The 279,432-nt window shown below is 34.3% G+C and overlaps 38 protein-coding genes, 2 long non-coding RNA genes and 3 pseudogenes across 69 annotated transcripts; 27 read left to right on the forward strand and 16 right to left on the reverse strand.

Moving 5' to 3' along the window:
* Positions 1–1,184: 1,184 nt before the first annotated feature.
* Positions 1,185–6,791, reverse strand: LOC130955032 (uncharacterized). The gene is made up of 8 exons (XM_057881805.1): positions 6,595–6,791; positions 3,999–6,444; positions 3,715–3,873; positions 3,437–3,616; positions 3,137–3,340; positions 2,493–2,591; positions 1,796–2,395; positions 1,185–1,715 (listed from the first exon to the last, which is right to left on the reverse strand). Exons 2-8 carry the CDS (start codon positions 6,435–6,437, stop codon positions 1,380–1,382), a joined length of 4,017 nt encoding a protein of 1,338 aa, XP_057737788.1. The 5' UTR covers positions 6,438–6,444; positions 6,595–6,791; the 3' UTR covers positions 1,185–1,379.
* Positions 6,792–19,036: 12,245 nt separating this feature from the next.
* Positions 19,037–21,900, forward strand: LOC130956285 (probable phytol kinase 3, chloroplastic). Of its 2 annotated transcripts, XM_057883325.1 has the most exons (6): positions 19,037–19,374; positions 20,292–20,359; positions 20,455–20,586; positions 20,862–20,977; positions 21,119–21,233; positions 21,531–21,900. In XM_057883325.1, exons 1-6 carry the CDS (start codon positions 19,258–19,260, stop codon positions 21,694–21,696), a joined length of 714 nt encoding a protein of 237 aa, XP_057739308.1. In that variant the 5' UTR covers positions 19,037–19,257; the 3' UTR covers positions 21,697–21,900. The 2 variants fall into 2 exon arrangements, 1 of the variants encoding a protein (XP_057739308.1); XR_009077064.1 differs by lacking the exon at positions 21,531–21,900 and having other exon boundaries at positions 19,037–20,613; positions 21,119–21,234.
* A 979-nt stretch (positions 21,901–22,879) lies between these two features.
* LOC130956322 (mitotic spindle checkpoint protein BUBR1) lies at positions 22,880–26,492 on the forward strand. The gene is made up of 11 exons (XM_057883359.1): positions 22,880–23,200; positions 23,283–23,342; positions 23,818–23,962; positions 24,067–24,224; positions 24,621–24,702; positions 24,785–24,851; positions 24,942–24,993; positions 25,127–25,286; positions 25,379–25,461; positions 26,045–26,125; positions 26,214–26,492. Exons 1-11 carry the CDS (start codon positions 23,004–23,006, stop codon positions 26,275–26,277), a joined length of 1,149 nt encoding a protein of 382 aa, XP_057739342.1. The 5' UTR covers positions 22,880–23,003; the 3' UTR covers positions 26,278–26,492.
* Positions 26,493–27,873: 1,381 nt separating this feature from the next.
* On the forward strand, positions 27,874–32,330 carry LOC130955184 (splicing factor U2af small subunit B-like). Of its 3 annotated transcripts, XM_057882005.1 has the most exons (4): positions 27,874–29,095; positions 30,880–30,976; positions 31,121–31,486; positions 31,564–32,330. In XM_057882005.1, the coding sequence occupies exon 1, from the start codon at positions 28,133–28,135 to the stop codon at positions 28,997–28,999; it is 867 nt and encodes a 288-aa protein (XP_057737988.1). In that variant the 5' UTR covers positions 27,874–28,132; the 3' UTR covers positions 29,000–29,095; positions 30,880–30,976; positions 31,121–31,486; positions 31,564–32,330. The 3 variants fall into 3 exon arrangements, with proteins under 3 accessions (XP_057737988.1, XP_057737986.1, XP_057737987.1); XM_057882003.1 differs by having other exon boundaries at positions 31,121–32,330; XM_057882004.1 differs by having other exon boundaries at positions 30,885–30,976; positions 31,121–32,330.
* A 3,487-nt stretch (positions 32,331–35,817) lies between these two features.
* On the forward strand, positions 35,818–37,610 carry LOC130954678 (cytochrome P450 71D9-like; annotated as a pseudogene).
* A 1,393-nt stretch (positions 37,611–39,003) lies between these two features.
* LOC130958012 (cytochrome P450 71D9-like) lies at positions 39,004–40,889 on the forward strand. Its single transcript, XM_057884886.1, has 2 exons — positions 39,004–39,985; positions 40,104–40,889. The coding sequence occupies exons 1-2, from the start codon at positions 39,098–39,100 to the stop codon at positions 40,725–40,727; spliced, it is 1,512 nt and encodes a 503-aa protein (XP_057740869.1). The 5' UTR covers positions 39,004–39,097; the 3' UTR covers positions 40,728–40,889.
* A 412-nt stretch (positions 40,890–41,301) lies between these two features.
* On the forward strand, positions 41,302–43,618 carry LOC130954239 (cytochrome P450 71D9-like). The gene is made up of 2 exons (XM_057880970.1): positions 41,302–42,314; positions 42,782–43,618. Exons 1-2 carry the CDS (start codon positions 41,388–41,390, stop codon positions 43,403–43,405), a joined length of 1,551 nt encoding a protein of 516 aa, XP_057736953.1. The 5' UTR covers positions 41,302–41,387; the 3' UTR covers positions 43,406–43,618.
* A 267-nt stretch (positions 43,619–43,885) lies between these two features.
* LOC130954240 (cytochrome P450 71D9-like) lies at positions 43,886–45,936 on the forward strand. Its single transcript, XM_057880971.1, has 2 exons — positions 43,886–44,894; positions 45,245–45,936. Exons 1-2 carry the CDS (start codon positions 43,986–43,988, stop codon positions 45,872–45,874), a joined length of 1,539 nt encoding a protein of 512 aa, XP_057736954.1. The 5' UTR covers positions 43,886–43,985; the 3' UTR covers positions 45,875–45,936.
* Positions 45,937–49,036: 3,100 nt separating this feature from the next.
* LOC130955537 (pyrophosphate--fructose 6-phosphate 1-phosphotransferase subunit alpha) lies at positions 49,037–54,290 on the forward strand. The gene is made up of 19 exons (XM_057882417.1): positions 49,037–49,374; positions 49,528–49,700; positions 49,788–49,900; positions 50,175–50,249; positions 50,347–50,460; positions 50,544–50,611; positions 50,762–50,845; positions 51,114–51,167; positions 51,272–51,352; positions 51,449–51,542; positions 51,627–51,700; positions 52,038–52,148; positions 52,245–52,289; positions 52,372–52,428; positions 52,778–52,882; positions 52,976–53,092; positions 53,196–53,299; positions 53,607–53,772; positions 53,867–54,290. Exons 1-19 carry the CDS (start codon positions 49,285–49,287, stop codon positions 53,993–53,995), a joined length of 1,854 nt encoding a protein of 617 aa, XP_057738400.1. The 5' UTR covers positions 49,037–49,284; the 3' UTR covers positions 53,996–54,290.
* Positions 54,291–55,811: 1,521 nt separating this feature from the next.
* On the forward strand, positions 55,812–61,720 carry LOC130954694 (protein FAR1-RELATED SEQUENCE 5-like). 5 transcript variants are annotated; one of them, XM_057881452.1, is made up of 3 exons: positions 55,812–58,079; positions 58,922–59,119; positions 61,484–61,720. In XM_057881452.1, exons 1-2 carry the CDS (start codon positions 55,959–55,961, stop codon positions 59,108–59,110), a joined length of 2,310 nt encoding a protein of 769 aa, XP_057737435.1. In that variant the 5' UTR covers positions 55,812–55,958; the 3' UTR covers positions 59,111–59,119; positions 61,484–61,720. The 5 variants fall into 5 exon arrangements, with proteins under 5 accessions (XP_057737435.1, XP_057737434.1, XP_057737436.1 ...); XM_057881451.1 differs by lacking the exon at positions 61,484–61,720 and adding an exon at positions 61,004–61,477; XM_057881453.1 differs by lacking the exon at positions 61,484–61,720 and adding an exon at positions 61,056–61,477.
* Positions 59,825–63,126, reverse strand: LOC130957843 (protein PIN-LIKES 3-like). The gene is made up of 10 exons (XM_057884688.1): positions 62,956–63,126; positions 62,720–62,799; positions 62,435–62,559; positions 62,212–62,333; positions 61,524–61,745; positions 61,077–61,169; positions 60,622–60,722; positions 60,460–60,512; positions 60,138–60,323; positions 59,825–60,048 (listed from the first exon to the last, which is right to left on the reverse strand). The coding sequence occupies exons 1-10, from the start codon at positions 63,088–63,090 to the stop codon at positions 59,924–59,926; spliced, it is 1,242 nt and encodes a 413-aa protein (XP_057740671.1). The 5' UTR covers positions 63,091–63,126; the 3' UTR covers positions 59,825–59,923.
* A 1,612-nt stretch (positions 63,127–64,738) lies between these two features.
* Positions 64,739–69,781, reverse strand: LOC130958004 (G-box-binding factor 1-like). 3 transcript variants are annotated; one of them, XM_057884876.1, is made up of 11 exons: positions 69,727–69,741; positions 69,026–69,116; positions 68,873–68,920; positions 68,689–68,775; positions 68,453–68,578; positions 67,633–67,845; positions 67,470–67,515; positions 67,245–67,321; positions 66,046–66,123; positions 65,632–65,757; positions 64,739–65,365 (listed from the first exon to the last, which is right to left on the reverse strand). In XM_057884876.1, exons 2-11 carry the CDS (start codon positions 69,083–69,085, stop codon positions 65,264–65,266), a joined length of 963 nt encoding a protein of 320 aa, XP_057740859.1. In that variant the 5' UTR covers positions 69,086–69,116; positions 69,727–69,741; the 3' UTR covers positions 64,739–65,263. The 3 variants fall into 3 exon arrangements, with proteins under 3 accessions (XP_057740859.1, XP_057740861.1, XP_057740860.1); XM_057884878.1 differs by lacking the exon at positions 68,689–68,775 and having other exon boundaries at positions 69,727–69,781; XM_057884877.1 differs by lacking the exon at positions 69,727–69,741 and having other exon boundaries at positions 64,739–65,300; positions 69,026–69,103.
* A 6,697-nt stretch (positions 69,782–76,478) lies between these two features.
* On the forward strand, positions 76,479–79,432 carry LOC130956258 (deSI-like protein At4g17486). 2 transcript variants are annotated; one of them, XM_057883305.1, is made up of 4 exons: positions 76,479–76,691; positions 77,747–78,004; positions 78,085–78,372; positions 78,932–79,431. In XM_057883305.1, the coding sequence occupies exons 2-4, from the start codon at positions 77,791–77,793 to the stop codon at positions 79,174–79,176; spliced, it is 747 nt and encodes a 248-aa protein (XP_057739288.1). In that variant the 5' UTR covers positions 76,479–76,691; positions 77,747–77,790; the 3' UTR covers positions 79,177–79,431. The 2 variants fall into 2 exon arrangements, with proteins under 2 accessions (XP_057739288.1, XP_057739287.1); XM_057883304.1 differs by lacking the exon at positions 76,479–76,691 and adding an exon at positions 77,465–77,680 and having other exon boundaries at positions 78,932–79,432.
* Positions 79,433–89,814: 10,382 nt separating this feature from the next.
* Positions 89,815–90,948, forward strand: LOC130957844 (F-box/kelch-repeat protein At3g23880-like). The gene has a single exon (XM_057884689.1). It carries the CDS (start codon positions 89,815–89,817, stop codon positions 90,946–90,948), a length of 1,134 nt encoding a protein of 377 aa, XP_057740672.1.
* A 2,269-nt stretch (positions 90,949–93,217) lies between these two features.
* LOC130955692 (UPF0496 protein At4g34320-like) lies at positions 93,218–95,061 on the forward strand. The gene is made up of 2 exons (XM_057882617.1): positions 93,218–93,460; positions 93,663–95,061. Exon 2 carries the CDS (start codon positions 93,683–93,685, stop codon positions 94,802–94,804), a length of 1,122 nt encoding a protein of 373 aa, XP_057738600.1. The 5' UTR covers positions 93,218–93,460; positions 93,663–93,682; the 3' UTR covers positions 94,805–95,061.
* Positions 95,062–96,468: 1,407 nt separating this feature from the next.
* On the reverse strand, positions 96,469–99,013 carry LOC130955691 (GDSL esterase/lipase 1-like). The gene is made up of 5 exons (XM_057882616.1): positions 98,717–99,013; positions 98,398–98,519; positions 97,287–97,511; positions 96,946–97,201; positions 96,469–96,821 (listed from the first exon to the last, which is right to left on the reverse strand). The coding sequence occupies exons 1-5, from the start codon at positions 99,006–99,008 to the stop codon at positions 96,586–96,588; spliced, it is 1,131 nt and encodes a 376-aa protein (XP_057738599.1). The 5' UTR covers positions 99,009–99,013; the 3' UTR covers positions 96,469–96,585.
* A 685-nt stretch (positions 99,014–99,698) lies between these two features.
* LOC130955671 (uncharacterized) lies at positions 99,699–106,648 on the forward strand. Of its 2 annotated transcripts, none has more exons than XM_057882591.1 (16): positions 99,699–100,093; positions 100,248–100,409; positions 101,008–101,214; positions 101,339–101,396; positions 101,830–101,880; positions 102,323–102,405; positions 102,738–102,825; positions 103,084–103,125; positions 103,219–103,293; positions 103,404–103,472; positions 104,186–104,301; positions 104,669–104,781; positions 105,229–105,308; positions 105,510–105,630; positions 106,018–106,084; positions 106,185–106,648. In XM_057882591.1, exons 1-16 carry the CDS (start codon positions 99,828–99,830, stop codon positions 106,318–106,320), a joined length of 1,734 nt encoding a protein of 577 aa, XP_057738574.1. In that variant the 5' UTR covers positions 99,699–99,827; the 3' UTR covers positions 106,321–106,648. The 2 variants fall into 2 exon arrangements, with proteins under 2 accessions (XP_057738574.1, XP_057738575.1); XM_057882592.1 differs by having other exon boundaries at positions 99,700–100,093; positions 101,035–101,214.
* A 179-nt stretch (positions 106,649–106,827) lies between these two features.
* On the reverse strand, positions 106,828–108,011 carry LOC130955672 (uncharacterized; annotated as a pseudogene).
* Positions 108,012–110,021: 2,010 nt separating this feature from the next.
* Positions 110,022–113,600, reverse strand: LOC130954191 (heat shock cognate 70 kDa protein-like). Of its 2 annotated transcripts, none has more exons than XM_057880922.1 (3): positions 113,508–113,600; positions 112,188–112,418; positions 110,022–112,077 (listed from the first exon to the last, which is right to left on the reverse strand). In XM_057880922.1, exons 2-3 carry the CDS (start codon positions 112,405–112,407, stop codon positions 110,438–110,440), a joined length of 1,860 nt encoding a protein of 619 aa, XP_057736905.1. In that variant the 5' UTR covers positions 112,408–112,418; positions 113,508–113,600; the 3' UTR covers positions 110,022–110,437. The 2 variants fall into 2 exon arrangements, with proteins under 2 accessions (XP_057736905.1, XP_057736906.1); XM_057880923.1 differs by lacking the exon at positions 113,508–113,600 and adding an exon at positions 113,295–113,475.
* A 5,811-nt stretch (positions 113,601–119,411) lies between these two features.
* LOC130957845 (uncharacterized) lies at positions 119,412–119,897 on the reverse strand. The gene has a single exon (XM_057884690.1). It carries the CDS (start codon positions 119,895–119,897, stop codon positions 119,412–119,414), a length of 486 nt encoding a protein of 161 aa, XP_057740673.1.
* An 8,170-nt stretch (positions 119,898–128,067) lies between these two features.
* On the forward strand, positions 128,068–130,581 carry LOC130957846 (cytochrome P450 71D9-like). Its single transcript, XM_057884691.1, has 2 exons — positions 128,068–128,919; positions 129,940–130,581. The coding sequence occupies exons 1-2, from the start codon at positions 128,221–128,223 to the stop codon at positions 130,579–130,581; spliced, it is 1,341 nt and encodes a 446-aa protein (XP_057740674.1). The 5' UTR covers positions 128,068–128,220.
* Positions 130,582–132,833: 2,252 nt separating this feature from the next.
* On the forward strand, positions 132,834–133,280 carry LOC130957848 (uncharacterized). Its single transcript, XM_057884692.1, has one exon. The coding sequence runs from the start codon at positions 132,834–132,836 to the stop codon at positions 133,278–133,280; it is 447 nt and encodes a 148-aa protein (XP_057740675.1).
* Positions 133,281–136,874: 3,594 nt separating this feature from the next.
* On the forward strand, positions 136,875–140,531 carry LOC130957849 (peptide chain release factor 1, mitochondrial-like). The gene is made up of 7 exons (XM_057884693.1): positions 136,875–136,895; positions 137,486–137,573; positions 139,415–139,600; positions 139,767–139,815; positions 139,900–139,978; positions 140,218–140,295; positions 140,424–140,531. Exons 1-7 carry the CDS (start codon positions 136,875–136,877, stop codon positions 140,529–140,531), a joined length of 609 nt encoding a protein of 202 aa, XP_057740676.1.
* Positions 140,532–140,678: 147 nt separating this feature from the next.
* On the forward strand, positions 140,679–142,478 carry LOC130957850 (putative disease resistance protein At3g14460). The gene has a single exon (XM_057884694.1). It carries the CDS (start codon positions 140,679–140,681, stop codon positions 142,476–142,478), a length of 1,800 nt encoding a protein of 599 aa, XP_057740677.1.
* Positions 142,479–146,734: 4,256 nt separating this feature from the next.
* LOC130957851 (putative disease resistance RPP13-like protein 1) lies at positions 146,735–149,726 on the forward strand. Its single transcript, XM_057884696.1, has one exon. It carries the CDS (start codon positions 146,735–146,737, stop codon positions 149,195–149,197), a length of 2,463 nt encoding a protein of 820 aa, XP_057740679.1. The 3' UTR covers positions 149,198–149,726.
* Positions 149,727–154,186: 4,460 nt separating this feature from the next.
* Positions 154,187–160,142, forward strand: LOC130955566 (probable CoA ligase CCL6). Its single transcript, XM_057882457.1, has 19 exons — positions 154,187–154,447; positions 155,315–155,378; positions 155,494–155,586; positions 155,698–155,754; positions 156,125–156,173; positions 156,296–156,372; positions 156,464–156,503; positions 156,606–156,700; positions 156,791–156,955; positions 157,184–157,294; positions 157,429–157,516; positions 157,620–157,686; positions 157,767–157,842; positions 157,942–158,059; positions 158,144–158,389; positions 158,758–158,897; positions 159,012–159,194; positions 159,541–159,660; positions 159,919–160,142. Exons 1-19 carry the CDS (start codon positions 154,299–154,301, stop codon positions 159,964–159,966), a joined length of 1,986 nt encoding a protein of 661 aa, XP_057738440.1. The 5' UTR covers positions 154,187–154,298; the 3' UTR covers positions 159,967–160,142.
* A 132-nt stretch (positions 160,143–160,274) lies between these two features.
* LOC130955568 (cold-regulated 413 plasma membrane protein 1-like) lies at positions 160,275–162,956 on the reverse strand. The gene is made up of 5 exons (XM_057882458.1): positions 161,700–162,956; positions 161,512–161,619; positions 161,128–161,198; positions 160,771–161,034; positions 160,275–160,625 (listed from the first exon to the last, which is right to left on the reverse strand). The coding sequence occupies exons 1-4, from the start codon at positions 161,891–161,893 to the stop codon at positions 160,781–160,783; spliced, it is 627 nt and encodes a 208-aa protein (XP_057738441.1). The 5' UTR covers positions 161,894–162,956; the 3' UTR covers positions 160,275–160,625; positions 160,771–160,780.
* Positions 162,957–174,550: 11,594 nt separating this feature from the next.
* LOC130955673 (allene oxide synthase 3-like) lies at positions 174,551–176,545 on the reverse strand. The gene is made up of 2 exons (XM_057882593.1): positions 175,909–176,545; positions 174,551–175,647 (listed from the first exon to the last, which is right to left on the reverse strand). The coding sequence occupies exons 1-2, from the start codon at positions 176,476–176,478 to the stop codon at positions 174,763–174,765; spliced, it is 1,455 nt and encodes a 484-aa protein (XP_057738576.1). The 5' UTR covers positions 176,479–176,545; the 3' UTR covers positions 174,551–174,762.
* A 16,936-nt stretch (positions 176,546–193,481) lies between these two features.
* Positions 193,482–195,267, forward strand: LOC130956334 (protein JINGUBANG-like). The gene is made up of 2 exons (XM_057883371.1): positions 193,482–194,168; positions 194,279–195,267. The coding sequence occupies exons 1-2, from the start codon at positions 193,621–193,623 to the stop codon at positions 195,153–195,155; spliced, it is 1,425 nt and encodes a 474-aa protein (XP_057739354.1). The 5' UTR covers positions 193,482–193,620; the 3' UTR covers positions 195,156–195,267.
* A 7,872-nt stretch (positions 195,268–203,139) lies between these two features.
* LOC130955023 (uncharacterized) lies at positions 203,140–210,572 on the reverse strand. The gene is made up of 15 exons (XM_057881798.1): positions 210,419–210,572; positions 209,910–210,312; positions 209,652–209,829; positions 209,434–209,573; positions 208,205–208,841; positions 207,914–208,014; positions 207,591–207,735; positions 207,438–207,506; positions 207,279–207,324; positions 206,396–206,856; positions 206,190–206,269; positions 205,355–205,490; positions 204,906–205,098; positions 203,871–203,953; positions 203,140–203,646 (listed from the first exon to the last, which is right to left on the reverse strand). The coding sequence occupies exons 1-15, from the start codon at positions 210,528–210,530 to the stop codon at positions 203,521–203,523; spliced, it is 2,910 nt and encodes a 969-aa protein (XP_057737781.1). The 5' UTR covers positions 210,531–210,572; the 3' UTR covers positions 203,140–203,520.
* Positions 210,573–214,413: 3,841 nt separating this feature from the next.
* On the forward strand, positions 214,414–216,261 carry LOC130957852 (pollen-specific leucine-rich repeat extensin-like protein 3). Its single transcript, XM_057884697.1, has one exon. The coding sequence runs from the start codon at positions 214,414–214,416 to the stop codon at positions 216,259–216,261; it is 1,848 nt and encodes a 615-aa protein (XP_057740680.1).
* Positions 216,262–216,642: 381 nt separating this feature from the next.
* On the forward strand, positions 216,643–222,224 carry LOC130958112 (uncharacterized). The gene is made up of 9 exons (XM_057885013.1): positions 216,643–216,970; positions 217,588–217,779; positions 218,457–218,554; positions 219,407–219,488; positions 219,596–219,799; positions 219,876–220,132; positions 220,772–220,862; positions 220,988–221,204; positions 221,708–222,224. The coding sequence occupies exons 1-9, from the start codon at positions 216,788–216,790 to the stop codon at positions 221,923–221,925; spliced, it is 1,542 nt and encodes a 513-aa protein (XP_057740996.1). The 5' UTR covers positions 216,643–216,787; the 3' UTR covers positions 221,926–222,224.
* A 112-nt stretch (positions 222,225–222,336) lies between these two features.
* On the forward strand, positions 222,337–223,865 carry LOC130958115 (protein DMR6-LIKE OXYGENASE 2-like). The gene is made up of 3 exons (XM_057885015.1): positions 222,337–222,959; positions 223,108–223,435; positions 223,508–223,865. Exons 1-3 carry the CDS (start codon positions 222,517–222,519, stop codon positions 223,766–223,768), a joined length of 1,032 nt encoding a protein of 343 aa, XP_057740998.1. The 5' UTR covers positions 222,337–222,516; the 3' UTR covers positions 223,769–223,865.
* A 945-nt stretch (positions 223,866–224,810) lies between these two features.
* On the forward strand, positions 224,811–228,765 carry LOC130958117 (uncharacterized). The gene is made up of 7 exons (XM_057885017.1): positions 224,811–225,047; positions 225,353–226,294; positions 226,400–226,587; positions 226,664–226,920; positions 227,566–227,656; positions 227,782–227,998; positions 228,502–228,765. The coding sequence occupies exons 4-7, from the start codon at positions 226,796–226,798 to the stop codon at positions 228,717–228,719; spliced, it is 651 nt and encodes a 216-aa protein (XP_057741000.1). The 5' UTR covers positions 224,811–225,047; positions 225,353–226,294; positions 226,400–226,587; positions 226,664–226,795; the 3' UTR covers positions 228,720–228,765.
* A 379-nt stretch (positions 228,766–229,144) lies between these two features.
* Positions 229,145–230,701, forward strand: LOC130958116 (protein DMR6-LIKE OXYGENASE 2-like). Its single transcript, XM_057885016.1, has 3 exons — positions 229,145–229,805; positions 229,954–230,281; positions 230,354–230,701. The coding sequence occupies exons 1-3, from the start codon at positions 229,363–229,365 to the stop codon at positions 230,612–230,614; spliced, it is 1,032 nt and encodes a 343-aa protein (XP_057740999.1). The 5' UTR covers positions 229,145–229,362; the 3' UTR covers positions 230,615–230,701.
* A 211-nt stretch (positions 230,702–230,912) lies between these two features.
* Positions 230,913–232,600, reverse strand: LOC130957853 (pentatricopeptide repeat-containing protein At1g12620-like; annotated as a pseudogene).
* A 184-nt stretch (positions 232,601–232,784) lies between these two features.
* LOC130958113 (protein DMR6-LIKE OXYGENASE 2-like) lies at positions 232,785–234,326 on the forward strand. Its single transcript, XM_057885014.1, has 3 exons — positions 232,785–233,422; positions 233,522–233,849; positions 233,940–234,326. Exons 1-3 carry the CDS (start codon positions 232,962–232,964, stop codon positions 234,192–234,194), a joined length of 1,044 nt encoding a protein of 347 aa, XP_057740997.1. The 5' UTR covers positions 232,785–232,961; the 3' UTR covers positions 234,195–234,326.
* Positions 234,327–234,522: 196 nt separating this feature from the next.
* On the reverse strand, positions 234,523–237,235 carry LOC130958120 (uncharacterized). Its single transcript, XR_009077329.1, has 3 exons — positions 235,343–237,235; positions 235,148–235,254; positions 234,523–235,056 (listed from the first exon to the last, which is right to left on the reverse strand). It is a non-coding gene; the product is annotated as an uncharacterized LOC130958120 (long non-coding RNA).
* A 2,071-nt stretch (positions 237,236–239,306) lies between these two features.
* Positions 239,307–243,471, reverse strand: LOC130958121 (uncharacterized). 2 transcript variants are annotated; one of them, XR_009077330.1, is made up of 5 exons: positions 242,935–243,471; positions 242,400–242,595; positions 241,919–242,192; positions 240,213–240,290; positions 239,307–239,774 (listed from the first exon to the last, which is right to left on the reverse strand). It is a non-coding gene; the product is annotated as an uncharacterized LOC130958121 (long non-coding RNA). The 2 variants fall into 2 exon arrangements; XR_009077331.1 differs by having other exon boundaries at positions 239,307–239,854.
* A 544-nt stretch (positions 243,472–244,015) lies between these two features.
* On the reverse strand, positions 244,016–249,220 carry LOC130958123 (putative disease resistance protein RGA1). 3 transcript variants are annotated; one of them, XM_057885023.1, is made up of 6 exons: positions 245,710–249,220; positions 245,461–245,621; positions 245,279–245,342; positions 244,768–244,813; positions 244,574–244,679; positions 244,016–244,482 (listed from the first exon to the last, which is right to left on the reverse strand). In XM_057885023.1, the coding sequence occupies exon 1, from the start codon at positions 249,154–249,156 to the stop codon at positions 245,728–245,730; it is 3,429 nt and encodes a 1,142-aa protein (XP_057741006.1). In that variant the 5' UTR covers positions 249,157–249,220; the 3' UTR covers positions 244,016–244,482; positions 244,574–244,679; positions 244,768–244,813; positions 245,279–245,342; positions 245,461–245,621; positions 245,710–245,727. The 3 variants fall into 3 exon arrangements, with proteins under 3 accessions (XP_057741006.1, XP_057741007.1, XP_057741005.1); XM_057885024.1 differs by having other exon boundaries at positions 244,618–244,679; positions 245,444–245,621; XM_057885022.1 differs by having other exon boundaries at positions 245,444–245,621.
* Positions 249,221–252,891: 3,671 nt separating this feature from the next.
* Positions 252,892–255,973, forward strand: LOC130958125 (uncharacterized). 3 transcript variants are annotated; one of them, XM_057885026.1, is made up of 6 exons: positions 252,893–253,073; positions 253,578–254,000; positions 254,496–254,747; positions 255,163–255,289; positions 255,381–255,511; positions 255,619–255,973. In XM_057885026.1, the coding sequence occupies exons 2-3, from the start codon at positions 253,662–253,664 to the stop codon at positions 254,700–254,702; spliced, it is 546 nt and encodes a 181-aa protein (XP_057741009.1). In that variant the 5' UTR covers positions 252,893–253,073; positions 253,578–253,661; the 3' UTR covers positions 254,703–254,747; positions 255,163–255,289; positions 255,381–255,511; positions 255,619–255,973. The 3 variants fall into 3 exon arrangements, with proteins under 3 accessions (XP_057741010.1, XP_057741009.1, XP_057741008.1); XM_057885025.1 differs by having other exon boundaries at positions 254,496–255,289; XM_057885027.1 differs by having other exon boundaries at positions 252,892–254,000; positions 254,496–255,289.
* Positions 255,974–256,272: 299 nt separating this feature from the next.
* On the reverse strand, positions 256,273–261,985 carry LOC130958126 (putative disease resistance protein RGA4). 13 transcript variants are annotated; one of them, XM_057885042.1, is made up of 8 exons: positions 258,336–261,985; positions 258,057–258,248; positions 257,889–257,952; positions 257,351–257,537; positions 257,027–257,186; positions 256,877–256,938; positions 256,601–256,734; positions 256,273–256,523 (listed from the first exon to the last, which is right to left on the reverse strand). In XM_057885042.1, the coding sequence occupies exon 1, from the start codon at positions 261,801–261,803 to the stop codon at positions 258,357–258,359; it is 3,447 nt and encodes a 1,148-aa protein (XP_057741025.1). In that variant the 5' UTR covers positions 261,804–261,985; the 3' UTR covers positions 256,273–256,523; positions 256,601–256,734; positions 256,877–256,938; positions 257,027–257,186; positions 257,351–257,537; positions 257,889–257,952; positions 258,057–258,248; positions 258,336–258,356. The 13 variants fall into 13 exon arrangements, with proteins under 13 accessions (XP_057741025.1, XP_057741024.1, XP_057741022.1 ...); XM_057885041.1 differs by having other exon boundaries at positions 256,833–256,938; XM_057885039.1 differs by having other exon boundaries at positions 256,273–256,734; positions 256,833–256,938; positions 257,351–257,464; positions 258,074–258,248.
* Positions 261,986–266,806: 4,821 nt separating this feature from the next.
* On the reverse strand, positions 266,807–272,547 carry LOC130957854 (putative disease resistance protein RGA3). The gene is made up of 6 exons (XM_057884698.1): positions 268,894–272,547; positions 268,616–268,798; positions 268,438–268,501; positions 267,600–267,759; positions 267,407–267,512; positions 266,807–267,315 (listed from the first exon to the last, which is right to left on the reverse strand). Exon 1 carries the CDS (start codon positions 272,545–272,547, stop codon positions 268,912–268,914), a length of 3,636 nt encoding a protein of 1,211 aa, XP_057740681.1. The 3' UTR covers positions 266,807–267,315; positions 267,407–267,512; positions 267,600–267,759; positions 268,438–268,501; positions 268,616–268,798; positions 268,894–268,911.
* Positions 272,548–279,432: the final 6,885 nt, after the last annotated feature.

A 279,432-nucleotide genomic window follows, 5' to 3' on the forward strand; every position in this document is an offset into this window, starting at 1 on the left:
TTGACACTCGATATATCGCATAAAATAGTTGTCTTTATAACTATAGGTCTATAGCTGTCATCTATTAAGTATTCACACAGAGATTAGTTGGATTACCGTGTTACATTATTATTATTACTATCAAGAACTATATAGTTATCTCAAGAGTACTCAAAGCTTCACTTGAATTACAACTCATCAACTTCTACATATAATAATATTCAAATTATTATTTTTAAGAAAACTTTCCTTAACCCAAAACTAAGTCAGGAATTTTGACTATAAATTTGTACAGAGCAAAAACTAAAAAGAACAAGTAGTTCCTTCATGCTAAGTCCATGCACATGCAGGCGCATAGGCATAGCTCATAACAAATTATGGGATTACCACTTGGTATCATAAATGCTGATGGCAATAAGCATTTCAGAATGAGTCTGCAAGGTGCATGGTAACTATTTTGGGTTTAGAACATTCAGCTAATAATAGCCTAATACTAATGCACGTACGTAACATATGTGAATCAGCCACACCATATTACTTTGTTAAAGACATGAAATTCAATTGGCTAAAGATTTACCTCCACTTTTATCATGCAACCTATCAATGATCGCTTATCATTATTAATGGTTACTAACATATTGAATTGGTTAAGGCAATATATATTGAAGGGTGAACTGAGAAAAAAGTAAGAAAACAGAGACAGCCTCTTGTACCCTTTTAAAATCACAAGCATGCACAGTAGACTAAGTTCACTTGCTATACTACAAATAACCTTATTTACTCGGAAACTAATTTTTCTTTAACCAATAATCAGCTCAGAAAAGTCATTCCATATTACTTATATTATGAATAATATTACACATCCAAATCTTTTTATGAATCAAGTCCAACCAAATTAAATAATAAGACTTGAAATAATGCTAATCATAATTAATTTTTGTTATATTAAACCAACTTGATTAACAAAAAAACTTGAATATATAACATTAATCTATCTAATAATTGTGGTTACTTAAGACGACTTATGTATCAAGGAGGATTTATCATTCTATAGAAGAGAGAAACTACTTTTAAGAAAGAAAAAGGAATAACAGTGAATATAAAAGGCACAATCATAATAATTTATTACCATATCCATATTGGTCACAGCAACAAAGCAATAAGCAATATAAATCACATCACCCGCAAATAAACAAATCTCGGTCTAAAGAAAATAATCAAAACTAACCGGAGTTAAAAAAAAATGTAAGCGCACGAAAGAATTGCTCCTATACGTATGTATGTAAAGTGTAAATGTAATAAATATAAGGGTAACATCCCCGGCAAACACCTAGTAGTCTAGTAATGCTTAGTTTAAAAAATAAAGTAAAATAAAAAGTAGATTATACTTTGTATCATACTCAATAAGCAGAACCTTGGAGCCAAGATCTCAAAGAGCTGTTATTCCCCAAGAAAAACAAGGCAACAACAGCCAGAACAGCGATCACAGCCCACATCCATGGCTGAATTCGCCTCTTTCCCCTGTTGCGAAGAGGGAGCGGCATAGATTTTGCCTTGCTCTGCCTTGTATATTGTGATCTTCTTGTTACCTCAACCGGTTTTTCACTCTGAACACATTCTTCCGTACTCCTTGTTACAGTCTCAGAGATAGGAGCAGGTTCTTGTTCTGTGTTTTCTGCTGTTTCAGTGGCAGCAGCCTTTCTTCTTTCCTTCTTCCTTAATCTCTTCTCCCTTTCCTGCATCAGAAAGAATGCACAGTTATACAACAACCGATATATGCTTTTTATAGAGTTGAAATCATGTTAATGCTATTTACCTTTTCTTTCTGTTCGGCTTCTTTTTGTGCCTTTAAGGCAGCCCTTTGTTGGGCTTTCTCAGCATTACGCTGTTTCCGAAGCATTGCCTCCTTAGCTTTCTCAATTTCCTCTAGCCTTCGCTTTTCCTTCAACTTTGCTGCTTCCTCTTCCTTTCTTGCGATTTCGGCCTTTAAGATCTGCTCCTCTTCCTCCTTTGTTCGCACTGGTTCTTCAGGTATATCTTCAGGCTCATCTGCCCATCGAGGAATTGCAGCCACTGACTTCTCCAAAGGAGTGGCTTTTGCAGCCTTTTTAGCTTTGGTTGTCTGACTTTTTTCAGTTTTTTGTTCCACTGCCTTTGGAGCTGATTCAGCCTTTTTATTAACAGATTCTGCTGGTGTTGGTTTCTTTTCTTGATCGAGAGTTGATTGCGAGACTGAAGAATTATCTTTGGATACTCTTTCGGGTAAGAAACTCGGAATTACTGGTGGCTCTTCATCAGGACCCAGTGATCGGCCATCCAGGGTTTGCAATCTCCTTAGTGTACTCCTGGTGTTGCACCGTACATAGTCCCTTCTGAACTCATCATTTTTGTTCCACAGCTCCATCATTCGCTCAACCTAAATTGTTTATTGGTAAGTGGTCAAGTCACATTTACTGGCTAATAGTAATAGATTGCAAGAAAGAACAGATAATCTGTCTGGGTGAAAAGATTACCTGATCCATACAGAAGCATTGCAGTTCCTCTTTCTTTCCTTCTGCGGCTAGGTCCTGCCCTTTCTTCGAAGCATTTTTGTATTCCCAAAAGTATTTGCTCTGCAGTACAGATGAAAAGCGTTACACTCAACTGACGGGCACAAGAAAAAATGAAAAAAAAATATATCCTCTACAGCAATTATACTAGTACTATTTTAGAGAGGCTTTAAAATGAAAAAGAGAATAAAAAGTTTATCTGATATACACAAATCTGCAAATGTTCCTCTCCAGAAACCATACTAACTGAAGAGGATTCCCATGGATGATATATTAATATTGAAAACAAAAAGGTGTGTGCATGATGAACAAATCGAATGGCAAGCAACTAAGGATGATATCAGTTGTGTACTAGAATAGCAAACCACACAGTAGTAGAGTGAAGTCCAGTGAATGTATTTTTATTGTTTCACTGTTATGAGTAATAGAAGCCATTTAGTGTATTTTTAGTGCTAAGTTCAAACTCATACAAAACTACTTAAAGCAGGTCCCAAGTTTAAATAATTAAAACAGAACTATCCAAGAATCAACTTTCTCTAGTCTTACCAACACATACCTTTTATATAATTGCTATCTCAAAGAAAACGATAAGAAAAGGATGCACGTACCTTCAAATGGAATTGTTTCTTCAAAGTCTGTAATTTCGCATATGCTTCTTGGCGAACGTCATCAGCAAACTTAAACCGAGCTGATATCTCATTCAATATGTTGCATTCATCTTCGTATTTCTTCTTTGCAGCTTTGGTTGCTGCCTCTGCCTTCTGAACATTACTTCTAAGCAATTCTATTTCCTTCTTCAAAAGCTGTAATTTCTGTAAACATCAAAATAATATCATTTCATTTTCATAGACTAAAGAATAAGGTAGTCAATTCATGAAAACGTAATAGCAGTCCGAATGTATTATTACCTTTGAGCTCTCTTCAAAATTGTCCTTGTCGTCTAGAGATTTCTGTGATTGATCCTGCTTCGCCATACTAGAAGACAGCTCCTCCCGATTCTGCTTCAATTGTTTGATCTGACGTATCAATTGCTTTTCCTCTTTTAGAGGGAGTGTTTCATGCTCAATCATGTGTTCCATGTTTCTTATCTGCCAAAAAGTTTAAATATCAGAAAATTAAACAAACATAAGACTGGCAAAAGACTCAAGTTCTTATAAATATCTCCAGAAGAAAATTGGTAGCATACCTTGCCATCTATATCCCCAACAGAAATTGCATTGTTTAATCTGTTCATTGTGGCTTGAACCAAATCCATTTCTTGGCGTTTGGATTTGAGTGTGTCCCGAGCAGCCCTCTCTGCTGTTATTGCAGCTCTAAATTCTTGATTGTACTCCTTACATGTGGCCTGATCACATCGTCATGCAAAAGTTGTAAAACATCAAACATTGGCCTCAAATAATTGAAAAGGTTTTCTTTGTTCTTATTATTATTATTATCAAATAACATAAATTTACTGCCCTTGTGACTGACCTTTTTATTCTGGCTTTCGGATCGAATTTCATCCCGAATCCTAGTCTTCTCTTCTACTTGTTGGATAGCAATCTTTATCTGTTCTTTTATATTTTCATCATCATCGTATCTTGGTATCCTGATCAAATAGTAAAATGGCCTTTTCACTACCTCTGATCCCATATTTTGTACATCCACAGCATCAGTATTAGATCCTTCTTCAGTTAGTTTTGTCTCTTCATCTCCAACATTGCCAGCTTCACGTTCGACACAAAGTACACCTTCAGCTGAAGGTTCAGCTTCACTCTCCACGGCAATCTTTGAAGGCTCAGCTTCACTCCCAATTGCAACATCTGAAGGCTCAGCTTTACTCTCAACTGTGAAGTTTGAAGGCTCAGCTTCACTCTCAACTGCAATCTTTGTAGAGTCAGCTTCACTCTCAGTGGCAAACATTGGAGGCTCAGCTTCACTCTCAGCGGCAACCTTCGTAGGCTCAGCTTCACTCTCTGCGGCAACCTTCGTAGGCTCAGCTTCACTCTCAGCAGCAACCTTGGTAGGCTCAGCTTCATTCTCCACCAGAGTATTTGAAGGCTCACTTTCATGCTCGACCAAAGTGGTCGATGGCTCAGGTTCACTCTGCAGTGGAACGTTTGAAGGTTCAGCATCACTCTCAACTGCAATGATTGAAGGCCCAGGTTCACTCTCAACTGCAGCATTTGAAGGTTCGGCTTCTCTCTCAACAACAAGATTTGAAGGCTCAGGATCACTCTCCATTGCAATCCTTGAAGGCTCAGGATCAACTGCAATGATTGAAGGCTCAGGTTCACTCTCAACTGCAGCATTTGAAGGTTCGGCTTCTCTCTCAACAACAAGATTTGAAGGCTCAGGATCACTCTCCATTGCAATCTTTGAAGGCTCAGGATCAACTGCAATGATTGAAGGCTCAGGTTCACTCTCAACTGCAGCATTTGAAGGTTCGGCTTCTCTCTCAACAACAAGATTTGAAGGCTCAGGATCACTCTCCATTGCAATCTTTGAAGGCTCAGGATCAACAGCAATGATTGAAGGCTCAGGTTCACTCTCAACTGCAGCATTTGAAGGTTCGGCTTCTCTCTCAACAACAAGATTTGAAGGCTCGGAATCACTCTCCATTGCAATCTTTGAAGGTTCAGCTTCACACTCCATTACATTGGCATTCGCCTCAGGCACAACAATACCATGTCCAGATATATTTGAATTGTTCAAGGCCGATGAGTCTTCTATTTTGTCAACCAGTTCTTCTCCTGATTCCTCCTCAGGCTTCTCAAATTTGCAGCCAGACTCACCTTCAACATGAACCCCATTGCTCAATTCCTGCTCAGCTGAACCGTTTTGAACATCACCTCCAGCAACACTCTTATTCACATTATTTGAATCAGTTACGGTCTCAGCCTCAGACTTCTCCACATCCGAACCGATGTGAGCATCTTCACCAGCGCATTCCTTCACATCTACAGAAACAGGCACTCCATCAATGCCAATAGGAATCTCATCCTTCTCAGTTTCTGCAGAACCATTTTGATAATCTCCGTTAACCACATTCGTGAATTCACGATCTGTTACTTCCTGTGCAACAGCCTTCTCATCGGAAACAGCATCAGAGGTAGATTCAATTGTTCCTTCCAACACACTCCCTCCACCTTCCTCAATTCCACCACCTGAATCAACAGCCTCCAGCTGCGCCTTCTCTGCTGATTTGCTTTCACCATCTTTATCAGCAAACTCATTCACATCCATAGTAACTGAAACTTCCTTATTCACCACACAGTTTTCAACAGCCACACTTTCCAATTCGCTGTGACTACCATTGTTCCCATCAGTACGATCTACTTCTACAACGGTCACAGGTTCCTTTTTCTCGTCGCCGTGAATCTCACCGTTCTGGTGAATTCCATTCAAATCAGCACCGTTGACTTCATCAATGCCATCGCGAATCTCGCTCTTCGCACCGTTTTGAACACCCAATCCATGATCGGAAGTTATTGTCTCATTAACCTCCTTCGCATTGTCTTCCAAAACGACAGCAGATCCCTCGTCATTTTGACCGCCCCAACCGACAGGGATTGTTCCATTACTAATTTCCGTTTTCTCTTCCAAATCATTCTCCTCCTTCTTATTAACCGCTTCTTCGCACTCGCATTCAGCTACAGCAGAAGCCTCAGAAACCGCCACATCAGACTCACAAAGAGCCTTTCCATCCACCTTGTCGTCTACCACGACGGTGAGATCCGAGGCACCGGAATCACCGCCGTCATTCCCGGAGACGACGGCCCCGTCGCCGGCGATCGCGTCGCCAGCGACACTACCGTTCTCGTGAGCAGCACCGCCATTGCAGTACTTAACCTTGATATTGTGCCGATCGCCGTCGCTGGAATCGGAGATTTCGCCGCCGCGCACGTTCACCACCTCCTCCTCCGTCATGTTGTTGCTGCACAAGAAAATAAAAATAGATTTCGAAACAATGACATCAAAATTGAAACATTATAGGATCCAAATTACGGAAAATAGCGTCACGGTGACGGATCAATAGAAACGTAATCGAGATCAAACGGAATATAGGGAGGTGAGATTCACTTACGGAATTCAGAGGAATGCGGATCAGGCGTCGGTGCGAAACGAACAGATCGAGAGTCAGATCAGTGATGTGAGAGAGAGGGAGAGAGGGAGGGAGAGAGAGAGAGAAATGCGTGGGATTTCGTTGGAAGGAGAGAGATGCAGATGCAGATGCAGATGCAGGGTGCAGGGGTGGAATTTAATAGCCGACAGAAAAGTGTTAAGTGAAGAAGGAGATTATGGGTGGGGGTATTTTTAATTTTGTTTTTACGTGAATTTAATCATACATCTTATATCATTTAGCTCAAACTTTTAGATAAGATCGGAAATTATTATAAATTATTGAATTTTCCTTTCAAATAAACCCTGAAGCTGAAAGAGATAAACTATTGCATTTAAATTTTAAAAATATTAAATCAAATTTCTTTTTCAACTGAATTTCTAATTTTCTTTAGTTTAAAATTTAAATGGTATTGTTATTGTTAGAGATTCGTTTCTGTTTAAGGATGATCATGAGCCAGATTATCTATTTAATGTATCACTACTACTGTGTGCCCGGTGCACTAATTTATTTATCTATATTGTTTTTATATACCATTTTTAATTAAAAAATAACAGAAGTTGATAGGGATAATTAGTATTATTCTATTACGTCTATAGATCTAATTTTTTTATTTTTGAAACAACATATGTAATATTTAATTAGTAAAAATATGATTTGAACTTTTTTTTATTAATTGAAATTTTAGGTGTTAAATTTTAAATTTTATTTTATATATATATTTTTTTGGTGACTCATTTTACATATATCTAATTTAATTTAAATTTTCTTTTTCAACAAATGCTAAAACAGATAAACTAATGCATTTAAATTTTTAAAAAACAAAATTAATTTTTTTTTAACTGATTTTCTAAATTTTTTTAGTTTAAAATTTAAATCGTATTATTGTTATTGATAGAGATTCATTTATGGTAACGATGATCATGAGCCACATTATCTACTTCTAACTACAAGATAACACATTAAATAATTCAGTTGGCATAAGATTAGATAATCCCATATTTGAACCATTAAATGGTTTTTTTTTTTTGGTGACTGAGAAAGAAAACACAGAGAACAATTAAGTTGGAGAGGACATCTCCTTCCTAATTATCTCTTGAACAACAAGACTAGGAACAAGATAATCTATGTAAGGAAGACTATGACGTGCCGCTGTCCTAGCTAGAAGATCAGCAGCTGTATTCGCTGTTCTCTGGATCAGGTGGACATGAACTACCCAATTCCGATGCATCATCTCAGCAATCTTCAAGAGAAGATCATTATAATCCTTTCGCATTCCCGCAAAACCTTTGGTGATCAAAAGATAAGCCTCTAAGCAATCTGTTTCACAAATAATAGCTTTCTTTCCACAATCCCAGGCCAAACAAAGACCCCTCCAGATGGCATAAAGCTCACACCAAGTGATCGATCCTGCTGGTATGCTTGCCGAGCAACCTGACAGCCAATTACCAGAATCATTTCTAAGGACGCACCCAAAACCAGCAAGATGATGATGCTCAACGAGGCTAGCATCACAATTCAGTTTCACAACATGTAAGGGAGGGGGGCACCAGGTATCCATCAAGGAAGGATGGGAGAAAACCTGCTTAGCACGCGTAACAATACCAAACTCAGCCGCTGCATGTCTAGCAAGCATGATGACCTTCTCCATACTCCATCTAGCATTTGGATTGAAAATATCATTATTTCTATCTCTCCAGATCCACCAGAGTCCTGCGGCAAAGATAGCTTCCATTTCTATAAGATTAATCCGAAGCCAGGCTCGGAACTCCAAAGAGGCATCCCTTATATTCAATCCCACCTCTAGACGTTTCCAAATAGGCTGAACTTTGATACAAGATCTGAGGCAATGATCTGCAGTTTCTGGCGCTTCATTGCACCTGGGACATATATCTGTGATAGTCAGGTTTCTGCTGCTACGAAAGCTGGCCGTGGGAATAGCATTATGCAAACAGAGCCAAATTAGCCCCTTAACCTTCTCCGGGATATTCATACGCCAAAGCCACAACCAAGACTCATTAGTATCCCACTGAACCTTTTGTCCCAGCAGCCACTCATAGCCACTTCGTGTCGTGTAAACCATAGCGTCAGTCGACCCCCAATACCAGTTGGGTTCAGGCGCTTCCAGCAGAGATGGATGGTGAGAGGTAATATCTAATTTCAAAGATTCTGGGAGAACCGTATAAAGCCCCTCCAGGTGCCAGCCACCCCCAAACCAAACATCACCAAGTGAGAGAGCTGTGTCCGAAATATGCACAAAGGGAACTTCCTGAGCAAGAGCTCCCGAAGGCCTCCAGGGATGATACCAAAAGGACTGAGTCAGAGGGCCTGTACACCACATAAAACCATCTTTTAACTTTCTTGCAACTTTTGTGATAGTGCACCAGATTTTCGAAGCATGCATAGGGCAAACTAGCTCCAAAGACTTATTCCCTTGCATATATTTTGCAAGCATTATGCGTACCCAAAGCTTGTTTCTTTCATGAAAAATCTGCCAGACCAATTTACCCAGAAGAGCCATATTAACACTACGAGTATCTCGAATACCAAGACCCCCATATCTTTTGGGAGTTACCACTGTACTCCACTTCACCAAATTCAAGCCCCGCTCATCCGTCTTGCCTTTCCATAAGAAATTCCGTAGGATGGAATCAATCTTGGAACTAACCTTGTTGGGAAATAGCTCAACTTGCATCTGGTAGATAGGGAGGGAAGATGCCACGGACTTTATAAGGCAAAGTCTGCCAGCCCTATTCAGGAGACGGCCTTTCCAGTTAGACAATCTACTTCTAATTCTCTCTACCGACTCTAAGCAAGCTGTTCTAGAGGCTCGCGGGTGATTGAGATTAACCCCCAAATACCTACCCAAGTCGTGAGCGAAACGGATTGATGACACCCCAGCCAGCATCTCCCTTCGTCTATTAGTCACATTCTTGGAGCAGATAGCTTTCGACTTATCTAAGTTCACCTTTAGACCAGAGGCCTTGCAGAACAAGTTCAAAGAATGCATGACTTGATGAACTTGGGTTTTACTAGCTTTACAGAACAGGAGAAGATCATCAGCAAACATAAGATGTGAGATTTTCGGCCCTTTCCGCGAGACAGCAATCGGGTCCCACACCTCTAACTGAACTTGGTGAGAAATAAAGCATGCTAGCATCTCCATACAAAGGACGAAAAGGTATGGCGACATGGGATCCCCCTGCCGGAGCCCTCTTGTAGGTTGAAAACCCTCTAACCTGGTTCCATTCCACAGAATCGAGAGAGAGGATGCTTGAATACACCTCATGATGAGACTTGTAGTAGATCTAGGAAAGCCGAAGTTTTCCAAAGTAAACTCTAAAAACTTCCAATCGACCCTGTCATAAGCCTTCTCTAAATCTATCTTAAAAGCCATAGCACCCTTTTTTGACTTAGATTTCTTCAAGAAATGAAGAATTTCTTTTGCCACAATGATATTATCAGGAGTTCCCCTCCCAGGGATAAACCCACCCTGATTCGGACTGATAAAGTCTGTTAAGTAAGGTCTAAGGCGGCTCACCAGCACCTTGGTTACAATCTTGTAAACAACGTTGCAAAGACTGATTGGACGAAAATCCTTCATTCTACTTGGAACGTCAACCTTCGGGATAAGCACAATAAGAGTTTCCAACATAGCTGGATTAATTGCTTCCCCCTGAAAAACCTTTCGAACCAGATCCCACACATCTTGCCCAACAACATCCCAATATTCTTTGAAGAAGTACGCTTGAAACCCATCCGGTCCCGGGGCTTTGAGGGGACTCATACTATCCACTGCTGCTTTAACTTCCATCAACGTAACTGACTTTAGGAGGTTCTCACAAGCCTCCTGGCTAAGTGAGGGCTTTGGGAAATCTCCCAAACAATCCACCTCCACGGGTTCAGTGGTACAGAAGAGAGTTTTATAATATGCCAACGCCTCCTTCTGGAGAAGTTCCGAATCATAGGACCAGGATCCATCACTCACAAAGAGCCCATGAATTTTGTTTGCTCTCCATCTAATAATAGCCTGCATATGAAAAAACTTCGTATTTCTGTCACCGAATCTAACCCATTGTTCCCGGGACTTCTGAAACCAGAGCATTTCCTCCTGGGCAAGGACCGAGTTGTATTCCTCCCTGCACCTACATTCCTCCTCTTTAAGAGCAACCTCGTCACTAGATTCCAATCTTTTTTGCAAATCATCGAGCTTGCTTTCAAGATTTCTTTTTTTGACAAAAATGTTCCCAAAAACGCGAGCATTGAACTCTTGCGAAGCCTGTTGAACTCTTCGAAGCTTGCCATGAAGGTGGGTGCAATTACCATTCCAAGCTTGATGGACAACACTTTTATATGAAGGGTGAGTGGCCCATGCAGCCTGGAATCTGAAGGGCCTTCCATTTTTCTTCTCTGGGGCTCCCAAGCATCGAATAAGTAAAGGGCAGTGATCCGAATGTAACCGACTCAGCACTTCTGTGAAAGCTTCAGGGAATATGAGCCTCCAACTACTGTTACTACACGCTCTGTCCAATTTCTTAGCCACTTCCCTGTTACCCTGGACCTTCCTGAACCATGTGAACTTTCTGCCCACTGTTGCTAGATCAAACAGATTGCAATTATCCAGAACATTAGAGAAGTAATTGCTACGATTAGCATTATATAATCCCCCTTTCACCTCCTGGGAACTCAGAATTTCATTAAAATCTCCGATGACAAGCCACGGACCCTGAACAGAAGCTTCAAGAGCTAAGAGGTGATTCCACAACTCTCCTCGGTTCGCAGGTTGAGGACTACCGTAGATCGCGCTACAAACCCAAGACCTACCTCCGCTAGCAATTTCTATAGTAAGACATTGTGCCATGGTAGCAATCACTCTATATGTAGCTTTAACATCAGATGACAAAAACCATATTCCCCCTTTATGCCCACTAGCTTCCACTATCCCAATCGGCAAAAAACCCAAGCCTTCCCAATAAAATTTCATAGAACTAAATGCAACATGTGTCTCTACAAGAATAATATAAGCAGGATTAAATCTTCTTACCAATTCTTTGCAATGAACTCGAGCCATTTTGTTTGAAGCTCCTCTCACGTTCCAACTGATCAAGTTCAGAGAATCACTAAACATAAAAACCCAGCTTGATGATGGAACGATGACTCCCACTTCTCACATCGAGGGTCCTCTGTCTCCTTGCTTGGCATTTCCCTCCAGCACATCGCGTCCTTCCTGCTTGGTCTCATCGTGTTTGTCTTCACCGGCATGATCGGTTGGCGAGCTCTGCAGAGAGGGAGGCCTCCTTCTCTTGTGGCTCGACTTAAAGCTCGGTGTCGAGAAGACAATTGCCGCGCTCCCTTTGCTCACTCCCAACGAGCTCCCAAGAAAGGAAGGTTTCCCTGTTCTTGTTGCCTTGTCTGATGGGGCAGGCCCGTTGACATCTCTATTAGCTAATAGTGGGCCCTTACCAACCCCTTTTTGTTTCATATCATTATTGGGCCTTCTTAGGAGAAAGCCTTTTTTTGGACCTATCTTAGCTTTTCCTTTTTTAGTAACCGTAATCCATTCATCATCAATAGGTGCATTAATGTCACCCGAAATCTCATGCAACGTTTCCTGCACAAGATTTGCTTGTTCCATATTCAACGCAGCCTTGACACCCGCACTTTCAAATTCAAAATTCTGATGCACCATTTTCTCCGCCGGATTAACCGTGGTGGTTGCTGATGGCTTGTCTTCCTTCCAATCCGATGCGGCGGGCTTTTCCTCCCCCTCTGTCTTCTCACAATCCCGGGTCACATGCCCAAAGCAGTTGCATTTTCCGCAGATTAGATGCAGGTTCTCATATTCTATGGCGTATTCAAAGCCATCAACCAGAATCCTGCGTATCACAGGTTGACCGAGATTGATTTGGATGCACGCTCTTGCGTATTTTCCACGCTCAGCTGACTTGGTTGCTAAATCAACCTTAATCGGTTTTCCCACCGCTCTCGCTATGTTTAAGATAGCCTTCTCACTATAATACCATATATTAAGACCGGTGATTCGTATCCAAACTAACGTAGATCCAAAGGAATCCTCACACGGACGGAAGGAAGGGCACCACGGCTTTACTGCCACATAGTTTCCCGCTATCATCCAAGGGCCGCCCAGGAGAACTCTCTCTCTATCCTCCCATAAGTCAAACTTGATGAGAAAATAACCAAAACCAACAACAAGATAAATCTTTTATTAATGGGGACCTTCAAATATATTTTGACAATATGAATCAACGAATTTTTTTCTCGATCCGTCTGTAAACGCCAAGAAAATCGTATTTCTTTGTAATTCAATCGATTGAACGTACAACACAAGCGATTGAATTTCTCAAAGTTATAAGAGTATTTTCTTATTCAATCGATTGACATGATAACACAATCAATTGAAGAATAAATTTTCTCATTAAAATTTTTTATGTATTTAATCGATTGGTATGATACTATATATATATCTTAGTTTCTAGTTTTTGTACTCAATGTATGAATAAAAAAACTCTCTCTCTTTTGTTTTATATCAGTCTCTTTCTGCGTTAGTTTTAACAATATATCTTATTGAGAAAGTTTAGGGACCAATAAATTTTGTAGTTTTTAGCCATCAATTAGTCATTAATGATATTTTTAATATTGTGAGATTGCATCTAATAGTATAAAATCATTCAATTTTTTTTTATATAATTAAATGTTGACCAGAATTTAACAAAAATACTGCTCCTAACACTCTTCTATATCATAATATGATTTAGCAATTTGTAATAAAATAATGATATATAAATGGCACAAAACATATAAATATATACAATAGCATCATATATTATAATACGATTTATTTACCTTTTAATTTAAAATTACGCATTGTAAAATAATTTATTCATATATCATCTAATTATCATAATCATAAGTGAATTAAATTCTACTAAATAACTTAGTTGTAGTCATTAAAAATTAAAAAAAATGTGAATCGAATTAATTTTAAATCAATATCTTTTATTTTTGTTTTAGAAATTCAAAATTCAGTATTCTTATGTCCACACATTTTTTTTTCAACTAATCTTGTAAAATGTAAACTCATATGATGGAAAACTTAAGCAAAACTAAATCTAATATTGCTCATATATTATTTATTTATGTTTTGATACAAGAATAAAATAATAAATAAATATTGGATAAAATAATTTGTCAACAGAATTAATATAATCAGATGTAAAAAAAAATGAATTAATTAATCAAAATTCAAAACTTTAAATGTATAGTTCTTATTCAATACAGTAGATTCAATAGAATGTTAATACGGGAGCAGTCTAAATCGCTTAAACCATGAAAATGAAATTATAAAAGAGCTATACAAACTGCTAGGTAAATCGGTGGAGTATTACATTCTAGATTACAAAAATTTAATAGTCGAAAGCATCACTAGCTTACATTCTGATCCGAGTAAGTATGGAGCACGTAAAATTTTGTGTGAATCAATAAAGACTACCTTACAAGACTAAATATTCTTGGGTGATCGATAGTGAAATAGTACTATGAGACTCCATTTGATAACAAAGACACAAAAGAGTGAAAAGAGACACAGAAACATAACAACACATAAACATAAATATACATAATTTTTTTATTGTATTTGGTAACAATATACACAACAATACACTAAATTTCTATGAAATCGGCTAAAAAAGACAATGAAAAATCTTTACAATGTATACAATAGGCTGACAATTTGACCCAATGACGGTAAAAAAAAAAAAAACCACTCAAATTATCCAAACTAAAAATCTTATTAGTTATTCTAAAATTTTAACCATCTTCTATACCCTAATTTACCAATTCAACATCTTCTTCCTCAAAATCTCTATCGCCGCCCATTCATCAACCATTTTTCTTTACCGGCGTCATTCTCCCGCTCAACAGACATTATTGTCGCCTTCCGAGTTCATCAAGCCGTCGCTGCTTCACCAACCACTCCATTCACCGGCACCACTCTCTCCCTCACTGGAAATAATCATCTAACTACCTAATAAAATGATCATCCAACATTTTTTAATTGTATATACCTAAACCAAATCGAACAAAATAACCATTCATTTAAGAATAAAAATAATCATTCGCATATCTAGTGAATTGAACATTCAACATATTTTAATTCTATAACTAAATCCAATCCAATCAAAATAACCATCCACATAAAAATTAAAATAATCATCCATATACCTACTAAAATGACCATCCTAAACAGGCCATTGAATTAATATTAATCTGTTTGAGGGTGGCATGGGAAAGTCTAGTCTTACCAAGTTTTTGAAACTCCGTTTTTATTTTCACCCTTCAAGGCCATTGAATTAATATTAGGGGTAGAAAAAGACCAGGCGGCCTGTCAGGAGTCCTGACTTGTGTTTGGCCTGATCTGTTATAAAATAGGCACAACCTCAGACTTTTATAAAAGCCTTATTATGTTAATAGGTCAGACCCAAGCTCATTAATTAGTCTTATTGGCCTGTCTGCCTAGGCCTGTTAATACATAATTACATATATAAATAATTTTTTTATTAACAAAATTATGAGATATTTTAAATTTATTATATTTAATTATAAATAGTTTTGTATATTTTAAATACTTTAAAATTTAAAATTATTATAAATATTAAATATGACATATTAAATATAAATATGTTTATTAAAAAATAATTTTTTTAAACAATATTTTTATTTTTATAAAAAAAATTACCAGGCCTTTTAACAGGCTTTAGGCCAGGCCAGACTGAATAACAACCCAGACTTAGTACTTTAAAAAAAATCCTATAGCAGGCTGCAGGTCAGACTCAGGCCAATTGACCACATGACAGACGAGACCTGTTAAGAGCAAAACCTGGTCTGGCCTGACCTATTTTCACCCCCTAATTAATATTAATCTGCCCGAGGGTGACATGAAAAAGTCTAGCCTTACCAGCTTTTTGAAACTCCATTTTTATTTTCACCCTTCAATCCTTCATCAGTTTGATCTAAATAGAAGAAAGAGAAAAATTTGCATTGGAGCATATCGCGAAATGTCAGCACTCTGCTGTTAGCAGGCTAACAAATCCAATAGTTAAATAGGGAGTAAATACCCATAGTCGTCCCTCAAATTCACGCAAATACCCATAGTAATCCTTAAGATCCCGATTTTCCTATTGTAGTCCTCCAGATAGAACTTCGAGTACTCAAAGTGGTCCCTGTGTATATTTCTAGTGATGAGTCATCATTAGAGTACTGACGTGGACTCGATTTGCCACGCTGGAGGGCTCCCAATGGTTGAGCTGGCGAGTTTCCAATTTTTACCCAGATTAGTCCCTCCTATTATATTTAACCCTAAATCCCCAAATTCTCAGACACTTCATCTCTTTTTCTTGTTCATCTCTTCTTCTTCTTTCAAACATGTCACGTGAAACATAAATTGTCTGGCTTGTATATACCATCAAGCATCAGGTGTTGTCTTTCTATAATCCATGAATCCAAAACTTGCTGAGATGTTCCCACTCAACTTGTTGTTGGCTAAATTTATCACTGATGCAGGAGAATTTTCAAGATTTTGAGAAATTTCACCTTCAAATTGATTGTTGTTGAGAAACAGTGCATCAAGATTCTTGTAGAAGAGTTCTTGAGGATTGTCCCATAGAAGTAACTGTTACTGTTAAGGTGGAAAAGGGACATGTCAGTGAGTAAAGATAGCTCTTTGATAAGGGTTCCTTGGAGATTTGCATGGTTGAGATCTATGCATGCAACTACAGGGAATGCCGATGCAGATGCACCCATTTCATCTTCAGTAAAATCACAAAAAACTCTTTGTAAGAAAACACATTTGAACCAACCCATGTTCCTAGATTTTTCTTTAGGTCATCAGTGATTGCAGATTTCTATGCCTATAGCGCTGTGTAAGCTCTATCCAGATTAGATTCTGAAGAAGATCCAGAGGGTTGTGGGTTGTTAACCCCTCCCCCAACCTAAACCACTCCTCCTCCACCACCATTGTCAACACCAACACCAACACTTATAGTATCTGAGATATGCTTGAAAGAAGAAGAAGAAGAAGAAGAGATGAACAAGAGGAAGAGATGAAGTGTATGAGAATTTGGGGATTTAGGATTAAATATAATATGAAGGACTAATTTGAGTACAAATTGAAAACTCGCCACCTCAGCTAGCCGTTGGGAGCTCTCCAACGTGGTAAATCGAGTCCACGTCAGCACTCCAGTGATGACTCATCACCAGAAATATATCCAGGGACCACTTTGAGTACTCGGAGCTCTATCTGGAGGACTACAATAGGGAAATCGGGATCTTAGGGATTATTATGGGTATTTGCGTGAATCTCAAGGACGACTATGAGTATTTACTCGTTAAATGGGACACAAGAGGCACACAAATGGTGTTGATGCAACCTTTTTCTCCTATTGTGATAGTTGCTGATAAGAATGAACGAATTAGAATATAGAACCATGAAGAGGTAACATCAACGTAATCATGGATCATCATCATCAATATGAATACCAACACCTCAAGAACGATTAAAAAGTAAAAGCCCGATATCCCTTTGACGATGATGCTTACTCCAAGCAGGATCGGGGGTGCAGCAGCCACGGAGAAGTACGGAAGGGGCTACGGAGGTATCCGACTCTCCTACGGAAAAATAAGGTGTGGTTTCGTTTAGCAGAAATCCTGCAGCGGCGTCGGAGGGTGAATACGGCGGCGTCAGCATGGTCTTCGAGACCTGGGGGACAGCAGCGAGTTTTGGGGGTGAAACAGGTTGAGAGATTATGGTGAAATTGGAAGCAATCATGTATTTAAATGTTAATCCTAAATTTTCACCACCACTACCACTACCTATAATTAACAAAAATTTTGAAATAATTTTCTTAACAATAACTATTTGTCTCGTTAAAAAAAAGATTGACAGAGAGACAGCTTGTAATCACAATAACAATCAACCAAAACTAAAAAAAATCAAGAGAATGAGAAAGATGGAGTGACGGCAATAGAAGGGGAGAAAAAAGCAATGGTTGTTGTGAGTTGATGGTGATGGCAATTGTGAAATGGAGGAAGATGAGTAGGCACGGCGCATGAGTGTTCTTATATCACGAGTGTTGGGCACTGCAAGATGCTAGGTCGTGAGGGGTGGACGATGACGGCTCTGCGACGGCGTGTTGACTTTCTACTCGAGAGGACTGGATAGTGATGACGTTGCAACTATTTCAATGATGGGCGATAGATCTTGAGGAGTGGTTAAGAATGGTAGTGGTAGAGGGATGAGTGATTAAAAGAAGATGATAGAAGTAGAAGATGGAGGAGGAAAGAGGGAAGGAAAGAAGAGAAGAAACATTAATATAATTTAGGGTTAAATTTGAAATTTAAAAGAAAAAAAAATTAGTATATTGTATCTATGTCTATCTATGTCTTAGTGTCTGAGCTTACAAGTAGTATATAAATTTTATATATTTATATATATCTATGTCTTTACATGTCCATCTAATTTATAAATCTCACCAAATTGAAGGGATAACGTATATTAGCATGTTCATGTCTTAGGCTTGATTTGATAAAATTTTTTGAAAATGTGCTTTTACTTTTTAAAAGTTCAAACTCCTTATTTTGTATTTGGTAAATCAAAAAGACTATGTGTTTGTGCATGCAATTTTTAAAAAATTAGAATACTTTTAAAAGTATCTAAAATAGAGCTTTTTAAAATTTAAAAGTCTAAAATAATTTTATATGTTAACTAATTTTCAAATTTAATGCTTACATTTATATTTATTATATTATTTTTAAATTTTAAAAATTATTTTACTAAATATAATTATTGTTATTTGTATTTATTAAAAATTATTTTTAATTTAATTTACCAAATATAAATATTATAATTTTTAAAAAATCATCTTTTAAAAATTAATTTTTATAAATTATTTTTGAAAAATAAAAATTTTAGTAAACTAAGGCTTAAATGACTAAAGAGACATAAACAGTATCCAAAGAGAAAGGTGAAAACTAAAAAGAACCCCAAACATAAAACCAATGACAGATGGACTATTTGTATAATGTGTATAATGGGCTATTGAGTTACAAAATGAACATCCCTCGTACTATTTAAAATAACCATCCGAGTACTAAATAATAAACATCTTTTGGGATTTGGGAATTCACTAAGGATCGAATTTTTGACCTTTCAGATTTAGCGCTCTAATACTATATTATGATACCACTCATCTCAAAAATTTCGAATGATTGAAAAAGATAATACTAATGATTATATCTTTAATACTCCATAATCTTCTATTGTTCACATCGTATAAGTATTCTATTTACTCCTCTTACTTTCCCTTAAAAAATTTACCTGTGTGTGATTGAATTGAACCCTGGCTTTGTAGAAGCAGCAGCAGCACCACCTTCACATGCTGCCTTCAAAGATTTGACCCACTTCACCGTTTCACACATTTCCATTCCCATTTCTCTCACTAAACCCTATTCTCTTTCAACCCTGTTTCTAACCCTTTTCAAACCCTATTCTTCTTCTTCACTCTCACAACGCAACCACCGCAAGCTCGCCGGAAATTCGCCGTGCCGGCAACCATGCTCCACCAAAACCCTCTAGTCTCCGACATCTGTGCCCTTGCTGTGTCTGCTACTATCGCCTTCTCCTTCCTTAGGTTGTTTGAAGAGACTGCTAAACGAGCCCTCTTTGACCAGGTTTCTTCAAACGCCTTCTTTGGATTCTTCAATTATCTCAATTTTTGTGGTATGTAGATTAAAAATGAGATTCTTTTTTTGCTTTCCCCTTTTTTGCATTTCTTGCAATTTGAATTGTAGTTGGGTTTAGTGTGACAACAGGGTTAGTTGGAAAGTGGTAACAAAAAACATTGTTTAAGAATCATGGCAAGTTAAGCATTAATGAAGTGTTTTCTTTGTTAATTGAATGCATATCTGTCATCCTTTGCATAATGAAGAGGACTTTTGAATTGAATTGTTTAGTTTTACTCAAGGTTGATGCAGAGTAGTTGAATTCAAAAAGTTCATGCTCTCTTCAATGAGTGATGTTATTTTGAACATCTTAAATATGGGTGTTCAAGAAACATCTCTTGTTTCTTATTTGGTTCCTAGTTCCCTCAGTTTTCAGAATTCGGTGAACGGAAAGTAGGAACAAGAAATAGATTTTAAAGATTTTTTGTTTCCATAATTAAGATAGTAGAAAACAAGTTATGAATCCAAAGCATTTACTTAGTTTCTATGTCTTTTCTTTCTTTTACAGGAGGGAATAGAAAAAATGTATTATTAGATGCCTTAGTAAAACTTATTATGAATATGCTGATAGGTCTTCCCCTTCATCTACATTGTTACAACATGTGCGAGGTCATTTTTGACACACATTGCATTTTTTCACAGAGATTATTGGAACCTGTCACTATGAGATTTTTGTTGGTATTAGTTCCTGACTTCCTAGATATTGCTCGCTATTAAATTCATAACTTAAGATTTGTATTATCTTTCATTGTGCAGTAGGCCGGTAGCATTTAGTGAGTGCTATCTTTCAAAGATGGTAGTGCTTGGTTTTTGAACATTTTTGTTCTTCAAACTATAGATTTGTGATCAATTGTTTCTTTTTTTAGAATTTGAATAGGAAACTTGTGCATGTAAGCATTGGGCTGATTTTCATGCTCTTCTGGCCACTGTATAGGTAATGGCATAGTTCATGAACTGATGAGCTCAAAATTCAGCTTTTTTTTTAGGTTACAGTTTCCATTGTTGAATCATGCTGTTCAATCATTACAGTTCTGATGGTTGGGGACCCATCTTAGCTTCTCTTATTCCGGGTATCAATATAATTCGGATGCTTGTTATCGGGCTTGGGATATACAAAGATGAGGCCACCGTGAAATCAATGAGTAGATTTGGAGATTACAGGTTTCAATATTGTAGACAATAAAACCTGTGAGAATCTTTGCTTCTGTGAAAAAAATTAATTGTTAGCTCATTTTAAAGTTAATTCTATCAAGAAAGTTATCTCTTAGTGGTTATTATGATCGAAATGGAAGCTTCTTATCTGTAGTTATGGTATATAAAGAAAAGTAAGAGAAGGATATATAGTGAAAACATTGCATGGTTTTCTAATGTTTGATAATTGATTTCATTCGTGTGCATTATTTCTCATCTATTTCTCACTGTTTCCTCTGTACCAGGGAACTCCTTAAAGGACCACTATATTATGCTGCTACCATTACTTTGGCATCGGTAATATACTGGAGAACTTCACCTATTTCCATAGCTGCAATTTGCAATCTGTGCGCAGGAGATGGTAATATTTCTATGCACAATTACGTATAAGCATTAAATTATTATCTATGATCATAATAATTAAGCAATGTTATAGCTCGCATTAAGTTAAAGTTTAGAGCTTAGGGTTTAGAGGAGAATCTGAGTATTTATATGCTGTCAGGCCTAGCTGACATTGTTGGAAGGCGATTTGGCGATAAAAAGATTCCTTACAATAGAAACAAGTCCTATGCTGGTTCAATTGCAATGGCAGCAGCTGGATTCTTAACTTCCGTCGGGTAACTTCCTATGGACTCTTTTCGTTCCATGTGGTTAGATGACATTACACTTGATGTCTGTTTGTTTGTAAACGTAAACTAACCTACCTGAGATTTTGGTTATATGATACTTGGCACTCTCTCTTTTTTTAAAAATTCGATACTAATCTCGTAAATATGGCACGAGCGGGGAGGTTCTTGTCGTGTGTGATATGTTCTAACTTGAGAGGAGGTCAATGTAATTTACTTTTATTTGTTTTGCACTACAAGGTAAGATCTATTTAATCATGCCGTTGTTAACGGTTACTGTTTTGACAGGTATATGAGCTATTTTTCGTGGTACATGGAGGGAAGGTTGAAGTTGGTTCTGGGTTTTCTAATTGTGTCTGTTGTCACGGCACTTGTCGAGTCCCTTCCCTCACGGTTCCCCTCACTTCCATATTGGTCGGAAGTGTCATTTTTTGATAGTAAGACCAAATTGTAGTAACAAAGTAAGCTAGTTTAGGAGTTGTTTCTCTAGATCTCTTCCACTTTCAGTCTAATTGTTATTAGAGAATATTTAGATCCAAAGTAGCCCCATGTGTTGTGTTTGGATATAACTGAAAAGACGGGGGTGATTGTTATGTTCACTATCAATAATCATATTGTACATGTTCAGAATATGAATGCATGCTTATAATTCTGATTCACAAATTAGACTTTGGATATGTTAAATTATAGGGCAAATTAAACTCTCGAATCCAATTGAATACACCAACAATTGGTTTATGGTAGAGAAGAAACATATGTATATGTGATACTACTAGGTATTGGATGTTAATGATGGGTAAACCATTCAAAATGCACTCGAATTTTGCTATCAACCAAAATGTCCTTAAATAATTTAAAAATACAATAAAAATATTTAATTGCGGTTTTTATAAAATAATTTTAATCAAACTCCTTTTTTCACTAACAAAATTCATTTTTTTTTATATTTTTAAACATGTTTATTTTTAAAATATTATTAAAATAAATTTTAAATAATAAAATAAAATAATACAGTATATATAAATAATAATTATTAATTAAAATGAAACATAAATACAAATATATTTTTATTTATTATTTGTTGCGGATTTGCATATATGATCACCATGATATATATATATATGTGACATACATGATTCGATCCAATTCAATCATTTTGCGAATTAGATCATATCCATAAGTTATACATTGGATATAGATAAATACGAGGAATTTATAGATATGATTCTATTCATAAACACACCATATAAAATAACACACATTACACATAAATATATAATAATTTTGTTTATATGCATATAGCCTTTGTGTTAAAAATAAGATTTTCAAAAAATAAAAACTTAAAACATTTTATTAAAGTTAAAAAATCTTCAACACATTCTTTTCTATGGCATAAAAATTTATTCAAAGATGAAATAAAATATTTTAATTTTACATTATAAAAGGATTAGTTTTCACCCAAACAAAAGATTGTTTTTATTTAAAAAATCATTTAAAATAAGATTTTTTTTCGGATAAGTTTATCGAAAACAAATTCTTAATCTTTTTAGATCTTTCTATGATAGATGCTAATTACTAATTTACCTCTTATCTAATCTATCATTTTTCAAGTCCTTTCTTTCCAAATTCTTTTGTCGACAAGCACCAACGGCTAGAATTAGCATCGTCATGGTATAATATAAAATGCTAATTTCAAAAGTTTGAATCTCAAAATCTCAACGCTCTCTTTCCTCTCAAAAACAAACTCATTTTCGAGCAACTATGGCGGAAACGGCTATTGAGAAGGTGGATCCAGAGACGGAGTTTCTGGCGTCGAAGAGGCAAACCGGTTACGAGTGGGAAACCTTCAAGGAGAACGTGAGGCCTCTCAAAAGAGGCCGCAACGTTAACCTCTTGAACCACGCTCTCAAGTCCTACACCGATAATAACCTCAAAAATTCCCTCTACGAACACCGAAGGTCTCTCTCTCTCTCACTCTCACTCTCTTTTTCACCGCATGTTTTTGTTCTCAGTTTCTTTTTGCTTTTCTCTCTCTCTCAGGAAACTGATTGAAGCGATTGACGAGTACAAAGGCGAAGATCCTCTTCTGCCGTGGCTGCAGTAAGTATCATGATTTCACGCATATACCGATTTATTCATTTATTTTTATATTTTACACGAATTTCATTGGATTGCACATGCATAATTTGTGATGTGATGATAGAAAGCAATAGCTCAACTTGATTATAAGGATGAGCTTGATTTTATTTACCGGCTTGCACAGACATAAATTGTGATGCGATGATAGAAAGGAATAGCTCAACTATTGGATAGCGATTCTGTTGTTATAGATGTATCTATTAGGTTAAGGATACTAATTATCGATGGGTTAAGTGTTAATTTTGAAAAAGAGGAAGATTGTATGTTGTTAGATGTGAGCTTTTGTTGCGCTTTCATTTCTCGATATTATTTTTGTTTTTTTTTTTAGTGAAAACAAGATGATGAAAATGAAAATAAAAAAATGAAAATGCAAACCAAACATTAAGGGCGCTTCGTTCACAACTAACCCTTGATTTATTTTTATTTGGAACTGAAGGTGTATCAAGTGGGTTCAGGAGGCGTTTCCTCCCTGCGGCGATGGTTCTGGGCTTGTGGTGATCTACGAGAAGTGCGTGCAGGCCTTCTGGGATTCAGATCGCTATAAGGATGATTTGCGCTACCTCAAAGTGTGGCTTGAATACGTGGGTTTCATTCTATGAGCATTCTCTTTGTTTGAATAGACTTGCTGCAGTTTGTTAGTTTTGAGAACTTGTTTTTGAACATTGAGCAATTGATGATCTTGCAGGCAGATAATTGCTTAGATGCAGAAGTTATATATGCTTTTCTGGAAGCAAATGGAATTGGAAAAACTCATTCTGATTTCTACATTTCCTATGGGTTGCACTTGGAATCTAAGAACAAGATTAAAACTGCTAATCGGATATTGGAACTTGGCATATCTAGGTAGTGAGCCTCATCTTATGAAACTAATTGTTCACTGTTTCATATTCATGCCGGTTGAATGGTTCACTACCATACTACCATCCCAAAAATCATTCATGATTACTTGACTAAATACTTGCTGCTATAAGTAATTTGTAACATGTGTGTTGATTTTTTGTGAGAGGATTATTACTTATATTTATATTGGTTTGATTGTGCATAGTGTCTGTCCTTATGATTTAATATTACAAGTACAAAATTTGAAAGGTGGAAAGTGAGATTGTGTCTGCATTCTTTAGAGGAAAAGAACGCCATTTGTTAGATTTGGAACCTGGATGCCATACTTGGATTCATTGATGATTTCTGCATATGGTAAAGTTGCAAATATCATTTCTCATTAAATTGCCTGTTCTGAAGGAATGCTCAACCTGTTGAGAAATTGAAGGCTGCTTATAGAAAATTTGTTGCACGTTCAATGGCAAGGTCAAAAGCGACAGATGTATGTGATGTTCCCTATTTTACTTATCTATATTCTAGGATCTATATGCAATTGTTAACCCTAAGTTGCTTCCACTACGTAGGATTCAATGGAGAAACCACCAGCACCGGTGCGTAGCTTTGGAACTGTCCTTGCCAAGGGACAAAACCGTGAGTCCATTTTCTGTACATTACCTTCTGTCTCAATCTTGGATGGCAGGTAATTTAACTAGACATGGAAATTTTCTTTGTATCTTGCAGGCACACACCTACCCCCTTTCAAGTCCGATCCATCTGATAGTAATAATAGCAGGTAATTGTACTCTTTTTTTAACTGGGCGATGATTTTGCGGGAAATGTGTGCTATCTGCACTCTGTAGATGATTTTGTATTGCAAAGCTCTTGTAATTTCCTAAATGATTCTACATGTTTTCCCTTTTATGCAGGAGTGGAGCAGCTCCACTATCCGTTTATAAAGATTCAGTAGGATGTGATGATTCCATCCCTCATCAGACCGACATATCAAACTCTTGGCACACACTTGGGCCTCGAGCTGAAAGAAACAAGGAAAATAATGCAATCCCTGGCAAATGGAAATCTTACAAGGTGCAAATTTCCCTCACAAACGTTGCCTGTCTTTTTTTCTATGGTTGATCATATTATTATATTCTTCTTACATTATTGCACTATGATTTCAGATTCCACAGCGACCTGGAACTAGAACTGGAATAGCTACTGCAAGTGCCTGTATTCCAGTGTTTGTTGATGAAGAATGTCAAGAGTAAGTGGAATCACTAGTTTCGCTGTTAGGTTTTCATAGCCATGCTTCCATACTCAATCTTGTTCTTTCCAAATCAGCTCAGCAAAAGGGGGTGAAAATTTTCCACATCCTAATAATTTTCATCATCCTTAATTCTTTCTTTTCCTCACATTTTGGGTACACAAAAAATACCTTTGGAATTGTCATATTAGCGTCTAGCCAATAGCATGAAAGAACAAAATGAGTATGCTTTAAAAAGAGCAAAGCTTTTAGCTAAAGCATGTTTTAGTTATAGTAAATACTAAATACTAGCAAATAGCATGAAAAAATTTCAGCATTCTTATCATTTTTCATATTCATTTCCTCATATTTTTGGGTACATATTACAACGGTCCTTGGAATTCTCAATTGCAAATAGGATGAACGAACAAGTCAATTTAAAGCAAGAGCAAAGCATAACTTAAAACACGTCTATTTTCAATGAGTACTAGCATGATAGTTTATATGCCTCTGTTCATCATTGATATGCCAGTTAATTATTGTTTCCATTAGAAAGCATTGTATACAGCAGTTATTGATCCACCAATTTGCATGACTTACACAGATCACAAAACGTGAAAGAAAAGAGTAAGAAGTCCTCACGTTTGCTGCAGCTTAGGTGGGAGAACGAAAAGGATTTGAAAAGGTAATGCCAACCTTGGAATTTGTGCACTATGATCATATACCGATGTGTTTTCAAGATTTGACGCTTGTGTATTGTTTCTTCTCCCCAGGGAAACAGAGCAAATAAGGAAAAATCCATTACGCAAATTCCCACAAAGCAGTCTCCCCAGATAATTGAAATCGTTGAATCATGCTTGATGAAGCACTTTGCCATCCTTGTCTTAAACGAATTTTAGTAGCTTTCACCTAGAAAGCTTGATCCACGTTTCCTTTTTAAGTTTGTAATGGAATTTCATGTTTGGTTGGTTGGTTGAATTGAGAATATGCCCAAGTTTGTAATACAAGACAAACATATTTGGTTGCTTTGATTCCATTTCATTATTTGGAAATAAGTTGTGAAATTTATGAATGTATTGTCCTAGTTTTAATATCATTCCTCTAATTGCACTTCTTAAGAATTACAACTACTATAAGATTATTTAAAGGACTGTCTTGTATATACCACTTGACTTTTGACAACTAGAATTTACGGCATGTATCTAATCTTTTGGTAGAGACCAATGGTTTACTAAAAATAAATAATAAAAATCTTAACCTAAGGCTAAGATAAATTCAATTCCATAGATCATGAAATGGTAAACTAAAAATAAATAATAAAAATCTTAACCTAAGGCTAAGGTAAATTCAATTCCATAGATCATGAAAACTCATATTTATTCAGTTTGAGTTACTTTCTGAGGGGAAACTGCATAAACTCAACATTCTTATGAAAAATTGATCAGAAAAAAAGAATCCTTTTTTTTTTTTGGAGGTGGCGGGGTTGTCAAAGGTTACAAAAATAGAGCGAGTTTTCTAATCTATTTAAAGCGATTTTTTTAGTAGAAATAATAACAACTTAACTAACTTGTTTGTATCTTATAAAAGCACATATTAAGGATATTTTAAGTTTTTAATATATCTAATGTATTGAAAATTAATGACTTTTAGTCAAACATTTTCTTTTATAATATTTTAAAATAATAAAAGATAAATAGACTCCTCGTAATATTTTACAAGAATATATAAATTTACAATTGGACTTGTAATTTATTCAGTAATTATTCCACCAAAGACTATTAAAACCAATTTAAATAAATACAAGAAACACATTATTAGATTTAGTTTTTCATATTTTATCTCTCTTATATTTAAAATATAAAATAAGTTTCTTTGAAAATTAATGTATTTAAATTTAAAACAAAACATAGCTAAAATAAAATTAATAAATTTTAAATTTTAAACGATAACCATAAATAATAAATACTAAATTTTAAATATTAAATCCTAAACTCATAATTAATTTTAGGATTAAGAGATTTTAGGAATAAAATCAAATTTAATTTAAATTAGATATTAATTTCCTAAACAAGTGGAAAGTGAATATATAAAAAATTAATGTAGTTAACATTTTAGATTTAAAACCTGATTAAATACCTATGAATGATTGATTATATAGCATTTTTCCATAAATTTATAACAAAAAATACATGCATATCATATTTTCAAAAAATCAAAAACACTGAAACAGAAACTAATTATGGCATCGTTATCTATACATAATTGATAATTATTAGCTACTAGCATGTCATTTTAACTATTATTATTCGTATAGGAAAAATATACATTCTTTATATATTTTTTAAAAATAAAATTTATTTTTTTATATCTTTTTATAAATAACTTTTTTGATATCAAAAAATAAAATATCACAAAACTTGTTAAAGATTAACCCTTCACTTGTTCCGTTCTTAATTTTTCCATAATAATCCAATCTCACAAGGACTGGAAGCAGCGACACCTCCTTCAACTTTCTCTCAGATCCGGCTTCTTCCGCCTTCACCCATTTCACCAATCACCTCTCTTTTCTTACCAAATAAACCTCCCTCTTCTCTCTTACATTTAGGGTTCCCAAAACCCTATCAAGATTCAAGAATACACAAAACCCTATCAAGAATAACACGGCAAGAAGAAGAGGAGGCAGCATCACATCATGGCGGAGCACCTTGCATCGATATTCGGAACAGAGAAGGACCGCGTCAACTGTCCATTCTACTTCAAGATCGGAGCGTGCCGCCACGGCGACCGCTGCTCCCGCCTCCACAACCGCCCTACGATCTCGCCAACTCTCCTCCTCTCCAACATGTACCAGCGCCCTGACATGATTACCCCCGGCGTCGACCCTAACGGCCAGCCTCTCGACCCTCGCAAGATCCAGCAGCACTTCGAAGACTTCTACGAGGACATCTTCGAGGAGCTCTCGAAGTTCGGCCACATCGAGTGCCTTAACGTCTGCGATAATCTTGCTGACCACATGATCGGAAACGTCTACGTCCAGTTCCGCGAGGAGGATGAAGCCGCCGCCGCACTCGCCGCCCTGCACGGCAGATTCTACTCTGGCCGCCCTATAATTGCTGATTTCTCACCTGTTACTGACTTTCGTGAGGCCACGTGTCGCCAGTTTGAGGAGAACAGCTGCAACCGTGGCGGTTACTGCAATTTCATGCATGTTAAGTTGATTGGTAGGGAGCTTAGGAGGAAGCTTTTTGGCCGGTACCGCGGCGGAGGAAGGTATCATATTAGCCGCAGCCGAAGCAGGAGCCGGAGCGCGAGTCCGCGGCATAGGAGGGAGAGGGATTACGATAGGCGTGACAGGGAGAAGGATTATAGGAAAGGGAGCAGGGACAGGCATGATAGGGACAGGGATAGGGGAAGGGAGAGAGATGGCAGCGGCGGCAGGAGGAGGCATGGGAGTCCTGGGAGGAAGAGCAGGAGCGGCAGCCCCCCGGCGAGGGAAGGGAGCGAGGAGAGGCGGGCGAGGATCGAGCAGTGGAACAGAGAGAGGGAGGAGAAGCAGTGAACCTGAAGTGATTGTTGGTATTATTTTTGAAGTGGTTGTGAATCTTGATGAACCTAACATTGTGTTTTTTAATTTTAAGTTGCTTTGTGACTTGAGGTAATCATTTTTACTGGGTTTTATTTCAAATTTAGTATGAAGTTTCAACTTCTATGAAGTCTGTGTATGTTATAGTAGGGTGGAAGTTATGATAGAACTTCTTATTTTTACTTAGTTTCTGAAGTGTATTTTGTCTTTTACTATGTTGTTGAGCATCCGTATGGTATTGTTCGAACTTTTGGATAGTAATAAATTAAGCGTTAACTAATGATAACATGCTAGCTCGTGGTTAGTTCAGCCTAATGTTAGGTAGCTTTACCTTTAGGTGATTTTTTTAGAGGATCAATTGGTTTGCACACTGAATAGCTTTGGTTTATGTCCTGTTGCAGTAAGATTTCAATCTTGTGTGTGTGTGTGTGTTGTTGTTGAATCTTGATGATGCAGTTTTGCTTTTAACTTTTCAATGTGTTAAATTTGATGCTAAGCCTGTCGATGCCAAACATGCTAGTATGTGATGGTTGACCTGAATTTTATTTTTTTATGTTTTTTTTTTGTTTGGGGGGGGGGGGGGGGTTGTCGAGTCTCGAGTTTGTGAGAGCAGACTTGATTTGAGTGTTTTCCTAAGTTGGAACCTTAAAACAAAATTTATGAGGTTAGAATATGTATCTTGTTAATAATAAGTAGGTAAAAAAGCTTGGACAAAAGGTCTCTCCTTTGGGGTTGGTGATGTAGACTGTGTAGAACTACTCCCTTTCATTTATATTGTCTGCCTTCTGGATGATTCAATTCCTGGTTTCGTAGTGGTTGACAGTGATCTGTTGCAACTGCTTATAGCATCTTATAGTACATGCGTACAATAGGCGATCGCACATGACACGTGGTTTGGCTGTGGCAAGATAGCAACTTTCATTCTGCATCGACAGATAAATGAAGCACCTATTCATTGAGACTTTCTCCATTTGAGTCGCATCTATTCCATACAATTTCTTTCATTCAGGCTATTTTGGAGGAGTATCTGTTCTGATCTCACATCCTATTTCTCATGCTCTGTCATGCCTGTTTGGATCGGTGAAGTGCTTGATGCTACTACCTCTGTTGTTGAAAGTTGAACTATTGGGCAGTCTGTGATACTGCAGCCCTCTTTTCTAAATCTCTATTCTTTGCTTCTGGGTGTGGGCTATATTGCTTTCCCAATAAGCAATACTTCAGTTGGTTTTTCTTCTGCATCCCATTTTTCTGCTGCACTTGTCCACTAAGTGATTGATTGATGTCTATTTGTCACTAGGTTGGATTTTTGTCCTGTCAGATATACTCTTCATTCTCTCCTTTTCATTCACAGGAGTTAGAGGCTCACATCATACTCATTTTCCTGTGTCAGTGATCTACTTTTCTTCCTTTTCTGCTGTCTCTATTCTAATTTCGCCAGTTTTTGTTTCCTTTTCCTTTTAACACCCTAAAAATACTTTCAAATTTCAGGACCTTTGTTGTTTTTTGTGGAAGTCTTTAAGATGACTATCTAGTTTAATTTTTAAACCGTATTGAGCATTTCATAGTAATGTGATATGCTTCATGTTTATTGAAAAAGCTGCACTTCTCGTATATGCCATTGCTTTAGTCGTGCAAGCCGCCACCTGCTGCAAGTGTGCTATTCACCGTTAGACTATTGGCAGGTGTCTATTTTTATGTAGTAGGAGCATTTCTGTGTTTAAACTGCTGGCAGCTGGCAGCTGGCAGCTGGCAGAAAAACACTCATCAGTTTCTTCCTGCTTGTATATATTTGCTGTTCCCTTTTTGTTCAGCTGTACAATATCAAGAACTTCACATGCGTGCCTTTTCTCATGTAGGATAGGTGCTTAGGGGGATTGGTTGTGCAGCTGGTGTTCTTGGGATGTAGGATTTGCAGTTCAAAAGATTAACCAGATTGGGGTTGAATTGCCTCCTGTAAGATGCATGTTTCCCTTTTCAGTTGTTATTTTTATTTTTGAACACTGGTGATTAATTATAAGATTGAATCCTTTTCTTCGCATGTTAACTCTAGCAGGTCCACCTGTGAATTATAACATGCTTTCTTTGTTGTCTTTACAGCACTATAGGTGTATAAAGGCATGTTTTGAGGGAAGTGTTGTTGATGATTCCAAGTGTAATACTACAAATATGGGACAACTAAGATGGGCTATTTATGATCTGTGGGATTTCTTATTTCTGCCGCTTAGGCTATAGTGGTGTTTGAGCTCTCCTAATTCCTAGGCTGACCAGATACAGCTTAGTCTTTGCCATCAATTTGGCTACTCTGATTGCTTTAGGTTAAGCATTGCAACCTAGTTTTCATGGGCTTCTTGAGCGAAGGTATCACATAAGAAAAAATTGTTGTTCACTCGTCAACAAGGATGGCCACTAATAGCCTATGATGTAGCAGTAGGTACCTGCAACCAAAATCCAAGAAAATGCCAGGTAGTTGTATACTTGGCGTACCATATTCCTAGTTTTCGTTAGGCTTCCTCTGATGATAGCTTAAATTTCTGCTGTAGGGTGTAGATTGATACTTAGGAATTGGCTGGATGTTTGTTATTTTATGGGTAATAGCATTGCTTCCATAAGTGTGCACTATCCATGGGGAAGAAGTTTGAGATCAGCTTTATTCAAATTAGGAGTCCCTTCTTAGCATAAGTGAGAGAATTTTTCAAGCAATTCTCTTCTAGACTATTTACAAACTCGAGTGAATTTTGGTATCCTCAAACAGGACTAAATAGGCATAGGCTTATTGTGGATTGATTAGTGAAGTTCATCCAGCAGGTCTAAATACTTTATACTAGATTGCACAAAGTTTGGAGATCCCTGTAAAAATTCTTCGTGGATTACGGCGACAGCAGGCATCATGGGCATTTCTTGGAAAAGGAACTCTTAAACATTTGAAGAAAGGATTTATACTTATTCACCATGTGTAGTGCATTATTGATACATGGAATAACTGTTGTGCATTTTTGCATGTTCTTAATGAGAACCTTTTTAAAGGATCTGAGTATGCAAGTGTACACTTCACATTTACATCTGATTCTGCCTGTTGGGGCATACATTATTAATGCTACAGTTTGGTTAAACCGTTAAAGGTTAGTTGCCTAGTTTTAATGTGGTTTCTAATGTTACAGACTTAGGGATTTATGTGGTCGTTTTTACTTGAAAGACCATTGGGAATGGCTTCGGTTATCTTGGATTGTAGTCAGTTGTAATATAAGCGAAATATAAAATATGATTGGAAGACTCTTGTATTGTTTGGAATTGTTTCATGAGTTTTTGATATCCATCAAGCGAGTGTTAATAAGTTTTACATGAAAAATTTAGACCAAAGCCAGAGTCATCCACCTTTTGTCCAAGGAGTTAAAGTTCCTTAACCCAATGGATGTTATGGGATATGTGTTATGGTCTAGTTGTGGTTAATTGCAGCACTCACTGGGATGATTGGATGAACTATATGCCAGTATGTTATGTGTTTTCTTTGGTGGGTCAACAGCTCTGGGATGCCTCAAGCCATGCATAGCTGAGAAAAAATCTTTAGGCTTCAGCTGCTTTTATTGATGAAGAGCCGTTGGGTCTATACTCTATATTGTGAATAAGTAGGTTGAGCAGAGTGATTTTTGTATTTAAATTCACTTGCTTTTGATATGTAACTTAGGTTGTTCTAACTTCTAACATAACTTGACATTACCAAAATTAGCCACTGCTTTTTGTGGAGCTAAAGTGTCAAAAAAATAAAAATAAAAAACTACACTTGTTGTCATTTACCTGTGTATATTTTCTATTTTTGTATGTATGTGTCATCTTTCTAGACATTTATCTTTCACTTCTTTTTCTTCTAAACAAGTTATTTATCTTATATTTTAATTTTTAAACTTTTAAGTAAAGAAGCTTTTGAGCAAGCTAAAGTTAGGCATAAAAAGAAGCATATAATAGCCTATTATTAATAAGCCACAGATGAGATTATGCTCTGGGTCGAAGAATTTAACGAAGGCTTGGTTAAGAGTTAAGAGTTAGATTGGCTTCCTTACTCTCATATTGAGCACACAAGAATTCCATGCGCTGATGACTGATCCCACACAAAGATGGATTATTCCTCCCATTGGTTAAATCAATTTTGATATGATATCAAATTTATCTTATGTTCATTCCTTGAAAGAACACCATTAAGAAAGGAAAGTGTAATTACGTTCGTTATATCAAACCAAAAAAAAAAGTCTAGTTACGTTCCAATTTTTTTTTATTTTGGGGGGGGGGGGGGGGGTTGTGTAATATAGATAGGGCCATAGGGGGCGGCAGGTTATATATATGTGAGTTTTGATTTTTTCAAATTAAGAAACACCTATATTATGGTGACATTAACTTATTTAGCAAAACGCTTTTTAAAAATGGTATTTGCATACTAAAATTAGTTATCAAAATCAGTCATTATATTTTATCTTATATTATATATATATATATATATATATATATATATATATATATATATATATATATTAACCAAAGATAGGAGACTCGAATTCGCAATCTTTTAATTGAGCATGGAAAGACTATGCCATTTGAGTTATAACGCATTGGCATAAATATATATTGTTGTTTAGCTCATCTTTAAATTTGTATTTTGTATTTTAATATATATTTTTTATTCGTGGTTGATTTTGGGATATATCTTGTATGATCGAATATTTTTTTTCATCCGACACTTGAACTGGAATCTTGTTTAACCAATTTCCATTTGCAAGTTTATTCATAGATGATTTTTAATTGAGATTAAATTAATATTTGGTTATTGGATGAAGCCGTGAAGGTGCTAGATATGCATTTTCAATGGGTTGGAATCCTTTGTCACATTAGTTGTAGTTACTTTTATATTAGTGTGCTTGGTGGGATTTTTATATTTTAAATACAAGGGAAATATAAGAGAATTTAAATGATGTATTTAAATTTTTTCTGTTTTTTGTTTGGTTAAACTAATTACATTAGTTGTAGTTTTAAAATGCTTTGTTTTTTCAAATAATTAGATTATTTAAATTTTAAATTATTTTTTTGAGAAGATATTTGTTTTTCCTATGATAAGAATTCATTTAATCTAACTAGTAAGATTTTGTTTAATCTAACACGTACATATTACTTCATCATTGACGTAACCTATTCATACTATTTCAAAACTATAGGTCTTACGACACCAAAAAATAAAGAAGCTATAGGTCTTATATTGGTCACATAATACAAATCTTGAGCTGCGGAAAAGAGGAGAGGACAAGAGAATTTAATAAAATTAATTTTATAATTGTATCTTAACATAAATAATTTCCTTTTCTATTCTATAGCTAGAGTATTGTTGAGATTTAAAATTTTGTACACAAAAAATAGTTTGAGGATTATTTTTATAATTTTATACTTTAATAAATGGGACTCTATGAAGTGGAGATATCAATGTGAACACTCATCAGCGGCTAACCTTGTTTTGAAATCAGAGGAAAAGAATATGAAAGACAGAGAGAGCCAAATAAATGGAGAAAGAAATGTGGTGCTGGTGCAACATTATTGAACGAGACAACCAAAACCAAAACGTTATTAATCTAGTGTTCTCGAATGCTACAATGAGAATTAGAAGGGAAAAGATATATCGTAGCACAAAAATGTCAATTTTTTTAATTAAATTAATTATTATATATTTATATATTATTTTTAAATTTTTTAATATATATTTTAATATATTATATAAATAATTAAATGAATTTAATAGTTAAGTTTTAATATACAATTTTTTAAATGAGAAAGCAAATTAAACCTATTTTTATTATTAAAATTGAAGTGAACTTAACATATGTCAGTGTTAAATTAGAATAATGCCAATAAACATGTAAAAAGGTCAGAATCATACAACCACGTTCTTATTAAATATCTCTAAGTTCATGAAAAGCGATGATAATAACAATAACAATAATAATAACTCAAATGGTATAATCTCTTTATTTTCACTTAGAGATCTCGAATTCGAGTCTCATTTAGGGTAGCAAAATGTCTAAACTTGTCGGGACAACCCGCGTAACCCTCTAAAAAAGATGGATTGGGCTGAAAAAGTGAGACCACCACACATCAAAAGTCCACCTAACCCGCATCGCTTAAACCATGGGCTTCGGTGGACTTTCCTGCTGGAATTAGAGTTTTTTAAAAATGCTCTAATTTAGTGTTTTGAATTATGTTTTATGTTTGATTGATAATATTCTAAACTTGTAGGTGTTTAATTATATATTTTAGACAATATTAATTTTATTATTTTGTTTCAAAAAACTTAGTTTATGATTATGTTTATTACATATTTGTAATTATAAAGACTTTAATGTTTGTGAATTTAAAAATTATAATTTTCTTATGTTTTTAGAAATTATAAATTTATTAAAATAATTATAAAATTATATATATTATTTAATATTTTTTTTAGTAATTTATATCATTTAATACTTAATAGTAAAAAGAAAATGAAATTTAGTAAATTTAGCCCACCAACCCACTGTTAAGTGGGACAAGACGGCGGCCTTCCCGACTTGCCGCCCCTAATTCCACCCCTAACTTTGAAAAAAATAATATATCCAAAAGTGAACTGTTTTACTGTTCATTAATTCTGGCCGCAATGGTCTACCAACGTTGGCAATCATTGACTAAAAAGATAAAAAGTAGAGAAATCTGATATCACACGTTTAATAGTTGACAAAAATATAACAGATTTATTTAAGTATAAAAACTCACAAGGCATTGAGATTTGAGACACCAAGCAATAATAACTCTGTCTTCATCTCCACTTTAATCCATCTTACATTTCTGTCTGATCTCCATGGATTCTCAAATCTTTAACTTCCTTGCTTTCATCTTCTTTCTCTTCTTCATCATTGCTGCTCTGAGAATAAGAAAGAAAAGTGATGTAATTCCAAATATACCCCCTGGACCATGGAAGCTACCTATCATAGGAAACATACCAAATCTTGTTACATCAACTCCACATAGAAAGCTAAGAGATTTGGCCAACAAATATGGACCATTGATGCACCTTCAACTTGGACAAGTCTCTACCATTGTTGTTTCCTCAGCAGAATATGCTAAAGAGGTTATGAAGACACATGACATCATCTTTGCTTCAAGGCCTGCAGTTCTAGCAGCAAAGATAATTTCTTATGATTGCACAAACATTGGTTTTGCACCCTATGGAAATTATTGGAGGCAGTTAAGGAAGATTTGCACCTTGGAGCTCTTGAGCACGAAACGAGTCAATTCGTTCCGGCCAATAAGAGAAGAGGAGTTCACCAATCTTGTTAAAAGGATTATGTCTCAAATGGGAATGGCTTCAACTTGTGAGTGGATTGAGGCCTAAGCTTGAGAGTTTCCAAAGACAAATTGATGAGATATTGGAAAACATTGTTGGTGATCACAAAGAAGCAAAGTTGGAAGGTAAAAAGAGCAAAAGTGATGAATCACATGAAGATCTTGTGGATGTTCTCCTTCAATTTGAAGATGCTACAAATCAAGATATTTGCTTAAGTAGAAACAATATCAAGGCTATACTCTTGGTAAGGATAATCTTGCTCTTGCTTACTCTTTAGTTAAAAGCTTCTTAATATTTTTTGGATGTAACATTAATGCTAGAGAGACAATAACTCTGTATTTATGATTTCTTGCTTTGCCTAACATCAAGTAATGAATCACTACTGTTTAGGATATCTTTGGTGGAGGAAGCGAGACGTCGGCGCATACTATAGATTGGGCAATGTCAGAGATGATAAGGGATCCAAGAGTAATGGAGAAAGCACAAGCTGAGGTCAGAGAGTTATTCACCAGAATAGGAAAGGTTGATGAGACTCTCATCAATGAACTCAAGTATTTGAAATCAGTTGTGAAAGAGACACTAAGGTTACACCCTCCAGCTCCTCTTTTACTTCCAAGAGAATGTGGAGAAGCCTGTGAGATCAATGGATATTACATTCCATACAAAAGTAAGGTCATAGTGAATGCTTGGGCAATTGGAAGAGATCCAAACTATTGGAGTGACCCAGAGAAGTTTTATCCAGAGAGGTTCATTGATAGTTCCATAGACTACAAAGGGAATAATTTCGAGTTCATTCCGTTTGGTGCTGGAAGAAGAACATGTCCGGGCAGCACATTAGGCTTGTTAAATGTTGAGCTGGGGCTAGCATATTTGTTGTATCACTTTGATTGGAAGCTTCCAAGTGGAATTAGAGGTCAGGATCTGGATATGTCTGAGGTATTTGGAGTTACTGTTAGAAGAAAAAAAGACCTGCAATTGGTTCCCATTGTTTTTAGTCCTTTGCTTGAAACATAAACATAGGTAAATGCTATGCTTTTGATTAACAAATGCTATGTTGTGTATCCCTTAAGATTCAGTGGTCATTTACTTGTGAAATAAAGCTGCATGATTTTGTGATCATTGTTATTGATTACAAAAGAGTTGGAGATTTTGTAATTCAGCTAAAAATTGATGGCAATTATAAGTATAAATAGTTAACAGATTCTTTCTAGCTGAATATTAATTGATATAGTTAATTTTCATTGATTATTGTAAAAAAAATAAAAAAAAATAAAAGAAGATCATCCACACATAATTTGAATGATAGTTGCTTGCTTCTTGTTGTTATAAGCTATGATGCATGGACAATGACATGGATACGGGACACACGACATGATACGGGATACACTGACATACGAATTTTAAAATCTTATAAGACATGGGGACACATATAAAAGAGTAATTCTCCGCATCCAAGCAATTTTACATCCAAGTTAGTTCAAGTGATTTGAGTTACGCATTTCTTTTTCCTGTTTTCTCCCACCCCCCCTGCGCCTTCTTCTTCTTCTTCCCGTTTTCTTCTCCTCCTCCTATTTTACTATTTTTCAATTTTGTTACCATCGTCACCAACAATACCTCTTCCTCTTCCTCTTGGAATTTCGTCTCCTCTTTCCTTTTCATCCTTCTCCTCCATCATCATTATTATCATTATTGTTATTGTATTCTTCTAATACGTATTTATACAATGGACAATTTTTGGTTCATTTAATATTATACAATAGTTTCGTTTTGAGCTAATTTTTGGTTCATTCGAGACTTAAGTATTTCTAATTCAAATTTATATAATGGACTATTTTCAGTTTATTTGGTATTATACAATGATTTCGTTTTGATAATATTTTCGGTTCATTCGATCACCACAGAGAATCAGAATCAATAAAGATGTTAGCAAAATATTGGTGTTGTTGGTGATGACGATGATGGAGGAAAAAGAAGAAAAGGAAGGAGGAGATCAAAGAAATTCAAATAAAAAAGAAATAGGAGGAGGAGGAGAAAGAGGAGGAGGAGATGAATGTGGTGGTATGGTGGTGGTGATGATGACGATAATGAAAAAAAAATGAAGAAAAAGGAGAAGGATAAGGAGAAGAATCAGTAGGAGGAGGAGGAGAAAGAAGAAGAAGATGAAAGCCCCGCAGCATAAACTAAATGACTTGGAAGTAAAATTGCTTGGATGTGTAGCAGGATTCCATATAAAATATATATTATTTTTTAGATAAATTATAATGATATATCATTTATACACAGCAGGCATGTGTCAAACGAATGCCAATAAGTATCGTGTTCGAAATATGTCCGACAAGGCAACTCAGCGAAGTATCTGTGTTTCACAGGAAGTGATAAATAGAAGACCAATACTATGTATGTGTCTATTAAGATTGACTAAGTTTTCCTTTTTAATATTCTTAGTTAATCTTGATTAATATTGTGTTAAAATTGTTATGCAAAAGAAGAAAAAAGCGGCTAGGACTCTTCAAAATTCACAAACTTGAAGATTCTTTAAAAGGTTCCACTCAAGGAAACCATAGAAGCAGACAAAGATACAATAATTTCAACTTGTAGACAAAAATATAACAGATAAAGATAAGTATAACAAATGACAAGACAGTGAGACACCAAGCAATTATAACTCTCTCTTCTTCTCCACTTTACCAGCACTTTAATCCATCTTACATTTCTGTCTGATCTCCATGGATTCTCAAACCTTTAACTTCCTTGCTTTCATCTTCTTTCTCTTCTTCATCCTTGCTGCTCTGAGAATAAGAAAGAAAAGTGATGTAATTCCAAATATACCCCCTGGACCACAGAAGCTACCTATCATAGGAAACATACCAAATCTTGTTACATCAACTCCACATAGAAAGCTAAGAGATTTGGCCAACAAATATGGACCATTGATGCACCTTCAACTTGGACAAGTCTCTACCATTGTTGTTTCCTCAGCAGAATATGCTAAAGAGGTTATGAAGACACATGACATCATCTTTGCTTCAAGGCCTCCAGTTCTAGCAGCAAAGATAATTTCTTATGATTGCACAAACATTGGTTTTGCACCCTATGGAAATTACTGGAGGCAGTTAAGGAAGATTTGCACCTTGGAGCTCTTGAGCACGAAACGAGTCAATTCGTTCCGGCCAATAAGAGAAGAGGAGTTCACCAATCTTGTTAAGAGGATTATGTCCTCAAAAGAAGGATCAGTTAACCTCACTGAAGAAGTGATTTCGTCGATATGTGGAATCATTTCGCGGTCTGCGTTCGGAGGCACAAAACGTGGAGACCAAGAGAAGTTCATATCGCTTGTGCTACAAGCAACAGATATTGCAGGGGGTTTTGATGTAGGAGATCTGTTTCCTTCTTGGGAATGGCTTCAACTTGTGAGTGGATTGAGGCCTAAGCTTGAGAGTTTCCAAAGACAAATTGATGAGATATTGGAAAACATTGTTAGTGATCACAAAAAGGCAAAGTTGGAAGGTAAAGGAAAAAATGATGAAGATCTTGTGGATGTTCTCCTTCAATTTGAAGATGGTACCAATCAAGATATTTGCTTAAGTAGAAATAATATCAAGGCTATACTCCTGGTAAGGATAATCTTGCTCTTGCTTACTCTTTAGTTAGAAGATTTTTAATTTTTTTTATGTAATCACTAATCACTACCTTGCTTTGCCTAACCTCAAGTAATTAATCATTACTTTTTAGGATATGTTTGGTGGAGGAAGCGAGACATCGGCGCATACTATAGATTGGGCAATGTCAGAGATGATAAGGGATCCAAGAGTAATGGAGAAAGCACAAGCTGAGATCAGAGAGTTATTCAACAGAATAGGAAAGGTTGATGAGACTCTCATCAATGAACTCAAGTATTTGAAATCAGTTGTGAAAGAGACACTAAGGTTACACCCTCCAGCTCCTCTTTTACTTCCAAGAGAATGTGGAGAAGCTTGTGAGATCAATGGATATTACATTCCCTACAAAAGTAAGGTCATAGTGAATGCTTGGGCAATTGGAAGAGATCCAAAGAATTGGAGTGAACCAGAGAAGTTTTATCCAGAGAGGTTCATTGATAGTGACATAGATTACAAAGGTAATAACTTCGAGTTTGTACCGTTTGGTGCCGGAAGAAGAACATGCCCTGGCAGCACATTAGGCTTGCTAAATGTTGAGCTGGCGCTCGCATATTTGTTGTATCACTTTGATTGGAAGCTTCCAAGTGGAATGAAACATGAGGAATTGGACATGTCTGAGGCATTTGGAGTTGCTGTTAGAAGAAAAAAAGACCTGCAATTGGTTCCCATTGTTTTTAGTCCTTTGCTTGAAACATAAACATAGATTAGATGCTAATATGCTATGTTGTGTATCCTTTGATCAAGATTCTGGTCATTTACTTTTGAAATAAAGCTGCATGATTGTGTGATCATTGTTATTGACTACAAAAGAGATGGAGATTTTGTAATGCAGAAAAAAATCAATGGCAATTTGTCAACAGATTCTTTCTAGCTGATATTAATTAATACAGTCATTTTTCATTGGTTATTATAAAAAAAAATTGTCCAAATTTGAATGATAACTGTTAGCTTCTTGTAGTTATAAGTAGTGATATATAGAACACCAATACTATATATGTGTTTATTAATATTGACTAAGTTTTCTTTTTTAATAATCTAATTTAACCCTGATTAATATTGTATTAAAATTGTCATGCAAAAGAAGAAGAAGAAAGAAGTCAAGACTCATAAAAGTTCATAAACTTGAAGATTCTTTATAAGATTCCACTCAAGGAAACAATAGAAGCAGACAAAGATACAGTAGTTTCAACCACCCTCCTGTTGCAAATATTCAAATAGTAAGTCTTGACAAAAACTCTCAATAAAAAATGAAACAGGTTAATGAAATCTCAAACTCAGAAAGCTTAAGAATACTTAGATAATCATATATATAGTACTAGTCTGGTAGAGTTAACAATACCTAGTTGGTTAATGCACCATGGATTCTCTACTCTTTGACTTTCCAACACTCTTCTGCTTTTTCCTCTTCATGCTTGCAGCACTTAAACTATGGAAGAAGAAGAATCTCAATAAAATTAACTCAACCTCAAACATAGCCCCAGGTCCATGGAAGCTACCTATCATAGGAAACATACACCATCTTGCTACATCCACGCCTCATCGAAAATTAAGAGACTTGTCCAAAATACATGGACCTTTGATGCATCTACAGCTTGGAGAGATCTTCACCATTGTTGTTTCCTCAGCAGAGTATGCCAAGGAGGTAATGAAAACACATGACATCATCTTTGCATCAAGGCCTCAGATCCTAGCTGCAAAGATTATATCATATGATTGCACAAGCATAGCCTTAGCACCTTATGGAAACTACTGGAGACAGCTAAAGAAGATTTGCACCTTGGAGCTTTTCACTTTGAAGCGTGTCGATTCATTTCAGCTGATAAGAGAAGAAGAGTTCACTAGTCTTATCAAAAGAATCATTGCTGCAACAAATAATAATAATGGATCTCCTGTGAACCTCACTCAAGAGGTGTTTTCAACTATATACACTGTCACTTCAAGGGCCGCGTTTGGCATGAAATTCAAAGATCAAGAAAGATTCATATTGCTGGCGAAAGAATTGGCAAAGGTGGGGACTGGTTTTTCTTTAGGAGATTTGTTTCCATCAGCTAAATGGCTTCAACTTCTCTCTGGCTTGAGGCCTAAGATTGAGAAGTTGCATGGACAAACAGATCAGATACTGCAAAACATCATCAATGAATATAAAGAGGCAAAGTCATCAAAATCCAAAGAAGGACAAGGTGAAGTTGAAGGTCTTCTAGATGTTCTCTTAAGATTTGAGGATGGTAATGGATCAAACCAAGATTTCTCCTTAACTAGTAACAATATCAAGGCTATAATATTGGTAAGCATAGTCATTTTTCATGCTGCTATGTTGGATTCCATTTGGTTATCTTTATTATCAATCCATTTGGATAATAATACATCTCTTTATAATACACTTGGTAATTGACAGTAAGAGAGAAATTTGTGAAACTTACCCTGTGAACTTAAATGGTTAAATATTGTAAATAAGAGCAACCATTTTGTTATTTCCAAGAAATAATGTGTTTAGTTGTTTATAAATAGTTAAATATATTAAATAGTTTATGTGCAAAATGAAGCATGAATAGTCCTTAAGGCTTTGAATCTGCAGAGAAATACAGTTAGAAATTGTCAATAGTACTAGACTGAGATACTTAACTTTTTCTTCTATTAAAATTCACTTATTCACAAGAAATTCATGACATAATAAACCAATAACCTTATTATTAGTTGTGTTTGCATATTTGTTTCCATATTAGATTAACATCACTAATGATTACCTTTTAGAATATCTTTGGTGCTGGTGGTGGGACAACAGCAACTACAATAGATTGGGCAATGGCAGAAATGATAAAGGACCCAACAATAATGAAGAAAGCACAAGTTGAGATGAGAGAAAACTTCAATAAGAAAGGAAGTGTTGATGAAACTTGCCTCCATAAACTCAAATATTTGAAATCAGTGGTCAAAGAGACTCTCAGATTACACCCTCCAGTTCCTCTTTTGCTCCCAAGAGAATGCAGATCTGAATGCGATATAAATGGCTATCACATACCTGAAAAGAGTAAGGTCATTGTGAATGCTTGGGCAATAGGAAGAGATCCAAACTACTGGAGTGAACCAGAAAGGTTTTATCCAGAGAGATTCCTTGATAGCTCTATTGACTACAGAGGGAACAATTTTGAGTACATTCCATTTGGTGCAGGAAGAAGAATGTGTCCCGGAAGTGCATTAGGCGTGATAAATGTTGAACTTGCCTTGGCATATTTGTTGTATCACTTTGATTGGAAGCTTCCCAGTGAAATGAGAAGTGAGGAACTGGACATGACTGAGGCACTTGGAGTTACTGTCAGAAGAAAAGATGATCTGCAACTGGTTCCCATTGCTTTTTATCCTTTGCTTGAAGCATAAACCATATGCAAGTACAACTGTTGGAAGTTGATATTTGTTATCTGCTTCTGAAATAAAGCTACCTTCATTATTGCTACTTGCAGCAGAGTTTACTTTCTAGTGAATAAAATCTAGAGTGACAATAGATTCTAGCATAGATCATTTCTGAATCAGTTTGTTGCAAATGTAATCTAAATAAATTAGTTTGTGTCAAATGACTATTCAAGTTGTGAATTTGAAAAGTAGTTACTTCTGCTAAAGTAACAATACATGATTGAAGTCCTTCGTGAACCTTTTTTACACAATCAGTACATCAAAATTAAACGTACTAAAACGTATTAGTATATTATTACTAATAGAGGGGCCTATTAAAAAAGATACTTTAATATTTTTTTTTCTGACAAGTTCTTCATATGATACAATTTAAGCAGTAGATATAACGGAAATAACAAAGCAGCAAACAGACAATGAAAATTACCAAGTCTTCTTAGTTGCTGGATAACTAAATCGGCTAAAACAAGAAGCAATAAGCAGAAACCAAAGCCTCAGTAATTTTCAACTCATCAAACAACAGTTGTTAGTTTTTTATCTGTGTTGTTCCATGGATTCTCTGATCCTTGACTTGCTAGCTCTTGTCACCTTCATAGTCTGTATTGTTTTGGCCCTGATAATTGGAAGGAGTCTCAAGAAAATTGAGTCAACTGCAAACATACCCCCAGGGCCATGGAAGCTACCTATTATAGGAAACATACACCATCTTGTTACATCCAAACCACATCGAAGATTAAGAGATTTGGCCAATATATATGGACCATTGATGCAACTTCAACTTGGAGAGATCTCAACCATTGTTATCTCTTCACCAGAATATGCTAGAGAAGTAATGAAAACCCATGATGTTGTGTTTGCATCAAGGCCTAAAATTCTGGCTACAGAAATAATGTCTTATGGTTCAACAAATATAGTTTCTGCACCTTATGGAAATTATTGGAGACAGCTGAGGAAGATTTGCATGTTGGAGCTTTTCACCCCCAAAAGGGTCAAGTCATTCCAGCCAATAAGAGAAGAAGAGCTTACCAATCTCATAAAAAGGATTGCATCGGCGAAAGGATCAACTGTCAATCTCACTGAAGAAGTACTTTCATCAATATATACAATCAATTCCAGGGCTGCATTTGGCATGAAGTGTAAAGATCAAGAAAACTACATTTCAGTTATAAAAGAAGCAACAATGGTTGCTGCAGGTTTTGATTTAGGAGACTTGTTTCCTTCTTCCAAATGGCTTCAACTCGTCAGTGGCTTGAGGCCTAAGCTTGAGAGGCTTCAAAGACAAAGTGATCAAATCCTTGAAAACATCATCAATGAGCATAGAGAGGCAAAGTTAAGAGCCAAAGAAGGTGAAAATGAATCAGATCATGATCTTGTGGATGTTCTACTAAAATTTGAGGGTGGTAATGCATCCTGCCATGATATATGCATAACCACAGATAACATTAAAGCCATCATACAGGTAAGTTTTAAAAAAAAATTGTAAAATCTAATATATCTTTGCATGAATTGTAAAATAGCTACTTTTCCCTCTTGTATAGTTTAGTGTTTGCATAAATTTTTTCAGGTGTCCCCTTGGATATGTTCGCAGAATTTAATTTTGATGCACTGTTAGTGTGAAGTAGTTTTACACGTGCATCTAATTACTTAATGTCACATCAGTAAAAATAACTACATTTTCCCACGTGAATGGTCATCCAAAAGAACGGATGTAATTGCAAGACTGTGTAAAATGCTTTTCACTGTCAGTGCATCAAAATTAAACTCATGTTTGCATTAGCTTAAACTAATTGATCATTATGTACTTCTTAGGACATATTTGGAGCTGGAGGTGAGACAGCATCAACTACTATAGATTGGGCAATGGCAGAGATGATGAAGGACCCAAGAGTAATGCAGAAAGCACAGGCCGAGGTGAGAGAGATATTCGACATGAGTGGAAGTGTTGATGAGACTTACTTGGATGAACTCAAGTATTTGAAATCAGTGGTCAAAGAGACCCTCAGGTTACACCCTCCAGCTCCACTTTTGATTCCAAGAGAATGCAGAGAAGCATGTGAGATTAATGGATATCACATAGCTGTGAAAAGTAAGGTGATTGTGAATGCTTGGGCAATTGGAAGAGATCCAAAGTACTGGAGTGAAGCAGAGAGGTTTTATCCAGAGAGATTTATTGATAGTAGCATTGACTACAAAGGAAGCAATTTTGAATACATTCCATTTGGTGCTGGAAGAAGAATATGCCCAGGCATCACATTAGGCTTGATAAATGTAGAGCTGGCCCTTGCATATTTGCTGTATCACTTTGATTGGGAGCTTCCTAATGGAGTGAAATGTGAGGACTTGAACATGACTGAGCAATTTGGAGTTACTGTTAGAAGAAAAGATGACCTGCAATTGGTTCCTGTTGCTTCTTGTTATTTGCATGAACAACATAAATAAGACAACCAGAAGCTATAGCTTTTGAAATGAAGCATTGTCCATCTCTGAAATGAAGAGATTTTGCTGTGAATGTTTGCTTATATAGATTTGTATGTGCATGAATAATACAAACTGATTAATGAAATGTGTTTGAGATGTTTACTTTGATTTTCTCAAATCTTGTGCTAGATGAGTTGAATTTTAATTCAACCATGGTTAATTAGCCATAAAACTTGGGTGTAATTTTATGAGAGATTCTGAGAAGGTTTTTTTTAGCTTCATTTGAAATCAGACCTGTATGTGATTGGTGAGTGCTAATGGTTAATGTTAAGTGTGAGACTGTTTATGAAATTAGTCTCACATTGAAGAAAGTAAGAAAGAGTGAAGAGTTTATAAGATAAGAGATTCATTAATTTATTATTTACAAAAAACATTTTGATTTTTATATTAATATAATATTTATATTTGAGATTATTTTTTTTTTATGCATATAGTTAAGTAATTTGGTATATATTTCTATATATAATTAATGAACTTCTATTTATCAAATCAATTGTGTCAAATGATTTTCTCCATTTTTTTGAAAAAAAAAAAAAAACTAAAACTTCTATTCTTATTTTAATATTATTAACTTCTAGATGCTTTAGCTTGAACAACAGAAGGCATTGTAAGGAAAGGGATAAAACTATTCTGTTCAACTCATAGAAAATTAAATCTCTCTTCTCAAGTTTAACTTAGTCCCTAGTTTTGGGCTGGGGAAATAATCACATAATTGGAAGTCACCAAAAACCATGGCGTAGAATGTTAATTTCTCATTGCTTGGGAAGGAATCAACCATCATGTTACGCTATTTGTTAAAAAGAAAAACACATTTTAGTTATTTACTATTATCTTTTGGGTTCTAGCAGAGTAGAAGTCAACATTGTTGAAGAATATAATTGACTTTGGTTATTAAAAATAATTTCAATAATTCATTAAAAATATACGACTCTATGTATGAACATAATTTGGAGGAGGTAAATAATAACAACTCTAGCTAGATTTTTAAAAGTAAAAATCAATTCAATTTTCTTTTTTTTTTATCCAATAATATAATCTGATATATAAGTTTTTGTAGTTTAGATTGAATTATTTTATTCGATTTAAAAAAAAAATTAAAGTATTGAATACCAAAACTAAGTCAAACTTATTTTACATTTGCAAAATGTTAATCAATTCAAAATAATATAGGAATAAAATAAAATAATAGAGAGTAAGGATGAAGAAAAAAAATTATTGACTATTGGTTTTCACCCTTTTTTTTCATTTTATATTTTAAATTTTAAATTTCTTTAACATAGTTATATTAACTATGTTTTAATCAATTTGAGTTTATCGAGTGATCAGTTCTCACTGTCTATTTAGTATCAGATATTTTAATCTCGCATGCTACATGCAGTAATTTATTAATCAGCGACAACAGACCCTTAAATTAAGTTTCGATCCGTGACGAATTAATTTTTGACCATGCAAACAATATCTTAAACTTGCAATTTGCATTATTTATTTCCTCTTCCATCCTAATCTTTTCGTTTTGGAAAAGACCTTTTTGTGCTAATAATCATGATATACATGGCAAAAAGCAGTTGGCAAGTTCATGAAAATCATATTTTAATATACCACTTGAGTCAATTTAAAATATATTTTATATTATTATTCTAAATCAACACTATCTACCATAAGTCTTAAGCTTCATTCAACAAAAACTTGTCCAAATCCCTTTCATCACCTAATGGTGGCATGGCACCAAAGTCCAAAATCATATTCCCCAACATACCGCACCTATTATTCCCAAAGCAAAAAATATTCTTCATTCTAGAGGAGGAAAAAAAAATCTTTTATTGTAAAATAATTATAAATACAAATTCTTTGCACCCTTCTTTTGTTCAACCCTGGAATATGACAAAAAGCTGACAACGGTACGTTGAATAAATTACAAAATTTAAACCATGAGACTATAGATTGTAGCTTATTTTGTTTTTTAATTATGTAATTGGGGTTTTGATCTTTAACAATAAAAATAGAATATATTTCATAATTAGTTGTTTATCTTTTTGAAAAAACTTTTAGGCAGATGTTAACGTGTTGAAAAAAAAAGTGTACTATTTTTTGAAAATATAATCTGATATTAAAGATAAAAAAGAGAGAGAAAAAAATTTTTAAATTTAAATTATCAATACAAAATATAATAAATTAAGAGTTAAGATTCATTTAATTAATAAAAAGTATAACATTGAATAAGAAACATTAAAGATGAATTGATTTTCAAAAATACTATTTTTACACTAAAAATAGTTGTTATGTATTTACATATAAATATATATATTTTGAATATATATTTTATATTTTAATATATATTTTATACTACCAACTTATTTTTACATATATTTAATATGATTAGTTAATTTTAATATCTTTTAAATTATAAATGTAAATAACCAATTTGAATTGGTCGAGTAGTCAATTCACTCGTCTACTTAAATAAGTGTTGGGATTTGAATCTTGTCTTTTGTATATAATAACTTATTGGCCAATAATAAATTTTTAAATGAGCTCAAATTTACGATAAATTAGTCTTTATCTGATACGTGCTTCAAATGTTTTTGATATGAAGAGTTCAATTGTTATTTAGAAGATTATATTAATTTACATTTTTAGAATGTTTTAATTTAATTTGATATATTTTGATTTTATTTATTTAATTATTAGATTGGGCTTATATTTATGGGTTTTAGGGTTTTCTTTGTTTTAACCTAATAAAAGGTTATAAATACCTCCTTAGTTATTGTAGTCGTAGTATAGAATGATTTAAAGGTTTAAAAAACCCTTTTCTTAACCAACTTGAGTTGGTCGAGTGGTCGACTCACTCGTCCACTTAAGCAGGTGTCGGGAGTTCGAATTTTATCTTGTACATGCAGCAATTCATTGGCCAACGGCAGATCTTTAAATAGAGCTTAGATTTGCGACGGATTAATTCTTAACGTGTCGAGTTGGGAGTAGGAAAAAAAAAAAAAGAGAAACCAAAGGCGTGAATGGGTTCTTGCTAATAAAAGGAGAGAAGAGAATATTCGGATAATGGATAAAGGACCCGAATCCGGTGGGCTTGTTAGGTTGTTGAAATGGGTCACTGGTTCTGAATTTGAAGAGAAAGTTGGGTAAACCATAAAACCAAGGTCGTAGTAGTAGCTGTCTTCTGTTTTCTCTTCTTCTCTTCTTCTCTTCTCTTATAAAAACAAGGGTACCTAACACTCTCCTCAGTTACACTATCACACATCACACATCACACACCACACACACTCTTCTACCAACAACAACAACAGCATCATCATTTGTGTTTGTTCATTTTCTATATTCTCTCGCTGCAAAGCAAAGCAAGGAATATTGTGAAATCCATGGATTCTGACTATGGTATTCCCAGAGAGCTCTCAGATCTTCAAAAGATTCGATCTTTATATGAGCCAGAGATTCCTCCTTGCCTACAGGTACGCACTCTTTTTATTCTCTCATCAGATCTCATTTTAACAATTCTTAATTTACTCTTTCTGGAATAAAGTTTATTTATTTATTTCTGATTTGCATGGAAATGGGGGTTGGGTTGAGTTGACCCTTTTGGTTTCAATTTTAAATTCTTTCAGGGAACCACTGTGAGGGTTGAGTTTGGTGATGCAACCACCACTGCTGATCCAGCTGATGACCCAACCATAAGGAGGGCTTTTCCAAACACTTATGGACAGCCTTTGGCTCACTTCCTTAGAGCCACTGCTAAGGTCCCTGATGCTCAGATCATCACTGAGCATCCACCTATCAGGTCAGTTTTCCAATCATTTCATCAATCCTGTTCTTGAATGATTTGGTTCTTATGATTCTGAATCTTTGTTGGTGTTGGTTGTTGCAGGGTGGGGATTGTTTTCTGTGGGAGACAGTCTCCTGGTGGACACAATGTTATTTGGGGTCTTTACAGTGCACTCAAGATTCACAACCCTGAAAATGTCTTGCTTGGATTCCTTGGTAATTTTCATCATGGATCTCTTTTGAGCTTCTGTTTATTTACTAAAAATATATGAACTTTGTGTATTGATGTTACTTTTGTACTTATCTTAGCCTAATATAAAAGTTATCAATTTTCTACAATTGAGTAAAATTAGGTATGCATACACTTTATGTGTTTGTTACTTTTATGCAATGTAATTCTTAAGAGTACTTATCTTTACCTTAAAGTAAAATAGAGTATCTGTTGGGAGAATGAGTAACTAGATTGGAGTGCACTTGTTTCATTATGCAGGTGGTTCGGAAGGTCTATTTGTGCAGAAATATCTTGAGATAAATGATGAAATTCTCTCAACATACAAAAATCAAGGTTGGTTGTGACAAGTAAAATTTGCTGCTATTACTGGTTCAATTGTTTGTCTGAAAATTTTTCACTTATTATCATTCTATGGCTGTTAATTTTCTAGGCGGTTATGATTTGCTTGGACGAACAAAAGATCAGATTAGGACAACAGAACAAGTTAATGCTGCACTTGTTGCATGCAACAGTTTGAAGCTTGATAGCCTTGTTATCATTGGAGGTATACCTTTGTTGGAACTTCGTATGTTGCTTAACTTGAGCTTCAAAAGAGGTTTCTAACCATTGACATATATGATATTTTAGGTGTGACATCAAACACGGATGCTGCGCAGCTTGCAGAAACTTTTGCAGTAGCAAAATGCCCTACAAAGGTATATTACAGGTTGCTCTGGACCTTTGTAATTTTGTCGACCTATGTGCGAAACAATGGGATAATATATTTTGTTGTTCCAATTGATTGGTTTGAAACCCATCAGTTTTTTATTATATCATAGAAGACTAAGGTATTTGGGATTGTGCAGGTGGTTGGTGTTCCTGTAACTTTGAATGGAGATCTTAAGAACCAGTTTGTTGAAACCAATGTTGGTTTTGATACAATTTGCAAGGTACTTGTCCTTCGATCTTCAGTTTGCATGATTCTCAAGTTTCAACGTATGATGAAGCACAATTAATATGGTTTTTAGGCTCTGTATAGGAGATATGTTGCTATTTCAGAAGCTGGTAGTGTTGATTATATCACTTATTATAAAATGCAACAGTGGACAACTTGTTTTCAACATGATAGGCAAATAACTTTTGTGCCATGTCAGCTTGGAAGATTGTACTATGAAATAATGATCAATTGATTTTTATATGTTGTTTCTGTATAATTAGGTGAATTCTCAACTCATCAGCAATGTCTGCACTGACGCCCTCTCTGCAGAGAAGGTAAAGAGGCACATTCATATGTTTATATTTTGTTTGCTTGTGTAAGCTCTTTATTCTAGTTAGTTTTCTTCTCACTACCTTTCTGACGAAATCTTCTTTTCCAGTATTATTATTTCATCCGTCTTATGGGACGTAAGGCATCACATGTTGCATTGGAGTGCACCCTCCAGTCCCATCCAAACATGGTTAGTCTTTTCTTTTCTTGCATCCATCATGGCTGATCCTGCTAATTGCTATAGTTCCTTGCTGACAAACTATACTTTAATAATGTATCTGTGCAGGTTATTCTTGGTGAGGAGGTTGCCGCATCAAAGCTTACCCTTTTTGATATTGCAACACAGATTTGTAATGCAGTTCAGGCTAGGGCAGAGCAAGGTGTGGATTATTTGCAGTTCCTTGACTCGGTCTTTGTTTATTTCCTTTCATTTCTGAGATCCATATTCCTTTGTCTTTGGTCAGATAAATATCACGGAGTAATCCTCCTGCCAGAAGGACTAATTGAGAGCATTCCTGAAGTGTATGCACTCTTAAAGGTAACTCCCCCTCCTCAGCAGTCTGGGCCCACCTGGGATGAAACATTTCGAATCATTTATATGCATTTGTATACTGTTGATTTTAGTTTTAATGCTTTCCAAACATAGTAAGTGATTTTTAAATCAATATATATTATTTCATTCAAAACACAATTTTTTATTTATAAACCATTTCAACTCAATTCAATATATATTTAAATCATTTTCAACTTTTCCCCCCATTCCAAACACCCTTTATGTCATTGATGTTAGCTTAGCTGTTATCATTCAGTTTTTCTGTCTTCCATGATAGAGTATGAAACCTTAATGTTACCTCTATTATCTTTTTGTTCCTCAGGAAATTCATGGTTTACTCAGACAAGGTGTCCCCACTGACAAGATATCTTCTCAGCTTTCACCATGGGCATCTGCTTTGTTTGAATTTCTTCCACCCTTTATTAGGAAGCAGGTTGGTTCATTTGTCATGTTAAAAACTGACCTTGTGTAAATTTGGCTCTAATGTGTAATGGTAATGATAAATCTAACAATGATATTAATGTTGCAGCTACTCCTCTACCCTGAATCAGATGACTCTGCACAGTTATCTCAGGTAATAATCAACAGATGATTTGTTGTTCACATAAATTGTTAGAATTTTAGTCCCTTCATGTCTTCTTTTTAATATCTTGCAGATCGAGACCGAGAAATTACTAGCATACCTTGTGGAGGCCGAGATAAACAAGCGTCAGGTATGGTTATTGTTTCGGTTGCATTGTCTTCTATTCCTTAAATTTTGAAGTTTTATGTATTTGATTGTTTGTGCCTTTGTGGTGTTCCCCACTGCAATGAGTCAGATTCCTTGTAAAAATATGGTGGATGCTTTTTCAAAATATTAGTGTTGATTTAAATTATAAAGGATGAGTTGGTTTTGCATGGCTTGACCTTGAATTGCACTTCTCCTATCTAGTTGGTTCCAATTTGATCCTTGATGCCAAAAATAACCTGGTCTTACTCTTGGGCCTTGATTGCTTCCTAGTGACATGAAGTGTAAATTATCCTTTTCTGTGTGGATGTTCAATAATTTGTTGTTATTGACAGAAAGAAGGCACTTACAAGGGGAAGAAATTCAACGCAATTTGCCATTTCTTTGGTTACCAAGCTCGTGGATCTCTGCCATCGAAATTTGACTGTGACTATGCATATGTAAGTTGATTTGGTTTCTTTAGGACCCTTTCTGATCAGCATCATCTATTCATGCTTCCCTATTTTATTAACAACTTTTCGATATTATTCTAGGTTCTCGGTCACATCTGCTACCACATACTGGCTGCCGGTTTAAATGGATACATGGCAACTGTAACTAACCTTAAGAATCCTGTGAACAAGTGGAAGTGTGGTGCTGCACCAATCACAGTATGTATTCCTTTGTTCTTTTCCTGACAACAAACACTTCGATTTTGATACCATCGATCATGGTGAATATTCACTTGTTTCGTTTGTTTGCGATGCACTCTAGGCTATGATGACAGTGAAGCGCTGGTCTCCAAATCCTGGAGCCACATCAATTGGAAAACCTGCCATTCATCCAGCTACTGTGGATTTGAGAGGCAAAGCTTATGAGTAAGACTTTTGATTGCATCCCGGCATAAATGTTTCTATGATTGAATACGAAATAAAAGATTAACTGAAGAATTTTATTTGTTAATTCCATTGATTAGTTAGTTTATTTATTTGATTTTATAAGATGTAATTTACTATCAGAATTCAGATCCAATATAGTTTGACCTAATTTAAGTCTCAATAGTTTAAGAATTATATTTGCAATTAGGTTGACTATTTAGATGGAGTTTTGATTCATGATTAGTGATCTAAATTCTTGATAGTTATGATGGGCTTGATCTTATGCACAATGATTTCTTGGTTGCAGCCTGTTGAGACAAAATGCCACAAGCTTCCTCATGGATGATATCTACAGAAATCCAGGTCCGCTTCAGTTCGATGGCCCCGGCGCGGATGCCAAGCCCATAAGTCTTTCTGTTGAAGATCAGGACTATATGGGTCGCATCAAGAAACTTCAGGAGTACCTAGAACAGGTCAGTGCAAGAACCTTTTAAGACATAATTATCTTAATGTTTCATAATGAAATCTTCAAACTTGTGCTTCATCTGATTTATGTTCTTGTTTCAGGTTCGAACAATTGTGAAGCCGGGATGTCCGCAAGAGGTACTGAAAGCAGCGCTGAGCGTCATGGGATCCGTCACGGAAGTTCTGGCCGCAATGTCTGCATCTTCCGGCAACAACCTGTCATCTCTTTGACAACATGTACTCAATTTTCTGATGTAGCCATTTTTGCCCTTTTTTTTTACACCTTTTTTTTTTTTAAATTTTAAGTAGCTAGTTGATGGCTGGAAATAAAAGTGTAAAATCTTGACATGTTGCATTGTCAACATGAAAGATTGCTGCGAGTGTATTCAAAAGTTTTGGCTCTATAACGGTACTACTACATAACCTGGGTTGATTCTTTTGAGTGAGTGAGGCTTCTATGTGACATAACACATTGTTGGACAATGTAGCTTGGTTTTTTCTTTTCAAGTGACCTCGTTTTTTTTTACCAACTTTTTATGAAAAAAACAGTAATTCAATTGTTTTGGTTAGTTTAACTTGGGCAGAAACGAGAAATCATTAGAGAGATTAAAATTCAGTTGGGATTATAGATTTGTTTCTTAGTATAGTATCGTGTTTGATTACAGCTGATGAAACTTGAGAAATTTTAAAGAGATAAAATTGGAATATTGGAAGATAAGAAACGTGAACATGTTATGAACGCGGTTTAATTAACCATGTGCCTTGTTTCCTAAGGTTCCATTTGGTTGATGTATATGATGAGGCATAGATATAAAGACACATATATTAAAGACATGGACATAAAATATTTGTGTTTATATATTGTGTTTGGCAAAAATAAAGAATAAGATACACATATTTAAAAAAGATTGAATTACCCTTTATTCAATTACAAGTTTTACCACCATCACTGTATATCCATTACCCAAAACACTGCATATCATCACCATTAAATTTTTATTTCTTCTAATATTTTTTATTTCTTTTAATATCATCTTAAATTATCATTCAAATATTAAATATATAATTTTTTTAAAAAAATAAAAAACTAAAGTTCAGAATTTATCAAAGATTAATAAAAATTTAAATAAATAAAAAAAATTAAATGTACAATTTTTCTGTGTAGAATCTAAAAAGATAAATTTAATAAGGATAAATTTAGTTGTAGAATCTAAAAGAGAATGATAAATTTAGTTATAGAATCTAAAAGAAGAGAAAAAAAGTTTGGAAATATAAGAGAACAAATTTTAAAAATTCAATAAGGATAAAATAATAAAAAATCAGTGTCTCACAAATTGTGTCTTAATGTCTCATTAAATTAGAAATACACAAATTTAGTGTCTCTATGTTCATCGGTATCCTCCCGTGTTCTTCGAAAATTTGTGTCTCACCAAATTAAACAGCAGACATGTGTCACCGTGTCTATGTCTCATTGAGATATGAACATCAACCAAACACTATCTAATTTCTTAATCTCTTTTTCAAATAACAAAAATATATGGACATATCAAAATTCAATCATTAAACTAAATTAATTCTTATGTATATATTATTTAATTTATTTTTAATATGTATTTTATATTTATAATTGATTTAGTAGTTAAATTTTTGTATTGATAAATATGGTTGTTTAAATAGCGAAGGAAGTAGAACACAAATTTGTGTCCTTTTTTACCATAGGCTATTAATTTGGTAAAATATGTATTTATTTATTATTTGTTTTTTTTTGGCATTTTTGTTCCTACTATTTGAAAACAGTAACAAAATATAATCTTACATTTATTAGTTATGAATGGAATTTAGATAAGGATTAATAATAATATAAGGTACTAATGCAGTAAATTTTATGTGAAGTTAATAATTAAAAATAGTTAAATAATAATTTAGTCAAATTTATTAAATTATTCAACAATCTTTAACTATCAACTTTATATAAAATTATGACTTTCCATCTACATATAATCACTTGATAAAAATTTTATTAAAAATAAAAACACATGGAAGTGGGGGTGGGCTAGAGTGTTAACAAACTAAAAGAAGTAGTAATAAGCCACAAACATCCGCACTCTGTTGCTTCTCTGTTATCTGGGTTGCTCCTCCGTAGACCTTAGCGTAAGGGGGTTCACTGTATCGCATAATTTTCCAACATTCCAAAATGCGCCATCGCAACGTTCCCCAATCCATGGACCTCGAGATGGAAGCCACAGGATTCGAATCCGAAGAAGATGAAGAGGAAGAAGACGATGAAGACGACGAAGAAGAACAACATCCTCAAACCAATAACAACTACAACAACCCTTCTTCCTCCAACTCAAACCCTAACAGCACCACTGAGCCCTACATCGGCATGGAGTTCGACTCCGAGCTATCCGCACGCGCCTTCTACAACGCCTACGCGCGTCGCATCGGCTTCAGCACGCGCGTCAGCGTTTGTCTCCGCTCCCGAAAGGACTCCTCCGTTATCCGCCGCCGTGTTGTATGCTCCCGAGAGGGCTTCCGCCGCAACCCTGAGAACCACGACCCTAAGCGCCACCGCTCCGTGACACGTGTCGGATGCAAAGCTCAGATCACCGTCAAGAAGAAGGGCCCACTCGGCAAGTGGTACATCTCCAAGTTCATCAAAGACCACAACCACGACCTCGTCCCTCCCGATAGGGTCCACTGCCTCCGCTCCCACCGCCGCGTCAACGGTGCCGCTCGCAGCCTCATCGATACTCTTCACGCAGCTGGCATGGGCGCTGCCGAGGTCATGACGGTACTCATCAAGGAGTCTGGCGGCATCGACAACGTCGGCTTCACAAAAGTTGACTGCCAGAACTACATGACGTCATCTTCTAAGAGGAGCCTCGGGAGTGGGAACCAGCTTGTCTTCGATTTCTTGAAGAAGATGAGTGAGGAGGATCCTTCTGGATTCTTCTACTCCTTCCAGGGCGATTCGGAGAGTTCCTCAGGTAACATCTTTTGGGCTGATGGCAATGCCAGGAGGAATTATGAATATTTTGGAGATGCTGTTGTCTTCGATATGGCGTATCGGAGGGGACGCTATAAGGTCCCCTTTGCGCCTTTTACTGGATGGAACCATCACGGGCAGCCGGTGCTCTTCGGCTGCGCCCTGATGCTCAACGAATCCGAGGCGTCCTTCGTGTGGCTTTTTACCACATGGCTTCAGGCAATGTACGGCCGGCATCCTGTGTCGATTACTACTGATCAGGACAGGATAATTCACTCTGCTGTCTTGCAGGTTTTCCCGGATACTCGTCACCGGTTCTCCAAGTGGGACGTGTTCGGTGAGGTTCAGGAGAGGCTGATTGATGTGTGTGGAGTGCATCCTGAGTTTGAGTCTGAGTTTCGACGGTGCGTGAACTTGGCAGAGACAGTTGATGAGTTTGAGTCTAGCTGGAAGTTCCTTGTTGGGAGGTATGAGCTTCTGGATAATGAATGGCTTCAGTTGATGTACAGGAATCGCCATCAATGGGTGCCTGTTTATCTCCGCGACACGTTTTTTGGCGATTTGTCTGCCATCCATGGGAGTGATACTAGCAGCTCGTACTTTGATGGGTTTATTAATGCCACGACTACCGTCCAGACGCTGATTAAGCAGTATGAGAAAGGAGTCGCGGATCGATATGAGAAGGAAGTGAAGGAGGATTATGATACGCTGAATACCGCACCAGTTTTGAGAACTCCTTCTCCAATGGAAAAACAAGCGGCTGGTCTCTACACGAGGAAAATATTTGCAAGGTTCCAAGAGGAATTGGTTGAGACCCTTGCATATGCTGCTACGTTGATGGATGATGCAAGATCACAAGCTACTTATCGAGTGGCGAAGTACGGGGAGGAGAATAGGGCGCATTTTGTTAGGTTCAATGTATTCAGGAAGAAAGCTAGCTGCAGCTGCCAAATGTTTGAGTTTGCGGGTCTTGTCTGTAGGCACATATTAGCAGTTTTTAGAGTCATCAATATTCTTACGCTTCCGTCCCATTACATCTTGAAAAGGTGGACGAGAAACGCAAAGAGTATCTTGTTGGATAAAGGAGCTCGAGAATTGCAAAATAGTCTGGAAGAGTGTTACTCCTCTCGCTACGATAGTTTGAGCCGGGAAATTATGAGTTATGTAGAAATGGGGGCAGAATCGTTGGATACTTATAGCGTTGCGCTGAATGGTCTACGTGAGGCTGCGAAAAAGGTTGCGGATGCAAAGAAACCTCGTCCAGCACCCGTGCAAAGTACTTCAGATAATAATGAAAACCATGAGAGTAGTCAATCTAGTGATACAGTCAGTACCTTTTCCCTTCCAATAGAAATTTTTATATTCCTTTTGATGTCATATTTGTTAAAAAAGCATGCATTATACTTTGGAATTGTTATAGTTTGCAAAACTAGACTCGATTCATTATTACGTGCACGTTCCCAAACATGCAGTTTGATTGCTTTAAAATCTGGTTACTGTCTCGGCTTATCTTGCATATATGTAATTGTCTATATTTGATCATATGTTTTTCTCTTAAGGATCGTGAGAAGGGAGTAAAGTTTTGAATAGTGACAGACAGGAAAAAATTAAAGGGGATGTTAAACAGGACACATTTGTTATTTAAAACGCAGTGATAAGCATACATTGCAATATATTATCATGCCAAAGATATTGGTTTTAGTGAGGGTTTTTGGCTGCCATTTATGAATCAAAAGGATAATTTAGGTATTAGGAGGAGTAAATAAATCAACAGAGCTTGATTTATGTAGATGTCAACTTCCAGATAAAATAATCATATAGTTAAAAGTCTTATGAGGGTTTATTTGAAATGGATGTCTTTCTTTTTGTTGAGCATGAAAGATCTGTTGGAGATCTAGACATGCTTATGACTGGACAGCTTTTGCATCAATAAATGTATGTGTTACCTATTAAGTTTATTTCATATTAGACACTATAATTAAGAAAATTAAGAATTGTTTTTCTGTCCCTGTTCTCAGTATTAGGTATATATATGGACCTCTATTTGTATCAATCTTTTCTGAATGTCTTTTTGATGCACGTTGAATGGTACATTTGGATTTTAATTTCTAAAGAATGCCAGCTCAGATATAACATCCTTATTGAAGTTAAAAAAATTTTCTTTGTAGGATCAGGATAAGAAAATTCAAGAGTTGACTACTGAGTTAGAGGGTGCTCGGCAGCGATGTGAATCGTATAGGCAAAACCTGTTTGGCTTACTAAAAAATATGGAGGAGCAGAAGTTAAAAATATCTGTTAAGGCTCAGAGTGTTAGGCTAAATCTAGGAAGTGAATTGGTAGCTGAAGAAAGTAAGTAGCTGATGGAGGTAAGTTTGGTAACTGGATTCATATCTAGGTAACTGGATTTAAATCTGATATCTATTGGTGCATATATGATGAAAGATGATACAGATGTTTTCTGCAATGAAAGTAGTTAGTTACTTTGTTCATAGTTCTTTTGTAGCCATAGCTGATCTTAAATTGTATTTAAGGGTTGAGGTAAATTTCTGGAAGGAGGTTTGAGGTCATGAAATCTTCTGTTAGCCATTAATAGTTGATTTTAATTTAACACAAATTTTGCAATTCCTTTTTAGCAGTTACCTAAGCCATAGAGTATACGGCCTGAATGATGATAGTAGTTAGTTAATTTGATTTTATTCTCACTTTAATGACCTGAATAGGACTGTCTTTAGGAAGCTAAGCACTGTTATCTTTTGATGTAGGAATCCTCTATTTGATAATACTTATTTACTTGGTTTCCTTGAAGGCATACTATACATACTTCTCAAGAACTGTTTTAAAGATGGTAAAAAAGAATTTAGATTGTGAAGTGTTTTTCTGACTGGTCACTCGTTAAAATTTCTAGTTTATATACAACCAAATAAGCATGATAATACAGCTTGAAACTGTACAAGTTAAATGGAGCAAATGGCATACACCATCTGCTATTGGAACAAAATGTAACAGATTTTTATCCCCTAATTGCAGGGAATTCTTGTTTGTGAGGTTTGATTTTTGGAGGAGGAAGGAAAAGGCGTGAAGTATAAAGTGTAGCCTTTCTTACTTTGGACCCTTCCTTTTCATCTCCCTCCAAAATTCCTACTAGCAACATATCCCTAGGTTCAAAAGACTTATGATACAAGCCACATGAAATACGTTGACCAAAAGGTTAGAGAGATTGAAGCCACAAGGTAAGACCACAGTAGGATGACAGAACACTCTTTCTCTCCTATCCCAAACAATTGAGTGATAGCTCCTACAAAAGATACATAGCATGATAGTTTTAGCTCCACATCAATTCAGATATTACCTTAGTGTAAAGTACTATTAGTGTAGCATAAGCACCTATATTCATGGATGGTGGAACTGCATACTGGATCAGAAGAACAAACTGATACAATGGATCTAACTGCACCATGCCTAGTTGAGCTGCCCATTTAATAATGAAGATTCCAGACACAGGAAGGATTATATATCTTGAAATGATGATGCCTATAATGATACTTTTATCAATTTCTGATCCTTTCAAACCTATAACAAACCTAGCCACTGTTAGGTTCCTGTAATCTTATGTAATGGGGAATTTAAACATGAAAATTGAGGAGTTAGGACTCTTGTGAAAAAAGGAAAAGAAAATGAAGCATTAGGAGACTCTGTCAATTACCACCTTTAAGGAGATTTCCCCCAACTATCAAAGTGAGAGAAGGAATCGCTGCATCTCTGCCATCATTAAAAGATATTATTATAAAGAAGTGGATTAAGTCAACTAGAGAACTGAAACCAATTTTACATCTCAAATATATAGCAATGTAAGACTATAGTTTTATACCCTAAGAAGGATGTTGAGTCCTGAATCACATGTAGTGGAGCTTCATTGCCAATCAAAGCCTTTTGCATTTGGGGGACCAATCCAACTATAAACCCAACAATCTACACAGGATGTCTCAATGTTAAATAGAACATAGATTTAAGTGTTAGATTAGCTTATTTTAGGTTCATAATCAACTTTTTTCTCCCGCCATTGAGGCTATTTTCGTAAAATTAGATGTTTACTAAATCTGCTCTAAGTACTCAGAAATCAACTATGTGAAGTAATTTCAATAGTGAATGGTTAGGTCAATAACAAGCTGTTATATCTAATTCTGACTTTTGATTCCATGAAATTTTAATTCATCAATGTATTGTCTCCTTTTTCCTCAACCATGTCCTAGACTTCTAGTGTTTGGTACAAGTTGTTCAACCATGTTAGCTTTCATGATTAAGGAGATGTAATGTAAACCATACCGCTCCAATGGTGGATGGTGCAAATGCTTCCTTCAGACTGGCCTTTCTAAGGAATAATTGCAGACGGTTTGACATGTTATCTGTACCTGCCACCTGCCATTCAGTAGTCTATTCAGTACTTTGCTTCAACTTCAATAATGCAGCCAAAACTAGTGGAGTAATGTTGTATATTGATGTTTTATCTTTCAGTATTTGTTTATCACTTTATCAGTTATAGATATGAAAAATTTAGTGCTCCCACAAGAAAATGTGGTTGCCTATTTCATTTGGATATTGGATTTTAATACCTAAACTTATTGCATTCCAAGTATAATAAAGGTGAAATAACAGCTATGGCCTACATATCTTAAATTACTGCTGTCTACTATTTTATGTGACTATTTCTTTCTTTTCTTCCTTAATCATAGGTAGTTGGTTTTGCATTGGAAAAAAGAAAAAAAAAAGAACCTCATGTTTTGCTTCAGAGGTAGTGCAGGGTAGGAGAACATATTGATCCTTAACATTCTTGTTGGATACAAGTAAAGGTTCTGAACAACTAAGGAGCTCTGGTTCTGAGTACTTTCTTGGAGAATCGTTGTGGTCGCTTGCAGCATTATTGCAATTGCTTGTTCCTCTTGTAGAGACCCTGACTATGTTATATACATAGGTCCACAAATATACGTTTCCCATCTGAACTATCACGATAAGCGCACAAAGTAAATTATAGTTTAGTATGAATTGACTAATTGAGTTGGAGACTAGAAAGGGTAGAAAGGCTAAATTCTAAGTTTGTCAAAAAAAATAAAATAAAATAAAATAATAAGGATTATAGATAAGTCTTGCATGGGAATTTATGTTGTAATCCAAATTCTATTGTGTTTTTATATCTGTGATTCTCATAAATTTAACATGATTTATATATGTACAATGGGATGGGAAAATTACATTGTTACCAAGCAAATTTATTTTTGAAATGTTATTTGCATTATTTTTGTATTATATGCTAAGTTGATATACATTTCTTTACTATTTGAAGGGGGCGTGAGATTTGTCTCATTTAATGTGGAATCTAGTTTTACATTTTGTTTAATGGTAAATAAATATGCATAAACTTTATACGCAAAATAGAATATGTAAATTAAATAAACAATTTTACCGCAAGTGAGAGGGAAGCATAAGCTATTCCATAGGTGCTACAAGTATGAGGATCCCCAAACGGGCTTCCTTTTTCTTGACACACTGCTGGGACTATAATCAAAAGCAAGTTCCCTAAATTGCCTGTTTCAAGAACCAAATAATAACAATACTCCTGTGATTGATGCCCACATATTTTTATTTTAAAAAATTTGAATAAAACTTTAGTGTAGCGTTAAAAATACCTGCAGCAGTGCAACCAATAATAATACCCCTCAGATGCTGAGGTGCTCTGCTTAGGTGAATAACCAACAATCCAAGAATTGAACCAATCACAAATGTGATAAGTATGTTTATTGGCATGAACCACCTATGTCACACAAATTAAAAGACTGGTGTCTCAAAATACAATACAATAATGGAAAATGTACTGAGAACATAAATGGTAATGACAATTAATATAGAATTCTTAAGATAATTGGTTGTTCTCGCTTTGATTTGACAATGAATGAAAACAGAATCTCACTCACAGTTTCACCATACTATTGTATGTAATTGTGCTGGCTAGATTGTCTGCTATCAGGGCTGGATTTAATACGTAAAACGCTAACTGTTGATGCATAGAAAAAAACTTATAAGCAGTAACCAATTTGAATATATAGAAATGGACCAGTATTTTTAAAAAATAAATGGAGTTAGAAGAGTTTCAAAACATTATAGTATAAAAGAGAATAACACATAATGAGTGAATAAAATAGAAACTCACAATATTTAAGTGCTTCCTTGCATCTGTTCCCAATATATTAATACTATCTAAAGCAAGAAATGAACCAAGTGCTGTGATTAATAAAACTTTCAACACCGGCATGGATGAAGCAATGAAGATATCTATAAGCCCCATTATCTTTATTTAATCTAAGCTTTAACTTGTATAGTGCTTATATATATACAAGTTTTCTCAATGTCAAGTTGTCAAGTAGCCAAGTATGCTTAAAAAATAAAAATACTCTTATCATAAAGGAAAGGTGCAAATAAAAGTGCAAAGTAACAAACTCCGATCTACGTAGTCTTGACAACATTCTAGGTCCAATGTTATGTGAAACTAGTGGATGAGTTCTGTCCTCCACTTTCAGCTGACTAAGCCTAACAACTATGGTCCATATTAAAGATTTTGCATGTTATATTTTCTTTATGATGAAATATTAAGGTTAATAATACACTTGTGATACATAAAACGCCAATCTCTTTTCCATGCTACGAGGTATCAATGTCTAGTTCTTCTTGTACACTTTCACTGGCCTATATATCTCTATGCTGGGGAGGTTCTAACTTGAGAGTGGGACACATCCTCAGTGCCCCACCACAACAAATTTCGATTGTTTTAAAATTAAAGTTCCAATTAAATAGGAACCATAAATTTACCGGACAAACAATTTCATTGATTTTTTTTTTTTTTGGTGCAACTCGCGGTAGAGACAATCTTAATATTTGTCTCTTATTTTTTAGATTATCTCTTCAGAATGAATATTGTTATTTTTGTTTTAATAGTGTTTTTTTTATTTTATAAATTTATGTAAATATACAATATAAAAAATTATATATAATCATGTATAGAGTGATATTATCAAAAATAGAAAAGACAATATTATTTTATTTATTTTTCATTTTAATAAAAAAAAGTTTGTTTAGATATATCTATTTCTCATTTACTTTAAAAAATAAAATAATAACTAATTTAAAAATGAATGAAATCAAGAAAATGCTAACTTTCACTTTTTTTTAATAGAAATTAGCAAATTTTACTCTTTTAGTTGGATATAATTATCTTTTTTACACTTTTTCGTTATAAACTTAAATGAAGATAACTATTTTAGTAATTTAATACTTATAAACAAACTTCTTATAAACAAATTTATAAAGCATTAAGTACAAACTTCATAATTGCTCGCTTTAAAATAGCTGTGTAAATTTTTTGGGCATTTTGCCCGACTGATAAAACTTTTTTGTAAATGCATTTGAACAATAACTTGAAAATTTTTCAACTATGAGTAATCTAGGTCATTTATTAGCAAAACCCCACAAATAAATGAAAGAATGTATATTAATATAAGAAAGTATAATTTATTAAAGAAAGAAAAACTAAGCATGATCAACAAAATTGAATAAATAAAAACATGAGGAGATTCGTCTATAAATAAAAATTGAACCGTGATAATATTTAGGGAATGAATTCTTTCAATTTTTTTAATTAAAAATGTAAAGTATAATCTCTAATCTTTTAATATTTTTTCTTAATTCAACTTATAAATTATATGATAAGAAACCACATTTTACATTCTCAAATAAAAAAAAAATTGAGAAGATCTAATGTGGTAGCATTCATCCCTTAGAGGATAAAAGTTAGCATTGCCCTTAATTAAATTCCCAATTTTAAATAGCACATATATTGAGAACATAATTGAAAAATTATTAGAAAAGAATTGCAATACAATAGTTATAACCGTTATGAAAAAGAATATAAATAAATAAATAATTAGATAGAATCTACATAATTGAATATTTCTTTTTCTCTACATAACATCAGATACCCATAAAGTCTTCATACAGCACAATTGCATATTTTTCTTATTTGCAACAATACAATAAAAAGGAAAAAAGGAAGTCAGGACTTGTCAGTCAAATAGAAACAAAAATCTGCTGAATGAACAAACTGATTCAACTCCTCAAAGTTCCACTGCTTCTACCTTCTTTTTTTCATTATTTATGTATTTGTTTATTTATTTTTTTGGGAAGTACTCATAAGTAACTGGAAATCTGGAATACTACTTGCATGTAAATGCCATAAAACATCATTATCATACTCTTTTCTTCCTTTATTTTCAATGTGACAATGCTCTTAGCACTTAACAATTGGCATGCATATTATATATATAACCTAACTGTAAACTTAAGGCAGGGAAAAAACTCAAAAGTGGTTGTTGAAAAAAAATGTTGATGTTAGATTTGCTTCCTTTTCTCATATCTGTGTATCCACCAGCAATATTGTCAAGAAGGCTTCATGGGCAATAGATCTGCTATTGATTCTGCTCCATACATCTTAACCAGTTCAGCCTGTTCCTCAACCAAATCACACACTTTCTGTTAGTATTGTTTCCTCGATATAAAAAGCTCTTTGCCTTCACGTTTAAGCATTTAGAGATCATGAAAAACGGAGCAAAAAACCATCATGAGAACAAATTCAGTCATGCAACAAACAGTTCCATGTTTCCACAAGTACTAATATAATTGATAACATGGAGTACCAATTTTACCAATAGTTTATTCACCTACGTTGCAAACTTTGTAGCGAGAATATAACATAAGGCTTATTGTATAGAATGAATCTAATTGCTTCAGTACAATGAAAGAAATATGACTAAGAAAAGATATTTAAATTAAGCACCTGGATAGAATCGTTTTCATTGCTGAGATCCATACATTCCTCTGAAAGCCTTATAAGCATGTGTGTGAGTGAGGAATTTTCATCCTTTAAATTGTCCATGTTTCCACGTAGCTCTTCGCATTCTTTCTGCCAAATACAAACGTTTGAAACATCATATGGAAGACTGATTAAAAAATCACTACATACAATAGTATATGAATACAAAGCTAGCAAAAATAGGCCAAAAAAAAATATGACAAGAAAGAGAAGCACGAGAAAATTTACTACTTCCACTGTAATAGTATAAGAATGAATCAACAACTCGATTTTAATCTTTTATTTAAACAGTGCTTAATTCTTAAAAGCAAAACATTTCATATTTAATTGACCATGCTTGCTGCCTAGCAAGTCATTTTACTGGTACATATAGTATACCTGTTTTCTTAACCTTGATCTCTTGGCTGATTCGCGATTAGATAATCTTTTTCTTTCTTTCCTTATTTCATCATTTTCCTGTAAAAGAAATAAAACAAGATGCACTTGGTAAGAAACAATAAGCCTGGTCACATGGGTAATAATATTGAGGATACCTTGGGCAAGGATTTACTTTCAAAAGTTTACAAAGGATAACCTAGTTTTCAATGCAGCACAGATCTCTAGGTAGAAGACTAATAACAAAATGCTAGTAGCATTTTATATGAAAGGCTCTTAATTGACAAGAACAGAATATGGAAAGCAGAAAGAACAAGTACAAAATTATTCATATGAAAACCTTAGAGAATTTGAAGATATAACTTCTTTAATGATCACTTGAAATGAAACAAGAAAACAATATAAGAGCAATGACATAAAATGAATCTCAGATGTAATGATAGTACAGGACAGATAGTGTAAATATAGTAGTATCTAGGATTGTAGTAATTTAAAAATAAATGTCAACAATCATGCTAGGTGTACACCAAAATCAGCTACTAAAGTCAACCACCAGAGTAGAATATAGATTGGAATATAAAGTATACATTAAAAATGAGTTAAACTATATTTGTATTGTACACAAATACACAGTGGCTGATTTTAATGTATAGATAGCATTTTTGAAATGCCAAACACCGATTAGTTCATCATCCTCATAAATTTTACCAAGCATTATCGGCCGAGTATCTAGTCATATGATATACCAAGGTTAGCGTTTACGACAGTAAAGTGCAGCTTAAAAAATATATCTCATGCTTAAAACTCAATTTAGATTATAGCAAGCATGAGATATATGTTTTAAGCCGTACTTTACCATCATAAATGCTAACCTTGGTAAACAACCATGTGTCAAAGGAATTTACAAGATAGGTCTAAAATTGAAAAGCGGAAAACCAGCATGATCATTTCTTTCTTTTGGTTGGCTTTTCCGTCTATCTCAAATTGAAATCTAAAGTTGATTGGTGGCATTGCATATTATAAATTTTGTGATTAAGAGATAACCACTTCAACAAGGCCTTTTCAGTACACCATAGGCATGCTAATTCACAAAGAATATTACTCAGTATCTCCGTTAATAACTAGATTGTGTTCTTTGTTTTGTTTAATAAATTAATCAAACAGGACATGTAATTCCCAAACCCTTTTAAAAAGAATTTTACCAGTTTTGCAAGTTTAACAACACTGGCAGAAGCATTCAGACCAGCCATTGTATCCTTGTGTTGTTTTCTTGAATTTACTGCATATGGGAAAATGCAAGATCATTAGTCAAATTAACTAAACTAAATTCTAGTTACTTTAAGTGCATCTTGTCTTCAAAATACAGCAGATAATAAAACATGAACTTTCATCCCTTTTCAGAACTAAATCACGGCTTTAAAGTATACCATTTTCAGACACCACATTGCATTTCTGCTTTGGTGAAGGGAAATCCTGCAACAGAAAACAATCAGTTAACCTTAAGTATTAATAGTAAAAAATATGTTACATTATTCAATTGTACACGTATTAAAGGGCCGGAAAATATAAAAACTCAATTTATCCACATACATGTTTACTGTCATGGCCTTCATCTGAAGGTTCTTTGCCTCCACTTGCTCCACTCATGTCATGGTTTGGAGTTGAGCAGATGATCTTAATTTCTTTTGCTTCCTTAGTGATTGAGCTTTTAGATTGTAAGCTTCCATTACATTTTTTAATTGAATCCTCGTTATTTGCACCAAACATCCTTTGTATTTTTTCAGAAAAAACTGATGCAGCATCCTGATCAAAATGCGAAGCACTTGTATCATACATACGCAGTTATACTTGTACAAACTCGTATAACTATAATTTTTTTTTTATGGTTAACAAGAGCTCAAATTGAGCATGGTAGTCCAAAACTTCCTCAAAGAAGAACCAACACAAAACAAACAGAACAAACAAAATACCCCAGTAGCTTCACCAAAAACAAATCTAAGCTAAAAAACTTAAATACCCTCAAAGCAACACCATAACTTAGCAGACTATCCAAATACTATCCTGTCATACATGAAGTACCATATTAGCATAGTCCAACACCTAATTCCTGATCCTTTGCACCTCCTGCATCATCTCATGTTAAAGTACTTTTCTAAACTTGAACTCCATGCATTGCCAATATTATATCTGCCTTCTGCACTTAAATATCATCTGCATTTCTAAAACTATATCACAGTCCAGCATCCATTTTCTCACCGGTAAACAAAAACTTCAAATAGTCAACATCTTATCAGATAGATTACTCTAGGAGAATGAATTATTCATGAACTATTAACCAGTACAATATGAAAATATGCTTAAATCCCTAGAAAAATAAATTACAAAATAGTTCAAATAGATTAAGGATTACCCCAGCAGGCCCAACTACCGGGACAGCACTTGGTTGTTGCTGCTGATTTGGAATCACTCCAGCTATAGCAGAATTATTAGAAATCCTCATGGACTCATGCAAAAAATTATATTGAGAGATGGTTGACTGCACCAAACAACATAGAATTATAAATTGAAGCACATGATTTATTGTTTAGTCATAGTCAAACAGAGAGCAACCTAGTACAAGAAGCATTAACACTACTATATCATTACCTGTTTTGGCCAAATGAATTGGCCAAAGTAAGGACCATAATGCGGGTTTAAGAAGGGAATTGGAGTAGAACCAGCATTATGATATGCCTATTTATAAGAGGCATAAATTATTAGTTATTTTCTCTATGTTTGAGTAAAACTAGCAATAGCTTACATTGTCTAAAAACCAGAAAATCATTCAAACCTGCATAGAACTAGTCCAATGTGGCTGCAAAGACCTGTTTACAGTTTCCTATTAAGGGAATTATAAAAAATAGAGAGAGAAAAAAAAGTGAGTTATGAACAGGCTGCAGATAGAAAAACCTAGCTGAGATGCTAAATAGAATGTTTTACTGACATCTTTAGGCTCCATAAATTTGAAAGATGCACCAAGTTTATCGGATTCTTCTGTTCCCATCTACCTCCAGAAACTTGTGAACTCTATCTTCCTAAATGAAAAATAAATAAATAAATAAATAATTCAAGAAAATGAAAATTCAGTAACAGCCTTAGAAGTTAGAAGCACACCAATCAATCAATTGACTAAACCCAGCCACATTAGCGTTACTTGTTAATGGTTGTTTAATTTTGAACAGATTCAAATGCTCAAGGAACAATGACATTAAATAATTGCACAATGAAAAATAAAAATTAACTTAAATTTGCAACTTATTAGTAAAAAATTACGAATCAGCTTCTCTTTCTCCCTCAATTTTTTCTTTCTTGTGTTTTTCGAGTAAAGCCAATAACCCGAATCAAACCATTCATACGAGTGAAATCAATGAGGTTAGCTGAAAAGATTTCATGAAAGAAAAAAAATTCAAAATAGAGCATCCTAATTAATGCCGATGGATTAACCAAATCAAACAATTAACACGAAATAAGATGTCGCTAATGTTTCCAAAAAAGAAAAAGAAAATGCGAAACAAAAACTCAAATCATCTAATTTGAATGGCTACTAAGGCATTAAACGGAAAGCGGAAACAAAAAGAAAGGTTTTTAAAAAAGATAAACTAGTGAATCGAAATTGAGAAGTGAAGAAAAGCTTCAAAAATTTACCAGAACTGAAAAGTGGAGAGAGAGAGAGAGAGAGAGAGAGAGAGAGAGAGAGAGGTGTGGCGCGAAAGGGTAACGCAAGGGATATATCTAAAATAGAGTATTCATCACGATTTTATTTTAATTTTCATTTAAATCTTTTCATAGAAAATGATTTGAGATATACATTTTTTATTGAATTTATTGGCACTAACAATGGTAAGATGATCTCGTGTTATAATCACTCAATTAATTAGGGGTATATTTGGAAAAGTACTGCAATTAGATTTATTTTATCAATCTTTTATTTATATTTGTATTTGTATACTTTAGCTTAAAAAATTCAAAATAATTTATTTCGTTTCTGTTGTATGAAAAACACTCTATTTATAAATTTTTTGTTTATATTAGCTTAACAAGGATATTTTTTTAATTGTAATGTTAAATTTAAATATAAAATATTTTAATTTAAAAATTTGATTTTCTAGAAATAGGGATTAAGACAAAAATATAAAAATTCGATCCTTTAATTTTTGGAATCGAACATTTGAATTTCTATTTAAAAAATTTAAAATTAGCCTCCAGGGTAAAGCCATTCCTTGACTTTTCCTAATTTTTTTTCTCCATATTACTAATTCCTACACTTAAATTTGTAATGGACCTCGGCAAGTAGCGAAGGGAGCTCCCCCATACCCTTGTCTAGAAGTGCATATGACCTGGATCGATTCAAAAATTTGGTCCGTACTCAAATATTTTGGAATTAATTTAATATAATTTTATTGGGTCTATGATTGAATAAATGTTTTAAGAAGAGACTCCATCATTATTTAGAATTGAATTTTGAATTGAAATAAATTAGACTTTACTTGGTCTATATATATTTTAAGAAGACTAAAAAATATATATTTTAAATTAATTCTAATATTATGTTATATTAATTATAAATTTATTATTTTATTTTTTTGTCATATTTATTAAATTATGAAATAGATAAAAAAAAACATAAAATTAGAATTTGTAGATAAATTTAAATATGAATATCAACTTTTTAATAACAAATATATTTTTTTGGTGAATGTTATAGTGTCTATCACTTTATATTTAAATTACTAAAAAAATAAATAAATAATATTTAATAAATTTTACATAACTTATTTTTTATTTTAAATATTTTTTTTATTTTAAAAGAGAAGTAGACAATTTAGACATCATAACAAAAATACCATAAAACTCACCTTTTTTTATAAATAAATACATGATAATATTTTGATATAAAGTTTACCAAAACTCAAATTTTATCCAATTTTAGTGTAACTCATAAATAATGTGATTTTATCGAATTTAGGATTGAATAAAAATTTCAAAAATCAATTCAGTCATTATTTAAAACTGAATTCAAATCAAGGCGAATTTGATTTTACCCAACTAACCATATCTAGGAAGGTAAATCGACAATCAAACCCAAATAGTGCAGCTAAGGCTTTGATCCAGCGGCATAATTAGATGTCTCACAAAGAACTACATAAGGGTTCGGATCTGGGATAAGTTCAGGAAGTAGAATATAAAATTCATAGAATTAGTGTATGTGTTGGCTGTTATGTCAGACCAAAGAAAAAAAATAAAAAAAGACAAATAGATAAAAAAATATATATAAAGGAAAACGAACTATGTTAGTTATTAGTTATTAGTTATTTCAAAGTGAAGGGGCTTCCCTCTTGATTAGGCATCTCCACATCCTTTGCTTGTTGGAGTCATATGGGGATCTCTCCAGTGAATAAAAAACTAGATGGTGTGCAGTATTTAATCTAATCATTCACCATATTTTTTTTTTATTTATTTTTGGTCTCACTATTAAAATCAAAAGTAAGAGATTGCACTGTATTTTATCAAGTGTTAAAAAAAACTGGAGAGGATCCATTTCCGAATCATATATAACGTTGCTTTAGGCTGGATGCATTTAATATAAGTTTAGAATTTCGAGTTTAAATTTTTGGATGCGTTATTTAATTTAAATTTAAAATTTTTGTATCTTATGTGTAATACTTTTATTATGATCATTATTGATAATTGCACCAAGTCCGGTACAATTTATCTTGTTAAAAATTTGTTTAATTTGTATTGATCTTTACTTATTCTGACTTCTGAGTTTGGTCTTATACACTTAGTATTTAAGCATATATAAGCATAAATGATATGAAATTATATTAATTTTTATTAAATAAAATGAATATACTCGAACGAATGGGATTTATTCTTTCTTAATCGATAGTTGATAGTTTAATAAGTTTTTTTAATATAAATAAACTTTAAAATTTTATATCAATGTATATAGTATAACTACAAGTTCAGGCTTCTCATTCATCGTTAGTTTCATGTCATGAAACTTATTTAAAATAATAAAAAGAAACGGTATAAACTGACCAAATAGCTGCAAACAAAATTGTCAAAACAGAGTGTAGACAAAATTATCAAAATTAAGTGTAAATAAAATTATAGAAATAGAATATAGATAGAATTGTCAAAGGAGTCCAGAGATATAACTGTTAAAAAAATATAGACAAAATTGTTAGAGGAATACAGACGAAATTGTTGAAAAAAAACACGGCCAAAACTACTAGAATAGTAATGAATCGTAAAAAGAAAAAAAAAATTGCCAAAAAAATGACAGATTGTCAAAAAAATAGCGAATTATCAAAAAACTGCCATTAAGTGGCAAACTGTAGAAAAGATGATGTACTATAAAAAATAGTAATAAATTGTTAGAAAGTATGGTCCAAACAGAATAGTTGAAAAGTAATTGGTTTTTTCACGAAAATTGTAAATATACCAAAAAATGTGAAATCAACAAGAACAGAGTAAAAATTCTAAAAATAGAGAGCAAAATCGAAAAAATAACACAAAAAAAATTTAGTAGGGATCCTACGAATGATGACACATCAACTGCCACATCATTTGCCAAATCAACATTGCAATAACACATGGCAACATAATATAAGTTGACGATACCATGTCAGCATGCTAATTACAAATAAGCCCTAATCAACGCAAGGTCAATGGCGAAGAATGTCAAACAGAAACATGGGTTAGAACCGTGTTGGACTAACAGGTGAAAGATTTGGACCATTGATATGGAAGCAGATCCAACGGCGAAGATGATGTAAAATCAGAGCTGTTGATCTGACCCATTAATTAGATGATCTAGAATGAATATAGAAATAGATGGAGAGAGAAGGAGCAATCGACTTCTGGAGGAGTATATATAGATGCGTATGGAGACTCTGAGAATAGTGATTTTAGATGTGTTGAACTCGGGATGGAGAGATGAACATAAGGGTGTGAGTGGTAACGAGTGAAGATGCTGAAAAATTGATAAAAATGGGTGAAAATATTGCGGAAGGTGATAAAGGTGGTGGTTGACGCGCAACAGCACTTCAAGTAATGCATGTGAGCACATTTCGCAGCAGCAGCAAATGGTGGAGATGGATTCTGTCATCTCAAAACGCAAGACAAAGATAATGACAAAGTCTGGAAGTATACTGCGAAAAAGAGCAATGTTAGGGGCCAGCAACATTTGTGATTAATAGCCATCAACTAGCCATCAATGATGATTTGATGGTGTGAGATTTCATCCAATGGCTCATCTTTCTCTGCTGGTTACATGGTGACCAAAATGCAATAAAATTGCTGACTCCCTAGACTTTTCCAAAATTTAATCTATGAAAACTGAAACATCGTGAAAGATTAAAATGTGGTTTATGACAAAAAAGAATATTATTAAAGAATGATTGAAAAATAAGAGAAAAATACTACAATAAAAAAAAAAGATTTTAGCCATTAATAAAAAAATTCGAAAAATTTATAGAAAATATCATGACTCTCATCTCATGTCAGAACAAGAGAAAAAACTAAAAAAATAAATTTATTCAAATGTGTTGATAATAAAACCATACAAAACTATTTTATAAATGCATATCTAACTACTATTGTAAGTAAATCTATCCCTGTCAACTACTGTCCTAACAACTCTAATAATACTCTAATGATTTTTATAGTTTCAAATATGTACTTCCCAAGTTAATTTGAAATAACGAAAAAAGAAAAATATAAATTAAACTAAAGAAACCAAAAGAGAATGATGCATCTCAATGCTAAAGTGTGAAATAACAACATTCTTTGGTTTTATATTAAATTACATTTGGTTGTTAATTAGCACGCATACGAAATATTATTCTTTTTTTTTTTCCTTTAATGAAAATTTGAACTCTTTTAAGTATCTGAAATAGCTGGAGTTCATAGGATTCCCTGAACCATCTCCAGATACATAGAAGAACAATATAATGTATTATATTATTCAAAGGACGATTACACATATAATATACTAATTAATCACATTCCAGCTGTTTCATCATGAACGTGTGGAATCCTTATTTTTTGTTACAACTTGTGTATCCCAAAAACACAAAAAGGAGAAGAAGAGAAAAAAGAAACTAAAAAAAGGATTATTTTTTTTTTATTTTTGGTGACTAAGAAAAGGATTAAAATGTGTAAATCCTGCATAATATGATATAGGGTAAAGTATATCTTTTATTTCTAAAATTTGACAAAAATGTTAAAAATTATCCTAAATTTTATTTTATTTTTAATTTTGTCTAAAAATTTTTTTGATTTGTATCAAATATATTTTTGATGGCTAAATTTTTAAAAAACAATCTAACAATAATACATGAAAATTATGCTCAATTTACTTGTGTTGAGGGTTGTTTTTATAAAATTATTATTGAATTAATCTTAAATTTTTAAAAAATTAATCGTCAGGAGTATATTTGATATAAATTAAAAATTTTTGAGACAAAATTAAATTAAAATAAAATATAAAGATATTTTTAAACTTTTCTCAAATTTTAAAGACAAAAAATATACTTTTATCTTGTGATATATTTGAAAAAAATATTAGATAAAATAAACTCGATAGATAGCATGGGATATAGTACTTTTTCTTTTAATTTTTATTGACCAAATAAAAATTATTTTGCAATAGCTAGTGATTATATTTTAATATATTTTTTTAAAGTATGCTCAAATTAGAGTAAGGATTTTGACTTGAGAATTTAAGGTCTTATACTCTTTTACATTAAGTATCAATTGGAAGAAAAACAAATGCTTAGTATATAAATTATAAAACCTAGTAACTAAGTATTACACTAAATATTACTATTAGCATGTATTAGTTAGTGAGAATTGCTTAATGAAAATAAACTAAGAAAAAAAAAAGACCAGATTTCGATAAAGCAAAAAATCCAGAAAGAGATAGAGTGAGTCATCATTCAACGCAATATGACATTCAGTCAATGTCAATTTGTCAAATCCGGACAGAATTTCTTTCAGGTTTTTACTTTTACTTTTAGTTGCAAAAAATCTTGGTTTTTTTTAGTGACTAATAATCTTGGGGATGTTAACTTTTTTTAAAGAAAAATTGCCAATATTATTTAATTAGGGTTTTTTTTTATATATGGAGAAGATCGAAAAAAAATGTAGGAAAATATTATATAATTATAGATCATTATCTATTTTTTCATAATCAAAATTCAAGTAGATTAAACACTAATCATTTCATTAGGTCAAAGTATGTCTCTAGTCTTTACTCTAAAGATTTACACAAATTCTTACAAAAATACTTACAAATAATTATCCATTACAATGATTATTTACCATAATTTCACATTTTCATATAATTTAGTTGGCATTTTACATTGTTAATTCATAGTAAGAATTTATCTCAATGTATAAGTATTACTTTTACTAAAACAAACCTTACATTATAAAAAAATAAAAATAAAATCTTAAAGCTAATATAAAGAACTACTTTTGAACCCCAAAAAAATAAAAATAAAAAGAGGAAAAGCAGTGTATTTGCACATAGGAAAGTTGTTTAAATGGGCTTATATATTTATTGATACTAGATTACTAATGCATGAAAATTTAAATATTATTTAAAATTAAATATTGAATAAAATGATAAATAAATTTTAAAAAATTTACACTTTAGACATATTAGTCCCTAAAACAAAATACCAATAAAGTTTTACAGGATAGTAGATATAAACACACTACTTTTAAATTAACCGCTATGATTAGAGTGAAAAATTTTAATTTAAACTAATTTGTCCACGTTTATTATTTTAGAAGGCTTTATTAGTACTTTTTTTTAAGAACTAATCTATTCGAAATATAAATACCCATGAGTTTATTTGTTATTTTACTCTAAAATATTTTACAAATAATTTTTTAGGTTTAATTACTCTATTGGTCTCTATAGTTTCACGAAATTTTTAATTAGGTCCTTATACTTTTTTTCCTTTTAATTGAGTTCTTGCACCAATTTTTTTTTTTAATTGGGTCTCTACACTTTTTTTTCCTTTTATTTAGGTCCCTATACCAATTCTTTTTTTTTAGTTGGGTCCCTATAAAATTAAGTCAATTACTACTAAGAAGTACTTAATTGAAAAAAAATTAGTGCAAGGACTCAATTAAAAAGAAAAAAAAATATAAGGATCTAATTAAAAATTTTACAAAATTATAAAAACCAACAGAGTAATTAAACCAATTTTTTATACAGAATGTATTATAAACAAAATAAATAAAAAATATGTGAAATTAATGAAATTATGATTGAAATGGTGATTGGTCACAAAAGAAGACAAAGCAGCTGCTTGTGTCTGCACTCTGCACTCTTATTAGTTATTACACAAAAATATAACCCAAAAAAAAAAAGATATCTTTCTTTCTCTCTCTTTCTCTTTGTTCAATCACTTGAAGCCTCTTACTCTAATAATGTGTGTTTGTGTTGTGTTTTGTGTCAGAAACACACTGTGAGTTTCAGAAACACATTGTTGTGTTCCTTCCTCCAATGCCTTCTCTTCTTCACTCTTTACCACTTACAATGCCTCTCCACAACTTTCTTCACTTCACTCTCTCTTCTTCAACTACAGGTTTCTTAATCTTATGTTAATCTCTCTTGCATTTCTTCTTCTTTTGCTCCTATGCTTTCTAATCTGATCTTTACTCTTCAACTTTCATTTTTCTTATTTTTTTCAACTATTTTAGCTCAGATATGAGTTAGATCTTAATTACTGTTAATAAAATCTTACATGCTCTAAATTTTGCTTAGTTTGAAGGTTGGAAATTAAGTTGTTACAAGTTCATGAGGAAAAAGGAAAATTAGAATTTTTTAGTTGTTGAATCTGGTGTGTTGGCTAATGAGATTTAAAAACTAATCTGTTTAGTTTTAAAATAATGTTCAAAAAATAAAAACATCACAATCATTCCTTGTCTTTTGGAAAAAGCTGATGCTATTAGTATTAATCCAAATTCAGGTTATTAGTTACTTAAACCTTTTGAAACAATCTTTGAATTTTATTTCCCCCTTCTTCTTGTTCTTATTTTTCTTAAGATTCCAGATGGGACATCATTACTCTTACTGAAACAATCTATGAAGGCATAGATGGTTTAAAATAAAATAAAACTGAAGTATAATACTATACTATAAAAGAATCCAATGTTAATGTCTTTGAATTATTTTGTGGGCACTGCATAAGCATATGCTATGCTTCAGATACTGCCTTTTTGTTTGGCCCAAGTAGGGTCATATATACTAACAAATTCATAATATAACCAAAAGATCTTCACTATTTGTGTCTGTTTGAAAAAGATATAACAAAAAATCTTTACTATCATAGAATACTCAAAGCCCCTTGTGCGGTCTCTTGCTTAAATTCCAGTGATTAGTCTCAAATCCATGATTAAAATTCCACAGATTTTGAACTGTGTATGAAGTTTGAACATAAACTACTAAACATCCTTGTCTTATCAGAGTACATAGCTGATATTATTGCGAATTATGTGGCTTGCAATGATAAGAAGTATCTTAAGTTGAAGAACATGGATCTAGGTTGATGATAGTATCATTTGAACTACCTAGGTAACATGATAACTTAGTACTTAAAATGTTCTGTCCTTGGTCTTAAATTTATATGCTGATATGCAGGTAGGTAATATAGTTATTAACCGGCTCCGGGTACCATCACTAAAATGAAATCAGGATTTAAGAGTAGCTGGCATTCTGTCGTCCGGCTTCGACTCAAAGACAAATCAGCCACCCCATTTTGCATATTCTCTAAAGTGAAATCAGCTGGAAGCATTATTCCTGGGAAAGCACCTGTTTATCTCAATGTATATGATTTGACAACAGTAAATGGCTATATGTATTGGGCAGGCCTTGGAATTTTCCACTCTGCTGTAGAAGGTAAGCTTTTACAACTTACTTCCCTTTTTGTTTCCATGATTATTGTCTGAGACAGAGTTGTTCTGTTCTTGCACTGGCAGTTTATGGAATAGAATATGCATTTGGAGCTCATGACTATCCAACAAGTGGTGTGTTTGAGGTTGAACCAAGGCAGTGCCCTGGCTTTAAGTTTAGGAAGTCTATATACATGGGAACTACTAGCTTGGATCCTCTCCAGATTCGAGACTTCATGGAGCGACAATCTGCGAATTACAACGGCGATACATATCACTTGATTGTCAAGAATTGCAACCATTTCTGTGAGGATATTTGTTACAAGCTCACTGGCAATTCTATCCCAAAATGGGTCAATAGACTTGCAAGAATAGGTACATGAAATTTTCTTCAAAAACCACTTTTTTATGAACTAATTTGCACTCCACAGTCCACTCCATCCTAAAATCTTAGCCAAGGAACTGAGTTACTTGATGATAGTCTTCCAGCCTCTCTAGCAAGCAAGATTACGCGATGAATCCTGCTAGGGAGCCAATGGTTTATTTGGCCCAATATGAGTTAAAAAATGAATATCCAGGGTAAAATACAACTAATTTTTCAAACAAAATACATTCATACTATCCAGAATAATCATCCGAGTACCAGGATAATAAACATTTGATATCCTACTGAATCGAACATCCCTAAACCCCCAATTGTACATATTGTACTACTAATTTTTCAAATAAAATACACTCATACTATCCAGAATAACCATCCGAGTACCAGCCTATTGAATCGAACATCCCTAAACCCCCATTGTACATATTGTACAGATACTCTATTGGCTCCCTATACTTCCTCTTACGCGATAGGACGCATAGAATCGTTCGTGAAATCTAGAGTGGTCTATCCATACAGATGCTTAACTGACTTAACATGTGTTTCTTGTAGGTTCCTGTTGCAACTGCATACTCCCAGAATCCCTTAAGATTACTACAGTTGAGCATGATCCAAATTTTGAAGGGTGTGATAATGAAAAGAGGAGGCTAAGAACAGCCTTCAGTTGCTTGTCATCAATCTCAATGCCACAAAGGGAAGTATCAATGTCTTCATTATTTATGCACTCTCATTATAAAGGTTGCCTACCACCTTGGGAGTTAAAGAGATCCAAAAAGGGATCACCAAAGCAAAAATGATAACTATTCTTCTTCTTCTGTAGAGTATCTATTGTGTTTCTGATTAACTCAAATCTTATCATCATCATCATCATCATATAATTCAGCAACTCTAGAAGTGCAAAATTTTCTGTCCATAGTCATCATTTTGAATATCTTAGCTTAAGGATTTGGCAGTTTTCATTATTTCTTTTCTTTGTTTATTTGTTTTGGGTTGTAATATTTTCCTGATTGTGAATTCATGTCAAATGTATAATGTATTATTATTGATGTGCTAGAAGCAGAGCTTCTCTCAACTAAGATACTTCATTTCCTTCATATCCAGATCCAGCTGCTTCTTCTTTCATGAGAAGTAACTCATAACTCAAAGTCAAAGTCAAAGATAACGTCAACCTTAACAAAAAAATCAATAAACTAATCTGTATTATTATTATTATTTAAAAATAACTAAAGTGGATCTTTCTAAAGTTAGTTTGTATTTTTTAAAATTTAAAAATCTAATGTACTTTATATATTAACTACTTTTTAAATTTAACAATTAAATTTATATCTTTTATAGTATTTTCAAATTTTAAAAACTATTTTACCAAACATAATTATTGCTATTTATATTTATTAAAAGTTATTTTTAATTTAATTTACCAAACATAAATACTACACTTTTTAAAAAATAAAAGCATTTTAATGCCTGGCTCATTTTTTTGGATATGAGAAGTGTTACGGTATGTAACCGGAGATTAATACAGCGGATGGCGTTCGGCGGCCCAAGTGTATAATAGAGGAGGACTCCAGGTAGGTCCGCAACTCGGGAAGCTCCGTCCGACTTGTGCTCGCGTGTGAATGGGGGGTGGTACCTGCAAAGACACTCCGATGCCTAAGTTAGCAAGAGTGTGAGCAGGTCTTAGAGAGTATTGGACTTAGGGATACCTGAGGGGATGTCAGTGTATTTATAGAGGTGAGCCAATAACCACCGTTGGTGTAGTGCCGTATCTTTAGGGTGGTAACCGTCCCCATTATCTTGGGGGAGGTTAAGATATGGCTTTATGAGGCGGTTAGAGAGATTTTAGGGGCGGTTACTCATTTGAATGAGTATTTATCTGCCAGCTAATCTCACATCCGACCTCTTCATACCAAGTCGTGGTTGACACCGACTTCTTATGTGAAAGTCGGTATTTTGTAAGGCTTATCCTATTGGATTAGGCCTTTCGGTTGGACCTGGGCCCTTATCATTGGGCCAGGGTATGAACAGTGCCCCTACTTGAGCCCAAATTTTCTTTAAAGTTTGGGTTCAAGTATTCAACTCGGGTTCGTAGTCGAATTGTTTGAGGGAATACGGATCTTGGAAACCGACGTGATTTTCGCGACCTTTGATTTCTGACAGTTACGTCAATTCAAGCGTCGTGTCCGTTGAGGGATCATTTAGGGATTGAGGGCTTTGGTAACGGTGCAGTCTCATTAATGACTGCCTCGCTTTTTACCGTTATGCCCCTTAGCCTTTTTTATAAATACTTTCCCTCTCTTTCCATTTTCCGTTTCTGCAATCTTTCAAACTTTCTCCTTATCTTGTTCGTACTGCATCCTTGCGTTCGAAGACTTCTGTTCTTCTCCAACCTCCATTTTCGGATAAAGGTTAGTTTTGTTTTTTCCATGCCATGCTTTATGTTTGCATGTTTTGTTTTGCGAGTAGATAGGTTGACCTGTAGATTCTGGTTTCGAATCTCTCTTCTTTAGTGGCCGTATTTTTTGATTTTCTTTTTCTTTTTCCTTTTTGTAGGTTTTCTGCCACTTTCTTCTTTATATAAAAATGGCCTCTGTAGACATTCTTTCTCAGTGGGTTGACGATACGGTCCTTGGGGAGGAACCGTTGGTTGACGCTGAGTTCATCACCCACCTTCGTACTCATCATAGGCTCTGTACTTCGGACGAGGACGAGCCCAAATATGAATTGATAATCCCGGGTCCTGAAGACCGGGTCTGTTTTGGGAGAGCTAATGAGGCGGCCCCTCATTTTTTCTTCATGTATGAATGTATGATCACCCGTTTGGGTGTTTTTCTTCCTTTCTCTGATTTCGAGATATCCGTTTTGCACCACTGTAAGGTTGCCCCTACTCAACTCCACCCCAATTCATGGGGTTTTTTGAAGATTTACCAGTTTATAAGCCACGCTCTGGACTTCCCGACTTCCTTGAGAATCTTCTTTTATCTTTTCCATATGACTAAGCCCTTTAGTGGGCTAAACAACAAACAACAATGGGTATCCTTCCGAGCCATTCAAGGTCGGAGGATTTTCACCCTTTTTGACGAATCTTTCCATGACTTCAAAAATTTCTTCTTCAAGGTTCAAGCCGTAGAGGGTCACCACCCCTTTTTTCTGGACGAGCATTCCTCCCCTCGCTTTCCCCTTTATTGGCTGCCGGCCACCCCTTGTGAAAAGATTGGTCTAGATGACCTAGACGAGGTGGAGGTGGCCATTGTGGGGTTTTTCCGAGAAGCATGGGGGATGGCCCCATACTTGGATACGAGGAAAATTCTCCAGGGGACGTCGGTCTTTGTTCAATCTTGCATAGGTAGTGCATGCATTTCTTGTTTCCGAGTTGCATTTTGCCGACTTGTATTTTACCGACTTGTAACTTGGTTGTTCCTTTTGTAGATATGGAAAAGAAAAATGCTCAAGAGTCCTACCAGCGGGTGCAAGAAGCCAAGGCAAAGTCCCGGGCCAGGTCCGGGGGTTCCAAGGCGGTCGTCTCTCCTCCTCCTCCTCCTCCTCCTAGAAATGTGGGTACTCCCTCTCAACCTCTTATCCTCTCTTCCTCCTCAAGTTTGGCTCGACCACTCCCTTCTGCCCCACTACTTTCCGAGCCAGAGAAGAAGAAGCGCAAGACTTCAGAGTCTGGCCCTTCTTGGGAAGGTGGGGTTAAGGCGGATGCTTTTGCATTCGTCCGAAAGAACATCTATCCTCTCATAAATATGGATGATGTTTCTGTTCGGAAACACCTTGCCACTCTGGCCGAAGAAAGTTTTAGGGCGGCGGGAGTTTGTGGCAAACTTTTAGACATGTTTGAGAAGACTCCTCTCAGCTCCTTGGGGACTTCCTCAAAGGTTGAAGAGCTAGAGGAGAGGCTTCTTTTATTTGAAAAACATCAAAAGGAGTTGAAGGAGGAGAGGGATAAGTTGAGGAAGGAGAGAGATGACCTCCGGGAGAAGGAGAGCCAGCTGCGAGCCCAATGTACTATGAAGGTAAATCTAAGGAAGGCAGCCCAGGAGAGTTACCAAAGCCTATTTAAAGATATGGTGGAGGTGAAGAAGGACTTGATGAACTCTCGGAATGCTTATACTGAGTTGGAGGACTCTATCGCCGATGGTGCCGAGGAGTCTTGGAGAATTTTCTTGGAACAAGTCAGAGTTATCGCTCCCGACTTGGACCTTTCTCCATTACATCCTGACAAAGTAGTTATTGATGGCGCCATTGTTGATCCTCCTGTTCCCGAGGTCGTTTCCGAATCAGACCTGAAGACTCGGGGACAGAGGATTATTGAGTCTCCTCCTCGTCCCCAAGATGCTCCGAGTTCTTCAATCCTCACTCCGACTTCCTCTTTGGCTCCTCCTCCCGGTCCTGGTGGTGTTCCTCCTGGTGATTCCTCTACTCCGTCCAAGAAATGACTCTTTTATTTTTGTGGCTATATGGGGGCCCGGCCTGTGGGTCCCCCCTTTTTTAAACTTCTATTTATTTGCTGGTGGTTGTGAACAATTTGCTTCTGGCCTTTCAAGACCGTAAACAAAATATTCTGTTTGTTGCCCTTTTTTGGATAAGGGTTTTAAACAAAATAAATGCCCTTTTTGGATAAGGGTTTTTTAATCGAAGTAGGTGCCCTTTTTTTGGATAAGGGTTTAAGTTACTTTGCGCGTGCACATGCTTTTCTATTTTGAAATATGTTTGATCTTTTTCGAAAAAACTTTTTGCTAGCTTGCATTATTTTCTCGAGCCTTTTTCGTGGAAAGGCTTGTATGCAAGCTTTAAACTTTTCAGGTTGTCCTATCTCTTTTGTTATCCTTTATACTCGACTTTGCTTTAGTGAGTTTTTATGACTTAGGTTATTTTTGCGATGCGTTTTTCTTCTACTCGGTGTTATACTCCGATCTGTGGATCAAAGTTTTCCAAGTTTCCCTACTCGGGATCTCTTTCCGACTTATGAGTCGGGTTGGTTCCCGAGTTTTTACGATCGACTTATATAACCTCTTTACACCGACTTGTACCTCGTCGTTTTATCCTGACGACCATCTAGGTCGGTTCATGGGATTTTCACGCTTTGTCGAGCTTAAGTCGGCGCGTTTCGTAGAAAGACTTAGAAAAATAAAGGAGGATATTATAAGAGATATTACGAATGAAAAAGATCTTTATTAATCGGGAAGGTACCTTTTTGCTACTAAGGGTCTTGACAGTATATTTTCCCTTAGCCTCTACTATGATGCCTCGTTAAAAACCCCTCTCCAGAAAAAACCCTTTTTGGGAAAAAATCATGAAGCTGGGAAAAGAGTACATCAGGGAGTAGGGTTCGCTTCTAACTGTAGTACCTTTTCATATTACAAGCATGCCACGACCTTGGTAACTCAGTGCCATCCAGGTCGGTTACTTTATAATAACCTTTCCCTAACACTTCCTTGATTTTGTATGGCCCTTTCCAATTTGCGGCGAGCTTTCCATCTCCCGATTTGTTGACCCCAATATCGTTTCTAATTAGGACCAGGTCATCTACGGCGAATGTTCTTCGAATGACTTTCTTGTTGTATCTGGTAGTCATTCTTTGTTTTAATGCCGCTTCTCTTATCTGGGCGTTCTCTCGGACTTCGGGGAGCAAGTCGAGCTCCTCTTTGTGCCCCTGTACATTTCCGACCTCATCATGGAGAATTACCCTTGGGCTTTGCTCACTGATTTCTATAGGAATCATGGCTTCTACGCCGTAGACTAGTCGGAAGGGTGTTTCTCCTGTGGCGGATTGGGGGGTCGTCCTATAAGCCCATAGCACTTGGGGGAGCTCGTCAGCCCAAGCTCCCTTTGCTTCCTGTAATCTCTTCTTCAGTCCTGCCAGTATGACTTTGTTAGCTGCCTCGGCTTGCCCATTGGCTTGTGGGTGTTCTACCGAGGTGAATTGATGTTTGATTTTCATACTGGCTACAAAACTTCTGAAGGAGGCGTCGGTGAACTGAGTCCCATTATCTGTGGTGATGGAATAAGGTATTCCATACCTTGTGATAATGTTTTTGTAGAGGAACCTGCGACTTCTTTGAGCGGTGATAGTAGCTAGTGGTTCTGCTTCTATCCACTTTGTGAAGTAATCTATTCCCACGATCAAGTATTTGACTTGCCCTGGTGCTTGGGGAAAAGGACCTAACAAATCCATTCCCCATTTTGCAAAAGGCCAGGGGGAAGTTATACTGATGAGCTCTTCTGGTGGAGCCACGTGGAAATTTGCATGCATCTGACATGGCTGGCATTTTTTCACAAAGTCTGTTGCATCTTTCTGCAAGGTCGGCCAATAGAATCCTGCTCGGATCACTTTTCTGGCCAGCGATCTCGCTCCGGGATGGTTTCCGCAGATCCCACTATGTACTTCCTCCAACACCTCGGTGGTTCTTGAGGTCGGTACGCACTTTAGTAATGGCGTTGATATCCCTCTTCTGTAAAGGACATTTCTCACCAAAGTATAATGTTGTGCTTCCCTTCGGATCTTTTTAGCCTCTTTTTCCTCTTTGGGGAGGATGTCGAACTTCAGGTATTCGACTAAGGGGTTCATCCATCCGAGGTTTAGGCCGACTACCTCAAGTACCTTTTGTTGATCCTCTGTTTTTGATACCGAGGGCTCTTGGAGGGTTTCCTGGATCAGGCTTCTATTGTTCCCTCCGGGTTTGGTACTTGCTAACTTGGATAGGGCGTCAGTTCTGCTGTTTAGATCCCGAGTTATGTGCTTAACCTCGGTTTCCGCAAAGCGCCCGAGGTGTTCCAAGGTTTTTTCCAAGTATTTCTTCATATTGGGGTCCTTTGCCTGATACTCTCCATTTATTTGGGAAGTCACCACTTGTGAGTCGCTGTAGATCATCACCTTTGTAGCGCCAACTTCTTCTGCTAACTTTAATCCGGCAATCAAGGCTTCATATTCTGCCTGATTGTTTGAAGCCGGAAATTCAAATTTTAAGGAGACCTCTATCTGGGTTCCTTTTCCATCTACCAATATTATGCCTGCGCCGCTCCCCGTCTTGTTGGAGGATCCGTCTACATAGAGTTCCCATGTAGTCGGTTTTTCCTCTTGTTCTCCTGCATATTCTGCAATGAAGTCGGCGAGACATTGGGCTTTAATTGCAGTCCGAGTTTCGTATCTTAAATCGAACTCGGAGAGTTCTATCGCCCATTGAACCATTCTCCCTGCAACATCCGTCTTTTGGAGGATTTGCTTCATGGGTTGGTTTGTACGGACTCTTATTGTATGAGCCTGAAAGTAAGGTCGTAGCCTTCGTGAGGCTATCACTAAGGAGTAGGGAAACTTCTCTAGTTTGTGGTACCTTAGCTCAGGGCCTTGTAGAACCTTACTGGTAAAGTAGACCGGGTGTTGACCGACCTCGTCTTCTGTGATCAGGGCTGATGAGACAGCCCTGTTTGCGACGGATAGGTATAGGACGAGGTCTTTTCCCGGTATTGGTCGGGTCAAGATAGGAGGTTGACTTAAGAAATTTTTGAACTCTTGGAACGCCTCCTCACATTCCGGAGTCCATTCAAACTGGCATCCCTTCCTTAACAGGGAGAATAATGGAAGGGATTTTAGTGCCGATCCTACCATAAATCTGGAGAGGGCTGCAAGTCGGCCATTGAGCTGTTGAACCTCTCTTAAACAAGTCAGGCTCTTCATTTCTAGGATGGCTCTGCACTTGTCGGGATTGGCCTCAATCCCCCTTTGTGTTAGCATGAAGCCTAGAAATTTCCCTGCCTCTACTGCGAAGGCGCATTTTGCGGGATTTAGTCTCATCCCATGCAACCTTATAGTGTCGAAGACTTGTGAGAGGTCGGTTAAGAGGTCGACTTCTTGCTTGGTTTTTACTAACATGTCGTCGACGTATACCTCCATTAAGCTCCCTAAATGGGGGGAAAACACTTTGTTCATCAGCCTTTGGTACGTGGCTCCTGCATTCTTCAGTCCGAATGGCATGACCACGTAGCAATAGTTGGCTTTTGGTGTGATGAACGATGTTTTCTCTTGGTCGGGTTCATGCATCGGGATTTGGTTATATCCCGAGTAGGCGTCCATAAATGATAGGTATTGGTACCCTGAGCTGGAGTCCACCAGGGTATCAATACTTGGTAAGGGATAGGGGTCCTTAGGACAGGCCTTATTCAGGTCGGTATAGTCGACGCACATCCTCCATTTACCATTTTGTTTTTTGACTAGCACTACATTGGCTAGCCATGTTGGGTATTTGACCTCTCTGATAAAGCCGGCTTCCAGGAGCGCCTGTACTTGCTCTTCTACTATGGAGGCCCTCTCTAGGCCGAGCTTGCGTCTTCTTTGCTGTATAGGTCGGGACCCTGGGTAAACCGAGAGCCTGTGAGACATGAGCTCGGGATCAATCCCGGGCATGTCGGAAGCCTTCCAGGCGAAAAGGTCGGAATTAGCTCTTAGGAGTTCACCCAACCTTTGTTTCAGGGTTTCCCCTAGGTTGGCTCCTATGTAAGTGTTTTTTCCTTCCTCCTCACCGACTTGTATCTCCTCGGTTTTTCCACCCGGCTGGGGTCGTAGCTCTTCTCTGGTTCTTGCTCCGCCCAACTCTATGGTGTGGACTTCTTTGCTCTTTCCTCTCAGATTTAGGCTTTCGTTATAGCACTTCCTTGCCAATTTTTGATCTCCTCTCACTGTTGCTATTCCTCCTGGAGTCGGGAATTTCATGCAGAGGTGAGGAGTTGATACCACTGCTCCGAGTCGATTAAGGGTAGTCCTGCCGATTAAGGCATTGTAGGCTGACCCTTCGTCGATGACTATGAAATCTATGCTCAAAGTCCTCGATTTTTCCCCTATTCCGAAAGTTGTGTGAAGGGGCAAAAATCCCAGTGGTTTTATTGGCGTATCTCCTAACCCGTATAGGGTGTCGGGGTAAGCTCTCAACTCTTTTTCATCTAACCCTAGTTTGTCGAAGGCGGGCTTGAAAAGGATGTCCGCCGAGCTTCCCTGGTCTACTAGGGTTCTGTGGAGATGGGCGTTAGCTAGGATCATGGTTATTACTACGGGATCATCATGCCCGGGGATTATCCCTTGCCCATCTTCTTTTGTGAATGAGATAGTGAGAAGGTCGGGCGTCTCATCCCCGACCTGATAGACTCTTTTGAGATGTCTTTTGCGAGAAGATTTGGTGATTCCACCTCCCGCAAATCCTTCTGAGATCATGTGGATGTGTCTCTCAGGGGTCTGTGGTGGGGGATCTTTCCTGTCCATATCATCTCGCTTCCTCTTTCCATGGGTGTCCGACCTCTCCATGAGATATCTGTCAAGCCGACCTTCTCTAGCCAGCTTTTCTATCACATTTTTGAGGTCGTAACAGTCGTTGGTGGAGTGACCATATATTTTATGGTACTCGCAATACTCGCTGCGACTTCCCCCTTTTTTATTTTTAATAGGTCTTGGGGGTGGCAGCCTTTCGGTGTTGCAAATTTCTCTGTATACGTCCACTATAGAAGTCCTTAGAGGAGTATAGGAGTGATACTTTCTGGGCCTTTCGAGACCGGGTTCTTCCTTCTTCCTGACTTCCCTTTCCCTCTCCCTAGAGGAGGAAGTAGGTCCAGGTCGCGAACTCAGGTCTCTTAGTTTGGCATTCTCTTCCATGTTGATGTACTTCTCGGCCCTTTCTTGTACATCACTTAGAGAAACGGGGTGTCTTTTAGATATGGACTGTGAGAAGGGACCTTCTCTAAGTCCATTGACTAACCCCATTATTACTGCCTCCGTAGGCAGGTCTTGGATTTCTAAACATGCCTTATTGAACCTTTCCATATAGGCTCGTAAAGACTCTCCGACCTCCTGTTTTACTCCCAGGAGGCTTGGTGCATGTTTTACTTTATCTTTTTGGATTGAGAACCTCATCAGGAATTTCCTTGAGAGGTCTTCAAAACTAGTGATGGATCTTGGGGGGAGGCTATCGAACCACTTCATCGCTGCTTTCGATAGAGTGGTCGGGAAAGCCTTGCATCTCGTAGCGTCGGAGGCATCAGCTAGATACATCCGACTTTTGAAGTTGCTAAGATGATGCTTTGGATCCGTAGTCCCATCATAGAGGTCCATGTCAGGGCTTTTGAAGTTCCTTGGAACTTTTGCCCTCATTATGTCCTCGCTGAACGGATCTTCTCCGCCCGGGAGTTGATCTTCTCCTTCATCGCGGGAGTTCTTGAGGGAGGATTCTAGCTGCAAGAGTTTTCTTTCTAACTCTTTTCGCCGTTTCATCTCCTCTTTAAGGTACCTTTCGGTTTCCTTTTGCCTCTCCCGCTCTTGTTCCAATTGCTCCAGGCGGCTATGGACTAGTCCCATCAATTCAGTTACGTGGGATGGTCCACCCTTTTCTGATTCACGTCCATCTGAGGAGTTTACCTTTGGATTCTTCATTCCAGAGGTACCCTCTCTGTGTTGGTCGTTATCTTGTTGTTGGGCCATGTCTTCGTTGTCATTACCCATGTCCAGATTCTCTTGTTCAGAATCTGTTTCCACATGGCCTTCTTCGTGGGATCTGTCCGCCATCGTTGAATGATCTCTCGGGTCCCCGGCAACGGCGCCAATGTTACGGTATGTAACCGGAGATTAATACAGCGGATGGCGTTCGGCGGCCCAAGTGTATAATAGAGGAGGACTCCAGGTAGGTCCGCAACTCGGGAAGCTCCGTCCGACTTGTGCTCGCGTGTGAATGGGGGGTGGTACCTGCAAAGACACTCCGATGCCTAAGTTAGCAAGAGTGTGAGCAGGTCTTAGAGAGTATTGGACTTAGGGATACCTGAGGGGATGTCAGTGTATTTATAGAGGTGAGCCAATAACCACCGTTGGTGTAGTGCCGTATCTTTAGGGTGGTAACCGTCCCCATTATCTTGGGGGAGGTTAAGATATGGCTTTATGAGGCGGTTAGAGAGATTTTAGGGGCGGTTACTCATTTGAATGAGTATTTATCTGCCAGCTAATCTCACATCCGACCTCTTCATACCAAGTCGTGGTTGACACCGACTTCTTATGTGAAAGTCGGTATTTTGTAAGGCTTATCCTATTGGATTAGGCCTTTCGGTTGGACCTGAGCCCTTATCATTGGGCCAGGGTATGAACAAGAAGTATGTATGTGTTGTGCATTATTATAGAAAATGTGGGTACTAGACATGGATATGAGAACAACTTTTTCTAAAATAGGAATGAAAATTTCTTTGTAAAAAAATTATTGTAGAAGAAGGAATTTAAATTTTGGTAAAAATAATCAAACCCTCTGATTTGTGTACTCAGAAATCGAACGGTCCGATTTTTACTACTGACACCACACTTGCGTAAAGCACCTATACACTCCATATCTGCGTCCTACACCATTTCTCCTCCCACATTTAAATTAAAAAGTGTGCCAAAACTACCTTTGCAATTGCATTTTGAGGGCATGCACATGGCGGCTCAACACCCAACACGGGCGCTCCTCTTGTGTGAAGTGGTGATGGAGATCCTCTCTTGGATTCCTGCAAAGCCTGTCACGCGCCTGAAGCTTGTGTGCAAGTCATGGAACTCCATCATCTCCCACCCTCACTTCGTCAAACTTCACCTTCACCGATCACCCAAAAATGCCATCCTCCTCTTTACGCGAACACAAGCGCTCACCCTCGGCGAAGAAGAAAAACAGGACTTAGTGTTGAGTACCGTTGAATCTTTCATCCGAAATCCATCATCCTCTCTTGATGCTCAAGAGAATCGCCACTCTCTACATGTAGATGACCGGGTTTCGGGTTCATGCAACGGGTTGGTTTGTGTGGCCCGTATGCTTTGCGACCACAACAACGGTGTTTGCGATATCTGGTTTCGTTTATGGAACCCTCTCACAGGGTTTGTTTCAGAGAACTCGCCGTGCTTACGTGTCAATGTGTATAATTCTTTAGGGTTTGGGTATGATGAGTCAAGTGACAGTTACAAGGTAGTGACTCTCATTCGGGATTCTGTAACTGCGCAAGTTTATAGCTTCCGTGGCAGTTCTTGGAAGACGATCAACAGTCTCCCTGCTTTTCTGCTTTTCGCTGAAGATATTAATGGCCACTTCATCGGTGGCACTCTTAATTGGCTAGTTCTCCGTAACCCGCATGGACCTGGTTATGATTGGGCTGATGTTACACTTGATATGTTCATGATTGTTTCTTTTGACCTGAAATCGGATACACATAAACAGATTCTGCTTCCAAAGGGTATCGATGAGGTCCCCGGTCAAGAGCCAATTCTGGGAGTTTCGGGAAATAGCCTGTATCTTCTTCATAATTACAAGAACACTCATTTTATTGCATGGCAAATGAAGGAGTTTGGAGATGAAAATTCTTGGACTCAATTGCTAAAGATTAGTTTTCACCATCTCGGTGTTGAAAGGCTATCATTTACGGAGTTTATATTTGATAATGGAAATATCTTCATGTTGAGAGGCAGGCATCGTTTTGAGGTAGTTTTTTATGACCGAAGAGATAATAGTGTTAAACGCTTTAACATCAACAATCTTGACTTCGATGCATTTGATTATGTTGAGAGCTTGGTTCAGCCTTGTTAAAATTCGGTTCCTATTCAAAGTTTTGCTCCTGCAGCTTTTTGTTTTGTTATTTTAAATCCTTATATTTCATGTAGGCCCAGCAAAGTTCAGGTTATTGTGATTATTTTGGTGTTTTCTTACTTTGGTTACTTTTTGTTGTTGGATCCAAATTTGTAGACTGATCACTTTTATTTTGGCTGCAAACTTTATATATACAAATGCATCAAATTCTAGCATTCTTATCGTGACTACTTGTTGCATAAATTTATTAATTTTTTCTTCATCAGACTCCATTTCCAATAGTGATGGAACCAAAAAACTTACGTGTCAGAGTATTGTTTTAAGTTCTTTTTTTATTCGGAGTACATTTGTGATGGAGCATATGATTTCTTGGATCTTTAGATACATGTCTAATAGGATAGCAACTAAAATAAGATTGCTTTCTTAGATTGTTATATACATGTCTAATAGGATGGTAACTATGTGTATTCTGAATTTTATTGCTGTAAAATAGTTAATACGAAAAAAAGATGATGAAATATTGACTAATGAGAGAATTTTTTGCCACTGAAAAAGTTAGATGTACTTAAGATCCTAAAATGACGTTGTAGTGGGATGGTTGGGAGGTTCTATTGCTGTTTTGTCAACAAAATTATCTAAGTCCAAGAATTACATATCACATTAGCAGCTGAAAATTTGTTTCAATGCAATAGAAAATTTACTGCTAAAAGTCACAATTGACATTGAACTATAAAATGATAAGTTTGTTGCTATCATTATTTGCTGACATTGCTGCACTGCTAATACTAAATTGTCCCCATTCACTAGAAATCTCAGCTCATGAATTAACCATTTGAGTTGTCAAATGTTTCTTATAGCTATTTTACATTCCCAATTTGATACGAATAGCAACTGCACAATGCAGCCACTGCCATGTTTAGTTTGCTTAATATAAAAGCCAGGTACTGTAACTATTATGTACGCCATTTTGACAATTCAATCTATGCTTTGTAAGATCAAATCGTAGACTTGTAACCAATTTTTGGCATCACTTATGCAAATAAAATATGAGTATTTTGAATACCAATTTTAAACTCTTGAACCATTATGTCTCTTTTAAAAATCCTCCTTTCTCTCTCTCTTTGTTTAAACTCTATTCCAACAAGTTTGGATCAATATTTATTTATTAATAGCTTGCAAAACTTTCATTGTGGAAGAAGTGAATGGAAAAATAAATGCGTATATCCAAGTTACTAAGTTACGGACTTAGTTGTCAATGAAAATATAAACAACAATTTTTCAGAATTCAAAGTTCTCACAATTTTTGAGGAACAGAATTCTTCAGCAGTGCAGCTATCCCATTCTAATGATAGATCTTCAATTTGTTCTTTCTTCTTCATATTGGCTTGTGAAGCATCACAGGGGTCTACAATGTTTTGTAGCTTTGAAATGCAGAGTTTCCCCTGCAAATTTCATGTAAAAAATTTAATAAAATAGCTTTTGATTAAATTAATCTTGAGCTCTTTTTTCAACTATATACAAAAATCAAATTCCAAAATCCATTTTTTCACAAAAATAATAAAGCAAAACATATCCTATATTAGTAGGAAGTCACTCACACAAAGACATTTAAAACAACTTTTTTTTTAAAGATATTTTTTAGTAATTAAAATTTAACACATGTAATCGACTAAATAGTATTATTTATATTTAAATTAGACCGGACAAATCAATTTGACTAAAAATTTGGTAAATTAAATCTGAATTGATCTAAATTAATATTTTTTATAAAATATGACTACAATATTTTTATTATAAAAATAATTAAAATATTTATATATATATTAATTATTTTTTATAATAAGAGTATTACAGTTATTTTTTATAAAAAAATATTAATTTAGATCGATTTAAGATTTGGTCAGTTTTTTAATTAAACCGATTTGTTTGGTCTAATTTTTTTAAAAAAAATTACAATTTAATTAATTATATATATTAAATTTTAATAATTAAAAATGTTTTGTAAAAAAAATATTTTAAACGTTTTTATGTGAGTAGTTTTCGTATTAGTATAAGATGGTTAAATTTTTTTTGGTTATTTTATAAATTTTTTTACTATAGAAAAAATGCAAAATGTATGTTTGAAAAGTTGACGGTGCACGGTGCACCATAATGAGCATAGTGCATAGTAGAGAAGCCAGTGTCTTGTCTTGTACTCTTTATTCTTCCCAAGTTAGAAAGCCTCCTTTTGAATCGAGTTCTGAGTTTTCAGTTTTCACCGTCACGGCGTCACTCGATGCAGCTCTTCGCGTAATTATATTCTAACTCGTTATAACGCTGCATTTTCCTTCCCGCGTTCTTTTCATTTTTCTCTTCTTCTCTTTCTTTCTTAAGCGTGCAAGCCATTTCTTTTTTCATTCTCAACTCTCAACACTCTTCCATTCCTTTTCCCCTTTCTCTATTTAAGTCCTCTCTCTCTCTCTCTCTCTCTCTCTTGGATTTCTTCGTCTTCTTCTTCGGTTCCTATTATAAGGTTTGAACTTCTCAACATCTTTTCTCCTGTGCTTGACTTCCAATTCTTCATCAATTTCGTTATTATTTATTATTTTTTAGTGCGATCTCTGATGTATGCTAATCGATGAAAGTAGGATTTTATTGGATAGATCCTAGATTAGATTACTTAGCTTCGTGTAGTGACAAATTAGGTTTCTGGATTTGAAATTGAAAAAAACTAGATTATATCGTGATTGAAGCAATGGGGATCCATTTGAGCAAGAACACCACTGAAGCATCATCTTCTGCTGGCATCAACTTCAATTCCAATGTAGCCACTGAATTGAGCTCTTATGAGGCTGCTTGCAAGATTGATTCTGATATGCAGTCCTTTGACGCCGCCCTTCAAACTCGCACGAATGAAGCCATCAGTACTATTGCTCTTGGCGTGGAACTCCGCTCCCTTTCGTTCGAATCGCTCAAGCAAGTTACCAAATGCCTCTTGGATATGAATCAGGATGTTGTAAAGATGATCTTGAATTGCAAGAGAGATATTTGGAAGGACAAAGAGCTATTTGATCTTGTTGAGGAGTACTTTGATAACAGTTTGAAGACATTGGATTTCTACAATGCTCTGGAGAAGTGCCTGAAGCGCGCTGCGGATAACCAATTGCTTATCCTTGTTGCCTTCCAACTGTTTGATGAGGAAACCGAGGTTGGGAGCAGCCGGTTCGTGAGGACACTGCAGGGGCTGAAGAATTTCAAGGCTGCTGGTGATCCTTTTACTGAGGAATTCTTCCAAATTTACCAGTCTGTGTATAACCAGCAGATACTTATGCTTGAGAAGTTGCGGCTGAGGACGAATAAGATTGATAAGAAGCTGAAACACATACATACTTGGAGGAAGGTGTCGAGTGTTATATTTGTGGTAACTGTTGCTGCTGTATTGATATGCTCTGTTGTGGCAGCAGCTGTTGCCTCACCTCATGTTGCAGCCGCTCTGGCTGCTGCTACTGCGATCCCAATTGGCTCAATGGGGAGGTGGATTGACTCTTTGTTGAAGAAATATGAAGATGCACTTAAAGGGGAAAAGGGGGTAGGTATCTCGGCACAAGTTGGCACTTATGTTGCTATAAAGGATTTGGAGAATATCCGGGTTCTCATTGATCGGCTGGAAGTTGAGATTGAATCTCTGATGCAGAATGTTGATTTCGCCATCGAGCAAGAAGCTGTGAAGGTTGCAATAGAGGAGATCAAGAGGAAGTTGGGAGTATTTATGAAGAATGTTGAAGATTTAGGAGTCCAAGCCGATTCGTGTAGTCGCGACATTATGAGGGCAAGGACAGTGGTTCTACAAAAAATTATAATGCTTCCTCACAGCTGAAGTCCTTCTTCTGCATTGGCAACAAGTAACTCTTAATTTGTTGAGGAATTGATGTGTTCCTTATTTATATTTATGAAATTTCATTGATTTTCTGTTATCATAGGTCCATGAAAACTTGGGGGTATATGTTTGTAGAGGAGTTTCAGTCATTTGACATGTGTAGACAGCTAAAATATCTTTGTTTGCAGACCAAAAAGGACGAATGTATGTAATTGATTCATTAGTGTCTGAATATCATTTGTTTGTTGATGAACTAATTCTTTTTAGTTTTACATACAAAGTAAAAAAGAATGACTTTTTCTACAAGTTGGTGCAAGAAATTCTCAGCTATGATGGAATTGCATGGACTCTTCAGTTAGTTCAAGGGAACCTCCACCATTACATTCTAACATATTTTATTGTTCATAATTATGAAGGGAAACATAACGTGTTCTGTGCTGTCTGTCACATTTTCGAGGAATAAATTTAAGGGTCGTTGTTACTCATGGAAGATGCGAATCATTGTGATAAGAAAAATTAAAAAGGAAAAAGTCAAAAGCAACTTAATTCTTGATTTAGTACTAAACTAAATCCATTATTCTTTCTACATATTTTTTAATGAATGCAAAGATTCCTCATTATCACTTAATAATTTCAATCTTCGCCTAACCTTGTCCAACGAGAATTCTTCTATAAAAAAATGTATCTTCCTTCATTTAATATTAATGAAAGGATTGGACCTTCATAAGCCGTAGTTACAATGCAACTTACAAAAAGGTTAGTTGAGGTGCTATGCAGTCTTAACTCTTAAATTAATAGAAGAGAAAAAGACAAATAGGTCATTGACTTTTTGATCCGCAGACATTTAAGTCTTCGAGGATATGAAAATATATTTAAGTTCCCGACTATTTTAAAATTTGGACATATCGATCCCTCATGTTCACTTGGGTTGTCAGAATCAACAGAAAAATCAAACGTGACTCTCATTGTACTGACTTAGTTGATACATATGCACATGTGAGAGAGTTTTTAAAATTGGACAAATTGGACTCAGTGATCGATATGTCCAAATTTTAAAGAGATCGGGGATTTAAATGTATTTTTAAATTCTCAGGGACTTAAATGTTCACAGACCACAAAGTCAGGGATCGATTTGTCATTTTCTTTTAATAGAAAGATTGACATTCTGATACAAAAGTATGTCTGGTTTCGATTCTAAAATATATAAAATCAGATTGAAGTATAGCTCATTTTTAACTTTGATGGGAAACTTGGTGTGGTGTATATTGCTAGATAAATCTAGGATAACAGTAAAAAATGGCCAATAACCAATTAATAGGGGCTTTGCATATGTAGTTTTTGGATTTTAAATGTGTACTTAAAAAATTTGTGGATATATAATTCTTTTTCACTGATTTTATTATTTCAAAGCATAACCGGTGATTGTCAATATCACAATATCCTAAGTCATATGCTAGTACATGCCATTTTCCTATATTGTTTTGGCATTGACTATTGAACTCTTCAAAAAAATGCATATTCATAATAGTGACATATGATCACAAAATCCTTAATAGATTTTAATATTAAGTTTGTGTTTAGATTGATGTTAAAAAATGGTGTGCGATGAATAGGGAATATATGAGAATTTAGTCAACACAAGCAACAAAGAATAAAGAATAAGCTAAGGAACAACAATTATTCATTATACTTTATACATATCCATTAATAGCCTTTATTTTTGCCAATGCAAACAACATAAAGATTTTTATTGAATCTGAACATGCATGGTAGAACTGAAATCAAACTTCAAATAGTGTTTTTAGATTGTATGGACCTGTAGAAGTTTGATTTCCACTCCACATAATCTGAGAAAAAATCTTATTAACCCTTTCAGTAGGATGAACCGAATCAAAGAACACATAATCACTTGGATTCTTACACAAATCATAATCTTTGGATGCTCTTTTGCCTCCACAAGTGTAATCACCATTGTAAAGGCCACTCCCACAGCATGCCACACCACTTTCTTTAAAGCCTTCACAAAATTTTAGAGGCATAAAAATTAGATCATATAGGATATCAAATATTCATTTGCTATAGCAATACATTAATTTATGAAAAATATTACTCTCTTTGTTCTTAAATAATTTTTTACTTACCATATTTTGAAGGGTGGTTTATTACATCAAAAACCCAATTATAGTAATCAAAGTATGAATATTTAAATCCTCTGAGCTGTGTCTTTAACTTTTGAAGTTCCACAGAAAGGACATTGTTATGCATTTTGGCTAATGATGAAGCTTCTTCCACGCATGAACCCTTGGTTCCATTTAGCCTTAGCTTCAGTGCTAGAATGCAACCAAAAGGTGGCTGGTTAAGAATCCCCACTTTCCTTCCTCCTACTTTATGGATTCCCTATTAAATATATGTGTTACATATATTAGATACATTAATTAATTAATTGAGAAATTGTTACTAAATAAATGGTATAATTACTTACTTTTATTACGTTTGAAATATTGGCTACTACCATGCCTACATATTTCTCATATGAGGATGCACTTGTTGAATTTTTTGACAAGGGGACTAAATAGTCATTGCTTCCAATGTTAATAAGGTAAACAGCTTTGGCTAGCAGGGTTTTAGCTTCTGTATCTCCAAGTTTCTTCTTCAATACTTTGCTGACTTTTTGAAAATAACTTAATTGAGTTTTTAGATCTATCACCTATAAGTGGAACAAAGTAATATGAATAACAAAAACAAAAAAAATGTTATACACACAAAAAATTAATCACTAAATCAGCTATTATGTATTTATGCATAATAATTCATTCTCAATATGTATATTATATTTTACGAAGATGTTATTTGTACATTAAAATCAGCCACTAAAATCAGTCACCAATGTATTTGTGTATAAATACATGTATGGTTTAATTTAATTTCATGTAACTGGTGGCTAATTTTGGTGTACACGTCGCATAACTCTTTTACGAAAATGTTTTATACGGAAGACTGATTTAGTAATTGATTTTTGTATACACGTAATAATAATCTAGCTATGACTTGATATATTTTAAGCTGATAATAACTTGATAGCATGCTTGTAGAAGATTATATAGAAAATGAAATAAAAGTTGACCTTACTTATTTTGATGATTTAATATTTTTAGAACTATTGAAAAGTTTTAGATGATTAATCTTATTTCATATTTGAATATTAAATTAAACGAGGAAAGAAGTGATCATGTAAATTAAACAACTAAGAAAAGAATAAATAAGTGTAATTACATTAAGAAAGGAACATTAGTGTAATTAATTTACTCATACAAATATAAATGAAGTAGTATGCAACATGACATGTCCTATTTAGGACTTGGCCTTTAATTTCCACATTCAAATCCTTTGATTTTCTTTGTTTGCTCTTATCCTAATAACTTGCAAAGTCAAATAAAAGTGATATCATCCTACTTTTCCTAAATAAATATTTCCAAAATCATTTAATAGAGAGACAGAGAATATGGCACAACATTTAAATCAAGTTCTTTTCTTAGTTTCAAAGTATCTAGCAAAATAATAATAATAATAATAATAATAATTCTCAAACAAACCAGTCCTTGATAGGTTTCAACCAAAGCTCCAGCTCCTGCTGATGCAAAATTGATTCCATCACTGTATATTTGATTACCAGGAAATAGATATGGTTGGATCAATGGCAACTTAGCATATTCAGCTGCAACAAAAATTATATTAAAATCAAAATTAATGTTTAATTATCTTATAAATTCTTATGATTCCACTTAATTTTTTAATTGAACTTTTATGATCTAAAATTTTTAATCAAACATCTAATGTGCATGCAATACAACTTTTAATCAATTCTAAGGTTTCTAAGCTATAAAGGTTAAAAGATGAACATTAAATACTTACCAATAAAATCTGGAAGCACACGTCCATCAGAAAATCTACCTGATGGGTAGTTGAAGAAGGTTTCACCATAAGGTGGATAATTTGACTGAAAATCAGCAGTGGTATTTATGTAATTGTTGTTTCCAGCATCAAATAATGAATCTCCAAACACAAATAGTGCAGCATGTTGTTTTCTTACGAGGCACATATCATCATCTCCATTGCCGAGGCACAAAGTTGGATCAAGGATGATGATATTGCTAGCAATAAACAAAACTAAGAAGCAGAAATAATTGAATTTTAGACTTGCCATTTTGTTTATATGTTTTGCTTCAATTTTCATGTCAATTTGATTTGCTTATATATGCATGAGTCAATGGTACAATGACAAGGATAAGTTGACGAATAATTCTATACATCCAAGTCTTTTTATTAATTAAGTTCAATCAAGTTAGTCTAACATAACAAAAATTAGTTATGACTAACATTATTTTATTTGGACGTATAACATTACTCTAAGTTAAAATTGACATAAAAGAATTATTTTACTTTTAATTTAATTTTTTATTTAATTTATTGATGTAATAACTACTAAGAAATGATTTGGTCTTATTTAGAGTGTTTTTAGACTGAATACCCCACTCGACCTCTAATAATTATCTCGAAAGAACAACGAGGACTTAAAAAAAACATTCAATTGACTTGTGATATATTTTTTTTAGACTAATTAACTCCTGTGCAAAAAAAATAACATTGACTTTCTTTAGCACATAGATTAATCAATCCTATAAAAATAAATTTCGTTATCTTTTAAAGTAATTGTCAGAGACTGTTTTAAGTTTTTCTCGTATTTTTTTTTCAATGTAATAATAAGTGATGTACTTAATTTCACTTCTCAAATTTGTCTTATATGAAATTACGTTTGTGACAAGAAAAGATTTGAGAGCTAGCCTAATAATATTGATCAAGAAAGTATTTAATTTCTTATCTTATCTATCAAAATTTTGTTCCGTTTAACATTTTTAACTAACAGTCAATTTTAATCGATTTAGATTAGTGGAATGATTAATCATCAATTTTGAGCTTAAGCTGTTTTCTTACGTGGCAAGTGAAACAAAATCTACCTTGATTGATGTGGCGGAGAAGCTTAACCACCACCACAGCCGCCGTCACAACCGCTTCCAATTTCAGGCATAAAAAGTGGGACGCTTTAGTCATCGGCGGTGGCCACAATGGACTCATCGCCGCTACTTACTTGGCCCGATCAGGCCTCTCCGTTGCCGTCCTCGAGCGCCGCCACCTCATCGGCGGCGCTGCCGTGACGGAGGAGCTGATTCCAGGCTTTAAGTTCTCTCGATGCAGCTATCTCCTCAGTCTCCTCCGTCCTCAAATCATCAGGTACACAGTTACATTCACTTCAATTCAGTCATCAAAATTAATATTTAATAATTTAAAAAACCAGAATTTAAGGTGGAAATTTCGTTGCTACTTTATTATTTTAGTAAGATGATGAGACTAAAGAGTGAGTTTCATTGTTACTTTGAATTGAAAGAGAGTTGGAGTTGAAACGACATGGTTTGAAGCTGTTGAAGCCAATGGCATCGTCGTTTACACCCACTCTTGATGGACGTTACCTTCTACTAGGGCAGAGTGATGAGCAAGATTATTTGCAGATCTCAAAGTTTTCAAAGAAAGATGCTGATGCTTATTTCAGGTACTCTATATGAATATGTATAATTAATTTTATTTTTTTTAAGAATGTTTTTGTTCACCTGTTCTCCAAGTCAAATGTCAACTTTTGTTTTTTTAAAAAAAAAAATCTTTTTCTTCCCTTGAATCTGCATGAAGCTAGAAAGAGAGATTTTTTTTTCCCTACAAAAAGGAAAAAAGAAAGGTTATGTAGATGCTGAGAGAGCTAATGATTTGGAAGTTGATGACTTGATTCATACTCATGTCTATAAAATATATATACACGAGTTCAGAAATGCTGTGTTTATTACTTTTCCAATATTTTTGCTGCTAATTGTTCTGGATATGAAGAGAGGAAATAATGGAACAAGTGAAGTTGAAATGTAGAAATTTGAAGAGAAGTGAACCAAATCGATGCTCCTCAATTTCTTATCCGTGACCAACTATGGTCTGCATTGGAGTAGATGCTCCTTTTAGTGGTTATGCCTTTCTAAGATACCAAAATGCATTTGTTGCTTTAGGCATTTGTTTCTTCATTTTAAACTCTTGAAATCTATTATTGGAACCAAATAATCCTGGTGATCTTTGAATGTAAAGATGTTGTCATGTTCGAATTCATGCAGAAAAGTTTGTTCTTCTCATGTTTCTAGATATGAAGCTCAACTCCAAAAGTTTTGTAACTTCATGGATTTTGTTTTGGATTCGCCTACTCCTGAAACTCTGCATGGGAGTGCTTCTACATTTGACCGGTTGAAGTATAAATTGGAGAATTCTAAGTTTTGGGCTCAGCTCCTGCGGCGTACACTCTCCTTGGGACAAAAAGGCATAGTGTAAGATTTACTTTCTCCAGATCAGTTTTAATTTCATTGGGACTGGGACTTCATATTCTCAAATAAATGTCTTATCTGTTGACATATACTCTGATTTTGACTATAATACATCATTACTTGTCAGGGATTTGATGGAGTTGTTACTGTCTCCAACCTCAAAAGTCCTGGACAAATGGTTTGAGGTTGTTATCTGCTTAATTACTATTTACATAAATTTTTAACTTTCGGTTAAATCTGTTCCCCAGATTGATGATGTTGAACATTTTAGTGCACTTAATTGATTATTCTTATTTGAGTGAGATAAGATCCAGGAGGATATTTCTTCTACATTATTTATATTCATTTCTATGTGTGGCTTTGAAGTATTGACAACGTGACAGAGTTAATGAATGTGGTTATCGTACATGTATCATGTCTATGCTCAAATATTTAACAGTGTTTATGGTATCTCAACTTTTTAGCTTAGAGACCAAAGTGCATATGATTCATAGTTGAGGAGGGTGAAATAGAGGTTTCCTAATGTTATTTCACTTGACCCAAGTGTTTGACCTTCGATATTTCTAACTTACTCCCCTTTTTTTTCTTTTTCTTTTTTGGGTGGGGGAGGGGCTGCAGTCAAATTTATTGAAGGCTACACTTGCTGGAGATGCGATTATTGGGAGTATGGTAAGAGTTTTCTTATTTTATTTTATATTATTAAATTTTGTTTTAGTATAGTGTACTTTACTCAATGTCTTTGTTAATTTGACCTACAAAACACACACACACACACACACACTTTGTTCCTCTTATAAATTAATCTGTCCTTGCCATATATAATTAGGAAGGATATATTTTCTCCCATGATTCATTGTGTATATTCTCTGTTAAACTAGTTCCAAGAAAGTTATGCTCACATATAATATGGTAACAAGACGTCACTTTAGGTCCTCTTGCATAATATTTTCTTTGGTGAAGGGTTCCTGTTAGACTTGATTTGAAATAAGCTACACATGCATATAACATAAAGAACCTTGTTTCTCCACTCTTCTGTACTTATACTCATGAGTTTGTGCTTCTAAAACTAACATATTTTTCCTTTCTTAATTCTTTAATTTCTATTTAGTAGATGAACATTAACACTCCTGGAAGTGGATATGTTCTGCTACACCATGTTGTGGGTGAAACAGACGGCGACCGTAATATCTGGTCGTGAGTATCAAACTCTGTTGGTTAATTAATTTTGTAGGGAAACATTGAAGAACAAAACTGGCTGCTGGTTTTGCATCATATTGTTTCAATGACTAGTATTGAAGAAAGGATTATCCAGTTGTATCATTAAACTAAATGGACTGGAAAGAATAAATAATGCAGGTTAAAATGAGAATGGATTTTTTTTATATTTCAGCAAGTTTCCACTGTTATAGGCTTCAGAAGGTGTAGTCTTACACATGAAGACCAACATCCTTTCTAAGTCTGGAGCCTAATGTGCATTACTCGATCATTTATTGAGTAAGCAATTAATATAATACATTCATGTGTAGGCATGTTGAAGGTGGGATGGGTGCTGTATCCTTAGCTATAAGTAAAGCCGCTAAGGAAGCTGGAGTTCTTATTGAAACAAATACAGAGGTGTGTTTCCCACTAATGCTTCGCTGTCTCATATGAAGTTACTGGATTTATCAGACATATATACCTATAAATTTAGCGTGCCATTGAGTTTGTACATGAGTATTTTGTTATGTTTTCATATATTTGATTTGTTAATATTTCATTCTAAAGTGTTTTTTCATAAAGAGAAAGCACTAAGTTTTTCTCCATGGCGATTATTTGTTCCTTCCTGATACGTTTTTACTTATCACTTCCTCTCATTGCTGACAACTGAAACAGGTTTTAAAGGTGATGGTGGAAGACTCTGGAAGGGCAAATGGAGTGGGTTGGCTTGCTTTACTTTGTCTCCAAAAAAAACAAAAACAGCATTTGTTATGAGATTGTGATTGTTGATCATTATTGCTGAAAATCTAGGTATTATTGGCTGATGGGACTAAAGTGCACTCTTCAATTGTTCTATCAAATGCTACTCCTTATAAGACCTTTATGGTAAGCAGTTTGAAATATTTTCATTTTATATGAGGCTAGACGGGAAAAATCATACTAGTATAAAGTAATTGCATTTCTCAGCTCTTAGTTATGTTCGGATTGTGTGGCAGGAATTGGTACCTCATGATTTTCTTCCTGTTGAATTTCTTCGTGCAATTAAGTATTCTGACTACAGCTCTGTAAGAAACTTTCTCTTAAACATCAAATCTTCTTTGAGAATTGTGACAGAGTAAACATTTGAAGAACATATTAACCTTGAGTTGGTTATTTCAGCATTTTCCTATACTCTGCAACCTGTCATTTTAGATGCATATATCTCTTTTGCTCATTGTCCAAATTGTCTTGGTTGAAATCAGAAAATCAAGTAATTAGGTATTTAGACCACAGTTTTCTAAGATTCGCTGTTAACTGCATGAAATCTTTTGTTCGAGATAGGGTTAATATTTGAAGAAAGTTAACATCGTGGTTTTTTTTCAACATTTTATTTTGCCCTGAAACTTGTATTTTTTACATGTAAATTTTTCTATTTTGGATTTTTCCCAACTTCAAAGTCTCTCCCAATTGAAGGTAGAAAAGGGATTAATGCATGTATTCTTTTATTTCTTGGGATTACTTTTTCATACACCATACAGACAATTTTTGTACATAAATAATGAGTATTGAATTTGAATTAATAAAAAGAAAAAGAAAAAGATATTTGAAGTTCTTGGAATTTCTGCTGACTGTTTTGATACCACTTTGAATGTGATATTTTTATTTGCTTTGCTTTATTAGCAATTTGCAAGTCAAAAGATAACATCAAATATTGCAAGGAACAACATTAATAGGCTTGCACTACCCTCATATTATATCTTCTTCTCTATCCCCTTTTTTTCTAAATCATTTGGAATAGGGAACAACAAAGATCAACATAGCTGTCGATAAACTGCCCCAATTCCACTGTTGCAAGCTAAATAACAAAGAAGTGGGTCCTCAGCACACAGCTACCATCCATATTGGTTGTGAAAGGTATGCTATAGTATGGAGAAGTTGAAGACTTACTTTTACTCTCATTTGGCCAATCATCTGAGCACCAGAAAGATGAATACCATTATCTATGTTGAGGATAGAGCCATATGTTGTGATTTGAGAATTAATATTAAGTTCGGCAAGAGGTTGTGAGTAGAGATAGTTAAGACATATCGAACAAATAAACACCTGATATTATTAGTTGTGCTGAATGTCTTGTATTTATTTATGCCAATTAATGGAAATTAAAAGTTTACAAGTTGATGACAAGTCATGGCGTTGTATTTCTGTGAAATTTGCAAATAGAATGTTGACAATTGGCTCATTTGGCTGTTGTATTTCCTGTTCTATATGATTGCTATGCCAGTATGGAGGAGATCAGATCAGCTTGTCAAGATGCTTGTAATGGCTTACCATCACGAAGGCCTGTGATGGAGATGACAATTCCTTCTTCATTGGATACTACAATATCACCACCTGGTATGACTTCAGTTAAGCTATGTATTTTTATATATTTGGATGTAGTAATTAGAATCATTTAACCTTTTTGTTATAAAATTGAAACAGTAAATAGCAGAGCATGGTTTATAGGTTATTCATATACACCTCCTCAGTTCTCATGTATTATAAGTTTATTTATGGAATCTCATGGAACTGAACTAGAGAAACACAAGACATGCATTATGATTCTACTACTTAAAAACTTGTTTTTAACTGGGAATTTAAATGCACATGCATATATCCATCTTCGTAGAGATATACTCCTAAGTTGCAAGGTGCCCACCAAAAGAAACAACAGTTATTCTATTAACAAATAACCATTTTTTTTTCTTATTTTCATGAGACCTGATTATTTCATAATTTTAGTTTTCCTGTTTTGCGTGTTATAAAAATAGCACAATTGTTAAGTAATGTCCTGTCTTATAGGTAAGCATGTCATCAGCTTATTTACCCAATATACTCCTTATAAACCCTCAAATGGTAGCTGGGACAATGCTGAATACAGAGTAAGTTATGCTTGCCTAACTGCTAAGATTCATTATGTTGAAAAACTGTTTATTTTTTAAGCAACAATGTAGTTGATATTACCAGACTGATCTTGTTTTATATATATTCTGTATCTACCTTCTTTGACCTCATTCCTGAGTTTTCTTTTGCATTTCTGTTTGCATAGCTGTTTAGATATTTATCATATTTGTGGACTATAGGAATCATATGCAAAAAGATGTTTCGACTTGATCGATGAACATGCACCTGGATTCTGCTCATCTATCATAGGTTATGACATGCTGACACCTCCAGATCTGGAAAGGGAAATTGGACTGACAGGTAGATGAAGACTGAGTTTTCCTTCTTAGAAAAGTGAAGCCTATTTATATCGAAGATGGATTTTGAAAATTCCCATAGAATAAGAGAGAACTAATCTACACCCAATTCTGCTGCTTTTCCTTCGCTGCATGTGTCTTGGCTAATTCTCAAAAACTATTCTCCCTCCCCTCTGTTCACACGAGATGAAATAACTTCCAAAATCATGACCTTCTGTATATCTTGTTTCGTAATTTATTATTTTTTAAGTCATCTAGACTTGCATTGAATATTTAAACGAATTCCTGTTTATCACATCATACAAGTATAATTGCTCAGTGGCATTTTCTTCAGGCCATGAGTTTCGTAGGGTGCAGTTCTGTGACAATGAAAATTAACAAATGTGTGTAGGAGGAAATATTTTCCATGGTGCTATGGGTTTGGATTCACTCTTCTTAATGCGACCTGTGAAAGGCTGGTAAGTTTATTCTGCACATGAATCACAAGTTATGTGTTGTGTGTGTGCGCGCGACCTTGCCTGCTTACGTGTTTATAAAGAACAATATTTTGTGAAACAGGTCAAATCATAAGACACCAATCAGAGACTTGTATCTATGTGGAAGTGGAACTCATCCTGGAGGGGGTGTCATGGGATCTCCTGGGAGAAATGCTGCACGGGTTATTCTCAATGATTTTAAGAAGCATTATCAATAAGCATGTCCTTTTATTGCATTTGTTCCTGCATATATGATGATAAGTTTCATTAGTTGCTCTCAACTGGATATTCGTGTTTCTTATTTATGTCGCTGTTATTGTGTCGGTTTATGACATTCTTTGGTCAGCCTCGTTAAGATGTTACGAGTTGTTAAACAACCAATGTTGATTAATGGACCAGAGAATAACTGTAACAACGTTAATTGTCTAGCTAACTGAAAAATGGGATTCATATGTCCAAATTTGCTGCAGTAACTTTATGTAAGAATGTTATAATGATAGAACACAATTAGCAAAGTTTGGAATATCAAAATTTCTTTCTTAGGAAGATTATTAAGACCATAGAATGTTCCTGCAAATTATGACCTTCGCCTGGAATGTGAGCAAATCATACCTTCGCTATCTTCTATTGCTACTATTCCAAGACAGAATATGCAACAAATCTGCAATAGGAGAGAATTTCAGATTTTGAGAAAAGATTTCTAGTTCATTTATGGACAATGGAAATACACTGAACTGGTTTATGTAGTTCTTTAAGAGGTAATAACGAATTTAACTAAATGCTGTGCTTATTTCAGTTGTTTACACATTCATACAGAGTGAGATCCTTTTATCAAGCGCGTGACATCAGTGACCCTGCAATTCCGGCAATGAGAGCCGTTGGATCTCCCAAGACGGCGGATACAACTGCCTGCACCGCCATCCCAGCTATCTCGCAGCACTTCCTGACCTTCTTCCTTGCTCCTACTGCTGTTGTTATGAGCAGCCTGAAGAGTGTTCTTTATGGTGGGAATCCCTGTTGTGTCTGCCATTTTTCTCCCTTTGCTTTGTCCTATGTAAATCTCATGCCAACTCTCTACGATCATGTCCCTCACACATGCCACGTGCAGGTTGTACTTCTTACACTTTGATCTGTAACTCCAGCTCCGCCCCTTTTGGCCGCAGCGGTGACACGGCGAAGATACCTTCTTGTAGAGATATAGCTTCACCTCTGTCGAGTACAAGCGATGAAATCAAAATTCTGTTAATTTAAGAGTAAATTATCATTTTTACTCATAAAAATTCAAAACGCTGACATGTCTGCCCGTAAATAAATAAAAATAGCTTTATACCCACAAAAGCTAAGATAGGTATGAAGTTAATTTTGTTCATTTATGAATAAATTTGTTCGTTGCATTCTGAATTTTCATGAGTAAAAATAATACTTTACTCTAAAATATTAGCTACTAAGTAAGAAATAATCACATTTCTTGCAATAGAAGGTAATTAACTTTACCATCATCCTCAAGAAGCATTGGAAGCTTGGCACAACAAGGGTGAAGGTCGAACCCACACGACACGCAATGGTAGAGGAAGCCGGCCACGACCTTCTCGCAGGCATTGCAGTAACGGGGGATGTCCCCCGGGGGGCGAGACAGGAACTGAAAGGAGCACTTTGGATAGAAAGGGTGGAAAAGAGTTGGGGAAGGCATGGCACATTGCATGTGAAGATCATAGTCACAAATGGAGCATTTGTAACGTGAACCTATTCCAATTTCCTTGCATCCATCACACTTGAATGGAAATTCAGAGTACTCAAATCTAAGCTTGTGTTTTGGGTGCCCAAAATGGGATATCTCACTATATTTCATGCTACTCATCATCATGCTATTGTTTGTGTCCTTGTGAAAAGAATTGCTTGAAGAATACATTATGATGATCAATTATGATTTATGATGTGAACAAGGCATAGTAATATTGGACTATGTAAAATTTTCTCAGGTCATGGCTGAAGAAAATGGAGAGGGAATTGTGGTGGTAAAAATAGAGTTCAAAGGGGATTGGAATGGAATCTCCATAGGCCATATCAACATTATTGTTGTGAAAGATAGAAAGAGGGAAACAAGAGGCATATTATTAGGCCATCCCCACAAAGAATATATACCAAATTTCTTTATTACTTTTGATTAAATATTATTCTAATCTAAACTGTTATTGTAATATCTGAAACCTATTACACAAGTTTTCATTTTGTAATTTGTATACGTGCATTAATTGAGATTAATGTAATACAAGATCATGTTAAAAAAGAAGGGATAGAGATGGGAAATTTCAGGGGATGGTGATTTATGCATCTAGGAATTTTATTACAGAAAAAGAATTTAGCACCTCTGGACTTTGATTAAGAAAGGAATCGCATTATTTGGCAATATACTACGTTTTTTAAATGATGATCACTAGTGACATATTCAAATTTGTTAGCTTACTATTTATTATGGGAATATGAAACAGAGTTGGGATACAATAATTCATTATTTTGAAAACTAAAAGTTAAACACATGCCTTTTTGGTTCTAGTATAATATGTTTATTATCTTAGCTGATATCAAATTCAAATGTGTTATTACTATTATTATTCATATTAATTTATAATAATAAGATAAATTAATAGCAGATTAGTGTAATATTGATATAGTGTACAAGAGTAAGTGTAAATAACACCTAAGATATGCTAATTATTGGATTCATTGAGACAAAAGTTTAGGATAATATAGAGCATAACATGCACGCAACCTCAAAGTTTAGAAAGAAAGAAAGAACACGAATAAATTCCTTATCGTGTCTTCATAGTTTTCTAGCTTCTAACCTTTCAGGTACTATTGACTAACAAAAATTCAAGCCTGTTTCATTGTTCTTAATTGTTATGACTTTATCCACTTGTATATTCAATTACGACTATGTTACGTGTACATCAAAATCAGCCACCAAAGTCAGCTACTAGGGTATCCCGGTATTCCCCAACCCGACAGGTCGAGGACTAATCCGTCGCGGATCTGAGCTCCATTTAAGGGTCTGCCGCTGGCCAATGGGTTGCTGCATACACAAGGCGGGATTCGAACCCCCGACACTTGCTTAAGCGGGCGAGTGAGCTGACCACTCGACCAACCCAAGTTGGTTACTAGTATAAAATACATGTTGGGATACAAATACACATTAAAAATAAATTAAATCACACATATTTTTATACACGAATACACTGGTGGCTAATTTTAGTAGTTAATTTTGGTATACGAATAGCATTTTTGATTCAATTATTATCTAGAATGCCAATAACTAAATATGAAGAACCATTCCTTTAAATATATTATCTTTTATAACATTTAATAAGTTACAGAAAAAAAAATTGAATTAAACTTATGATGAGGCTATGGAATTTGAATTTTGTGGTCATGTATTATCATCACACCATTTTTCAAAAGCATAACCAAAGATGCACAATAGTTGCCACGTGTCACAAGGAGAAAGGTGTGTTCATAGTGGGTAAGAGAATCTATGTATACTCTCTTACTCAGTAGAACTGCTTTAAGAACAAGGTGACACAAGAATCAAGCAACCCATCAACCAAACAAGAATGAGAAGGTAACACTTTTTCTCATTTAATTCTTTTACTTTCGAATTTATGTTTTGACCATATCTTTTGTTTTTCTCAGCAGAGAAACAAATAATATGAATATTACAGAAAGAGAAAGTTATTATGTACGGTACCTGTTTGATACAATGCTTCTGAAACAATTGTCTTATGACATTTGTACTTATCTCTGTTTTACCCCTGTCATGTATAAAGTTATTCCATCCCAACTTCCATTTTAACCTTCCAAACTAAGTAACACTAACAAACAATTATGAGCACTTAAGATGAAACTTTATTGTTTATTTGTATAATTGTGGATTTAAAAAGAATGTGTGTTTGACACAGTAAAGCTAAATTGAGAAGAACAATAACATGTTCTACAAGAACAAGGTTTCAATTAAGAACAGATACTGACACAAACACAAAACATAACATACAGATGCACTAAGTGATGAGGATATCATCCATTCCATATCACAAGATCTCAGGAGATCTTAATAGAGGTCTCCACAGCCATGAAAACACTTACCATGTGCATTATTATGCAGTTGACAATGTAAAGTTCAATCTTAACAAGCAATATAACTATTTCAAGGGAGACTATCTACAAGCATAACAACTTCTTGATTCAAAATAACATCTTAAGATAATGTCGGTCATAAGATCTGCATCTCGTTCAAAATGTCGCTTCCATATGCAATCTTAACAAGGAAAGATGCATGGAGGACTATCTAGTCTTGGCCATGATGGGTTCAAAGATGCCCTTGACCTCCTTCAGGCAATTCACAAACTCATCGATTTCTCGCTGCTGGTTATCACCAACAAGCAGATTTCTAACCTTAGCAATTGCAGAATTGATCTTCTCCTTGTCCAGAGGGCAAAGCTTAGAGCTGATGTCTTTATTCTTTAGAGCTTTTTCCATCTTGTAAACATAAACATCCAAAGCATTCATTGCTTTAGCCTTCTCAAGGAACTTTTCGTCTTCAATCTTGTAATTCTCAGCTTCCTCAATTAGTCTTTGAATTTCCTTGGCTGAAAGTCTTTCCTTGTCACTGGTTATATTAATTTCATTCCTACAACGATTGGTTTCTTCCCAGGCAGATACATTTAGGATACCATCAGCATCTATATCAAAGCATACATATAACGGATGGCCACGAGGAGCATAAGGAAGACCAGAAAGATTAAACCAACCAAGCAAGTTGTTATCTGTGGCTCTTGTCCTTTCACCCTCATAAACATTAATCTGAACACTGGTAATGTTATCTTCAGGTGTCTTATATGTTTTTGTCGTCTTTTTAGGTATGGTAGTATTCCTAGGAATCACTACACTCATGAGGTTCTCAGATGTTGTCCCAATACCAAGTGATAGGGGTGTAACATCCAGTAGAACTAGTTCTGGAGCTTTCTTGATGTCTTCACTCAATAAAGCAGCCTGAACTGCTGCTCCATAAGCAACAGCTTCATCCGGATTGATACTCTTGCAAAGATCCTTACCTCTGAAGAATTCTTGCAATAGCTGCTGCACTTTGGGAATCCTAGAAGAGCCGCCAACAAGAACAACATCATGTATACAAGACCTGTCTATCTTAGCATCAGTGAGACACTTATCTACTGTTTCCATACACTCTCTAAAGAGTTCCATGTTTAGTTCCTCAAACTTGGCACGGCTGAGTGATGAATAAAGGTCAATGCCTTGATATAAAGCATCAATTTCAATAACAGTATCAAAAGCAAATGAGAGTGTCCTTTTTGCCCTTTCGCATGCACTTCTCAACCTTCTCAAGGCTTTTGAATTCCCACTAATATCCACATTGTTCTTCCTTTTGAACTCTTCTACGAAGTAATTCACCATCCTGTTATCAAAGTCTTCTCCACCAAGGTGAGTATTTCCTGCAGTAGCCTTAACTTCAAAGACCTTATCTTTAATGGTAAGCAGAGACACATCAAAAGTACCACCACCAAGGTCAAAGACGAAAATATTTCGTTCTTCTTTACAATCAGCTAGCTTGTCCAGGCCATATGCAATTGCTGCAGCCGTAGGCTCATTGATAATTCTCATGACATTGAGGCCTGCAATGGCACCTGCATCTTTTGTGGCTTTACGTTGAGAGTCACTGAAATAAGCAGGCACAGTAATTACTGCATTATTGACTGGACTTTCCAAATAGGCCTCTGCAATCTCACGCATTTTTGTTAGAACCATAGATGAAATTTCTTCTGCACAAAGACTCTTCTCCTGGCCCTTATATGTAACAACAATCATTGGTTTGTCATCAACACCAGGAATGACTTTAAATGGCCAGAGCATCATGTCATTCTTGATAATGGAGTCACTATATTTTCTACCAATCAACCTTTTAGCATCTGTAAAAGGAAAAAAACAAATTAACAAAAATTAATCAGCTATTGTCAAGGGATAACAAAAGAGTACAATGTGTAGAAAATGAAGGCAATAACAAACGAAGATGAATTACCAAAGATAGTGTTAGTTGGATTGGAAGCAGCTTGGTTCTTAGCAGCATCACCAATCAACCTCTGCTTATCAGTGAAAGCAACACATGAAGGTGTTGTTCGATTGCCTTGGTCATTGTGGATGATCTCAGCTCTTTGGTGCTCTTCCTGCCACACAGCAACACATGAGTATGTTGTACCGAGGTCGATTCCCACTGCACATCCGTGATATCTTTTAGCCATCTTCCTTCAACCTAACAAAATAAGAAAACAGAAGAAATGATCTCGGCTTTCACTTCCATATGTGTAATATGAATGAATTGGAATTGAGCAAAGAAACTCATTATGATATATATTAACTTCTTAATTATTATTCCAATTTTTTAACTGATGGATGATAATCTGAAATGTTGTATATATTATAAATACCATTACCAGCATGATACTAAGAACTGAGACTATCTTCTTGTTTCTAAAACTATCTTCTAAAATTAAATACCATTACCAGCATGATAGCTAAGGCTAATTACTCAACAATCAACACAATTTACATTTTCCTATATCAAATTAGCAAACTATCTTGTTATTAAAACTAAGAAATGAGACTATGGTTATATAGTCCCTGATTACACTACAGAATATATCTATAAATTAACCTTTTTTTTAATATCATTATGTGAAGATAGCATTTTTTATCCAATATCCATTAACTTAAAATAACAAAACACATTGATTGGAATAAGAACAAACGTGTCATGAAGGAGAATATTACCTATTAAGTGCAAATAACAAACTAAAACAAAAAATCACATCAATTAAAGTTGCCAACAATGCTTGATAAAAAACTTTCCGAGTATAACTTCGAGTGTCACAGATTATAACACCGAATATAAAAGCATTCCGAGTATTTTCATGAGAAATGCATCGTAGAACAAGCTTTTGTCCCAATTGAGCGGAAAAGTTTCTAACTTTTCGTGGGAAAAAATGGTGTAATGTAATTTTGGAAGTAAAGATGAAAGCATCTGAAACTTTAAATCGTTTCACATATTAAAACGGTTTTTTTTTTTTCAAATTAAAAAAAAATTGCTTCTTTAAGAACTGTCATAGAGACTTATTAGCAAAGCTATTACCTTTTTTAACATAGAGGCTAATCCGTTAATGTGATCATTTACTTCAAACTTCAAAGTTTAGAGAATGCAAGAGTAAATGAAGCCGTTGAACTAAGGTAAGGTGCTTGGTAAGCAAGTACTCATTAGAAGAACAAAATCAAAGCATAATATTGTTGATTGTTGTGACATTATTATTTTTTTAAGGAATAATTAGTATAGTTTTGGAACATTTACCTGAAAGGGTAGATGGAGTAGGAAAGAAAAAGCCAGAAATTGTTTCTCTTGATGTCACTTTGGAATGAGCCCTTTCTCGTTGCTTAGCCTTCACACTATCCTTCGCAAAGAAGCAAAGTCCTTAATAACTCAAATGACTTTTGATATTAAAAATAAAAAAAAAAAGAAAAAGAAGAGAAGTTCACTGCAGAGTGCATGTAGACCGTAGAGCGTAGTGGTGAGTGGTGGTGACTTAAATATTCAATGAATACGAGTGTATTGGACTAACTCGAGATTGATTGGATGGTTGGATATTATTAGGTGTTTTTTTTTAAAGTTTAATTATTCTGCAAATTCTCATCATTTCACCAAATTTTTAATTAGATTTTTTTTCTTTTTAATTGGATTTTTATACTATATAATTTTTTTCAATTAAATCTCTATCGTGACAAAAATATTTGAAATAAAATATTCTATTAAAAAAAACGAATATTCTCTTTTTTTTGGTGACTTGAATATTCTCTTTTTTGGGATAAGAGACCTCGTTTAGAACACTTCTATATTTCAAAAATTCTAAAAAAAAAACCCACACTCGTACATCCCTAGCCCTAACCTCTTCACCAAGCCTCCTCCTCTCAGCGTTCCTCTCGTGCCTCGTCCCTTGTATTCTGCTCGTTCTTTCGTGCTTAGTGTGCTCTGCTCGTATTCTGCTCGTCGCGCCTCTGTCCTTCGCTGTGTCTCGCCTACGTGCCTCCGTGCTTCCATGCCTAGCTCCCTCGCGCCTGGTTTCGCTGCCTGAAGTGCTGCTTGTCGTCAACGGTTTTGTCTCTGCGACAGGTGATAATTTAATTTAGATTATTTCCAATTTTGTCCTCACGATGGATTCTTTGATGTTGTTTATGTCAATTTTTTTTGTTGATTGGTTTATTTCGATGTTGTTTAAATGTTGAATTTGGTTTCTGAATTGGTTTATGAATATTGGAACATACCAACAACCTCGGCTTTCGAAACAATAAACGAGTATGAATCAGGCTAACGGAGAATCCTCGGTAAACCAAAACAATCGAGATTCTGGCTCCACTAAAGCTCGTATTCAAAATCATAGTCAACCTCCCTAAAAAATTTGACCACTACCTCTGCAAGCCGTTGCAAAGACTAGCTCCATTCGTCTATATAACAGGTCGAGCTAACCTTACAAAACACACAACAAATACAGCAACACTATCTGTTCTGGAAAACAACTTCAATCCCATCACAATAACGTACTAGCTTATTTTTCTTGTTCTAAAGGAAGTTACTGACTTGAGCGTTAGAGTCTTTCTTGCAGGTTCCACGCCAGAGTCCAAGTTTCGAGGATAGCTCTCCACAGATCACAAAAGCTTGCGGAGCAGCGTACTATCGAGGTATAACTCGGAAGAATATCCTTTGATAGAACAATTGGCGTCCACCGTAGGGTCGAGTTTATCTAACCCCACTTTCTTCTCTGCCCTACTTTTACTTTCTTTTCCAGGGTTACCAATCCTCGCGTATGGCGGACAACGGGGTCTAGCAGCCCATGCAAGCCGAGCTAATGGCTCAGATTGCCGAGCTTCAGGCTAAAGTTCGGAAAATAGCTGAATGGTCATCCAAAAGCCAAAACAATAAGCATGGCCAAGGTGACCCCAAGAACCCCGGTGGGAGCAGTACACAATCGCAGGAAGCAGAATCCCACAAAATCACCCCACCAAAGGAATAGCTCACAATAGACAATCCTTTCTCAGAAGACATCGTCAAATTCTAAATGCCGAAGAATTTTGTGCTGCTAATCTGTCTCAAATCATATAAAGGATTCAGTGATCTCCGTATCCACGTTAAGAAATTTCAATCCATGATATTTTTTAATGGTGCCTCTGAACCTATACTTTGTCGAGCATTTCCTACTTTCTTATACGGTGCTGCATTACTTTGGTTTTCTGAGCTGCCTGCAGGTTCAATCTCTTCTTTCGAGGAACTGGCGCGATCTTTCATTGATTATTTTGCTGTATCAAGGATATATGTATACGAATCAGACTACCTAAGCACCATTAAACAAGGGCAGCATGAGAGTTTAAAGGACTACATGACGCGGTTTGCCAAGGCGACCATGGAAATCTCTGACCTAAGCCCAGAGGTCTACCTACATCCCCTCAAAAGCGACCTCAGACCTGGCAAGTTCCAAGAAACTATTGTCGTGACCAAACCGAAAACATTAGAAAAACTTCAAGAAAAGGCCACAGGTCAGATGGAAATCGAGGAGCTCAGGGAAGCTCAGCGAGCTGATAAACAACAACCTCGTCGGGAGGATGAGAAGCATCCCAAGACGCCAAATCACAAAGATCACAAGAAACCTTTCAAACTAACACCAAAGTACGACACATACACATAATTCGATGCTAGGAGGGAAGATATCATCAAAGAGATACTAAACACAAAGATCATCAAACCACCGAGCAAAGCAGGTTCATACCAAGATCAGAGATACGTTGACAAATCAAAGCACTGTGCTTTTCACCAAAAGTTTGGTCACACCACCGAAGAATGTGTGATCGCGAAAGATCTTCTAGAAAGGCTGGCCAAGCAAGGCCATTTGGACAAGTACATAAGCGGATGAATACAGCAAGGTCAACAAACTGTGCAACTGATGTCCAATCCGAGCAAAGCCCAAACACCATAGAGAAGACTAGGTTCCAACCCCCACCAACAAGGGGGGGGTTATCAATTGTATTTAAGGTGGATTCGCAAGTGGCAGACATACAAGCTTGGCAAGGAAAAGAAGCTACCGAGCAATGCTAATGGTCCAGGGAACAGTAGAAGAAGTCGTCCACCCACCATGCATGTCCACCATATCCTTTGAGCAATCTGACTACAAACCAAAGGCCACCAATTTAGACGATCCCGTGGTCATTTCCATCCAAGTAGGAGACCTCCTAGTTAAGAAAGTCCTACTTGACCCAGGCAACAGTGTCGACATTCTGTTTTACTCCACTTTCCAAAAAATGAAGCTAAGTGAAAAAATAATGCAACCTTTCTTGAGAACCAAAATGTTTCTTTGATCCCTTTTTTTTCTTTTTTCTTTGTAGGTTTTTCTGGAAAAACAAAAATGTCTTCTATTGAAATTCTTGCTCAATGGGTGGATGTTACGGTTTTGGGAGAAGAACCCCTTGTTGACACGGAATTCATCACCAACCTCCGCACTCATCATCGGCTTTGTACCTCTGATGAGGACCAGCCAAAATATGAACTGATTGCTCCGGGTCCGGATGACCGGGTTTGCTTTGGGAGGGCTTCTGAGGCAGCCCCTCATTTTTTCTATATGTATGAGAGTATGATTACCCGCCTGGGCATTTTTCTCCCCTTTTTCGATTTTGAAATAGATGTTTTAGGTCACTATCGTGTTGCTCCTACACAGCTCCACCCCAACTCCTGGGGTTTTTTGAAAATTTACCAATTTATCAGCCATGTTTTGGACTTTCTGACTTCTTTAAAGATTTTCTTTTATCTCTTTCATATGACCAAGCCCTTCAGTGGGCAAAATAACAAGCAGCAGTGGGTGTCTTTCCGAGCCATACAAGGTCAGAGAGTTTTTACCCTTCTTGATGAATCCTTCAATGACTTCAAAAATTTATTTTTCAAAGTTCAATCTGTAGAGGGTCACCACCCCTTTTTTCTGGATGAAAATTCTTCTCATCGCTTTTCCCTATATTGGTTAGAGACCTCTCCTTGTGAAAAATACGGTCTGGATGATCTGGATGAGGTGGAGGCGGCCGTTGTGGGATTTCTCTGAGAAGTATGGGGGAGATCCCCCTACCTGGACACAAAAAATTTTCTCCAGGGATTTCCGACCTTTATCCAGGCTCAACTAGGTAGCTTTTCTTTGTTTTATCGTATTTTCCGACTTGATACTTGCACGACTATTTCTTCCGACTTGTTTTACTAACTTTGGCTACCTAATTGTTCTTGTAGAAATGACGAAGAAGAATTCCCGGGAGTCTTACCAGAGTGTTCAGGAGGCCAAAGCGAGATCTCGTGCCAGAGTTGGTGGTGCCAGGGCAGCCGGTCCTTCCCCTCCCTCATCTTCTCACAGCTTGGGGACCCCTGCCTGACCTATTGTTATTTTTTCCTCGGCCCCTTCTCTGTCACCCCCTTCTTCCCGACCTTCTCCTGAGCCAGAAAAAAAAAAGCACAAGGCTTTAGGGTCTGGCTCTCCTTTTGAAGGTGAGGCTAAGGTGGATGCGCCTCAGTTTATCCGGGAGCATATCTATCCTTATACTCGTACAAGTATGGATGATGTTTTTCTTCGAAACCACCTTACTATTCTGGCTCAGGAGAGTATCAGGGCGGCGGGGGTGTGCACCAAGTTTCTTGATATTTTTTAGAAGACCCATCTTAGCTCTTTGGGTTCGTCCCAGAGGGTTGAAGAGCTGGAGGGGAGGATTCTCTTATATCAAGAGGCTGAGAAGGGCCTGAAGGAGGAGGTCACCAAGCTGAGAGAAGAGAGGGATAATCTCCAGAAGGAGGGGGAGAAGTTGATGGGCTGGTGCTCTATGGCGGAGGGTCTACGGGAGAAGGCGGAGCAGAGCTACTCGAGTTTATTTCAGGACCTTGTGAGGTAAAAAAAAGATTTGGTGAGAGCTCGGGACGCTTATGCGGAGCTGGAGGACTCTATTGCCGAGGGATCCGAGGAGGCTTTGAGGGTTTTTGAGGAGCAGGTCGGAGTTCTTGCTCCCGACCTGGATCTCTCGCCCTTGGACCCGGATAAGGTTGTAATTGATGGGGCCATTGTGTCTCCTCCTCGACCTGTGTCTGAATCCGAGTTGAAGACTCGGGGTCAGAGAATTATAGAGTCTGCTCCCCGACCAGATGACGCTCCGAGTTCTTCCAAGGCTCCTGAGACTTCCCCTCCAACTCCTATGGATGTTTCTCTCCCTGACTCTAGTGGTGCTCCGACTACTCTTCCGGATTCTGGTGGTGATGCCCTTTGAAAATCTCAAAATTTATCTTCGGTTATGTGGGGGCCCGGCCTGTGGGTCCCCAATTTTTTAAACTATTTATTATTATGTTGTCGTGGTATGCAGGTGACAATATTTTGGCCTTTTATGGTCATAAACAAAATATTTAAAAAATACTCTTTTTTGGACAAGGGTTTAGGTTATTTTTTGTTGGTTGTGTGCATGCGTTTTCTGCTTTAGGTTTTCGAAGAAAAAACCCTTTTTTGATCTTTTGTTTTTAAAAACCTTTTCTTAGCTGGCTGTCCCTTCTTCTAAGTTTTAAATTTTTCCTTGAAGGTTTGAGACAGCCTTTATTGCTTTCTATGGGCTTTCTTATCTCTTTTTAGTATTCCTTGTGCTCAATTTTTGATATATTGAATTTTTATAACTTAGGTTATTTTTGCGATGTATTTCTTTGCTTCTCAGAATCTCCGACTTGTTAATCAGTTAATTTCCGAGTTCATTCACGATCGACTTTTATAACCTCTTTACACTGACTTGTACCTCGTCGTTTTATCCTGACGACCACCTAGGTCGGTTCATGGGATTTTCACGCTTTATCGAGCTTAAGTCGGCGCGTTTCGTAGAAAATGGGTAGGAATTTATAAGAGATATTTGAAAAAGATCTTTATTTATTTGCAAAGGTACTTTTATAGCTACTAAGGGTTTTGGGCTATCTATGACCCCTTAGTCTCTACTATGATACCTTGTTAAAAACCCTTCTTCAGAAAAAACCCTTTTACTTTGGGAAAAAATCATGAAGTTGGAAAAAGAGTACATCAGGGAGTAGAGTTCGCTTTTAACTGTAGTACATTTTCTTATTACAAGCATGCCACGACCTAGGTAACTCAGTGCCGTTTAAGTCGGTCACCTTGTAATAATCTTTTCCTAAGACTTCACTAATCTTGTATGGTCCATTTCAATTAGCGGCGAGCTTTCCTTCCCCAGACTTGTTGACTCCTATGTCGTTTCTTATTAAGACCAAGTCGTCTGGGGCGAAGCTCCTTTGAATAAATTTTTGGTTGTATCTGTTTGTCATCCTTTGTTTCAATGCTGCTTCTCTAATATGGGCTCCTTCGCGGACTTCAGGGAGTAGTTCAAGTTCTTCTTTGTGTCCCTTTATGTTTCCAACCTCGTTGTAGAAGTTTACCCTTGGACTTTGCTCGTTGATTTCAACCAGTATCATGGCTTCTATGCCGTAAGCAAGTCGGAAGGGTGTTTCTCCTGTGGCAGATTGAGGTGTGGTCCGATAAGCCCAAAGTACTTGTGGGAGTTCCTCGGCCCAGGCTCCCTTTGTGTCCTGTAACATTTTCTTCAACCCTGCCAATATGACTTTGTTTGCTACCTCGGCTTGTCCATTTGCTTGTGGATGTTCCACCGATGTAAATTGATGTTTGATGTTCATACTGGTTACCAGGTTTTTGAAGGCTGAGTCAGTGAATTGAGTACCATTATCAGTGGTGATGGAGTGGGGTACCCCAGATCTAGTGATAATATTTTTGTAGAGGAACTTCTGACTTCTCTGAGCAGTGATGGTGGCCAATGGCTCTGCTTCTATCCACTTTGTGAAGTAATCCACTCTCACTATTAGATATTTTACTTGCCCCGGCGCTTGTGGGAATGGTCCTAGCAAGTCCAATCCCCACTTTACAAAAGGCCATGGGGAAGTTTTACTAATGAGTTCCTCGGGTGGGGCTACATGAAAGTTTACGTGCATTTGGCATGGCTGGTACTTTTTCACAAATTTCGTGGAATCTTTTTGTAAGGTCAGCCAGTAGAATCCAGCTCGGATTATTTTTCTAGCTAACGACCTTGCTCCAAGATGGTTCCCGCAGATTCTATTGTGCACCTCCTCTAGCACCTCAGTTGTCTTTGAGGTCGAGACGCACTTTAGTAGTGGTGTTGATATCCCCTTTTTATAGAGGATATTTTTCACCAGCGTGTAATTTTGTGCTTCCCTCCAGATTTTCTTGGCCTCTTTTTCCTCTTTGGGAAGGGTGTCGAATTTCGGGTATTCGACTAAGGGCTTCATCTATCCGAGGTCTATCCCGGTGATTTCAAAGATATCTTGAGCAGCCTCCGTTTTGTCCACGGAGGGTTCAGGGAGAGTTTCTTGAATCAGGCTTCTGTTGTTCCCTCCTGGTTTGGTACTCGCTAGCTTGGAGAGGGCATCTACCCGACTGTTGAGGTCCCGAGTTATATGCTTCACTTCGGTCTCCTCAAAGTGCCTGAGGTGCTCCAAGATTTTGTCCAAGTACTTTTCCATATTGGGATCTTTGGCATGATACTCTCCGTTTATTTGGGAGGTCACCACCTGAGAGTCGCTGAATATTATTACTTTTGTTGCATCGACTTCTTCTGCCAGCTTTAACCCCGCTATGAAGGCTTCATATTCTGCCTGATTGTTGGAGGCTGGGAACTCGAATTTGAGGGAAACTTCAATTTGCGTTCCCTCTTTGCTGACCAATATTATGCCTGCCCCATTTCTAACTTTATTGGAGGACCCATCTACATATAACTCCCATGTAGTGGATTTTTCCTCTTGATATCCCGCATATTCTGCTAAGAAATCGGTGAGGCATTGAGCTTTTATTGCCGTTCGGGCTTCGTATTTCAAGTCAAACTCGGAGAGTTCTATTGCCCATTGAACCATTCTGCCCGCAATGTCCGTCTTCTGAAGGACCTGCTTCATGGGCTGGTTCGTTCAGACTTTTATCGTGTGTTCTTGGAAATACGGCCGTAATCGGCGTGAGGCCACTACTAAGGAGTATGCAAACTTTTCAAGTTTTTGATACTTTAGTTCTGGGCCCTGTAGGACCTTACTGGTGAAATACACAGGATGCTGCCCGACTTCATCTTCCCGTATTAGAGCTGATGCTATAGCTCTGTCTGCTAATGACAGGTATATGACGAGCTCTTCCCCGACTATGGGTCGGGTCAGGATCGGAAGCTGGCTCAAGAACCTTTTGAACTCTTGGAAAGCTTCTTCGCATTCCGGAGTCCATTCAAATTGGCATCCTTTTCTTAGTAGGGAGAATAGTGGAAGGGATCTTAGTGCCGATCCTGCCAGGAACCTGGAAAGGGCGGCAAGCCTTCCATTTAATTGTTGGACCTCCTTCAAACAAGTCGGGCTTTTCATCTCCAGGATAGCTTTGCACTTATCAGGGTTTGCTTCGATTCCCCTTTGTGTTAGCATAAACCCTAGAAATTTTCCTGCTTCCACTGCAAAGGTACATTTTGTGGGATTCAGTCTCATCCCATGCGACCTTACGGTGTTGAAAACTTGCGAGAGGTCTGTCAGGAGGTCAGTTTCCTCCTTAGTTTTCACCAGCATGTCATCCACGTAGACCTCCATTAAGTTCTCAAGGTGGGGAGCGAACACTTTATTCATCAACCTTTGATATGTGGCTCCGGCATTTTTTAACCACCAAATGGCATTACCACATAGCAGTAGTTTGCTCTCGGTGTGATGAATGAAGTTTTTTCCTCGTCCGGCTTGTACATCGAGATTTGGTTGTATCCCGAGTAAGCGTCCATGAACGACAAGTATTGATACCCTGAGCTTGCATCTACTAGGGTGTCAATACTGGAAAATGGATATGGGTCTTTGGGGCATGCTTTGTTCAGGTTGGTGTAGTCGACGCACATCCTCCACTTGCCGTTTTGCTTTTTGACTAGCACTACATTTGCTAGCCATGCCGGGTATTTGACCTATCGGATGAAGTCGGCCTCCAACAGGGCTTGCACTTGCTCCTCCACCACCTGAGCTCATTCTGTTCCGAGCTTGCGCCTGTGCTGCTGTACGGGTCGTGATCCGGGATGTACCGACAGCTTGTGGGACATGAGTTGAGGGTCTATCCCTGGCATGTCGGAAGCTTTCCATGTAAAGATGTCAGAATTATCTCGTAGGAGCTTTATCAGCCTTTGCTTCAAATCTCCGTCTAGGCTGGCCCCTATGTTGGTATTTTTTCCTTCCTCTTTACCGATTTGGACCTCTTCGGTTCTTCCACTCGGTTGTGGTTGCAGCTTTTCCCTCGCTTTTATTCCCCCGAGTTCTATAGTGTGAACTTCCTTGCTTTTTCCTCGGAGGTTTAAACTTTCATTGTAGCATTTTCTTGCCAACTTCTAGTCTCCTCGTACCGTCGCTATTCCTTTATGTGTTGGGAATTTCATGCAAAGGTGAGGGGTTGACACCACCGCTCCGAGCCGATTTAACGTAGTCCTGCCGATTAGGGCGTTGTACACCGATCCGACATCGATGACGATAAAGTCGATGCTCAGAGTTTTGGAACTTTCTCCCTTTCCGAAGGTCGTGTGGAGGGGGATGTATCCCAATGGCTTAATGGGCATGTCTCCTAGTCCATACAGGGTGTCCAGGTAAGTTTTTAGCTCCCTTTCATCCAACCCTAACTTGTCGAATGCGGGTTTAAAAAGTATATCAGCCGAACTCCCTTGGTCCACCAAGGTCCTATGGAGGTTGGCATTTGCCAAGATCATGGTTATCACCACCGGGTCGTCATGCCCGAGCACGATCCCCTGTCCGTCCTCTTTGGTGAACGAGATGGTTGGGAAATCGGGAGATTCGTTTCCAACTTGATAAACTCGCTTCAGGTGTCTTTTGCGAGATGATTTAGTGAGCCCCCTCCTGCAAATCCTCCAAAGATCATGTGTATGTGTCTCTCGGGGGTTTGTGGTGGTGGGTCTCTCCTGTCTTCATCGTCTCGCTTTCTTTTTCCAGAATTCTCCGACCTTTCCATGAGATATCTATCAAGTCGGCCTTCCTTGGCCAATATTTCTATCACATTTTTAAGGTCATAGCAATCATTTGTTGAGTGACCATACATCTTATGGTACTCACAGTTGTCGCCACGACTTCCTCCCTTTTTGTTTTTGATGGGTCTAGGAGGCGGCAACCTTTCAATGTTACAGATTTATCTGTACACGTCCACTAGAGAGACTTTTAGGGGAGTATAGGAGTGATATCTCCTCGGCCTGTCGCGGCCGACCTCCTCCTTTTTCTTGGGCTCCCTTTCTTTCTCTTTTGCTGAGTGAGGGGGCCCCTGTCGCCAGCTGGGCTCCCGTAGTTTGGCATTTTCCTCCATGTTGATGTACTTTTCTGCTCTCTCTTGTACATCACTCAAAGAGGTGGGGTGCCTTTTTTATATGGACTGAGAGAAGGGGCCCTCTCTAAGTCCATTTACTAACCCCATGATAACTGCCTCTATGGGCAGGTCTTGAATCTCCAAACACGCTTTGTTGAACCTTTCCATGTAGTCACGTAGAGGTTCCCCGACCTCCTGCTTAACTCCCAGGAGACTCGGTGCGTGTTTTACTTTATCCTTCTGGATGGAGAATCGCATTAGGAATTTTCTTGAGAGGTCTTCAAAACTGGTAACCGACCTCGAAGGGAGGCTATCAAACCACTTCATCGCTGCTTTCGACAGGGTGGTCGGGAAAGCTTTGCAGCGAGTTGCATCAGAAGCATCAGCCAGATACATCCGACTTTTGAAATTGCTTAAGTGATGCTTCGGGTCTGTGGTCCCGTCATAGAGGTTCATGTCAGGGCTTTTGAAGTTTCTTGGAACTTTCGCCCTTATGATGTCCTCACTGAACAGGTCCTCCCCTCCCAGGGGCGAATCTTCTCGGTCACCGCGGGAGTTCCGACTTTTAAAGGAGGATTCGAGTTTCAAGAGTTTTTCTTCCAACTCTTTTCGTCGTTCTATCTCCTCCCTGAGGTTTCGCTCTGCCTCTCGTTGTCATTCTAGTTCCTGTTCCAATTGCTCCAGACGACCTTGGTGGCCGTGGACCAGTCCTATTAGCTCGGTTGTATGGGGTGGCTCTTTCTTTCCGGACTCTCGTCCCTCTGAGGAATTTACTTTTGGGTTCTTAAGTCCGGAGGTGCCTTCTCTATGATGGTCGTTGGTTTCTTGGTGGAGGGTCAGGTCTGCGTCATTGTTTCCGGTATCTGGATTTTCTTGTTCGGAATCAGACACTGTATGACCATCTTCGGGTGAGTTGTCCGCCATTACTGGTTGATCTCTCGGGTCCCCAGTAACAGCGCCAATGTTACGGTGGGTAACTGGAGATTGTTGGGCTGGACTCGCTGGGTTGGCCCAATCGTCTGAGGAAGGAAGCCTTCGAGCGTGATCGCACCTTTAGGGCCTCCGCTCGACTTGTACGTATGAGAGAATGGGGGGTGGTACCTGCAAAGACACTCCGATGCTTAAGTTAGCAAGGGTGTGAACAGGTCTAGAGAGTATTGGGACTTAGAGATACCTGAGGGGTGTCAGTGTATTTATAGTGGTGAGCCAATAACCACCGTTGGAGTAGTTCCATCTTTTAAGGTGGATAACCGTCCCTTTATCTTAAGGAGGTTGCGATATGGCTCCTGGAAGTGGGTTGAGAGATTTTAGGGGCAGTTATTATCTGCCAGCTAATCTTTGCTTCCGACTTCCTTAGAGCAAGTCGTGGGGAGCACCGACTTCTTAGGAGAAGGTCGGTGTTCTGTGAGGCTCAATCCTGCGAATTGGACCTGTCGTTTGGACCTGGGCCTTAACGTTGAGACAGGGTATGAACAAAACTCTATTATGATTCCCTCATACTTAAATTTAATCAATCTTTATTCAAAATATCTTTATTTTTTAACTCAGTCAATTTGCATAAATACTTAAATAGCAAGTAACCGAGATAAGCTCGTCCATAATAATTAACTAACTAACTCAGGCTAATTAACTAAAGTCCCGCTAATAGCAATTAATTAACTAACTAACTAAAGTTAGATGACATTATCAGAATTAAAACTTAAAAGAGAGCTTGCCTAGCTCATGTACCATTCATTCTTTCGTTACTTTTGTATCATATATATGTATTATACCTTATATAGCTTATACTTTATAGCATCAAATTAAACTACCTCCAAGGCTCACTAAGAAATTTGGAATAGAGAATATTTATTTTTGATATAAATCATCTGAATTATATACAAAGTACAAACTCAAAGTCGTAAATGTATATAAATAAGCGAATTCTAGAATAAAGATGAATTCAATAACTATAATAACTAAATTGTTGACCACTTAATCTTTAATACATAGTCGACAAATATAATTAAGTTTAATTATTTAATCACTAGAGTGATACCTGTGCCAATCTACAGAGTTAAATAAATAATAGAAATAATTAATAAATATTGTAAAAGTAATTTTAACTATATAATATGAATATGTATAAAAATTTATTTTTTAAAAAATATATTTATTAAAATTATGGGGTTTAATTATATGAAAACATATATTGTGAATATATGAACATTTAACTAAAATTTTATGTAAGATATAGTTATTTGTGTAATTTCTAAGGTTAATTTTATTAATTTCTATTTCAAAAAGTAAAGCTTTGTATATTTATAATTCTTAAATTTAATATGTCTATCGATTTTTTTGGTTATATTTATAAAATGTGATGTACATAACAAACCAACCTCATAATTAGCCATAAATAGATAGAAGCTAATTAAGTTAACTACTTAGCTCTAATTTGGGTAAACAACTTAAATAAGTTTTTTTTGGAAAAAGAGTTTAAAGTATAAGGACTTTTATTAATAGTAATTTATAAATAAGTTATTTTGTATTTAGATTTTTTGTTATAGAAGTACTTATTTTAAAGTTGTAGCGTTTGGATAAATAACTCAAAAAATATAATTTTTTTACACAAAAAAATAAAAATTAAAATAACGATGATAACGAATATTTTTCAATATTAAATGTTGATTTTACATAACCTAATCACTAAAATTACAATCGTGTAGGCAGTTGATTTTTTATTTGCTCTTTTATTAATTCTATTTTTTAGACAATTAGTTCTTGTTCCCTAATATCATTAGAAATTGGTTTTTCTACTTCACCTTCACCCATAATGGTGTTCTTGTATGTGGTGAATAGTAATAAAATTTTAATTTACAATAATTTTGATGGCAATGACAAAGAAATTATTGTGTAGTTAGTATTTGTTGTTTTATTGTGTATGATATGGTAGGTAAAAATAAAAAACAAATATAAAATGTGTGTCAATGTAGATTTCGTTGTTGTTTTCTTTTTTTACTCCTATTAGCCTCCTCCTTTATTGAGGTTAAGACTTGTTATAACCAACTATAAAAATAATAGCAAGCTATATAAAAATAAAATCACATGTGAAAATAATAAAATAAAAAAAATATCTGGAAAGAATATATACAGTAAGTAAGTGATTCAGATAGAACATTATTTTAAGATGGTGGTGGAGGGTCAATAATTTAAGTAGAAGATGAATCATTACTTAAAAATAGTGGTGCAGGACCAATACTTCTAACAGATGGAACATTATGTGAAAATGATGGTGAAACGCCAATACTTTTAATAGATGGAACCTTCTGTAAAAATGATGGTGGAGGACTAGTATTTTCAGCAAAAACAGACAATATTTATTTTTCTAGAGGTGATAGAATGACTTATCAAAAAAGAAAAGTCATATATTTTTACTTCTTCAATTAACTTTTCGAAAAGTTAAAATTTTTTTTAAATAGTGCCAAACACTAAAAAAAATAACTTCTGTGTTTTTCAAACGGGCTCTTAGTTGTCTTTGTAAAGCTGCTATTATTATGTGTATAACAAAAATATATATAACCAACACATAATTAATTAAGTTGCATTGGTAGGCTTCACATGCAACTAATTAATTCAGAATAATTAGTCATTTAATTACATTGTTGTTACAAGTTGCAACAAGAACCTACACAATATTACAAACGAAAATGTTTGGAGTCATAGTTTGAGAACTAAAGAAAATTATAAATTTTTTTAATGTATTTATTTTTTTTATTTTGTATTCTTTAATCATTGTTAAAATAAATAGATAATTTTAAATAATATAAATACACAATTATAGATGTTACATATAAAAAATTATGAATGTTAAGGTAAATTAAAGCTAAGTAACTGTATTATCTTCATTCACTAATATATACTATATAAGAAAAAAACAATATCTTCGTTGATGTGATTGCTTATAATTAGTAGACATAGAATATCAGCAAATGTAAAACGTTTTGATTTATATATGTGGTGGGTATTCATCTAATCTGTCTACATTACTATCTTAAATAAGTGAGGATAAGGTTTCTGTAAGTAAATTTTGTAGTTTTTAGTCATCAATTAGTTATTAATAATATTTTGAATGGTGTAAAATCATTCAATTTTTTTTATGGTTAAGTGTTGGCCAAAATTTAATAAAAGTGCTGTCCTAGCACTCCTCTCCTAGAAATACTACTTATCTAAATATCTAACTGTTTAGATATTGTACTTGAACCACAAATATTGAGAATTTGAACACCTGAGACCAACACTAAATTTTTGTGTTCTTCCATAATAATTGCCTATATATTTTGATATGTAAATCCAACTAATTAAGACATAGATATAGAAAAAAAATGCACTTATTAAGTCCCTCTTAGATCTCTCTCCATGGATTCTTCTCTACTCTTCAACTTATTATCAGCATTTATCTCCTTAATTATTCTCTTCATCACTGCTTCACTCAAAATAGCAACAAACCATAAAAAGAAAAGTAGTGCAACTTTAAACATACCTCCAGGACCATGGAAACTACCCATTATAGGAAACATAATACCCCATCTTGTTACATCCACACCACATAGAAAACTAAGAGATTTGGCCATCAAATATGGACCACTGATGCACCTTCAACTTGGTGAAATCTCTGCCATTGTTGTTTCCTCTCCAGAGTATGCAAAGTTGGTAATGAAAACACATGATGTTATCTTTGCTTCCAGGCCTAAATTTCTATTCTCAGAGATTGTGACATATAATTGCACAGATATAGCTTTCTCACCATATGGAAATTATTGGAAGCTACTAAGGAAAGTTTCCACATTAGAGCTTTTCAGTCCAAAGCGTGTGAATTCTTTCAAATCAATAAGAGAAGAAGAGTTCAATAGTCTTGTCAAAAGGATTATGATCGAGTCGAAAACACAGAGCATGATCAACCTCACTGAAGAAGTGATTTCAACAACATATGCAATCGTTTCAAAGGCTGCGTTTGGATCAAGATGCAAAGATCAAGAGGAGTTCATAGCAGTTTCAAAAGAAGTAGCAATGATTGGGGCGGGTTTTGACATAGGAGAGTTGTTTCCTTCTTCCAAATGGATTCAACTTGTGAGTGGTTTGAGACCTAAGCTTGAGAGGCTGCGAACAAAAAGTGATAGGATATTGAGAAACATCATCAATGACCACAAAGATGTTGAAAAAGTCCAAGGTGGTGATCATGATTCAAATGAAAATCTTGTAGATGTTCTACTAAAATTTCTGGATGATGCTAATGGTATCAATCAAGATATTTGCTTCACTGAGGACAACATCAAGGCTATAATCCTGGTAAGTGTAATCACAGTAATTTTATTGAAGATAATAATATAATCATGCTGCTTAATTGTTCATTGACTTAGATAAATGCTTAGGTGCATGAACTTCCTTTACAACATTAAGAATTTAGTTTTGATGAATAAAGGAGTTTCATATATGTATTTAATTATAAAATAAAGTATATTTTTTATCTTTAATATTTGTATTTTTTTTAAATAATATTTTTAATATTTAGTTTTATTTAATTTTATTCTTGATATTTTCGTCTCATTTGATTTTGTCTTTAATATTTTTAATTTGTGTCAAAATTATTTTAAAAATGTTTAAATTTATCCCTAACATTTTATACAAAACTAACATTTATGATAATTTTGACCCAAATTAAAAACAGTAAAAATAAAATTGAATGTAAATAAAAGTTAAAAATATTTTTAAAAAAAATCATATAAAGATAAAAGATATTACTTTATCATCAATTATAAGTATCCTTGCGTCAATAAAAGTAAGTATTTTTTTAACAATTATTGTGTGAACGATTATATATATATATATATATATATATAATAGATATAATTAGATGACTATTGTTTATAATTATTTATACTATTAATTAATACATAAAAATTAAACTCGTAAAATTAATATGCGTCTAGATTTATTTATATTTTATAAAACCTAAAAGTAACTTCTTTATGTTATAAAAAAGATTATCCACAACAAAGGCTTACAAATATATTATTAAACCGAAGAAATGGGTTATGCTATAGTATACTAAAATCAGCTATTAAAAGTCAGCCATAAATATAAATACATGTTAGAATATAAATACATATTGAAAAAATTAAACCACACATATTTATACATAACAATATTCGTAGTTGATTTTAATGGCTAATTTTAATGTACAAAACTACAAATAACAGTTTCCATAAAATAATTACATTTAATCATGTTATATATGATGATGATGAAATTTTTTTGTCAAATAAAGTTACTTAGCACTTAACCTCATTTATCATGGTTACATTTTAGACCATTTTTACTGCTGGAGGGGAGACAACAGCAACAACCATAGATTGGGTAATGTCAGAGATGATGAAGAATCCAAGAGTAATGCAAAAGGCACAAGCTGAGGTTAGGGATATATTCAACAAAAGTGGAAGGGTTGACGAGACTTGTATCCATGAACTCAAGTATTTGAACTCAGTTGTGAAAGAAACACTAAGGTTACACCCTCCACTTCCCCTCTTACTTCCAAGAGAATGTGGAAAACAAGAATGTGAGATCAATGGATATCACATACCCTACAAAAGTAAGGTGATAGTGAATGTTTGGGCTATTGGAAGAGATCCAAACTACTGGACCGAACCTGAAAAGTTTTATCCGGAGAGATTCATGGAAAATAATTCTTCTATTGATTATAAAGGAAATAATTTTGAGTACCTCCCATTTGGAGGTGGAAGAAGAATATGTCCTGCAAGCATGTTTGGTATAATGAATGTTGAGTTGACACTTGCATTTTTGTTGTATCACTTTGATTGGAAGCTTCCCAATGAAATGAAATTTGATGATGTGGACATGACTGAACAAGTTGGAATTACTGCAAAAAGAAAACAAGACCTCAACCTGATTCCCGTTGTTTCTTGTTTTGATAGTGGGGCGAAATATATATAACATGATAATAATTTTATAATAAAAATATTATGTTTACATAAAAAGTTAATTATTAAATTATTTATTATAAATTTGTGTATAAATATATATGATTTAATTTATTTTAAATGTGTATTTTATATTTTAAAATTTATATTTTAAGATTTATTATATACAAGTGATTATTTTATGTATACGTACTATAATTATTGTTATAATTATATTTTGTTATTGTAAAATATAATTAGATTTCAAAATATCTAATTACAAATTAAAATACTAGAATAGTAATTTAAATAATAATATAAAATTTTAAATTTAAATTTTTATATTTCATATTTTAAAATTTTGATATTATAATCAAAATGTCTTTATATATATATATATATATGTTGTTAAACAATCATTTAAAATTCAACCTTCATACAATTAGCTCTTGATGATATTCATAGTTGAAAAAGTTCATTCAGTGTAGCTGTTATAAAAAAAACTAAAGGTAATTTTAAAAGAAAAAACACAAATGGATAGATAATATTCTTTCGAGTCGATTTTTAAAAAAGAACACTAAACTTATTTAAATTTGAAAATTAATCATTATAATTGACATCTAATATGAAGTTCTCAAATTGACTATTAAATGTCTAAAGTTGAATAAAAAATTATTGTGGGGTCAAATTAAATAATTTAGTGGGAACAAATAAATATTATTATCATATACTACTCAATAAAATTTTAAATTGTAGTGGGAGCGCTTGCCCCCACACCTATAATAGTAGATCCGTCCCTGCTTCTTGTCCATTAGCTTCATTATAAAATAAATGTACTCTATAATTTGAAATAATGCAAATTCTCTCATGCCTTTAATTTTGGTGTTGAAATTGCCAAAGTTATTTTTTGTAGTAAATTTTAAATATTAAAAAATTGTTTATTTTTATATTTTTTAATTTAAATATTAATTTTTATCTCTTTTTAATAAACTAAGTAAGTATATATAGACACTGTAGCATATACCTTAAAATAATCAATGTTCTGTAATTCTGTTATCGTCCAGAAATTATCAATATTTTTATTCATCTTTTCAATGAAAAAAGTTGGCAACAATGACATTTTTTTTTCGTATGAATTGGGACTAAGCAGTCCCTAACCAATGTAAGTTGCTAACCATTTGAGTGGTGACAGTTAAATATTTAATGGCCATGTCATCAGTTTAACGATTTACGTTCATTAACCTTTAAGGCTTTAACAATTGAGTTGTATCTTAAGCATTAAAAAGTAAAATTTGATTTGAATTTTTTTTTCAGACAAAAAAAATTTGTCCTTTAAAATAATAATTAGGAGTTAAATTAGTGTTTATTCTCCTCTTTTCTTTGTTTGAATTCCAAATAAAATAATACTTTTTTTTAAATTATGGAATTGATAGAGCTGCATAAAAAATAGAAAATAATAAGAAATTGGAGAACTTCTGTAGTTATCTACTAAAAATTAGTAAAAAAAAAAAAAAACTAAATTATATTATAAGTTTGTAACATATGTCGATCATAAAAGCAGTTGTTCAAGGCCAATAAATTATAACTCAAATGGTAATATGGTATAATTTTTTTATACTCATTTAACTATTTAAGAGATTGCGGGTAGCATTTTTTATTATTTTTTAATAAATATAGTTTTTTACTACAAATTTAATTTAAATATTCTCTAAAGGTTTCTACTCGGAAAACAAAATTATTAAAAATTACAAATTAATATTAACTAAAATATTAAACTTATATTGAGGTGCATTTAGAAGATGATAGCGTGAAGTGGAAACAAGGAAGCTTTGGGAATTTGGAAAAGAAATGAATCGACGCCTTCTTTCATTTCTCTTTTGTTTTTCTTCACAATTTCTAAGTTTAAATCTCATTGTTCATCCGCTATCTTATGTTTTAATTTAAATTTATATTTACCGAACTATGTATATTTAAATTTTTGAATTTATTTTGAGCGTAACTTAATTGAAAGTATTGTGATTTGGATAAAAATTTAAATTTTAAATTTAAAAAGATTAATAGATATTAACTAAAAAGATAAATTCTTTAATTAAATTCTATTATTAAAGATATTGCGTTTACTTACCATATAACTGTCTTCTTATTCCTATAAATACTTCAAATTAGACGCACCTTTCATCAAACAAAACAAAAAAGGTTCACTAGTCTCTCTTTTTAAGTTCTAATTATTCTTACAATTACAAAAACCCTATTAAGCTGATTTAGATTTGAATATCAACCACCAGCATGAGCGTAGAAATCATAGACGGCACCACCATCACCAACTTCGTGGAAGACGAGGATGCCTTCTCCGCGTCCGTGAGCGACCTCTTCGCTCAACTGGACGCGGACAAAGATGGCTTTCTGTCTTACACGGAGATGGTGAAGGAGCTCCAAAGGCTGAGAGTGATGGAGACTCATTTCGGCGTGGACGTGAAGCGCGATCCCGAGGAGGTGGCGCGTGTGTACGAGTCGCTCTTCGTGCAATTTGACCACGACATGAATGGGAGGGTAGATAAGAATGAGTTCAAGAAAGAAACAAAGAAGATGCTTCTGGCCATGGCGAATGGGCTTGGATCATTGCCAGTTCAGATGGCACTTGAACATGATAGTCTCCTCTTGAAGGCTGTTAAACGTGAATATTCCTGTGGTGCTGCTTCTTCTAATAATGATCTTCTTGCTAATGCTGCTTAATTTTTTGTTGTGGGAATAATAAACATTTTCTCAAAAAATTAGTTTAACTTTTGGATTCACTAAAAGTTCGAACTCTTGACCTTTTGGATCTATTAAATCTTAGTTTTATATTATTCTTCATTTTTGTATGGAAGGAGTGAACGTGCAATACACGATATATAATATATAATGAAACGGTTCCGTTACGTTACTAACGGTATATCTGCCAACTTCTGCCAACTCTTATTTATAATTGTGTTTCATAGAAATGTGTTTGTAAATGTGTCTAATAAAAATGTATTTTTTATAATTGTGTTTAATAGAAGTGTCTTTATAGATATATTTTTTAGATGTGTCTCTTTATATATGTATTTAAAATATATTAATTATTAGACACATTTACGAATACACTTCTATAAAACACAAATATAAATAAGAATTGGCAAAAGTTGGCAGATAATATATTAGTACCTCTACTTTTTCATAATAAAATTACTTATTCAAAAGTTTACATGGTTAAATAAAGGATCGCACTAGGATACAAAATCAAATTTATAGAGAGAGAATACAGAATTTTGTTGTGATTGAAATTTTGACAGGTCCATAACACTCTCTCTCTATTAGTAATTGTTTTGAATCCTTAACTCCGATAATGTCATTAGTAAAAAATGGAAAATTCTACTATGCTGAAGAAGGATTCCTTTTTCAGATGTTGAAGTATTCGTGTCAAATTAAAAAGATGCACTGTATTTTGCAGCATAAAAGTGATTTTAAATTTTGATAAGTGACAAGCAATGGCTACAATAGTTGGACTCACAGTAGCAGCCTTTGTCTAGTAATTATTAATCGTAGAAAAATTATAATTATCTAACTCAGACATTTAAAAAAGTATAGGTATAAAATAATTTTTTAATATTAACATAACCTTTTTATTGTATGCGGCCCACGGTCTATGATAACAATTATTGTATGTGTAGTTAATTTGCGCTACATATAGTGAAAAAAAAAAGTGTAGAATGGATTAAGAAATGAAAATTTTGAAAAGGTATGTGATGAGGTCCAAAATAAAAAGAGAAACATTAAAACAAAAACAAAAAATTAAAAACGGTTCCGTGTCGAAAAAAAAAAAAAGAAACAAAAGGATAACTGGCCAAAGAAATTAAAGAATATTTTTATTGTTGGTATTAAAAATGATAAATTAAATAAAAAATTAAACATAAATAATATATAATAAAAACATAATTAGTAAAAAGTTAGAATTTACTAATAAAATTATTGAGAGTATTTGAAAAGAATACTAAAATTTGTCAATTTAAATATTATTTTTAATGCAGTAAATAAAGATTATTTTATTATAATCTAAGTACTTAAAAAGTAGTTAATTTTTATATGTTATTGTAAATTAATCAATGAATATGAACTTTTATTATAATAAAAAAATTATTGCATACTAAAATAGATAATAATAAAAAAATATTATATAAAAAATATATTAAAAAAGGTAGAAAAAAAGATTAAATATAATTAAAAAGATAACATAATAATTTAATACAAAGTTTTTTTAATAATTATCTATGTAAAACAATTTTAAGTAATATTATTCAAACAATATTCATTTTAACAATTATTAATTTTAGTATAGAATAGCTAAACATAAATTTATGTGTATATATTTATTGTATATTTTTATGTATAATGTTTAGTAGTTATTGTTTGGAAGTAATAATTAAGTGTTGTAAATTAGTTGTAGTGAGAATAACATTTTTCTTCTATGTACATGATATGTTAATGATAATCCATGTTTTCTATTTTTTTAATGTACACTCTTCTATGGAACAAAAATTACATAGAATTATACTATGTGTACATTGAAATCAGCGTGAATAAGATATATGTTACAATATAAATATACGTTGAAACTAAATTAAATCACATATGTACTTATACATAAATATATTGGTAGCTGATTTTAGCGGCTGATTTGGTACGCAAATAATATTTATGAATTAAATAAGATGAACTTAAATTTATTTGAATAAAATAGGGTATATCTAAAACGAGCACAACCATTATGTTATGTACTTATTCGATGTGTCATACTTATATAGACCATTAGATTTGATTAGATGAAAATCAAAGGCTAATATGAAAGAAGAGCATTGATGGACTCTAATAAATATAAAATATTTTAGTACATAAATAAATATTTTAAATAACAATACTTTGATACACAATATTTTAAATGATAACAGAATCTTTTATTCTTAAATAATTAAATATAAAATATATAAATACAAAAATATGAATATTCTTTATTCAATAAGATTAATTATTATGAAAGAAATTTTTATGATATTAAAAAATTATATTAAAATAAAATTTTAAACTGTAATATAAAAATATAAAATAATTAAAATTTTATTTTATATTACTTCACAAATAATTAGATTATTATATTCAAAATTTATTAATTAACTAATTTTATTAAAGATATTATTATATAAAATAATTTTTCATCAAAATATTTTAAAAATATAATTTATTTAAAATATTATATATAATACATAAAAATATTAACCTTTTTTACTTTTTTTCATTTTTTTTATAGAAAAACGGAATAAAAATAATATAATTCTAAATACATGCTTATCACATTATATATTTACTTATATTAGTAAGATCTAAACTAATCAAACTTACGTAATTAAAAATATAAAATATATAAATATAAAAAAATAAATATTATTTATTTATTAAAATTAACATTTAAAATTTCATATATATATAATATTTAAAATTATATATTTATAATAAGATCATTTTTTATTTTTATTATTTTCAAGTATTTTTTTATTGTTTTAGTTAAATTTTTTATTTTCTAACTCAACCAAATTTATATATAGGTGAATTTTATCCAATTTTCTCTAAAACAACATATAAATTAGCCTCTATGATATGACACATTTAATTAGATGTTTAATTTTAATTTGAGTTAATTTAACTCAATAAAAATTAACAACTTAACTAAAGTAGAACCATTTTATAATTAAATATTTTTTTAAGATAGATAATTATATAATTTTTGTAAATATTAAAAAATAAATTTATATTCTTTTACCAAATAATTATTATTACTTAAATTCGTTCCACCCTTTCATTGAAAAACACCTTCTGTGTTAAGTGAAGTATATTTCCTCCCTTCCACTGTTTCTTCATCACTCAAAGTGTGTTGAGAGCACACTGTAACTCGAAGCAGGACGAAAAGTAAAGATGCAAGTATCCTTTGAATATCTAATGCAACGGATCTTGTGTACGATCCAATGATCCATAGTCATTCCAAAGAACGGCTTTGAACTAATTGATATAGTGTAATTTAAATTCTAATAGACGGATGGATCAAATGCATATCTAATTCAAGCATCACTTTAATATATGCAATAATTATCACAATCCTAAATCATAGATTAATGCACCCTGATAATAAAAAATTTATATGTGACACGTAATTATGTGAACTAAAGAGCAAAAGACAACTACAAAATAACAGCACGACCAAATATACTCTCTTTAACCGATTGCAGATCCACTACAAATTAAAATCAACACAGAAGAGCAATGAGAGAGAGAAACAACGAGGTTACAGAGAGTAAAAATTCAATTTTTGGTATTTTATCAAATTATACATTTATTCTTTTAAATAATTTTTTAATTACAATATAACTTAATCATAATTAACATAATAATCAATTAAAAAGTAACATATCATAAAAGATAATTTACATATTAAAATATAAAAAATAGAATAGAATTTACCATATATATATATATATATATGAAAAATTAGTGTACAAATATCATCATATTTCCAAAATACTGTTAATTTTTTTTGTATTTATATGTTTTATATTTTTAATTACGTAAGTTTGATTAGTTTAAGTCTTACTAATATAAGTAAAACCTATTTGTTTAGTTTAAGTCTTACAAATGTCATAATATTTCCAAAATATTTTTATTTTTTTGTATTTATATGTTTTATATTTTTAATTACGTAAACTTGATTAGTTTAGTTTTTACTAATATAAATAAATATGTAATATGATAGGCATATTTTTAAAATTATATTATGTATTTTTTTTATAAAAAATTGAAAAAAATAAAAAAGGTTAATAAATCTCACTGTTCGTCCGCTATCTTATGTTTTAATTTTTCTTGTTACTTGATGACAGCCGGAAATATCACCATCAGAATATGCAAGAGCTAATAAGGAGCTGAGCGGTTCGTTACACCTTATTACTCAGTTGAGGGCTAAACAGAAGGTATTGAACCCTCTTCCTGCGCTTTTTGGGTGTTTCTTTCAATAAGAAAATTCAAAAGGGGGGAAGATAAAGAGTAATGTTAAGTAGCTTGTTTTGTTTTGTTTTGTCTTGCATTAACTTGTGTTACTTTTTCTTTTCAACTTTGTGGGCAAATGATTCGACGGTTTTTCTTTCTTTCTTTTTTTCTACTTTTTTTTAGCTTTTTAATAATTATTAAATAATTTTTAATTAATTTTTTATATATTATTTAATTATAAAATTTATTATCTATTTTATAAATTATTATTTTATTATTTATTTATCATGTTTATTCATTATTAGAAATAAAAACAATAATAAAATAGATCTTCTATCAATTATGACCTCTATAAATATTTAATAATACGAATTAATGAGTTTTTTATCCCTCGACGTAAAAACAAGGAAAATCATGTTTATTGGTAACTCAATCGATTAAATTTTTCACGAATAATATAATTTTTTTTAAAATTCTAATTTTTTTTGTTCAAAACACACCAAAAAAGAATTCCTATGAACTTCTATTGGGGCGGAAGGAATAGGGCATAGTACAAAAAAAATAGAGTGCAGTTTGAAATATATAGGATGGGCCCAAAAATAATATTAGCTATCCCCTCAACCATTAGTGACTCTTGGATTTTTTTTAGTGGGTATTTTTAAGATTAATTGTGATGCTAGCTATCATTGCAGTTGTGCTCGAGTTGGTTTTACTTATGTTAGCAGAGATTGGAAGGAAAAGTGGCAATGAGGTTGTCTGGGAACAATTGAGAGTCGTAGCATTTTGCAAGGAGAGTTGTTTGCTATCTGGAGAGGCTTTCTTTTAGCATGGGACTCGGGACAAATAGATATTATATGTGAGATAGACTGTATGGAGGCTTTTACTATTGTCAATAATTTACAAGATTACTCTGGGTTTATTGATCATTTGGTGTTAAAAATCCAAGATATCATATCTTAAAAATGGCGTACTAATTTTCAGTTGATTTTAAAAAATGCAAATACAGTAACGGTAAAAATTGCAATGAGACCCTTTCTCCCCAAGTGTAACTTCTATTATCTTGAAAGAAATTTAAAAATGGTATCTAATGAGACTGCTTTTTTTAAGCAATTTCTTATTTTTTTTTCTCTCTTAATTTTTGTTTGTTTTCTTTTAAGTTATCAAAAAAAAGAATGAACCCAAAAAAGAGGTAGAGGTGATTGAAATACAACATGCTGAATCTTTTATCTGAACTAATGGATATAACATAGAGCAGGACCGATAGATTGGAGGGAAATAGGTGCAATTTTAAGGTGGAATAGAAGGCGGTGCTAGAATTGGAAACTAAAACAGATGGATTTTAATTCGAGTTCAAGAATAGACCAGAGAGTAAAGTAACACTTCAATCGATTCAATTGAATAAGAAAAAATTCATATTTTATATAACAGTTCAATCTATAACACTTTTAATTATATAGAATTTTGAGAAGTATATTGTCGGGCAAAATTTAATCAATTATGTTGTACTTCTGTAACGAATCAAAAGCTTAAAAATCTTATTGATTCGCTTTGCCTAAATATGTATGGAGGTCATGATTAATAAATTTATTTTCTTGTTATTTTTATTTCTAATTGTAAATAAATATAATAGGTTATTTTATAAAATAATAATTTATAAAATAGATAGTAAAATTTAAAATTAAATAATACGTAATGAATAATTTATAATTAAAATTAAATAAAAAATATTTGACCATTATTAAAAAATTTTAAAAATATATTTTATTATTGAGACCATGTAATAGTCCAAACAGTTGAATCCTTTTCCTACTTGCTCTTTGCGTAAGAAATTGATGGCTTGAAATCACTGGTGGTTGAATGTTCCGGTGACAAAGACATGATTAATATGGCGACAGAGGAAATGAGGCGGCCCATAGAGGAAGAACGAAGATTGCAACATTTGTTGTTGAAGTCCTTACTTCCTAAGGACGGTGCTGATGAAAGAAACTGCATTTTGGAGGTCAGAGCAGGTGATGTGTCACTGTTGAATAAAAATATCTATTATTTTTTATAATCAAAATTGTTCTCCGATGAATGTGTGTGAAGTTGTCTTGGGTTGTGTTGATTGTTTCTTACTTTTGTTCTGTTTTGACTTCATTTGTTGCCACTTTTATTTGCTTTTACCACTTTTGACAGGTACTAGTGGGGAGGAGGCTTCTTTATTTGCAATGGACATCTTCAAAATGTAAGATTGCATTTGTGTCATCGAAATCTAAAGGAAACTACTGTTACAATTTTTTAAAAAGTGATATCGTCTAACATAATTCAGGTACGAAAAGTATGCTCACAAGAATGGCTGGAAATTTGAAGTAGTAGATATTGCTCAATCAGATCTTAAAGGATACAAGGTACATATTTTGTACATTCTGTATGATTTGAGTTATGTGCTTTACTCGAGTTCCTGATATAGTAGAACTGCATTTCATCCTTCATCTGATGGATTTCTTGTAGGAGATGGTGCTTTTGGGAAACTAAAATTTAAAAGTGGAATGGCTACAACCTTTTACCATCCATGAATAAATCTACTTTCTATCATTGCTGACTTCTTTCTTTTTTTTTTTTTAAATAAAAAACAACAAAACAAAAGAGAGTTCCTGTGACAGAAAAATCAGGACGAGTTCATTCCAGTGCTGTTTCTGTTGCAATCCTCCCTCAGGCTGATGAGGTAATTAAATAACTAATAGCTATCATTATGAATTAGTGCTCTAATTGAGCACTTTTATTTAAGTATATGAAGTAATAGTTTATGTTGAGTCTAGTATGAGACAATATGATATGTTTAAGTATATGCAGGTTGATGTTCAATTGAAGAATGAAGACCTAAAAATTGATACCTACAGATCTAGTGGTTCGGGTGGTCAGCATGCAAATACAACAAACAGTGCTGTTAGAACTTCTTAAATTTAGGGTTGACTACTTCAAATAACAAATAAAAAGGGTTGATGATATATTTTCTTTGTTCGAGTCCGAAACGGTGGAACACTTTCTCTGAAATTGTAGAATTGAGGACAGAGCTGCAGAAAAAAGCTTTTCATCTCACAAACAGACATGGATTCCAATTCTGCTTCTGCACTCGATGATGACCCTTCCGAGGATTTCGAGATTACAGGACTGCACGACAAGCTGAATTTAGGGCACACTCCGTCCTCTTCTTCCCCCTTCATCGCCCGCAAGAAAAGACGCGCCAGCACCACTCTCATCTCTATCTCTCCCGAAAACTTCCGCCAGGTAGTTATTCAATTCAGCAACGGTCGTTTCCCTTTCATCTCACACTGTTCCCTCTTCCCTCCCAGCTACGAATTCTCCAAACAAGAACTGGTTTCTCTGTGGATAGCCCAGGGACTCTTACAGTGCTCCACCAGGCAGCAGGAGCACGATGCAGCCCAAGTCTTCGATTCGCTCGTCTCCAGCCAAGTTATTGTTCCCTCGAGATCTGATCCGTCCGTGGATTTCTTCCACGGGAAGACGAGGAGGTTACTCTATAGAATCAACCAGGATAAGATCACGTTCTCAGTGCTTGAATACCATACGGTATTGGATGCAAATTGGGATAAAGTACCTACGAATGTGAAGCATTTGTCCGTGGATTCAAAGAGTGTGGCTTGCGCCTCAGGTTTTGATGTAATTGAGAGGTTTGAAAATCTGAACACGCTATTTCTTGTTCCTGTGCCTGGGTTTTATGTTGAACGCATTCCGCGAAATCTTTTCTTGTGCCTCAAGGGATTGAGGTCTTTGAATTTTAGTAGGAATCTTATATCAGAGCTGCCGAGTTCTATCGGGAGTTTGAAATCGCTTCGGTATCTTGATTTGTCTTATACGCCCATTAAACGCTTGCCTGATTCGGTAGTTAGTCTTTGTAATTTGCAAACTCTTAGGCTTAGGGGATGTTTAGAGTTAGTTGGGTTGCCTAAAGGGATTGGGAAGCTCATTAGTTTGAGGCATATTGAGCTTGATGTTGTGAGGCAAGTGAAATCAATGCCCCCTTGGATGGGTAATTTGATCAATCTTCAAACTCTGTCGGCATTTCTTGTTGGCAAGGATGATGGGTGCCGGATTGTGGAGTTAAAGAAAATGATAAATCTTACAGGTGCATTTTGCATTTCGAGAATTGAGAATGTCTCGAGTTTTGAGGAAGCAATGGAAGCTGATTTGAGCAGCAAGAAGTTCCTTTGTAGGATACAGTTTAGATGGACCGAGACAAGGGTTGCCGATGCCAGGAAAGAAGAGCAAATCCTTGAATGCTTAAGACCCCCTCTGGGTCTTGAAGAGATGGCATTACTATGCTATGGTGGTTCTAAGCTTCCGAGTTGGATTGCTGATCCTTGTTATAATTGTATGGTTGATATGACTCTACATAATTGTTTGAATTGTGAACACCTTGAGCCCATTGGTAAATTGCCATGTCTTCAATTTTTGCATATGAAAGAAATGTGTAAGCTTCGGAGAATAGATGAAAGATTTTGTAGAGATGGAAAAGGTCAACGGTCTCATGCGTTTCCGAGCTTGAAAGAACTTACAATTGAGGCCATGCCTAAATTGGAAGAGTGGGTAGGAGTTCAAAGTGGTGACTTCCCATGTTTACAAAAGCTTAAGGTGGAACATTGCCCCAGCTTAGCCTCGCTTCCACTGCTGTCATGCCTCTATTCGCTTAAGCATTTAGAAATGAATGATTGTCCAGTTATTTCATCTTTGCCTGACGGAGGAGTATCTGCGTCTCTTGAATTTCTCTTTATCAGAGATTGCTCTGAGCTGATGAAAAATTGCAGCAAAACAGAAGGAAAAGATTGGGTTAAGATAGCTCATGTTTCCAATGTATTTATTGATGATGAACAACTCTCTTTTAATTGATAGTGGCTTTAAGCAGGTAACTTCTAAGTGCTGGTGATAGAGTGAAAGAGCATCAAGAATCTGTTAGAATAACAGATTCTGTTATCAAGTAGTTTTACACTTTTACTTTCCATTCTTAGAGTAGTTAGTTATAGATAGATAGTGTTAAGACTATATATAGCTTGTACTACTCCTCTGAGAGAACAGATTGAAGTTGCAACAATTCAATACAACAACTGCACTCATCAATTCTCTTATTTCTTCATTTTTTCCTCTTCTGTTCCATAAACTCATCTTCTACAGCTGGTGAATCTGATTTCTAAACTATGTTGTCAAAATCTTGTATACATGTGATTAATCTTCCCGGAATTCATGTCTCCTCCATTTCCGAAACTACTCATTAAACAAAAAAACGAAGGGTAACTCAGTTTATTAACCAAACATGACTCGAGCACCAAGAAATAAAGTTTTTTTTTCTCTTTTTTAAGCTTTACATAAATGAGTTTGACTTACCTTTGACTTTGAAAACGGCGCGAGTAAGAGAACAGATCGACTGTCGAAGGAAATGTTTTCACGTAAAAGTAATATTTAAGATATTTAATATATATTATATTAAATAAATATATTAAATTATTTAACAATATTTTTACTGTTATTCATTAAAATGCTGTTAGGTAAAATTCTCCACTATCATTTTTATATGACTATATCTACCCATGAATAATATCATATATATTCAAACAATATGTTAAGAAGAAAATAACCTAAAATTATATTATTTATTTTAATATTTATAAATTAAATATATAATATTTCTAATTTAAATATATAATATTTATAATTATATATTTATTATATTTAATATTATTTAATTATTTAAAAAATACAAAATAAAATTTTTTTACTTTTATATTCAACTAACATCTATTTATAATATATAAAAGTTGATACTAACTTTTTCTACAATGAATTTAAACTATCTTTTCTTTACTAATGATACCATATCAGCAATTCTAATGATTTTGAAAAAATTAAAATCAACCAATTACTATTTAGTAAAATATTTTTAAAAAATTAAAACAAAAAACTTTTATATATTATTATTCAATTGAAACATCAAGTACTAATTAAATGCAATAAATATACATTAAAAGTGTCATAATAATGATAATTATAAAAAATTTCAATTACAAATATTCAAATTCTACAACTTATACATGTTAAGACTCTTACTACTTTTTATTTTTTAATCTCTTATATTAATTGTCAAAAATTTCTTAAATTTAATATAACATTTTTATATATTTTTTCGTTCTCATTCATTCATTTTTTAAATTATTTACAAAAAAAATCGCAAGAGGTAGGAAATTAGAATTTCAAGAGTTAATGAATGCAAAACACATTACTGTAAAGAATGGTAGGAAATTAAAAAAATATTTTAAGTAAAGATTAAAAAATATCAATTTATGTCCCAAACATCTAAAGAATAAAAATAACATTAATATATGCAAACATATAAATAGAATGCAAACAAATAAAAAAATAAAAAAATATTTTTTATAAACAAATTGATTATATAAAATAAAATATAATTGATGATAAGACATAATATTTATATGACATGGTTGTTGAAATAATAAATAAAAATGACATTACTTTATTGTAAAAATATAATTTTTTTAACTAATATGTATATATATAGTATCATATACCATTTGAGTTATAATTTATTGACAAAAAAATATCCTTGTTTACTTAAAAGAAGTAAAAACTCAAAAAAAGAAATTTGTGATACGTACCTTGATTGCTTTCCAATAGGAAGTTCTAGGAATATGTAAGGGATAAGAGTTGTTGCCTTTCTCCAAGCATCGATACAGTTTGCATATTTCTTCCATTTCTACCTCCATAGTTCAGTATGTGCGTTTTGAATATCTGCCCGTATTTCTTTTGTCTCTTGGAGAAAAAGGAATTTAGGTTTTGAGTGTAAAGTTTGAGAGTCTCTCCAAAAAAGGCCCAGCCCATGAACCAGGAGGCAAGTACCACTCTTTATTATATTTGAACCGCTTCCTCCATTGAATTTGGAGGAATAATCCTCCTATTATTATTATCATTGAAAACAAGGACACATAATAATAAGCATAATAAAACATGAAATAAGTTGCATGATGGTGGACTTGATACAGCTGTATATATACTATATAAGTAGTTAGGTGCAAGCAATAAAGAGAGAGGTTTAATTTCGTGCTATATTGTGTGGCCAATTAAGTTATGCACTATAATAGGAAGAATGAGATTGAATTATGTAGACCACGGAGATATATAGGGCTATATATATACACAGAGCCACAGAAATAGAAAAAAAGAAAAAGAAAAGTGCTAGTAGTCGGTTAAGTGAGCGAGTATATGAGGTTATATTATATTGGTGCAGGTGGTGGTTTTATAGAGTGGCAAATCGGAGTTAGAACATGCGTTACCACTATCGTGGAAACACCTTGAAATCAGTTTCTCTTTTTCCGCTCAAATATAATCATCTTCTAATATGCTTTTATCATTTAAAATCGACCTTACATCTAGAGAAAATATTTTTCAACATTCAGACTTTTTCTTATTTTAATATCAATTTTATTTTGACATTTATATATATTGTCATTCGAATAACTTAGCTGTTCACAACTTAGCCACTTTAGTTTTATTCATTTCTAGCTATTCAAATATTATCTCATTATATTTTATGTAACAAAAAATATTTGCTATATATATATATATATATATATAGCTAATATTACAAAAGGAGAAAAGCTTTTTGTATATTGATATCTAAAAAACTTTTTATAGTCTATTATTATTTATGAAGAATTTGTTTTCACGGTGACGAACAAAGAGGGAACATTTGTCTCATCCTTTGCAGACTTGAAAAGGTATTTAAGTTGGAATACAAAGATCATCTTCAAATGTGATGAAAGGTTTAGCCATAAATTTAATGTCTGTCTAGATTTAGTTAGAGAATGAGCTAATAGAAATAAGAAGATACTTCATGTAGGGAAAGAAAAGCGGTAGCTCTTCTATCCACGATATACAACTTGAAAAGGTATTTAAGTTGGAATACAAAGATCATCTTCAAATGTGATGATAGGTTTAGCCATAAATTTAATGTCTGTCTAAAATTAGTTAGAGAATGAGCTAATAGAAATAAAAAGATACTTCATGTAGGGAAAGAAAAGCGGTGGCTCTTCTATCCACGATATACAACTTGAAAAGGTATTTAAGTTGGAATACAAAGATCATCTTCAAATGTGATGATAAGTTTAGCCATAAATTTAATGTCTGTCTAGAATTAGTTAGAGAATGAGCTAATAGAAATAAGAAGATACTTCATGTAGGGAAAGAAAAGTGGTGGCTCTTCTATCCACGATATACAACTTGAAAAGGTATTTAAGTTGGAATACAAAGATCATCTTCAAATGTGATGATAGGTTTAGCCATAAATTTAATGTCTGTCTAAAATTAGTTAGAGAATGAGCTAATAGAAATAAGAAGATACTTCATGTAGGGAAAGAAAAGCGGTGGCTCTTCTATCCACGATATACAACTTGAAAAGGTATTTAAGTTGGAATACAAAGATCATCTTCAAATGTGATGATAGGTTTAGCCATAAATTTAATGTCTGTCTAAAATTAGTTAGAGAATGAGCTAATAGAAATAAGAAGATACTTCATGTAGGGAAAGAAAAGCGGTGGCTCTTCTATCCACGATATACAACAATAAGAAGAAGGAAGGGACAATCCCAAAAGAAAAAGAATATATGATGGCAAAAAATTAAGAAATCAGTAATAATGATCAATAATTAATTTTAATGAAAAGATTGAGTGCAAATTACTTTTTAATCAAAAACCCTAGCAGAGAAACAGTACGTATGTATTCCGTACTTAAGGAGAATGAGAGAAGGAGAGAGGGGGCGAGCAGTTGAGGGTGAAATACGGTGAGAAAGATGACCATGTCATCGGAAGAGATAAGGGAAGAGTATGAGTGGGTGTGTATCCAGTGTTAAGGAGGGTTCTTTTTTGAGAGGAGTTAGAAAACCATTCAAGATCTCTTTTAGAGATAGTCATTGGTGCAGAAAAATCTAAGGCCTTTGTATTAATAAAGTCTTTATCTGGAGATGGTATCAGTGACAGGTAAGCAGAGTGATTCTCATTATAAACAAAATTTAGCAATGTTATAATAGATTTAATATATATACTTGGTTGGCATTAGAGTTGGTTGAAGATAGAGTGAGAATGGAAAGTGTTCTGTTTCAAACAGGCATAGTCTCTGCTTCTTTGCAGGTTATCCTTGACAGATTCACAAGCTTTGCTCATAAAGAGCTTTCTCTTCTCTTTGGTTTTGACAACAACGACCTCAACAAGCTTGAAAGGACACTCTTCAAGGTTCAGTCTCTTGTTGACAATGTTAGAGCCATTAATCACTCATCTTCTTGTTCTTCTCATAATAAGGCCCAACACCTTTGGCTCAGGGACACTCAGAATGCCTTGCATGAAGCTGAGGACTTTCTAGATGAACTTGCCTTGGAAATCTCAAAACTTGCTTCTGCTGATGTCAACCTTGACTTCACCAACAAGGATCAGGTCAGGAACTTGGTCTTTTCTAAGTTTAAGTTTAGTATTCCCTCTCAGATGGTTAAGATGCAGAATAAACTAGAAGAGTTAGCTAGGGAAATGGATGGTTCCTTTGTAGATGAATTGCACAAATTGGGTATGCCTTGTTCTACTGTAGGCAATTTTCAAACTAGTTCGTTATTGGATGAGTCGGTTGTAATTGGAAGAGAAAGTGATAAGAGGGAAGTTATAAAATTGTTGTTGGATGAGGAAATGGGGGGAAGGTCGAATCTTTCAGTGATTGCGATTGTGGGCATGGGGAGTGTGGGAAAAACTACTCTTGCTCAACTTGTCTACAATAATGTTGATGTGGATAGCAATTTTGATTTGAAAATTTGGGTATCTGTTTCTGTTGAGTATAACATAGAAAGAGTCACAAGGTCAATTGTTGAGTGTGCTTGTAGGGAAAAGGTGAAGTTGTCTGATTTAGAACCAATTCAAATGAGACTTGAAGAAATACTCAATGGAAAGAAGTTCTTAATTGTATTAGATGGCTTCTGGGATGAGGATGAACATAATTGGGATGTGTTGTGCTTGCCATTGAGAGTTGCTGCTCGAGGGAGTAGAGTACTGGTGACGACACGAAGCATGCTTGTTTCAAGAATTGTTGCCACTGCTTCTCCTTACCAGTACCATTTGAAGACTTTGTCTGATGAAGATTGTTGGGAATTGCTTAAACAAAGAGCATTCTCAAACATGAGGCATGATACTAACAAACAATTAGAATTGAGGGAAACTGGCTTCAAGATTGCACAAAAATGTGATGGGCTACCACTGGCAGCTAGAGTTCTTGGAAGCGCCCTACGCTTTAGATCCGATGAAATGGAGTGGGATGCTGTCCTGAAAAGCAACACATGGGACATTCCAGAGAATCGAAGTCAAGTAATTCCAGCATTGAAGCTAAGTTATGATCTTTTGGATGCTTGCTTGAAAAGGTGTTTTGCCTATTGCTCTATTTTTCCTGCAAGTTTTGAATTCAAGAAGGATGATTTGGTCCAATTGTGGGTGTCAGAAGGCTTTGTTCAACCAAGAGGAACAAGAAGAGCTGAAGACATTGGCAAACAGTATTGTGATATATTATTTCAAAGGTCCTTCTTTCAATGTTCACACCAAGATCTTCAAACTCAGCCGGTGTATAAAATGCACAAGCTCATTCATGACCTTGCTCAGTTTGTTTCTGATGAAGTTTGTCTTAGAATGGAGGATGGCAAGTCATTGCCATGGGGTGATTTGAGATGTGTCAGACATTCATCTCTGGTATGTAAAGACATTAAGGTAGAAACTCTGAAGGCTTTCCTTAAGTGTGGTCGTCTGAGAACTTTCATTCTGTTGTCTCAAGGTGTGTGCCAAATGGATCAAATCCCTTATGAGTTTTTTCTGAATCTCAGATACATAAGGGTGCTGAATTTGAGCTTTTCCAATATCAGTGAGCTGCCTAACTCAATTGGAACTTTGAAACACCTCCGTCACCTTGATGTCTCGGAAACTCATGTTGAGAAGCTACCTGAATCAGTAACAGATTTAAATGGGATAGAGATACTTAAGCTCAATAACTGCTTCAAACTACTTCAGTTGCCCAAAATGATTAAAAATCTTACCAACCTCAGGCACCTTGAATTGGACATAAAACGCCAAATTAGTTCTATGCCAATGGAAATTGGAAAATTAACAAACCTTCAAACCTTATCAGCGTTTATTGTAGGCAAAGAGAAAGGACAATGCATAGAAGAGCTTAAAGACATGAGATTCCTTCATGGGTCCATATGTATAGTCAATCTTGAAAATGTGACTAATATGAGAGAAGCCGTCGCAGCTAAGTTAGAACAAAAGCCATGCTTGGAAGGCTTGGAGTTGCAATGGAATGAGTTTAAAGATGGCCTAGAAGAGCAACAAATCTTAGCTGGTCTTCAACCTCATAACAGGATCAAATGGTTAACTATAACAGGTTATGGTGGTCTTATGTTTCCAGGTTGGTTGGGAAATCCAACATTTTGCAAGATTGAGAGAATTCTTTTGCAAAATTGTCGTTATTGTAAAGTCTTCCCTTCTCTTGGCCAGCTTCCAATGCTTAAACATCTTTATTAGGAAGAGATGCATGATTTGACACGTGTGGATGACGAGTCCCAAGGTCCAAATAGTTTTCCATCTTTGCAGTCTCTTACATTTCATAATCTGCAGAACTTGCAACAATGGGAGGATTTGAAAGCAGGGGATATGCCTAACCTCACTCATCTTACAGTAGTAGATTGTCCAAGCTTGAATTTTCTTCCTTCGCTTCATTATCTTACAAGACTTGAGAGCTTAGAGATTTCTCAGTGTCCCAAGCTTCAATGCTTACCAGCAGAAGGTTTACCGGATTCACTGGAATGTCTAATCATCATAGATTGTTGTGTTCTGAAGGAAAGATGCAGAGTTCATGAAGGTGAAGATTGGAACAAGATACAGTCCATCCCCAAAGTTGAGATTGATTATGAGGATATATTTTGGTGACAACAACATTGAAGAAAAAGGTTTGAATCATAGTGTCAATAATCAGGAACAAATATTATTGTTCTTCAATAGTACTTTAGGATATCCAATATGCAGTGGAACTAATTTAAACTAAGATCATTCAATAGTGTAAATTCTTACCCAAAGTTTTTTGTTGCAATTTCATTTTATTTTATCATCTTAGATAAGTCTTTGAATAAGAGATATTCAAGAAAACCGTTATTTTTAAATCTTTCTTCTCTAGCAAACACAAATGGAGCTTCGATCTGCGACGGATTAGTCCTTGGCCTGGCAGCTGAAGGACACAGTGAAAAACAAAAAAAATGCTCAATGAATTATCTTTTAGGATATTATGTTAATTAACGCTGTCTAAATTTTATAAATCCTAATTATTTAGGAATAAATAAAATTTAAAAATAAATTGTTATTAGTGAACGAAAAAAGAAAAATAGAGCTATTAAAATAAAGGAGTGTTAGGGGGCTAACAAAATTTATGATGTGTAGCCATTAATTAGTCATTATCAATATTTTTAACAGTGTAAGATAATATCTAATAGTGTAAGATTACTCATTTTTTCTTTTGATAGTTAAGTGCTGGCTAAATTTCAATAAAAGCACTAGTCCCCTAGACTTTCTCATTAAAATAACTTATTTGTGTCACGTGTTAACAAAGTTATCAACTCATCACTATATTATGAAATGTAAATTTCACACAAATAAAACTCACACTTAATTCTATATTTATATATAAAAATGAAATGATGGATCCACAAATAAATACATCTAACATTAGTCATAGAATTATTTCCCTAAAAAGAAATAAAAATCATACCTTTCGTATAAGATTTTTCGTGCAAGATATGTCATTATTATTTATATCGATCATTGCATGGCCTATGCATGCCTAGATAAATACATGCATGATTAATGTTGTATGGAGCATTAAAGTAGCACAGAAAGTTAGGTGTGACTTGTGAGTATGTAATATATTTTCGGTGGAAACTCAGCTGCAGTCCACTTGACGTGAAGTTGATAACTGAGAACGGTTAGATGATTTGACTGATTTGATTAAATTTTTATCTAACGGTTCTCAACTATCAATTTCACGTGAAGTCGATTGCACTTGTGTTTTCCATGTATTTTCAATTTGCCACAATTTGATGTATTTACTCTCGTTTTAATTTTGAGAGAAAATTGTCTCTATTTCTGGTAATAAAGCTTGACTTAGTCAGTATAATTTAAACTTACAAAGTGCAAATCAAGAATAATATGCTTATTAATATATTCTGTAATTTTTCCTTCTTTTTAAATTTTATTTCATTGGCGTGAAGACCTTGCAACTTAAGAAGGAATGACATGGTAAACATAATCTAATTATCTAACCGTTTAGATTGCCAAACAAGAAAATTGGCTGTCTCCAACATCTTAATTTATTGGTTGGTTAGAAATCATATGATCTGTTTTTCCAAAATGTCAAACTTATGTAGCAAATTTCCTTGTCGTACTATTCAATTAATTAAGATCTGTTCAACCATCTACATTACTATAGCAAATCTTTCTTTCGTCATATTAGTCCTACATTAATTAGTCTCACAATTAGTAGTACTTTATGAAGGTTGTGATAGGCTTAGAGAAGGGGGGTTGAATCTATGCCTTCCTTTTACAGTTGCTGTTTTGACCCCTTTTAAGCAGAGCTACGAATCTGATTCTGTTTGAACTCAGCAGCGGAAATTTATGAGACAATTTATTCTTGTCTCATGAAAAACAGAAAACAGAACATGACAGAGAAGAGGAAGCTAACACCAGCATATATCCTGGTTCGGTTGCTTTGTGCTATGCAACCTACATCCAGTCTCCTCCACAAATATGGAAGAATTTCACTATAGTTAACAGTATTACATACACCAATTTCACACTCAAGTTCTAGCCTAACTTGACATTGGCTATGCTAACACCTAACTATCTTCTCTTAGTGCTAACCCAACTAAGAAAGGGAAACCAAACAAGTACAAGATACAAGACAATTAACCAACCTACAGAAATCTGAAAATTAACTCTAGGCTTTTCTCTCAAGTGTATCTCTCAACCTTTTCACTCATGGCTTTTTCTTAAGCTTTCTCACTTTGCCTTTTCTCTCAAGAAATTACAGAAAGATAAGCTTAGAAAAGTACATTACAATCAGAAAAACATGAAGGAGATTGACTTCATCAACAGCCTCTAAGCTATGTGAAAAACCAGCTTTGCAAACCTCTGAATTTGTTCTTCAGTGTTGGCAGAATGCTTCTTTGATAGAGAGCATTGTCCAAGTAGAGGAACTTCACAGGGAATACTTCACAGAACTCAACTTCTCAAACTCTGGTTTTCTCTCCTTACCTTGAATGAACAGCAAGCTCTTTTTATCTCCCTGCATGTTCCTTGGTTCTTCCTCCAAGGTCAACATCTTGAGCCTTGAGCTTCACCAACCACAGATTCACTTTTTCTTTTCAATCATCAAATTGGAACCTTTCCTTCTGACTTTTTCAACTTGACCGAAAGCCATGAATATGTAACTGAACTTGTTTTCCAATAGTCAACTAAAATCTGAACCCTTGAATACCAACTTGGTCCCCAAGTCTTGATTAAGACCGTAGATGCACAGCAGAATAGGGCAGATAGCAATTTTCCCTTCACAGCCATTTTCGGATAGAGCAGAGAGTAGGGAAGAAAAGGATGAAGATCTGATTCATGCAAGATGATATGGTTTACCTTTCTTAAGCTTGATTTAGCTTGGGATTTCTGTTTTAGCTTCTGTGCTTCAAGCTTCAACTCTCTCTCTTGCTTCTTTGGTTAATGGCTTATGGAAGAAGCTTTTCTTCTCTTTCTCTTTCTTGCTTTTTCTGAAATCTTGATGTGACTTGATTAGAAGGAAGAAGAACGTTGCTTTGGTTGGAGCATTATGGTGGGAAATGAAAATCAATTCGGGTTTGGATCATGTAACCCGTTTGGCCCATCTGATTTCTTTGGCTTCTTCCTTTGCTTTTGCTTGGGCTTTTTATTTTGCTTTCAGCCCAATATTCTTTGCTGAATGCCTTTTATTCCATTTGGGCTATTACCATTTGGCCTGCAACAATAAACAATTAGTTAATTAGTAGATATAATTGATCAACACTAATTATTTATTTTGCTCAAAAATAATGTTTGTCATCATTAATTAATTTAGTTAATTTCTTAACTCAACACTTTATTTTATGTTTATCATTTTCACATATTAATAAAGCAATTATTATTTTTCTTATTTTGTTTTAATTACACATCAGTAACTAAATAGTTTAGTATAAAATTAAGGGTTTGTTTGGGTAGCATTCTCAAAAAAAATCTTTTTTTAATGATATTTTTTTAAAAGATATTTTATAAAAGTAAAAATAATTTTATGTTTGAATATCTCAGATAAAAAAAGATATTTTTATTTTTTTAGTACTTTTATTTTTACTATTAGAAATTTACTAAATACACTAAAAAATAAAAAAAATTTCATTAAAAAAAATTTATCGATTTACTAGCGCCCAAACAAGCACTAAATAGAGGCATTTTAATCTAAAAAGTATGCATCACAGTTAAGTTTTAATTTTAATTTCCTTAATTCTTGTATATTAGTTTTAATTAAATGAAAAATATCAAAATAATAATTATAATAGCAAGAAAAATTAAAAGAAAAACAATTTTGTTGCACCAATTCCCAACTGCATGCATGAATAATTGTCCTATATATATATGCAAATCTTCCGGACCTTTAAGAAATAGTGGTTGAAGAAGCTACTAATAATAGCATGGGAGAACATGTTGAAGAATGAAGAATAATTAATAGGTATAGCATGGTAGGGACAAAATTTTGGCACACACTACACTACAAATAATAAGCATTATGATGATGCAAGAAAGTTTTGACAATATGTGTATGCTGAAATTCTCAAACTAATTAAAACATGCAGAATAATAGCCGGCAATATTGGGTACCATATTATGTTTACTTTTCTTAAGGCATTATTAATTATGTTATGGTCCCTCTCTATATTATGTACTATACCTTTCATGCTTGTTAATTATACATGCAGTATGTATAATTGTATAGCACTAAATTAGCTGGTTTTCTTGCAGGATTTCAGGGTGCATTGTTGGGAAGCCATGTGGTTAAATATCTGTAAATTAATTTGTATATTGGGATAATCACATAATTAGGGTGATAACTGATAAGATTCACCAAACTTTCACAGCCATTAGCACATAACAATCAAGTATATAAATAGAGGGTATGGAGAACTAGTCATGAATTGAAGAAAACATGCAACATCTATAGGAAAAGACAAAATTAAGATTTTGAGAGAGAGTGATTAATAAAATTAAAGCTGGAAAAAACTGTTATATATATAAAGGTAGAGAGACTAGAGAGTAACCTGTCCCATAAGTAATTTAAGTTGTGAATTTATTGCATAGGATTGGCTCAACCAACTCTCCTAACACTTTTCTCTTACTGTCACAGATACTCACATGCAAGCTAAGATGCAACAACCTCTCTCTCTTTATTTATGACACAATTATTGCCCCATAAAACCCCACTTGTGTTGTGTGTTATAGACCTGCAAGGCAGTAAAATACATAGAGTTTCTGAATCAAATCAGTAACCTGCAGTGCAGTGCAGTGAACATTGTTATTATTGAGAATGGCAGAGGTTTATACTGTGAAAGTTGAGGAAGGAAGAGAAGCAAGTAATGGAAAGCCCTCAGTAGGAGCTGTGTATAGATGCATATATGCCAAAGATTCTCTCTTGCAAGTACCTCCTCAGTTACATTCACCTTGGGACTTCTTCAGGTCACTTTCTTCTTTTATACCATTCTTTTTTTTCATTAGTTTTTAGGAATTATAAAAAATACACAAGGTTTTTATTTATGGGACAAAAAAAAAATTGTATTTGTGTTATTGTCTTTTTAAAAAATATCGAAAATATCGAGTTTTTATGTCTCTTGTTTTTTCCATGTTTCTTTCTTAAAAAAATATCCAAATATGTCTTAATAGCACTCTTTAAGTTTGAATATAATATCTTAATACTTTGAAACTTAAACATTTTATTTTTCTACACAATATATTCTACTTTTAGATTATGTTATTAGGATATTTGTTAGTAAAAACTTATTTTAACATAGAATTATGGAATGAATAGAATTTATCATGCATCTTTGCATAATAAGCTTTTCCATTTGTAGCTTTGAACAAAATAATGCTTTCTTTTATTAAAAGGGTGATTAATTGTTTCAAAATGAGCTTGTTCTGTATTAGTATTCAGTTTTAGATCATTTGTAATTGCACAATGTAATTGTGACCATAATCACACTGACCAAATCACAAAATAGCCGCATATGCTAATGTTACTTAACATGTGTTACTGGCTTTAATTAACTAGTCTGTATCAATGCACATGTTAGTTTTATATATCCTTAATTTCTTGATTTTAATACATGGATTTATCAATTAAATGCTATTTCATTCTAATAATGATTCTCTAATCTATCCAGATTAAACAATGGTTGCCAAATAAATAATGAATTTGTTTTGATTGAAAACAAGATTAACATAACAAGTATAGCAGTTTATTTGAAGAAGATTCATGGAACAAACAGTATAATGGTAATATTTGGTTTTAGAACTTTCCTTAGCAGTTTTAATGTTTCCTTTTGGCAGGGACTCTGTTAAGAGGAATCCCAACTGTCGAATGCTCGGCCGGCGTCAGAAAACAGAATCCAAGGTACTATAAGTCTATGAATTTGTATAATTTATGTAATCGATTCCACCTAATAAAAAAAATCTGTTATTTCTGTTAACCCTTAGAATATACTGAGAAAATTGAGGTGAATTATTAGGAGCCAGGTCCCTATGTATGGCTGACATATCAAGAGGTTTATGATGCTTCTATCAAAATGGGTTCTGCCATGAGAAGCCTAGGGGTTAATCCTGTGAGTATGCAACATTTTATTGCTCTTACAATGTTCTTGATAGTTTTAAATGTGAATCATTGCATGTGAATTCATAATCTAATTCTATTGTTTTTGTTTTTTTACCATAAGGGTGATCATTGTGGCATTTATGGATCCAATTGCCCTGAATGGATTATTGCAATGGAGGTATAGAATTTGTAAATAGTAAAATTATTATTCACATTTGATCTAAGGCTAATCAATACCTCTAATAAACAAAAAAAAAATACTTTTCTATATATTCTATTTAATTTTTTCCCTTCAAAACAATGCTTTTTTTATATAAAAGAAAATAATTATTCCAGTATTCTATGTGACATGAAGGAAATTATTCCCAATTCAATAACTAAAATTAAAAATAATAAAGATAACTGGTCACTCTTATTTTAAAAAAAAGTTACATATACTATTATCAATGTAATTTAGGTATTTATAATGTGTTTTAAAGTTCTATTATTATCTTATTCCAACAAGATATAATCACTTGATTCAATTTTATTTTTACCCTGTTTTGTAGGCTTGCAATAGCCATGCAGTAACATATGTTCCATTATATGATACCCTTGGTATGATTTTTCCTTCCTTCCTTAGAATATTTCTTAATTTGGAGCTTTTTTACTCAACAATCAGCACTCATAATGTAACATAGTTTCTCTTTCTTATAACATGGAATTATAATGCCTACCAGGTCCTCATGCAGTGGAGTTTATCATAAATCATGCTGAAGTTTCAATAGCATTTGTACAAGAAAACAAGATTCCATCTGTAAGTTTTTTTTTTTTTCCCTAGCTAGCACAATAATTTATTTGGAGTAGAAACTTAGAATAATGTCAACTTTGATTTCATGTTTGTGCAGATTTTGTCTTGTCTTGAAAGGTGCTGTTCAAATCTCAAAAGTAGGTTGAACATATTTCTATATTAAACCTTAATGATTCCTAGTTAGATTATTAAGTGGTTTTCCTCATTCAGTTGGTGAACTAATTAAATTAATGGTGCAGCTATTGTGAGCTTTGGAAGTGTTTCAAGCACACAAAAGAAGGAAGCTGAGAAATTCGGAACATGTTGCTTCACATGGGGAGAGTTTCTACACTTGGTATAGAAACATGCTTTATAATCAGATTGAGTATTCTTTCATAATTTTTTGCAATAACATATTCTTCTCTATTTTGTCTTTGTCTATCAGGGAAGTTTGGACTGTGATCTACCATCAAAAAAGAAGACTGATATTTGCACAATAATGTACACAAGTGGAACAACTGGAGATCCCAAAGGTGTTGTCATCAAGAATGAAGCTTTCATGGCTGAAGTCTTGTCTATTGACCAAATCATTTCACTAACAGACAGAGTGGTATGCTATAAGAATTTTTATTCTTACTTCATTAGCATCTTAATCTTCTTTTGTTACAAAAAGTTATTACCTCTTAGGATACACTCAAATTGTAGCATAAATATGAGTCAGTCTGTTGTACAATTCAAAATATCGACTCAATTTTGACCGAATAAAAGTAACTAGACAAGGTTGAGTTTCTCATATTTATGACAATTAAAGAAAATTGTGATATTGGAATATTTGTAGGCAACAGAGGAGGATGTGTACTTCTCCTTTCTTCCTCTTGCACATGTATATGACCAGATAATGGAAACTTATTGCATCCACAAGAACTCTTCAATAGGATTTTGGCAAGGGGTGAGAAAGACTTCCATATTCACTTCATGAAATTTAATTTGATTTAATTTAATATAGTTTCCATCTTATAAAGTTTAAACTGTTATATACTTTTTAATGCATAGTTTTTGAATTTTTCACACTAAATATTGCAGGATGTTAGGTTCCTGTTGGAAGATATTCAGACACTAAAACCAACCATATTTTGTGGTGTCCCTAGAGTTTTTGACCGTATTTATGCTGGTAATTAATTCTCTTCTTCTGTGATATTATCATATATGAAAATAATGCTCCAAGTATTTTTTAATTCTAAGCTCCTCTTTCCTTTTTTATTTTGCAATTGAAGGTATAAACAACAAGGTTTCCTCTGGAGGAGCATTGCAAAGTGCATTGTTTCATTATGCATATAACTAGTATGTTTTATCACTAATTAATCTCTATGACAGTTTTAATTACCTGTTCATATGTAAACTAATCTTGACTCTAACAACAGCAAGTTGAGAAATCTAGAGAAGGGTCTTCCACAACACAAAGCAGCACCTTTGTTTGATAAGCTTGTGTTTGATAAGGTATGCTTTAAACTTAATCAATACTTTACTAGCAAGATAGAAAACTCATGAAAGATTGAATCAAAAAGCTAATACATTATTGGTTTGAATAATTGGTAGACAAAACAAGCATTAGGTGGACGAGTTCGAATCTTGTTATCAGGAGCTGCTCCTTTGCCTAGACATGTTGAGGAGTTTATGAGGGTCACTAGTGGATCTACATTATCACAAGGATATGGTATCAACTTTGATATTTAATCTTTCAGTGTCTTTGAGTAGAGATGAAATTGTTGATGATTGTGTACTCATTTTGATGTAACAGGTCTTACTGAAAGCTGTGCTGGGTGTTTCACAGCAATAGGTGATGTGTATTCAATGACAGGAACTGTTGGAATCCCCATGACAACCATTGAAGCAAGGCTTGAATCAGTGCCTGAGATGGGATATGATGCACTTTCCAGTGTGCCACGTGGAGAAATTTGCCTCAGAGGTGTTAGCTTGTTCTCTGGTTATCACAAGCGTCAAGATCTTACTCATGAGGTTATGCTTGATGGTTGGTTTCATACAGGTAAATGTTAACTATGTAGAATATTAAAACCTGTTACATTGCCTCTAAATGCGAGAAATTCTTAGTTGCTCTTAGAGTTAACTAAAGTGACTAGGTGAAAACTCAGGTGCAGTCGACTTCACGTGAAGTTGATACCTGAGAGTCGTTAGACGATTTGACTGATTTGACTAAAGTTTTATCTAACGGTTCTCAGATATCAACTTCACTTGAGTTTCCACCAATGACTTATGCCACGTACACTAAAGTGACTTTGTTATAGATACCGACTAGTGACTTGTCATTTAATTAATAAATCAGTGCAAGAGTTATAAGTTATAACTTGAACTCTAAATGCAATATGTAAAGGCTTGATTTGGAAATCATTGCAGGTGACATTGGAGAGTGGCAACCAAATGGAGCAATGAAAATCATTGATAGAAAAAAGAACATCTTTAAGTTGTCTCAAGGAGAATATATTGCTGTGGAGAGCATAGAGAACAAGTATCTGCAATGCCCTCTTATAACTTCGGTGTGTTTCTATATAAACTCAGAGAATCAGCACTTATAATATAGCATTGTAATTCTTCTCAATTACTAAACTTAAGTTGTTAAATATGGATAACAAATTTCCTTCCGGATGCAGATTTGGGTATATGGAAATAGTTTTGAGTCATTCTTGGTGGCTGTGGTGGTTCCTGAAAGAAAGGCCCTTGAGGATTGGGCACTTGAGCATAATTTGACTGCAGATTATAAATCTTTATGTGATAATCTGAAGGCAAGAAAATACTTATTGGATAACCTCAACAGCACTGCTCAGAAACACCAAGTATGTATATGAAATTCTCCATCTTAATCCTATGCTGCTGATATATGACAATAGTATAGTATATTATTTCTAGTAAAAAAAATAACTGTCCTATTAGTAAAATTTAGACAATATTAATTTTTATTTTTCCCCCTATTATATCTCCTACTAAGCAGGACAAAGTGCAAAACTTTGTAGTTGTTGTATTATACTCCTATTATTAAAGAGGGGAGAGAATAATGAAAAAGATAATACTAAAATACATTTATCCACTAATCCATATTCATAATTAATCCACTAAAATACATTTATGCACTCTATTTTGTTCATACTAATTAAATCTTTGACTTGAAATGAACTCTCTCAGCTTAGAGGATTTGAGCTGCTAAAGGCTGTTCATTTGGAACCAATTCCCTTTGACATGGAGAGAGATTTAATAACCCCAACATTCAAGTTGAAGAGACCACAGTTGCTCAAGTATTATAAGGTTTGTCTTCAAGCCGTGATCAATATTTCATAACTCTGTTTCACTTCAAACCTTACAAGTTTTTAGTGGTTTGCTTGTTTCTTTGTTTATTTATTTAACTCATTCATATAATGATATGACTTAGAATTTGAAGAAGCCTATAAATGTAAATTGGTTTTAGCTTCCTTGTATCTGGATTCAAGGGCTATCTATGAATTACAATGAGATGTTTGAGTGCCTCAATTTGATAAACTAATGTTACTATACAAACATGCGCAGAACCATATTGAGGAACTATACAAGGAAGCAAAGGGAACAAAGGTGTGAACCATATAACAAGAGAGTACCCTGTAGTCCTACATTATGCTCTGATAGTAATTTTTACCAGTTGTGTTAGAAGCCATTTGGTTTCTTGTAAATATATGTTTATGAATGAACACTATGTAAGAGATAAACAAAATTTAGTTGTCGTTCCTTGTATTGAAGTGATTAAGTGTCTCTAATTCTGTATGCTACATTCCACGTGTGTAATTCGTCAATATTAATTAATAAAATTATTTTGAAAAATCAGTTTCTTTTATTTTGTTTTTGCATAAACTGTTAACCTCCTAGGGTATGTATGTTTGATTAAGAGGTAAAAAATAGGATGCATATTTTTATAAATAAACTTTATTTATGGGTCATGAAATTATCGATAAAATTGTCCATCCCATTTTTATTAGTCAACCAAACACATCCCTAATCTTATCTTCACACTACAAACTAAGGATGATGTTAATTGCGCCACAAGAACACTTATAAGAAAGAGAGATGCAGAATCTGAAAATGTTGCAGCTATGTCACATTTTGAGTCTTCATGTTCAGAGTCAATTCACCTTCTATGTAGCAACATTGCATTCTTTTTCAAGGAATAAAACGCTGCTGAATCAAGAGAGGTGAACGATATGTGAATACGCGAATTCACTCGTCATTTATGCGCATCCAAACTACAAGGACATGGAAAAGCAAGTCATAAACAATGGCAAGGAATTCTAATCTCTAGATACGCTAACAAACATTAACAACAACAAAATTCAACTTGCTTCTCACTCATGACACATTAAACAAGACCAAATTTGCTGCTACACATACCTGTTTGTACCTATAGAATGTAGAGCACGAGCGTCCAGATAGGATACACCAACAGAAGGATTATGCCTAACGTATTGGATATGCCGTGAGGTTTGGTGAAGGAGTTTCTGAAACCACCGGAAGCGCGAATATGTTCTTGCAGCAAGTAACATGCAATGGCAAGGCATATTATCACCCCTACTGCATTGTTTCTAACGGTGCTTGCAAACAGACCTGGAGCTACCACAATGAGCAGAATCAAAGCAGCAGGAAGTTCCAGCCATTCTGCAATATCAACCATTACCAGTTAGTTAGTTAGTTACTACTGCATACGAATCGCCTATAACAAAATTGCAGCATATATACATAGATATATACCAGGGAAGCGCCTTGGAAAGAAAAGACGCAATACAACTGCAATTAAAGCAATCCATTTCCCAACATCACCCCTGCATATATAACAATTAATTAGGCCAATGGAAAAAGGAGCTGCTGTGACCTCTGAGTAATGCAGATCCAAGAGAAATCAATCAGAAAGAAAGAAGAGAGAAAAGAGAGAGACTCAGGGATCTAGTAGAATGCAATGAAGCTGTAGTACACGTGATTACCGTGAGTGGTTATTTGTACCTGAACTATACACAACAAACTCACGCGCCTACTAACAGAAAAGGTGCCAGCTCAGCACAGCTTCATAACAGATTCTAACTTATTCTAACTTTCATCTACTAACAACTCTCACTAGCTGAAGAAAGGGTGAGGTACCTGAAGAAGCCGAAAATCCATGAAGGTAAGCTGAAGAAAATGTATGGAATGAGTAATGATGTAAGAATGTTGGTGTTCCAGTTTGTACGATCCAAAATCAGCAAATAGCTGCAGATGAGTGATTAGTGATTAGATAATTAGATTAGAGAGATGGAACGATCGAAGAGGGAATAGTAAGAGATACATACATAGCAGCGATAGAAGCAATGGATTCAAGCACAGTGACTCCGGCGCCGGACACAGCAGCTAGCTTAACGGCGTTTTTGGCGAGTTTATTAGCAGCAAAACCAAGGTCCCTCAGATCTGAACCAATTAATTCAGCTGCTTCATCTTCAAATTCCTTCCTCATTGCTAAGTAGCTCTTCTTGTTGCGCTTCCACATTTCCTATGCCTTCTTGGTGTGTGATTCAGAAAACAGAGAGCTGATTTTGCACTGCGCTGACACGTGTGCAACTCTCGGAATAGCAATGCCACGTGGAGTTCAACCATTGGATTGTCATCGTCATCACCTAAATGCGGTGCCGCTTCGATAAGAATAGCGACAAGTGAGAACAACGTTCAACGTTCTTCTATATGGGAGTATGGATATGCACATGAATATATCACAACAATTTTTTTTCTCATTACACACTATTCACTCAGAGCTGCATCACACGACAAATTTAAGTTATCATCTCAATCGTATTTTTTTCTCTAAGTTTGGTAAAGGAATAAATATTATTTTGGTCTCTCAGAATCATAATCGAATTTATGTTGAAAATCAGAATCGGACTCGTCCATCGTAATTTTGAATTTAAAATTATCTTTAAAGTTTTTTTCGTATTAAAATCGTTATTTTTAATAAAATTTTTTATTTTATTACTAAATTATCTTTATTAATAAAAACATTATAAAATTAAAAAAAAAAAAGAAAACACGGGAGAGAAAAGGAGAAAAGAAAAAAGGAGAAGGACGAGGAGGCAGGGGAAAAGGGAGAGGAAGAAGGGGGAAGGGGGGATGGCGCCGGTAAAGGGAAAAAGGGAAAGGACGCGGGATGGGAGGAAGGGGAGAGAGGGAGGAGGAGGGGGAAGGGGAAAGGGGGGAGGGGGACGGCGACGACGAATGGGAAAGGAAAAATGGGGGAGGGGGAGGAGGAGGGGAAAGGAGAAGGGGAAAGGGGGGAGGGAGACGGCGACGACAAAGGGGGAAGGGAAAAGGATGCGGGGTGGGGGGAAGGGGAGAGGGGGAGGAGGAGGGGTGGGGTGTAGGGGAAAGGACGTGGGCTACTGCCGCCGCGAGCCATTGTTGCCACGACCCATTGCTGTCGCCTCCGCGTCGCAATTTTGTCCCCTGTTTTCTTGTTTTCTGTTTATTGTTTTCTGCTTTTTTATTTTCTGTTTCTGCTTGTTGGTGTTAGTGTTGGTGGTAGTAGTAGTGGAGGAGGTAATTGTGTTGGTAGTGATGAGAGTATTTTTGTTTAAAAAAAATTAAAAAACGATTTTAATATGAAAAAAAACGTTAATGATTTTAAATCCAAAATTACGATGAGGATAAGTTCGATTCCCACCCTCAAGACAAAACAATACTTATCCATTTGGTAAAAGATATCAATAATGCAAAGGTCCAATTGACCAAGTTTTATAAACTGTTGGGTATGATCCATTTATATATTGGGCTAACTGGCTACATTACGAATTATTTTTGCTAACATAGCTAGATATATATCTTTCGGCTTGGCTTCAATTCTAATTAATAAAAATATCTTGAAAAAAATTAAAAAAGACAGAATTTAGAAGGATTAAATTGAAATGTGTGCATGGATAAGAAAACAGGAAGTCCTTATTAACATTAGATGTAAGGAATTTAACTCTTCTCTATCTGAGTCTACATGCATGTATATAACTTCTTTTTGTTTTCTTGAATTTTCTTCTTTTATTGCTTTATTTAATTTGTCTCTTTCTTTTAATGTCCTATATCTGTATGCATGGTCCACAATGTCTTAACTTGTTTAGAAAAAGAAAAACTAAGCCCCTTTAACAAGTACAAGTATATATATGCAAAATACAACCGATCTCATCGTTTTTATTTTTATATTTTCAAAGAAAAATATTTATCGAAGAGGAGAGAAGAAAGAAATGGTTTGAGTCTTTCAGACACCACAAATGACGAGAAAAAAGATTCCAGTTTCAGAAGTCATACAAATCCAAAATAGGCAATTAGGGAGCAGGTGGAATGGTTTATATAATACTTATTCTAGAATTAAAATAAGAATATGTAGTTTTATAAAACAATTTCATTATACATTTAAGTATTTTTATCAACAAAATTTAATAAATTAGTTTAAATTCGACAAAAATTACTTAAACAATATACATTTGAATCGCCAATAAATTATAGTTCAAATGGCATAGTCACTTCATATTTATTTAAGAGATTACGAATTTGAATCTCCTATCTTTGGTAATATATATATATATATATATATATACTTGAATCACGTTTTTTTTTCGTTCTTTCTTAGGTGAACTGCAATGTTTAACTAAAAAAAATAAACATAATAATAATAATAATAATAATAATAATAAAATCAATTAAAAAAAATAAGAAAATAATAGTGATGATGAGGACAATAATAAAAGAAAAAGAAAAAAAAATAATACATATAAAAAGAAGAAAAAAAATGCATACGACAAAGAAGGAAAAAAAACAAAAACAGCTGCAATAATTTGGTTAAAAGATTATTTAGTTGTCTAGGTTTTCTGTTTATCAAATTATTATACTGTCATCACCAACCATGCGCATTATATTGTCCCTCCAAACATCCATTAGTCATTGATCAATATAAAATAAAATCCTTCATTCTCATATATTATTAAAAATTTTAAAGGTACCATGAAAAGGATTTGGACTTTTTGGAGAGTGGTTTCAAATCAACTAATTGCATGCATTTTAAGCCATTATTTTTTTCATCAACAATAATTGAAATAATGCTACTACTTATATTTTAATAAATTTTTAAATGAGAGATTAATTTTAATTTTCAGATAAAATAAAATTAATTTAAAATTTAGAACCATCAAAAACAGCAATGGATGGATGGTAAGCAACCAAAGGTGGATGAAATTGTGACATTGTAAAGAAAAAGAAGAAATAAAAAGAAGTTTTAAAAAAATCACAATAAAAAATATAGAGAATTTTTTTAGATATAATCAACTTTAAGATTTAGGTTTATGTAATTTAGAATTAAAATTTTAAAATTTAAAATTCAAAATTTAAGACAAAAAAATAATTTTAAAAAATTAATTAATATTGACCCAATAAAATTAATTCTCTAAGAATTTTTTTTTTAAAAAAAAATGCTTTGTATTTTTTTTCTGTTTTATTACATGTTTTTAGCAACCCAATAATTATTGTGCTACGATTTTGAAGATATTTTTATACAAAATTAGATATTTATATTCTTATATTATTATATTAAGCATTTAAGCAAACTTTTAACTTAAAAAACTCTTAAAAAATTTTTTAAGTGTATTAAAAATATTAATATTTCAATTATTTTAACTATTAATCTGAATTATAAAAAATATATATAATATATATTAATTAAAATTAATAATTAAAATAATTAGAACATTAATATTTTCGGTACACTTAAAATTACTCTTATACTAATAAGTAGTACCTAATATTCTCTTCTTTTTTTTTTTCTTTAAGAAATTTAAACCAACCTAGCTCTGCCCGAACAAACATGTAATAACACATCTAATCAAGAAGATGACACTTTCAGTCCCAATCACAATTAACCTACATTCAAATAATAATGTACCAATTTTGTTAGGAATATATATATGGATAATTTTATGATGCCTATAATTTAGTGTCTAAATTTTGTCTAACTTTTTTTTGTAGTAAATTTTGAATTTTTAAAAATTATTTATTTTTATGTCTTTTAAATTAAATATTAATTTTTAACTATTTTTAGTAAATAAGCACCACATTTTAGACACTATAGCATTCACCTATATATATATATATATATATATATATATATATATCGATTGCGTGCTCCACGAGAGAATGATCACTGAATTCTGTTAATAATATTTAATTTTTTTCAGGAGTAAGCAAGATGAAAATCTGGCAGAAAGCGTGATAATATTTTATCTGAATTCTAACCATGTTAGCTTTTGTCGCATTCGGTGGTTCAGAGCGAAGAATTTTACAGAACTCAACCCTAGAAAGAGAGAGACAAATACTAAACTATTTAACAATTGGAAAATGCTATTAGCCTTTAAAGTATCATTCATTAATTAAATGTAATAATTTTTAATCTCATTACTCCTAATACTCCATTATTTTATGCAAAATTATTCTATTCATATATAACACAATGTCACGCCAATAACATTATTCCTCTACTCTTATTGCCCCTCTACAAGGAACAATATAATATGAAAGGGTTCTTGTAAATGATTTCATTAAATCATGTGGAATTAATTAATGCTTGCTATATATGAAATATTACTTTATCAGATATATATGCTTATTATATTGTTTAATTCGAAATTGAAACCAGTTAATAAGTAATCACCAGTTACTCTTTACATACAAGTGCGTGGTAATGGTTTTTACCTTTTATAGAACAAAATCTTAAATTGGTGGAAATTTAGGATTTTTTTTTTAAAGTAAATAACAATAACACCCATAATTTTAACCTAATATTATCAATTTTAGTATATATTGTCCTTATCAACAGCTAATGAAGACAAAAATTGTACCACACTTTACAACTTGACCTCTGTGTGTTAATTATGTGAATATATAATATCATTCACTCTTGTCATTTTATTTGAAAAATATACTCATTTCTATTCGGCTAGATATTCCAAATTAAAAAAAAAAACATCCATCCACTTCTTACAAACATTAATTATTTTCCTCTTAGAAGCACTATCCACCTTTGAAAATGTATGGGGTGAACGCGGATTAGATTAGATATGGCCAAAATTTCGATTTGATCCGCATTAAAATCATCGAATCGGATCGGATCTAATATCTGCATTTTTTAAGATTGGATCCGATCCGATCCGATCAGCACATTTGCGGATTGGATCGAATCGGATATCGGATATATCCGCAAAATACAAAAAATATTTTTAAAAGTTTATTTTTATTAAAAAATATCAATAAAACTTATTTTTCTATTCTTTTAAATATGTTTACTTTTAAAATAATATTAAATATACTTTTTTTAAAAAAATAAATTAAAATAATATAATATATATGATTATTATTAGTTGAAATAAAATATAAAAAGAATATTTAGTTATTTATTTTTTTAATTTTGTAAATACGTGGATATGCGGATAGTAATACAAAATTTGCAATCCGATCCGAAAACCTTGTGAATTTGATTCATATTCACAATTTTCAAATCGAATTCGGATAAACACTACGAATATACAGATCGGATCCAGAGGCATGAACACCCTAAAAAGGATATGTAGATTCTATTGTTGGAAAAAACTATATATACTCTTTAAGCCAAGCACACGATACCAATAGTCAAATAATTAAAGTCACATTCATGAATCACCCTAGCTATATGATTGACTGATTGGTGCTCATGCATGATTCCCCAACAAGTTTTTTATTAGATATCATAGTGAACATAAAAAATGCTTTTTTTTATGGCAATGCAAGTGGGCAGGTACGGACCCAGGCACAATAACGAGGGGCACTTGTCTCTACAGTGTTTTTAATTTTTGTTTTAAAAAATATAATTATATATAATATGTTTCTATTTTAAATTTTAAATAATTTTATTACAAATAAAATAAATTCAATTAATTAAAGTTTTAAGTTTATTTTTTATTTTTCTATTCATTTTGACTATTATTTAACCTAATCAAATTTAATTATTGTACCGTCACTCTTTTATTCTCTTAAACCCTCTTATTATTTTTATATTTTTAACAATCTTTTTCTATTCATTATCTAGTGGTTATCTTCTCTTCATCAAAAAGTAAATTTTAAATTCTCCAATTTTTTTATATAACTCTTCATGACTCTATGTATCTTTTAATTTCATTGTTTTTCTTTTTGATATTTTCAATTGCAATTTTTAATTCAAACAACTATAGTTTAGGTATTAATCTAATATTTTATTTTTTTTGTGACTTTATATATTTTATTTTATTCTCAATTTATTCATCTTGATTATTTATTTTTTATCTTTTATTCTATTATATGTACCTATGTTGCATATAAAATTTTAAAATGAACTGATTAATTTACTAATTTAGAATATATTTTTTATTTTTAAAAATAATAATAATAAATATTTTAATTACAATATATAATTAAACAGATGCATAAAATCTTTTATCTAACATTATATTAAAATTAAATTAAAAAATATATAACAAATTTAATTATTTAAAAAAAAAGAAAGAAAAAAATTGTAAATTATGTTTCTATTATTTTATATAAACATATTTTTCATATAAAGATTTAATTTTTCTAGTATTTATATATAATTCTAATTTCAAATTATAAATACTAATGTATTATTAGACGTTAATGTATCAGTTAATTCAGTTTTTTATTTTTAAATGTCTATAAAAGATTAGTTAGGATAATAAATTATCTATAATTTAATTAAAATATTTTAATTTCAAGTTTTAAAAATAAAAAATATTTTGTTATAAATTATATATAATGAATAGTATTTTAAGAATAAAAGTGTTCACTAACTCTTTTTAATTTTTACATCTCCATATAATTAATAATATTTAACAAAATTTATTTAATATATATATTTTTGCCCCACTCCTAAAATTTTCTGGATCTACCACTGCAAGTGGGTGTGACTATAACTGGCTATCTAGTATTTGCATATATATATTTAGCTGCCATGCATGTATATATATATATATATATATATATATATATATATATATGTGTGTGTGTTCTTGTGTAGTATAGGACACACTACACACATTAAAATTCGGCAAATTCTTTGGTGTCGAATTTGTCCAAATTATCTATTAAGGTAAATATTAAATATTTAAAAATTATTTATTTATATATTTTTAAAGTTAAATATTAGTTTTTATTTTCTTTGTTGACAAATTGGACAATACTATTTAAATACTATAACAATGTTTGAAGATAGGGACCAATGTCCTTCCATCCAAGATTACACACACATATATATATATATATTGAAAATTCAGTTACAGTCGACTTTACGTGAAGTTAATAATTAAAAACGGTTAAATGATTTGACTGATTTAATTAAATTTTTATTTAATAGTTCTCAACTATCAATTTTACGTAAAATCGACTACACCTCAACTTTCACCCATATATACATAATCTTGGAAGGAATGGTTGAGGATGAACTTACGCATCAGTGGTCCCTGGTGATTGCAGTGCTTTCTCTTTTTTTTTTAACTTATTAATTTATTATAAACTGAACCACGTTATTTTTAAAAATTTTTGTATCACATAATTTTTTTTTAAGATATTTTTATTAGATAGCCGTAGTGAAAGACAGAGCTTTAGGTAGGGAGTTTAACAAGAAATTAATGTTTCTGATAAAAAATGGTTTAAAAAAACCAATTTATTTAAAATATCACTCTTTATTATTATATATTAAAAACTTTTATGCAGCATAAATTGTGCCACATCTATCATTCTTAACCATACATGTTAATTGTATTTATATGTACATCAAAAGTAAAAATTAATAATTAATTTTAATGTACCAATAGTATTTGTGTTATTGGAATAGTTAAGATATTAATTGAAGGATTAGTATCTCGGTGGCTTAAAAATAACGGAAGTTTAATTCTTTAACGAAATATTATTGGAATAAGGAAGTGTATGAAACAGTAAATTAAGATGGCGTGCTTTAGTTAGTAATAAAAAATAAGAGTTTTAGTCTTCTATTAAATTGTTAGGGCAAATCACTATATTAAGTCAAGGAGAGTAAAAAGTTACACAAATCCGCCAAACCAAAAATTATTTCAGGAATCAACCGATACATATTTCTATATAATTCGAATTAAGTTGTTTCGAACTTGATTTACATGTAATTCGAATCAACTTGATTCGAATTATACACAAACGCACACACCCACTAATTCGAATCAACCTGATTCGAATTACACACATACAATAATTCGAATCAGGTTGATTCGAATTACACTCTGATTTATTAAAAAAATTAATAATTTATTAAAAAATTTATTAAAAATAATAATTTAAAATTAAAAAAAATATATTTTATTTCATACATTAAAAAAAAGCTAACAAAATATTTAATTACGAGATTTTTTTAAAATATTAATGAGCTATCAATTCGAATTCCATACAATACTCTTTTGTCCATTTTTAACTGTTCATGAATATTTTTTAATAATTTTTTTTAAATTATATGGTGAGATATTACATTATTCAAATTACACATGAGGAAGTTCGAATCGCTCTGATTCGAATTATATGGTGAGCAATTCAAATTCTATACAATACTCTTCTGCCCATTCTTGATAGCTCATGAATATTTTTTAATAAATTTATTTTAACTATACCACAAAAAAATATTTTATTTTATGTAAAATAATTTAAAAAATGGCTTTAAAAATATTAGAAGTACTATAAAAATTTGTAATGTTCTAATGACTTAGGTAAATACATGCATGTACACAAATTTTAAATAAAATACTTTACATAGTCAATAATAATTTAGAAATTAAAAAAATATTTTATTCCATCCAAAATAATTAAAAAATATATTTTATTCTATACAAAATAATTTTAAAAAAATGGCTTAAAAGATGTTATAAGTACTATAAAGTTTATAATATTCTAGTGATTTAGGTAAATACATGATAAAAATATATTTTTTTTAATTTCTAAATTATTATAGACTATGTAGAGTATTTCTTTAATGTCATAAGTCATTACAAATGTTTATAATACTCCTAACATCTTTTAAGCCATTTTTAAATTATTTTGCATAGAATAAAATATTTTTTGTGGTATAATTAAAATAAATTTATTAAAAATATTCATGAGCTATCAAGAATGAGCAGAAGAATATTGTATATAATTCGAATTGCTCACCATATAATTCGAATCAGAGTGATTGAACTTCTCCATGCGTAATTCGAATTATGTAATATCTCACCATATAATTTAAAAAATTTTATTAAAAAATATTCATGAACTATTAAAAATGGACAAAAGAGTATTGTATGGAATTCGAATTGATAGCTTATTAATATTTTAAAGAAATCTCGCAATTAAATATTTTGTTAGCTTTTTTTAATGCATGAAATAAAATATATTTTTTTTAATTTTAAATTATTATTTTTTTAATAATTTTTAATAAATTATTAATTTTTTTAATAAATCAGGGTGTAATTCGAATCAACCTGATTCGAATTATTGTATGTGTGTAATTCGAATCAAGTTGATTCGAATTACATGCAAATCAAGTTCGAAACAACCTAATTCGAACTATATAAAAATATGCATCGGTTGATTCATGAAATAATTTTTGGTTTGGCGGATTTGTGTAATTTTTTGCTCTCCTTAGCTTAATATAGTGATTTGCCCAAATTTTTAACACTTTTTTCTTTTTTCAAAGTTATACAAATTAAAGGATGACATAGTCACCCAAGATAGTCAACATGGCAATAGGTTCCAATTTAATAATACACCCGAAAAACGGGCTAAATAAGTTCAATTAATAAAATGCACGTGCCATTATTTCCACGGGAAAATTGTGAAAAAATGAAAAATTGAGCATTTGCAAACGTGAAGAAGTAATATAGCTAAGAATTAAGATTACCCAATACTCATAAAATTGACAAATAGAATGCTTGAATAATTAGGTCATTAGCGTTATATGAGAAGAAATATTTGACAATTGACAATGTTTGACTTGGGATGAATTTTGGTTTTATAATTATTAGAAAATTGTTTAGATAAGTTTAATGAATACATTCATTTAATAATATTCTATTATTCTCTTTCAGTATTCCAACATCATGCACCCGACACTTTTAAGTTACAAGATCCTATTAGTTGAAGTGAATCGAATTTTTTACTTCTTTAAATAAAGTCTTGTCTGTGTTTTGAACTCTCTAAACTAATTAAAGTTAGCACACAGTTTGATTGAATGCACTATTTTTGCTATTACAAATTATATGTAACTAGAAACCAAAAAAAATTATATCTAACTAAGAATTATTAAGTTCACATTACTATTATAAAATTTTTAATTAATTAAATGAGAGAATAGTAAATGACTTCTACACTTCCATATGGATATATAATTTATAATTAAATAAAAAAATTGAATAAGAAAATGAGAGTGATGAATCTTAAGAAACAAAAATTGAAAAGAACAGTAATAAATAAAAAAGAAATGGAACGATGACTACTAATGTAAGAAAATAAATAGCAGTGTTGTAATTACTTGTTTTCCTAAATATAAGTGTTTAGTTTTAATTAAGTAGCTTATGAATTAAAAATAGCATTATTCTATAACAAGTTCATAAAAGGTAATTCTTAAAAATATAAACAAAGTTTTAATAGAAAAAAATAACTTCGTGTGTATTCAATATTATTAGGAAACATCAAAATCTTTTTTTATTTTATTAAAAAAACATTTCAGTTTTTTGTATTCTTTTTGTGCATTTGTTAGTAGGGCTGGAAGTGAGTCAAACCAGCTCATGAGCTAGGTCGAACTCGATTAGTTAATAGCTCGATAAGCTAAGCTCGTGAGCTAGTGAGCCAAACTTGAGTTTGGAATTGAGCTCATAAATTAAATGAGCCGAGCTTGAGCTTGGATAAACTCAGCTCATTAACTCGTGAGCTGACTCGATATATATATATATATATATATATATATATATATATATATATATATAATTATTAATAAACATATCCTATATGCATTTAATTTATACTTTTAATATATACATACATATGAAATAGTAATATATAATTTTATATATATATATATATATATATATATATATATATATATATATGATCTTAATTATTTAAAATTTTATATTTATTTTTTATATATAATTTTGATGTAGAACATAAATAAAAAATTTATAATTTATTGATAGATAACAATATATAAAATTGATCTTTTTAAATATTTTTTAAAATATATAAGTTATAATTTATTGATATCGAATTATAAATTATGTATTTATGTTTCTATTATTTGAGACAGCTCGTGAGCTCGAAACAACTCGTGAGTTTTCAGTGAGCTAAACTTGAGTTTAAGAAATAGACTCAATTGTTAATGAGTCGAGCCGTGAGCCAAACTCAAGTTTTGTGAGTCGAGCTTGAGCTTGGTCTAGCTCGGCTCAGCTCGGCTCACTTCCAACCTTACTTGTTAGTAGCAGTAATAATAGTATATATATTATATATAGACAAATTCTACTATTCATCTATCTTATATGTGAAGCCTATAAATTTAAATTTAAATACTCATATAGAATGAAGATGAATAATGCCTACGATCTGATATATATATCTTTTAATTAGTTATATCATAATAATATGTTAGTTGAATTTAATTAAAACGTGTACGAATATTTTTATTATTTTTTAATTTTTATATTCAAATGTTTTATTTATAAGTTATAATTCTCTCTTTATTTTTAAAACTGTTAGTACAAGACAAATATAATTTTTTTTCATTTTTTTTTTCAATTAATATTATAAATTAAACTATAGTCTTTTATTTATAAAATCATATAAAATATTATTTAAGAAAAAATAAAAATCCTCTCACTTTTTTGTTCATTCTTATATGTAAACAGTCTCTGTATAGATATGATATATAATAAAACATAATAACATCGTTTGATTTATGTAACTGACTCTATTTAGTGGGACAAAACTTTGTTGTCGTTGTCGTGTCGTCTTAGAGGATCGTACGCCACCATAATATATACTTAAGTTTATTTAATTGCAATCACAAGCAGCCACCTACGCAATCCTTAGCTTGAGAAATCAAGTATCACCCAATTGGCAACTTGCATCTCCATAACTCCAAAATAAAGCAAAGCAACGAAATGCAAAAGAAACAATGTAAATGAAAAACGAGTATATCATGTTTCACAACATCCAAAATTCACTGAACACAAATCTGTATTATATATAGGCCTTCATTATTCAGGGATATATGTGATTGATGGTAACGTTTTAGAAGCTTTCAAAATCATCTCCCAAATGAAATGAACATTGAATATAAATCCTAATTTTAATTATATTGTATTTTAATAACTGGTCAAATTTGTTCAAATATTAATCAAAATATTATCCTTTAATTTCTTCGGTCAAATTATACTATATTATTATGAAAAAAAAATTCTATTCAGTCACCAAATTGAAACATTAGAAAAAAATTAAAGTTATTATGAGTGATCTAGTTAATAATAAAAGATTAAGATATATATATATATATATATATATATATATATATATATATATATATATATATATACGCTAGGGAGTCAATGAAATATTTATACCGAAATTAGAATTTTGATATTATGTCATGATGTTACTCATCCTAAAAAATTAAGTTGATAGAAAAAGATAACACTAATAATTATATCTCTAATACTATCTAAACTTCTATTGTACGCATTATACAAATATTCCACTAGCTCCCTGTACTTTTCCATACATAAAACGTTAAAAATCATGGCTGCAAGGGAGATAGATTCGTTGAATCCAATTATTGTAAATAATGCTTAAAAAAAATTACAACTATGTAATTATATTATTAATTAAACATTATTTCTCAAGTCTTCAACTTGCTATCATGATTATTTATGCACACTACATCTGGCCTTCATTATCGACTCGATCAAAAGGGAAAAAACAAAACAAACTAATCAAGCATGCATTCCAATAAAAGTAAATTCCTGTACACAAACACAAATTTTACTTTTAACTTTTTACAAGAAGTCATAGTGAGAGTACCTTCATTCAAGATTTGTCAAGGCAGGCATACATAGAAAATGAATTATATTAAATAATGTACATCAAAATTAACTATTAAAAATAAATTAAATAAATTACATATATTTATATATAAATATATTGATAATTAATTTTAATAATTAATTTTAATATACAAATAATATTTTTAATAGAAAATAGTAAATGAAAAGAAAAACAAAGTAGCTGGTTTTTTCACAAAGTACAGTAGAGATGAATAACTCAGAATGTAGAAGAGGCCTTAGTGAGAGAAGTGATGGTAACATTTGGACCCAAAACAATATCCTTGTATGTAAATTCAAAAGTATCATAACGCAAGAAGAATTCCACCAGAAACACCCTGCACAGTAGTATCACCAGATTCTTCCCCGGGCACTGCTTGTTCTCCGGCCCGGGCTGCTCCGTTTCAGGCCCGTTCGACCACACCACGTACTTCAACAACCTCTCCCCTTCCTCCCCAACGAACCTCCTGGCCACAAACTCCTCCGCCTTCTCGAATATTCTAGAATCCTTCGTGGCGAAGGGTTGATACCCAAACAACATCTCCCCTTTCTTGATCTGAAAAGAGTCGTCGTGGCTATTTACTATTATGTCCTCCCTCGCCTTCGCGTATTGGTACGGCACTACAGGCTCTATCCTCATAGCTTCATACACAATGGATTTCACCAAACTCATTCTCTCAACACCGTTTATCGTGATGCCTCCTTCTTCTTTCACGACGCTTCTAACTTCTGCCGCTATTTCCTTGTGGAGCTTCTCGCCGCCCAAACCCACCCACTTCATCAGGGTTGGAAACTGGTTCTTTAACCCTCCGTACGCGTTGAACCCCGCCGTGAATATTATATTGTGAATGGCCTCGCTTCTTTCGATCCCGGCCTTCTCTGCTTCTTCTATAAGCTTCCCCGCGTTCGCCGAGAATGCTTCGTAGAGCTTCTTGTAGCTCGATTTCGCCAGGAAAGCTGGGAATGGAACCGTACGGATCAAGAAATCCTCTATGTAATTGAAGATCTTCGGCAGCCCCAGGGTCGCCAGTGGTGCCAGCTGGAACAGTAGCCACGTGTCAAACAGCTTTGGCCCTTCTGAACCTAGGTTCGTCTCCGCAGGATCCTTTTAACAATTAACAACACAAAGAATGCGAATTGGTTATGGAAAAGTCTAATCACAGCAATTTTATTAAAATTTGTTCGGCACTTAATCAAAAAAATAAAATAAATAATTTTATATTTTTAGATAAAATTTTATATTATTAAAAATATTAATAATAATTAATTAATGATTATAAATCACAAAATTTACTGGTTCTTTTAGTTGGTTATTACTATCACGTGAAACGAACTAACGATTCAGTTAGTTAGTTAGAATAAGTACCTTATTGTTGCAGAAGAGGCGGAACATGAAGTTGAAGGAAGCGGAGGAGACGGCGTCGTTTAGGTTTGCAGTTGCAGTTTTGGCAGAGAGCTTGTTCTCGATTTCAGTGAAGCATTCGGCAACAACGTTGCGGAAGAGAGGAAGAAACAGTTGCTTCCGGGAGGCGATGGTGCTGATGTAGAAGCTCTTGAGTGCGGCGTGGGCGGGCTCGTGGGTATCGAGGTAGGCGCAGACGCGGTAGCCGCCTGTGAAGGAGGTGGAAGGCATGAAGGTGCCGTCAAGAACGTTGCGCTTCTCAACCTTAGAGTTGTCGAAGAGGATAGGGAAGGAAACAGCGTCCAAGAGAGCTATGACTCTTGGATCGGAGGAGATGAAGGGGCCAGGTGGCATGTTAGTACGGATGACGGTGGAGTTATACTTTTGGATCTTGGAGAGGAAGAATTTGTCGCGGCCTTGGTGGTAGAAGTAGTCGTGGCGGTCCTTGATGGGTCCGAAGAAGGGAAGGCCGTAGGTTCCGGGGATTGCTCTGAGTGGCTTATTGATAATCTTGTTGGTAGTGGTAGAAGCCATTGTTAAGGGCAGGCTACGAAATGGTGTATTATTTTTGTTTTTATTTTGATACTAATAATGGAGTGGGAATGATAGATGGTCCTATCTATATATGTTTGAAGTAGCAGCTACATGTTAGTGGTCATTGTCTATAATTCTCTTTCTTATTTATTTATTTATGATTAATCCCCTGAGACTAGAAAATATTAATATTAGAAATAGCAAGTTGATGGAGGATAATAATTATCAACTGAGAACTGGTTTGGTCAGTGGTGATGCCTATTATTGGCTGCTGCATACGTCGACCGTCGAGGTGGCAACTAAAGAATATGGTTCACGGACATGCCGCCGTGCATGCCAGCCACCTTAGCTAGCTCCCGAAATGTAGTGAAAATAATAAAATGCGACTAGAAATGATAGAAATTAGTAAACTTAAGTAATTAGGTAGTAATATTTAAAAATATAATATAAAAATATATTATTAAATTAAAAGAGTATTAAGAATTAGTAAATTTTATGATTTATAATTATCAATTAGTTATTATTAATATTTTTAATAATGTAAAATTTTATTTAATGATGTGAAATTATTCACTTTTCTTCTGTTGATTAAGTGCTGATCAGATTTTAATAAAAACGCTACTCCTTACACTTTTTCATTAAATTATTAATTTAAAAGAAATGAACTAATAATAAAGTGTTAGTAAAAAATAATAAATTTTATTAAATAAGTAAAGTTAAAAAAAAATTATACATCTGAAAATAAGTGATTATTAAGTAGTATTTTTTACGTTTACCATATTGGTAGAAATCTAGTGAATAAAAATCTTAAAGATTATAAATTCGCATTCTTCTCACTATATTTAATTTAAAATTTAGAATTTAACCATTAAGACTTATTTACGAGGCTAAACATAAGTCAAACTACAAGCTCTTAGCATATCTAATATAACCGACTGTTTTTCACTATTAAAGACAATTTTGTGTGACCTTTTTTCATTCAAATAAACCAAACAAAATATATATTCATGAATATTTGCTGAGAAAGCCAGCCATCGTTCCTAACCCCCTAAGGCTTTCCTTCTGGCCTCCATTGATCAATGCATTATATATAATGAGCCACGTATAAACACCATAGTAGTAACCACGTCAATGCGAAAATGGTGTAAAGGATGAAACTAACTTATATTTTAAATTTTAAAAACTAAATCAATTCTTAAATTATTTTATGTATCAGGTTGATGACTCTCATTAAATCTCAGGAATTCGCTTAAGCAATATTTGTTTTCCTTTTATTATTTCAGTATAAAACTTTGCGTTCAATTTTTACTCTATCTCAAAATTAAGTTGTAAGTTATCAAAATGATAGACTTGTTACGATGGGTAATCAGAAATTAATGGGTTGGACTTGTTAGGTTGGCCCAATCGTCTAATGGAGGAAGAGTCTAAATAAATTTAGAGAATATTAGAACTTAGTGATATCTGAGAGGTGTCAGTGTATTTATAATGGTGATTCAATAACAACCGTTTGAGTAATTCCACTTTTTAAGGAGGATAATCGTCCCTTTATCGTAGAAAAGTTGAGATATGTAGGTTGAGAGATTTTAGGGGCAGTTACTTATTTTAAATGGGTGTTATCTGCCAGCTAATCTTTACTCGCGACTTCCTTAAGTCGAGGATAGATCCGACTTCTTGAGAAAATGTCGGTGTCGAATGGGAACAATCCTTAGATTGGACTTTTAGCTTGGACCTGAACTTTAGGTAGCGTTTGGTGGAGAGACAGATACTGAAAGACTGAGACTGAGAGACAGAGACTAAGAGATAGAGACTGAAATAAGTTTTAGTATTCTGTTTGGTGCCAAGTGAGAGACAAAAATTGAAACAAGAATAAAATTCTAATTTAATTTACACAAAAGATAAAATTGGAATTAATTAATTAAAATGAGAGTATTTTAGGTATAAAATGTTATTAGAGTTTCAGTCTTTGTTTCTAAAAGTATCAGTCTCCTGTGTCCCTACATTTTGGGGCACTGAAATACTGAAATTTTGGGGACAGAAACTTTAGTACCAATCTCTGAACCAACAAACATGATACTGTGTCTCAGTTTCTCAGTCTCTATCCCAGTACTGCAAAACAAACGCTACCTTAGTGTTGGGCCAGGGTACGATCAAGACTCAAATGCACTAATTATTTAATTAATTAATTCATTATGCTAATATTAATTAAATACTATGGTCCTCTTAAAATAATGGTCGAATCCTGAAAAATGTTAGATTGCATATACACGTTTCTGAATTCTTTTCCACCAAAGACTATAATCTATATGACTAAAAAAACATTTGAAATAATTAACAGAGGGGAGCATAATTATTGAGAGGGAATGTGTTTAGTACTTTAGTGCCCGTGACAAATAAAGAATAGAAAAGTAATAGACAGGGTTTCTGGGTTTGTGGGCCAGATCATTTGATGCCAGCCAGCTACTAAGAATTGTTATTAGTACCAATTTATAAAATATTATTTGGATTTAGTTAAAAACAATCTCAAATTCATTGGTAAGGTGTTTGTATTGAAATATTAAATTTTTCAAAATATTTATCATATAAAGAATACATACAACTATCTTAAATAAGTAATCTTAACTAGTACCTTATTTAAAATGTTTATTAGCAATATTCATATTATTTTTATTATATCTTATTCATTTGATTTTTGCTGTACAATTGGCCACATCTTTTATTAATTAATATATAGATAAGATATACATAAACTTCAAATAGCTATAAATAAATGCATTCAAATAATATTGTATATTTGTAATAAGTGAATCTATTGTGTCCGACAATGATTTTATAGGCAGAGAGAAAGAAAAAAGTTATAACAGAAAAGATGAAGAGAATAAAAAAGTGAATAATTAATCCACTTATGAATTCATCTTTTTTTTAATATTAAATTCATCTAACAATATTGATCATATACATTATTAATTTTTTTTTCTGATCGTGATATTATTAAGTTTTGTTAATAGTATCTAAAGCCAAAAGTTATTGTATATGTCCGATCCACGAAGAAAGCGTGTTTTGCGTTTTCCACGTTAGCAAACTTTTAAAAAATTTTATTTAATAAATATAAATAAATATATTAAAATTTTAATTCTTTTATAATTTTAATAAAAAAATTTCGATTGTAATTTTAATATATTTTTTTTATAGTACAAGATAGATAAATTTTAATTTAAAAAAACAGAAACAAGAAAAAGAGTGTAAATAAAGTCCAGTGGCCCACGTTGTAGGAATTTCTCACCTGATTACCACAAAATCCAAGTGTTAAGAACTTCACGGAAATTTTTCTTAATTTACGTGTTTTTTATCGATTTAAATTAATAAAAAAAAAACAATTTTATGAAATACTGAATCTAAATTAAATATCTGAATATTCACTATTTCACGACAATAATATTGAATAGAAAGAAGAAGAAATTAAAAAAAAAAGTAAAATATCCACTAGAAATCATTATGGAAGAATCAATCAGGAAGCATATAAGTCAAAGTGCATAGATGGTTTTTTTTCATAAATATTTTTGTTTTTTTTTTAATTTAAGAATTATTTGAATAAAATTGTAGAGAACAAATCGAAGATATGATGCTGACACCATCTTCTTATTTCGAATTTTCAATGTTCTAAGTTCGTCATTTTTAATGGTGCGGGAGTGTTCTTACAAGGACGCCAATACTCAAGTTAGTATGAATAGTAAGAAGAACTAAGTTAATTAGAGATTATACCTTAGAACTATATTTAAAATAATATATATATTGTGAGGTTGTGATATCATGAACTCATTTCTTTATTTTTTTTAGAGGCTATGAGTTATTTTTTAAATTAAGTTTATATAAAAAAATGAGTTACTATTTTTATGAGTTATTTGATATTTTATTGTGGTATATCATATGTTCATATGATGTTTTTAGATTTATATGTAGTTGATATTGATGGAACTACTTGAACTTAAGAAGGGGTAGGTTAAATCAAGTTAGCTCAAAATTAAACGTTTCAAGATCTGTTTTCGCGGAAGCTAAAAATGTAGGAGATTTTTTTATTTTGTCTTATGTGCAGAACAAAAATAGAGAAGGGAAGAAGAGAAAGAGACCAGCATGTATCCTGGTTCGGATTCTAAGTGCCATGAATCCTACGTTCAGTCTCCATCACAACCATGGTAGAATTTTCACTATAATCCACTGATTATAATCACAAATACTATTGAATTACAACCTAATTCAACTAGTATCTACCACTAAGTTTTTTTCACTAAAGCTCAGCAACCGCGCAAAGTGTTGTCCCAACTTGAAAAGGGAATCTATACAGATTCAAACTCACCAAGTGCTAACCCAACTTGGTAAGAAGAACTAATCTTAGTTCAATAACTCAATTACACAGAATTTCAGTGGCTTTTTCATGCACCTTTTGTCTTTTTTCTCATGGCTTTTTCACTCACATTTTTAGCCTTTTTCTCAATACAAAAGATGATTCAAGATAGTCATAACAAATAAAATCAGAAATGAAGCTCAAGTAAAAGAAAAAGAATTCAGCTCAAAGTTGAAACGATGCTCTGAATTTGCTCTCTTTTTCTTGTCTTCAAATGCTGAAATGATGCTCCTTATATTATCAACTTGCTTTCTAATTTGCCTCTTTTAGTTTCTTGTCCCAGCTACCCATTAGATCTGTCTCTGAAGGCATGCAGTTCTTGCTCATCCTGCTCTACTATTTCTACTGGTTGAGGAACCATTCCACCATCTCTGCTATCCTTGAATTTGCTTTCATCCTTAGCATGCATTACTTTTTCTTTCTGCTCTATTATTTCTATAAGTTTGTGTTTTGCTTTTTCACATTATGAATTGTATCTTGCTGATATCCTTGGTGTAGTGAAATTGTCCTTGTGTCTTGTTGTTTTGTTAGAACTACAACTGTCTTTGTTGTTGACACACGTCCTTGTTGTTTTTTTCCTTTTTTGTTCTCACAATTCCATTCGGTACTCTCTCTTTTGGTTCATGTAGTTACCCATTCAAATACAAAGGGCTGATGCACTATGGCCTTAAGTGTTGAGCTATAGCATGTTAAGTTGCTGACACAACACTAGTTTGAGCTGAAGCAATCTTATAAGTAGACCTATAGCACTTAGCATACACATTAAACACATTTGGGGTTTAACCCAAGAGATATTTGTCATTATTTATAAAACCCAAAATTAAACTTAGCTCAACAAATATTATAACGCAAGTTGGCACAGATGGATGAGGGTCTGTGTCCCTTAACCATCTCTCCCGAGTTCGATACTCGTTGGAGGATGGGAATGGAGCTTGCTTGCTTGGGAGGGTCGCCCACTTTGCCTCTGCAGTACCCGAGGGATTAGTCATTGAGCTTCCGGCCTAATGGATACCCTGGTGCAAAAAAAAAAAAATATTATAACATTTTTTTAATAGTAGAATAATAGTTATAATATAATAATTAACCTTATAAAATTGAGTTATTAAATATTAATGTATTATAATGAGTGATGAGGAATTAATATTCTCCTCCTTATAACGTGTTCTTTAGAATATGAGAAAATACTTAATCATCAAATTGAATCTAGGGGTGTGCATGAGTCGGGTGAAATCGAGTTTGATGTGACTCAGACCCGACCCAAAATATATATCAGGCCTATTTATTAGACCCGAACCTGACCCTAAACCCGATAAAACTTATACACTTTTGGGCCACGATTATACCGGATAAAAATCGGGTGAAAACCGGACCTTTAACATTATATTACCTTGATACCTTTTTATAAGCTAGCATGTGAAAATATCCAAATTTCCAAGACTCCAACTATTATTTGACATCGTAAAATTTACTTAGAAAAATATAACAAGAACCAACTCTTCTCTAAAATTAAAGCATAACCATAATCAATACTAATATTGTATAATAACACCAAATATTTAAATCAATCCAAATAACACAATATTATGCATTAGTCTAAAATCTTATGCTTTTTAAACATAAAACATTAACTTATAGTCTTATAATAACTAATAACACAAAATATATATTAAGATTTACAATACTTAAATTTCATATAAGAATAGCCATCATCTATCACTAATAACACAAAATATTAATTGTGTATGATGACCGGGCCACTGGGCCGAGTTTGGGTGACCCGAAATAATGACCGAGTCTATTTTTGAGACCCTTACCCGGCCCTAAATCCGACGAAATCACACCAAATTAGTCTCTAAAGTGTTCGGACCAGGTCTTCGGATCGGATCGGGTCATGCACACCTCTAATTGAATCATTGAAATTTCCAAAGTTTACCGTAGTCATAATAGTTCTTTTTTTTTGGTTTGGTCATAATAGTTCGGTTTTTTTTTCGGTCATAATAGTTCGTTAAGTTCAACAAAGGAGTGAAATTATTTCTTTTTTGTTTTTGGGTCAATATGTGACCAAAAATACTTGATGAGAAAAATAAAAAAAATTGAATATCCCTTAGGGCTTCTGATCTGTTGAACTATGGATTTTTGGAAGGCCTATTCGTACTTAAACACAATGATCGTAGAAAATAACGGGTCCAAGAAAAGATTACTAAATCATATACATAGTTAGACCCAAAATAAATAAACAAATAACCACATGCATAAACACACACCATGCACTGACAAAAAAAAAAAAAACGCATTCACAGACACACAAACAAGTAGGTTAGTAGGGCTTTGTAAAATATTGTTATGAATATGTAAGCCTATGCGAAAATTTTTTACAATAAACTTGTTTTTGAGGGTGAAAGAAAAATCAAGTCCCTCCTTAATTAAGATCGCAGCACTGAATTTAGTTATGCGTTTCTAATAAAATGTGATAAAACACTAACAAATGAAGAAGTTTGTCAAATATTGTCATCATATTATGGTGAAAACTCAAGTGCAGTCGATTTCATATAAAACTGATAATTGAAAACCGTTAGATAATTTGACTAAATTTTCATCTAACGGCTTTCGACTATAAACTTCACGTGAAGTCGACTGCACCTGAGTTTTTACTTTATATTATATATTAATTTTAGTATTGATAATAATAATGCTCTTTCTAATTTTCACGTCCTTTTTTATTCTATCACACCATACGTGAAGTACATTTGCAATAGATGAGAATGAGTGTTATCTCATGTCATTGTTATAACGTACAACACAATTACGTTTGATTAAGGTTGTTATCTATGTTTGAATTTGACTTCAAATAATCCTAGCTATATGCTTTATTTGTCAACTATTATATGTATAACTGAGAATTCCAAAAGGCTCAAGAATAATGATAGCCCTAAAAATTGCAATTATTATTTGATTGATTTCATCCATATTCATGAATGTATCATCACAACATGTACAACATTATCCTCAACGTTTGTGTTTTGTCGAGTGTTTAGGCAGCCGACACGTGTCTGACTTAAACTCTATTCCTTTAAACACTTGTCCAGCCATACTATGCACCAAAGGAAATTAATCAATGATACTAATGAACCAATAATTTAAGGAAGTAGATAAAGTAGTTTAAAATGTTTTTCTTTTAGGATGTATTTTAATAATAAAAATTTAGTATATATAATCGATTAAATTGTGTTATTTTTATCAAATTAAGTTATAGATAAATTAATTTGATTGAAAAGATGGTGAATTAATTTTTGAACCGGTCTAAATTTACTTTTTATAAAAAATGACTATAATACTCTTTTTTATAGAAAATAACTAAAATATTCTTATTCTATATATATAAATTTTGAAAATTCTAAATGTTAATCCTATGACGTCAAGAAGTAAATGGCTAAAATTTAGATTTTTTAAAATTAATATATATAATAAGAATATTTTAGTTATTTTTTATAATAAAGGTATTGTAATTATTTGTTATAAAAAAATAATATTAATTTAGATCAGTTTAAGATTTAATTTATCATTTTTTTAATCAAATTAATTTGTCTAACTTAATTTTGACAAAAATAATACGATTTAATTGATTATATATATTAAATTTTAATTACTAAAAAATATCTTTAAAAAAAGATGTTTTAGACGTCTTTATCTAAATAGCTCTCATAATTTAAACACCGAAGAAAATTAATCAATGATATATATATTAAGCCAATAACTTACCGATATTATTTGTATGTTGTTTATTAATTTTATTTCTACTTCATAAAAAGTGACAAATCAAAGCAAGAAATTAGAAGTCTAGGCTCAACCAAATGTATATATGCATGCATGGCACTAACAATAAATAAAAAAAGTTTTAGTAGTATAATTGCAACAATCAATATTTTAATTTGGACCTACTTTCAAATGAGTTGTTACATTGGGAATTAGTATAAATGGGGACAGACAAAATAGCTTGTTGGAATGACCAATGAAGAATAATATAAGTTGTTAAATTGAGAAAATTTTTTATAATTAATTATTTGTTTGAACACTACAACATTTCTTAGCTATTGCAACATATATTACAAATAACACTTGAAAAGTGTTGTCTAAACTAATTAAACACAACACTTAATATTTGTTACATAAAAATAAAGCTATTGCAACTCTTTTTTAACAACACATCATAACTATTCCTTTTGATAAATTAAAAGTACAAGTAAGAAGTGTTGCTTTTGTAAATTAAATAAGCAACATTTATGATATTTATATATTACACTTTATAAGTGTTATTCTTAAATTTTTAATAAACTTCTTATTATAAATGTTGCCAAAAATAAATTAAAATTTTCTCTTTAAAATTTTGACCTACCTTCTAAATATTTTAACAAAAAATATTTTTTCCTTCTTTTAACTTAATACAAAATACATCTTTATAATTTATATATTATTTACTGATTTACTGATTTAAATCCTTATAGTTCAAAACAAAATTGGAAGTCCTATTTTCAATTAGAAACCCTAACTCCAACAATTAGAAACGAAGAAAGAAGAAAGAAGAAAGGGGGGAATCCGAGGGAGAAGGGAGATCGGGAAGGGAGGAGGGACCGTGCTGCGTCCTGTCGCCGCCATCACTGGAGAGAGAGAGATTTGGGGAAAGCAGAGGAGAGCGGAGAAGAAGATCGCACCGGCGTGCTGTGCCTCACAGCCGCCGTCGCGTCGTTGTCGGACCGTGGAGAGAGAGAGAGCGCGTTCGTGGAGGGAGCCATGGGAGAGAGTGACGAGCGCAAGCCAGGACTGGGAGGGAGAAGGCACCGTCGTGCATCCTCGTTGCCGTCGCTGGAGATCTGGTCGTCGCCGCCGATCGTCCTTGAGCCGCGTCGGAAACAGAACTGCGAACGGAAGGGAGCGCGAACCATAGCCACGGACGGAGAAGAAAGAGCGCGCGCGGAGGAGGTGAAGCCGTCGTTGTCACCGTCGCGTGTGGAGTCGCCGCCACGCCTGGTCTCCGTTGCTGCTGAGTTTCAACCGCCGCCGTTCCTGCCGCCGTCAAGCCTCGGTTAGCACCGCCGAAGCTCCTACCACCACTGTCCTTGAGGAAGCTCACCGGAGTTGCTGTAGGCTGCCGCCGCTCTATCTGGTTCTGTTTTGAGTTGCGCAGCCGTGTTCGTGGCCGCCGGGGACAGTGTTGTGGCTGCCAGGAGTACCAAGGACATTTGGTTAGTGATCTGCAGCGAACCACTTTAAAAATTTGTGCTGATTGTTCTGAGGTCAATTGTTATGCTATTGAGACTTACCCCCGCTTAAGGAAAACTTGGTTTCGCCTTCCCATTCTTGAAACTCATTTCAGTTTACTCAATTGAACCTTTTCATCTGCTGCTTCGTGAGTTTCTTACTGTAACAATATTATCTCTTAATATCAACTGGTAACATACACATTGATTTTCGAGTTGAAATCACAGGTTGTTTTATCCTGCATTGAAGGCAGTCCAGCTGCTCGTGCTGGTATTCATCAAGGGGATGAGTTGGTTGAGATAAATGATATCAAATAAATATCTTATTTGCATTCTTTTCTTTTTGATGAAGCTATTCATTTAAAGATGCCAGAATTAGCAAGCTTATTGCTTAGATGTTCCTTTATATAGAATCCTGGGGTTGTTTCTTTATGCTGCTAAACATTTTCTTTCTGATACGACATTTCATCAAATTTGGGCTTGTCTAAGTCTATTTTGGGGATTAAACTATGGGTCTGAAGAGAAACAACTGATTTTCTATTAATAAATGTTGATTATGCAGGGGAGAGGCTTGATGGCCTTGATAGTGAAGCTGCAGTACAGAGGCTTCGAGGGAATGCTGGAACCACCGTTACAGTAAAGGTTCGTTAACTATCAACATTCTATTTATTTTCTAAATATAATCATTCTTTTTTCTTGCTAATAATCCTTGCCAAATGCTTTGAAGCACCCTAGGACCCCTCCAACTAATCCAATTAGTGATCGATTTAGCTACCGATGACAAAGCCAATCTAGTTGGTCGCTAAAATCGGTCACTATTTTCCAATTCGGGATTGATGGCTGTAAGATTTCGTAATTTCTCCTTTCATTCTGGTCTTGATCGCACTGTTTGAAATGTTCTTTCCTTCTTAATATTGCAATCTTTATCAGCTTAATTAGATTTTACTCTACTGTTTTGATCTGTTGCTTGCTAGGTTGCTGGATTGTGATTCAACAAGTAATTTAAGTATAGCTTTCAACAAGTAATTAGACTTTTTATATGTAGTTGAAGCTTCTGGTGTAGAATCATATCACAAACACTGATTGTGATATAAACACAAGCATGCACACTGCATTATGTGCTGAACTAGGAAGATGATTGCAACAGGGATTGGTTATGAATTTATCAGACAATTAGGCATGATCACATCACATGAATATTATTTCCAAGAATCTTGCATTTGAATGCCATATATCTGGTTCCTTTAACATTTCAGTTGAATTATAAGTTCACCTCCACAAGTTCCATTTCATATTCACTGTATAATCTAATATACAAACACCAAACGTGTAATGTACTAATAAGAGCTTCGGAAGAGACTCTAATGCTTGCTGAACCTATGGCTGGTAGTTGTGCCTGCTCATACAAATTTGGTCTTTATGTGATGTGCTGCTGCTTGTTTCAAATAATATTATGTAGATAAATGTTATTTAAAAGTAGTTTGCCTCCTTGGCTTGCACAGCACAACTGATCCTACTACTGGATTCATATCCAAAGAGTTGCCAAGTGAATAGTGGCTATTTTATGTGCTGCTCCAAGGAAGCCTTTCAATATTATCATATTTGCAACAGTTTATTCTTTTAGTTTTCTAATCAGTGAAACAAGTTTTTAACGTTATCATTTCAATTTAAGAACATCCCCCCACCCCCTTTCCCAAAATTTCAAGAAATTTATAAATATACATTTTTTTTATATTTTTGTATGATGCAACCAATGAAAAATGAGTCAAGTTTGTTAATATTGCAATTTGAATTTTGAAGCTTATGATGAGAATTTTGCATCAACTTTATTGAGGTGAAGTTTGGCATGTTTTTTGTTTCTTCAGAGTACTGACCAGAAAGCTTTGAAGAAGATATTGGTAGCTGCACATGACAAGTCTCAAAAGAAGGTGAGATTTCCATTATTTCTTTAAAAAACAAATCAAATATAAATGTTGAGAGAGATTATGTCGGAGAGCAAAGTTAACTTGTGATGCCAGTATAATGAGTTATTCTTTCTTTTCCAATTTTCTGTGTTATTGAACTTAATCAAACCTGTCTCTTTTCAAATTTTACTGACTGTTTGTGTGTACACTTCTTTGATAGGTTGATAAAGCTATAGAGGACATACAAAAAGATGAAGGCAGGGATACAAAGTGAAGGAAGGCAAGCATGTGTTTCCACACATGTCAGAATTGTGAATTTGATTAAGCAGACATTGAAGCTGTTAACTCCCTTTGTTCTTCATGTTTATTGCATGCAGCTGTGTGAATCAGACATTGAAGCAGTAGAGGAAATTAACTTTTTAGTTTCTGAAGTGAAGAGCAACTACAAGGTAAGATTTTCCCTTTCTCTTGTTTATTTGATGACCTAGTAATGGCTTTAGTGTCTAATGGTGAAAAACTGAAAGTCTATCATGTTTATATTGTTATGGTCTTAATTCTTATCCTCTTAACTATTTCTATATTTCTCTATTTTTTTGGCTCTTCCTAAAATTGCTGCATTTGATTTTGATGGGTGTCTTGCAAAAACTGCTGTGAATAAGTATGCTTGAATCTGAAGTCTAAGATTTGCTATTATATTTATTGATGCTGTTGGATTTAATATCTTTTGTAAATTACAACCTTTAAGGTTTGTTTAAGGTCTTCTCTAACCAATATATCCAACGGGATTGGCTTTAGAATTAGTGTGGTGATGAAGATATGAGTAGTCCGCAGAAAGTTCCTATAAGTTTAATAAATCTGCTTCTTGTTGTTACATTAGAGAAGGTTTAAAAAAAAACACTGCACGAGTCCATGGTAATTTCTGTTCTTGTAGCTTCCCTTGTCCAATACAGATTATAGTATCTTATTAATTGAAGTTTTGAAGCTGCATGATATAGTGAACTCAATCATTCATGTTTGCTTTCCACTGGATAATGACATTTTTATCTGGGAGTTAAGGCTACGCGATGGGATGCCTTGGCCCTTGGGTTATTTCTCTTAACTGGAAAAAGATTCACAATATTAAGTTTTCAACTTATGTCTTAAATTATGTACTATTATAAATTCTCAGTGTTGATTACACTTGTTGTGGGTAGGAACCCTTTGTCAACATCTCAGAGGGTACTATTTGAGAAGCTTTTAAAGTAGTCCTAGGTATTACACACTCTTTAACTTCTTTACTACAATGTTAACCTTTAGCACAACCTGTTGAGTGATATATTAATCTAACGTTATTTGCTTGCATCAGATGTTAGAAACCACCCCGTGCTAATTCATTCATTGTAAACGAGGGAAAGTAATTTGATAATTATGGTCTTAAATGAGGTCAAGAGGACTTCTCCGGAGATATTTTTAAGTTCACAACTATTTGAAACCTGTACTATTTGTTGTAATTTGTGATTGAGTGGCATATTTTAATTTGTTTTGCTAATTTTAAACATGTTTTAATTTGCTTCTCCTCTCGTATAAAGATCCTAAAGTATGAGCTGGTAATTTGCTTTTATATCTATAGTATTTAATATCATAAAGAAATTTTTATTATAATTTTTCAGTTTTAATACTATACTTTTTTGTTGTGTATTATTTGCAGATTTAGCATATGAGAAAAGTCAAGCATGGATATAAAATATGCAAGTAAATTGATATTTTTTTTGATAAATATTACTTACTATTTTGTTATGACAATTATTGTTAGATAAAAATTTTATTATTTTGTTGAGAATTATTGATGAACATGTATTTCAAATACTAATTAAACCTTTTAATATCTATTTTAATTAGAATTTTATTATTAGTTATTTTGTCTCTTTTATAAATTTTATTATTAGTTATTTTGTCTCTTATTTATTAAATAATTTATTTTTGTGTATTTTTATTAAAAAGTAACTTTTATTTTTACCAAAGAGGCAACCCTTCTATTAGTTGCATATTTTGAATATTAGACAATACTTGTATGGTTGCATATCCAAAAGAAAAAACAACACTTGTATAGGTTGCATATTCAAAAGAAAAGGCAATACTTGTATAGGTTGCATATCCAAAAGAAAAGGCAATGCTTTAAAGGGTTGCATATTTATAACTAATAGGCAACACTTTAAAGTATTGCGAATTCAAACTTATAAGCAACACGTAAAAGGGTTGCATTTTATTGCAAATAAGCAATACTTTTTAGAGTGGCCAAAATATAAGAGAAAAGACAACACTGAAAAAGTGTTGTCTCAAACACACCTTTGAAGTGTTGTTGTTTTTCAACCAAAGGCAACACTTACCAAGCGTTGCTCTCAAAAGTGTTGCTTTTGAAACAAAAAAGTGTTGCCTTGATCTAAGGCAACGGCTGCATATGCAACGCCGCTCAAAAACGTTGCCTTAGGTCCAAAAGTGTTGCCATAGATCAAAAGCAACTTTTTATCAGCTTTTAGGCAACACTTTTTAAATGTTGCCTCAACCTTAAAATGTTGTAGTGGAATCGAACTGGTCAAATGATCAATCTTTAATTAATCTAGTTGAATTGACTAATTCAACTCCATTCTCAACACCATATTTTTAACCCTATCATTAACTTCTAAGATTGGCTTCGTAAAGAAGCCATGGCAATCACATATATTTCCCATATAAACCTAATATTTTTAATGCATTTTGAGAAATGTAAAAGGTAATTGACAAGAATATACATCTCACCACTAGTTCTGTTTCGGAATTGGTAAATCTAAGAAATTGATAAGAGTTCGCTTATATTTAGTCAATATAGTTTAGATACCTAAAATTTTAGGTGAAAATTCAGTTGGAATCGATTTTACGTAAAGTGGATAATCGAGAGTTATTAGATAAAAATTTAGTCAAATTATTTAACGGTTTTTTTATATGAACTTTACGTAAAATTAACTGCACCTGAGTTTTCACCATAATTTTAATTTTTGGGTACACAAATCTTTTATTAATTAATCTTCAGTCAATATAAATTTTATATTTGTAATTTTTAAATTTTTAAACATATAAATATAAATTTTATATTTGTAATTTTTAAATTTTTAAATATATAAGATTGTATTTACTATTTAATGTCTCTCAACTATAAACTTCACTTAAAGTTAACTCCACTTAATCTTTTATATATATATGTAAGCCATTTTCTAGAACAAAATAATAAAAAAAAAGCCACATCTTTTGGCCAAGTGTCCAATACAAATTTCTAGCCACTCCCGTGACACTAATCTGATGAGTGTCATCCTTGTAATTAACACCATCTAAATTCTTATGATCCTCTTTGCTGTCATTTTGACCTAGCATATGTGAGAAGCGTTTACTCTTATTATTTTTTGTCATTTTAACAATATATGGTTTGATTTTAAGAATCATGCATACTACTATAGCTACGTGACCTTTTATCACTTTTAATATAGCTTCATGAAATGTTTATTATTTGGCAATAAACTATGAGTAATAACTGGCATTTGTTGGTTAATACGTCTCTAAATGTCAGCATCATGTTATTCTTGACATTTTAATTACTTTTCTAGTAAGTTTAACTTTTTTTTCCCTGAAGACCAATTTAGTATATAGATTTTGCCATTTTAAGTTATTAAAAAGATGCCTTTAAACACTTCAATATATAACAAAGGCATCTTCAATAATGCATGGCATTTTCATATATAAATAAATACCTTTACGCAGATACACTATCCATCTCATCTAAGAACTCGGTACAATAATTATATATTATAACAACTATAAGTTTATTTTAATATATAAGAGTCCATTATTATAGTTATAAGTCTTGATTTAGTTTACGTAACTAAAATATTTTTAGTTTATATATAAATACTTAATGAAAGTAGGCATAATTTATACACTTTTTAATTTAGATGTGAGAAGAAAAATACTGTAGAACACATATATGGAGTGTATAGGTGTTTTATGCTATGGTGTTAAGAACAAAAATTGGACCGTCCAATTTTTTAAATACAAATCGGAGGATTCAATTACCTTTACCAAAATTTAAATTTCATCTTTCACACTAATCGGACTGTAGCTTAATTTTTTTTACAAAAAAATTGGTCCAATTTTTTTATTCCTATTTTAAAAAAAGCTGTTTTCACATCCATATCTAACATCCACATTTTCCACAATAATACACAACACACATATTTTTCATATCTAAAAAAATAAGCTTAATTTATATATATGGTGGGAATGTGGGATAGAATTGGAAGGACACCTGCAAGAATCCGGTGAGATAAGTGAAGCCCTAACGCAGCTACTAAAGTCAAAATGTTGGTGAAATGTTTGGTACAAAGAGCTTTTAATATCTACGATTGCTTACCTCAATACTAAAATAATGTAATCTATGATGTGCTTTGCATGGTCCATATGCTTTCTTTTCCGGCAAACGCAATCTATCTTTTGACAATAAAACAATTATGTTTTCTTCAAATGTTATGCTCACGTATTTATTTGTTAATACAAAAATATTATTTATACACTAAAATCAGTCATTAAAATTAACTATTAATATATTTGTGTATAAATATATGTATGATTTAAGTTTTTTTAATGCGTATTTATATTATAGCATGTATTTTATATGGGTAGCTGATTTTAATAGTTAATTTTGATGTACACGTATCATAACTCTTGTAAATACATTATATTAAATGGATATGGAGAATCCACTTTTTCAATACGAGGAGTGCTAGAGGCCAATATTTTTGTTAAATTCTAGTTATTACTTAACCATAAAAAAATTGAATAATTCTATATCATTAGATACAATCTCACACCATTAAAAATATCATTAATAATTAATTAATAATTAAAAATCACAAAATTTGCTGGCCTAAACTTTCTCTTTCAATCCTTTAACCACTGAAAAAACAAAATAAAATTAATAAGAGACTTGGTTTTTGTTATACCATGCATATTGTGTGTGCATGTCCTTTGTTATTAGTTACTCATTAAATTTAAATAACGGAGTTTTTTCTTCTTTTTCTTTTTTGTGAAAAAAAAACAAAGAAAAAGCGTTGTTCTTTGTAATCAAAGAGATATACTTTGTTTTCTTTTTGTTACTAAAAGACTATTTTAAGTGTGTAATTACAAATTCCCAAACAATTTGTTAAAAGTGAAGCTAAATTTAATTTTGAAAAGACGTATACAAAGAAATTGTGATTATCCCGAAGAGAAACAAAAACTCTGTATGTAACCACTAACTAACCAAGCATTACCTCTTCATACCGGACTTACAATACACCACACATTATGTGGCACCGCCACGTGTCCCCAATCACTATTACTCTTCTATTCAACATTCATGCATTTCTCTTCCTTTTATTTATATAACCTCGTAATCCAATCTCACCTCTCCATTCTCTGAAACAAATCTCATCCTTTTCTTCTCCCTCTTCCTCTTCTTCAATTTTTTTAATTATTAATAAGATCTTGATTTAATTCTTAAATTTTTTAAAAACTACAATCAAACACGAAAGTCTCTACCATGTTTGTTGATCCAAGCTCAACGTTACACCGGCCAAAGCTTGGAGTCTTATTGCACTCCGATCTGCCGTCATCACCTCACGTCGACCACGAACACGACCTCCAAAGCGAGGATTCAGACTACTGGAGTCAGCGGCCGAGTAGCGCCTCGGGCGCCACCAGTTCCACCGTCGGTTCTCCATACATGACGTCACCATTGAACTACCAAGGTAACACCTCTCCCTACAACAAATCGCCATGGCTTTTGCCGTCTACGCCACCAAAGCATCTGAAACAGAACTTGATGACGGTGCGAAACGGGCTGGTCGGGTCGCTGGTAAGGGAAGAAGGGCATATATACTCGCTGGCGGTGGCTGGGGACTTGCTGTACACCGGCTCCGATAGCAAGAACATTAGGGTTTGGAAAGATTTGAAGGACTTTACCGGCTTCAAATCAAGAAGCGGTTTAGTTAAGTCTATAATTATTTCCGGCAAAATAATATTCACCGGTCACCAAGACGGAAAGATTAGAATATGGAAGGTGTCCCGAACCAACCCAACCAACCACAGGTAAAAATAACGCAAAAATAAATTTGACTAAATTATTATCTAATAATTTTCAACTATTAACTTCATATGAATTTAACTACTTAGTTTGTTTATAACTAACTCTAAAACAGGCGCATAGGGAGCTTACCGACACTAAGAGAGTACGTGAAGAGCTCCGTGATACCGAAGAGCAAGGGGAGGCACTACGACGCCGTTTCGAGTCTAAGCCTCGACGAGGACCAAGGCCTCTTGTACTCCGCCTCCTGGGACAAAACCGTCAAGGTATGGAGCATTTCCGATTCCAGATTCTTGGAATCCATTGAAGCGCACTCCGACGCCGTCAATGCAGTCGTTGCGGCGTTCGGGTGCTATGTTTTCACCGGATCTGCAGACGGCACGGTGAAGATGTGGCGAAGGGAATACCAAGGGAAGAAAGGGATCACCATGCACGTTCTAGAAGAGGTTTTGTTGGATCATGAGAGTGCCGTCACGGCACTCGCGGTCAACCGGTGGTCCATGGTGCTTTACGGCGGATCTTCCGACGGAGTGGTGAGGTTCTGGGGAATGAGAAGGTGTAACAATAAAAAGCATGGATTCTGTCAGGAGGGAGTGCTGAGAGGGCACAAGCTTGCGGTTCTCTGCGTGGCGGTGGCGGGGAACCTTGTGGTGAGTGGGTCCGCCGATAAGAGCGTTTGCGTGTGGAAGAGAGACGAGGAGAGTGGGAAACACGCGATGCTTTCGGTTCTTAACGGTCACAGTGGACCAGTTAAGTGCATTGCAGCTATACAAGTTGAAGAAGAAGAGGAAAGTTATGGGTGGATGGTGTACACTGGGAGCTTGGACAACTCCGTCAAGGTCTGGCGCGTCTTGGATAACGTGCCGCCGCTTCAGTCGCCGCTGGAAGTCACGGCGGCCCCCGCAAGAATTAGTGTTATTAATAATAACAATAACAGGATAAAGAAAGATTATTATCGTTTCATTAAATCAAAATTAACACGTAATTTATGAATGAATTCTATCATGTTTTTAATTACTTGGTGCAGTAACTAAGTATATTAGCAATTTAGCATACAAAATTTATTGGAAAAGTTTAGGGATAGCATGTAATCAGCAAAAGAAAAGTAAATCATTGGATAAAATTTTACACCAATCTTACACCATTAAAATCATTATTGATGATTACAAATTACAAAAATTACTGCCTCCTAACACTCCTCAAGTTTATTTGTCCCTTTAATCACAATTCCAATCTTTACCCTACTGAATTAAAAGATACCACAGGAAAACAAAACTATAACAAACCTTCAAAGTGTTGTCTAAAATTTTGCCTACTTTTGTCTATAATCTTATCTTTTGAATTTTGTGGAGCCATGAAAAGATAATTAAAACTTCTCTCAAAGTAATCAACATATTATATATCATCTTTAATGATAAATCAAACATATTTTTACAAGTGTGAACCTACAATTGAGCTAAACTAAGTATTGGAAATTTGGAATAACATTCTTGGTTCTCCTTGTTGAGAAGGGCTTAAGATTGCATGGTGTACAAATGGTTTTGTTATTAGTATATGGTCCATTATTGGAGAGGAGGGTGTTATGGTAATTCCAGGTTCCATTAATTGATTGAGACGCATAGAAAGTTACATACTTCATGCATCTGCCCCCAAAGGAAGGGATTATTTGTAGCCTGATATACTGAGAGATAATATTACATACATTCATATATGCATATTCTTGGACATTGGACAACTACTCAACAAAGCTAGGTGCCAAAAACGGAAAAGCTAAGAAAGCAAAACGACATTCTTTGTTTTAATTGCTGACAAAAGAAAGCTTTATGTATGTATTGAAGAGATAAATACCTTAAATATTGCGTTTGAGGAAACGTCAACTCTGGCTATGTAGTATGTACCATGGTTGTGAATGCTATTAGTTTATTCAAAAATGTTATTTGTACACTAAAATCAGCTATCAATATATTTATGTATGTGTAATTTAATTTATTTTTAATATATATTTATATTCTAACATATATTTTATACTATGATTGATTTTGGCGTGCACGTAGACTAACTTGTTTGATGTAATTTATAAGGTTAGTTGTGTTATATTATATACATTATCATCTACAGCTTTTTAATGTATGATTAATCTTGTGTAGCTCTGTAGCTCATTTCTTGAATTTGAAAGGCATAGAATATCCAAACAAGGCACTAACGAAATACAAAATAAATATACCAATAATAAGAGAAAAATGATATTTGTATATACTTTTATATTTTTTTATCTTCCATTTACAATATAAAAGATCATCTTTTATCTCCTCATTTCTTATTAATAACTCTTAATATAAAAAAATAAAAGGTATAAAAAAAAGTTTACATAAAGGTATATATATATCATTCCTCTAATAATAAGACGAAACAAAAAAAAATACTTCTTAAAAATTAACTTGTTATTAAAAATAAAAAAATAAAAAATAAAATATTCTTAAATTTTAAACTTTAATAAATTTTAATTTTAAATTATTGATATAAATTATTAAATATGATAAATAAAAACTAAAATTTATTTAATTAATAAAGAGTGCAACAATCGTTAAAAATATTTGAATTTTTGCAATATCCTGTGTATTGGACTGATGAATTGGGTTACATAGGCCCATAACTTTTCACGCAACATCTAGAAAGCAACTCTTATTTAAGCCCATAATCCTTTTTTCCATGACTAAAAACACATATGCTCATGACCAAAAAATAAAAAAAATAAAAATAAAACACATGCTATTTTATTTTTGGAGCGCGCTACACATCCATGTAACCATGTAGCCAACTTGGCCCAAAACCAAATAGAGTCACGTGCATTAATGACGAGTGAAAATTTCTTCTTCTTCTTCTTTCAAATTCATGTATACCTCCTCCTCCTCTTCCTTCTTCTTTACGCACACAGATTCTTCTTCTGCTTCTCCTCATCCTCCTTATCTTCTTCTTCTTCTTCTCGTCTTTTGTTATCGTCATCACCAACAACACCAACATTTTGCTAATGGATTATTTTTTCAATCGAATTGAATGGAATGCAATTGTTAAATTGAACTGAATTGAATTGAATGGATGTAGATGTTTTGAATCTGAATTGAATTGATAATATCTAAATTGTAAATAGAGGTGTTTCAAATTTAATTTCATATAATGGATTATGTTTTGTTTACTGAGTATAATCAGGTGAACCGAAATGGTCAAGACCACTGAACCGAACACCAATCATGTGCTGAATAAATGTAATAAGCATTCAATCAGTAAAAAAAATATTTCTGCATGCACAAGGACTCAACTGAACACATTAACAATCAAGTGAATCAAAATGAACAACTCCACTTAACCGAGCAAAATGTTGGTGTTGTTGGTGATGATTATAACGAAAGAAGAAGAAGAAGAAGACTACATGCGCGAATTTGAAAGAAGAAGGAGGAGGAGAAATATTATTCTTGTTGATTGAAAGTTGATCACCATTTATTTACCACATGAACATTGTTCGGTTCGGTGGCCTTTGTGATTTTGATTCACCAGATGAATGTTGTTTGGTTCGGTGGCCTCCTTTTACTTTGTTCAGTGTTTAAGATTATTGTGATAGCATGCAGCAATCATTTCTTAGTTGTCTCAACATAATAACCTCATTCAACTGATTTGAAGTTGAATAATTCATTGTTTCAATTCAAAAGTCCTGATCGAAGATGAAAACGAAAAAGAAGAAGAACGACGAAGCTAATTAGGTTGAAGTCAATCCAGATCCATAACGAAGAACGCGAGTAGAGAAGAAGAAGAAGAACAAAAAAGAAAACGCGAGTAGAGGAAAACAGCGAAGCCTATAACGTAAGCAGAGAAAAAGAAGAAGAAGAAGGTTTAAGTTGCAGCAAAAGGTTTACGTTGAGTAAAGGTCATAGAAAGTTTATATTATATGTAATGCGTGAATTACAAACGATTTGGAGATTAGAGGAAGCGTGTATAACTAAAACAACTTTGATAATATCCATGTATTTTTTACATAAATGTAAAATTTTTTTGTCTATCTTTTATTTTTCCTTTTGGACTTCTTCACTTTCTCACTTTCTCTTAAGAAGAAAGCAACTCTTCTCCCAACCAAAAAGAGAAAAAATTAAAGGAAACAAGTCGATCTTCTAAAAAGCATGGTCTTGCAAGTTGTATATCTTCAAATGAATCACATCAAAACATGATTATTTTGAAGATTGTAACTCGGTTGTTAATATATTACATTATTATGAAGGCATTGCTGAATTTGTCCAATTTATACTTTGCTGTCATTTTTGTTCATTCCTTCTAGCTAGAGAGATGGCGTAGAGACCACATTATCATTATTTGATAATTGATACGAGATTCTGATGCTGAAATTAAACCGGAAATGGATGATAGAAAATTTGTTTTGTTTTTCTTTTTATCATTTAACTCTTTTGGCACAATTTTTTTTCCAAAAATAGTAGGTTATATTTCATTAATTATTGAAAAATAAAATATAAAGATGTCTAAAAGTAGGACAGTATAATAAATGGTGAAGATTTTTCAAAACAATACACTGAAGGTATTCATCCAACGGTGCATGGTCAAAAAACGAAAAAAAATCCTAAAGAAGAAAGAATGATAAATCAAATTGAATGAAACTAAGAGTTTGCCTCATGGAGCAACTTGACAGAGCTTACTAGAATGGCAGACGGCATTGAAATAGAACCTTCAAAAATTAACTGGTTGCGAGCTTTCCATTAGTTCCAGCAAATGATGGCAAGCAATTGAGGATTACGGTCAGCATTCTTCAACGGATTAAGCATCTCTGTTGATGCAGTCCACCATGTCCAAAAGTCGTTAGAATTCTGAAGGGAAAGACAGTCACGAAGATAACTCTAAGACCATATTTCTTTAATTTTAGAGCAATCGATCAAACAATGAGTGACTGTTTCTGTTGTTTTATGACAGCAGGGGAATATTGGCGATATAGATGGGATGGGGTGATGAATCTGAGCAAGTACGAAAAGCCGGCCATAGAGAGAATTTTGTGAGGCAAGTTCAACTTCCATAGATCAATCCACGACTTTTTCTGTTGTATATAATTAGGGCAAAGCTCTAGAGGTGGATGGTAAAATAAATAGCCAATTTTATAACCTGAAATTGTATCACCAATAAAATTTATAATTTTAGACCAATACTTAATCATTAAACATACTTTTATATATAATATCTAAAAAGTACAGGGTTAATTGAATCTTAGATCTTAAATCTAAATTTTAAACTCTCAATTCTAAATTTTAATCTTAAATTTTAATAATATAATAATAAAATATTAATTAATATTAGTAAAAAATTATAACTTTTTGATATTTTTTTAATTACATAATATTATCTAAATAATTTTTTTGAGCTCAGCGGTTCAAATCAAATTTTTAAGATGAACTACTATTGAAGATACATAATTTCTTTTTTTGTTATTGTTGTTTTTTTATTTTTTATTTTTATTTTACTAAGGTTAGCATGTTTGCAAAATATCCATTGAGATAGTTTCCATTATTAATTGTTAATTAATTAATTAATAATTAATTATGATACTGATACCTACAAACAAGCCAATTTAGTCCTTGTCTTCATGATAGTTATGGTAGCCATTTAGTAATGAATGAAAAACATTAAATATCCATGTATATTCCTATGCCAAACCTGATATTTTCTAGGACGACTGACAAAATATCCAGGCTAGAAAAACACTTTAACATTGACCTCTTGAAATATCTAAACTTCCAAGCTAAAAAGCATGGATACTAAAATGAAAGAAAAATATATAACAAGATGGGGTATTGAAATTTGAAAAACAAAAAACGGCGGATATATATTCATCACTTTGTACATTTTCTTTCATATTATGCTTATAATCCTTAAATTCACTTTGTACATTTTCTTACTTTTTTTTTCCTTCTCTTCTGATCTGTATTCAAAATCAATTGTCTAATTAAAAGCAGGACTAAATCCCTACCGTAGTTCTTCAGATTCACGATTTTTACTATTTTAATCTTTCGGATTTAAAATTTACTATACTGGTCCCCGAAATTCAGTTCTATGAGCCATATTAATCCCTGGTCCTTTTCAATTTGAGTCAACGAATGAAATGCTAAACTAGTTCAGCTCAGACTTGCCAAGCTAGACACATAGTTAAATAGCGTCTTTTAGTTTTAGATCCTAAATGAGACAAAAACGAAGTCATTTTGGAGAATGAATGGAAATATAATGATTTACACATCATATAAACTCTTCTTCCTCTTCTAGTTTTTGCCATGTTCAAGTGCCAAAATAAAACGACTTTGTTTAGCTATGTGTACAGTATAGTAAGTCAGAGCCAATTCATTACTTAGTTTGCTTGATTCAATAGTAAAAAAGGTCTAAAGACTAATATCGTACCCAAAAATGACCAGGATCAGTATAAATAATTTTAAATTTGAGAAACTAAAATGATATAAATTGTGAATACGAGGGACTAATTTAAAAATTTAGTGTTAAAAACAGAGGTCAATAATAATGTAGATTCATTTTTTGGTTAATGTCCACTTGTGCATGCATAAGTGTGTTGTCTGAACAACAAGTTCTCTAATATTTCAGTGAATGCAAACTTAAATTATGAATTAAGATGAAAATAACTTAACTTAAAACTTTTATGTTTTGCATAGCTAAATAACAAATCTTTTATTATATTTTATTAGTTCTTTAAAATAAAAAATAGAAAAAAGAAAGTTTTCAGTGTAAAACATGATCCCTTATCATGTATAGAAATTTCCACCTTTTTTGATAATTTTATTAATTAACTTCAATTATCACCAAAACATCCTTTTAAGGATATGGTTGGGATGAAAATTTTCAGTTACTAATTACAAACTTTGGAAGGAAAAAATGCCAATTACTGAAAACTACACGAATAGTTTTTCAGTTTCTTGCTTGGTGATTGTAATTGGATTATCCAATAAAGTAAGAGCAACTAATTAAATCAATGACGTTATAGTTTCTACTTTCTATAATATACGTATAATGTTGTTCTCTATCTGAGAATCTAAAAGTGAATACCAGAGAACTTTCATCAAGATTTAAGGGTGAAAAATCATAATTCAGATATTGGAGTAGGAGTTATATAAACATAGTAGTTTTCATAATAACAGAATTTTCGTTACAATTTTCTTAGTCTATGGCATATACATATAGATAGAATGAACAAGACATGTTTAGCAATTAATTAATCAGCAAGGAACAAATCTATCCATAAGCAAAGACACAGTTTCCTCTGACATGGTTGATACCTCTCTCGGAACAGCCACCATCTCCTTTTGAGATTCCCTTTTCATTGCTTTCTCTTCTTTAGCTTTATTATTGGGTGCCACTACTTTCTCTCTAAGCTTTGTTAACTCCCACATCCATGCTTCTACCATTGCAGACATTTTTTTTTGTGGCAAATCACTTGAGAGTTTTCTCTTATTTGTTGAGAGCTTTGTTTTCTGTTTTGAAATGAAGGTTGGAATGCAAATGGTATGGTTTATATAAGGGAATGAATAGGAATAGGAATCGGAATAGGAATAATAGGAATAGGAATCTTGGGATATACTCAAAATCTAGAATATATATTGGCTGCCTAATGCAAATTTTTCATGAGTGGTGGATATTCATTCAATTTCATGATTTTCTCATCTTGTCACATGTGGCATCGTGGAAGAATCCATAGCCTATTACAATCTAGTTAAAAATCTTGCTACAAACTCTTATTATTATTATTATTATTATTATTGAGAGAGTCAATAATGCATTGATGATTATTTGATATCAACAATGCTATATGGTCAGCAAATATTATTATTTTGAGTCAATACTTGGCTAACAATAATTTGCACCTATATTTATAGGAGTTTGCACACAAGAAACACATAATTTATACATATATTTACCAAAGTTTATATAGACGAGTCAATACATTTTGTACCTATATTAACATTTGCAAAATTGATTTTCGCTGGAATGAAAAAGACATATATGGTAGAATCGTAACCATAGAATACGGCCCTAATCGAAATGCATACATCTGTCTCATATACTATGGAGATGGTGAGAAAAGATATATTTTACACCCCAGAGGGGCTATAATTGGAGATACCATTGTTTCTGGTACAGAAGCGTGAATTAATAAAATTTATTTGTTAATGACAATTTGATGTTTATGCTACCAAATACTGGTCAAAATTGCTAAACTCTGCTAGCTCTAAAGAGTTTCTGATTTGATATATATTAGCCATTCATAAACAGTTACAACAACAACAAAGTCGAATCTGTTATGTGTGTCGCCTATATGAATTAAACGATGTTATCGCATCATGTCATATATTATATTTGTGATAGAAATTTAGGTATAGTTAACTTCATGTGAAGTTGATAGTCGAGAATCGCTAAATAATTTGACAAGTTTGATTAAATAGTAAATTGTCATCTAACATCTCTCAATTATCAATTTCACATGAAATTAACTGCACCTGAGTTTTCACCTATATTTGTAATAAACTCATTTATGTTTAGGCCTCATAAGATCAACTCATTCAAAATCTTCTTAGATCTTCAACAATTAAAAATGAAGTGTCGTGAGGGAAAAAAGAAGCAAGTAATAACAAAAGATAAGTCTTTAGTGAGTTTAATGTTAACAATGCAAGCTGATTAAGAGTTTTTTTGGCATGCATTGGTTTGGTCCCCCCATTGGTCAAGAAAGGAAAATTCTTGATTTCAATTAGGACAAATTAAACATAGGAAGTGACAAGTGAGAGCCACAAAATGAAGAGGGTGGTGGTGAAACAGGACAACCTAATGGTCCTGTTTTTGTGCTGTCAAAGTGTGCAAGTGCATGTATATGAGTTTGAGAAGAAAACGTGCTTCTTTTACAAGCATACATTCATACATACATACATACCCTCTTTCCACCCGCTTTCTATCATTTGTTTGTTTCTTGCAGTCATTACATAGCCTTAAATACCAAATTTATGAACGAATAAAGAATATTCATTAGAAGCATTTCACTCTGTCACAATACAAAAATCTTGATAATCAACAAGATAAATGATTTTTCTGTACATAATCTAAGTTTACAAAACTACGCCCTATGTTCCCAAGATGTAAATTAAAACAAAAACCATTGATCATGGCAGCTTTTCTTGCTTAAAGAATGAATAGTAGCCAGCAAATAAAGCCATATATCAATGGCACCACTAGAGGGGGAAAAATGGTCTTGTCTTCCTACTATGACGATCTGATCTTTAGCATAAGTGACACATTCGATAGGATGGCCAACAAGGAGGTCTATACAGGTTGGTGAACATGCATATTCTCATGAACACTCATGACAACATTCCGCAACTCCGGAAATATAGATATAAGTAGAAGTTCAAGGATTGCATAAGCAAGTTGCTTCACACATATAGAAGACTAGAATGAAACAAGACACATCATAATTGTTAGTTTAGATTAAGATAAGCAAAATGCACAAGTAGACAAAACAAAAAGACAAAGCATAGAAAGAAGTTAACTTATATGAAGTGTTGAATATAATACTATTTATGTTCTTTACCCTACGGTTTAAACTCTAATTAAGAAGAGATAGTTCATAAATAACACAAACAAGTGAATGCAATAATGGCAAAGAGCTTAACCTGGCTAAAGTAATATATGTCACTGGCGCAACGTCTATATTGTTTCGCACCAATTAAGCTCACCAAGGCTGCCGGAGCTCCATCTGATAAAAATGAAGGCAACTTTATATTTTATAATATGACAAGTTGCGGTTATTTGAATCATGAGAATGGAAATGCTGTTCGATTCAACTCTGAGAATGTTCTTAAGTATAACCCGAAAAATTAATTTATAAACAATGAGTGACATAACATTTTAAAAGGTTCCTCCGCGACAATGAAACCAGTTGCTTATAGGGCTGAAAGTGAGCCGAGCTAAGTCGAGCTAGACCAAGCTCAAGCTCGGCTCACAAAAATTGAGCTTGGCTCACGGCTCGACTCATTAACATCGAGCCTATTTTTTAAGCTCAAGCTCGGCTCACCGAAAGCTCACGAGCTGGCTCGAGCTCACGAGCTGGCTCAAATAAGAGAAACATAAATACATAATCTATAATTCTATATCAGTAAATTATAACTTATATATTTTAAAAAATATTTGAAAAGATCAATTTTATATATTGTTTATGTATCAATAAATTATAAATTTTTTATTTATGTCCTATATTAAAATTATATGTAAAAAATAAATATAAATATTAAATAATTAAGATTGTTATAATATATATATATATATATATATATAATCGAGCCAGCTCACGAGCTAATGAGCTGAGCTTATCCAAGCTCAAACTTGACTCATTTAATTTATGAGCTCAATTCCAGGTTCAAGCTTGGCTCACCAGCTCACGAGCTTAGCTTATCGAGCTGTTAACGAGTCGAGCTCGAGTTGGCTCATGAGCTGGCTTGACTCACTTCCAGCCCTAGTTGCTTATAAGATTTTCATAACATTTTAATAAGTTCAAGAGGAAACCTCTCAAACTTGTAAGATTAATAAAATCAGTAGGAAAACATTTTTGTCTCCTTTTAACAGGGATACAAGTTTGAAGAAAATAAGGGGGAAAAGAAGTGCAAACAGACTATCTAAGAGAATTTCAAAAGAATTAACAAAGGACTAACCAAAGAGCAGTTTCTTGAGTTCACTTGCTCTACGAGCAGCTTCAAGCTGTTGCTCGAAAGACCCTGACTCTGTTCTTGGAATCTTGCTTCCAACAGATTCATTTGTTTCTTGCAATGGCTTTTGATCAATTCCATCCATTAATATCTGGGCTGTCCGTACTCTTAGGAAAAAGGTACCTCCAGGCCACAGGATCTGCATTTGATCAAACCACTTAAAAAATGGAACACTACCACAAGAAATTGTTAGCTATTTTTTCCATTCTACTTCTTTTTTTTCCTGGATAGAGTTACAGTGACCGATGTTCAAGTAAGTAAGTGTCTGTTTGATAACATCAATGTTATTATTGTCATGTATTCATCTTATGTCACTGTGTTATAAGTTAAAACTTAAAAAGGGTACAAAAAATCGAGAGTGTGAAAATTTTAAAATAATGCTGAATAATCTTTACATCTTGGAGCCACCGAATCCCCTGGGCAATGGTATCCTCTCTCCGAAGCCAATGGATCTCTCTTAGAATCCAATCATCAATAGCATCTTCCATTACCAACTGTAATATCTGCTTTGATATCCAAAAGACTTGTCTTCTGCAACAAAAATCAACTAGCACTAACAATTAATAATTGTTTTGATCTTACAATATCTTAACATAAGCATATTAAATTTATAATCTTGATGCTATCTTAATTATAGAAATAGAAGGCATTTTAAATGAAAAGGTCGATTGAAATCTAGTATGAGTCATACCACTACGTTTATTATATACAAAAGACGGTTATAATTGAACAACAAAAATACTTAAAAGATAATTTGAAATTTACAAATACGATGAATGTGTTTAAATCGAATATAATATCCTAACAAATCTGTTCTCCATCAATTATATCTTCAGATTTAACTCATGACATGACATAATGATTGTTTAAACCATGTAATTGATTCCACCTAGTAAGCTACAAGATTTTGAAATCTATTTAAGCCCTAGCTTATTTAGGCACATGGTGGATAAAACATGAAGTTACATAAGTAAATTATGGTAAATGATTCTTGATAGCACCATCATCCAAGTGAAACTGAAAAGAAAGCTATTTTGTTACAACTTTCTCATAAACAACCAGGAAGAATAAGTTTTGGATAAAAGCTATGAAAAAATTACATCATATCTCTTTTATTTGTTTATTTCTCATAACATCAAACAAATAACCGTATAGGCAGTAAACTAAACATAGTTCAATTACAGTAACTGACTTGAAAATTTTGAAATACAAGATAGAGAATTAATATACCTTAACCAACCTCTTCTCTTAAGCTGAAATACATTATCAACCAGATTCAAAATAGGGACACTCACGTTAGGTGGAGTCCACTGCAAAAATGGTTAAAGTAAGTGTCTGCAATTAATGTTTAAATCTAAGCATACAAACAATGATAAGTAACAATAATTTAGCATATTATACCCTTGTCAACAAAGATGTGAAGTGCAGAAACATACCTCAGGTGGCACTCTAACTCGATCCTCCAAATTATCATGAGCCGGAGTGAAATTTGTAGGTGGAAGATCCTTGCCAACCCTACTTTCCATTGTTGAGTCATTTTTTCTATCTGGATCCAAGATGGTAGACTCTTTACTATGGTTTATTACCTGTGGTGAACAACCCTTTGAGTTCAAGTCATTGTCAAAACGCCACCTAATATCTTCTGATATTTCACCATCAAAATTAGTTTCTTTGTCACCTTCTTCATTATCAGAGGTTGCTGCACTTTCTGCAGAAATCTGCCTAGAAATGCTACTATCAATTTCAACATTAGTATTCCAGGACGTGTTTGAGTTCCATGCGGCTGATGCACAAGTTTCAGCAGTAGGGGGCGACGAACCAACGACCTTTTGTAAGAAACCACTTGACACACCTTTAAACTGGCGCATAATATCATCAACAGCATCATCAACGTTTACTGCAAATATATAAATTAGTTCAAAACATTACATATGGAATTAGTAATACATAGGACACGCCCAATCTAAAACCTTAGATTAGGATTAATTTAATATGATGAAAAAGCAACGAGTGGCTGATGAAAGGTTCTGAAAAAATGGCACCTTAAATTTCAGTACAATCTTCTGATTAAGCCATTAATGGAAACACTATTCTAATTTCAGGATATGTAAAAATTCATTAGGAGGATTTTCTAAAATAAAATAAAGCTAGATTTAATAACAACAAACAAATATCCATATTAAATAATAACAAATGAATATTCATATTAAAAAAAAATATTGCAATAAAAATTCCACAACTCATTCACCATTATAATAGCAAAAAGAGAACCCAATTCATAACTGCAACAAACATTCAAAATTTTAAAACTATATATACCTGCTAAGGTTCTCATCATTGATGAAGATTGTCCAAAAGAATAGTTCTTCAGTCAAAGGATACGAACAAAAAATAGTTTGTTAGGTTGTTATCTTTCACATTGTGCCAATAAAACTCGCTATTATGAAGTTATGGTAAGAATTCTAGGAAGATGCAGACCTTTGAGGAAGCACTCAAAAAATCCCATACTTCATGTTGTTCAGCAACATTAGGTATTGATAGGAGATCCTAAAGCGGATGCATTAATCTAGTTATTGGAAAATTACAAAGGAAATATTTCTTTAAAGAGTTGTAGTCAAGGAATGAGAATACCTGGAGATATTTATCCAGTCGAATACAACGTTGATGGACAAAGGCATCCTCTATGCTTGAGGAAAAAATCCTTTTTGGAGGCAATTGTAGCGTATAATTAGGAATTTCTTTTAGATATCTATGCAAGCGCTCAAAATTCCTGTATCTGGATGTTAACAAAAAGAAAGTTTGGTTAATTGATGTCAGGCCACAAATATAAATAGGGAATGATTTTGAAACTCATCATATGCATTCACTTTGTTTGGAAAACATAAAATTTAAAACGACTATGGCATATGCACTTAAACTATTATAGAAATGAATGAAAGAAGCAAACTTTCTACCTTCTTTTTACAAACCATGTTTTCTCTATTCCATCAGTCACTGCAATTGAATAAACAGCAAAAGATGTAGACCCTAGTTTCTCAAAATATGCTCCTATTACCTACAACATACAAGTAGCAATAAATAACAATCGAACTAAATAAAAACAAGTACTCGTGGTGCAAAGAAGTTCCATCTATAAAACCTAAATTAGTTGTTATTTGTAAAAGCATACAACAATCAAATTCATAGGCAATTTGAAAATAGTATATGCTTTATCAGCTATAACTTTTACAATCTAAATTGCATACCCGACATCGAGGCTTTGGAACAGATTGTCCCTCTCTTCTAACAGCAGTGTCATAACCACTCTTAACACGAGTGATCTCACCATGCTTCTCATTTTCTGAGATATGTAACTCTGACATTGTGGACCCTGCTTTAACAGGTTGGATTTCCAAGCCAGAAGTGCTGTTGGATCTCATGAGTTTTCTTTTATACTTATTGGAAACGGGATCCTTCATATCCTTCACTTCATCAATTCGATGTCCGGCTTCAAGAGATAACTCCTTGTCCTGGTTTGGTGAAGATTCTGCTCTTTGTGGGCTTCCAGCATAAAACTGGGGATCTAAACTGGTTGTATGTACTGGATAAAGTGAAGGCTTTCCTTCTGAATTCTTTCTCGTTTTGTAATCCCTTCCTTTTGTCCACAAGTTCTCAAGATTTTCAGGCATAAGAACTTCGGTTCTTCTTTGAGTTGCGGCGTCCAGCAGTTGTGCCCATTCTGCAGAGGCGGGATGATTATCATGTCCACCTCCAGAAGCAACAGAATGGCCATGATTATGAGTGGATATATTAGTTGACAGACCACCATTACCACCACCAGTCAAATTTGCACCATCATCGTTAATGACAAGTAGAACAGACTCAATAATCTCATTGATGTACCTGAGCATTAAGAAAAGTATATTTTACAAATGAAATTACATTGAATTGTAAAAAAATAAGGGGGAAAAATGGTCCAAACTATAACACCATTTGCATTTTGTGGTCCAATAACTTACTGCTAAAGTTATAGAATGTGATAATATTTTTAAACATTCAATTTTGTTTAGCAGGGAATTGATCATTGCAAATGATGCATGGGAAACACCGAAAAGACTCACTATTAGCCTCATTATTAAGTCTTATTAGACTTCTTCACAAATATGTTGTTATCATGAACTAATTTTGCCTCGTGTGTTCTTGCTGATCCTCTTCCTATCGGCATGGTGATACCAAATATGCCCAATCCTCCTAATATTTCTCCTTTTGGCCTCTGCTTACTTGTTCAAATTTGTTAAACTTGTCGCTTCTTATAAGTTCTAGCTACAAACCTATAATATATACCAAGGCCAATCCAAAATCCTAACACCTCCGACCCTCAAAAGTACCAAATAAAGAGGCAATCAAACACAGTAAGAATTATTATAGCTAATCTTTCTAACAAGAGAAGCTCAAAGTAAATGAAAAAAATGAGATCAGATATTCAACAACATACGCAGGGCTAGCCAAATTCATAACAGGTTGCATCACCAAGCAAGTCAAAATTTCCCGGGCTATAGATCGAATTACAGGACATTGAGCTTCTTGTGGTCTCAGAATTGTAGCTAATACCCCACTCATTAGCCGCTGAAGAACCTATAAAAGGAGAAACTATAAGAAAAAGTATGAGACATATTTCTCAAAAATAGACAACATGGGACACTGTACTCACACCTTGTACTCACTCTCTGGAGATATTAGTGCTGGATGGAGCTCCTTAGAATTCAACAAATGCAACCTCAATCTTTGATCCCTTTCCTCAGAAGACAGCGTTAGCATAACATTAACACCAATGGCTGCTTGGTTTCTTCTAAAAAGGTCTATGTGATCACCTATTAAATCAACTATGTCCCTGGAATGTAAGCGAAATAGAACTTACTAACTTGCACATAATTACTAGAAGCAAGTATAGAAGGGGATAAAATCAAACACCTTGTGAGCAAGTCGACAAGGTTCATGTCTTTAACCCTCATTGTCACTTCAGCAATAGCATCCATGATTATGTCACGTATCTGCTCAGGAAACTCTAAATCCGGAGTGATGTCTGCATACCACATATTCATGACGAAATCTTTCAATATCAAATCCAAAAAATCATTCAAGGCGGCTTCTATGAGAGGAGAATCGATCTTTTTCCTCCATTTCGGCGGTGGAGGCGAAGTAGAGAGGCGTGCATCGTCTATGGACAACTGTTTCCTCTCCAAATGAGAAAGATATGTGTGCGGTTTAGGCGGTTCGAGCCTCCATCGAAATTCCACCTTGTTCAAGAGAATACGCAGAGCAACAACACACAAAATAGCGACTGGTACATTCATCCACATTGATTTACTCGTATCTATTTCGAGAATCGAAGAACATGATATGATAACAAATGTGAATCAAAGACTCCAAATCTATAGGCATTATAAAAGAAAGAAATGAAAACGGAATGCATGGCTTACTAGTTAAGAAATAGGAAATGGCGAATACGCAAAGAGACCACCAGAGAAAACGAAGTTTTGCCTCTTCAATGAGATCGTAGATGTCATCCATTGATGGCATATCTTTAACCATCTTCTTCTTCTTCGTCTTCGTCTTCTTCTTCTTCTTCTCTGTTATTTGATTTCCCTCTGAAATATATTACGTATAAAGTCGCAGCGATAACCTCGCTCTTTTGTTGGCTTTGAAGGAGTTCACTTTGTCCACCTAATCTAATATTATACTTATTAATTATTATTCAATTATTTTCTCCCTTTTTTAATATAAAAGATTATCCAGTTATCAAAAACAACAAATGTAATTAAATAATTATATAAAACATTTTATAAGCACATGAAAATCAAACTCCCATTAGTTTGTGATTACTTTTGTTAAGTTATCGGTCAGAAAGTGGTGCTGTTAACATCAACGCAATCAAAGACATTTTTATGAATGGAGTAATAACATATATTAAGTTGTGTGTTACTTACTTACTTTATGTGGATAACTTAGAAGTTACAACTAAATAATCAGTTTATATAGTTTTAGCCAAACATAGTCTTCTTAAAAGGGAATATATGGGCTGCTACTATTAGTAATTTGGTAATTTTAAAGTTCAAAAATACGTTGAACGTTCCTTGAAAAATTCATCTATGTAATTTTTATATTTTACATATAACTAGCAAATTAGTCACATAAAATAATATATATATATATATATATATATATATATATATATATATTACTAATTTTATAATCAAAATATTAGATATTAATTTCTTTTTGTAACTAAAATATTTTATTTTAAACAAAAAAAATTATCTCCCTTTTCCTTTTTCTTCTTTTATATCTTTTATCTCTTCGTTCACTTTATTTCTCTTATATATTATTGTTATTGATTAATTATTAATTTAAAACCAAAATATAGAAAATAACATTCTTTAGTTTTCATTGAAATTAAATTAAAATATTAAAATTAAAATTAAAATATATATAATTAATTTTACGACTAAAATATATCACATAATATTCAATATAATTGAAATAAATTCTTTTTTTCTAAAATTAAATTCTCTCTTTCTCCATCTTTACTTCTTTATCTCTTTTCTTCTTTCACCCATTTTATCTTTTTTATGTATTATTATTAATTATTAATAATTTAACAATTAAAATATATTAAATGACATTTTTTCATTGTAATTAAAATGAAATATTTTTTTTTAAATTTTTTTCTTTTTCCATCTCTTTTCTATATGCTCTCCTTCTTCTAGGGGTGTTCGCGGATCGGATCGGATATGGCTAAAATTTCGATCTGATCCGCATTAAAATCATCGGATCGGATCGGATCCAATATCCGCAGCTTTTAAGGTTGGATCCGATCCGCACAAAAAGCTTATTAAAAAAATATCAATAAAATTCATTTTTTCTCTTCTTTTAAATATGTTTACTCTTAAAATAATATTAAACATAATTTTCTTAAATAATAAATTAAAATAATACAACATATATGATAATTATTAGTTGAAATAAAACATAAAAAGATTATTTACTTATTTATTTCTTTATTTTTGCGGATACACGGATATGCGGATACTAACACAAAATCCGCAATCCGATCCGATTAATGTGCGGATCCGATTCCAAAGTCTTGCGGATCGGATCCATATCCGCAATTTTCGGATTGGATTCAGATAAATACCGCAGATATGCGGATTGGATCCGATCCATAAATACCCCTACCTTTTTCCACTCAATATATCTTTTTCTTATTTTATATTTTTAAATAAAAAAAATAATTTGTCATTTATATATTAATATCAAAAGAAATATTTTAGAAAGAAAATGAAAATAACAGTGGTAAAAAATATATCAATAGCACCGAATGACCATCAATCGACAGAACTTTACTGGCCGATTGACCGCCAACCTACTAATCAACCACCTATGATATACATTGACCATGGACTGACTGACTATCCATTAAAAGACTCAAACCAACTGTCATTGTCGACTGAGCGACAACCCGACAACTTATCTTATCCAATTGACCAACCAAGCTCGATCGGCCAAAGATCATCCAATGATCAATATCCACCAACGATCGACGACTAGCTACCTCCTAATCTTGATTGATCTGCCACCATCTTTCCGATACCAAATTAGCCACAGTTTGTCTACCTATCGCTCGTGCATGTCGTCCGATGATCATCCGTCGACCTATTTGACCAACTGCCTGTCGACTGACTACATATTCCAATTGATTTATTGCGCCTTGACCAACCACTTATTGACCTACCTCGATCTATCGATCCATTGCCGACCTACCTGACTTATTGTTGTACGATTAGCCCACATCGAACTACTACTGATTGGCTTCGGTCAACACAGACAACTGACCTATCACTGGTCGACGTCAGTAAAACAACTCAGTCGATAATCAAACAACACTTGGTGACCTAATCTGCCAAAACTCTGATAGAGTGTTAGGCAACCCCGAACTATGAGAGTTGATTCCATCTCCCATCCTAAGATGTTTGTCATTTGACCATAAGTGACTCCTTGGGTCACAAGAGTTTTTGGCCCTAGTTCTGCTAAGCTTATTAGGAATTTTGTTTCTACGGTCTTTTTGTACTCTTTCTTAGTCCGGTAAGTATTTTGCAATATACTGTAGAACTATGATTAAGTCCGTGTAGGGTTGATGCTATTGACAACACTATTGTTCTGAGGGTTATTTGAAACATTGATTTGGACCTAAACGTTAGGTCCAGATCCATTAGTATGACAACGTTCAATCTCTTTGGTGCCGAGGTGTCGCTTGTTCGAGTTTCTCGTGAGAAAGTGGGGGGTGGTACCTACAAGAGACTCCGATGCTTAAGTTAGCAAGGGATTTAGACAGACTTTTAGTAGATTAGAACGTGTGTAATACTTTGGGGGAGGGGGTGCCTGTATATTTATAGTAGAGTTGATAACTACTTTTGTTGAATTAGTTCTATCTTTCATGACGGATAACCGTTTCCTTTAGTTTTAGAGTTTGTTGGAATCTATCTTTCGAGAAAGATTGAGATAATAGAAAAGATTTCTGGAGATTGTTACCTGTCTTGGGCAAGTAAAGATTAGCCTCCTTATATCGGTGTCCATCTGTAGAGGTCGGACTTGTCGAACAGGCCACCTTTTTTGGTGGGCCTTTTTATCTTATCGAGCTTGATTTTTATTGGGATAAGATATGATTAATTATATATATTTTTTAAAATTTGATAAAATTTTTAACGTCTATTACAAAAAAAGTTGGATACCATTAACTTTTTAAAAAAATTAATATAGACATACAATTTATTTAAAAAAAAACTTATAATTCCGAAATATTGGTATAGGCAAAATTACTAGTGTGTATATATATAATTTCGTTTATTTTTTCAACAAAATAATATAATCAGTCATTAAATATGTCATTCATAGTTGAATAATAATTTTTTTATGAATATTAAATATACATCTCTATACCATGGATGTGATCTGTGAACATATATTATTGTGGTAAAAAACATTCTTTAAGCTTCTGCTTTAAACTACATTTTTTTTTGGGTGGAGTGCTTTAAACTACATTTTTTTTTATACAGATGGGATTATAAACCAAAATCCAAAATTAGCACTAAATTTGTTGATTAAGAAAGACCAAGTCAACGAATTAATGGTTATTAGGTGGTTCTTAATCTGTTTTATACATAAGAGGTTGGTTTGGTTATATGACCGTGGTCACATACAACAGTGAATAGATTTTCTCTTTTTAATATGGCTAAAATAGGAAGAGGATTGCTAATTATTTGTTGTTTAGCTAAGAGTGATTTCCAATATATTCGGAACCAAAAGTAGCTAATAAACTATTTTTTGCTCAATATAATACCCATTCCTTTCATCAATTATTTTACACTATTCCCATAAGCAGCCTTGGAGGGCCTTCCAAGGTTGGTCGGTCATAACCATGGCTCATCATCATCACCCTAAATTATTAGCTTCTTCTTTTCTCATCCTCTTTACTTTCTCTTCTCTTTCAACATTTTCACATGCACACTTTCTTCTAGAAGAACTCCATTTCGCCAATGACAGGCTTAAGAATGCCTATGTTGCTCTCCAAGCATGGAAACAAGCTATCTACTCTGACCCTTACAACACAACCGCTAATTGGGTTGGCAGCGATGTTTGCTCCTACAATGGCGTCTTCTGCGCTCCCGCTCTCGACGATCCCTCCCTCGAGGTCGTCGCCGGCATCGACCTCAATCATGCTGACATTGCCGGACACCTTCCCGGCGAGTTAGGCCTCTTGACCGACTTGGCGCTTTTCCACATCAATTCCAACAGGTTCTGCGGAATCGTACCTCCATGCATGGAGAATCTAACTCTCATGCACGAATTTGACATAAGTAACAATCGATTCGTTGGTGGCTTTCCCAACGTGGTTCTCAAATGGTCAGACATGAAGTATCTGGATCTTAGATACAACGATTTCGAAGGGTCTTTGCCGCCGAAACTGTTCGAGATGGATCTGGATGCAATCTTCTTGAACAATAACCGTTTCACCTCTGTTCTTCCTACCACTCTCGGCAAATCCAAGGCTTCGGTTATTACTTTCGCTAACAATAAGTTCACAGGATGCATTCCGAAATCGATTGGAAAGTTGAACAAGTTGAATGAGATTCTCTTCATGGGCAACAAACTGGGTGGTTGCTTCCCTCAAGAGATTGGAATGATGGAGGATTTGAATGTTTTGGATCTTAGCGACAACAATTTTGTAGGTACTCTGCCTAACATGACGGGTTTGCAGAACGTGGAGGTTATAGACATTGCAAGGAATGAGCTTAGCGGTTATGTGTCTGATTCTGTTTGTCAATTACCTTCTCTGAAGAACTTCACTTACTCTGATAATTACTTCAACGGGGAAGCTCCAGCTTGTGTTGCTGCTGTTGCTGCTTATAAGGGTTCAATTAGTACAACTGTTTTTGATGACTCAGGAAATTGTTTGACTGGAAGGAAGAATCAAAAGAAATCTAGAGTGTGTTTGCCAGTACTAACTCGGCCTGTAGATTGTAGCAAGGCTTGTGGTGACGGAGAAGGAGGTGGTAATAATAATAAGGCCCCCTCGTTAACACCCAAAAAGTCACCTCCAAAGCCAAAGGTTAGTAAACCACATTCACCACCACCACCATCACCACCACCACCAGTTAGTTCTCCTCCTCCTCCTCCATCCCCAGTTTACTCACCACCACCACCACCTACATACTCTCCTCCTCCTCCTCCTCCACCAGTGCACTCTCCACCGCCACCAACTCAATCACCTCCCCCACCACCACCAGTTTACTCTCCCCCACCTCCAACTATGTCACCTCCTCCTCCTCCACCAGTTTTCTCTCCACCACCACCAACTCAGTCCCCTCCTCCACCCCCTGTTTACTCTCCACCACCACCAACTCAGTCCCCTCCTCCTCCTCCACCAGTTTACTCTCCACCACCACCAACTCAGTCACCACCACCTCCACCCCCGGTTTACTCACCGCCGCCACCAACTCAGTCACCTCCTCCTCCACCCCCAGTGTACTCTCCACCACCACCAACTCGGTCACCACCACCTCCCCCAGTTTACTCGCCACCACCGCCAACTTACTCACCTCCTCCTCCAACCCCAGTATACTCACCACCACCACCAACTAAGTCACCTCCTCCACCCCCAGTTTACTCGCCACCACCACCAGCATGGGATGATGATGTCGTCCTCCCACAACACTTTGGATCTGCATACAGATCACCTCCTCCACCGGCTATTATTGGATACTAAAAGAAAAAAAAAATGTACAATGCCATTAACATCTTTGTCCTATTCATTGTAATATCAAAAACATGTATACAAAGTTGAACTTCGTGAATGTGAATCCAAATTTAACTGAATCTTAATGCTATTTTATATTAATGTTAATGCAGCTTTCTCTGTTTCTCGTTCCCGTTATTTTTTATCCCGTTAGGCCGTTAATACATCCGTGTCTTTCGAGTAACTAAATTTCAAATAAAGTTGAAAACGAAACGAGAAATGATACGTAGACAAAATTTGTTTGATTGTTTTCTGGACCTACGTGGAAATGTTGTAAAGACTTTTTTTCTATGTGTTGCAAGGTTAAAACGACGTCGGTTGGTGCGTGGCTTTTCCCATACGCCGAAACACTTGAAAACGACACCGTATGCCTTCTTTCTTCTTCCTCCGATCCCAATCCAAAACGAAACCAACGTAACATACTCACCGCTACCATTTCCACATCGCATGAATCTCACTCTTAATTTCAATCCCTATTAAGAAATTCGAAGTAGAAATGGATGACAAAACGCAGCCTCTCAACAAGAAAAACGACGATGACGAGGAAGACAAAGTAGTCGCTGAACGACAAGAGCCCAATCCACCAGCTGCCACCGGAGGCTGGGGATTTTCGTCCTTCTCCTTTCTCTCCGATCTTCAGAAGGCCGCTGCCGTTGCCGCCGAAGAGATCTCTCGCAATGTGTGTATCGAAATCAAATGTCGCTTTTGCTAGCGCCTCCAATGCATTTTCTTTCAATCTGTGATTTTGTTTTGGATTTGTTGTTCTAGTTATGGTTCAATTCCAAATATAAGCTACGGTTTTTGTATTTAACATTTAAGAAGCGTCCATTGTTTAGATCCATAGGGCAGAAGTAGTTAGTAGAACTTGTTACTTATTATGCAAATGGGGGATTCTAATATATGTTGATTTAGGTACTAGTAGAGTATGTCATTTTTGAAGTCTTTCCAGTTTGCATAGCATTTCGATGCTCCGGGGGAACACTATATTAGGGTTTATAGGCGTCAACATAAAATGAGAACGTGGGAATTGAAGCGAAGGACATTAAATTGCAGTGTCTTTGGTAACAGGGCAAAAATATATGTGTGCCTAAATTGGTATTTGCCAATGACTAATGCTATATGTTCATAATCCTACATGTTTCAGTTGGTGAAAGATATAATGTTAAATGAAAAATTAGATGCATTTATAATATGTAGAGTGTTACAATATATTTTGATACTTTAAAAGTTTAGGATGAATTTGGTACGAGGATTCAGATTTATTCACTTGGAATTGGTCATGGTTTCAAAATGCAGGCTGCTGCAGTTGCAGAGACAGCTTCAAAGAGCTTTGCGGAGTTGCATGACGGTGCTGAGGATTCAGAACCAGAGAAAGATGCTGCTGGAGAATCTCCTACTGAAAAGGAAAGTGATGATGAGGATGACAAATTGAGAAAATCTGCGCTGGATAAATTGGAGAAAGCTAGTGAAGATTCATTACTTAGCCAGGCAATAATAAAAGGATTACTTTCCCTTTTCTTTTCTGGGAGGATGGGGTTGGGATTGTTAATTTGTTATTTAGATGTCAGATCTTCAATGCATTTCCATATAAGACCAATTTTTAGCAATCTTGTCTGCCTGTTTATGTGGAATCTCATGTCTCTGCCATGAGCAAATATGCAAGTTTCATGTTCGAAGTCCCTTTTGTTTATCTTTCAAAATTGACGTTTTAGAGGGGAAGGGAAGGAATTTACTCTTCAAACCTTTCCGTTCCTTTTCTTTTGCTCCAAGACCCCAACTCACAAACACCCCTTTGTGATCCCCGAGACTAGTGGTTTGTGAAGCTTCTAGCACATCCTTTTTATGGGTCTCCACCTGAAAGTTTTGGTTTTTGTCTCATACTGTCTTGACTATTTAATTATAGGCAACATTGATGAGAAAGATAATTGACAATTTAAGTTGCAAATTTTTATTAGGGACAAATATTAGTTTTGTTTGTGGATGTTTATTGTATGCTTTGTCAATAGCTTTTTCTTGTTTCTTTGTGCTCTTGTAAGGAGGCTCTCTTGTCCTCCTGTCATCTTGCATCTTAATTCTTTTTGTCTTAATTATATTCATCTTTTATTAAATAAAATAATTATGCACATTGCACTAAGTGCTTATAGTTAGCTCCATGATGAGTGCAGAGCTTGAAGGTTTTTGATAATTCTGTTGAGACATTTGCTTCTGGAGCATGGACTGCCTTGGGAAACGCATGGAGAGGGAGCACTGAATTGGTTCAGAGGTATGATTTATCGCTTATAGGTCATTTGCTCTTGACAGATACTTCCATATATTTTGATGGAAATAAACATCTATTGTTGAACGTGTAAATAGTGTATTATGATGTTTACCTTCACTTTAGGAGGGAAAATGAAAAACATAAGCCAGATCTATAAATGGTTTCTGTGGTTATTTGGTTTTGCAGTGGTCAATGCATTGGTCTTGTTCTATACAGAAAATATTATAGATTTATCCTTTTTCTAGTTCCAATTCTCAATGCCACTCATCTATGACTGTTCAGGATTAGCATCCTATGATTAATTCTCTTGGCTTAGTGTTTTGTGCTGTGATTTGACCTGTATGAATTATGGGTGTAGGATAGGGATACAAGTATACAATAATTAGTTTACTAATCATATCGATATTTAAACAACTCCTAAAATCTAAATTTCTTGAATCTCTGTTAATAGTTTCACGTATGGTTTAACAATGACTAATAAGGTTTATATGATGGAAACACAGTATTTCTTAAATTTTCTTTCAGTCATGTCTCTATTAAAGTAGCATAAAACTACTAGACTAAGTAGTGCCTCTTCTAATCTTTTGGTTTTTTCTCAAATATACTTTCCTTCTCTCTCTTCCACCTTTCTATTTGTTTTTCGTTAGTGTATGGATTTGAAGCATATTCTGCACACCGAGAAAAGCTTTTCATTGTGTGTGGAAGATATGGCCTTTTGCTGTTTTCTTGCATTTTGTTCCGAGTCTTTGAATACTTTAATAACATCATGAGGGACACGGTTGCTTTGGATCATATAAATTTTTTCCTGTGTAACTGCTACTAATATGGATAATGGCTGTGATCCCTGATCACTAGGCTTGAGAATTCAGCATCAAACCTTGCAGGATCCGTACAACAAGGTGGGCCTCCAGGTTCTAATGCAACTTCCCTATTAGAGGTTTGAAATACTTATGCCAATCTTCTGATGATATTCATCAATTGTTATCATTTGTCACTAGTTAGTAGTTACATAGTTACACACTGTGTGTATTTGTTGTGTTACAGACTGGAAAAGCTTTTACTGCAAAGGGAATGCAAGTGCTTGAATATGTTGGTAAGGAGACGATGGACCTATTAATCAGTGAAACTGGAATTGATGTTGAGAAGCCTAATACAGAAGGTGGAGAACAAAAAGATGAGGATCAATTATTAGAGGAAGTGACATTTGATCGATGCTTTTACATTTATGGAGGTCCGGAGCAGTTGGAGGTAAACCTTAATGATGTTGAATTTGGTCGTTTAGATTTTGCTTTTTGGAAAATCATTTCACATGCAATACTCTCAGGAACTGGAAGCTCTGTCTAGTCATTATGCCCTGTTATTTAACCGAAGAAAAGCGAAGTTATCAGCAGAGCAAAAGTCTGTATATGATGGGAAACTTAAAGAGGTCCAACAAATTTTTAATTTGAGTACTGAAATGGACGGAAGCAGTGCTGATTTAAACAAAGGAAAGACAGTAAAGAGAGAAAATGAAGGAAGCGGTGATGAGATGAAGAATTTACATGATTCAAATGTCAACAAGGCTGCTGAAATGGCTGCAGGGTAACTTAATCATTCCATGACATTAATATTGTGTTTGATTTTGATGCATCAACAGTGTAAAAGTGTTGAACTGTCATCCAATTAAATTCTTTGGTTGATCAGACCATTAAAGTAGTGGGTAAGAAAAAACATAGAAAAAGGACTTGAATAAAATATATGTGTGAAAAAAAAGAAGTAAAATTAAATTACAAATGTACTTCATGGAAGTAGGGTAAGAAAAAGAATTTGTCATACACATAAACATCTTGGAGAAGTGTAACATCCCAAAATTTTTGGAATCTAATTCTAATTAAGATTATTTTTTTAAATTAGGGATGATTATATTCTATATTTGTTTGTTAATAATAATTAAAGTGGTCCTTCAGAAATACACAACGTTGCTAATTTGAATGTTTGGAAGCGGAATAATATTACAGACTGAAGGTCGTAGGATTATTGAAAGCGGGCCAAGGAATTTCTATTGCTTCTTGTATATGGCTTTATTAAAAGCACTCTTGTGTGTTACCCTCCTAATTAGTTCTGGTTTTTTATTCATTTGTGTTCATTGCATAAGTATGCTTGCCATTTTGCCCTATTGATTGAGGAAGCCTGCTTTGTTTTGTTAATGTATGTGATGAATCCTGTTGCATTTTTTTGCAGTTTTACGAATGTGTTGGCTGGGCTAGCTGTTAATGATATAATTCAGAGAACTACTGGAAGATTAGAATCTCTTCATTCTGAGGGAGTTCATGTATGCGAACATACTCTTGAATTTGGTGTCAGAATTTGAATATCATCTATAAAATTCAGTTTTCCTTTTTCATTTGTGTTTATTTTATAAGTGAGAAAAATCAAATTTGCTGCTTTCCTTTGCAGAGACTATCTGAAATGTGCTGTTTTTCAGTTTCTCAACTTCTAATGCTTGGCAAATCCATCATTTCTTGTGCCAACAAAATCGAGGATGGAGAAGTTGATAAAGATAAGGTGAACATTGAGTGGCCTGAAGATGTTTCTGCCAAAGCCAAGATCATAAGGTTAAATGCCCAGACAATGATAGGATACGTGGAAGCAGTTTCGAACAGTTTTATTACAGGTTTGTTTCCTAAAAATAATTAAGGCCCGCTTCTAACTAGAAAATAGTAAAGCATATATTTTTTTTAAAGAAATGGATATGTCCATATATCTTGGACTTCTGTTTCTGTTTTGATATGAGATATTAATATTAATTATGAAATATAAAAAGATATGGCAAAACTTATACCCAAGACTGTTTTATGTAAAAAATGAACATGTTTGTTTGCGTAAACATTCTCGTTAGATACCAAAAAGAATTATGTTTAATCAGAGCCTGTTTGTTTTTGCCGTGAGGCCTTGTGAAACGGATGTGTCCATAGAACCTCCTGACATTTGTTTGCAAAAGTAATGTTAGGAATGCCACCAACAGCGTTCTGCAGTTCAACCAAGCAAGCTATTCGCTGATTTGATTGTGATCACAATTACATTGTTTCTGTTATATTATCATAGTCTAGTAGTTGCTTACCGAGTCACTCTTATGAAGTTATGCTCATCCTTTTGCACTTTTGATGCATTTGTCAGGCATATCTGATGTAACCGAGGCCTATCAAGCTGCCATTAAAGTTGTTACTACTCCCGCCGAGACTCGTACAGATTCTCCCCAAAAATCGGTCCCGGAAAAAGCCACCACTTTCTCTGAACACCTTCGAGCTGATCAAGCCACAGCAATAAGCAAAATCCAGGACGGGTTGCAGTTTCTTGCACACGTAGTCATCTCAACCTCCATGAATGCTGCTTGAGAACCCCCATGTTTTTATTTGTAAATATTCACGGTTTAATTCGATAAGAGACACCATTCCACTATGTTCATTGAACTCGGTTCACTCTTAGCCTAGTATCTGTACCTGGACAAATTTGTCCTTATAAATTCATTCGAACAGCATTTTCTTTTTTATTCTTTAATTTAGGGATTTTAGAAATGCTCACTGTTCATCAATGCGCTTGAGGTACGTGATTTATATAATCATGTAATAAAATGGTACATTAACTATATGTGTAGCCGCTACATTTGGAACTCGCAAGCAGTTTTTATTTGGAACTCGAGTGTAATTTGTGTATGAATAAGGATCTAATTTTTGTTTATTTACTTTATTTATTGGAATCACTCATCATATAATGTTCACGAGAAATTTGAGGTTGAAGTATGGCCCTACCATAATTTTGTCCGCATTTGTACCCAGATACATTCTGGTCCACATTCAATGTATCTGAAGACAACCGACGTACGATGATGCTAAACAGGAAGAAATCTATACAGTATAACATTTGTGTTTATCTTATTAACTGCTAACACAAATCAGGCAAGTGTGCGGTGAGAGAAGAGAAGAGACATGGGAGACATAGACCCAGCTTTCATACAATCCACAGAACACCGTGCCAACCACCACAAGAAGTTGGTCGAAGTTGTTGAAATTCCAGTTATAGACATGTTGCAAAGCAGAGAAGAACTTATCTCCAAGATTGGAAGGGCATGCGAGGAGTGGGGATTCTTCCAAGTAACCAATCATGGGATTTCCTCTGAGGTGAGCTCAAGAGCAGAGGCTGCAGCGAAGATGTTCTTCGAGCAAAGCACGGAGGAGAAGAGGAAAGTGAAACGAGATGAAGTGAATGCGATGGGGTACCATGATGGAGAGCATACGAAGAACGTAAGGGATTGGAAAGAGGTGTTTGATTATCTTGTTCAGAACTCAGCACAAGTTCCACTCATTGAGTCCCATGAAAAAGAGCTCAGGACTATTACCAACCAATGGCCTCAATCCCCTCCTGATTTCAGGTAATCCAAAATTTCAAAACAAGATAATAATAATCTTTGTGATTAAGAATTTGTTAGGTGTTTTACTAACTTAGATTGCTACATTTAAAAACTATAATTAGATGTAAACATGTTCTGTATTCTTAGATTGAAGATGATGTTTGATCAGGGAAGCATTGGAGGAGTATGCAAGGGAGGTGGAAAAGCTAGCATACAAGTTGTTGGAGCTGATTTCATTGAGCTTGGGGTTGGCTGGTGACAAGTTCCATGGTTGCTTCAAGGACCAGCTAAGCATGGTGAGGCTCAATCACTATCCTCCGTGCCCGTTCCCTGATCTAGCTCTCGGTGTCGGCCGCCATAAGGATAGCGGTGCCTTAACCGTGCTTGCCCAAGATGATGTTGGAGGCCTGCAAGTTAAGAGAAAATCAGATGGTGAATGGATCCCAGTTACACCAACCCCAGGAGCATTTATCATCAATGTTGGGGACATGGTTCAGGTAAGAGTCTAAATTAAGATAATTGTTTTTCAAATCCATTTGATTGATTGAATATGTATGCTTGTGACAAAGGTTTGGAGCAATGACAAGTATGAAAGTGTAGAGCACAGAGTGGTGGTGAACACAGAGAGAGAAAGGTTCTCCATTCCATTCTTCTTCTTCCCATCTCACAAGGTTATGGTGAAGCCTGTGGAGGAGTTGGTGAATGAGAAAAACCCTCCAAGGTATAGAGAATACAACTGGGGTCACTTCTATGCTCACAGAAACCGCACTGATTTCAAGAAGCGTGATCTGGAGAATATCCAAATTTATCACTTCAGAATTTTGGATTAGGAGTAGTAATTTCATGTATGTAAATTGTGTTTCCTACTTTTCAAAAATAGTCCATAAATAAATTTAGAATTAAACCTTCCTTTTAAATGTTTTGTTTACCTATTTCCATAGTAAATAATAACTTAATATGATAACATATGTAATCCTTCTTTTAGTGTCAAACTTTTTTCCCCTAAACTACTAATTTTTAAAACAATAACAATTTACTGTTACAAAAAAGAAAGCATTTTCTATTTCTCTTATATAAATATAACTCTCAATATTTATATTAAAAGAAAAACTATCATTCTTTTCAAAACTAGTTATCCACAATCATAAAACCATCCCAGTTATTCTCTTTAATGCTATTTTCTTATTTTCAAATGAAAATTTACTTCTATTACTTTCAAAAAGTTAAAAAGAAAATTTGACGGCCGCATGGAAAGTAAAATAATCTATATTATTGTTGTTTAAAAAAAAATGGACACTTACGTCCCAGACTAAAATTTTGAATGTAGAGTGTAGACAACCTTTGCCATGCATGTGCACACGTCACACCCAACTAAGAAATTTCCAAATCCAAAATCATAATGATTCTCTACGATATCGTGCAGCCTTCTCTAATCTCTACTCTATAATTCTGTTTCTTTCTATCTTCATTTTTTCCTTTGTTTTGTTTAACGAATTAACGTTGCATATTTTGCCAACACTTCACCACCTACTCACCATATACAAACAAAAACACATGTCTAGGTTCAATGCATCAACACACATCAAATTTTACACTACACTAACACCAATCCTTATTGGATTTTGAAGCCATATATTAATTGATCATCACTCTTCAGTTCATCACATACTACTAATCAAGATACCTATCTCATCTTCCTCGCTGAAAAGAATTGGATTCACAGATTTGGAAAAGAAGCTACGCACCTGACTCATTCTTTTGCGGCGCAAGTCTTTGATAAAGATGTACTAAATATTTTTCTGGATTTGAACTCGTCACGTGATTTCTGCAGATCCTCTTTCACTGTCCAGAGAGTGAACTAAGACAAACCCTAATCCTAAATTCACTTTTTCCCTCCTGAATTTCGGAGTTTCCATGGCGAAGCAGAAGCAAGTCGCTCCTGAAGACTCTGACGACGAATCGCAGGTTCCCAGGCCTCAGCCCGAACAAGAAGATAGCAGCGAGGAAGAAGAAGCAGCAACTTCATCTGACGAGGACGAAGACACAGACGAAGGCGAAGATGAACGTGAGAAACACGTGCTGGTTCCCAGGAAGCCTCAACCGCAAAAGGTTTTCAAACCCTCGTCATCTTCTTTTAAACCTTCTCCAAAGTTGAAGTCTCAACCTTCGGCTTCTGTCAGTCAAACCAAATTCGGGTCAAAGCGCACAGCCGAAAGCATCAAGGAGCCGATGGCGTGATGCTCATGTGCCTTCTTCCCACGTTTTGGTTGGTTCGAGTGGTCGATACTGTTTTCGGCTGCGAGCTTTGACCCGGATTTAGTTTGACTGATATTGCAAAGACTGGAAGGGAGCTCTCTAATTTAGGGCAATGATAAATATCTAAACATGCTTAACCCTATATGTTTGCAATGCAGGTGTTTACTATTGGGCCGATAAATAAAAATTGATGCAGGCCCAAATCAAAATATATATTCAGCTTTTGTTGGAAATAAACATCTATTATTGAACGTGTAAATAGTGTATTATGATGTTTACCTTCACTTTAGGAGGGAAAATGAAAAACATAAGCCAGATTTATAAATGGTTTCTCTGGTTATTTGGTTTTGCATTGGTCAATGCATTGGTCTTGTTCTATACAGAAAATATTATAGATTTATCCTTTTTCTAGTTCCAATTCTCAATGTTCAGGATTAGCATCCTATGATTAATGAATTCTGACTTATTATTTTCATCTCTGTTCTTATGGGATACACTGATCTTCATTCTCTTGGCTTAGTGTTTTGTGCTGTGATTTGACCTTTATGAATTATGGGTGTGGGATAGCCGGATAGGGATACAAGTATACAATAACTAGTTTACTAATTGTATCTATATTTAAACAACTCCTAAAATCTAAATTTCTTGAATCTCTGTTAATAGTTTCACATATGGTTTAACAATGACTAATAAGGTTTATATGATGGAAACACAGTATTCCTTAAATTTTCTTTCAGTCATGTCTCTATTAAAGTAGCATAAATTTCTGCACACCGAGAAAAGCTTTTCTGCACAGTATCTATATTTAAACAACTCCTAAAATCTAAATTTCTGCACACCGAGAAAAGCTTTTCATTGTGTGTGGAAGATGTGGCCTTTTTCTGTTTTCTTGCATTTTGTTCCGAGTCTTTGAATACTTTAATAACATCATGAGGGACACGGTTGCTTTGGATCATATAAATTTTTTCCTGTGTAACTGCTACTAATATGGATAATGGCTGTGATCCCTGATCACTAGGCTTGAGAATTCAGCATCAAACCTTGCAGGATCCGTACAACAAGGTGGGCCTCCAGGTTCTAATGCAACTTCCCTATTAGAGGTTTGAAATACTCATGCCAATCTTCTGATGATATTTGTAAATCGTTATCATTTGTCACTAGTTAGTAGTTACATAGTTACACACTATGTATTTGTTGTGTTACAGACTGGAAAAGCTTTTACTGCAAAGGGAATGCAAATGCTTGAATATGTTGGTAAGGAGACAATGGAACTGGAATTGATGTTGAGAAGCCTAATACAGAAGGTGGAGAACAAAAAGATGAGGATCAATTATTAGAGGAAGTGACATTTGATCGATGCTTTTACATTTATGGAGGTCCGGAGCAGTTGGAGGTAAACCTTAATGATGTTGAATTTGGTCGTTTAGATTTTGCTTTTTGGAAAATCATTTCACATGCAATACTCTCAGGAACTGGAAGCTCTGTCTAGTCATTATGCCCTGTTGTTTAACCGAAGAAAAGCAAAGTTATCAGCAGAGCAAAAGTCTGTATATGATGGGAAACTGAAAGAGGTCCAACAAATTTTTAATTTGAGTACTGAAATGGATGGAAGCAGTGCTGATTTAAACAAAGGAAAGACAGTAAAGAGAGAAAATGAAGGAAGCGGTGATGAGAAGAAGAATTTACATGATTCAAGTGTCAACAAGGCTGCTGAAATGGCTGCAGGGTAACTTAATCATTCCATGATATTAATATTGTGTTTAATCTTGATGCATTAACAGTGTAGAAATGTTGCCCTGTCGTCCTATTAAATTCTTTGGTTGATCAGACCATTAAAGTAGCGGGTAAGAAAAAAAAAATAGAAAAAGGACTTGAAAAAAATATTTGTGTGAAAAAAAGAAGTAAAATGAAATTACAAATGTACTTCATGGAAGTAGGGTAAGAAAAAGAATTTGTCATACACATAAACATCTTGGAGAAGTGTAACATCCCAAAATTTTTGGAATCTAATTCTAATTAAGATTACTTTATTAAATTAGGGATGATTATATTCTATATTTGTTTGTTAATAATAATTAAAGTGGTCCTTCAGAAATACACAACGTTGCTAATTTGAATGTTTGGAAGCGCAATAATATTAAGCACAGACTGAAGATCATAGGATTATTGAAAGCGGGCCAAGGAATTTCTATTGCTTCTTGTATATGACTTTATAAAAAGCACTCTTTTGTGTTACCCCTCCTAATTAGTTCTGGTTTTTTATTCATTTGTGTTCACTGCATAAGTATGCTTGCCATTTTGCCCTATTGATTGAGGAAGCCTGCTTTGATTTGTTAATGTATGTGATGAATCCTGTTGCATTTTTTTGCAGTTTTACGAATGTGTTGGCTGGGCTAGCTGTTAATGATATAATTCAGAGAACTACTGGAAGATTAGAATCTCTTCATTCTGAGGGAGTTCATGTATGCGAACATACTCTTGAATTTGGTGTCAGAATTTGAATATCATCTATAAAATTCAGTTTTCCTTTTTCATTTGTGTTTATTTTATAAGTGAGAAAAATCAAATTTGCTGCTTTCCTTTGCAGAGACTATCTGAAATGTGCTGTTTTTCAGTTTCTCAACTTCTAATGCTTGGCAAATCCATCATTTCTTGTGCCAACAAAATCGAGGATGGAGAAGTTGATGAAAATAAGGTGAACATTGAGTGGCCTGAAGATGTTTCTGCCAAAGCCAAGATCATAAGGTTAAATGCCCAGACAATGATAGGATACGTGGAAGCAGTTTCGAACAGTTTTATTACAGGTTTGTTTCCTAAAAATAATTAAGGCCTGCTTCTAACTAGAAAATAGTAAAGCATATATTTTTTTTAAAGAAATAGATATGTCCATATATCTTGGACTTCTGTTTCTGTTTTGATATGAGATATTAATATTAATTATGAAATATAAAAAGATATGGCAAAACTTATACCCAAGACTGTTTTATGTAAAAAATGAACATGTTTGTTTGCGTAAACATTCTCGTTAGATACCAAAAGGAGTTATGTTTAATCAGAGCCTGTTTGTTTTTGCCGTGAGGCCTTGTGAAACGGATGTGTCCATAGAACCTCCTGACATTTGTTTGCAAAAGTAATGTTAGGAATGCCACCAACAGCGTTCTGCAGTTTAATCAAGCAAACTATTCGCTGATTTGATTGTGATCACAATTACATTGTTTCTGTTATATTATCATAGTCTAGTAGTTGCTTACGGAGTCAGTCTTACGAAGTTATGCTTATCATTTTGCACTTTTGATGCATTTGTCAGGCATATCTGATGTAACCGAGGCCTATCAAGCTGCCATTAAAGTTGTTACTACTCCCGCCGAGTCTCGTACGGATTCTCCCCAAAAATCAGTCCCGGAAAAAGCCACCACTTTCTCTGAACACCTTCGAGCTGATCAAGCCACAGCAATAAGCAAAATCCAGGACGGGTTGCAGTTTCTTGCACACGTAGTCATCTCAACCTCCATGAATGCTGCTTGAGAACCCCCATGTTTTTATTTGTAAATATTCACGGTTTAATTTGATAAGAGACACCACTCCACTATGTTCATTGATGGTTATATGTTACTCGGTTCACTCTTAGCCTAGTATCTGTACCTGGACAAATTTGTCCTTATAAATTCATTGGAACAGCATTTTCTTTTTTATTCTTTAATTTAGGGATTTTAGAAATGCTCACTGTTCATCAATGCGCTTTGAGGTACGTGATTTATATAATCATGTAATAAAATGGTACATTAACTATATATGTAGCAGCTACATTTGGAACACAAGCAATTTTTATTTACACAGCTTATGTGATGTGTTGACTAGTGATGCACGAGTGTTAACTTGTGTATGAATAAGGGTCTAATTTTTGTTTATTTACCTTATTTATTTTGGTGATTCAATTGGAATCACTCATCATATAATGTTCACGAGAAATTTGAGGTTGAAGTATGGCCCTACCATAATTTTGTCCACATTTGTACCCAGATACATGTCCACATTCGATGTATCTGAAGACAACCCACGTACGATGATGCTAAACAGGAAGAAATCTATACAGTAAACATTTGTGTTTATCTTATTAACTGCTAAGTGATAACACAAATCAGAGCAAGTGTGCGGTGAGAGAAGAGACATGGGAGACATAGACCCAGCTTTCTTACAATCCAAAGAACACCGTGCCAACAACCACAAGAAGTTGGTGGAAGTTGTTGAAATTCCAGTCATAGACATGTTGCAAAGCAGAGAAGAACTTATCTCCAAGATTGGAAGGGCATGCGAGGAGTGGGGATTCTTCCAAGTAACCAATCATGGGGTTTCCTCTGAGGTGAGCTCAAGAGCAGAGGCTGCTGCGAAGATGTTCTTCGAGCAAAGCACGGAGGAGAAGAGGAAAGTGAAACGAGATGAAGTGAATTCCATGGGGTACCATGATGGAGAGCATACGAAGAACGTAAGGGATTGGAAAGAGGTGTTTGATTATCTTGTTCAGAACTCAGCACAAGTTCCACTCATTGAGTCCCATGAAAAAGAGCTCAGGACTATTACCAACCAATGGCCTCAATCCCCTCCTGATTTCAGGTAATCCAAAATTTCAAAACAAGATAATAATAATCTTTGTGATTAAGAATTTGTTAGGTGTTTTACTAACTTAGATTGCTACATTTAAAAACTATAATTAGATGTAAACATGTTCTGTATTCTTAGATTGAAGATGATGTTTGATCAGGGAAGCATTGGAGGAGTATGCAAGGGAGGTGGAAAAGCTAGCATACAAGTTGTTGGAGCTGATTTCATTGAGCTTGGGATTGGCTGGTGACAAGTTCCATGGTTGCTTCAAGGACCAGCTAAGCATGGTGAGGCTCAATCACTATCCTCCGTGCCCGTTCCCTGATCTAGCTCTCGGTGTCGGCCGCCATAAGGATAGCGGTGTCTTAACCGTGCTTGCCCAAGATGATGTTGGAGGCCTGCAAGTTAAGAGAAAATCAGATGGTGAATGGATCCCAGTTACACCAACCCCAGGAGCATTTATCATCAATGTTGGGGACATGGTTCAGGTAAGAGTCTAAATTAAGATAATTGTTTTTCAAATCCATTTGATTGATTGAATATGTATGCTTGTGACAAAGGTTTGGAGCAATGACAAGTATGAAAGTGTGGAGCACAGAGTGGTGGTGAACACAGAGAGAGAAAGGTTCTCCATTCCATTCTTCTTCTGCCCATCTCACAAGGTTATGGTGAAGCCTGTGGAGGAGTTGGTGAATCAGAAAAACCCTCCAAGGTATAGAGAATACAACTGGGGTCACTTCTATGCTCACAGAAACCGCACTGATTTCAAGAAGCGTGATCTGGAGAATATCCAAATTTATCACTTCAGAATTTTGGATTAGGAGTAGTAATTTCATCTATGTAAATTGTGTTTCCTACTTTTCAAAAATAGTCCATAAATAAATTTAGAATTAAACCTTCCTTTTAAATGTTTTGTTTACCTATTTCCATAGTAAATAATAACTTAATAAGATAACATATGTAATTATGTATTCCTTCTTTTAGTGTCCAATTTTTTTCCCCTAAACTACTAATTTTTAGAACAATAAAAATTTACTGTTACAAAAGAGAAAGCATTTTCTATTTCTCTTATAAATATAACTCCCAATATTTATATTAAAAGAAAAACTATCATTCTTTTCAAACAATTTTCTGCACAAATTCTTGAAAAACATTCTCTCCTTTGTGCGTAGAGGGGTAATCTACAAGCAACTCCATGGTTGTAGCATTTGCTGCAAAACCTTTGTCTTTCATAATCTGAAAATATTTTATTGACTTGAGAGCAGCATTTCGTCGTAGTAATCCTTGGATGAAGACATTATATGTGCAGCTATCTGGCAAGCAGCCATGCTCTTCCATATTCATCAGCAACTCTTCAGCATCAATCAGAAGTCCTTCCCTACATAGACCTTGGATCATTATTGTATAAGTATATAGATCAGGATTCAAGCCTTATGCTGGAAGACAAGAGAAGAGTTCACACGCATCATTCAGTTTTCCAGCGCGGCACATCCCATCGAGCACCACATTGTAAATTTCAATATTAAGATCCAAATTATTCTTCTCAATTTCTCGAAACAATGATATTGCATCAGAAGACAAGTGACATTTGAATAGGCCATCCAATATAGTGGCACAGCTTGATAGATTAGGATATTGACCAAATTTGTGCATTGTAAAAAACAATTCTTTAGCAGCTAACGGTTTACCCACTTTGCAAAATCCATGGATAAGAGTATTCCAAGTCACAACATCCAGCTTTAAACCTTTCTTGATCATTTCATCCAAGAGATAAATAGCCTTATTAATCCTTTTGATATCCCATGTTATTCATGTGGTCAACAATCCAAATAGCATAATCCACATTGCCTTGAGTACAAAGACCATTAACAATGGTGGTAAATGTGACCACATTGGGCTCCAAACCGATTTTGAACATCATCCCCACCACAGAGAAGGCAAAGGGAGTGTGATTCAAACGGCACAGACAATTGACAACAATATTGAGTGTACAGATATTAGAATTGAGTCCTAAGGAGAAAAAGTGTTTGATTAACGAAATGGCAGCTGTGTAATGCTTCATCTTAACAATAGAGCTAAACAATAAATTAAAGTCCTTCACAGATGGAAAAGGGTTTACGGAAACCATCTTGTGAAAGAGATGCAAAGCAGAATCAAGGTTTTGGAGATTCCTAATAGAATATAGGAGATGGGTTCTGTCTTTAATGGCATCAATATCAGTGGTATAAGAGAGAATAATGGGAAAAACGAAGGGTTTGGGAAAAACGAAGTGTGATTTTTTACCATTTATTTCATAGGTGAGACTAAAAATAAATATAAAAGAAAAATCATTTAAGGGTAAAAGACTACACTTTACTTTTTAAAGTAAAATTCAAACTTTAGAGGATCTAAATATCAGAGTACTAAATTTACTTCTATTACTTTTAAAAAGTTAAAAAAAAAAAAATTAACGGCCCGCATGATTGAAAAGTAGTACTAATCGCATAGTATCAATAATGAGTTTAAATATATATAATCTCAAAGTTAAATGCGTTTTTAATTTATCTTTTTAGTTTTCTTATGATTAAGTATTTTATCAAAAGTTAAAACTTTTTATTCTCTTTATTACGATTTTTGCTGTAGTCCAAATTAGACCAATTTTCAGTAATAAAATTGTATAACTTTGACCAAACAAAATGCGTTCTTAATTTTGATCAATTTTCTATTAAATTTTTAATAAAATAATTTATTATTGTTGCTTAAAACATGCACACTTACGTCACAGGCTCACAGACTAACAAAGTTTGAATGTAGACAACCTTTGCCATGCATGTGCACACGTCACACCCAACTAAGAAATTTCCAAATCCAAAATCATAATGATTCTCAACGATATCGTGCAGCCTTCTCTAATCTCTACTCTATAATTCTGTGTTTCTTTCTATCTTCATTTTTTCCTTTGTTTTGTTTAACGAATTAACGTTGCATATTTTGCCAACACTTCACCACCTACTCACCATATACAAACAAAAACACATGTCTAGGTTCAATGCATCAACACACACAAAATTTTACACTACACTAACACCAATCCTTATTGGATTTTGAAGCCATATATTAATTGATCATCACTCTTCAGTTCATCACATACTACTAATCAAACTAAAGGAATTAGCATAATTAATTAGAATGGGAGAGGTGGATCCAGCTTTCATCCAAGACCCAGAACACAGGCCAAAGCTATGTTTCAGTGAAGCAGAAGGGATCCCTATGATTGACCTCTCCCCATCAAGAGAAAAAGACCCTTCTGCCCTTGATAGGCTTGTGAAGGAAATTGGCAGTGCATGCAAAGAGTGGGGGTTCTTTCAGGTAATCAACCATGGGGTCCCACTTGATCACAGACACAAAGTTGAAGCTGCAGCTAGAGAGTTCTTTGGTGAGAGCAAAGAAGAGAAGAACAAGGTTAGAAGAGATGCTGTGAAAGTGCTTGGTTACTATGACACAGAGCATACCAAGAATGTTAGAGATTGGAAAGAGGTCTTTGATTTCTCTGTTGAGGAACCTACCTTGGTCCCTGCTTCTCTTGATCCTCATAATCAAGATGTCACTCATTGGCATAATCAGTGGCCTCATTATCCACCATACTTGAGGTTATTCATTATTATTTTAAGAAATAACTAAACTAAGATTAAAAGGCCTTAGCACATAGCATTGATTAGTCTCATATTTATAACCCTTTTGTTGTACAGAGAGGTATGCCAAGAATATGCTAAGGACATGGTGAAACTAGCATTGGAGTTGATGGAACTTATTGCTCTGAGCTTAGGTTTGCCACAGAAACGGTTCCATGAGTTCTTCAAAGACCAAACAAGCTTTATAAGGCTGAACCATTATCCACCATGCCCTTCACCACACCTTGCTCTTGGAGTTGGTAGGCACAAGGATTCTGGTGTGCTAACCATTCTTGCTCAGGATGATGTTGGTGGCCTTGAAGTGAAGCGAAAATCTGATGGCGAATGGGTTCGGGTTAGGCCTACTCCTAATGCTTATATCATTAATGTTGGTGACATGATTCAGGTACTAATTCACTAATATTGAGTCAAAGTGATCTTGAATATTGATCTGAATAATTAGAAATAATGTGGTGTTGTGTATTGTTGCACACAGGTTTGGAGCAATGAAGCATATGAAAGTGTTGAGCATAGAGTTATGGTGAACTCTGAGAAAGAAAGGTTTTCAATTCCATTCTTTTTGAATCCTTCACACTACACCATGGTGGAACCATTAGAGGAGCTGGTAAATGAGAACAACCCTGCCAAATACAAGCCTTACAACTGGGGCAAATTTTTAGTCACTAGAAAGCGCAGCAATTTCATGAAGCTTGATGTTGAAAATATTCAAATTTATAATTTCAAGGTTTAGATGAAGAGAGGGATTATGGAAAACATGTTATGCTTCATTTACTTAGAAATAAGCAATGCTAATTTAAATTTATTACTTGTCTTGAATAAAAGTAGCACTCTTGAAAGTAAATCAACAAATTTGATAACCACAGCATTGCTTTGTCTACGCATTAGTTTGAATCTCATGGCAAGTACAATACTTATTTCAAGGAAATATAATGACACGGCTTTAATTTTATAATGTTCACAATGCAAGCAGTAGTAACAGGCTTTCAAACCATGTTTGTTAATAAACAGCATCTGCATTTAACACAAGGCACAATTAATTGTTTGAGTACAAATAGATATCAGGAATTATTAAATTCATTCAATGAAAATGAGTGTATGTTACAATAAGAGCAGTACTAATAGAGCTTTGAATTGTGATAATCCTCGTTTTCGATAGATAAAGTGTGCTTCCAAAACAAAAGAGAAACGCAGTAGGTGATACATCAAAGTTTATGATATCACATCACAGATCATAGAACAACATACACAAAAATGGGAAGTTTGAACAATAAATTCCCGTACAATAAGCCTATCTCAATGAACACACATGCCAATTCATACCCAACCTCTTATTACCATGTTGCGTCTCTAATAGCCACAACCATATTACATAATCACCAACCTGAAATCAAATGTAGGAAAATCTTTCACATGAAGCAAGAAATAAAGAAATCTCCACTGTGCCTTGAAATAACCAAGCCAGCAACTCTACCCGCTCCCTTCGGCATGGCCATCAGGAGGGGGAGACGCCACAAAACCATATATGGATCCAACTAGTCACGTAATCGTTATCACATGAAGCCAGATAATGCTCTTGCTTGAACGGCAAATTTCTGGGGAAAACATATAGAAAATGTAAATTATACCAAATTGACACATCCAGCTAAATGATGGATATAAACCAAAAAATGGGAAAGCACATACAATTATAAACAAGGAAAATGAAGAGGCAATATGAGAATCCAAACACAATAATCTTCTAAGAACTGGTGCTCTATTGGATAGCGAGTTATATGTCATTTGCCCAAGAACTGCAAGCAATAATCAAAACATTCTCAACTATGAAACAAAATTTAAAATATATCAGTTGATAGGTTTCTGATAGCAAAAGAAATTGACCTTTTTCTTTCTCGGCAAATATTGCAAAGACTGGAAGGGAGCTCCAACTAAATTAAGAGAGGTGATGACATCAGAGGTGTTCCACACCAAAAGCAGAACAAGTAGTTCAATACCAACAACATTTATCTCAATCCATCTCTGATACATCTTCTGGAAATAATCTACAATGCAAACCAGAATAAAAACCGATAATCAAAAAGTAGGACAACTATTCGTAAGAATCCACAAATAATTCAAGAGCAATACATATCCAAGTAATTCAAGAGCAATACAACTCAACTCGATCTTAAATCATTCCACTTTAAATGATCTTCATTCCACACGTCATCGAGCACAAGCATATAATTTTGCCCATTCAATGCTTCTCGCAACTTCTGTTGTAGGGCCCTAATGAGTCACACCACCAGCATCCTTCTTCAAAGACTCCAGGATCTTCTTCAAAACAGTTTTCACCTCGAAATTTTCTAAAACGCACAGCCATATATATTTCTGAAAGAGGTTCTGGTCTTTAGCAGCATTGTACACGAGCTGAGCAAGGGCTGTCTTGCCTAAACCCCCATACCAACAACAACAATTAAAGAAACATTTTGGTTCGGATGGGTTTGCTTCAGCAAGTTAACAATGTCACTTTTATTCTCTTCCCTTCCAATTATCTCTGATTGCAAAACGGACGAACTTGTTTCCCTCCAGCCACACTCATCTTGCTTAAGAATTACCGAACTCCGATTCAGGTTCAACTTAGACATCTCTTCAGCGACATTATTAAACTCCTTTTGAATATTCTCAATCTTACGAGCTAACTTAGCACGGAAAAGAATTGGATTCACAGATTTGGAAAAGAAGCTACAAACCTGACTCATTCTTTTGCGGCGCAAGTCTTTGATAAAGATGTACTAAATATTTATCTGGATTTGAACTCGTCACGTGATTTCTGCGGATCCTCTCTCACTGTCCAGAGAGTGAACTAAGACAAACCCTAATCCTAAATTCACTTTTTCCCTCCTGAATTTCGGAGTTTCCATGGCGAAGCAGAAGCAAGTCGCTCCTGAAGACTCTGACGACGAATCGCAGGTTCCCAGGCCTCAGCCCAAACAAGAAAATAGCAGCGAGGAAGAAGAAGCAGCAACTTCATCTGAGGAGGACGAAGACACAGACGAAGGCGAAGATGAACGTGAGGAAACACGTGCTGGTTCCAGGAAGCCTCAACCGCAAAAGGTTTCCAAACCCTCGTCATCTTCTTCTAAACCCTCTCCAAAGTTGAAGTCTCAACCTTCGGCTTCTGTGAGTCAAACCAAATCCGGGTCAAAGCGCGCAGCCGAAAACAGTATCGACAACAGGAACCAACCAAAACGTAGGAAGAAGGCACAGGAGGATCACGCCGTCGGCTCCTTGATGCTTGATGATATATACAAGCCAGACAATTTATGCTTGATGGTATATAGAAGCCAGACAATTTATGTTTTACGTGACATGCTTGAAAGAAGAAAAAGAGATGAACAAGAAGAAGAAATAAAGTGTCCGAGAATTTGGGGATTTAGGGATAAATCGGAATCTTAGAAATTACTATGGATATTTGCGTGAATCTCAGGAATGACTATGGGTATTTACTCTGATACATTTGCCCGAATCAAATTCGACCCCTTCATCGCGAAAACAGGAAGGAACCCTATAAATACGTTGATGAATTTTACGATTTTATGAAGGGGTCAAATTTGATTCGGGCAAATGTATCATGCATACAATTGAATGATAAGATCCGCCGGCTGAAGAAGTTTGAGAACAACCTAAAAAAAGAGAAGAACGCACAAGTTGGAAGCACTTCAGTTGGGAAAGAATGTTTGGGGCCACGATGGCCGTGGCGGTGAAGCAGTGAGCAACAAAACTGCGAAAACAAATACACCCAATCTCCTATAATAAATACTAGAGAAGTGCCCGTGCGATGCACGGCTATCATAATTATAATGAAAAATATTTAATATTTTAAATATTATTAGATTAAAGACTTGATATAGACTTTTATATATATATATATATATATATATATATATTAAATTAGATCATAAGAATAAGAATATGTAATTTTACTTTTTGAAAAAATTGCAAAAGTAAATAAAATTAAATAAAAAATATGACTTAATTATAATAAATACATTATAATATAATTATATAATTAAATTGTAAACAAAATAATTTAATATTAAAGTCTCGTATAAAAAAAAGTTTACGAATCAATACAAATACTAAAAAAATCTAAAGCTAAAATACAACCCAATTTGCATTACAATAATAAAGTTATTTTTTTTTTCAAATAATGAAAACTATACAAAATAATCCCATAATTTTCATTATTTTTTAATTTTTACATTTGTTTCAAAACTTTTATGTACTAAATTCATTGTTCTTTAATTTTTCTCCTTTTTAAGACCAAAAAAAACTTTTAAAAACTTCGATACCAAAAGCTCAAATGCTGAAAAACAGTTTCAAATAAAAAATGATTAAAAATAAACAATCATATTCAATCAAACAAAATTGCTATAAGATAAAAATGATTATCCTTTCTTAGTCTTTATATGACTACTTGGACATATAAATATGAAATGAATTTTCATCAATTTTTTTCCTTCAAAAACGAAGAGCAAATATTCTCACACATCAAAGCTAATAGGGTATGTTCTTAAGAAGATTAACTTCCTATTATCAGTTATTTTTTTTTATTGAAAAAAGATCTAAAACCATGATATTTGGATTCAAAGCACTTACTAAAAGGCACGAACAAAGTGAAAAGTAATTTCACATATATGTACATAACTTTTAATCAAAAGAGTCGCAAGATACCAAAAATATTATAAAAGATTGACATAAGTATTAAATCAGAAGGAAGATGAGAATAAAATTTGAGTTTGTGATTTAAATAAAAATACGTTAACCAACTACCGTACTCCATAAAGAAAAAGATTTAACCATCTATCTTCATTACTTCAAAGAAACATGCTTATATAATTATGGAAAAATGACAAAATATATCGTGTATTGTCGTTGTATGTGAACAAAAATAAATAAAGCTAAGTATCACATCATGCAATATTATTAAAGACCTCTGTTAAATACTACATTTAAACTTTATAGTACTGCTGTTGGACATCAAACTATTGTTTTGAATAAGCATTATAATGCCTCTTTTTTATTTGATTAAGAATTATAATACCTCTTTTTTTATTTGACCCTTGATAATGTAACAAATAATTGTTCCAACTTGTATGCTTTGCAGAACTCTTTCTAACCATTGTCAAACTTGACATTACCTTATAAACAAATGTTGTCAAACTCTTTACTGATGATGGTTTTAATGAAACAATATTGTTGCTATTAAGTTGAGGAACTTCAACAAAAAGCAAGGCTTTATGTGAAAATTGTTTACCAAAAAGACCAATATTTTCAAACTATTCTAATTAATAAAAATGTATAAATTCCTCATTAATCATACCTTGAGAAATACTAAAAAAAAAAGATGTTAGAGAAATATTTATTTAATATTAATTAATAATCATATTTATTATAATTATTATTAGTAGTAAACAAAAGATAACATGAAAGAAAGGGTTTCTTAATTTTTTAAGCTGATTCAAAAACTGATAGTTACACCAAGTCATAAACTGATGGATACACTAAGTCATCAATATCTCCATAAAAAGATGTGAACTATGAAGTTAAAAACTCGATGAGAAGGAGATTCCATAAGAACTTGGTATGCATTCTTCCTGTAATGTGGTTCCAACTTCCAAATGCCCTTTTAATTGATTAGAAGAATTTAAAGGCCCATTTTAGAGCCATTATTGAAGTGTTTTAAGTTAAAATGATTAAGTTAGTAATTATTAGAGGACCAATCACATCTATCTATACTTTATCAATATCAAAATAAAGGTGTAAAATTAAACATGTAAAAAAATGTGCAAAATTAAGCAGGTAAAACATTTAAAATAATAGAACTACTTAAAAAAGTTTGACTGCATATTATAAGTTACCACTCTATCTTTGGTTAGATCATGAAAAACAGGCTAAGATAACTTCAAACATAATCTTCTAGTACAAAAGGGAATATAATCATCACTTCAAGAGCTTCTGTCCAGCTTACCAACAATAAAATCTAACAGGTCTACTTCCTTCAATTAATCCTTAATTGACATTTGAATGGAATTCAACAATGCGAGCAGCTTCAAGCCAAAACTCCTACTGCTGAAAATTATCTTAGTATAAGAGTTGGGTGCCCTTAGTGGCTCCAAAACTTTTGCAGCTTCCTCTACATGGTCTTGTCAGATACCAACACTCCATTTTCCTTCATTCTCGGCCCTCTTTTCAAAACATCCAACATGAGGTTATTCAATTCTTTACAATAAATGTGCACAGCAGAACTCCCATCACCTTCAGGGTCCTTCTAAAAGTATTAGATGAAGTTGTAAGGTTAAAAGTGAGCGATGTTGGTATGGCTATGCTATAGAATCCATATCAACCAACCTAGAAACACATCTAAGAATGAGATATAAAATTAATCATGAAAAATAACAACAAAATTCTTATAATTATTACTACTCTCTAGCCACAAAGCTTAGTTTTTTGTATTTAGCATAGCAACAAATAGCATTAAAGCTTGTGGCACACAATAGACAACAAAAGTACCCCATTCCAAAAATCATGAACAGAGTAATGATATCCAAAGAAAAAAAACAATTATGTAATACTTTTTCCTCAAAAAAAAATCAAGAATCGATATAAACCTAATCAACAATAAAATTTAGATTCTTCCAAAGAACCATCACACATAAATATGAAAAGAGCCATAGTTGATGAGAACTAATCATTGAATTAAACTTACTCATTATTCATGATGCTCCCTAATATGACGTGATAAATACTCCGCTACTCTATCAAGTTGTGTCAATCTAAAGACAGCCTACATTAAAAATTAGAGACCAAGAGGCATCTTATCAAAAGAGTTGACGTTGTGGACCAGAATTAACACTAAATTCAAAATCAGAAGAAAATAATGAACAATAGGAACATGAAAAAGAAAAATTACTGAATAGCAATTATGAAAATACCTTATATATAATATGTTCAAAATAGTGGTGATACTAACATTTACATCACTATTAGGAAATGAATCAAAATTTAACTCCAACACCTCGATGCGTAAAAAAACTCTTCAAACAAATACTAAAATTGAGAAGCAATAAAATTAGGCCATTCCTCAAAGAGATTGGAATTCAAAACCATCAAGTTTGACCTTTTGTCTTTCTATAATCAACTAATGAAATTATTAATATCATATAAAGGGTCAAATGAATTTGGAAAAAAAATAGAAAAAGCAATAGAAGGGAAGCTAGAAACTTGATAACCTACATGTGCCAAAAATTGGTCAAAAACAGATTCAACATATAATCAATTATTCTGTTGAACTATTTTAAGTTGTATTATATGACATTGCCAAAAGATAACTTGTTATGGTATGTCTTAAATCTTAACCGAAAGTTATTGCTACAACTCCAACCAATAAACAAATTATTTTTCACAACTGTGGTAAGTAGTTTCCATGTCTAGCTAACCACCGGAGAAGACAAAAAAAAGTCGAAGGCTTATATGACTTTGGATATACTGTATAGATATCAAAATAGTAATCAAGGCAAATACTTACTCGAACGTTATACACGAAGTAAATCGTTCACTGTGATAAGAGAGAAAAACTAAAAGCACCAAGAATATTTTCTAGACACTATTTTAATTATGTAAAAAAATAAAAAGAAAAAAAGAGATGAACGTGGATTTTTCTTCAAAAAGAATTAAGTTTATAAGTTAAACAAACTCATAAACATAGTCCAAAAAGACTCATAAACATTAAGGACAGCCAAAAAAATAGAGTTCAAGAAAAGACTATGAATTTATGATGAACAAACCATCCAAAGTTAAGACTTAAAAGAAAGGCATTAACCAATCATATCAAAAGTAATTGGTATCACCATTTTATTTTCTAGACTTGAAAGTTGCAGGGCAACAATAAGTGGTTCAATCTCAACCATGTCAAAAAATGGGAATTTAGTTCATCAACAAATTTTCTAAAGACGGTGAATCTAAGCATAGTATGTCTATAATTAACACTTGATGATTAAAATGGAGTGTGTCGTTGCCATATGTACAACATAACTTGGACTTGTTTCACTTCAAAATCTTGTTCAAATGCATAATATAAAAATTGTAGTCCATAGGATAATACTATTTTCACGAATAAGCTTTAATTATGAATGAAAAGATATATACGCATAATATCTCAGATACAGCGACAAAGGAGAATTTCCTCTAAGAAATTAACACAGTTTTAGAAGGGAAAAGACCCAAAAATTGAGAATTGAAACTACCACCCTGAAGAGTGAAGAACATATCCAAACTTGAGAGGAAGGAGGATATATAAGGTAATAATAAGTAGAAGTATAATAATAAGCAAAAGCAAAAAACAAATTTAAGCAATTGAACAAATTGAACAAAAAAAGAACTAATAAAAACACAATAGAGTGGGTGGATGCAAACCTTCCACAGTAGCTACACAGCAGGACCTTCTTTTGCCTTAGTTCCTAAATTACTCTGAAAATACAAAAGCCAAGACATCAAAAACTAAAGGAAAAATGAATACTTCATGCTGCATTACTTTGAAATCTGATTTGGTTTTCTATATTGGATGTAAATTGAATATAAGAGGGAAAGAGGTTAATGAAATTTAGGCGAAATGCAAATAGAATCCTGGCAACAACAATGAGGTTCTGGATTTTCTGCATCAACAGCTCCACACCAGACAAAGACGCGTCTGCACAACATCAGTAACATTTCAAATCTTACCGAAATTAGAACATATACATCAGATCAAATAATAAGGAACACACTTAACTTCATCATAGAAGGTACAGTTTATATAAAAAAATAATATTAAAAAAAAAATAAAGAGGAGTATGAGTAGGGATAAAATTAGAAATCTTATATATACTTTCATTTGAAGAAGACAACGACTACTTACATAAGCAGAGCATACAGAATCATCGCACCAAGACCGTTGCTGGTCGCTTCCGGTGCTGCAACTGACTTCTCTTCCGTGCCGTGTTATCGCCATCCGAATCATCTCAGCCGCACCAAATTGCATGCCCATTGTTGTAGACGCCAGTATGCATCTCTCGCTCCTCCATGTCGTGTCTCTACTTCATTCCTCTACTTCCCTGCAACAAACACCGTGCCATAATACCATCAAGAACTCTCCGCTTGACAAAAGAACAAAAATATAAGAAAAAAAAGTGATGCAGAGATATATATAGATCTAGGAGAGAAAGACATGAGAGAAGATAGAGAAAGAAAGACGGTTATGGTCAGAAGAAAATCGAAAGTTGATTATCTTAGAGATGGATTGAATGCTTGATAAGGTTGTGCATATTTAAAATTAAAATTTGAATTTCAAATGACATGCAGATTTAGTTGGAATTAAAATTTGAAAAAACTGTAAAAGGACAGACATCAGGAAGTCTTGAAATTTGAAAATGAAGATGAATAGGGAAAATAACCTGTTGTGCTCTCTTTCATAGTGTCACTGCATGTGTTCTATGTGGCCGCGCGACTTAGTACTTTCCATCGATTTGTTCTCTTCCGCCGCTGCCTCCTCCGTATCTATCACCACATCCTCGATGACCACCACAAACTCCACTGCACCCACTACAACACCACCGCCATATTATGATCCACCACCATAGCAGTCGCAACCTCATCCACCGCCGTAACTCTGCCTTGGTGCGTACATGACGTCTAATCTCCACCTCCAACTTAAATTAAGAAGATTATACAAAAACAGAATCAGTGAACGGAGGAGGAAAAAAGGAAGAGGAACTGAAGGTGAAGAAGGTGAAGGAGAAGAACCGAAGAAGAGGAGGAAGAAATAAAACTGAAAACAACGAATGGAGAGAATTCCTTTCTTAATTTTGATTTTGAATTCAAAATTTGAAATTTGAAATATCAGGTTGTGTACATGTAAAGCAAACGGAGAAAAAGGGGATAGAAAACTCAGGCACAATGTTCAGAGGAGTAGTGAAAATGTGGAATGAGGATGGTTTGATAATGGGGTGTTAACTGTGTTATTGTAATAAAGATCATAAATTAAAAATTTGAAAAAAATCGTGAGGATGCCACGTAGGATTAATCACTATGGCATAAACCTTCTTTTAAAGGATTGTTATAGGATTCAAATATATTAAATAATATTAATTAATATTAATTATATTCTAACAGATACTAAGAGTATTTTATAGGTTTTTTTTTAATAAAAAAGCAAATTTATATGTATTTTGAGAAAAAAATTTTTGCAATTTAGGAATTAATTTTTTTTCCATATCTATTTAAATAAAATACCCTGTATACATGTGCTACCTATGGACTATGTGCAAAAACGTGTGAGAAAAGCACCTCATTTTGTTGAACTGTGAGTGTGTAGTATTCAGCCTAAAGAGTAGAATTGAATTGTGATAATCCTCGTTTTAGATAGATAAAGTGGAGGAAGTTTAGGATTTAACTAGCAAATAAAAAATGAATAATTTTATATAATCTTACACTATTAAAAACATCAATAATAACTAATTAATGGTTATGAATCATAATATTTAATAACCCCGTAACACTCCTCAAATAAAGTGTGCTTCCAAAACAAGAGGAAAACCCAGTAAGTGATACATCAAAGTTTAAGATATCACATCACAGATCATAGAACAACATACATAAAAATGGGAAGTTTGAACAATAAATTTTCGTACAATAAGCCTATCCCAATAAACACTCATGCCAATTCATACCCAACCTCCTATTACCATGTTGCGTCTCTAATAGCAACAACCCATATTACATAATCACCAACCTAAAATCAAATGTAGAAAAATCTTTCACATGAAGCAAGAAATAAAACAATCTCCACTGTGCCTTGAAATAACCTACCCAGCAACTCTACCCGCTCCCTTCGGCATGGCCATCAGGAGGAGGAGATGCCACAAAACCATATATGGATCCAACTAGTCATGTAATCGTTATGACATGAAGCCAGATAATGCTCTTGCTTGAACGGCAAATTTCTGGGGAAAACATATAGAAAATGTAAATTATACCAAATTGACACATCCAGCTAAATGATGGATATAAACCAAAAAATGGGAAAGCACATACAATTATAAACAAGGAAAATGAAGAGGCAATATGAGAATCCAAACCCAGTAATCTTCTAAGGACGGGCGCTCTGTTGGATAGTGAGTTATATGCCATTGCCCAAGAACTGCAAGCAATAATCGAAACATTCTCAACTATGAAACAAAATTTAAAATATAACAGTTGATAGGTTTCTGATAGCAAAAGAAATTGACCTTTTTCTTTCTCTTAATCCTCTCTGATACTTCTTCTAGAAATAATCTACAATGCAAACCAGAATAAAAACAGATAATGAAGAAGTAAGACAGCTATTCATAAGAATCCATAAATAAATTTAATTTTACATGTCACTAAAATATTAGGAAAAAAATAGTCTTGCTTTATGCATTGTGCAAACTAAATATATGGTGTTACCTTGATGTAAATATTCATCATAAGCAACAAAACAAAACAAATTGAATTTCTTATCAAACAATTATATTGTTGCTTTGGAGTACTCAACCTTTCAATATTGCTAAATTGAGTTCATAACTCATTATTCTTCTTCTGTATTTTCTGTTTTCTCCACTTATTTCTAAGACAAGTTTGCTAGTACATTCACAAAGAGAATTATTTATATCAAGTTCCAGAAAGTCAGAGATACTGCTGTATACATCACTTACGTTCAGAAATGGAAACGTGGGATAATCAACTCTAAATAGTTCGAATCACATAAATGGTTATTACCTAAATAAGTTTGAAGCTAATGGTAATTGGCTGGTAGCTGAATGTAACTTCCTTTGCATGCTACCTAACCAAGAAAATAAACTGCATTTAAATATTAATTTCATAAATTTAATGAGGAAGAATAAAACAAAATGCTTTAATTGAAAAAAATGAAATGGACAATACTTTAATCAGTGTTGTACCCAAAGGAGGAACTGGGTCAGAATTTGACCATCTTGAGGATTCAACATTTTGCAAAATGGAATGATGAGACCAAATATTTGTATCTTCCCATTGAAGCAGCAGGCATCGGCCTATTGAAATTTGAAAGTATGGCAAGAAGAAAATGATTTGCAAGAATCCCCTGCATCAAGTAAAATTAGAAATTTAATGTGGGTTTCAGATATATTGCATTTGTAATGAAAATGAAAAAAAGCAAACAATGTTATTACCTTTTGAGGGGATCAATCTCAGTATATGTCTATGTTTGGGATGTGAGCAATCTTGGCCCGATCTTCTCCACTTTCAGCGCGGTATTTGCACTTTAGGATTGGACAATAGCTGATCTGTAGTGAGTGTATGTTGGTAAGGCAACGCTCAGCTTCATCCAATGACTCTAATTTAGGGCAAAAGCTAATCTTTAAAAGCCTTAGTGAATGGAGGTTGCCAATCTGCTCTGGTAAAGCCTTCATGTTCCGACAACGGGAGAACATGATTGTCTGCAGAGAAGAGAGCGCATGAGGAGGACCACGACCTTGTGTGTCTTTCCAGAGGTCAAGCTTGTCGTCATTGAAACTAATCTCCAACTCTTGAAGTTGAGAAGGAAGATATTGCAAGTGTCCTGACAGAATCTGAATGGCTGACGATCCACTAAGGTCGAGACTCTGGAGCGATGTGAGGTTTTTCATCCAGTCCTCTGCTATTGCTTCTATCCCTGTAACTTCCCTAAGGCACAAGCGCTTGAGATGAGAGAGAGGAGAGATGGATGAAGACTCATGCTTAACCATACATGTTTCCAACATCAGCTTCACGCTAATACCTCCTTGTAACTCCAACTTCTGATCGAGGTGTGGGAAAGAAGGCATGCAGGTCAAGTTTGGACAATAAACAATTTGGAGATGAGAGAGACGGGGAAAAGGAGGTAGAGAAAGATGGTTTTGAGTCTCATTTGCATTCTTATCATCCTCTAACATCTCCCATCCTCTCAGGTTCCTACAGAAAGAGATTTTGAGTTGCTCCAAAGATGGGAAGAACACATCACCAATATTTTCATAATAATCCATCCACTCCAGCGATTCCATATGATCAACCTTGAGCGCACGAAGACAAGGCAGTCTCTCCAAAGGTGGGAGTTGTTTGCAATTGGGAAGACAGCGGAGAGATATGCGAACAACATGAATTAGCGAGATAAGCCAATCTGAAAACCTCACTCCTGGAAAGCCATTCACATATAGTGATCTCAGATTCTGATGGGGACAAAGATTATCCAATAACACCAAGCTCTCACTCTTTCTTATTTCATATTCACTAGAATCAGAGCTCAGCCCCGATAATACAGAAGCGCTTATCCCCCCAAACTCAGAAGACCCCCATAACAGAGAAAGGTCTTGGATGTGTTTCTTTGATCTCATATTTGTCTCATGAGATTCCGATGCCGCATCCTTTACCAAATCCAAATTACTAATGGTCAATTTGCCTCTGAGGTCAACAAGCTCTTTCAGTTCATTCAATTTGCCACTTGTATCTTTTTCGTTATTCCCTACTACAAAGCTTGATAAGGATTGCAATGAAATCAATTTCCCCAATCCTACTGGCATGCCGTCTTCAAAGGCTTTACAATATTCAATGTCAAGCTTCTTCAAATTGATCAATTTTGTGATAATTTTTGTTGGAAAAACAAGTTTATTACAAAAAGTCAATATCAATGTATGTAAACAAATAAGATTGCCAACTGACTCAGGCAAACTAACTAAGGATCCACAACCTTCTACTTTTAATGTTTGCAAACAAACAAGATTGCCAATCGATTCAGGTAAACTAACTAAGGATCCACAACCTTCTACTTTTAATGTTTGCAAACAAACAAGATTGCCAATCGATTCAGGCAAACTTCTTAGATTTCGAGAGTATGAAAGATCAAGATATCTTAAATGTTTGACTTTATCAATGGACTTTGGTAGTTCAATCATAAAATGAAATGACAATTTCAAAGCACGAAGGCACTTCAGTTTTTCCATAAAAGAGAGTTTGGCCACAAAATTGGTATCAGTGTTGCAATTGATGATTGTCCGTAATTTGCAAACATCAAACACATCCAATGAACAATCGGTCCTAGTTTTAAATGCTACGTGCATGGGTCTTTCAACAATTCCTTTTCCCTCTGTATGTAAGTAACAATCATTTCCAGCGACCAACGTTGCAAGATCATGCATCAAATCATGCATTTTGAAGAACTCAATATGACCGTATTCATCTGTTGATGCATCCTGAAAGAATGACCTCATTAACAAAATCTTGACATATTGATTACCTACATCTTCCATAGATTGTGTTTCAATTGGACTTGCAAGATAACCTTGAGCCATCCACAATTGAATCAATTCATCCTTTTCAATTACCCAATCCTTTGGATATAGACAACAATAAGCAAAACATTGTCTTAGTTCAGGACGCAAGTTTAGGTAACTCAAATTTAGCACCGGCATGATACTCTTCTCTTCTTCGCATAACCTCCAAATAGCACCATGCAAAAGACTTGACCATTGATCAATTTCTTCAACCCTTGTCCGTAACAAGCCTCCTATTGTTTTGATCGCCAATGGCACTCCTTTACACTTCTTTGCAATTTCCTCTCCGATTGATTGCAATTCAGAGCTCATTCTGCTGGTATCTTCACCAAATGTCAGGTTGTTTAGCAATGTCCATGATTGCTCATCTGTCAAACCACTCAAAACATACGGCTCGTCAATACCCATTACTTTAGAAACCAATGTACTACGAGTCGTCACTAATAGCTTACTGCCTTGACCTCCGCACATCAAATGAGTTCTTAAATCACTCCACATTGAATGATCTTCATTCCACACGTCATCAAGCACAAGCATATAATTTTGCCCATTCAATTCTCCTCGCAACCTCAGTTGTAGGGCCTCTATTGAGTCACCACCAGCGTCCTTCCCCAAGGACTCCAGCATCTTCTTCAAAACAGTTTTCACCTCGAAATCTTCTGAAACACACACCCACATGTATTTCTGAAAGAGGTTCTGGTGTTTAGCAGCATTGTACACGAGCTGAGCAAGGGCTGTCTTGCCTAAACCCCCCATACCAACAACAGCAATTAAAGAAACATTTTGGTATGGATGAGTTTGCTTCAGCAAGTTAACAATGTCACTCTTATTCTCTTCCCTTCCAACTATCTCCGATTGCAAAACTGAAGAACTTGTTTCCCTCCACGCACACTCATCTTGGTTAAGAATGACCGAACTCCGATTCAGGTTCAACTTAGACATCTCTTCAGTAACATTATTAAACTCCTTTCGAATATTCTCAATCTTACGAGCTAACTTAGCACGGAAAAGAATTGGATTCACAGATTTGGAAAAGAAGCCACGCACCTGACTCATTCTTTTGCGGCGCAAGTCTTTGATGAGGACGTCATCAAGCAAGTCATCAGCATCATAGAGCACTTGTTTGAACCTTTTGATCCAGTGGGCAACAGTAGCATTCTGGCCTTGTTTGAGCTCAGCATCAGAAAGCACGACTTGGATGGATTCCAAAGTGGCCTTCAGCTTCTCAAGATCATCCATGACTCCATAGATCCTCCCGATTTCACGAAAGGCAGGTGAAGCAATCGTGTTGAAGAGTGAAGCGACAAAACCATAGGGGATATGTTCAGCCATCTCTCTCAAGTGCCAAAGGAAAAAGATGAAAGCAAAATGCAGTGTTTGAAGGAAGTGGTTGCAAGCAATGAGTGGAGACTGGAGAGTATGAGAACGTGGTGTTTATAAAATATAAGTGAAAAAGTACGCAAATGCTTGCCAGCTTTCACTGGGACTACTTTAGAATTATTGAGCTCCATGATAAGAAAACAAACGGTTAGGATCAATTGGACGTCAAATCTAACAAGATTATGAATTTAAATCCGTTAGCAAGTTTGTAAGGTAGTAAAGCGAAAAGATTCATTCTTAATTTTGTAACTTGAGTTAAATATCAAATAGATATTCGAAAAAAAGATATTATTATTAATAAAATAATCTCTAAAAAAATTTTAAATTTGACAAAACTACCAAACGGTAAAAAGATGACATAGAGAACTCCAATAATAATATAGAGCTCCGGCGACCCTCGTTTTCTTTTTAGTATTCGTTGCTACTTTTTCTTTAACACGTCGCTGCATTTTTTTCCGCCATAATAACTGCAGAAAAAGACCATCATGGCCTATAGCTGCACCTCGTTTTATCGCCGCTTCTTCTTCAGCACGTCGTTGTGTTCTTTTCGCTCCCTTTCCATCATGGCAGCACCTCATCGGGTTCTTGTGTTCGCCATTTTTTTTCTTCAACACGTTATTGCATTTCTTTTGCATCCCCTCTGCCATTGCAACATGTTACCACTGTGTTCCCTCTCCCATAGCTTCACCTCGCCACTGCGTTTCCTTCCACCAAGAAGAAGAGGGAAGGAGAAGAGAAAGACAAGAAACGTCGTCGGAGTTCTCTATCATCATTAGAGTTTCGATGGCCACATTAGAGTTTTTTGTTCATTCTAACGTCATCTTTTTATGATTGGGTGATTTTTTAAATTTTAAATCTTTTTGAGGCTATTTTGTTAATAATAAAAATCAGATACCATTTTTTTAATATAAAAATATTTCGAGTATTGATTTAATATTTACCTCTTTTAATTTTTATAAAATATGTGTTTTATTATTTTAATTTAAGTCTCACTTTATTAGTTATTACTTTATCAACTATTTTATTTTAGAGTATTTTAATTGCATTAGCTGATATTTTATTAGCTATAAACCCTACAATATTAAATATTTAAATGAGAATGTGTAAGTATAAGAATTTATAATAAAGAATTGTAAAACTACCAATAACAAATAAATGGGTTCATCTTCGCATCCCATCGATTCAACGTACTTGTTGAAGATGCTTATAATTTTAAAAAATAATCAATCATTGCATTTTTATTGTGTAAAATTAAAGAAAAAATTGGTAAAAAATTGGGCTTACCAGCTACTAGAAAGGACACCGAAGTATCTGATTTCTATGTTAAGTGGAACTTGAGAATGGGAGTGTTGCGTACCCAACCCAATAGCTCTTCTCAGAGAATGATGATGGTGATTTTGAACTGATTCTTATGGAAGGTTAGAAACAAGTTCATCTTTGATAATGTATCAACTAGTATAGAAGAGATAATGACATCGACTTTAAAGCTGCAAAAAGAGTTTCAACAAATTCTCACTTTCTAATTGATGAACACTTTATTTTTTATTTCTCTTATTAGATTATTATATAATATTATCTCTATAATAGAACGTTAGAAGTCTCTCATTTTTTTTTTATTTATCTTATATATGAATACCTATATATTTCTTTCATTTCATGAATGGAATGATGTGACTTAAAAAAAAAAACAAAGAAATGGGTCATCTATTATATAAGAATCTATTAATAAGAATTTGAATCTTCTAAATTTTGAATTTTTATTTTAGAGGGTAAAGTGTGATCTCTCACCCTTAAATGATTTCTCTTTCATATTTTCTCTTGGTCCCACCTATAAAATAAATAGTGAGTTTAAATTAAATGACTTATATAATGATGATCTCATTTATTGTTATAAATGCTAAATTGAACAAGTCATTATTGCTTTTGATTTGGAATTAAATGAGAATAAAACCAGATATTATCTTTTGTTCCTTAAATAATTATCTTTTGGATTTCAGATATATTATCTTTTGGACTTTATATACTATTTTATTTGGCCTTTAGGGTTTAATGGATGCCATGCTCAAATATAAATAGGTCTTCAGGGTTTCGGTCCCCAAATATACTAAAACCGCTTTTGTTGTTCTTTCTCTATCAAAAGAGTTGCAGTTTAGCCATCTAAGAATACAGAAGGCTTTTATTGAGGAAGATCGAAAAAACTACAAGATCTAAATTCTTCCATCAATTTCTTACGGTATTTTACTCTTTAAAGTGAAATTTAAACTTTAGAGAATACAAATCCCATTAATAAACTTGTGCTTGATTTACACCCGGCATCGATAAACTTACACCGGATTCCTGACAAAAAAAAAAAGAAACTTACAATGGATGTACATCCACATAAAGCATGGCCAAAATGACTGTGAACATTTCATAGGAAATAATTTAGCAAGTGATTATTTAGAAATTAATATAAAATTTATTTTAATAGTTAAGTTACTTATAATTGTGTTAATATATAATTTTTTCTATTAAGATTACATCATGTCATAATTATGATAATAGTTTAACATATATTTTTTTTAAATTGTTGAATATTAAATATTTAGAACAGATTTTTATATATAACCTATAAAATTAAAGACAGTTTGAACCAACTGTTTGATATTTTATAAGTTGTGAAATTGATAGAAGGAGAACAAGATATAATAGTATAAAAATTTGATAAAAAAAATATTTATATTATTAATTTATTTGTGTAGGTTTATGCAGGTAAAAATTTTAATAGAAGATATCTTTAACTATAAATTCATAAATGAAATTTGAAAAGGTCTAGTACCTCTTCGAGTAAAGCTACCTGCATAGTTTGTATTTGTAGGTCGAGTTAATACAAAAGATCGGCTAAGTAGTTTGGATATCATTGAACGAAGTGATAATGTCTGTGTCATGTGCAACAAAGATATTGAAACTGTACAACATTTATTTGTTACGTATGAGTACATTTGGCAAGTGTGGTACGCATGGTTTAGTTATGTGAGTCGTGCATGGAGCATCCCAAGATCCATAAAGGAGGACTTTGAAAGCTGAAGAACGATGCTCTTGAGAAAAGATGCGCCGAAAACTTGGTTAGTAAAGTTTTTCTTCGTCATATGGAATATCTAGCAGTGTAAGCACGAATTTATTTTTCAGAACAAGGCAACAAATGTAGTGAATTGTGTTGCTAGATCGTTCTGGTATTCTAAGGATTGGTGTCAAAATAACCCATATTATGGCTATGCCACAAAGAACATAGACATTACTAAAACTTATATTATGTCTCTTATACGCTCCACTTAGTGTGTTAAGCTTGTTTCCTTAAAAAAAATATCACTTTAACAAACAATAGTAAAGAATTAAATATGAATGCATTTATAATTATCACTTGTAACAAAGAATTCACATTTTTTTTAAATTAAATTTCCAACAATGCGAACTAATATTTAATCGTATATAGTTAAATTATTAAAAATAATTAATATAATTGTGTATTATTTAAAAAAGTTGATACTAAAAGTATTTTATAAGAATTTTTTAATAAAAAAAAAATTCATATGTATTTTTTATTTTGAGAATTTTTTTTTTTTGCATTTTAGGAATTAATTTTTTTTCCATATCCATTTAAATAAAATACCCTGTATACATGTGCTACCTATCGACTATGTGCAAAAACGTGTGAGAAAAGCACCTCATTTTGTTGGAGTGAGTGTGTAGTGTTCAGCCCAAAGAGTAGAATTGAATTGGTTCAGTTTTCAAGTTTTCATCTTTGCAATTCACACAAACATGGCTGCTCTTCTTCCTTCTCCCTCTCACCTTCTGTCTCCTAACTCTTCCTCTCGTTTCCTGGGATTCAAGTTGCGCCTTTCTTCACCCTTTTGCATTTCTCTTTATGCTTTAAGCTTCCTATTCTGTTATTATTTATATTATTAAGTTAAAGTACAAAACCCATTGTTTCAGTTGCTGGTAGAGCTTTTTTTCTTACTATAGTGTTCATCTTGTAATCTGAATGAAAGGTATTCCCTATGCATATTTGAGAAAGAAAAAAAAGGCTTAATTTTTACACTCTTGAATTCGGTCATTCTGTTGAAACAGTTTACAGTAATCAAATGATAAGTGTAAATAATTATTTACATATATTATTTCTTTGTTTGTTTGTGATTGTGTATTATGGAATTAGTCAAATCTGAAAAGTGCTAGTTATTATTTGGTTTCAACATTATGAATCTTTGACAAAATTTACACTCCGTCTAGAAATGATTTCTTTTTGCAGTTTAGGGTACAATTAGCTAAGGCATTCATAGATTATAGTCTGCTGAATTGGCTTCATCTGCTGAAAACTCTTCTTTGTACTGTGGCAGGTTTCATCATGCTTCGTTCAAAAGAATTTAAGTATTAAGACATTTTCTGCTTCTTTCAAGACACGCCCAAAGATCTCGTGTGCTATGAATAATATGTCTGCCCAGCAATCAGATGACCATGAGAAGATAAATTTGAACCAATTAACAGACAAGGCACAAAAGCTTTGGGACGGTTCACCTGAGCCGGTGAAGAAATTCCCATGGAATAGAGCCTTGGACAACTTTATTCAACTCATTCTTGATCTTGTTTTGGCCGTAGTAAAATACCTAGCTGTACCTGTGTTCATAGTTACCTCCATTAGTGAGTTATCTTACTGTGGACATGAAAGGAAGCTGGCTCTTGTTCCTATTCCATTTCTCTTCGGTGTTGCTGTTGCTGGGGTCCTTAAGAAGACTGCTTTAGAATTATCTCCACGACTAAGGGTAAAAATCATTGGTTATGTACCATTCTGTAATCTAGATATTAGATAAAATAGTTGAATGGAGCATTAAACTGTTTTATTTTTAATACATAGTTTCCAAATTCTGAAAAAAACAGGTGTGATACTTGAGCTCCACAGAACATTCTTTCCATTATTTTTTTTCCTTCCATAAGGATTTGAGTAGCCACATTGCCTCTGTGGTTTGAATTGCTAACAAGGAAGCATGCTTCTTATGAAGTTTTTCACATTGCAGATATGTGACAATGAATTAACAACACAATGATTTCAATAGATTTTCCCTTTGTGCCCGTTTACTGTGGATTCCAAATTCCAATATTATCATCTAGCTTGTCTTAATGATATATGTGAATACCCTTAGATGCTAGCCTTGTATTACTGGGCAGGTCTGTTAGGGGCTTAAATTGGTATTGTTATGTCTCAAGATCATGTTTAGGTCCTGGTTGACTTTCCTGATTTAAACTAGTTTGATTTTCAGGATGCAGAAGTTCCATGGCATTTACTTGCCATTGCAATTTTCTTCACATTAATCAAATTGCCCGGTCCGTATTACCCTTATTGGGGACGCATAATCATTCCTCATTTTGTAAATGGTGTTCTCTTAAGGATTCTCTGGTTTGCAATTATGTGGTATAGAAGGCCTCAAAAAGCATTGAAGATATCAGATTCTACATATGATAGTTAGTACACACCCTGAGCTATGACACCAACCTGAAGAACAATTTATGTAGTAAGTACCACCAATTTTTTCCATATTTCATATCTCCGAATCCACTGCATGTATGAAAAATTGTGAGTTGGGTCTTTACAAGGCTATGGTAATTGCTTTTTCCTCTGATGCGTAAATACTGTTTTGTCTTTTGTGGATATTGATCTTGTCATATATATGGGAATATATGGTAAATTGATACGAGCATTTTATAATATATGTGCATGTCAAGATCTTGTGATTGACTTCAGATGCTTATTAGAAATGTTATTGATAAATTAATCATTAACTTGTATTTTGTTCGATACTGCCGACACTTGCTATTACCCATGAAAATTCAATTGGAGCACTAGGCAGTCCTTGAGAATCTTGTTGAAATTACAAATGTCTTTGTTGAGAAAGATGTAGAAAGCTATGCTTGATTACTATGTTTCAGGGGAATGGCAAATTTGATTCTATTGGAACTGGATGAGCCAGATAAATAGGTTTATAGGCATTACAATTTACCAGCAGGTAGCAAGCTGTACTTGAGAAGTAGATGTGACGGGCGACTCAACATTTGTGTAAGGAGAAGTTTCTGGAATGACATTTCTTTCTGTTTTTATTTTCTGGTCAACGTCGCATGTTCATATGGAGCTTGTATCCAATTTTCAGCTCAGTAAACTCGGGACTTCTATTTGAGTTGCCCTCCTAGTGAGATCATTCAGCAGTGAAACTCTATTTCTAATGTACTGGTGTCATCATTTGTTGGAGTTTTCCATTTTAATGTTGGTGACATCATTCAGGTACTAATTCACTAATATTGAGTCAAAGTGATCTTAAATATTGATCTGAAAAATTAGAAATAATGTGGCATCATTGTAACAATAAAAAGTTGTGTATTGTTGCACAGGTTTGGAGCAATGAAGCATATCAAAGTGTTGAGCACAGAGTTATGGTGAACTCTGAAAGAAAGGTTTTCAATTCCATTCTTTTTGAATCCTTCACACTACACCATCGTGGAACCATTAGAAGAGCTGGTAAATGAGAACAACCCTGCCAAATACAAGCCTTACAATTGGGGCAAGTTTTTCGTCACTAGAAAGCGCAGCAATTTCATGAAGCTTGATGTTGAAAATATTCAAATTTATCATTTCAAGGTTTAGATGAAGAGGGGGATTGTAGAAAACATTTTATGCTTCATTTACTTAGAAATAAGCAATGCTAATGTATATTTTTTACCTGTCTTGAATAAAAGTAGCAATTTTGAAAGTAAATCAACAAATTTGATAACCACAGCATTGCTTTGTTTACGCATTAGTTTGAATCTCATGGCAAGTACAATACTTATTTCAAGGAAATAAAATGACACGGCTTTAATTTTATAATGTTCACAATGCAAGAAGTAGTAACAGGCTTTCAAACCATGTTTGTTAATAAACAGCATCTGCGTTTAACACAAGGCACAATTAATTGTTTGAGTGCAAATAGATATCAGGAACTATTAAATTCATTCAATGAAAATGAGTGTATGTTACAATAAGAGTAGTACTAATAGAGCTTCGAATTGTGATAATACTCGTTTTAGATAGATAAAGTGTGCTTCCAAAACAAGAGGGAAACACAGTAGGTGATACATCAAAGTTTATGATATCACATCACAGATCATAGAACAACATACACAAACATGGGAAGTTTGAACAATAAATTCCCGTACAATAAGCCTATCTCAATGAACATACATGCCAGTTCATACCAAACCTCCTATTACCATGTTGCGTCTCAAATAGCCACAACCCATATTACATAATCACCAACCTGAAATCAAATGTAGGAATATCTTTCACATGAAGCAAGAAATAAAGCAATCTCCACTGTGCCTTGAAATAACCTACCCAGCAACTCTACCCGCTCCCTTCGGCATGGCCATCAGGAGGAGGAGATGCCACAAAACCATATATGGATCCAACTAGTCATTTAATCGTTATCACATGAAGCCAGATAATGCTCTTGCTTGAACGGCAAATTTCTGGGGAAAACATATGACAATGTAAATTATACCAAATTGACTTATTGACACATCCAGCTAAATGATGGATATAAACCAAAAAATGGGAAAGCACATACAATTATAAACAAGGAAAATGAAGAGGCAATATGAGAATCCAAACCCAATAATCTTCTAAGAACTGGCGCTCTATTGGATAGTGAGTTATATATCATGGCCCAAGAACTGCAAGCAATAATCGAAACATTTTCAACTATGAAACAAAATTTAAAATATAACAATTGATAGGTTTCTGATAGCAAAAGAAATTGACCTTTTCTTTCTCCGCAAATATTGCAAAGACTGGAAGGAGCTCCAACTAAATTAAGAGAGGTGATGACATAAGAGGTGTTCCACACCAGAAGAAGCAGATCAAGTAGTTCAATACCAGCAACATTTCTCTTAATCCATCTCTGATGCCTTCTGGAAATAATCTACAATGCAAACCAGAATAAAAACAGATAATCAAGAAGTAGGACAACTATTCATAAGAATCCACAAATAAATTTAAATTTACATGTCACTAAAATGTTAGAAAAAAAATTCAATGCTAATTGTCTTGCTTTATGCATTGTGCAAACTAAATATGTGGTGTTACCTTGATGTAAATATTCATCATAAAAACAGCTTCCTATTTTCTAAGTTGGAATCCTCTTCTTTTTCCATAGCTACTTTTAGATGCCACAACTGAAATCTGAAGGATAAGCCATGCCTATGCATTTACATGAACCATTTGTTGTAAACAAAACACTCCATCTCATGTGCTAACCGGGTTATTGCACAAACTGTGGATAAGAGTATGCAGTAACCAAAAAATAAAAAATAAAAGGGGAATTTTAGCGACTGTTTCAAACTAAGCAACAAAACAAGCAAATTGAATTTCTTATCAAACAATTAGATTGTTGCTTTTGAGTACTCAATCTTTCAATATTGCTAAATTGAGTTCATAACTCATTATTCTTCTTCTGTATTTTCTGTTTTCTCCACTTATTTCTAAGACAAGTTTGCTAGTACATTCACAAAGAGAATTTATTTATATCAAGTTCCAGAAAGTCAGATATACATCACTTACGTTCAGAAATGGAAATGTGGGATAATAAAATCTAAATAGTTCGAATCACATAAATGGTTATTACCTAAATAAGTTTGAAACTAGTGGTAATTCGCTTGTAGCTGAATGTCACTTCCTTTACATGCTACCTAACCAAGAAAATAAACTGCATTTAAAGATTGATTTCATAAATTTAAAGAGGAAGAATAAAAAAAAAAGATGCTTTAATTGAAAAAAATGAAATGGACAGTACTTTAATCAGTGTTGTACCCAAAGGAGGAACTGGGTCAAAATTTGACCATCTTGAGGATTCAACATTTTGCAAAATGGAATGATGAGACTAAATATTTGTATCTTCCTAATCAATCATCCATGTTGAAGCAGCGGACATGGGCCTATTGAAATTTGAAAGTATGCCAAGATGAAAATGATTTTCAAGAATCCCCTGCATCAAATAAAATTAGAAATTTAATGTGGGTTTCAGATATATTGCATTTGTAATGAAAATGGAAAAAGCAAACAATGTTATTACCTTTTGAGGGGATCAATCTCATTATATGGTTATGTTTGGGATGTGAGCAATCTTGGCCCGATCTTCTCCACTATCAGGGTCGTATTTGCGCTTTAGGATTGGACAACCATAGATCCGTAGTGTGTGTATGTTGGTAAGGCAACGTTCAGCTTCATCCAATGACTCTAATTTAGGTGAATGGCTAATCTCTAAAACCCTTAGTGATTGGAGGTTGCCAATCTGCTCGGGTAAAGCCTTCATGTTCTCACAACCGTAGAAGATGATTGTCTGCAGAGAAGAGAGCGCATGAGGAGGACCACGACCTTGTGTGTGTTTCCAGAGGTCAAGCTTCTCGTCATCGAAACTTATATCCAAGTGTTGAAGTTGAGAAGGAAGATATTGCAAGTGTCGTGACAGAATCTGAATGGCTGACGATCCACCAAGGTGGAGACTCTGGAGCGATGTGAGGTTTTTCATCCAGTCCTCTGCCATTGCTTCTATCTCTGTAACTCCCGAAAGCTGCTTGAGATGAGAGAGAGGAGAGATGGATGAAGACTCATGCTTAACCATACATGTTTCCAACGTCGGCTTCACGTTACTATGCCATTCTAACTCCAACTTCTCAACGTGTGGGAAAGAAGGCATGCATGTCAACTTTGGACAATCATTAATTACGAGAGAAGACAGACGGGGAAAAGGAGGTAGAGAAAGATGGTTTTGAGTCTCATTTTCATTCTTATCATCCCCTAACATCTCCCATCCCCTCAGATTCCCACAGAAAGAGATTTTGAGTTGCTCCAAAGATGGGAAGAACACATCGCCAATATTTTCATAATAATCCATCCACTCCAGCGATCTCATAAACTTAATCTCAAGCTCACGAAGACAAGGCAGTCTCTCCAAAGGTGGGAGATGTTTGCAATTGGGAAGATAGAAGAGAGATATGCGAACAACATGAATTAGCGACATAAGCCAATCTGAAAACCTCACTCCTGGAAAGCCTTCCAATTGTAGTGATCTCAGATTCTGATGGGGACAAAGATTATCCAATAACACCAAGCTCTCACTCTTTCTTATTTCATATTCACTGGAATCAGAGACTCTGAGCCCCCATAACAGAGAAAGGTCTTGGATGTGTTTCTTTGATCTCATATTTGTCTCATGAGATTCCGATGCCGCGTCCTTTACCAAACCCAATTCACTAATGGTCAATTTGCCTCTGAGGTCAACAAGCTCTTTCAGTTCATTCAATTTGCCACTTGTATCTTTTTTGTTATTCCCTACTACAAAGCTTGATAAGGATTGCAATGAAATCAATTTCTCCAATCCTACTGGCATGCCATCTTCAAAGGCTTTACAACCTTCAATGTCCAGCTTCTTCAAATTGATCAATTTTGTAATTATTTTTGTTGGAAAAACAAGTTGCTCACAATCATTTAATATCAATGACTGTAAACAAATAAGATTGCCAACTGACTCTGGCAAATTAACTAAAGATCTACAACGTTTTAGTTTTAATAATTGTAAACAAACAAGATTGCCAATCGATTCAGGCAAACTAATTAAAGATTGACAATCTTTTAAATTTAGTGTTTGCAAACAAACAAGATTGCCAATCGATTCAGGCAAACTAACTAAAGATTTACAATGTTCTAATTTTAATGTTTGCAAACAAACAAGATTGCCAATCGATTCAGGCAAACTTCCTAGGTTTTGAGAGTATGAAAGATCAAGATATCTTAAATGTTTGAATTTTTCAATGGACTTTGGTAGCTGAGACATAGAATGAAATGACAAATTCAAAGCACGAAGGCACTTCAGTTTTTCCATAAAAGAGAGTTTGGCCACTAAATTGGTAGCAATCTTGCAATTGATGATTGTCCGTAATTTGCAAACATCAAACACATCCAATGAACAATCGGTGCTAGTTTCAAATGCCACGTGCATGGGTCTTCCAACAATTGCTTTTCCCTCTGTATGTAAGTAACAATCATTTCCAGCTAACGTTGCAAGATCATGCATCAAATCATGCATTTTAAACGACCTAATATGACCATTTTCATCCATTGATGCATCCTGGAAAAATGACCTCATTAACAAAATCTTGACATATTGATTACCTATATCTTCCATAGATTGTGTTTCAATTGGACTTGCAAGATAACCTTGAGCCATCCACAATTGAATCAATTCATCCTTTTTTATTACTGAATCCTTTGGATATAGACAACAATACGCAAAACATTGTCTTAGTTCAGGACGCAAGTTTCGGTAACTCAAATTTAGCACCGGCATGATATTATTCTCTTCTTCACATAACCTCCAAATATCACCATGCAGAAGACTTGACCATTGATCAATTTCTTCAACCCTTATCCGTAGGAAGCCTCCTATTGTTTTGATCGCCAAGGGCACTCCTCTACACTTCTTTGCGATTTCCTCTCCGAATGTTTGCAATTCAGAGCTCATTCTGCTGCTATCTTCACCAAATGTCAGGTTCTTTAGCAATGTCCATGATTGCTCATCTGTCAAACCACTCAAAACATACGGCTCGTCAATACCCATTGCTTTAGAAACCAATGTACTACGAGTCGTAACTAATAGCTTACTGCCTTGACCTCCGCACATCAAATGTGTTCTTAAATCACTCCACTTTGAATGATCTTCATTCCACACGTCATCAAGCACAAGCATATAATTTTGCCCATTCAATGCTTCTCGCAACTTCTGTTGTAGGGCCTCTAATGAATCACCAACAGCATCCTTCTTTAAAGACTCCAGCATCTTCTTCAAAATAGTTTTCACATCGAAATCTTCTGAAACACACACCCACATGTATTTCTGAAAGAGGTTCTGGTCTTTAGCAGCATTGTACACGAGCTGAGCAAGGGCTGTCTTGCCTAAACCCCCCATACCAACAACAACAATTAAAGAAACATTTTGGTTCGGATGAGTTTGCTTCAGCAGGTTAACAATTTCATTCTTATTCTCTTCTCTTCCAATTATCTCTGATTGCAAAACGGACGAACTTGTTTCCCTCCACGCACACTCATCTTGCTTAAGAATTACCGAACTCTGATTCAGGTTCAACTTAGACATATCTTGAGCAACATTATTAAACTCCTTTCGAATATTCTCAATCTTACGAGCTAACTTAGCACGGAAAAGAATTGGATTCACAGATTTGGAAAAGAAGCCACGCACCTGACTCATTCTTTTGCGGCGCAAGTCTTTGATGAAGACGTCATCAAGCAAGTCATCAGCATCATAGAGCACTTTTTTGAACCTTTTGATCCAGTGGGCAATAGTAGCATTCTGGCCTTGTTTGAGCTCAGCATCAGAAAGCACGACTTGGATGGATTCCAAAGTGTCCTTCAGCTTCTCAAGGTCATCCATGACTCCATAGATCCTCCCGATTTCACGAAAGGCAAGTGAAGCAATCTTGTTGACGAGTGAAGTGGCAACACCATAGGGGATTTGTTCAGCCATCTCTCTCAAGTGCCGAAGAAAAAAGATGAAAGCAAAACGCAGGTTTTTGCAAGAAAGAAAGAAAGAGAGGTGTTGGAAGGAAGTAGTTGCTGCAAGTGGAGAGTGCTGTTTATAAGAGAAATGGGTAATAGTCGTTCAAATGCTTGGCAACTTCCTCTGGGACTTCTGAATTATTGCGCTCAATGTTGAGAAAACAAACGGTTTAGATTAATTGGATGTCTAATCTAAGAAAAGTATTGTGTGGGGTTATAGGCAGATCAACTTGCCATTTCTTACTCGCAACTATTCAAACAAAGATGGAAAAAAATCTCCTCGTAAAGATATTTTTTTTTAAGTGGTACGCTAAAGTATACTTCGGCTAACGAACGTATATCTCAGCACAAAACAAAATCAAATAATAACAATCTACACAATTCGGACGAGCTATGCAAAACTTGGAATCTCAATTGACAAGGCTAACGTTATCAATAAGGATAACCTCAGAAAAAATGGAGAATCTCTAGACAAGCTCCAATCGAACAATCCAAAGTGCCTATATAAACACACAAACAACATCGGAGAAAGACAGGTCACATAACTCACTCTAATTTATTATCCTCATTTCTCATAACTCATATTCTTACTTGAGCGTCGGAGTGCTTTTTGCAGGTGCTCCCGCCATGGTGTTCTAGCTTAACCGACGTATAACTCTTCCGCCTAAACTCGGTCGACAGCAGAAGAAATTACCATACCTCGGCTACATACGCACAGAACATTTGGCGCCCACCATGGGGCCTGAATTATTATAATCCCACTGTTTTCTCTACCCAGTTTTGTACTATTTTCTTTTGCAGGATTCCCGATCCTCCAACATAACCGGTAATGGGGTCCATCAGCCCACACAAGCCGAGCTTCTGGCTCAGATTGCTGAACTCCAAGCAGAAGTTCGAAGGATAGCCGAGCTGTCCACCCATAATAATGCCGAAAAGAACGAGGAAGGAAATTCCAAAAGCTCGGCCTTGGGTAACGTAGACCCTCTAAGCATCACCCCGCCAAAAGAAAAGCTGACGTTGGACAACCCTTTCTTTGAAGAGATCACCAACTTCCAAATGCCAAAGAACTTTGTGCTACCCACATCCCTCGAGCCATACAAGGGGATTGGTGACCCCGTGCTCATATTAAAAAATTCCAGTCCATGATGTTTTTTAACGGCGCTAATAATGAACACATACTTTGCCGAGCTTTTCCCACTTATCTCGATGGTGCTGCTTTACTGTGGTTCTCTAAATTGTCTGTAGATACAATTTCTTCTTTTGAAGACCTGGTGAGATCTTTTATCGACTATTTCACCGCATCAAGGATATACGTGCACGAATCAGACTACCTCGGCACAATCAAACAAGGACAACATGAAAGTCTAAAAGACTACATGACTCGATTTGCCGAGGCCACTATGGAGACTCCGGACTTAGACCCCGCAGTCCACTTACACGTGATGGTTTCAGTGGCTAAGAGAAGAGGGGGTTGAATCTTAGCCCCTTTTTTGCTTGATAACACTTGCTGACTTGTCAGACTAATTCTGGAAGTTTTTACTCTTTTTATCTCTTCACTGCACACGAGACTTTTTGTTTTGTCTCGTCCCGAACCACGAGACTTTTCTTTTTGTCTCGTGACTTGGCACGAGATAATTCTGGTTTTTGCTCCTGTGTAGTAGAAAACAGAAATGAAGTGGAGAGAGAGGGAAGATCACACCCAGATATATTCTGATTCAGCTGCTAAGTGCAGTGCAGCCTACATCCAGTCTCCATCACAAACATGATGGAATTTCACTATAATCAATCTAATTACAACTTGTAAAGTGCTAACCCAACTTACAAGGGGATTCCCATAGAATCATGAAACACAACATAGATGAACAAAGGACCTCTAAGACATCTATGACTTTTTCTTTTAATTTTGCACTCTCTGCCTTTTTCCGCTCTATGGCTTTTTCTTACAAACCTCACTGTTTGCCTTTTTCCATGAGACTCAAGACATGACAAAATTAAACAGAAAAATACTAAACAAAATACATTGAAGGAGAAGAGAAAACTGTTAGCTCAGGTAGCTCTGAGAACTCTGTGCCTTGCACTCTCAAATTTTTCTCCTTGCCTCAAACAGTGGTTGTCCACCCTTATTATAGAAGAGAGGAGCCTCCACATATTGAAGCCAAAACCGAACCAACTTCTTCCTCCTTCAACAAACAGAACCGGTTCGGCCACATAGAGAGAGAAGAGATAACCATGTAAAACCCAACATGCAATTACCTCTAGTCCTTCCTTGATCATCACTCTTCATCAATCCGGGCTCTCCATCCTTGGCTTGCTCTCCAAGATGGATTTCTGGCCCTTGATGCTTCATGATGATGATGACTTCATCTGCTTCAATCTCTGCCTCAACCATCACTTCGCCACTCTAGCTACTCCCTGTGGTGGTTGAGCAGAATCAAAGACAAGCCATGCTTCAAGAATCTCCCTTGCTGGCCGAATCTTCATCTTCCATTTTTGAGCATGAAAGACTCAAGATAACCTCACCAAATCTAACCATATTTGGTGAATATCTCAGCCATAGCTCATTTTTATTTTAGTATGTTTTCTTGCCATCATTAGCTTGATGGTCTTGATGCATGCAACTCCTTCTTTTTCTTTGTTGATGAGCATAGCGTCCATGGTTTCCTGGACAAGGACCGAAGAAGAAACAAGAAAGAGATGAGAGAGAATAGACAACTTAGAAGAAAAGCAATTCAATGTGATAAACCACTTTGTTGGTAAAAGTTACTTTTACTTCCCTAGCTTAGAGTGGCGTGTTGTCATAATAGCTATCAATCAATTCAGCTGAATTTTTCTCTCTCATATTTCCCATGCATTAATTAACAATGTAATAGATTTTGAAATCCATCACATGGTTAAAAGTTTGGATCCGTTGGAAGCACTTTGCTTTCATTTTATCTTGGTTTCGGACCAAGTTTGGAACCATTCATCACTAATAGGATTTGGGCTTGTAACATTGAAGTTAAAACTGGCCCAATTGGTTAACATTTGCTTTCCTGATGAATTTTGTTTCGGATCAAGTATAGGAGGCTCTCATCAAAAAATTAACCATGGGCTTGGTTGTAATCAACATTGAGTTTGGCCCATCAATATAAAATTTCAGCCACTTAGTATAAAACATGCAACAAGGCTGGTTATTGGGCTTAAGCCAGAAACTCATTTTTCGGCCCAATATTAAAACCAGCAACAGAATTATTTAATCAATATATGTTAAATGAAAATCAAATTGATAATTTTATAATTAATTATTTTTAATAATGTTTAGTCATCACAAATATTAATTTAGAGTTTTCCGAACTCATCAACACGCACTCAAAACCGACCTCCGATTTGGCAAATTCCGAGAAACAATTGCAATAACCAAACCTAAGTCATTGGAGGAGTTTTGAGAAAGGGCCACGGGCCAAATGGAGATCGAAGAACTCCGCGAAGCCCAAAAGGCGGACAAGCAACCAACCAGAAGAGAGGAGGAGAAGACCTTCAAATCGCCAAGCAATAAAGAGCAAAAGAAACCCTTCAAGCTCACACCAAAGTTCGATACCTACACTAGATTCAACACTAAAAGGGAGAACATAATTAAGGAGATCCTCAATGCCAAAATAGTAAAACCTCCTACTCGGGCAGGAAGCTATCAAGACCAGCGATTCGTAGACAGAAGTAAACACTGTGCCTTCCACCAGAAGTATGGGCACACAACGGACGAATGCGTAATAGCCAAGGACTTGCTAGAAAGGTTAGCTCGACAAGGACTCCTGGACAAATACGTCGAGGGGCAAAAAAGCAGAGAAGCCAAAAAAGAACAAGACGAACGATCAACAGAAAAAGACAGAGGGAAATGGGCAAGCCCAAACCCACCAAGAGGAATCATAAACTGCATATCGGGAGGATATGCAGGAGGAGGTTAAACAAGCTCGGCCCGAAAACGAAGTTACCGAGCAATGCTAGCAATTGAAGGGACAACACCTACAACAAAACACGACACGACAGAGCCTGAGATGACCTTCAATCGATCTGACCTAGCTTCAACAGGTCCAAACCTCGACGATCTGGTAGTAATCTCCATCCAAACAGGAGAATTATTGGTAAGAAAGGTCCTTTTGGACACAGGTAGTAATGCTGATGTATTATTTTATTCAATTTTTCTAAAAATGCAACTATCTGAAAAAGTCATGCAACCCTCATAAGGAGAATTGGTTGGGTTCTCTGGAGAAAGGGTCCGATAAAAGGGCACATATGGCTAAAAACAACAATGGGCAACACCCCATTATAAAAAAATTATTGATGTCCATTACCTCATAGTCGACTGTCCCAGTCCTTATAATATTATCCTCAGAAGGCCCGCCCTGAACAACTTCAGAGCAGTAGTATCTACTTTATACTTGTGTGTCAAGTTTCAGGTACAAAACAACAAAATAGCCACGGTACACTCGGATCGTCAACAAGCTCGGCAGTGTTACAAGCTCGGCAGTGTTACAACAAGCTCGTCAATAAAAAAAATCTTTTTTATTTTTTATTTTTTAGTGTGTTTGACAAATTTCTAATAGTAAAAATAAAAATATTAGAAAAATAAAAAAAAAACATCTTTTTGGAGAAACTGTATTTTACATCTTTTTTTAAAAGATCTTGTTTTCTTAAAAAAATTTCATGTAATAAATAAATAAAAAGGTACTTTTATATTGTTATATCCAAACATAATTGATAAATTAAAAGATATTTTTGCATGAGATACCTAAACATAAAACTACTTTTACTTTTCCATAAGATCTTTTAAAAAGGGATAACTCAGAAAAAATCTTTTCTTAAAAGTTCCCCCAAACAAACCCTAAGAATAGATAGATAGATGTTTGTGAATAAACAGCATCTGTGTTTGACACAAGGCACAAATTAATTGTTTGAGTGCAAATAGGTATCAGGAACTCTTAAATTCTTTCAATGAAAATGAGTGTATGTCACAATAAGAGAAGTACTAATAGAGCTTTGAATTGTGATAATCCTCGTTTTAGATAGATAAAGTGTGCTTCCAAAACAAGAGGGAAACACAGCAGGTGATACATCAAAGTTTATGATATCACATCACAGATCACAGAACAACATACACAAAAATGGGAAGTTTGAACAATAAATTCCCGTACAACAAGCTTATCTCAATGAACACACATGCCAATTCATACCCAACCTCCTATTACCATGTTGCGACTCTAACAGCCACAACCCATATTACATAATCACCCACCTGAAATCAAATTCAGGAAAATCTTTCACATGAAGCAAGAAATAAAGCAATCTCCACTGTGCCTTGAAATAACCTACCCAGCAACTCTACCCGCTCCCTTCGGCATGGCCATCAGGAGGGGGAGATGCCACAAAACCATATATGGATCCAACTAGTCACGTAATCGTTATCACATGAAGCCAGATAATGCTCGTGCTTGAATGGCAAATTTCTGGGGAAAACATATAGAAAATGTAAATTATACCAAATTGATAAATCCAGCTAAATGATGGATATAAACCAAAAAATGGGAAAGCACATACAATTATAAACAAGGAAAATGAAGAGGCAATATGAGAATCCAAACCCAGTAATCTTCTAAGGATGGGCGCTCTGTTGGATAGTGAGTTATATGCCATTGCCCAAGAACTGCAACCAATAATCGAAACATTCTCAACTATGAAACAAAATTTAAAATATACAGTTGATAGGTTTCTGATAGCAAAAGAAATTGACCTTTTCTTTCTCGACAAATATTGCAAAGACTGGAAGGGAGCTCCAACTAAATTAAGAGAGGTGATGACATCAGAGGTGTTCCACGCCAGAAGCAGATCAAGTAGTTCAATACCAGCAACATTTCTCTTAATCCATCTCTGATGCTTCTTCTGGAAATAATCTACAATCCAAACCAGAATAAAAACAGATAATCTTAAGAAGTAGGACAACTATTCATAAGAATCCACAAATAAATTAAAATTTACATGTGACTAAAATTTAAAAAAAAATTCAATGTTAATTGTCTTGCTTTATGCATTGTGCAAACTAAATATGTGGTGTTACCTTAATGTAAATATTCATCATAAGAACATCTTTCTATTTTCTAAGTTGGAATCCTCTTCTTTTTCCATAGCTACTTTAAGATGCCACAACTGAAATGTGAAGGATAAGCCATGCCTATGCATTTACATACACGATTTGTTGTAAACAAAACACTCCATCTCATGTGCTGACCGGGTTATTCCACAAACTGTGGATAAGAGTATGCAGTAACCAAAAAATAAAAAATAAAAAATAAAAGGGGAATTTAAGCGATTGTTTCAAACTAAGCAACAAAACAAGCAAATTGAATTTCTTATCAAACAATTATATTGTTGCCTTCGAGTGCTCAAACAATTATTTTTCTGTATTTGCTCCACTTATTTCCAAGAAAAGTTTGCTAGTACATTCACAGAGAGAATTTATTTATATCAAGTTCCAAGATATTGCTGTACACATCACTTGGGTAGTTACGTTCAGAAATGGAAAGGTGGGATAATCAATTCTAAATAGTTCGAATCATATAAATGGTTCTTACCTAAATATGTTTGAAGCTAGTAGTAATTGGCTTGTAGCTGAAAGTAACTTCCTTCGGATCCTGCCTAACCAAGAAAATAAACTACATTTAAATATTGATTTCATAAATTTAAAAAGGAAAAAGAAAAAAAAAGAATGCTTCAATGATAAAAAAAAAAAGGAATGCTTTAGTCACTGACTGTTGCACCCAAATGAGGAACTGGGTCAGAATTTGACCATCTTGAGGATTTAACATTTTGCAAAATGGAATGATGAGACCAAATAATTGTATCTTCCCATTGAACCATCTATGTTGAAGCAGCAGACATCCACCTATTGAAATTTGATAGTATGCCAAGAATAAAATGATTTGCAAGAATCCCCTGCATCAAATGAAATTAGAAATTTAATGTGGGTTTCAGATATATTGCATTTGTAATGAAAATGGAAAAAACAAAAAAGCAAGCAATGTTATTACCTTTTGAGGGGATCAATCTCAGTATATGGATATGTTTGGGATGTGAGCAATCTTGGCCCGATGTTTTCCACTTTCAGTGTTGTATCTGCGCTTTAGGAGTGGACAATCTCTGATCGACAGTGTGTGTATGTTGGTAAGGCACCGCTCAGCTTCATCCAATGACTCTAATTTAGGGCAATTCATAATCTCAATATGCCTCAGTGATTGGAGATCGTCGATCTGCTCTGGTAAAGCCTTCATGTTCTCACAATACCAGAAGGAGATTTTATGCAGAGAAGAGAGGGCGAGAGGAGGACCACGACCTTGTGTGTCTTTACAGAGGTCAACCTTGTCGTCGTCGAAACTCATCTGCAACTGTTGAAGTTGAGAAGGAAGATATTGCAAGTGTCGTGACAGAATCTGAATGGTTGACGATCCACCAAGTTCGAGAATCTGGAGCGATGTGAGGTTTTTCATCCAGTCCTCTGCCATTGCTTCTATCTCTGTAACTCCCCAAAGCCACAAGCGCTTGAGATGAGAGAGAGGAGAGATGGATGAAGACTCATGCTTAACCATACATGTTTCTAACAACGGCTTCACGCTACTACCCCATCGCAACTCCAACTCCTTAACGAGGTGTGGGAAAGAAGGCATGCAGGTTAAGTTTGGACAATTAGCAATTTGGAGAGAAGAGAGACGCGGAAAAGGAGGGAGAGAAATATGGTTTTGAGTCTCATTTGCATTATTCTCCCATCCCCTCAAATTCTCACAGCCTGAGAAGTAGAGTTTCTTCAAAGATGGGAAGAACACATCACCAATACTTTCATAATAATGCATGCACTCCAGCGATCCCATGTTATGAATCTGAAGCGTTCGAAGGCAAGGCAATCTTTCCAAAGGTGGGAGATGTTTGCAGTTGGGAAAATTGAAAAAATTAATGTGCACAATACTAGTCAGCGACATAAGCCAATTTGAAAACCTCACTCCTGGAAAGCCATTCACATCTAGTGATCTCAGATTCTCGTGGGGACAAAGATTATCTAATAACAAGGAGCTATCACTATTTTTTATTACACAATTATTGGAATAAAGGTCATGTCCCCATAACAGAGAAAGATCTTGGATGTATTTCTTGGATCTCAGATTTGTCTGGTTTGATTCCGCTGACGTGTCCTTTACCAGACCCAAATTGCTAATAGTCAATTTGCCTCTGAGCTTATCAAGCTCTTTCAGTTCATTCAATGTCCCATATCTCCCATAATCGCTGTTTCCTACTACAAATTTTGGTAAGGATTGCAATGAAATCAATTTCCCCAATCCTACTGGCATGCCGTATTTAAAGGCAGAATCTTCAATATCAAGCTTCTTCAAATTGATCAATTTTGTAATAATTTCTTCAGGAAAACCAAGTGCCAGACAATAATTTATTTTCAATGATTGTAAACATACCAGATTTCCAACGGACTCAGGCAAATCATTTAAACTAACACACCCATTTAAATCAAGTGTTTGTAAACAAACAAGATTGCCAATTGACTCGGGCAAACTAACTAAAGATTTACAACTCCACAAGGTTAATGTTTGTAAACAAACAAGGTTGCCAATTGATTCGGGCAAACCAACTAAAGCTTCACAACACTCTAATTTTAATGTTTGTAAACAAATAAGATTGCCAATTGAATCCGGCAAATCACTTAGTTTTCCAGAGTGTGAAAGTTCAAGATATCTTAAATGCTTGACTTTATCAATAGACTTTGGTAGCTGAGACAGAGAATAAAATGACAAATTCAAAGCGCGGAGGTACTTCAATTTTCCTGAAAAAGATAGTTTGGCAAATAAATCAGTAGCAAGCTCCCAACAGATGAATGTCCGTAATTTGCAATCGTCAAACACATCCAATGAACAATTGATTTGAGGTCCAAATGACACATGCATGGGTCTTCCAACAATTCCTCTTCCCTCAGTACATAAGTAACAATCATTCCCAGCTACCAACGTTGCAAGATCGTGCATCAAATCATGCATTTTGAAGGACTTAATATGACCACTTTTATCCATTGATGCGTCTTGAAAAAATGACCTCATTAACAAAATTTTGACATATTGATTACCCACATCTTCCACGGATTGGGTTTCAGTTGAACTTGCAAGGTAACCTTGTGCTGTCCACAATTGAATACAATCATCCTTTTTAATTATCTGATCCTTTGGATATAGACAACAATATGCAAAACATTGTCTTAATTCAAGTGGCAAGTTGCGATAACTCAAATTCAGCACCGGCATGATACTCTGTTCTTCTTTACATAACCTCCAAATATCACCATTCAAAAGACTTGACCATTGATCAGTTTCTTGAACCCTTGCTCGTAAGAAGCCTCCTATTGTTCTGATTGCCAATGGCACTCCTTCACACTTCTTTGCAATTTTCTCTCCAATTGTTTGGAATTTGGAGCTCATTTTGGTGCTATCTTCACCAAATGTCAGATTCTTTAGCAATGTCCAAGATTGCTCATCTGTCAAACCTCTCAAAACATACGGCTCGTCTATACCCATTGCTTGAGAAACCAATGTACTACGAGTCGTTACTAATAGCTTACTGCCTTGGCCTCCGCACATCAAATGAGTTCTTAAATTACTCCACTTTAAATGATCTTCATTCCACACGTCATCGAGCACAAGCATATACTTTTGTCCATTTAGTTCTTCTTGCAACTTCTGTTGTAGGGCCTCTGATGAGTCACCGCCAGCATCCTTCTTCAATGACTCTAGCATCTTCTTTAAAACAGTTTTCACTGTAAAATCTTCAGAAACACACACCCACATATATTTCTGAAAGAGTTTCTGGTCCTTCGCATCATTGTACACGAGCTGAGCAAGGGCTGTCTTGCCCAAACCCCCCATACCAACAACAACAATTAAAGAAACATTTTGGTTTGGATGGGTTTGCTTTAGCAAGTTAACCATCTCTCTCTTATTCTCTTCCCTTCCAATTATCTCTGATTGCAAAACAGAAGAAGTTGTTTCCCTCCAGGAACACTCATCTTGCTTAAGAACTACCGAATTCGGACTCAAGTTCAACTTAGACATCTCTTCAGCAACATTATTAAACTCCTTTTGAACTTTCTCAATCTTACTAGCTAACTTAGGACGGAAACGAATTAGAATATCAGCTTTGGAAAAGAAGCCACGCACCTTACTCATTCTTTTGCGGCGCAAATCTTCGATGAAGACGTCATCAAGCAAGTCATCAGCATCATAGAGCACTTTTTTGAACTTTTTGAGCCAGTGAGCAACCTTAGCATCCTGGCCTTGTTTGAGCTCAGCATCAGAAAGCACAACCTTGATGGATTCCAGAGTGCCCTTCAGCCTCTCCAAGTCATCCATGACTCCATAGATCCTCCAAAATTTAGCATAGGCAGATGAAAGAATCATGTTGATGATGTTAGTAACAACACCAAAGGGGATTTGTTCACCCGTCATTCTCAAGTGCCCAAGGAAAAAGATGAAAAGCAAAATGCAGGTTTTTGCAAGAAAGAAAGAAAGAGAAGCGTTTGAAGGAAGTAGTTGCAGCAAGTGAACAGTGCTGTTCCTGTTTATAAGAGAAATGGGTAATAGTCGTTCAAGTAAATGCTTAGCAGCTTCCTCTGGCACTTTTGAATTATTGCGCTCCATGTTCAGAAAACAAACGGTTTAGATTAATCTAAGAAAAGTATTGCGGTTATAGACAGATCAAGTTGGCATTTCGTACTATATACACATACAGTGGGGACGTGATTTATTGCTCAGATTAGACCACCGACACTTTCTTCATCATAAGTTGAGAAAAGTCATTGATGTATTGGGACTGTGGGTTTTGGGATGGATTAGAATGGATATGGAACTTTTAATGGAGGGAGTTGTTCCAATGAGAGCTAGAACTTGTCCATCAACTGCATGAGCGGTTAAGGTCAGGAAAGCTGTCATCTGAGAGCGAGGATAGTATGGTGTGGAAATTTGATAAAACAGGTGTCTTTTCCACGCAATCCTTTCTGCAGGTAATCCAAACGGAGACGTTGTCAGATGAGATCACGAGCTATAGTTTCACAAGTGCACTATGGAAAGGTCTGGTACCCCCAAGAATTGAACTTTTTGGATGGTTTGTGCTAGTTGGTAGAATTAATACTAAGAAGAGGTTGACTAGATTGGGAGTTGTTATTCATAGTGATAATATTTGCGTCCTGTGCCACAAGGGGATAGAAACTGTTAAGCATTTATTTCTTCGGTGTGAGGTAACATGGCAGGTGTGGTGCTAATGGCTGCGATCCTTTGGTAGAGAATGAGTTATTCCTGAAACCATGAAAGAACTGTTTGGAAGTTGGATTGGCATGAACGGCAGAAGACAAGGGCAGAAGTTGTGGATGACGGCGTTCTTTGCAGTGATCTGGAACATTTGGTTGGAATGTAATGCCAGAATATTCAAGAATACAAGAGCAAGTATTGACTTTATTCAAACAAGGACAGTGTTGAGCTACAAAGAGTGAAATGGTTGTGATTCTTTCGGAGGTTGATCGCATAGCCAGATGTGCAAGGAGATTGGTTTCTATGTATGCAGTGTTTTATGTATTTATGTTTGTTTGTTTTACTCCACTTTAATGTGTTGAGCTTCCTCTATTTCAAAAAAAAATATATATATCTTTCTAAATATTTTTACATTAGTGGTCTACTCTTACATAAAAAACATGAGACTTTGAATTATAAAACAGTTTTGTATAATTTTATATAATTTTTTAGTTCTTCTTATCAAATAAAAATTAATTGTAAATTTTTTAAAGAAGAAAAATATATTTTCGTATTTAGTTAAATTTTTGCAATATCTGATTTGACTCAAAGATTTTTCAATTAGATTTTGATGAGTTTGGAAAACTCTAATTTTGATGATGAGCAAACATTATTAAAATAATTAATTACAAAATTATTAATTTGATTTTCATTTAACATATGTTAATTAATAATTTTGTTTTGCAAGATTTTATATTGGGCCAAAAAGAAAAAGAAAATCCAGCAAGCCCAATAGAATATATTCAGCATTGATATATATTATTTTGACCCTTATGGCTGAATTGTTGAATTAAAATGGGCCAAGCTCAAATGTTGTTACAACTTAGCCCATATTTGATTTTGATGAATGCTTCCTATGCTTGATCCAAATCCATCAGGAAAGCAAATGTTACAAGTTGGGCCAAGAATAAATATTATTGCAACCAAGCCCAACATTAATGAAAGTTTCCATGCTTTATTCAAATCCATGAAGCAAAGCATCAAGCTTCCTACGGATTCCATTTCACTCTTTGGAAGGATTTGAAATTTAATTAACTAGCATGGGGAACATGAGAGAGAACTTGACTTTGATTTGATGGAAATCATTATGATTAGTGTTGCACGCCACCCAGGGAAGTAAAAGCAAGCTATCTTCATTTAATTTGTTTTGAATTGCTTTTCTTCACTTTCTCTGTTCTCTCTCATCTCTTTCTTCTTCTCTCTTCGGTTATTACACAGAAAATATTGGTAGCCATGGAAGCAAATGTAAGCTACCGAAAGGAAGGGAGGGCAAGCTACAAGTCCATCACAATGATGGCAAGAAAACAAAAAGTATGTAGTGGCTGAGATAATCACCAAATATGGTTAGATTTGGTGGGGTAATCTCGGATCCTCCATACCCAAAAAGAAAGAAGAAGATCCGGCCAGCAGAGAAGATCCTTGGTGGCGTGACTTGTCTTTGATTCTGCACAACCACCACAGGGAGTAGCTAGAGTGGCGAAGTGATGGTTGAAGGCAGAGATTGAAGCAGAAGAAGTCATCATCATCATGAAGCATCAAGGGCCAGAAATCCATCTTGGAGAGGAAGCCAAAGATGGAGCGCTCGGATTGATGAAGAGTGATGAACAAGGAAGGACTAGAGGTATTTGCATGTTGGTTTTTGCATGAGTTACCTCTTCTCTCTGTATGGCCGAACCGGTTTTTTGTTGAAGGAAAAGAAACTGAGCTCGGGTTTTGGGTCTCAACTATGAAGGCTTCACTTCTCTATAAAAGAGGTGAACAGTCATGGTTTGATTCAAGGAGTAAGATTTGAGAGTGCAAGGCACAGAGTTCTCAGAACTACCTAAGCTAGCAGTTCTTCTTCTCCTTCAATGTTTTCTGTTTAGTATTTTTCTGTTTAATTTTGTCATATCTTGAGTCTCATGGAAAAAGGCAAACAGTGAGGTTTGTTGTTATACCCACGAAAAAAAAAAGGAAAACAGAAGTGCATAGTCACGTGGGTGGCACATGCCCCCACTTAAACCCCTTCCCCTCCTTATTCTCTTGAGCCTTCCCTGATCCCTCCCTCTCTCTTTTATTTTCATTCCCTTCATACAAATCAAAACCAAACCCTTTCTTTTCCTTCATCTCCTCTTCCATTCTATCTTCTTCATTTCAAAATCTTCATCCAACCACAACACACCAGATTTCATTTTACCCTTTTATTTTATCTCTATTTTAATATATCATCTAGATCCAAAGTAAATTTTTATTTTTCACAACCCCAAATCAAGAAGCTCATACTAATGAGTGAAGGAAGCATTCAAATTTGAGTTCCAATTATTATTGAGGCTTCAAGGTAACTCTTTGACTCAATAATTAGCCATATTCCCAATTTTTGTCATCTATATATTTATGGGTATGTATAAATCCGAATTAGGGTTATTAGGGTTAGAAAATTTGGGGCTTTTGTCAAGGGGAGTAAGATTATGTTAATTGACAATATTAGTAGCTCACAAATATCATTATTGTCATATTTCTAGAGTTGTAGAATTATTGGACATCATTTGGTAGCTCGTTGACGCACTCAGAGTTGCTTCCGGTTCTTTTGAATCAAGTTGTGAGTGGATATTATATCTATAATTGTTTTTAATATATTATTATCAATATCTATGTTGAATCATTAATTTTGGAGTTTGAAAATATTTTATTATTGTGATTTCTGAATTTTTGAAAATAATATTGATTTGTGAAACTTACAATTTTATAAAAATACACACGAGACGATATTTATATATTTTGTAAAGTATAAATGTTTTCTTATTTGACCTTATGTAAATTTTAATTAAATTTTAGTATGCAATCCTATATATTGATTTGCTATGGAATTTAGTAGTATGTTATAAGCACTAGAGATTTTTATAAGTGATTTGGTTTGGATTGGTTTGGGAGACTCTGACTAGAAAACCGTAGTTAACGGCGGTTATGACGTTAACCTAGATGCATCTGGCTCAGACCTCAGCTAGCAGGGGCGTTGCTAGCCTAACGTGTAGGCCACACGTTGGATCTGTTATACCGTACGGGCACACTAGAGGAAAGGGCTACCCTTAGAGGTGGAGCCGCCCTAGGTGTGTAATATTTGATTTGATTTGACTTCTGGAACGAGAACTCCCATTTCAGTTCATCCGCTTAACTATTTATCTAATGTTTGTATAATTAATTAATATGAATTCCTCATCTCTGAAAAGAAATATAATTTCAAGGTAAACTCTGTATTGTCTCGTGTGGGTTATAGATGTAATGTTTGCTCACTGAGTTGCAAAACTCACCCTATTATATTCCCATATTTTTTAGATACAGGAGTCATTCCAGGTTCCATTCCACCTGCCCCTCAGTAGATCTTAGTCATTTTGGTGAGCCCTTCTTCTTTCCAAGGGCTAAGTAATTATGTAATGGAACCTTTGCTAAAAATCTAGATTATGTCAATGCTCCATATGTCACAGGCAGGATCCTCATGTGGGTTATGTTATTTTGAATCTTGAACTGTTTAGGTAGTGATTATGATTTGGTTATGTAAGACTTATGATTTTAACTATATACTCTAGTTATCAACTTGATATATATATATATATATATATATATATATATATATATATATATATATATATATATATATATATGATGCGTATTTTGGATATATTTGGTTGTGGATATAATTTGGAGTATGTTGTTGTTGTTGTTGTCTTGGAAATGGAGGTTTATTATTAATACAGGGAGTTAATATTTATGTTGGTAAGGTCCTAGAAACAGAGGAGATTCTGTCCGTTTTTCTGAAAATTTGGTCGTTTGGCTTGCTGAGGGACTTGTCCCTTGAGCGCCAGTCATGGCTTGGTTCGGGTCATGACAAAGTGGTATCAGAGCTTTAGGTTTTCCTGTGTAATATGGAGCAAGTGTCCTTTAGTAAGATCACAATTGTGCAAATGGAAGCCGGCCCATTTTCATAAAGTGTGATGTTACTAGAGGCCTATAGGAAGTTGTCCTCAATCTTTTGGTCTCATAATTCTTTCTGTCTGTCCTATTGTCTTCGAACTCCATATATATATGTCGTTGGTGATTCAATCGCTCTACTTACTCGATAGGTGGAAGATGCCACCTAAGAAAAGACGTGGTGGAACTGTTGGTGCTCCTGATACTGCTGAATCCAATAGGGCAGTTTCTCCGCCACTTGGAGCGCTTCGACAAAGGCCAAGGAGCCAAAGGATAGCTGATAGGCGCGAAGGAGAAATACCCCGCGAGAGAGTTCAAGAGAACCCCGCAGTAAGAGAGGCTCAACCGGACTTAGCAGCTGAATTGAGGGGAATGAATCAAACTCTTAATGCGGTGTTACAGGTTCTAACAAATCAAAATAGGGGTGAAGTGAGACTTCCTAATGCGCCAAATCCTCAGCCTCATAGGGTTCATCAATTGTTTGGGGATCAAGAGCCGCCAATTGAAAAGTATTTGAAGTTGAATTCGTCCACTTTCAATGGAGATTCATTGGATGAAGATCCACAACAATATCTAGAGGATGCAAAGAAAGCTATTCGAGCTCTCAAGTGCACCAAAGAATGGGCTGTTGAGTTAGTATCCTACAACTTGCGTGGTTCAGCAAGATATTGGTATGAGTCTCTTCTTGAGAGCAAAGAAGCAGCTGGACTTCCTCCTCCTTCTTGGGAAGAGTTTACTGAAGAGTTTCTTGCTCGATTCTATCCAGCTAACAAGCAAGCAGAAGATGCAATTGCCTTTGAAAGATTAAGGCAAGAGAATATGACAGTGACTGAGTATGCTAAGGAGTTTACTAGACTTTCTAAGAGTGCTCCGTACTTGGTGAATTCAGAAGAGATGAAAGTTCGTCGTTTCGTTCGTGGATTGGCAGAACCTATGTTCACTACTCTTATGCCTGAAGTCAGACGCATGTCTTTTAAGGATGTCCTAAACTCTGCCTATGGAATTGAAGCTGGGATAGCGGAGAGAAATGCTTTTAAGGATGTTGGTAAGAAGCCCAAGATGAAGGGACAATTTTCTGGTGGATCTAGTTTAGGAGGATTTCAGTCTCATCATGGTCAAACTAATCAGCAAGGTTATTCGGGGTATCGAGCTCGTCCTCAAGCATCTTTTGGTGGGGTTGCTTCTTCTGGATCTGCTCCCATGAGTGTTTCAAATCCCAAACCTTTTGTTAAGAGCACCTCTCAATCTAGTGCACAGGGTTCGAATCAGACAAGGCCAGCTCAGCCCTATTGTCTTCAGTGTGGGAGTTACCATTCCGGTATATGTTTCAAGGCTACTGGTGCATGTTTTGGTTGTGGTCAATCTGGTCATCTTAGGAGGGATTGTCCAAATCCTAGAGGAGGCTTTGCTCCAGGTATTGCACGTCCTACAACACCAATGCCATCATCTTCAACTATGTCTCTTGGAAATTCTTCTGGTCCTAGTGGCAGAGGAGCAGGTGGTAGGGGTCAGACTTATAACAGAGGAGGGAGCCAAAGAGGAAGAGGTCAGGCACGTGTGTATGCCTTAACACGTCAAGATGCTCAAGCTTCTCATGCTGTGGTGGCAGGTACTTTACAAGTTTGTTCTTTAGATGCTCGAGTGTTATTTGATACGGGTTCTCATTATTCATATGTATCTCCACATCTTGCATCTCGTTTCGATAAACAACCTGAACTATTATCCCACCCATTTCATGTTGGCACTCCGCTTGGAGTCTCCACGATGGTTCGAGTCGTATTTTGGTCTTGTGTTGTTAGAATTAATACCGTTGAAACCTTAGCTGATTTGATCCTTTTAGAACCAATGGAAGATATTGATGTCATCTTAGGCATGGATTGGTTAGCAGCTTGTCATGCTGATGTGGGCTGTTACTCCAAAATTGTGAAGTTTGACATACCGGGTATCTCACCTTTTGTTTTTAAGGGTGATGATTGTCCCACTTTAGCTAGCATCATCTCATCTATGAGTGCTATGTAATTGATGGATAAGGGAAACCAAGGATTTCTGGCAGTTGTTAGAGATGTTGATGCCGAAGTGCCTAGTCTTGATCAGGTTCCTATTGTTAGAGAATTCCCTGACGTATTCCCTGATGAGCTACCGGGGATGCCGCCTGACCGTGAAGTTGAGTTTTCTATAGAATTGGCTCCGGGAGTCCAACCTGTGTCCATTCCTCCCTATCGTATGGCTCCAACTGAGTTACGAGAATTAAAAGTTCAATTGGAAGATATGCTAGAGAAAGGATTCATTCGTCCT

Source organism: Arachis stenosperma, chromosome 10 (assembly GCF_014773155.1).
Source record: "Arachis stenosperma cultivar V10309 chromosome 10, arast.V10309.gnm1.PFL2, whole genome shotgun sequence".
Taxonomy (NCBI): Eukaryota; Viridiplantae; Streptophyta; class Magnoliopsida; order Fabales; family Fabaceae; genus Arachis; species Arachis stenosperma.

What these genes read in the sequence shown, in the direction of transcription:
- LOC130955032 (XM_057881805.1), bottom strand. Translation starts at nt 6,437, where the DNA reads ATGACGGAGGAGGAGGTGGTGAACGTGCGCGGCGGCGAAATCTCCGAT. An exon ending in ATTTTGAAGAGAGCTCAAAG is followed by an intron (nt 3,341 to 3,436) that starts GTAATAATACAT and finishes TGATGTTTACAG; the next exon opens with AAATTACAGCTTTTGAAGAA. An exon ending in AATGCTTCTGTATGGATCAG is followed by an intron (nt 2,396 to 2,492) that starts GTAATCTTTTCA and finishes TAAACAATTTAG; the next exon opens with GTTGAGCGAATGATGGAGCT.
- LOC130956285 (XM_057883325.1), top strand. Translation starts at nt 19,258, where the DNA reads ATGCTCCACCAAAACCCTCTAGTCTCCGACATCTGTGCCCTTGCTGTG. An exon ending in CTCTTCTGGCCACTGTATAG is followed by an intron (nt 20,360 to 20,454) that starts GTAATGGCATAG and finishes CAATCATTACAG; the next exon opens with TTCTGATGGTTGGGGACCCA. An exon ending in AGTAGATTTGGAGATTACAG is followed by an intron (nt 20,587 to 20,861) that starts GTTTCAATATTG and finishes CCTCTGTACCAG; the next exon opens with GGAACTCCTTAAAGGACCAC.
- LOC130956322 (XM_057883359.1), top strand. Translation starts at nt 23,004, where the DNA reads ATGGCGGAAACGGCTATTGAGAAGGTGGATCCAGAGACGGAGTTTCTG. An exon ending in TCCCTCTACGAACACCGAAG is followed by an intron (nt 23,201 to 23,282) that starts GTCTCTCTCTCT and finishes TCTCTCTCTCAG; the next exon opens with GAAACTGATTGAAGCGATTG. An exon ending in CCTTGCCAAGGGACAAAACC is followed by an intron (nt 24,852 to 24,941) that starts GTGAGTCCATTT and finishes TGTATCTTGCAG; the next exon opens with GCACACACCTACCCCCTTTC.
- LOC130955184 (XM_057882003.1), top strand. Translation starts at nt 28,133, where the DNA reads ATGGCGGAGCACCTTGCATCGATATTCGGAACAGAGAAGGACCGCGTC.
- LOC130958012 (XM_057884886.1), top strand. Translation starts at nt 39,098, where the DNA reads ATGGATTCTCAAACCTTTAACTTCCTTGCTTTCATCTTCTTTCTCTTC. An exon ending in ATATCAAGGCTATACTCCTG is followed by an intron (nt 39,986 to 40,103) that starts GTAAGGATAATC and finishes ATTACTTTTTAG; the next exon opens with GATATGTTTGGTGGAGGAAG.
- LOC130954239 (XM_057880970.1), top strand. Translation starts at nt 41,388, where the DNA reads ATGGATTCTCTACTCTTTGACTTTCCAACACTCTTCTGCTTTTTCCTC. An exon ending in ATATCAAGGCTATAATATTG is followed by an intron (nt 42,315 to 42,781) that starts GTAAGCATAGTC and finishes ATTACCTTTTAG; the next exon opens with AATATCTTTGGTGCTGGTGG.
- LOC130954240 (XM_057880971.1), top strand. Translation starts at nt 43,986, where the DNA reads ATGGATTCTCTGATCCTTGACTTGCTAGCTCTTGTCACCTTCATAGTC. An exon ending in ACATTAAAGCCATCATACAG is followed by an intron (nt 44,895 to 45,244) that starts GTAAGTTTTAAA and finishes TGTACTTCTTAG; the next exon opens with GACATATTTGGAGCTGGAGG.
- LOC130955537 (XM_057882417.1), top strand. Translation starts at nt 49,285, where the DNA reads ATGGATTCTGACTATGGTATTCCCAGAGAGCTCTCAGATCTTCAAAAG. An exon ending in TGTCTTGCTTGGATTCCTTG is followed by an intron (nt 49,901 to 50,174) that starts GTAATTTTCATC and finishes TTCATTATGCAG; the next exon opens with GTGGTTCGGAAGGTCTATTT. An exon ending in GTTTTGATACAATTTGCAAG is followed by an intron (nt 50,846 to 51,113) that starts GTACTTGTCCTT and finishes CTGTATAATTAG; the next exon opens with GTGAATTCTCAACTCATCAG.
- LOC130954694 (XM_057881452.1), top strand. Translation starts at nt 55,959, where the DNA reads ATGCGCCATCGCAACGTTCCCCAATCCATGGACCTCGAGATGGAAGCC. An exon ending in GTAGTCAATCTAGTGATACA is followed by an intron (nt 58,080 to 58,921) that starts GTCAGTACCTTT and finishes TTTTCTTTGTAG; the next exon opens with GATCAGGATAAGAAAATTCA.
- LOC130957843 (XM_057884688.1), bottom strand. Translation starts at nt 63,090, where the DNA reads ATGGGGCTTATAGATATCTTCATTGCTTCATCCATGCCGGTGTTGAAA. An exon ending in TATTGGTTGCACTGCTGCAG is followed by an intron (nt 62,334 to 62,434) that starts GTATTTTTAACG and finishes TTCTTGAAACAG; the next exon opens with GCAATTTAGGGAACTTGCTT. An exon ending in TCCACCATCCATGAATATAG is followed by an intron (nt 60,049 to 60,137) that starts GTGCTTATGCTA and finishes TATCTTTTGTAG; the next exon opens with GAGCTATCACTCAATTGTTT.
- LOC130958004 (XM_057884876.1), bottom strand. Translation starts at nt 69,085, where the DNA reads ATGGGAACAGAAGAATCCGATAAACTTGGTGCATCTTTCAAATTTATG. An exon ending in CGGTAGTTGGGCCTGCTGGG is followed by an intron (nt 67,846 to 68,452) that starts GTAATCCTTAAT and finishes CATTTTGATCAG; the next exon opens with GATGCTGCATCAGTTTTTTC. An exon ending in AAGGCCATGACAGTAAACAT is followed by an intron (nt 67,516 to 67,632) that starts GTATGTGGATAA and finishes TTTCTGTTGCAG; the next exon opens with GATTTCCCTTCACCAAAGCA.
- LOC130956258 (XM_057883305.1), top strand. Translation starts at nt 77,791, where the DNA reads ATGAAATCAGGATTTAAGAGTAGCTGGCATTCTGTCGTCCGGCTTCGA. An exon ending in TTTCCACTCTGCTGTAGAAG is followed by an intron (nt 78,005 to 78,084) that starts GTAAGCTTTTAC and finishes TTGCACTGGCAG; the next exon opens with TTTATGGAATAGAATATGCA. An exon ending in CAATAGACTTGCAAGAATAG is followed by an intron (nt 78,373 to 78,931) that starts GTACATGAAATT and finishes TGTTTCTTGTAG; the next exon opens with GTTCCTGTTGCAACTGCATA.
- LOC130957844 (XM_057884689.1), top strand. Translation starts at nt 89,815, where the DNA reads ATGGCGGCTCAACACCCAACACGGGCGCTCCTCTTGTGTGAAGTGGTG.
- LOC130955692 (XM_057882617.1), top strand. Translation starts at nt 93,683, where the DNA reads ATGGGGATCCATTTGAGCAAGAACACCACTGAAGCATCATCTTCTGCT.
- LOC130955691 (XM_057882616.1), bottom strand. Translation starts at nt 99,008, where the DNA reads ATGGCAAGTCTAAAATTCAATTATTTCTGCTTCTTAGTTTTGTTTATT. An exon ending in TTGAAACCTATCAAGGACTG is followed by an intron (nt 97,512 to 98,397) that starts GTTTGTTTGAGA and finishes TTCCACTTATAG; the next exon opens with GTGATAGATCTAAAAACTCA. An exon ending in AAACCACCCTTCAAAATATG is followed by an intron (nt 96,822 to 96,945) that starts GTAAGTAAAAAA and finishes AATTTTGTGAAG; the next exon opens with GCTTTAAAGAAAGTGGTGTG.
- LOC130955671 (XM_057882591.1), top strand. Translation starts at nt 99,828, where the DNA reads ATGTGGCGGAGAAGCTTAACCACCACCACAGCCGCCGTCACAACCGCT. An exon ending in ACTCTGGAAGGGCAAATGGA is followed by an intron (nt 103,126 to 103,218) that starts GTGGGTTGGCTT and finishes CTGAAAATCTAG; the next exon opens with GTATTATTGGCTGATGGGAC. An exon ending in AGTATTCTGACTACAGCTCT is followed by an intron (nt 103,473 to 104,185) that starts GTAAGAAACTTT and finishes CATTTGGAATAG; the next exon opens with GGAACAACAAAGATCAACAT.
- LOC130954191 (XM_057880922.1), bottom strand. Translation starts at nt 112,407, where the DNA reads ATGGCTAAAAGATATCACGGATGTGCAGTGGGAATCGACCTCGGTACA. An exon ending in TCCAACTAACACTATCTTTG is followed by an intron (nt 112,078 to 112,187) that starts GTAATTCATCTT and finishes TTCCTTTTACAG; the next exon opens with ATGCTAAAAGGTTGATTGGT.
- LOC130957845 (XM_057884690.1), bottom strand. Translation starts at nt 119,897, where the DNA reads ATGAACATCAAACATCAATTTACATCGGTGGAACATCCACAAGCAAAT.
- LOC130957846 (XM_057884691.1), top strand. Translation starts at nt 128,221, where the DNA reads ATGCACCTTCAACTTGGTGAAATCTCTGCCATTGTTGTTTCCTCTCCA. An exon ending in ACATCAAGGCTATAATCCTG is followed by an intron (nt 128,920 to 129,939) that starts GTAAGTGTAATC and finishes GTTACATTTTAG; the next exon opens with ACCATTTTTACTGCTGGAGG.
- LOC130957848 (XM_057884692.1), top strand. Translation starts at nt 132,834, where the DNA reads ATGAGCGTAGAAATCATAGACGGCACCACCATCACCAACTTCGTGGAA.
- LOC130957849 (XM_057884693.1), top strand. Translation starts at nt 136,875, where the DNA reads ATGAGAGAGAGAAACAACGAG. An exon ending in TGAGAGAGAGAAACAACGAG is followed by an intron (nt 136,896 to 137,485) that starts GTTACAGAGAGT and finishes ACTTGATGACAG; the next exon opens with CCGGAAATATCACCATCAGA. An exon ending in TCAGTTGAGGGCTAAACAGA is followed by an intron (nt 137,574 to 139,414) that starts AGGTATTGAACC and finishes TGCTCTTTGCGT; the next exon opens with AAGAAATTGATGGCTTGAAA.
- LOC130957850 (XM_057884694.1), top strand. Translation starts at nt 140,679, where the DNA reads ATGGATTCCAATTCTGCTTCTGCACTCGATGATGACCCTTCCGAGGAT.
- LOC130957851 (XM_057884696.1), top strand. Translation starts at nt 146,735, where the DNA reads ATGGAAAGTGTTCTGTTTCAAACAGGCATAGTCTCTGCTTCTTTGCAG.
- LOC130955566 (XM_057882457.1), top strand. Translation starts at nt 154,299, where the DNA reads ATGGCAGAGGTTTATACTGTGAAAGTTGAGGAAGGAAGAGAAGCAAGT. An exon ending in TCACCTTGGGACTTCTTCAG is followed by an intron (nt 154,448 to 155,314) that starts GTCACTTTCTTC and finishes TCCTTTTGGCAG; the next exon opens with GGACTCTGTTAAGAGGAATC. An exon ending in GCACTGCTCAGAAACACCAA is followed by an intron (nt 159,195 to 159,540) that starts GTATGTATATGA and finishes GAACTCTCTCAG; the next exon opens with CTTAGAGGATTTGAGCTGCT.
- LOC130955568 (XM_057882458.1), bottom strand. Translation starts at nt 161,893, where the DNA reads ATGTGGAAGCGCAACAAGAAGAGCTACTTAGCAATGAGGAAGGAATTT. An exon ending in ATTGCTTCTATCGCTGCTAT is followed by an intron (nt 161,620 to 161,699) that starts GTATGTATCTCT and finishes ACTCATCTGCAG; the next exon opens with CTATTTGCTGATTTTGGATC. An exon ending in TGGATTTTCGGCTTCTTCAG is followed by an intron (nt 161,199 to 161,511) that starts GTACCTCACCCT and finishes TTATATATGCAG; the next exon opens with GGGTGATGTTGGGAAATGGA.
- LOC130955673 (XM_057882593.1), bottom strand. Translation starts at nt 176,478, where the DNA reads ATGGCTTCTACCACTACCAACAAGATTATCAATAAGCCACTCAGAGCA. An exon ending in GCCTCTTCTGCAACAATAAG is followed by an intron (nt 175,648 to 175,908) that starts GTACTTATTCTA and finishes AATTGTTAAAAG; the next exon opens with GATCCTGCGGAGACGAACCT.
- LOC130956334 (XM_057883371.1), top strand. Translation starts at nt 193,621, where the DNA reads ATGTTTGTTGATCCAAGCTCAACGTTACACCGGCCAAAGCTTGGAGTC. An exon ending in ACCAACCCAACCAACCACAG is followed by an intron (nt 194,169 to 194,278) that starts GTAAAAATAACG and finishes ACTCTAAAACAG; the next exon opens with GCGCATAGGGAGCTTACCGA.
- LOC130955023 (XM_057881798.1), bottom strand. Translation starts at nt 210,530, where the DNA reads ATGGTTAAAGATATGCCATCAATGGATGACATCTACGATCTCATTGAA. An exon ending in CATTTCCTATTTCTTAACTA is followed by an intron (nt 210,313 to 210,418) that starts GTAAGCCATGCA and finishes TTCTCGAAATAG; the next exon opens with ATACGAGTAAATCAATGTGG. An exon ending in ACATGGTTTGTAAAAAGAAG is followed by an intron (nt 207,736 to 207,913) that starts GTAGAAAGTTTG and finishes GTTAACATCCAG; the next exon opens with ATACAGGAATTTTGAGCGCT.
- LOC130957852 (XM_057884697.1), top strand. Translation starts at nt 214,414, where the DNA reads ATGGCTCATCATCATCACCCTAAATTATTAGCTTCTTCTTTTCTCATC.
- LOC130958112 (XM_057885013.1), top strand. Translation starts at nt 216,788, where the DNA reads ATGGATGACAAAACGCAGCCTCTCAACAAGAAAAACGACGATGACGAG. An exon ending in TTCATTCTGAGGGAGTTCAT is followed by an intron (nt 220,863 to 220,987) that starts GTATGCGAACAT and finishes TTTCCTTTGCAG; the next exon opens with AGACTATCTGAAATGTGCTG. An exon ending in TTCGAACAGTTTTATTACAG is followed by an intron (nt 221,205 to 221,707) that starts GTTTGTTTCCTA and finishes TGCATTTGTCAG; the next exon opens with GCATATCTGATGTAACCGAG.
- LOC130958115 (XM_057885015.1), top strand. Translation starts at nt 222,517, where the DNA reads ATGGGAGACATAGACCCAGCTTTCATACAATCCACAGAACACCGTGCC. An exon ending in CAATCCCCTCCTGATTTCAG is followed by an intron (nt 222,960 to 223,107) that starts GTAATCCAAAAT and finishes ATGTTTGATCAG; the next exon opens with GGAAGCATTGGAGGAGTATG. An exon ending in ATGTTGGGGACATGGTTCAG is followed by an intron (nt 223,436 to 223,507) that starts GTAAGAGTCTAA and finishes CTTGTGACAAAG; the next exon opens with GTTTGGAGCAATGACAAGTA.
- LOC130958117 (XM_057885017.1), top strand. Translation starts at nt 226,796, where the DNA reads ATGGATGGAAGCAGTGCTGATTTAAACAAAGGAAAGACAGTAAAGAGA. An exon ending in GCTGCTGAAATGGCTGCAGG is followed by an intron (nt 226,921 to 227,565) that starts GTAACTTAATCA and finishes ATTTTTTTGCAG; the next exon opens with TTTTACGAATGTGTTGGCTG. An exon ending in TTCGAACAGTTTTATTACAG is followed by an intron (nt 227,999 to 228,501) that starts GTTTGTTTCCTA and finishes TGCATTTGTCAG; the next exon opens with GCATATCTGATGTAACCGAG.
- LOC130958116 (XM_057885016.1), top strand. Translation starts at nt 229,363, where the DNA reads ATGGGAGACATAGACCCAGCTTTCTTACAATCCAAAGAACACCGTGCC. An exon ending in CAATCCCCTCCTGATTTCAG is followed by an intron (nt 229,806 to 229,953) that starts GTAATCCAAAAT and finishes ATGTTTGATCAG; the next exon opens with GGAAGCATTGGAGGAGTATG. An exon ending in ATGTTGGGGACATGGTTCAG is followed by an intron (nt 230,282 to 230,353) that starts GTAAGAGTCTAA and finishes CTTGTGACAAAG; the next exon opens with GTTTGGAGCAATGACAAGTA.
- LOC130958113 (XM_057885014.1), top strand. Translation starts at nt 232,962, where the DNA reads ATGGGAGAGGTGGATCCAGCTTTCATCCAAGACCCAGAACACAGGCCA. An exon ending in CATTATCCACCATACTTGAG is followed by an intron (nt 233,423 to 233,521) that starts GTTATTCATTAT and finishes TTTGTTGTACAG; the next exon opens with AGAGGTATGCCAAGAATATG. An exon ending in ATGTTGGTGACATGATTCAG is followed by an intron (nt 233,850 to 233,939) that starts GTACTAATTCAC and finishes TGTTGCACACAG; the next exon opens with GTTTGGAGCAATGAAGCATA.
- LOC130958123 (XM_057885023.1), bottom strand. Translation starts at nt 249,156, where the DNA reads ATGGCTGAACATATCCCCTATGGTTTTGTCGCTTCACTCTTCAACACG.
- LOC130958125 (XM_057885027.1), top strand. Translation starts at nt 253,662, where the DNA reads ATGAATAATATGTCTGCCCAGCAATCAGATGACCATGAGAAGATAAAT. An exon ending in AATTATCTCCACGACTAAGG is followed by an intron (nt 254,001 to 254,495) that starts GTAAAAATCATT and finishes TTTGATTTTCAG; the next exon opens with GATGCAGAAGTTCCATGGCA.
- LOC130958126 (XM_057885038.1), bottom strand. Translation starts at nt 261,803, where the DNA reads ATGGCTGAACAAATCCCCTATGGTGTTGCCACTTCACTCGTCAACAAG.
- LOC130957854 (XM_057884698.1), bottom strand. Translation starts at nt 272,547, where the DNA reads ATGGAGCGCAATAATTCAAAAGTGCCAGAGGAAGCTGCTAAGCATTTA.